We start from the raw sequence: 253,345 nt of genomic DNA, 5'->3' as shown, positions 1-253,345 counted from the left end.
AAGAATGAGTGCATGTGCTGAATGTACCTTCTCGTGCACTGTTTCCTGGTGCCTCCAAATTGGAACTTTCCTAACTTCTTCCCAAAATGAAATGGTAGGGCCGTTAGGGCCTGTGTGGAACAGTTGCCAATTGTAAACAGTGTATCATACTGATGTCAGCTTATTAAATATGTTATCACGGAACAGGTATTACGTATAGTTCGGTTTCTTCCATTACTTTATCATAAGTTGACATATCATGGTGGTACATTAAAGATGCAACAAATATATTGCAGATGAAATTGAGAAATGTTAAGAAAAATATGTACAAACTCTTAGTCTCACAACTGATCTACTTTGACTTCAGAAAATTACATGGTGGAGATTATCAGAAGTGAACTTCTCAAGATTGTATTGTTTATTGTATGGTGTAAGTGTACTCCTTTTTAAGAGATATATTATGGCACTACATGTATGTCTGGATCAAGAAAAAAATTAATTCATTTTAATATGCTTAACATCGATAATCTTAATACTAATCAATGTAAATATATTTTTGTGCATTTTGTGTGTTACACAGTATAACCGATGATAACGTGAGCAGTATGATGTTGTTGGTACCGTCAAGGTAGACTCTGATGTTGAACCGCTCTCTTTGTTCATGTTTTGTTTGTTGTTCTAAATGATGAATAAAAGAAAAGTGCCGATGAGAAGTTGCCAGTTCATAGTACCTTGGCGTACAACTTAAAGTCATAACATGTAAGGGAGTACTCATATAGGATGACAATGTATTGTTGATGGTAAAATATAGCATGTTTCTTTGGTACACTGTTGCTTTATTGTAAAGTACCTTTGCATTACCTTTACTGCGACATTTTCTGTAAAATACTTAGGTATATGTGGTACACCTGCCCCCCCCCCCCCCCCCAATCTTTTAACTATCTTCAAGTTGTGAAATACACTGTGAATTGTACTGCACTTGTGTGCTCAACATTGTTTCTATGTCATGTTTCTAACATCAGCTCCAATTTTTTGCTGCACTTTCTAAGTGACGCAATATTATAAAGTTAACGTCAGTTGCATGTTTGGGGTACAGCTTCCCCACATGCCTAAATATGTAATAACCAGAGCGGTCACTCTCATGCTGATATACTTAGACATTGTAGAAATTTTATGTACAGTAGAGCATCGATTATCCGAAGTAATTGGGGGACATGGGTGTTCGGAAAACTGGTTTGTTCGGATAATCGAACTGTACATGTTTATTTGCCAAAAAGAAGTACTGTACAGTAAATTTATTCATAAAAACAGGCATCTCTTTAAGTATGTATTACAAAGTAACGTACAAAGGCAACTTTAGTAGGAATATATAGTATGTGGTACAGTTTATTAAACAAAAATATGTACATATTACATACGCATTTTGCATGAACAATACACACAGTACACAAAATTAACGTTTAAAAAAATCCTTTATTTTGGTCTGTCTAAGCAAGCCTACACGCTTACGAGCAGCTAAGTCACGTACTTTTTTCATTACAGATATCTGAAAGTGAGCGAGTACACAGTTCGGTTAAGCAGTCGTTCGGTTGACCGACGTTCAGATAATCGACGCTCTACTGTACTTACTCTTTTCCGTTGAATCAGACGAAAAGAGAACTTAGCATTCAAGAAATGTGGCTAATAAAAGGACAGTCTGTTGTGCATCCCACATCAGCAGCGTGTGTTATTGTTCACATCAGCAAAATCGATTGCAAATTAAAGATAACTAGGTGAAGGGACAAAAAATGAGAAACTTTAAGAAGACACTAGTGTCCTATTAAATTAACATGTAAGTGCTATGTTTTATTCCTGACGAAAAGAGGTGAGAAATGGAGAAGAAATAACAGGTTGGCCTAATTTCTATGTTCCAAGGGCCTAGGGTGACAATGACAATCACCTTCGCAGCTACGGCTCCATTTCTTACTAAAGAGAGAGAAAACAAAAAATGTATGCAACATTCTCACACAGGCAGACATTCATTCTTTGTTTTTCCTTCTTTGTACATGATATTATTCTTAGTAAAGTATGTTTGAAGTCCAAACTATTTACTTATCTTTGTTGTTATAACACAAACTCTTACCCTCAGAAAATTTTAATGGTGGAAAATTTTAATAGAACAAGATCGGTGGAAAATTGGGAGATCCCCCTTTCGAATTCATACCCTGAATGTGACCACCAACACTATGGAATTATCCTTATAATGAATGTAAATTAACCATGAAAAGAGGAAGTTTTCCTTATCAAGACTACACTTCGAAAAATGTCAAAACAGGGAGTTAATATGGTGAAATGTTCCGACCAAATTGGAACATTTAGTAGCCTCACATAAATGGTTATAAAAGTAAAATTACTAAATATAGTAGACTGCAGACTTCATTTATACAAGAAGAAAATCTAAATTCTTGCAAAATCTTAAAAATTATCCATGTTAATTTTGTAGGTTCGCATCAAAATATTTCATGGCTCGAGGGGGGGTGGGATAACTAGTTGTTATCAATAATTAGATTTTGATTATTACTAGGGTTGAGTCGATATCGATGTATATGTATCAGCCTATACCAAGGTTATCGGTATCTGGATGTATCGGTTGATATTTTTTGCTCCGATACTAGCCGATACCATTGTCTTTGAGTCGCTAGAAGCATGGCCAAAACCAAAATTTGTTCCTTTTCAAAGGTTCATTCACCTTTTCGAACTTACCTTTGGCTTTGAAAAGAACTGAAAGGTACATATTTGTGCATTTGTTTGTTCAACGTGGACTTAAGTTCCGTGAACGGCAAGTACGTGACAAAGAATCCATACGCAGATAAAACTCGCGGTCAAGTATCTTGCAAATCAAGGATAACGTGAAATTATCTCCATATGAGTTCCTTCGAAGTCTACCAGGCTTTGTTCCCACAGATGCAGTCTCGTGTTACAATAATCCCAATAAGGTCCCGGTGTATTGTGGACATCTCTCTCGAGACCTCCTGCAGTCATAACAGTCATCACTCGTGTGAGTGGTGGACGTGTCTCAGACATAGTACATAGCATGTTCCTGGAAATTCAAATGCCTGTGCTAATCTCTCTTTCCCTTTCCAACTTTAGATTTTTGTTTGGCCCAATCTGGATAACTGGGTTTCAGCAGGCGTGTTTTGACAGGGATGCGGCAGGGGAATAATGTTCTTTGAAAGGCAGATGATGGATGGCAGGTACTTTCTGGAACGTGTAGTGATGGGTTTGGATTTTCCTTAACGCTAATAGATAGAACTATGCAATGAATTTCCAGGGGTCCAGGTTCGGACATGAATATTTGTGATTGTCCCATTGAGAACATAAGAAAAGAATTATGAAAAATTGTGTGTGTGTTAAAAGTGAGCATAAAGTGAAAAAAACAGTTAACACATCCATTTAAGAGTGTTCCTTTAAAATTAAAAAGAAGAAAGTCTGTAGCATGTCTGACTGCCACCTGGGAGACCTGGGTTCAATTCCTGGGTTGGTGTTGTCCCTACATAAAGTGGCTCTGGGGCTTGTCCAGCATCAAATCAATGGGTACTGGGGGAAGGGGTAAGGTGGCCAGAGCATGGTGCTGATCACATCACTTCCAAAATGGCTGTATACACAGGGAACTTTACCTTTTTTGTATACTGGGTGGTCCAAAAGTCCTGGAATGGTCAAATATTGTGAGAAATACACATAGAATCAGAAAACGAAAAAATATGTGTTTAGTAAGTGAAAGAAAGCTATTCTGTGATATCACACTTGATTCCCCACCAGGGGCAACTGTGTAATTTGAAATGGAAACCCCCATTTTGTATTTTAGAATCGGATTCTACGTAAGAAAATAACCGGGTTACGTAGGAGTATTTTGTTCCCATCAGGGTGCTTGTTTTAGGTGAGTCCCCTCGCCTCTGTGGTGAACGGAACTTAATTACCTGCTCACCACCACCTTTTCTCCGTTCCCAACATCGAAAAGTATAAACGTCTGAATTGTTCATTGTTTACGTCACGGCCTGATATTGTTTTGTTGGCGCTCCCATAGGGCCGCTCGAAGGTGACTGGTCTGCCATCTGGCGACTATGCAGGCATGCGATTACTTTGACGTGTGTCGGCAGTTTGCTGCATGAGCAGTTCCCAACCAACAACGATACATACACAGCGGGCTTACTCATCGAGCCATCAGGTCGGTTCGGCGTGAGGAGCTGCCTGTAATGTACCACGTTGAAGGTCGCGTGCTTAAGGCGATCGTTGTATAAGAGGTGAGATCTTGCAGAATGTAAAAGTGGGCGGTTAAATTTAGTTTCAGTAACCCTGAAGGGGTGGGAGGGATCGTACTGGAGTATTAATAGGTCTACGAAAGAATAAATAATCCATTACTGTTCGTATTCTGTCAACGATGGCATTGTCAGAAAGGGAAAGGATAACAGTTCTCATGATTCGGGGGTTTGGTGATTTCCAAGAAAATGCCTGTACTTCGAGTCAAAAAGTAGCTTAACAAACCGAAGTAAGTAAAACATCTATCCTTAGAATTGTGAAGTTGCATTGGTATCATCCATACAAAATAAAACTAGAGCAAGAACTCATCGGAGACTACTATGATCGTAGTGGTAGACGTGTTTCTCCGATGAAGCTACCTTTGAGTTGAGCGGATCTGTCAACCGGCATAACATGAGGTATTGGGACACTGAGAATCCCAACTTGATGAGGGAGCATCGTACACAGTACCCGGAAAAAGTTAATGTTTGGGCTGCAATATTGTGTAATTGTATTATCAGGCCATACTTCATTGATGGCAAATTGACATCTGAAAAGTATGTAAATTTGTTGACCAATGAGATAATACGTGAAATACAAACTATCGTTGGGGATGCATTTGCGAATGTTTGGTATCAACAAGATGGGAGCTCAAGTTCATTTTGCTTTAATTGTTCGCAATGTGCTGAACAACGTTTTCCCTGACAGGTGGATTGGTAGAAGGGGCACCATAGAGTGGCCACCGAGGTCACCCAATTTGTCACCTCTTGATTTCTTCTACTGGGGTTACTTGAAAAGCAAAGTTTTTGAAACCAAACCCAACGATATCGAGGAATTGAAAGACAGAATTCTTACAGTGTCAAATGCAATTAGTCTGGAGATGTTACAGAATGTTTCCAATGGTGTGTATCTTCGGTTGGGACTGTGTCAAGAAAAGGGGGGATACCAACTTAAGCAGGAAATGAATTGAGGTTGTCAAGAACACCGAATGGTGAGAGGTGAGTGGACTAACCTACAACATGCAACCCAATGGTGAGAGGTGAGGGGACTCACCTACAACAAGCACCCTGATGGTGAGAGGCGAGGGTACTCACCTACAACAAGCACCCGATGGTGAGAGGTGAGGGGACTTACCTACAACAAGCACCCCAATGGTGAGTGGCAAGGGGACTCCCCTACAACAAGCACCTGATGGTGAGAGGCGAGGAGACTCGCCTACAACAAGCACCCCGATGGTGAGAGGACTTACCTACAACAAGCACCCCGATTGTGAGAGGCAAGGGGACTCACCTACAACAAGCACTCCGATCATGAGAGGCGAGACTCACCTACAACAAGCACCCTGATGGTGAGAGGTGAGGGGACTCACCTACAACAAGCACCCTGATGGTGAGAGGCAAGGGGACTCACCTACAACAAGCACTCCGATCGTGAGAGGTGAGACTCACCTACAACAAGCACCCTGATGGTGAGAGGTGAGGGGACTCAATTACAACAAGCACCCTGATGGTGAGAGGTGAGGGGACTCTCCTACAACAGCACCTCGATGGTGATCGGTGAGGGTACTCTCCTACAACAAGCACCCCGATGGTGGGAGGTGAGGGTACTCACCAACAACAAGCACCCTGATGTTGAGAGGTGAGGGGACTCACCAACAACAAACACCCCGATGGTGAGAGGCGAGGGAACTCACCAACAACAAACACCCCGATGGTGAGGGGTGAGGGGACTCACCTACAACAAGCACCCCAATGGTGAGTGGCAAGGGGACTCCCCTACAACAAGCACCTGATGGTGAGAGGATTCACCTACAAGCACCTTGATGGTGAGAGGCAAGGGGACTCACCTACAACAAGCACTCCGATCATGAGAGGCGAGACTCACCTACAACAAGCACCCTGATGGTGAGAGGTGAGGGGACTCACCTACAACAAGCACCCTGATAGTGAGAGGCAAGGGGACTCACCTACAACAAGCACTCCGATCGTGAGAGGTGAGACTCACCTACAACAAGCACCCTGATGGTGAGAGGTGAGGGGACTCAATTACAACAAGCACCCTGATGGTGAGAGGTGAGGGGACTCTCCTACAACAGCACCTCGATGGTGATCGGTGAGGGTACTCTCCTACAACAAGCACCCTGATGTTGAGAGGTGAGGGGACTCACCAACAACAAACACCCCGATGGTGAGAGGCGAGGGAACTCACCAACAACAAACACCCCGATGGTGAGGGGTGAGGGGACTCACCTACAAGCACCCCAATGGTGAGTGGCAAGGGGACTCCCCTACAACAAGCACCTGATGGTGAGAGGATTCACCTACAAGCACCTTGATGGTGAGAGGCAAGGGGACTCACCTACAACAAGCACTCCGATCATGAGAGGCGAGACTCACCTACAACAAGCACCCTGATGGTGAGAGGTGAGGGGACTCACCTACAACAAGCACCCTGATAGTGAGAGGCAAGGGGACTCACCTACAACAAGCACTCCGATCGTGAGAGGTGAGACTCACCTACAACAAGCACCCTGATGGTGAGAGGTGAGGGGACTCAATTACAACAAGGACCCTGATGGTGAGAGGTGAGGGGACTCTCCTACAACAGCACCTCGATGGTGATCGGTGAGGGTACTCTCCTACAACAAGCACCCCGATGGTGGGAGGTGAGGGTACTCACCAACAACAAGCACCCTGATGTTGAGAGGTGAGGGGACTCACCAACAACAAACACCCCGATGGTGAGAGGCGAGGGAACTCACCAACAACAAACACCCCGATGGTGAGGGGTGAGGGGACACCTACAACAAGCACCCCAATGGTGAGTGGCAAGGGGACTCCCCTACAACAAGCACCTGATGGTGAGAGGATTCACCTACAAGCACCTTGATGGTGAGAGGCAAGGGGACTCACCTACAACAAGCATCCCGATGGTGAGAGGTGAGGGTACTCACCTACAACAAGCATCCCAATGATGAGAGGTGAGGGGAATCAACTACAACAATCACTCCGATGGTGAGAGGCAAGGGGACTCGTGTACAACAAGCACCCCTGGGAACAAAATACTACTATGTCCACATTGTTGTTCCTGGGTTACGCGAAATATAGTACTGAAACATGGTTATTTTCTTATGTAGAATCTGATTCTACGATACAAAAGGGGGTTTCAATTTCAAATTTCACAGTTGCCCCCAACCTGCTTTCACTTATTAAACATCATTTTCCGATTTGATGTGTATTTCTCACGATATTTGACCGTTCCGGCACTTTGGACCACCCGGTATGTAATTTTTAAACTCTGTAAGGTCTGTGATATTACAGTTTCTTTGATTATGATTTTTGCAGTGGCGTGCATACAATGTAAACTACCGAAGCATTGATTTGGAATGCAATAACGTAACAGTATACTATGTCATTATAATCAAATCACATGATTATTCAATATTATTTTCCTGTAGTTTACGGGTTTTACAAGCATAAGAAAACAGTCTAACCATTGTTATAACTGTATCTTTAGTCAAAATGAAAATAAATGTCTGATGAAGGGAGCGTATGTTACGTCACAACGAAAAACTGTTTTCGTATGCTTGTAATAACCGTAAACTACAGGAAAATAATTCTACAATGCAATCAATGCGTACATACAAGAAAAACGATTATTCAATAATATCTAGATAAAACCGTTCCATTTCTTTGTTACACATAGAAGAAATACCAGCCCCTGCAGGCCTTCACTGAGGTTGAGCCGAAGTGATCTCCCTCTTGCATCAGTTCACCAGTGGCACACAGTTTCGCGTGCACCTCAAGGTCATGGGCCGTGTGCGGAATTTCTGCTACAAACGAAGCTAGCATCGGACAGGGAGTTAGTTTACTCTATACAGAGACAGAGAGTGTATCAGAGTGTTTGAATTCATATGGTTTTTGGTTTTCCTCAGTTTACGGGTTTGGTTTGCTGAATGTATTGAAAGTGTGTAAAGGTACCAGGTAGTATCTACTAATATAGAACAGTGTGTATTATAACTTTTGTCCAAGCCGTTTTCTGCCAGTTCTTTCTCAGAAAAAAAAATGAGATAATTAAAAATGGACGGCCAACATCAGAACTACCGAATTTGGTTCAAAAGACCAGTAAATTCACTAGAAATTTTCAGTGTAATATGTATACCAGATGTGACTGGTTAGCCGGTAGTGCTGAGCTAAATGCGGTGTTTTGCCGGTATTGTGTGTTGTTTGAAAAGGATAAAAGTACTTCTTGTACCAAAACTGGGTACACGCATTTTGGAAATTTAGTGAAGTCAATAGTCGAATAAGGACTGTCTGTTAACCATCTACGATCGTCTATAGCTATAGCTCCTTTTGGGGAAAATAGAATAGAAACTGTGCTTGATGACCAGCTTAAAAATGAAATATCTCTGCACAATCAAAAGGTACAGCGGAACAGGGACATCCTTAAAATTAAAAGGTTTATCAATGCAGTGTGTTTTCTGGGAGAACAAGAGTTGGCCTTTCGAGGACATGATGGAACAGCAAATTCTATTAATCAAGGCAATTATGTGGAATTGTTGAAATGAATAACACTGCAGAGTATGATCCTCTTTATTAATTTATAAATTAAATTATATAGTCAGTGCTTCGGCTATCTAAATGGTTATTGCACGCCACTGGATTTTTGGAAATCTTCCGTGCACTTTTGACGTAAAGGTTGTACAGAAATTGTGTATGAATGTGATACTTGAATGGGACATCATCGCCTCTTGCAATTATCGATTTTCTTCTAAAATTTTCATATGTCTCCTGGCAAAGGAGGCAAAAAAATCATTCAACTTGGTCTTCCAGTAACAAATTGCAATCTGATAGTTTGGGGTGCACAGGAATTTTCTCAATCTACTGTCCTCCAAAATGTTATGGAATTTCTTCAATAATTGGCTGTTTATTGTTGTCAGTTGACTGCTGATTATCATCCAGTGTTGCAGATTTAGTTTGTCAGCTAATAGCTAAGATGAGGATGAGTGATGATATGATTAAATTGACGAAGAGAGACTCGCAAATAACACACATGTCCAGGCCAGGATTCGAACCCAGGACTCCTGGCATCGTATCATGCTGTGCTACCCACTTCATCATAGAGATCGGATAATGCTTTATTGATTGATTGAGTTTGTTTAAGTCTACTTTATGCACAGTAAGACTAATCGGGACTGAACCTACAGTTTAAAGGGATCCAAACCACTATGTGCCTCTACTGGGTATAGAGCCCAGGACCCCTTGATAACAAGGTGACGACGCTATCGGGTAGACCCCTAATGCTTCATCAAGTGTGATCATCTTTCCACGACACATCCTCGACTGCTATGACACTACTTTAAAAATTCCATCAATATTCTTTTTAGCATGAAAGTCTCTCAAATTTAGACTTTAAATAAATAAAAAAAAATGCCTAAATATCGAACAAACTCAAGCGCTCAAGCGATACTTCTTTTGCTCTGCGTCATAACCCTCGTATGCATAATGCAGAAAGTGAGTGCAAGGCACATTACATCGGCAGATCCATCGATGAAAGAATCCAGCAGCACTTTATGACGGTGGAACGTGATGAAAAGAGAAGAAAGTGTGACTAAATATCGAGAAGACAATTCAGTCTAAACTATCTCACTAATTGATCACTTTGATAAATGTCCTCGGTTAAATATGAAGTCTTGATTGGCACGTCTTTTTATGTATATACCTGTCAAAAATTCAAATCAAGGTCGGGCATTGCAGAAACGGAATCTTGTGATAGTGCAAGGAAGAAGACTTCGTCAAGATCAAGATTTATACAAATATCAATCCTTCACAAATAGCCACATTTTTACTTATCTTCCATCCATCATGAGATTCCTCACAAAAGTCACAGACAACTAGTATCAGAGCAACTAGTTCAAGCCCGATTTTTTAGTATGTGCAATTGTTTTTTGTCTTATATTTTTTTCAATAAATGCTTAACAGCTTGAATGTTTGTATAGTAAATATACATATTTGCTCTGTTACAGCTATTTTACTATGTATATCACAATATACTTATCTAATGATTACAATTGCCATTTTTTGAATGTTGATACAAAATACCAAGTATGACATCATATTATACATTGAACAATTTTAAAGAGTTGACCTTTGTATATAAACCTTGATGCCAATGCAAATGTACATAATTTCAATAAATTTAATTATAAATTTGAATGTATCATATCTTTCTTGTCTGAAAGAACACATATGATTTAAAATATTTGTTTTTCATTTTGTCAGTCAAAAATAACTGTTATGAATATGAATTCAAAATATTGCACAATTTGATAATTTTGTCATTATATACAAATTGGCTTTTTTAAACATCATATTTAATAAAATTAGTTTAAATAGTAATTTCGGACATTTAATTGCATTATATGAATAAATTTTGAGTAATCATATGACTAAATGATTCTAAATATTGCACAAATGTGGAACTTTGAACTTAGCTTAACCATTTTCATATGTTGTTATGACAATGTATTACTTTTATTGTCATAACTTAAAGAGACTAAAATAAGCCCAACCGACTACCGTACTCATTACACATATCAGATACAATAACCACAAAATACAAAAAGTACTTGTCAAACACACAGCAGACACTCTCATAGACATTAAAATCAAAGAAAAACATGCCATCATGCACCTCCAACCCAAATTAAACATAGACAGCAGACAAGCACACCATACATGGATCCACTTACTACAGCAGTTAACACGGAAGAACAACAGATGACTTGAGTGCAGGCAGGTAGATGACCAACAGTGCAGAATGTTGCAATGAGGATAGCAGCACTGGCCATGGAAAGTAATACAAAATAAAATACAGTTTTGAGGAGAAGTGACTACATCAACTCTATACATACTGATACGTAATTTATCAATACTGATAACTAGGGCTAGGATTTTTATGACCTAAAATTCACCAAAATATGCTCTTATGACCTAAAATTTTACAAAATATGCACAATAATTTTAAAAATATGCCCTTATAACTGGACTGTTTCAAACATCAATATCTAAATGCTGTGATATTTTCACATACATACTAATTTTAGTTCCTTTATGGGCACTGAGTTGCAGTGCACAATGAATACTTTCTCTAAATTTTCAAATAAAAATGAAAAAGATTTTGCTAGTCAAAAAAAAAAAAACCCTCTCGAGTGAACATGGGAGTAAGAACGAATCCACTTCTGTAACATGCCAACAGATGGCAGCGCAAGGCTGCATGCACAGGCACAGGGAGCACCAACCTTCATAAGTCAGTGTGCCAAGAGACATCGTCCTGTGTACATCATGAGCTGTGCAGCTGGTGCTCTTCTCACGACGTGCCTTACCACGTCTGCAGTTTCATCATGGACATCAAGTTAGAACAACGAGCGAACGTGAAATTCTGTGTGAAACTGGGCAAATCCGCCACAGAGACACTTGACATGATTCGGCAAGTGTACGGCGATGCTGCAATGAGTCATGCAAAGTATTTTCAGTGGCACGCGCGCTTCAAGAGTGGAAGAACATCACTGGAAGACGACGAGATATCTGGACGACCTTCAATGAGCACAACACCCGAAAATGTCGAAACCATTCAGCAACTTGTGCATGAGGATCATCGGAGAACAATCCACAACATTGCTGCCATTGTCGGTGTGTCATACGGAACCGTGCAGGCAATCCTCACGTGTGATTTGAACATGCACCGTGTTGCTGCCAAGTTCGTCCCCAGGCTGCAGACTCAGGAGCAGATGGAACACAGCGTCCAAGTCTGCCAAGAACTCCGTCAGCGTGCCGTCTTCCATGATGTTCTTCCACTTTTGAAGCGCGCGTGTGTCTGTGGCGGATTTGTCCAGTTTCACACAGAATTTCACGTTTTCTCTGTTCTAACTTGCTGGCCATGATGAAATCGCAGACGTGGTAACGCATGTGGTCAGAAGAGCACCAGCTGCACAGCTCACGATGTACACAGTACGATGTCTCTTGGCACACTGACTTATGAAGGTTGGTGCTCCCTGTGCCTGCAGCCTTGCACTGCCATCTGTTGGCGTGTTACAGAACTAGTCTTGAAACTTTCTTGAAAATGCAAAAATATGCTGAATATGACTGAAAATCCATCAAAATATGCTATATCACACAAAAATGGCCAAATATGCCAAAATATGCCCTTAAAAAGTGCCTTATATGCTAAGTCATGAAAGTCCTAGCCCTACTAATAACCAATATTTTATTAATCCAATTAAATTTATACATTTGGAAGTACATGTATTTCACCACCTTTCCATGAGATGGCAGGTGTGCACACCTCGTGAGGCAGTTATTTCAAAATGGCAGCTACGCTTGAGACGTTCGACACAGTTGAATGTGTGATTCGGTTTCTGTGGTCAAAGGGACAGAAACCACCTGAAAACTATCGTGAGTTGTGTGCAGTGTATGGTGACATGTGCATGATATTCACAAATGTCTGTAACTGGTGCACAAAGTCCAACGCAGGGCATGTAAATGTCTTCGATGAACCCCGTTCTGGACGGCCTCACATATCCCACACACAGAGCAATGTTGACGCTGTGGAGGCATTGATTCAACAATCCAAACAACAGCGGATGGATGCAGTGGACATTTCATGTGGCAGTGCATACACCATCATCCATGAAGAACTTTGTTATCGCCAAGTGTCAGAGAGATGGGTCCCCAGACAGCTCACACCACAGGTAGAAGACCATATGGGATATAGTCTTGAGCATTTGCTCTGGTACCATAGGGCTAGAAACGCATTCATCGACCTCATTGTTAGCGGGGACGAATCGTGAGCATTTCACGAAAGCGACAAGAGTATGGTATGGAAAGACACAAACTTGCCCCCACCCAAACAAACCCGTCTGCAGGAAAGGTTTTGCTTACCATTAGGTGGGCAGGCCATGTGGCACAAATGGGAGAGGAAAGAGGAGTTTACAGGATTCTTGTTGGGAAACCTGATAGTAAGAGACATATAGGAAGACCAAGACGAAGATGGAGGGACAACTTTGAGATGGACCTAAAGCAAATCGGTAGGGATGGAAAAGAGTATATAGATCTTGCTCAAGATAGGGACACATGGAAGGCCTGTGTTGCTGCAGCCATGAACCTTTGGGTTTAAGAAGGCTAGAGAGTTAGTTAGTTACCATTTTCTGGGACAGCCAGGGTGTCATTCTTGCTGATTTTGGGGTAAAAGGAGCAACTATAAATGCTGCTGCATATTGTGCCACACTGGATCGTCTATGAGCTGCTCTGCGCCGTAAACATCCAACAAAATCTTTGGAGGAGGTCATTGTTTTCCATGACAATGCTCGTCCCCATGTGGCTAAATCAGTGATGCAAAAAGTCAATTCCTGGCATTGGGAAATTCTCAATCATCCAGCATACAGTCACGACCTGACCCCCATCAGACTTTCACCTGTTCGGCCCACTGAAGGAACACCTTGCCGACAAACACTTTAGCTGCAACATGGAAGTTGTGACAGCCGTGCGTCGTTGGTTACGCATCCAGCCGAACGATTTCTACTGCATGGGCATCGAAAAATTGGTGTCACTGTGGGACAAATGTATAAATGTGAATGGATGTTATGTGGAAAAGTAGAGTAATGTTCAACCTTCAAAATGTATATTTCACTTTTTGTGAATACATTTCTGTTTGGCTGTAAAAAATTTACTCAATTACTTTTTGATATCCCGTCGTAAAATGTTGTGCAAAGAAAGTGAATAATTCAAACACCTTATAGGAATTGTAGCTTTCCTGACAACGTAATTCGAACAAGCGTTCTCAGGTTGCCAGCCAGGTTAAATCGGGGTTAACTTCAAAAAACGAGTAAAAGAAGCCATAGCCATTTTACGGTAAAGAACAAATCTTAACAGGGACATGGGACTCCACATAAGTCACACCTGTAACCCACTTCTCCGCAAAAGCACCGGTCTTCGTGGCGGAGTTGTTAGCACAGCATGCTATGACGCTTGAGGTCCCGGTTTCGAATCCTGGCCTGGGCATCGGTGTTTGTGAGTGTTCCTTCATCATTTTCATCATGTCATCACTCATCCTCATCGTGGCGATTAGCCATAAGTGGCATAAAAGTGAAGTAAAATAAACCAAATCAATCAATCCCTAAAAGCAATACATCAGCCAATAAGAACACCAGGATCCAGAGTGAACTAAGAAGACAAGTGTCCAAGCTCCACCCCATCATATATTTAACCTTACACTGGTCTCTAATTGATGCCACTTTAACCTGGTAGATAACCCGAGAACACTTGTGTAATTCGTACACTTTCTTAATTAATGTTAATGCATGACTGTTGAGAGACTGAGTATCCAGAAATTTCCTTTGGAAAAGCAGAGTGCATGAATTATATAAATTCATATTATATTACTCATAGAACAATAAAAAAAAATGGCAGAATTGTGCACTCTTTCACAGGTTATTGATATAAAAAAAAAGTAAACTTATCAGCAATTTTAGTGATAAACCAATGAACAAATATTGGCCATACACAGAGAATTGATTAATCTATCCTGTCCACATAATGTGAGGGTTGCAAATGGCAGTTTGCTTGTGACACAATTTTTTGATTTCCATTTCAATTATTTCACTTCATCTGCATATCAAAGGTAATTTTATTTGGAGGTGTTGTGATTACTGACCATGTTTCTATGGGTACCAAGTGAAATAAGAATTTGGTGGTATGTCCAAGAGGAGTATCAAATTTAAATCTTAAGTGGGTTCTAAAGCCATGCTAAAGCATAGACCCAAATTTCTAAGGATAAACGTACAACTAATATAGATTCGGTAAGGAAGACATTTTCTGATATAAAAGATTGTTTTATTCGCTAGAACATGTGAACCTTATAATTTTGTTACAATTGAAGGAATTTAAGTAAATAACAGAAAATATAAGGTCTCAGTCATGTTCAAACTGCTGCATACAGATGGCGCTGAAGTGGTAGTTTTGTTAATACCGGTGCATTTTCTTTCTTTTATGACTAGTATGGAAGAATTCGTGGTGAAACAAAGATCACATGCTCTTCCCGCAAGTATCTGAAATACTATGTGAAAAAATGAAAACATTTCGTTCCTTCAGAAAGTAGTGGTTATCATTAAAATTTTTGAAGTGGTGTTTCGTCGACAATACACTTCGACTTCGAAATCGTGAAAGTTACCAAGTTACCAGACAATAATGAATCCAGTACATGCTGGAAGAAGGGAACATCGGAAAAAACTCAAACTGAAAGGTACGTCATGTTTAAATGCTTGTTGCTTAATCCATCAAAAGCAAAATGTTTGCAATATGCAAGAGTGATGCAGAATGTATGATTTACTTATATGTTGAGGAAATACCTTCCGATATAATTTCTGTGAGAATCTCGCTTCAACTTGTCTACCTTTTCAACGCAGCATGCATTTTCCCTTACAAACAAAGATGATAATTCTTTGCAATTGTAACATCAGAAGAGAATGTTACTTTAAATTAGGCATAATGCAGATAATTTCAGTCTTGTGATTATTACTAGAACATGAAATACTTTGATATAAATTATATTCTGGCATTAAATCGATATTGCACAAAATGCTCTACTATCGTTCCTGCGAGATTATTTTCATATTTCACTGGTGCTGTTCAAATGTACGTACATCGGAATTTGTATTACAAATCAGTCGTTCATTATAGTTTTTCACTTTGCCCTTGTACATGGTTGGAACGAGTCGCTTCTGACCTGTTTTGAATAAGATTTTTCTCCTTTAGGTTTTTTAAAACTTGAACACAGTTCATAAAGCTCGCAAATGTTAAATGCATTAAGTAGGTTAAGCTAAGTTAGGTTGGATTGGAAAATATTTTATGTGAGATCCCGAATTTTGTACAAGTTCTGGACAACGTTCTGCTATCTTCTTTCACAGAATCAGGTCAACAAACCAGTTTTGTAACCTGTATAAAAGTCTTCGGTTTTCTCGTTCTTTCATACTTTTGAATGCCTTGTAATGGTAGTGCATAATTTCAAATAAGTTCATGCTTTATGTATTTAAAGTGTACAAGTACACCCTAACAGCTAAAAGAGTAAAATCTTAACCATCTACCAAACAATAGTTTACATGTTTACTGAGAATTTACAAATTAGTATAGATTGGTAAAGCTTACTAGTTCACATATTTTACGAGTGCAAGGCCAATCATTTATTTGTGTGTAAGATTGATTGATTTTCAGAGAGATCATTATGTTACGAATATTTGATTCAATAAGCTACTGAAGTCCGAGTCATGTTTAACATGCACTGTAAAAGTAGACCTGAGTCACTGAAGTGAACTGATACCGTGAATCAAACCTTTAATAATTCTGATATAACAGGACCACTTCGTTAACCATTATGGTGCCGTTTATATCAATTATATTCACATCCACTTACACAACATCTCTAAGTTGTTTTCATTTTATTATTAACTCAACTTGTCTGAGGTTGTAACAATGTAATGTACGTAAATGTGCTTTTTCTTATCTTTGTTCAGTTCATAATCTCTTACACCATATTAACAATATTTTTATATGTTCCTTTTGCAGATGAACATTTGAGAATCTATGTACTTGACGTATCTTCTAAGAATACCTTGAAATTTGTAAAAAGAACAACAGATTTGACTAACAATGGTAATCCAATACTGTGGAACTTTGTGGATATGCTTCTATGGAATCAACATTGTCTGTGTGGATAGTTTGAACTTTACACATTTTGCAGATACATGGTTGAATGGTGATGGTTTACAAGAAATCGAGAGTCCAAAATATTCTCAAGAAATTATATTACAAGACTTCTTAACATCTGGTTGCAAGTAGTCAGCAATGGAGAACGGTATATTCGAGAAACTGAAAATAATGGGAATGGTATAACTTGTTTGTCTTGTCTGTCAAGTTGTAGCACACATTCCTTGATTTTTTTTCCAGTTCCAATTTTTAAGAGTATTTGCTCAAAATCTTAGGATATTCATTGCTTTCTGAATGGGATGATGATTCCAAGGCAGCAAGAAGCATACGTGTCTCTGAGAGAAGGACATACTGTTTTTTCAGGATGAGAAAGAAGGAGAGTGAAGCTACATTGAAACATATACGTTAATTTGAATTTATTAGTATATCCTGAATGTATAGTTCTAGTAGTCACTTCATGAATGATTTGAATCTTATTCTAATGGTAATTATTACCATATTGTATCTTAGAAAACTTCTCTCACAATTCTTATATGAGTCGTGCTGAACTCTTAAGGCTCTGTCCGAAAGATACAAAGTACATACTTGAAATTTGGTCTTGATGGAAGTGATGTCACTTAGTACAGTTCGAAAGCGTCAAGTTCACGAAGTATCGAAACCACAGGGTAGAGCACATGAAGTTGGAGGCTCTGTCACGTGACAAGTGGACTTGTTGTTCATTTGTTTGAAATTGTGGAGGTAGAAAGCCAGCAAGTTGTTTGTTGCAGTTCTTTTAATGTGTGGAAATCTTTACGATTAGACAAAAATGGCAGAAAAGCATAGTAAAATAAACTAAATGCATCAACCATATAATTATAACTAAGTTAATATATTTTATGTAAATAGGCTACAGAGGCAATAAAATCCACATCTTTTACTTAAAGATGAAAAACTAATGTTAGTGTATTTTTGTTGAGCAAACAATATATTATTCAGAATTACTGTTGAACTGTGGTATACCAATGAAGATTGTTTGGAGATTATATAGCCCTATGTCGAAATTATTCTAATTAAAATACACTTGGAATAGATATATTCTTGTTCTTGGCAATAAATAAGATAGTTCTCATGATCTCATGATTTCAATAATCACTAATTCATCCATTCTTTCAGGCGAGCATATGAATCAACAAATTGTAAAAATGGAACAGATGAAAATTCATTTCTGTGCGAAAAAATAGTAATTGTACTTTTCTGTTCAGATCAAGTGGAACATACTTCAACTGTTCGACCTTGACACTTTATGTAAACAGGAGTGTACAACTAACTTTCAATTTAGTTACTAGTTAAGTGGAAAAATAACTGAATTTCAGGTACTAATTTCATAACGTAAGTAGTTTACAGTTACTGTTACTCGAAAGTCGAAAATGTTACTTTTCCTTCCAAAGACAGCTGCAGAACAAACCAGTATAATTCGTGAAGAACTGTGAAACAGGACTTTGGACATTGTGCGGAGGCAATGTGTGTAAAATTGTACTAAAGTAGTATGAAACGAACAAATAATCACTCTACTGCTTGTTATTCCCGGTTTTCAAAAAAAGGCCTCCCCGATGGCATAATATGAACGTCGTCTCCTTATACTTGAGAGGTTCGATACATGGTGGAAGCACATTGCACAGTGGTTCGGATCCCACTTTAAACTATAGGTCCAGTCCTGATTAGCCTAACTGTCCATAAAAAGGACTTAAAACATCAATTCAAATTTCTCAAATAAATAATTTTCTTATGGTATAATAATTTTATAATAATTTTAACATTAATTTCCATCTTCACTTTTCTTCCAATATTGCGAATAAGAACTTTTGCATATTTTAATATACCCGAAAATATTATACTAAGATTATTTGGTTTTATCGGCATGAGAAAATGGAACACTTTTTTGTATAAATTGGGATTCTGCAAGAAAAATACATTAAGAAACTGAAACTTACGGCCTTGTGGAAAAATTAACATTAGTAATCTTTTTCATTTTTCAAGAATGTTTATAATTGAAAAAATTGAAAATCTCTCTTATCTTTAACTTCATTTTACTAATACAGGGTGCGGAAAATAATACCTTGCAATGACGTTTCAGCAATGAAAGCACTGTGCGTTGCGTTCTACCCAAGAATATTTTGAACGGTCACTCCATACACAAGAAAAGAACTTTGCTGGAGCATGCGAACGAAAATAAGTCTCTGTGTGGAATGGGGGAAAGCGGATGTAATTACCAGCTTTCGCAGCATCTTGTACTGCTTTGCTCTACACACTCGATTCCCCTCCCCCCATCTTCTCTGCCGCTATGTGCAGCCTTTCTGCATCAGAGATAATCGGAACAGAGTATAAAATTTTCGACCAAAGGTAGAAAGTAGCTACTGTCATACAAAATGAAGTGTACAGTCAACACAGCATTTGCTTCAAACGAATTCACAAAATGATTTCAATTATTTCAATTACTGTCCTCACTTGGCTCGTTTCGTGTTTGAATTAACTACACTTATTATTGTACTTTCTTCTCTGCGTTCTAAATATTACAATAAATACTTAATATAAAACAATGGATTTTATGTTAATATTTCGACTATTACTACCTTCCACTGATGATATGTTACTTATTTCTCTAATAAGAACATATAACTAAAAATCTTATGATTATCAATTTCCCTGATTCATTACTATTTCTTTTTAATCCACTAACTCACCTCTAACCAATATGGCGTCATCTCACATCAAGTACCCTAATTGACCAATCTGTATTTATCTACCTTGATTACATGGAGATCTGGCAACATGGCCCTCGGTTACCATGGCAAACGGTGCTGCCATCTTCAGATATCTGAGTTTATTTAATGGCCAAATGAATTATGCTCTTCGACAAACAGAAAGCGAATAAGCTTCTCTTCTTATTGGTCTTTGCTGTTTGTCTTCAAATCCTGGACAACTAATCGTGAAGGTGGCCACACTTTTCCAAGCCAATTCACAGTGAGATGAGCTTCACATATGTTACAGTATTCAAGAGCTCAAGGTGATAAATGTGGAAAGTAAAGCATAAACACTTAGGTATTTTAAAAGCATTTATTTGACATCTCGTTGTCTTGACAAGTACGTGACACTTCTTGTTGTCTTGATAAGAACATCTTCAGCACCTGACGAGTTGTAAGTCCAGATTTCGGCTTTCGAGGACGACTTCTGTTGTGAGAAAGAATTCTGAAAGAATAACAATTGAAGTGTGTTAAATTACATCCAGCATGTATTGAAATCAGCAATCAACTGTAAGGAAGTAGTTTCTAATCACAAAATAGGATTCTAGGGCATTGTGGCTAGAGATATCTACAATCGTACATATCTATAGTAAAAAAATATATATACTATATTCCCTTTGATGCTGGGTACAAGCTAAGTTTCCATAGGTTTACTACTTGGCTCGCCTACTAAGTATGCATGGTTAGGTTAGGAAACTTGATAACTGCAATATTGCCGGACCCTGTGGCCGAGTGGAATGTAGTCTAGCTGCACACGCAGCCGCGTGCAGATCGTGTTTTCGCGCTCGCTGTTTTCCGTGTGGCAGGTAAGGCAAAATACTCTTGAGTTGAATTGAGCAAGCACTGTTTTGGAGTACGTGCATGCTAATTGAGAAAGACTAGAAGGAATACAAACATGCCGGTACAAAAACAAAATACGCTGAAATGTATTTTTCGTAGTGTATCATCTAGACCTACTTCGCTGGATTTACATAAGTGGTTTCATAACACGTACGGTGTGACATCGAACCAAGTTCAAAGCTTTGAAATTGATTACTATCGAAACTGTGTATTTGTGAAATTTGTAACGAGAGTTGTGGGTGAGCGATTATTAAATGATTATGGAGCTGAAGTGCCCTATTGTGATGCAGACGGATGGCATAAAATAGATGTGGAATGGGCAGACCAGCAGAGTGTTTTTGTAAGTGTGCATGTAGTGCCAGATGAATTAAGCCACAATGTGATTCGTAATGTAATTAGTGAATACGGTGAAGTGCTGAATGTAAAGGGAGAGAAGTATTCAGAAGAACATATGTATAGAACACGAACAGGGTGCATTGTGTTTAAAATGGCTCTGTGGAAAGCAATCCCTTCATACATTACCATACAAGGAGACATGTACTGGGTAACTTATTCTGGTTAAGTACGTACGTGCAGCGGGTGTGATTTGGAGGGACACAACTTCTCAGAATGCCCCTCGCGACGACCCTGAGTTAATAGAACTGGAAGAGTCCTTGTAAAATTGACCACTGGAACGACCCCTATGGTGTACCAACCTACAGTACTTCAAGTACTGACAAGACCCCAAAACTCGAATACAACATCAAGCGAAGAGGTAAATTGCCATAGATCCAACTCCCATTTCACGAATGAAACAACAGAGACACCCGCCACGGAACCAGAGCTTCACACACAGTTAACACCAAACGATCCAAGCCAAAAGAAGAGCACCGACAAAGACAAAATACACAACAAACAACAAGGTGACAGTGAAGGTGAAAATGAAGAGAGTAGCCAACTTTCCAGCTTCAACTCAAACCCCTTAACAACACTAGACAGACCTGACAAGGTACAACACACCTCAGGAATTCCCTCACAACTCTGAAATGAAGCAGACAAGAAGATAGAATTCCAGAAAGTAGAAACCGGCACAGAAGATGGATCCGGGGATGAATCGAAGACAGAGGATGAATTTCCGGCAATTAACACGGATAATGGACAACGACGCTCTTCAAGACACAAGCGATGCAGACCACGATTCGTCCTGCCAATAAGCAAGAAGAAAAAACCCGGGGGAGCTCTGCCTCAACATTCACAGGTACCTGGGGAGCCCTGAGTCAACATCCATGGGTATCTGCACTAACAGAAGAAAGGAAGAAGGAGTGACCACCCCCAGTGTAGGATCCAAAGTTATTTGTCGTGTGCGTCATAGAAAAAAGAAGAAAAATACTGCAGGTGTACATTCTACAATATTTCCTCGAGAGAGTGGAGTAGATACTGACAACACTAATCTAGATTATAAACAGGTTAGTTAGAAACAAATTTAGGCAATGTACCTAAAATTAACAGTGCTAATAGTACTAAATTTTCCCCAAACTGATTTTGTGGACAGAGTAGTAATGTTGAGGAGGTTAAGTAATTTTTGTAAGAGTGTAATGATTGTGGTTATACAGGGCTTTTGATAGATATGATAGAGTGATCGAGTTTTTTTTTTTATATAAGTTCCTTTTTTGTAAAGAAGTTCAACGATTTGTACCACTCTGTTCCATTTCCTTGATGTGGTACTTTTTTTCATCTATTGGTCTTATTGTATTGTGGTGTAAATGTCGGGTATAATGGTTACAAGGAGAGCCTTGGCAATAAGGGGGATACAGCGACGATTACAATAGATAAGTTTACAACACTCCGAATAGGCACAATTAACATTAACAAACTCCAAAACAGGAATAAACAAGAGGTGCTGGGTGACTTTTTTATCCAGTCGTCTCTCGATATAGCCCTCCTCCAGGAAGTTCAAGTGACAAATTTTGAGCTGCTCCCATCTATAGTAGTGAATAATAATGCAAATTGTCAGACAACGGGGACTTCCCTTCTCATGAAAAACACTGTGCTGATCACTAACATTGTGTGTCACCCTAACGGGAGAATTATATGTGCGAAAGTGGCAAATGTTTGGATATGCAATATATATGCCCCATCAGGTACAAATCAGAGACCACAGAGGAACAATTTTTTTGCGACAGATGTGGCGGCTGAACTGCAAGGTGTAAAGGAACATATCATTTGTGGCGGCAACTTCAATTGCGTCTTGTTCCACAAGATCAACGTCCTGGTTATGCAACATCTAATTCACTCCAAAAATTGGTGTCTGGTTTTAAATTGGTGGACGTTTGGACAGAGAAATATTTTGATAAGCAGGGGTATACTTATATTAGAGACAATTGTGCGTCCCACCTGGACCGGTTCTATGTTACCCCAGCACTACGTCAGAAAGTTACTTCGATTTCTCTCACTCCTACATGTTTTTCAGACCACCTGGCAGTGATAATGGCAATTAACATTGATCTTCCCTTAGTGCCTAGGGGATATGGGTATTGGAAACTGAATACGTCCATCCTGTCTGATGATGAATTTAAACGAGCATTTCATGAGCAATGGAGACTTTGGGAGTGGCATTTCCTTCGACATACTGACATCCTTTGTTGGTGGGATGAAATTCTAAAACTGGCAGTTAAGCGTTTCTGTATATCATTCTGTAAAGAGAGGTCTCGTGACTGGAATAATAAATATCACTTTTATTATCGTGTGTTGCGTGAATTAATAGAAGAAGCATCGGCAGGACGACCGGTTCATACGGAAATTAAACATATACAAGCAGTACTCTTAAACATGACCGCACACAAACGTATGGGTGCAAAAATTCGAAGTAGACTCCCTCAGTTTGACCCTGAAGAAGCTGTGTCGATTAGTCACGTGATACAAGAAGGACAAAATGCACAACGGAAACTCATTACTGAACTCGCAGATGGAGCGGGTAATAAGATCATAGCACCTAAGGACATACAACGTATAATATATGAGCATTTTGTTAGGATGTTTTCGCAGCACCAACCTGCCAATTCAAATTATGATTCTGTTGTGGATGCAGTTACGGAAGTACTTTCCGATGATGATAGAACTAAGCTTGATGAGGAATTCACATTCAAAGAAGTATATAAAGCGGTGAAAGCGGCAAAGCCTTTCTCCGCCCCTGGTGTGGATGGGCTTCCTACATGCTTCTTTCAAACATTTTGGACGCTAGTGGGGCCGACTTTAACTGAGTGGGTCAACGCGGCCTTTCAGCAACATAAAATGGGCAAGACTTCCAAGACAGGTATTATAGTATTAGTACCGAAATGTGCAAAGCCGACAGAGATCACTCATTATCGTCCCATTACACTCCTGTGCACTGACTATAAAATTTTCACATGATGTATGATTGCACGTTTAATGCCGCACTCAATCAACTTGGTGGGGGACATGCAATATGTATATGGTGAAAATAAAAACATTTATGCAGTGTTGCAAATGCTTCGTGAAGTGGTTACCAGTAATCATAAGAAGAAAATTTCAAATTATCAAGCGATTTTAGCTCTGGACTTCGAACGTGCGTTTGATTCGCTGAACCATAATTATATGTTTCATGTTTTGTACAAAAGGGGCATACGGTACGGGGGACTTTTCTCGCAGCCCTGCATGGGCTATATAACAACGCTGAATCGAAAATACAGATTAATGGTTTTCTGACAAAATGGCTTAGCACTGTTACAGGTGTCCGACAGGGAGATCCCTTCTTTGCAAGGAATGTTACAAGTAAATTATGATCGAGTGATTGGGATTGTAAAAGAAGTGCTACAAATTAATAAGTTTCGAAACATTAGCTTGCAATCATGAGTCATGTTTGTTAGTGTATATGCTCTTTCGAAAGTGTGGTTTATAGCCAAAATACTTCCGATGCAAATGCTTGATGTAACAAAGCTGAAAAGTGCAGTGAACCGGTTTGTGTGGAATGGGCAGCTGTTGCGTGTAAATCACGAGACCTTGTGTTTACATAATGCTGGGGGAGGCTTGAATCTTGCACACGTGCACCACAAGAGCCAGGCACTCTGCATTCAAGCAGACATAGAGATGATGATTCAGAGCCCTGATAGCCTTACTAGTCATGTTCTTCGAGACTGCTTGGCCCATATACAGTTGGATTCCTCCATAAACGTGACTAACCTCCCCCACAACCTTAGGTACCTCTGTGATACCTTAGTAGAGATCTGCTATGGCTTGCTACAAACTCCTACCCTGCCTGTTCCAGTGGTGTCGCAAATGTACAGAGGAATGCGTGTAGCGTCTCAACAGGCGGTTAAAATAGTTGCAAGATACCCGGAAGCTCGTTGGCCTGTGGTGTGGAAAAATATACACGCGAGGCATCTGCCAACAAGAATACGATTGGCGTGGTTCGTTATAGTGCATCAAATACTACTGACTCGAGTGAAACTGTATGATCTGCACATGGGAGATTCATCATTATGTTTAATATGTAACGTGCCTGATAGTTTAGTGCATAAGCTCAGTGAATGCTTAATAACCGCTACGTCATGGAAATATGTTGCGAAACTCGTAAGTGTCATCTGTCATACCAATGAGAAAAATATTACAATTGATCATCTTCTGTTTCCCAATTTTAGTTATTACCCAAAAAAGAAACAGAACAGTGTACTGTGGTTACTGGGGAACTATGCTTTTTTTGCCTCTACTTATTAGCAACTTCACTTTCATGAACAATGAACATAACATGTACATTACTTAAGGCACACATCTCAAAATATGTTGGCAAACAAAAAGAACAATGTCTATGCAAATTTTCTTCCCGGGTTCGAATCCTGCTGGGCTTGGTTGTTTGTGAATGTCCATTCACCAATTTCATCATTCATCACTCATCCCCATCTTCGCAAATTAGCCAAGAGTAGGGTGACCAGACACGTACATGTAAAAAAGAGGACAGAGCATAGTGAAAAAGGAGGACAAAGTCATAGAAAAGAGGACACCGCAAAAATGGCAACTCATTTGCCATTACTCATAATTAGGGACGTGAAGTTTTCGTTTTATTTTCAACTGAATTTAGATGTTATTTAGGGCAAAATTCGGTGTTATTAATTTAAAATCGGTTATTTATACATGCATATTTACTGTTCCTTCTATGATTAAAATTTTCACATTGCTTTAGTTCTGGAAAATTGAGGCAAATTTTAGTTTTAATTTCAAAAAGATAAATTTAAGGCTTACCTTTGTTAGGAATTACCAAATTTATTCCATTTGGAAAACTATTTCGTCTCATCAGCCAGTAAATATGAAATGTATATTGAATGATATCACCCAAATCTTTGAAAATATTCATACATATAACTTTCTACAACAATGCCAGGAAAATCCCTCTGCGACCTCAAATTAGGCATTTTGTGTACGCACACTCGCATACACAACCTCTCCCCCTTCCTAATCAATTTCCCTTCTGGGAAGATCCCTCCCCCACCCGCCCCGAGCAAATTCTATTTCAGGAAGAGGTTAAATAGCCTACTGTCAGTCATATCTGTGCCAAACTGCAATAATGAAGCGTGACAATTTCGATTTAATCGAACTTTCACCAGCTAGACTAGAAACTACAGATCAAATAGCATTTCAGGTAGTACTTTTTGAACAAAAGAAGTGTTATCCCTAGTTTATATTGCATATTTTGCGACGTATTTCGTGTTAAAGTGCAAAATTCGGGGTTATTCTGAAAAATAGCATAATTCGAGTTATTTTGCGATTCCGAAACACCGAAAACTTGCTTCCTTAATTTACCCAAATCGATTTTACACACTTTATTGTGTTTTCTTCAAGTATTCGGTGTTATCGTTAAAACGAAAACTTCACGTCCCTACTCATAATTTAATCAATATAAATCTGATGATTTTTTAAAATAATTTCCTATTACCTTTAAGCAACGAAATAAATCTCCTAATCGTATTATTTAGCACAGGACAATCATAATTAAGAATATGTATAGTTTCAAGCACAGAATTTTACTCTTTTTACAATTCTTGGATATAAGAATGAAATATCACCATAAGTGAATGCAAATGTGACAAGTAAGCTTCGCATTAACTTATTTCCAAAAAGAGAACTTAAATTTTAGGTAGTTTAGATTGTGTCAGGAAATATGATTTTAATGCCACGAATATTTTTGCACTCTTTCAACAGGAGGATAAAGTGACAGCCACCTTACACTTTACCTCATATTCGTTTCTTCTATCCTCTAAAAGCTGGATATTTTTTTGCAAGATCATTGATGAATTTACACTTTCGCTTCGTTATTTCATAAAAGTAAATGTGACTTAATAATCAAAATTCTCACTACGCGTTTCTGTATCGCATATGTATGACTCGAAAATGAACTGGCCGACCTCTGTGGCGGAGTGGTTAGCACACCGCGCCACAACTCCAGAGGTCCCGGGTACGAAAAATCAGTTGTATTCTGAGAATGGGTTGTAATCCCAGAAGTTAAAGAAGAATCGGTTGTATTCCGAGAATGGGTTGTAATCCCAGAAAATAAATATATCTAGATACATGCTGATATGAAATTAAGGCTGATGTGAAGAATTATTGTAGCTGATGGAAACACTTAGATGGTTAACTTAGAGAAGAAAGAGATTTCTTTGAAACGGAAAAATCTGAGCTAACTGATAATCTGTAGAGAGATTGCTGAAAGAAGAAAAGGGTGAAACGAAAATTACTATTTGGGCAGGACATCGTCAGGTAAAGACTATCTTGGAGAGATTAGACGAGCAGACTTGCAGGAGATGAACTATTGAAGAATTATATTTTGTATTTAAAAATAACTTAAGAGGTCACGAATATTTCCGGAACGTGGTGATAAGATTTCTAGAAACGAAAATAGAAAGAAGAGGGAAATAGAGAGATGAGGAAAAATGCTGCATGCCAGGAGATATAATTGCACACAGAAAGTGAAAGGGAATAGAATGCAAGTCAATGAGAAGAGTCCAAGGAGATGTAGTGATAGTGGAAAAATTTATCTATTTCCAAAAGATTTCTTCCAATAGAGAAATTTTTCATCCTCAACGAGGGGGATATTGTGTCACATGCCAGTTTCGATGAGACAATGAAAGTTGCAAGGAGGAATGGTTTCTCGGAATCGACGAGAGATGGCAGCACGCTATATAAAGAGGGGCAAAGGAAATTATAAAAAACTTAGAGCGGAGAAGAGGGATTATATATATTATAGTAAATTGAGAAATATATAAAAGAAGAGTTCAAATACTATAAAAGAAATAAAAAGAATGTTGTATATAGTAAATTAAAATAATTAAGAATATGGCTGCATATGAAACGTTTAGGAAAGTTATTAAGTAAGCGAACAAATTCAGAAATCTATCTCTTTTTGATTCTCTGGCAAGGAGAACGTCGCCATGTTTTGGTTGCTTGTCCCCGGTGGCGCTGTTGTCAAATTAGATGCCCCGAAGCACTTTACGGTTGCGCTCTTTATTAGTCGCACTGGGCCATTGGTAGCGCTTGTTATTAGTGATCCTGGTTATTCCCCTTTGGTCGTTAAATAGGAGGTGGCGCTATTGTCAGTTTAGTCGACCCTACTCTTTCTACAAGTATAGCTTGTATTGTTGCCAAAGAAGTGGGGAAAGCGAGCGCATAAATAAGATTACGCTTTAAAAAAGAAAGATAATAAATTAAAAGAAGAAGAAGCCTTTTCCATATTGAAAGAAGAAGCCTTTTTGATAAAAGAAGAAGAAGCCTTTTCCATATTAAAAGAAGAAGACTTTTCCATATTAAAAGAAGAAGAAGAAGCCTTTTCCATATTAAAAGAAGAAGAAGCCTTTTCGATAATAAAAGGAGAAGAAGCCTTTTTGATAACCAAAGGAGAAGAAGCCTTTTCGATTATACATATATATATATATATGTTTTCTCTGTATTTTGTATAGTTCTCAGAATATAAATCTGCATTTAACTATATCCTCTTGGCTATAAAATGCTTTCTTATTTGGAATTCTCAAATAAAGAACCTATCCCCCTGAGATTAAGATATCTGTAGCCGTGGTAAATAACATTTAAGTACGTACCCCCGAGGGGCGTAGCAGTATGTATGATTAAAAAATGAACTGGCCGACCTCTGTGGCGGAGTGGTTAGCACACCCCGCCACAACTCCAGAGGTCCCGGGTTCGAATTCCAGTCTGGGCATGGGTGTTCTTTGTGAGTGCCCCTTCATCAAAATCATTATATCATTGCTCATCCTCATCTTCGCGATTAGCAAAAGTGGCAGAAGAGGGAATTAAAATAAACCATATCAGTCAATCAAAAATGAACTGCTCAAATTACATGTGTTTCACAAGTCTCAGATTGCGAAGCAAATAGTTACAATAATACATACTAATGACTAGGGGTGTGCGGGACAGGACATTTTTTGGTCGGGACGAGACGGGAAAATTTTTAAATCCCGACGTTCGGGATGGGTAAAATCCGCAATTTCCCGAGAAATTTTCAGGAACGGGTAATGATAAAAAAATTCCCGACGCTGTGGAAATCGCGAATTTGACGTCATTTCCCTTTCTTTCAATTTCGAAAATATAAAAGCTAACAATTTCAGACTTATAATGCAGAAAACATCAAGAATTAACCACTTTTTAAAACGACCATTTAGAAGTTCCCAACAGCTCGGGATCTCGAAATGTCTGGAAATAACTTCCTGAAAATTTTTAACCAACTTTTCTGGATCCCGCACACCCCTACTAATGACTCAGTCGGGAAAGTGATCATGTTGAGCTCCCAGCTGCTAGGTGAGCATTGCTCTCATATTTAACGCGCCCCCAAGTGATATGCATATCATTATGTGTGGAAGCAATCTCTATGCAGAACATTTGCTACGGTCGATGCTATACTCTTTCTAAAAAAAAGAGGACATTTACAGAATTCTAAAAAATCCGCCCGGATGCCGGACAGACACCTAAAAAGGAGGACATGTCCGGATAAAAGAGGACGTCTGGTCACCCTAGCCAAGAGGCACAAAACGCGAAGTAAAATAAACTAAATCAATTAATCAATCAATAACTGCAATAGTACTAAGTATAATGTTTTTTTGGTGGCTGCACAAAATAGGTTGTTAAAGTGAATGTTACTACACAATATAAATGAATCGTGTGTTTCAAAACTCAAGGAATATTAATAGTGCTTCTATTTCTAAGCTCGAACCATTTTACTTCGATTGAATTTTTACTTGTTTGTTAAAATTCTACATAAAACAACAAGACTTACTTGCACATGCTGCTTCTTGACCCTGGCTGGCTTCAGATTTGACACAGATTGCTCTCTAAATTTTTTCTTTTTTTTTTCTTTCTTTTTCATTTTTTCTTTTTTGGGTATACCATCACGGACTGGAGTAGCACTCTTTAAGAGGTGGGCTGACCACACCTCCCACCCTTGGCTTTTTGAGCCCCCTACAGATCTTGAGGGCCTCATGGATTAGGTTCCTTTTTGTCCCTTTGAGGACCCCCGGTATCCCTTAGAGCCCCCAAATGCCCCTAGGGAGAAAGGCAGCACTGGAGAAGAGATCCTGGACAATGGGGGAGTCCAGGTTGGAGGGGGGCATGGGGTATCTCCATGCCTTCCGCCCTCCTTCCCGCCAAATCCCCCCTCCACATAGCAATGAACCCCCCAGAGTTCCCGGATGCCGTAGTGATGGTGCAGCAGAAGAGGATCTAGAGATCAACCCGCCATAGTGAGCGTCGAAAGGGACGAGAGAGGCACACACACACACACACACACACACACACACACACACACACACGCACGCACATGCACGCACGCACGCACATACATACAGGCACACAAAAAGAAAATACTACGAGTTATTAAACTAAGAACTGAGGGGGCAATTGGAGGGTGAACTACGGTGACTCCGGCCGCCATACAGCAGCCAGAGATCACCCTTATACACTAATGGTGTCTCCTGCCGCTCTGACAGCTGGAGATCACCCTTAAATATAACACAGGCATAAAAACCCACATACTACCTTAGCAATAGAGTAACACGGAAACCCTATGAGTGTGGAGATAGTCTTTCTGTAACAGCATGTTTAAGCCCAGCCTTGTCACCATTCTCCCTTGACTCTCGTTGCCAGGTGAAACTCATGTAATGATAAAGATGAGTGATTGTGGTGGCGACAGAATGGATCTCATGTCAGAAACTACTTGAGTGATACCACAAATACTTTAAACTATCATTGTTCTTATCTTGAAACTTCACCTAAAGTAACTTATATTTAACTAAACTGAACCTACCTAGACTTTAATCCTTATCTCTGTTACTATCATTTCCTGTCTGGAATCCTCGAAAACTTTGCAACATTGTTTCCACACTTATAAAAGTAAATTCTAAACTTAACTTTCTCGACAATTCTTGTGAATGTTCTAATCATTTTGCACCGATTTTACTATTCGGTCTCCTCAAACACCCGATTACTTCCAAAGTTTTGTCCTTGTGCACTGAGCATCCCGCTCTGATCTAGTTCTCAGAAAACTTAATAATGTCAATAATATTCTGTTTTTTCTATCATTATATAGACTCCTAACTTCTTTTCATGTATACCCTCTCTAGGGAATTTTCTGAATTTGGAGCAATGGTAAGTTCATAAAAATGAAGTTTCCTATTATTTACTCTAGCTTATAAAAGTCAGTAATATTTTTTCTATTTCTCCTAAGGGGCACTTCTTTTACTAAGTACTAATTATACATATTGATTGATTTATTTATACATATAACTTGTTCAATTACAAGTACTTCATTACATAAAACTATCTTCATTCCTATCAGAAACTTTCACCTAAGATAAACTTCTACTTTAGGTAGAAAGCGCTTGTATGTTAATACTAATACATATCTTTGATGACTATATGTTAAGTCAGATTGCTAAGTGTTCATTTTACCCTAGCTCTGACATTTTATTATGTCACCTTCAGACCTAGTTCCCTATATTTGATGTTCAACTCAACCTTAATAGGTTTTAGATTCCTATTTTATATGACTTATTCTATTGGTAATAATCTCTCCAACGTACCCTATCTTTCCATTTCTTTCAATTTCTCTTCACCTAAACCTTAATAGGTTTAGTTTACTATTTGATATGGATTATTCTATTGCTAATAATATCTCCAATGTGTCCTATCTTTCCATTTCTCTTCACCTAAACCTTAATAGGTTTTGGTCTCCTATTTCATATGGCTTAATCTATTGCTAATAATCTCTCCAATGCGACCTATCTTTCCATTTCTTTATATTTGCTGTAACTAAAGATAAAGTGTAGCTAAGTTTAGGCTCAGCCTCGTTTCGGAACTTTTGTCTAACATATTTTAATTTCAATCTTGTTTGCATTGCCACGTTCAATTTATCAGCTTTTAAACGTTTTACACCTCTCCTTTACTTGAACAAACGTCTTATCACTAAGCTGTTAATCATAAAGAAGCGACTGGTCGGTACTGGACGGCATTTTTCTATACCCTGGAAATGTATCTATTTTAGTTCATAACGAGTTCTTTTCAATAACTTCCTGAGATATCATAAGCTTTCCGTGATTTACTATAAACCCTGCTGTAGATCACTGTTTCCACAATTGTGATTTGTTCACACTGGCGCATTAACGGTAAAAAAAAACTTACGGTGGAGGGTACTGCACGACTTTCCCCGATGCTAATCTTACACGCTATTTATGTGGTTGTTAGGTATGACGTGTAAAGAGACTAATGAAAATGCTGGAAATTATGTGATGAAGAATCAAATTGGAAAAAATCAAGGAAGTTGCATAGGTGTAGTAGAAATTGATTATGGAAGAGATATTGCCATGGTTAAACATGGTTTCGGTAGAACAGAAAAATGTATGTAGAAAAGTCCCAAAACATGGAGGTACAGAGAGAGAAAGAGAGAGTAAGACAGAGAAGATGGCAAAAGAAAGCAAGGAAGAAACATAGAAGCAATCTGGTCTCCTCTTTCATCGTTTAAAACTGAATGTAATGCCTGTCTCCGTTGCAGAGTGCTTGGCGCTACGAAGCCAGAGAGAGAGATCCTAGGCTCGAATCTTTCATAAGACATGGGGTTTCATGAATTCGTGATCCATCCTCATTGCCGCGATTAAACTAGAGAAGTACAAAGCGGCGTAAAATAACAAATAAACAAATACAACTAGAATGTAGCCTAGGAAAGTGAATGGAAAAGACTAGAATCGTAGGAATGCAAGTGAATGAGAACAAAATGAGAAGGAGTATGAACAGAAGGACCCGGATGTAAAGCTGTCCGTACACGATTCAATTTTCTTTATTGAATCAGAGCAATCACGATCCAACAAAATCGACAATTGAGGGCCGTTGAACTGGGTTCTTATTGGAAATCTTGATAGGTCTGAAAATTCACGTGTACACGATCGATGAAAAATTCAATTTCACATTTTGCCAAAAGGTGGCACTGTGTACGTCAAGAATAAAATAAACAGATTAGCTATTAACTGCGAAAAAGAAATGTTCTTTCCATAGAAAAATGTATAAGTGGGTTTCATGTAAAGGCAGGATGTGCACAGCCGCCATGTTTGCAGCTAATTTTATTTGCAAGGAAATATCCACGACATAGCGTTCGTTACATCTGCACCAACTACACGTTTATCGTAAATCACGAATGTCTGTGTTGGTGTCTATCGCCTGCCCGCTTTAATTCCGTATACTTTCAAGAACTGGCCTCAATCATGGCTGCTCGAAGCCACAATGCAACAGTTTCCGATGTAGGTGAAACATACCTAGATCAGAAACTCGAGAGAACTATGGTCTAAGTGTAATATACTGCAGCAGAGGAACTGTGTGATCATATTGAAAAAATAACAGGATAAAATATCATTTTCACAGATATGTGTGTTTCACTTTGTTTGCCTAAACTGAAATTTAGTATCAACTCAAGATATATTTCACGGCTGGTTGTTGAATGCAATTCATTGTCTCATCACTCCTTGCTGTAGAAGCATACATTATTTTATGTTGCGATGTTGTATAATTGCGAATAAATAAATAGAGACAAGGATATTACACGATTTTGACTTTCACTACCGCTTGTTTCCTCTTTCCGCACAACTTTCTCTTCGCCAGAGAACATAAATAAATGGCAGTCTGTACCTCGATGCTATTTCGATAATCCATTTTAATAACATGTGCTCTGATTGGTCCAGAGTTTGTCACGAAGGGCTTTAGTTAACCATTCGTAATTAGAAAGTATTTGGCGGTAATCTTGAATTCGAGAAGAGATATGGTGTGTGCTCTGGCGTCACTTGCTTTAAGACTGGAATTCAATGTGTTGTTCGTGTATCATTTGATCGTGTACGGACAGCTTATGAAATGACATGCTGACGAAAGAATCAAAGAGAGAACTCCTAGTGGATAACTTTACCAATGAAATACCATTTCGAGGGAACGTGGAGATTGAGAAAGAGAGAGGGAGAGAGAAGGAGGGAAAGAAAGGGAGGAGTGAGAGAGAAAGAAGAAAGAAACAGAATGCGAGCGAGAAAGATAGAGAGGGAGAGAGAAAGGGAGAGATAAAGAAAAATAAGGCTACAGAGGGGATGAAAGAAAGAAAGAAGAACAAAGAGAGAGAGAAAAAAGAAAAGGACAGAGAGAGATAAAGAAAGATAGAACTAGAAAGAGGCAGAAAGAAAAACGTGCACGAGAGAGAAAGAGATAGAGGGAGAGAGATGGAGCTAGAGAGAGAGAAAGAGAAAGAGAGGAGGCACACAAACAAACAAAACATTGAACCCTAAAACGGTTTAATAATAGATCTACATTAACAAAATTGGTCTTTGTTTAAAAAGTATAGACCTGATGAATTTCAAAATCAGGAATCCTGAGCTTACTGAAGGCATGGATATGTGATGTTTGCCCCAGTAAGATATTTCAGCAGTTCATAATGATCAGCATGCAGAGATATACGTGTGACATAACACAAACTTCGATTATAAGCAATGCATTAGTGAACACATCTTGATACACACACACACACACACACACATCTTATGCCACAATAAAGAAGGTAAAGCGAGTAAAGAAAATAAAGAAAATGGAATGAACATTAGTGTTCGCGGTCCAGTGACTCATGTCTACATTCAGTGGTCAGTTGCTTTTGGATGCCTACACCATTTACATAGACTAAATTTGAATCTTGTAGAAGGCATGTGTGTTGAGTTTGTGTCCGTATGTAGTACTTCATGTTCATCGTCGCGATAACCTCAGAAAATAAAAATACGACATAAAGTAACAAAAAGTACGTCATTTGCCCCATTTAAAAAAGAAACAACTATAGTATAGAATTCTCGGTTATCTCTGTCTGTAACTGTATAAAATGATATGACGCGATATCCTTTATTGAGAAATAGCCTTAGTACATACTTAGCTCACTTTACCTAACTATGTAGCTTTATTAAATAATTGGTTGGTTGAGTTGGTGTTTTAAGTACACTTTGTGCACAGTAAGGCTAATCAGGACTGGACCTACTATAGATCGACCACAAAGAAAAAAACCTTGGGACCAAAAGTCCCCGCGCAGCTTTCCCTTCTTCCCTCCACTTCGGGCCATAAGGAAGCATGGCCCACTCTCCCCCTCCCCTACTTGCGGGGGTACGGTGCACAGGAGTCGCGGGTCTGCGCAGGTTGTTTTGCTCGTGGTTCCACTATATGTGCCTCCACCAGGTATCGAGTCTGGGACCCCTTGATTACAAGGCGACGATGCTACCACTGCACCATCTGGGAGGCCCTTTATTAAACAATTGTTACATTGGTTTGCCACGAAGTACGAGGAAAGTCGGAGAAGAGGGAGCCTCAGGAAGAAAATCACCCCTCAAGGTTATCTGTTATAGTAGTGTTTAATATTTTAAAGTTTTTTCGTGTCCTCCTCTAAAAATTTTAAAGTTGAATGACTGTAAAGGTCATACAATAAGATGCTAGTCATACTGATTCCAAAACTTGAATTTTTAGCTATAAAGGGAATATTTATAGAATGTAGATGTTTGTCTGTGCTTTTTAGAAGATTTTGACATCTAGATTGTAAATAGTTTTTAATACTGTCTCTAGCTTGAAAACTGCACGTGACAGAAACAACGTGTCACTTTTGAAGTGGATTCCTACACGATATGTTCTGGGCCATTGACTGTGGCGATGGAGTGGTTAGTGTAATGCGTTCTGAAGACAAGAGTTCTTAGGATCGGATTCTGTGCAAGGCATGAGTGCAGTGCCCAAGGGCTGAGCTCCTAGATTTGCTTTATTTTTATGGGATAATATATGTCGTAATTAGGCTGAGGTTTTGCTCTGAAATGCCGCTTTTGGTCCTTTGCTAGGAAAATGTAGACTTTTACATTTAAAAATCGTTTCAGGTCATTCTGAAAGGAATACGTGAATTTTACAGTGGCTATTTTTGCATACTGTCTATTTCGAAAATAATTGCCTACTTGAGTACCTAAAATGAGAAAGTGATGAAAAATCAGTTTAATATCTGCATATTCTGGTTGGATTTTGAGTCTCTTTTCCTCCTTTCAACCCATGTCCATCAACTTTATCACTCTTTGCTATCACATGGTGCGTTAGTTTGTAACAGCCAATCAGAGTGCACTGTAGTTGAAGGACAATGCATCTGCAACAACTAATCAAATTGCATCACATCACCTTAAAGGGAAGAGCAAAGCTCTAACCCCTCATTCATTAGAGAGGTTGTGTGCAATAGATGCAGTGCTCTTTTGCCTGACTATTTTGAGATTTGTGTTTATCGATTCTCATCCTAGTTGTAAGCCATTTCCTCCCTTACTTTCTTAACAATATAACGATGGATGCAAAAATTATATAGGACACGGAATATCTTCACATTATGAAGTATTTTCTTAACACTAATAAGTAATTAAGTTGTGAGATTTATTTAAAGTATGTGAAAAAACATGTTCTTTTAAGAGCGAGGACTTTATTTCTAAAATAAAATATTAAACAGGCACATTATTGATTGGGCTCGAGCGCCAGAGGCCCATATAAGTTGGCGCCACTGTATTGTGTCTATCCTATCTATCCTATCATTCACCTTGTTTGTTGTTATTCGACTGAGGAAGTAAAAAAAAAAGGGGCAGTAAATTATATAGAATAGAGTGGTCTGAGACTGTTGCCATCTTTTGAATGGCTTTCTGATTGTGGGCCATGAGTCGCTGGATGAATACTGAAAAGAGAAAAAAATGGAAAGGAGATAGAAATGCTTCCAGCTGTGTGAAGTGTAGAGGAGAGAGTGGTGTGAGTTTCCATGTAACCACTACAATCCCTACAACCCTTCCTCTACGGAATTACAACTACGAAGGGAGAAGGGGTTGCCTCGCCTGCCTCTCACAAACACCAACAGATGAGAAGATTTCACCCATGCCCACTAGCTCATCACACCACCCCGGTACCGAGACCAAGATCTCCGGAACGCCCATTCAAACGCAGCACGTCAAAGGGTGGAAGTATGAAGTTTTCACCAACGACTGCTTTTTCAGCAACCTACGTCCCTCCCGGCCTGGGTTACATCCCCCACGGACACTCACCTCTCCACAGTGCTGGTTCCTTTGCCCCTTTTAACCCTCCCCACCCTACCCCTTTGCCCTATACGCTAGTCGATCCTTAAGAAATGTACTCCAGTTTTTCCTTGGCCCAATAACTGTCTTCTTTTCAGGGGTGGGTTTTCTAAATTTAGACAGCATTTTTAAAAATTTTTTTTTTGGAACCTGCAAGGGATAGATAGCATTCATTTTATCCATGTTTGTGGAAGACTGAAAAATAATATAAATCAGCAGTTTGAAATTTGAGAAATACTTAAAACTATCCATTTTGCCACTTCTCCTGAAAATTAAAGGAGATGCCCCACACAATAAATATTGTCCACGCACATTATATTCAGAAGCTGCAGAAAGAGAGAGTTCTGAATTAGGGATGGCCAGATCCGGATCCTGGCGGATCCAAAATCCGGATCCGGTTGGTTCCGGATCCGTGGTTCTGGAATTTTCAGATCCGGATCCGTATCCACAGATCCGGAATTTTTAGATCCGGATCCATAACTTTCGGATCCGGATCCGGATATGTTTTGCCATTCTCATGCGCTTCTTTGGAAAGTAAGAATGTGCTTATAACATATTGTTACCTGCTAATATACATATATATATAATATACATACATACACACATATATATAAACAGGGTGATTCTAAAGGTATAGTACAAACGAAAACCACAGATACCTCCCATGAAATAGAGACGAAAGTTCCCCTTCCACTTTGCCGAGAGATGCCTCCGTGAGGAGCTAGAAAACGCCGAAAACGTGTGAAAATGAACTTCACACCTCTGTACAGCCAGTACCAGTGAAGATAGAAAGGCGGAACAAACGAAGTCAAAAAGAACACCAAAGTCGCCCATCCGAAAAACACTAGGCGGCAGCTGCGCAACGCATGCGCATGGGGTTCCACAAAGGAAATAGGACTGTCCCACAAGACAAGTGAAGGGAAAGGGTAGCGATCGACAACGGTAGGGAGAAAAGAAGCTATGAAGCATGAAGTAACAATTGCACAGCAGGAAACAAACACCATGACTGAAGCAGTGCAGTCGAGAAAAGTAGTGCGGGGTTGCAGAACCACGGGAGGACGACGTAGGATGTAAAAACACACCGAGAATGCAAGCAAAGTGGTCCGTGACACTCGACAGGCAACAGACACGTACATGGTTCGGGGCAGAAATGGCGGCGCTGGCGGTGCAGCGCAAGGGGAGTCCCCAAAACACAGTGGGGAGACACTGCAGCAAGAACAAAGCACGGTGCAACAAAAGAGAAAGAGGACCGGACGGGGAATGGTACCTGCCAAGGAGACAACAAATGCGGGACGAGGGATTCCCCGTAGCAGCACCGAGGGGATGTCACACAGAGGTCGTGCGCCAGCAGGACAAACACAGCAACTACGGGCACAGGAGGTTATTGCTAATGAAAGGTGCACGTACAGATAGGACCACGTACCCTGTACTGACGTTGTAACAAAGGTCGTGATGGGGCCCAATCAGCCTCTTAGAAATGAAGCTGGAGGCACATCGCTGGGTGGGAGCGGGCGAAAGGCTGCTGGAGTGTTGTACGGACCCCACCACTCCATACGGTGGACAACACTAATGGACGAGGTCGGAATGTTTCCATCCTGATCACCAGGTCCACCGTTCCCAGACCTGACCCGGCTGCTTGCTTCCGAGCGCAACCCCAGCCGAACAACTCGAGTCCCTCCTCGGCCGCAGCCTTCCGCTCCGAAACCAAGCGCCTTCCGCTCCGAAACCAAGCGTGGCCTCACACCACCGCAGCCGCACACTGCCGCGTGGGTGTGAGACCGGGCCGAGCAAGGCTGGACAGATAAACTGCGTGGGACAATCGTGTAATGAAGCTACGTGGGGGTATGCATGTCTGTTCAACTGCTGGGTTACCCCACATTGGTGTACACAAACACCACACGATCGTACGTAGTGCTCCCCGTCGGCTCGAGCAAGACGGACGAAGTACGTGTTGTGGGTGAATGGGGCAAGAATGAAGGACGCTACATGTGTTCCACGATGACAAGGCCCCAGAGTACATGGACATATATATATATATATATATATATAGTGTGTGTGCGCGCGTGCGCGATTTGTAATTAATTAATACACTTACAAGGGAGGTCTAAGTCTCCCCCTCCGATTTCCATGAAACTTGGCAGGTGTATAGAGGCCCCCCTCTCAAATGTAAATTAAGGAGAAATTGAAGTGGGGATCTGACTCCGAAACCACGTAAATATGGCATAGCAAGAAACAGGGGGCATAGGGCCTCTCTATACACCTGTCAAATTTAATGAGAATCGGAGGGGGTCACAGGGGTCAGATGATCCCCACGTCAATTTATCCTCATCTTGACATTTGAGGCGGGTTTTGCCCCCTAAAACAGTTTTTTAGCCGAAACAAAAAAAAACAAAAAAACATGTATTTCTTCCTTTGGGCACCTCTATACACCTGCGAAGTTTCATGAAAATCGGAGGGGGACACAGGGATCAGATCCTTACTTCAATTTGTCCTCATCTTGACATTTGAGGGGATTTTGCCCCATAAAACAGTTTTTAGTTGAAACAAAAAAACACGTATTTCTTCATTTGGGCCCGTTTATACGCACACCTGCCAAGTTTCATGGAAATCGGAGGGGGACACAGGGGTCAGATCCCCACTTCAATTTGTCCTCATCTTGACAATTGAGTTAGTTTTGCCCTGTAAACCGTTTTTTAGCTGAAACAAAAAAAACACGTATATCCTCCTTTGGGCCCCACTATACACCTGCCGAGTTTCATGGAAATCGGAGGGGGACACTTAGATAACCTCCCTTGTTAGTCTTACACTTTGTAATTATATAACACTGCATATATTATAATGTTTTATTTTAATTTGTAAAACTGTAACTGTAGAACAATTGTATAATTTTTGTATAACATTTCTATCTTGTTATACAAGGGTCACTATTTATATTTTGAGCCTAACTATGAAAAAACAGGAATTTGGCATGGGAAACTGCTTTATTGTTTTTCGAAGTATTCTCCTTTATGGTCAATACACTTTTGCATTCGTTCGAACCATTTGTCAAAGCAGTTTTTTCAATCTTCTTGAGACACCTCCATAATATGGTTTTTGAACGCATAACGGCATCTTCCGCCGACGAAAATCGTTGTCAACGCAATTTATTCTTGACATTCGGGAACAAGAAGAAGTCATTGGGTGCCAAATCAGGACTGTACGGCGGATGACCCATCAATTCGATTTTTTGACTCTTCATAAAGTCGGTTCTTAGACGAGATGTGTGACAGCTGGCATTGTCTTGATGAAGAATGATCCGACAGAGTTTGTTTGTTTTCTGTATTTGACCGAAGACCTCTGGCAAACAAATTGTTGTGTACCATTAAGAGTTGACCGTTCTACGTTCCTCTAAAGGCACAGTTGCCACATGACCAGTTTTCCAGAAAAAAACAGGCAACCATTTGTTTCGGTGTGCTTCGAACGCGAACAACTTTTGTTGGATTGGGTTCATCTTGAAACACCCATACAGTCGACTGCTGTTTATGTTCCGGCTCATATGCATATATCCATGATTCGTCACCTATTACAATCTTATATACGTCTTTTGAAGCACCAAGATTGTATTTATTGAGCATTTGTTTGCACCAATTGACGCGAGCGTCTTTTTGAGTTTTTGTCAAATTGTGTGGGATCCAACGAGAACATACCTTTCTCACAGCTAAATGATCATGTAATATTTTATATATGCTGGTGGAACTAATGCCTATGGTTGCCTCAATCTCACAGTATGTCACACGACGATCTTGCAGTATTATTTTTTGCACAGCATCAATGTTTTCTTGAACAACAACTGATTTTGGACGACCTTCGGGAATCTCGTCAGTGAGCGAATGGCGGCCACGATTAAATTTGTTATACCAGCGTTTCACAGTGGCTTCATCGCCAAATGTGGAAGTAAGTTGATCGATGCACTCTTGTCTTGATAATCCACGTCGAAAATCGTAAAAAAATCATCGCACGAAAATGTTCACGAGTTAATTCCATTTTATTGTTGTCGCGCAATCTCCAAGGCAACATAAACAACACAAATGAAGCTATTGACAAAGCATTTGAAGTACGTTATGGTCAATAATGCCAGACGATTCCGTGCAAACGTCAAATCGTGCCTAACTTCAATCAGTGTTGCCAAGGCTCAAAATATAAATAGTGACCCTCGTATGTGTTAAAGGTTTCATCCTGGAATGGAATGTCTCACATTTATGTGTGTTTTCATTTCCAATACATTTGAATGAATACATATTGGTTTCAATGGCATTTACAAAATCACCTCTGACATTTTATGTTAAACAAGTAAGATTATTTTTGTGCACGAGTGTGTTAGCCGATGCGTAGCAAAGTATTTTAATAACAACACTTGAAAAAAAAATCTTGTAGGACTAACTAATGAAAAATTTCTTTGTAATCGAAGATCATAATACCTTTTAAGGTGTGGTAATATTATAATGGGATTGAGATACGAAACTTCCGGATCCGGATTTTTGGATCCAGATCCAGATCCGAAACTTTCGGACCCAGGTCCGGATCCAGAATTTTCGACCCAGATCCGGATCAGAAATTTTCAGATCTGGAACTCTCGGATCCAGATCCAGATCCAGAACTTTCAGATCCGGATCTGAAACTTTCAGACCCAGATCCGGTTCCAAAATTTTTGGATCTAGATCTGGAACTTTTGGATCCGGAACTTTTGGATCCGGATCCAGATCTGAAACTTTCAGACCCAGATCCGGATCCGGATCCGTAACTTTTGGCCATCCCTACTCTGAATAAAGGCGTTTTGTCATCACCTATTTGAAAATATTTTCAGAACTTTCTTTTTTCCCTTCCCGACCATGATTTTGCACCTTAAAATCTTTTCCCTATTCATCACTTATTGGCTCAACTAGTATTCTTCATCATGCAGATTTCCCTTTAATATATGATTCCTTACCTTTCGTCTGGAATTTCTTAGATTTTACTAAAATTTTACGAAATATCTTCATTTATTCATTCTTAAGAATTATTACAATTATTCTTTTACAGTAAAGTAGAAACAAAATAAGTTGGGACATCTCTTCCCACATGAAATTAATGGGGCCCTTCTCCATTTTCTCAAAAGAGGCATTTGTCCCTTTGTCTAAGGAGAGATGCCTCGCTCTGTCGTGCTCGTTGAAACGACGGTATGCGTTGATATCATAAGAAGAAATTTCAAAATGAAGCTAAATTAACCATTACTTTAGAAGTGTAACTGTAAATAAAACGTTCATCTTTTACTCTTGAGGTAGAAAAGTGATGCAACTTATCTTTTGCCTCAGTAATTTAAAAAGATAAAACATGCGGCAACTCAGATTCCACACGCGATAACGTTCAGGCTGCACTCGAGATCAACGATTAACTTTTAGTTTAAAAACCTCAAAATTTCACAAACAAATTATTCAAGGATCCATTTAAATATCTGTGACTGTTCCCACTCGTACTTTGAACACAGTTTGCGATAAATGAAGATATTTCAAAAGAAAACCACACAACCATTCAATTAAATGGTTTACAATGAATTCTAAACATGTATTTTTTTTTTTTTTTTTTTTTTACCATTTGGTATATCGTAGATATCGTAGCGGGTTTTCAAAATTAGACGAATTTGCATGACTGATTCTTTAAGTCAAGGGATGTCTCAACAAAAAATTCTCTATAATATTAAATCAGAAATTTGTGGGGTCATTGTATTAAAATTTTGCATTTCGTACATAAACGTTTAAAATATAGCGAAGAGAATTACTTGTCAACGAAACAAATGCAAGCAATAAAGAAATTTTCTGATGATGTCCTCAGCATGTCTTTTAATTTTTTTAAATACTTACACCATATGTAATCTGCTGTATTTCACAAAATTATTGAACATGTTAACACTAAGCTTGCTGCAAAATCAACAGTAAACTAAATTTGCAATTTTAGAGAGAATATGGAGTAAATTGTATTTACCAACCATTTATGACTTTTCTTCTCGCAACATGCAACACTTGGAGTCTGACTGTCGTCACAGTGTCCATTGACTGCCGTTCATGAGTCGTCCATGCCTCTGAAAAGTACAAGGTGAAACACATAGAACTAAATACTGTAATTTAGTAACAACTGAAGCTAAATGTAAATAGAAGTTAACATCAGTGAGACCAGAGGGGCAACTGAGGCACTCTCCTGAGGGTTCGTGCTACAGTGAACACCGCTTTAGATATAGGGTAAGTGGGGGGGAATTGGGAGGTATGTTTTTAAAACGAAGCTGTGATACTTGTTTTAAGAGTTTGGACGCAATTTATTATCTTGAGAACCTTCAATTACCATCTCTTAAACACACTGTAATTTTTCTACTTCCTTATTTTATGCATTAAAAAAAATTAAAAAGTAATTTACATAAGTACTAACAAGATATTAGTGCTACAGTCTCTGGAAAAAAGGGTGTTAAAAAAGAAAGTAAAAACTACATTTTACTCTCAGTTTTAATAGGAGAAAAAAAATTAAATATATATTTTTAAATTGCAAATATTTTTAAGAAAACTTCGCAATTTTCTTAAAACTAAATAAAACAATATTATCCCAGTATTCTAGGGCTTTGAAAAACCTACTGCTTACAGTTTATATATGTAGGTAACTTAGAATTTTTTAGAGTATCTCAAAACATTGAAAAACATGTGGGTAATTGGGAGGTAGTTTGCTCCCCTCCTTAAACCCCTCCTTTAAAGTGCATGCATTAAGATTTTTAAAAATGCTTCATACTCCTTGGAGTATATTTACTTGTTTTAAGGCTAAAAATCAAACAATTCCCACTTGACAAAAGATTAATGTTACATTTAGTTAACGCAGGACAAACATAGTTTTTCACTTTTAAAGTTAGAAAAGTGCAGTAGTCGAAACAATTCTTTCTTACTCGCTAGAGAAGTGAAGCAAAATGCTGAAAAAAATACAATTAGTGTCCAGTGAATAAGGCTATCATTCTATGTACTAGTTATTATTTTATGACAATACAGGAAATTCATAAAAATAAAATAACATCATACTACCCAGTTACCCCACCCACCCAATTCCCCCCGCTTACCCTAAAATTTAGTTGTTTGTGTGCGATTTATCAGGAATTTAGAGGAGGCTAGTGCTTCCCACCTTGGTGTCATGTCTAGATCTTTATTTTCATAGCTAGAAGCACCAATCTACTGTTGAGACCATCATGCATTCGTAGTAATGCAAGTGAACATTCGCACCCAAAAGTATCTCGGGAATCCCTGGTGCGTGAGCGAACGAAAGCAAGTCTCTGCACAAGTAGTAACTCAAGAGGGCTCGATCAATAAACGCGTGAGAGGGAAAGGGATTGCATGGAGGAGAAGAGTGACTGCAGCTAACATTTTCATTGATATCATAGTTTACCTGCTTCTAACAAGGCACTCCTCTTGGCAGGTGCTGTCGCTGGGATGTCTTCCTCCATGTTGCCTTCTTTGACATCTTAGCTTGGATAGGAAGTCGAATGCATCATCCAGCATTTCTCGGTTGGTGAAGTGTGACAATGCCTGTGAAATAGAAATGGAATTTCATGTACAATTCAATTCGTTCCCTGAACTTCCAATAACAACTGATATGTAAATCTAAATAAAAGTTTGTTTCTTTATCCTCAAATACGCTAGTTGAACTGTGAAGTAAGGATCGAACCAATGCACTGTGTCTTCGCCAAGCGAATCCGTTGTCTTGATTACAGAGGACATCTTTTTAATACTATGTTGAAATTCTTCCTATGTTATGATAATTGATAGGCTAAATGTATTTGTGAAACTACCTTCTGTAATAGGAGTTTATCTCTGTTGATGGCAGCAACTAATTAAATAAATATTTTAATATTCATTTCATCAAAAGTTTGTCTTGTTTTTATGTATAAGTAATGTTAATAGATTTGACGTCATTGTCAAAATTTACGAAGCTTAAAGGGAACAGTAGTAAAAACGTACTTTCACACAGTATACAGTGCTCGAAAAAATTGTGTAATAAGTTTATGTTCTTCCTTTTCAAGCCTAACAAACATGTCTTAATTTTAATCTTTATGGAAATATTCAAGGAGGTACTAATATTTTGGGTTGCTATTAAAGAAAATGAAAATCAACAGATATTTAGTTCACCGCTAATTAGCTCAGTCAAGTGGCTGTCCATTATTAATAATAATATGTATTGAATAGTGATTGAATTTTATAGTCGTGTCATGTTTCTGTGACGACATTTACCATGCACCCCCTCATTATAACAAAATAAAAATCCTGATGCAAATGAAATTTCGAATTCTTGAAGTTTACTGAGCGAACAAAAAACAAACATTTTCAATTTCAATTATTATTATACAACCCTTACTTACATGTATTTTTCATTGATTGAATTTTGAGATCTATTTTTTTTAGTTTCATGACAAAACAGTTTTCATTTTAACCTTTTACATGCCGAATTGTCTTTGGATTTGAAATTAATGAGTTTTTCAGTAATTTTTGTCTCTTTGGTGTACATTAAAGAGAATTATTAAAAAAAATTGTTATTTTTTATTTTCTCTATATGTAAACTGGAGTGTTCCCAATTGGGAACATTGGCGTTTCATGTGAAGTATTATTACAGAGTTTTCTAATTATAATTCAACTGGACCAGCATCTTTTCCGTTTACATAGTAGCATAGTAAATGTACAGAAATATTACATATAAGCTTACAGAGAGTGAGACATTACAACCTTCTAAATACAAAATACTAATACAAATACATAATATAATAACATAATTGTATAAAAATGAGAAAACATCATTGTGCAATTTTACTCAAGGAGAAAAGGATTTGTTTTATTGAAAATGTAGCAATACCAAATTTTAAATATACAGGGAGGTTATTTCAGTCGTTCACCGCCAGCGTGGCGGCCGTTCAGCGGACTCTTCATGCAACAGGTCCCGGCAAATTGCATTACAGGAAGTCCGTAACAGAAACCGCTTGTTTTGTAATGTTTCCACTTTTCACAATTACAGTTACAATTACAATTGAAATAAGCACGTACCTTGTCGCAAGGATGCTGGAAAAGGTGTCCTCGCAATTACAAATATTTCTGGCACATTATTTCTGACATCTAATCTTAGATTAGTCATCGCTACTTTATCCTCAGTTGTCGCGACAGCGCCGGCAGCTTATCGGAGGTTGGGTGAGTTGTCAGCCGCGAGAGGGCGCTTCATACTGCACGTGTCGGCAGTGATGCCAACCGTAGGGACATGTCCCTACGCATAGGGACTTTTCACTAAATTTCGCCCGCGTAGGAACGTAGGGACAGATTTTGCCAAATGAGGGAAAACGTAGGTACTTTTTTCAATCTTGGTAAATTACATTTTATGAATTTGTTTATCTGGATACTTTAGCGAGGAGGAGAAAAAAGAACTAACTAACAGATCTCCATCAGAATTTTGGAACATGTTATCGGTTACCAAAAACTTTCAAGGCAAGTTCCTTTTTGAAAACATTTCCACTCTCGCGAAAATAGTGCTAACATTGCCGCATTCTAACGCGGAAACGGAAAGAATATTTTCAATGTTAAGTGATATAAAAACAAAAAAGGGAAATAAAATGGGACCAAAATTGTTAAAGAATGCAGGAAATACAGCATCACCAACCAACATCTATCTCTTCACAGCAGCAGCATGTATGACTTCAAATAACATAATCAACAGTAAACGACTCAACATTATTCATTAGGGGTGTGCTGGATTCTTTACTTTAAAAAGTCGTTAATTCTCGACGTTTTCTGCCTTGTAAGTTTCTGGAACTTATCGAAAGTTGTAAGTTTTTATTCTAGAAATGCAAAAACAATCACTTAAAGTGAAAATGACTTGTAAAATTCGAGATTTCCAGTGCTTCGGGAAATTTCGAACATTTCCCGTCCCGAAAATTTTCCGACTTGGTCGGGAAATTGCAAATTTTTCAGTCCCGAATGTCGGGATTTAAAAAAATTACCGTCCCGATCCCGTCCCGACCCAAAAAATTCTGTCCCGCACAACCCTATTATTCATTAAGGCAAGAATTTACAATACCGGACCCTTCTGTAATTTCTATGCTACGTCTTATACTCACGAAATAATTATTCGTGATGATTTATCTCAAATTAACATGTTGGGGTGAGGGGGAAAAATGTTCATTAACGTGTAGAAGTTGTAAAATAAGCTTTTCAATTCTTGCAATGATTCTCCGTATACAAGTATGGTAGCCATATTTGTTGATATGAACAAATTACAATTAGTTACGCTGTCTACAGCGTTGCCACACTGTTGATTTCATACTTGGAGAGCATGGATCGTGTAAGAATGGCGGAAGAGAACAGTAAAAAAGTTGTTAATGTTGTACAGATTGTTAGGTGGAGTGTGCAGGAGGATGGCTGTGGGCTAATTAATAAACTTATGGATTTCAGTATATTGCCCAAAGAACGTGCTTACATGTGACAGCGACAATCACGATGTAGAAGAACTGATTTGATTACAGGTAAATTTGGCAACAGTACATCAATCATAAAATTGCAGGATACGAAAATAGCGTCTTCGATGATGAACGTTTCCCGTTAAAGTGCTACGAAAATAATATTTTTTATCGGTTCGTAATCACAATTACCGCAAAACCATTCAGGAATAGCCCCACTGACCATTCTCGGTAAGTTTAGGTTAAGTTAGGTTAGGCAAACATAGTTAAAATTTGGGCTCGAAAAAAACATGCACGGGTAGCCCAACAAACCATTGACGGATAGCCCCACGAACCATTCAGGTACGGTTAGGTTAGGTTAGGATAGGCAAATATAGTTAAAATTTGGGGTCGTAGTAATATCAGGAATGTATATTTCGTTTTTTAAGTATTGGAAACACAAAATCTTCCGGTAAATAATAAGCAATCGTGCCGATCGCGGACCACTCAATGTCACTTATTTTGCAATTTCTACACGTGACCCCCCAAATCTTAACTTGAAATTCGTGATTAGGAGGCCTCAATTAGTGAGTATGCAAAATATTACAAAAATCGGGGAGGGGTCATGTATTGTAAATTCGCTCCTTCATTAATTGTGGAAGCACCGAGCAGAAAGATTTGGTAAGTAAATGTGTATATTTTATCTTCTGTTTTGCATGCTAATGAGGTGTTGTTTTTTTAGTTACTTTACTTGGCGTAGGGACATTTGGTCAGTTGTAGGGACATTTTGACTACGTCTGTAGGGACATTGCTGAAAAATGGTTAGCAACACTGTCGGCTACCAGACGTCAGTGTTCGTTCATGTTCAATTCTGTTTGCGTTCAACAGTACGCGTGTTGCTTATACTGTGTTATTGTAATGTGCTACTCATGGCCAGTGCTTTATTGTGTGTTAATTGTTATTCATTCATTACTTATGTCGTTAAACAAATATAGTCTTGAACAGAGAGTTTTTATGTACGATAATTACGTGAAAACGAATTCTTGCAGAAAAGTGGTCAGGCAATTACGAGACACAGGATCTCTTGAACCTAAGAAACGTGTTGTATTGCTGTTGAAGTAGGTCATTTTCAACATCTCTTATAACACAGGAGGTTAGTGATCATCATTATTATTACTTTTAAATATCATTTTACGCTTTCGGTTTGCTTTATGCGCCGGGATGCTGTCTTCCTTTCTGTCAACTGAGGTTAAGTAGCGATGTCTAATCTAAGATTAGATGTCAGAAATAAGGTGCCAGAAATATTTGTATGTGGGAGGACACCTTTTCCAGAATCCTTGCGACAAGGTACGTGCTTATTTCAATTGTAATTGTAACTGTAATTGTGAAAAGTGGAAACATTACAAAACAAGCGGTTTCTGTTACGGACTTCCTGAACGCAATTTGCCGGGACCTGTTGCATGAAGAGTCCGCCGACCGGCCGCCACGCTGGCGGTGAACGACTGAAATAACCTCCCTGTATGTAGTTTACACATTTGAAAATGAAAAGAAAAATCCAGGCTGCAACAACTGCCACATTCAAAGCATTGGAAAATAAATTCCACGACTAATTTTTCCCTCGCTGCTGAGGTCTGTAGCTGGACAGCATACGGTCCAAAACATCGAAGCCCCCCATTCCTTTATTGTACTTTCGTACTAAGTGAGGTTCAGGGACATCAATCCTCTTCTTTGATTGGCTAGAGTGCCTCTTTGCAGTTCCTAATGGCAAGTGTGTGTGGTAGTTGTATGCCAAGGTGACTATGGAATTATCATTCCATCTACACATGTAATTATCACCATCACATCGAAAGTCAAACTCTCCTCTTTTCTTTTTCTTCATTTCATTTGTGGGTACCAAGGGACATCTACCAGTCCTTCCTTCTCGTACTGTACCTATTGAACCCCTTTATTTTCAGCTCTTTCAGCAATGTGTATGAGGTAAAGAAATTATCAAAGAAAACATCAACTTGCAGAAGATTAGTGACAACATTCAATAAGGCTGTCACCACTCTAGTCTCAAGTGGAGAGTTAGATTCATCTTCTTCCTTTCCTTGATAGATTTTCATAACATAAGGATATCCATCACTTGAACTAAGAGTCCAGATTTTGAATCCGAAATGAATCGGTTTTCCCTTTATGAACATCTTGCAAGAATGATGTCCATAATAGGGAACCATTGATTCGTCGATGCTGAGTTGTTTATGAAAATTCCATATTGCTGAAGATTGTTGTTTAGCTCATCATATAATGGTGAATTTTTTTCAAGTTTATCCCCTTGTTTCAATTGAGTCTTGTCCATAACGTAGAAATATTTATTTATATCCAGAAACTTCTGTCTGGGCATCGCAGTTGGGACAATTGGTACAGTCACATCTTCTGCTGTTGACCAGTACATATCTTCTCTTGGAACATTGTGATAACCGCTGATTAGAAGCAAACCAAAGAACTGAGCTATGTCATGTTTGGTGAACGACACAATTTTGCGCTTTTGAGCTGCATATAGGCATGTCATTGAAGATAGATGCTCGAAGTATGTCTCTGGTAAAATTTTATGAAACAACTCAATAGGTTCCAGTGGCAGTAATTCTGGGTGCTTGTCAGATAAGCACTGAAATGAATCATCGCAATGGAGCGAATTGTTTTCTATAACCGTAGACTTCTTCCACGAAGGATGTCCTACCTGTTTACTTGATGCCCATTTAGCCTTTCTTGATGTGGTTGGCTGAAGAGACTCCGGAGTAGATTGTTCCACGTTAGTTGTGACAACCAATTCACCACACACATCTGAAGGAACCACTTCTTCCAAAACGTTGTAATCAATTTTTTCGTCATCGGTAAGATCTGCAGTTCCTTCTGGAGGCAACTGACAAATATCCACTACATCTCCAATGTCTTCAGTATCGTCATCTAAAATTTCATTCAAATACTAAAAAGCTGCTTCCAATGTTAGGAAACTATTCGATGCCATGTTGTTCGTACAAAAGTTGTTGAAAGACTGAATTTTATAACAACGAGACGGCATGAATCAACAGAAGCTGCTAACAGAACGTGGCACAAAACAAGCCGGGATCTTTGTTATACAAACAATGTAAAAACAATTATTTCAAATATACTTGTAGCCAACAATAAGCATGATTTTATTTCCATTGTTGACCAATTTACAAAACAATCTTGCCTCACAACTGTGAGAAAAGAAAATTTCTCTTCAGTTTTTTGTGCGAGTTATTTGTTGTCTGTAACCATTGTTCATGCAAAACGCCAATGTTCCCATTTGGGAACATGATAATAAACTTAGGTCCAGACTAATTGAAATCAATGAAAAACCCATTCTAATGCATTTCATGTAATACTAGCATCATGTTCTGCCCGATTATGTACGAAGAAGAAGAAAGTAAGTGATTTGGGTGTAAATAAAAGATATATAATATTATGAATGCAATTTTAACAATTTTGGTGTAATTTCATAGTATACCATCCAGACGATAATAATGAAAATATTAATTAAATGTTGTTAATAGTAAATATACACCCTAAATTAATAGATAAAACAAGAAAACTATAAAAAAATTTGTTTCAGTATGGTTGAAATTCAAAATTAGTTAATGTTTCCAATTGGGAACATTGGCAGGTAAAGGGTTAAGATGATAAGTTCTATAGAAACAACATGCAAGTATTGTTGCCTTCTAAGAATAACAGAGTTCAGATCAACCCTGACCTATCTCCAAGGGAACCAAGAATTAGTGACACTCTGTTTGTTGTGAGAAATAACGTGCAGTGGGCTGCATAAGCATTACCAAGCAAATTGTCCATTACCATGCTTTAGCCAATGAGAGCTTCAAGAATTTAAACAAAATATCAGACAAGCTGCTGACAACCTACACCAGTATACATAAACATCTATTCCTTAAAAACTTATAGGATTCAAGCGAAATTAATAAAAATAGCCATGGACAATTTACCAAGTAATACTTGTGCGTCCCTATGTACTCTACGCGACACCTTATTGTCCGCCCTGAAAAAATTCAGTCCTGAATTCGTAAATTTGGCAACATAACACTTCAGAGCCAACTTGCAACAATTCTTCTTTCTAAATAAAAAAGGCTCTTGTGAATTTTCATTCTTTCACATTCCATGATGGTAGAAACCCTAAACCAGTAATACAATACATAATTAACTAAACAAAACTCGTAAGAAGATATGAGAGTACTGAATTTCTTTTTACGGTTCTTCGTTCTGAAATTGAAAGTAGGGAAATTCACGTGCAGTTTGAAACACTGAACAGGTTCTCCTCCACCTAAAACAAAAAAAAAGGTAAAGTACTCCTCTGTGCTTAGCACCATGCCATGAAGGTGTATAGGGGGTGTGGGGGTAACCCCCACACTTTCTTTATCTGGTTGTGAGTGGGGAGGTGATGTGATCAGCATCATGCCCCTGACCGCCTTCACCCCCTAGGGTTTCCCCCAGGTACCCAATGTTATTTGAGGCTGGCTGGGCGCCAGAGCCACTTCCGTTAGAAAAGTTCCCTGATTTGAACCAGCCAGGGATCAAACCTAGGACCTTTAGCATGGTGGTTAGACGCGTTACCGACTGAGCCACCGCGGCCACTGGTTCTCTTCCACCTGGAGGAAATTATAGACATATCATCATGTATGTATTGACTTCTTTAAATTGGTAGCTAAGTTTATCGTTATCTACTTGGAGTAGAGATAGCGTGATTGTTCGTAAAGAGGGTGGGTCACCGGGTTCGATACCCGGTGGAAGCACATAGTGGTTCAGATCCCACTTTAAACTGTAGGTCCAGTCCCGATTAGCCTTACTGTGCATAAAGTGGACTTAACACCAAATCATCAAATCAACCAACCATAAAGAGGGTGATCGTAGGTTCGATTCTCTATGGAGGCATGACTTCTCTATTTCAAGAGTATAGCGTTGGGCGTAAAGTTTATCCACCGTGCTTGGAAATTAACTTTGGTCTGTGTATTTCACGAGGTGAAAGGAAACAGTAAGAGGTGCAGCATTTCCTGAAGCTATTTCCATGATAGGAGGCAATCATGTGTCACGTGGAATGCGCAGAATCAAGATAGGTAGAGCTAAGTCTAAGGGGGGGTGGTTCTGAATATTGCGAATTTAGTGGAAAGATTGTTAATTCAAATACTTCGTTGAAATAAGACAAATATTTTGGATTCAAAGCAGTGGTGAATTAACGATCATTCTCTGCTTTGCATATCGCATGAGTCTTGGTCACAATAGACATTTCCTTGCGTGAATTGGTGATTTGCTATTAGTTTTAGACGCATCGGAAGATGAAGGTGAGAGTATTAACATCAGTCAGAAGGAACGGACATAACATAACCAATCTTAGCCATTTGAACCTTAAACATCCCCCTACGTTACAGTACTGCTCTACATTACTGCTTAACATAATTCTCTCAGTGTGTGTGTGTGTAGTATATCGAAACGAAATAATGAACATTTTAGGTGTGCAGAACAATACAATACATTTCTTAAATAACATTACATACAGCATTCCGAATACATGCGATATTTGAATTGGTCATAATGTGTGTGTTAAGGGGGGGGGGGGGGGAATGTGCAGAAGGATATCCCTCGAAGTGTGCATCGGATTAACTTTTACAGTGTTCTAATACCAACGGCGTGTTTTCAGCTAGGAAAAAAGAGGGGAGGGTTGGATTTGAACCCGCGACCTTTCATGGTTGACGAAAAACAAGGATACCACGTTCTAACCAAATGCTCTACAAAAACCTACTGAGAACATGCAATGAAAAACATGTTGACGTGTGTGAAAGCATCCGCTTTCTTGTGTTTCAAGCACATTTTTCTCCACAAGTCGTGAAAATCAAAATATTTTGAGAACTGTTTGATATCATGCAGGGTATTGTGAATAAAATGTCGCATAAACTCCTCATAAATTTGCCTCTTTCTGCTCAAACTTGATGGCAATTTCCTTTAGGTGGAGAAAAGTCCTATTCAGTGTTTCAAACTTATCTAATTTCAAGTCAAGCATGCAGAATCGTAAAAATTCCTCAAGATACTTAATCCAATTTACTATTTCTGTTTGAGTGTGTGTGTTATATTAGCGGTGTATAGTTTCTAAGATCATGGAATGTGCAAAATTGGAAATATTTCACAGCAGCATTTTTCGTCTAGTTGAATGACCAACTCAAAGTTGGCTACCTTCAGCTGGCGCTCAAGTGCAATGTTGCTATGTTTACAAATTCAGGACTTAGAATTCTTTCTGAGCGGTCAAGAAGTTGGGAAGAGTGCATTTAATTATTATGTAAGGCATACTTACTTTCTTTTCCCTTGTTAATTGAATTTGCCAGTTAATTCTGCCATTCTTCGAGACATTTTTACAAGACAAGCTCTAAGAAACGGTTAACATGTGAACATTGTTGTACTGGTACGTACATTGTTGCAAGCCATCACAATGAATTGGGTAAAGTCATAAAACATCATTGTTGGATATTATATTTATTTGGCGTAACATTTATCATAATGCTATAGAACTGAAACATAATGAGTAGGGCTATGTTATTAAAGAAGGAACTGAATATCCTTTAGTATGGCCAGAAAGTAAAGTTTATCATAACTTCATGCTTTAAGGTTTGTTCTTAAATTGTAAAAGTAGGACAGCTAAGAAACTAAAGTCTCACCATCTAGCAATCCATAGCTTGCATGATCATGGAAAATTTACAAATTAGTATACTTGAATATTAGTAAAGATTATTAGCTCTCACATTGTGAAAGTACAAGGGCAATCACATAATTGTGGATAGCACAGAGCATCCTGGAAATCATATTTTGTTTTGATTATGTACATTTAATTCAATATCCTATTGAATTTAAGTAGTCTGTGTACTTACAGTTTGCTTTGAATTACAGTTAGGTGTGAGTATGTACCTTGACTACATCATCATATAATTATTGTCAAAGAATTTTGTATTTCCAACTTCTTGTTCTAAATAACCATGTACATAAACTTGTGATTTTGCAAACTCGAGCGAAGTGTTGCTAAAATATATTAATACAATTAAAAAAATAACAGTAAGAACTGAATTTCCATTTCATTATTTTTTTCTTTATTTTACCTCCATCTTCTACCTCTTGCGACAATGAACACAATGAAACCAGGGTTCGAACCTGACTCCATAAAGCGTTGTTTGTACTTGCCACATAATATGAAAACATATCCAATGATTATTTTGTATTTTCTGTGAATGTAAAGGATATGTAAGGGATATTTTTAACCAAAACCTAGGACATTCAGTTCGTCCTGAACTGGATGAGTCTCGCACAGCAAGAAGCATACCTCTCAGAGAACTAGATAATGATTTACAGGTTACGAGGAGAAAAAGTACCAAGATACATTGAAACCAAATATTACCGTAAATTTTGATGATATCCTATGTATCTAATTTTAGTAGTCTCGGTAAGCAGAATTTGTTGTAGCTACGTACTTTTGACTTTTTAAACTACAACTATTGTATTGTATTTGAGAAAACTAGTTAAATATGTTTCACAACAACGATAACACTTTTCACCGATGACCATCTTAAGTCTCATAAAATTATAGTTTAGTTAATATATGTTTGTACATAAAAATATATGGGTAATAAAGTTTAAACTAATTCTCTGTTACTTATAAATGAAGATCAGCCTTTTATTTTTGTTTGGAAAAATATATTTTTGTAGGAATGCTGATCAACCAAGAAGTTGTGTATTCCCAAGATAATTGTTGGAGATTGCATGTGTATGTACTCATGTCATAGGTGTACTAATATAAATAAGGTAGGGACACGTGCAGTTGTTGGTTTTTGGTGATGGAAATATAACAACATTAAATTAGCCTTTCTTTGCATAAAGTGTACTTAAAAAAAATAATTAAAAACATTATTATTATTACAATTTTAATAATCATCCTTCTTTCAGTTTGGCATTTGCTTCACAATATTGGGAATTTGCAGCTGAAGAAAATTCTTTTCCATGCAAAAAGTAAAGAAGAAAAACTAACACTTAATTTAGTTACTAGTTATTTGGAGGATTAACAGTGTTACAGTTACTAATTTCAAAAAGTAACTAGTGTTAATTGAAAATCTTGTCACTTGTTAATGTAATTAGAGTCCACGAGCGATATGAAAGCGGCTGACCTTGACAAGTCCGCGCAGAGAGAGAGGGAGATACATTTCCGCTGTTGCCACCTACTCACCGTTCGGGGTTCTTGCCAGCTCTTACAAAATAAAAAAAACAACGGCTTACATTCGAACAATTGTAAATTGCCGCTGCACGGCTATTATTGCAACAATTGATACCAATCCTGCACGAGTATTACCAGAAAGCTTTAGACAATCGTATTGTGTTGTAAGTTAAACGTGTAGAATCTTGAAAGTAAGTGAAAGAAATGAAATATTTTATTGACTATTATTTTATAGAGAAAAAGTTGTCTTGCGAGCCGATTTTTATTAAATTAGATTTGAAATAACTTCCAGTGAGAAAGTTACAAAGAAAACTCCAAATTTTAAGTTCATATAATATTTACAGCGATATGTTATTTGGTTACTGAGAAAACGAGAGAAGAACTTGATTCATTATTTCGCGGCGTGGCAAAGGCAACTTCGTTTGCCGCAGATACCATGTGCCGGTCTTGTGACACTCGCAATAACAAAACAACTGTCTGGCATGCATAACATGAACTGAAAAGAAAAATTAAAATGCCATTTACTTACATAATGCTCATTCCGTACTGCTGTCAACCTCGTCACTTGATTCAAGTTCTTTGTAATCCGTGTCTTGCAAATTTATAATGACCTGCTCGATGACATCGTCTCTGACTATTTCACGCTGGAAGTCATCTTCTTGCATTTTCTCTGCATGAGCCACACAATCTGCCCACTCGGAAACACCTATTCTGTCTATTGCTTCGTGAGTCAGTTTCTCAACGTCGGCAATTTTGAAAGTTTTGTTGGGCCCCTTCACCTGGGCCCAAATCATTTCAATCAGGTTGTACTGACAATGATAAGGTGTGAGACGAACAACTCTGTGACCATATTCTCTTGCTATTATATCAATTTGGTGTCCACTTTATCCACAGTAAGGCTAATCGGGACTGGACCTACAGTTTATAGTGGGATCCGAACCACCATGTGCCTCCACCAGGTATCGAACCCGGGACCCCTTGATTACAAGGCAACGACGCTACCACTGCGCCATCGGGGAGGCCCGCTATTATATCGATTTCGTAACTTTTGTGAGTTGGTGTATGATGTTTCACCAACTGCAACAATTCTGCTCGGGTTTGCGTGCTTGTGTGGGGAATGTTCTTATTACAGAGCCATGCCATAATATCCACCTTCCTTTTGTTCAAACAAGGCGTTTTATCCACTTGCAAGGAATGTATGCTCGCGTTGTTCATTACAATCACGGATTCAGGAGCGAGAAACGGCAAGAACCGCTCGCGAAACCACTTTCGAAACATGGCAGACGTCATTTCTGAATGATAGTCAGTACTGTTTGTTTTGGAGCGGAAAACTAATTAACCTTGGGGCACAAAGCCTGTAGCAGCTCAACCAGCACGACACACTATAAGACGAGCACCTTTTCCTAATGGCACCATTAACCCACCAGAACCATCACTCATTCTCCAGCAGCTCATCTTCGTGTGATTCTGGTTGACCCAGGCTTCACCTAAATACTATATATTTGTAGTACCAGCTTTCCTGATTTCGTGCATGGTTCTGAGGAAGATCACTCTCACAGCTACATCATCACTCCTCTCCATTAAAAATTTCCTCCCGTCGTTGCCCTTCCTATATCTGAACCACATGCTTTTCAAAATTTTTAACACTGAACACGTACTGCCTGCAAATCCGATAGCTTCCTTCAATTTAGACCTAAGTTTCACTGCAGTAGGAAATTCGCCATTTGCGTACATATCAAATATAATATTACGCAATACCCCTTTATCAAAATCGTCCAAGTGCGTAACATTCTTTTGCCGATTACGACGTTTGCCAGGCGAGAGAAAAGAAACCGACCCTGTATCACCGATCGACGACCTGGCTTCCTTCGCAATCGTCTGAACTGTACGTAGACCTATCCCACATGCAGCCGCTTACGCTCCTGACATTTGGCAACACTGCTCCCTGACGAACACGAGGCACTGTCTGCACGGCGAGATTCACTTTGAAAGAACTGATACACTTTGTACACCATATCTTGCGCTTGTTTGTGTAGAACATGACGCTTAGGTGTTTCTGTAACCATCTTTCACACGTATATTGACAATTTTTTGTGATCACACTGAAGAAATACGAACAGTCACAATGAAAACCAAACCGATTCTTGCCGCTCGAAAAAAAAAAAGAACGACATCGCACGGTTTCCATGGCAGTCTGTACTTCTTCCTTTTGCTACTGTTTGCTTGTTCAAGGTCAGCCGCTTTCATATAGCTTTTCAACTCTTAATACGTTACTTGCAAGGACTGGATATCAGCCAAGGCCGCTTAAAGGATTTTTTTCTCAGGGAGCAGTAGTGCTCAGAGTGGGGAGAACGTTTGAGTGATGACATCCTACAATTAAGAAAATACTCCCCTTCTAGGATAATTGTTTCGGCATCCCACCACCCACTGATTGTTCTCCATGTTGTTCATACAAACTTCAGCTCACCTTTCCCCAAACTGGGTGAAGCATCCTCCCCAGATAGGAATTTCCTCTTCGAGCTCTTTTGGTGGGGCAGAGTAAGAGTTCTTATCTTGCCCTTCAGTTATAAAAGCTCACATTTTACGTTTTATTATTATTACTATTGTTTTACAAATCAAAGAATTCGAATTCAATTTAATATACCATGGTGTTGAACTTCAGACCTGAGTCCGCTTATCGAACTGCAAACTGAACTCGAATTGCTTCCTTTCCATGAACATTAATCACTTTGCTAACGAACAGTTCTTTGTTCTGTGCACTTTCTTTTAGAGATATTATTTTAGAAGATGCCTCTTAAATTTCAGTCTTTCGTGGCACCCCTCGATCATGTTTTTACGCTACAATTTCACAATTCGAATTACATGAAGTTTTTCCAGATATCTCAGGGGAGCAAGTGCTCCCTGGCCTCCTTTTCTGCGGGAAATCATCCAAACCTGAAATGTCTACCCAAGAAAATTTTGTGGTAATACTAACGATCACCATCAAATGCAAGCAAAGAAATTCCTAGAACAAACAAGTCTTACTGGCTTCTATTGTAGACCAAGGACTCTTTATGTTTTATTTTTTTTTTAAATTGTTCTTTTTCTGTAAATTGTTTTAAGAATGAAACATAACCCCACAAATAGTAAGTCCAAAGAACTCAATCTTTAGTCGCTTATAAGGCAAAGGACTGGAGAATGACTAGAGAGTAACTATGAGAAATATTGATATATTGAAGACGGAACTTCCTGCTGGAAATTTATGAAGAAAATATGGTAAAGATTTCTGATAAAAGCGAGAATTGTCGTCAAGTAGTGTACTAAATGGATTATCTGTAAATATCTTCAATAGGTGGTTTTCATGTGACGTCAGGATGCGAACAATCGCCATGTTTGCAGCCAATTTTATTTGTCGTTTGCAACGAAATATCCACCATGTAGCGTTAGTTACATCTGCACCAACTACATGTTTATCTTAAATCACGAATGTCTGTGTTAGTATCTTCTGTCCACCACTTGAATTCCGTATGCTTACAAGAACTGGCCTCAATCATGGCTGCTCGAAGTCATAATTCAACAGTTTGTGACATAGGTGAAACATACCTATTATCTCGTAGTCAACGCAGCAGTTGCTTCAAACGTAATTGTATTATTCTTACTTGCTCTGTTTGGTGTATGAACTAACCACACGATTATTTTTATTTTTTGTTAATATTTTGGATTATTTTGAACTTTTACTACTTTGAATTGCTGATACACTCTTTCTTTTTTTCTGATAAGAGTATCTAACTGATCTCATAAAAATCAATAACATTGCTGCACACCTACGAATTTTGTCTAAATTACACTAATCAACCTGACGTCATCTTTCATCAGTAAATACCCTGATCGACAAACCTGTATGTACTTATCTTGATTATGCACGTAGATCTGGCAACATGGCACTCTGTTGCCATGACAAATGGTGCTGCCATCTGTTATCGAAAAATTACAGCAAAATCACCTTTAGTATGGCCTTAAAACTTAACATTTATTACAAATATCACTAAAGTTCACTTATGAAATCATTGCTTAAATAAAATATAAAATTTCATTAATATATTTCAACTTTACACAATGTCAAAATAAATTTATTCTCTTCCCACTAATTCATAGCTAATTACAAAATATTTCCACATTTTTACATAAAAAATTACAATACACAAAGATATCTTACTTTACATCACATTTTTTTGAGATTACTAAGTCTGCATACAGTAGCTATTACTAACCCTTACATAACACATCTCTCAAACCTTTAAGAACTAATCTTGCACAGTATTCATGTACTCTAAATAAATTAAAATTTTCAATTGTAATTTTAAGCAACTGATTCATGTTGAACCAATAATCATATGATGAAAACACAAATCTAAACAAAATGTTTGCTACCTTACTGATAGCAGTGGTGCTTTTAGGAAATCATTCTTGGATGGACCCTTAATTTGCATTATTTAATTTATTGCGTTATTTAGGGATTAAAAGAGCAAATTTAAATTACATTACCCACAATCAAAATTAAGTCATCTTTGGCTATATTACATTGCTTTACTACCTCCTTGTGACGATCATAATGGATGACAATTAATGGAACAGATTGGGGGGGGGGGGGGCAAACAAACATCCACACGTTATTCTCCTCTTCCACAAATATATAATAATTCTATGCAACTTTTACACACACACAAACTTACTTTATTCTCCCATAAATTTTGGCAACTCCCTGTGACCATTCCAGAAGGCTGTTGATTGATCTTGTAATAAATGTTATAATAGTTCATGTACACTTAGAATCAGAACCTAGGTACACTGGCTTCTTATTGGGACTCCCCGATTGCATAGTGGTAATGTTATTGCCTTGCAATCAGGGGGACCCAAGTTCGATATCTGGTGGAGTCACGTAGCGGTCTGGATCCCTTATTACATTGTAGATTAGGTTCAGTCCTAATTAGCCTATCTGTGTATAACATGGGCTTCAAAATAAAACTCGAACTCAATAATTTTAGTACCTTAATCTAACTACAGCATTAGTGAACATGCTTTAAACTTTTTTCTGAAGTAACATGAGAATAATATTACAGTGTCAGGTTCCCACCTGCATGCATGAAACATCTGTGTATTATGAATTAAAAACAATATTATCAGCATAATCTGACTGCATACGGCAGACAATTGATTATTAAGCAAATGATCAATGGTTGTATTACAATTTGTATTCTATGCATTTCCTTTCTGCAGAATTATGGGTGTAACCCAACTACAAGCTTCATTCCAACATTTGGTAAAGGCTTAAAACAAGTTAAGGCCAAAAACAATTAGTATCGTTCTACTAGGAGCTGGAAAGAGAAATAGTTTCTTTGGATTGTGTGTGTGTGTCTGTCTATTTGTCTATCTTCACACACACACACATACATATAAAATTATCATGAGAAGGAAACAGAGAACACTCATTGGACACTGCTCTTTTTTTTTTTTTTGCTGCTGCAGCAGATCAATTATTAGACAAATGAAAAAATGGTGTAGAGAGCTCTAGGGATAGGGTTACTATGCATCCGATTATTCCTGGACATGTCCTACATTTTAGCCTTATGTCCGGCATCCAGGAGGAATTTGTAAAATATCATAAATGTTCCTTCGTTTTGAGCGTCACATAATATTAATTAGAAAAATACGTATTTCAGTTGAACAAAGATAAATCATGCAAGTTACAAGTCTATGGACTGAGCTCCCAAACTAAATAGTCAAATTTATGTTGATTCAGTCATTGCCAAAAAAGAAAATAAAAGTGTGTCCTGCTGGAGAACAAACGGGAAAACAGAATCAATTAATGAACAAAGTTTTGCGGCTACATTCTGATTATGTCACTGTTCAATGCCTAAACAGAATTTCTTGCCTTGAGGTTTATACTGATGGAACAAGTTTTTTTTTTTTCATTCTTATTCAATATTTTGATTGTAAAGCAGGGGTATAGAGAACAAAGTTATTCAGGGTGTCTGCCAGTCAAGAAAGTAACGAGTCAATAAATTATTCTTGTGGTCAAGAGTTTTTGCTATCACAGTGACTGATTGGTTGATTTAGTTTATTTTACTTCACTTTTCTGTCCCTTTGGCTAATCACAAAGATGAGGATGAATGGTGGTAAGATAAGATGGATGAAGGGGCAATCACAAGCATATAGGGACGACCAATACAAGTCCCACATAAGATTATACTGGCTGCGAGTCCAGATGCGCGAGCTTCGGTAGTCTGTTCAATACAGTCCAGGATGCATTAATAGATGAAGCAAGTCTAATTCTCTTGTAATACAGCTTCAGTTTTCATGTTAACTGGTCTTTTGGTACAGGGTTTTCATTATGTATTTATTTTCTTCATTGCTAATTTCCAACTTTACTATGTTAACTGGTCTTTTGGTACGGGGTTTTCATTATGTATTTATTTTCTTCATTGCTAATTTCCAACTTTACTATGTTAACTGGTCTTTTGGTACGGGGTTTTCATTATGTATTTATTTTCTTCATTGCTAATTTCCAACTTTACTATGTTAACTGGTCTTTTGGTACGGGGTTTTCATTATGTATTTATTTTCTTCATTGCTAATTTCCAACTTTACTATGTTAACTGGTCTTTTGGTACGGGGTTTTCATTATGTATTTATTTTCTTCATTGCTAATTTCCAACTTTACTATGTTAACTGGTCTTTTGGTACGGGGTTTTCATTATGTATTTATTTTCTTCATTGCTAATTTCCAACTTTACTATGTTAACTGGTCTTTTAGTATGGGGTTTTCATTATGTATTTATTTTCTTCATTGCTAATTTCCAACTTTACTATGTTAACTGGTCTTTTGGTACGGGGTTTTCATTACATAGATATTTATTTTCTTAATTGCTAATTTCCAACTTTACCTATAAGTATGGTTCGAATAAATAAAGGTTAAGAAAAACTGAAAAAGGTCAAGGAAAGTCCTGAAAGATTTTTTTATTTTGGCAGAAACCCTGTTATTGAATTAAAACCTACCCAAGATGAAACTTCTGGAATCACTTCCAATTACGGTAATTGCCGAATATTTGTCTGCCATTACAGGTCAAAATGCAAATGTTGAGAGAGTACTTTCATTACCATGAGCACAACAGACTCACGAGAGAAATAATTTTTTCATAAAGTCTGTAAAATTTGGTACTGGTCCCTATAATTTCAAAGAATTTGACTGTTTTTGAGAAACATTGGCTCTCTGAGAAGTACCAGTGAAGTAGTAAGAGGTGAATTGTTTAGTATCATTACAAGTTTGGAAATGTTGCATTTAAGAATTCATTTTTGTAAAAAACTGAAAAGTGTCATTTTAAAATTACCATCTAACGTGTTCTGTAGAAATATGTATTATTTACTGTGAATGTTTTGTGTCCTACATTTTGGTACAGCATGTCCTATTTTTCCCTTGTAGCAATCCGGTAACCCTATGTAGGGAAATTGTGCTAAATAGTTTGCATTTCAGCTAGATAGCGTATGGAATTGCTCAAGCAAATAACACTCAAAGGCCAGCAGTACATGTATAACCATAATTTTTCTGGCAGTGGGCCCTCAAATACGGATCGTGAGGTGAAAGATGCAGCGAAACAGGGTACCTAACAAAATAAATCCAAAATTCTTGACTATTTCATGATTTTTCTTAATCTTTATTAACCCCTACTTAGGTACAGTTGCAAAATTAAGAAAATATATATTTTTATTCAATGAAAAGCCCCTACCACAAGGACACTTAAGTTGAGAACTGAAACAAGAGATTTAGACTTCTTAAGAAAAAATTAATGCTTCAGACTTCACCTGGAAGAGGAATGGCCACATTACTTTATTAAAATTTGGTAACAGTTTCAAATAGTCACAACTGATTTCTTCATTTTTACAGAAGAAACTACTTAAGCAAATCACTTTCTGTAGCACTGTTGAACTTCCCGAATGTATTTTCTGTCATAGTTTCATCTTTTTTAGCCATAAATCATGTTTTTATGTATAAAAATATCGCAATTGCCTTTGCTTCCATGTACCATGTACTTTCTCTACCTCAATCGGATGTTCCGTGTGTAACCCCCGTCACTATTTCCAACCACCCCGTCTTTTTCCAAAAAGATTACGTGACCCCAAATTTTATCTATGCTTGCCTAACCTAACCTAACCTGAATGTTTTGTGGGGCTACCAATGCATGGTTCTACGTATTAGCATAATTTAAAACCTGGGAAAAAATAGAAAATTAACACAGATGTAGATATTTTTTCGTTTACAAGGTTGGAAACACTGCATACCCACTCCTAATCGACAAGCACGACGCACGATGATCCAGAACGCTCGAGCCATATTGTGTGTCACGCAAGCGAAAAAAAGGAACAACAATAATTACTCGTAACATGAAAAATTGAAGTTATCTTAGTCAGAAATTCATAATTACACCTTATAGAATGTTCCGCAATGCACAATAAGTAAGTAGCCATGTTAAAAAGGATAAAATAAATGAGTTATAGGCGTTTTGACTAGATCAAACTAGTAATAATATTTTTACAAAACTTCACACACAAGAATGTCATTCTTAAGAAATAAAGTGAAAAAAATCTTGACCACGACTCAATAAAATTTTAGATTTCTAAATATTCAATTTTATCAAATCCCAGTGCAGGTATATAACAATGTAAGTTCACTATACTGTGAAAAATAGCAAACATTCTTGACCACAAGCATAATTTCTTGACTCTTCCTTGACCGACCTGTTGAATACTTGACTTTTTCTTGACATTCTTGATTGGTAGACACCCTGAGAAATTGAAATATAAGGTGAACATTATCATTATCTCCATGTTAAAATATAGTTTAATCCACCTATACACATATATGAAAATGAAATAGATGATTGTGGGCTCTAACTACCAAACTGGAAATTTTACATATATGTGTCTATTATTGTTGTCACATTAAAAATGATACTTCATTGTATACATTCGAGTATAGCACACTAGGGGGGGGGGGGGGGAGAGAAACTCAAGAAGTACGAGAGAGCAAAAGTGGTCCCATGCAGGACTAGTGCATATAAAGTTACTTCCTGCGAAAATTTAATATTTTCCAGTGTCTAGAGAGTGTTTTCCATTTCCTTCTAATTTTTAATACATGCTTTATGGCCTCATATCTTTTATTCAATAAACACACACACTTTCTGCATGTTTTATTTAATATTTGGCACATCATCATTAACATGAAACAAAGATCTTGGAGAACTTTTACATGAAAACCAATGACAATATTCAAGGCTCAATAACATAAAAAAACATCCCATTTCACTTAAAAATAAGATAATAAATTAATAAGTTGAAATAAAAGCATACAGAAAGGATGCACTATTAGCTGATATTACTATATATTTTTTTAGAAATGCAAGTTTTTGTAACAATATTTCAGCTTTGCTTTATAAATACTATCTAAACTCCGTACCAGCTAACTGTAGACCAGGCAAACAGTGAGTGAATGAACAGTGAGAGAAATGGGATTGTGTAATGGGTGACGGGAATTACCCAATTTCCTCCCTCTCTCTAACGTTGCAAACTTTTGAAAAGGATAATACCGAACGCACATGGCAAACGGACCACATTTTTGTCTCCAGGTCCATACGATTGGTTTAAGAATTTCTTGGGGACATATTAGGGATAAAACTGCAAGAGCAAATTTTGACAAGCAGTGCATTTAACGTACAGACTAAGGTCTGGACCGTATATCCGTACATGCCATAAAATTTCCGTACATGTACGGTGAGGACCATATGGTTGGCAACGCTTTGCTTTCACCACTCAATTTTCCTCCTCCTCCTCTGTCGATATGCAGGGCCCTGCTCTACAGTTAGCTGGGACAAGGTATAAGAGTGTTATCGTAAGGGAATGGTTAAGCTACTGATAAGCACCTGCTGAGAACTGAATGTCAAGAAAGACTGAATGTTATGTAATGTTGAATTAAATTTATTTTATCCTGGTGTCCAAAAAGTCAAGCAACCAAGACTTTGAACGTATGTAACATTTGTACACAAAGCAAGACATAGTCTTACTCTGTGTATTAACTTTGTCTATGTTGATATTTTAAAATATTTAACAAAATGATTCTCTGCATGAACGTTCAGCATGGGGATAAAGTTACTAAGGTGTAAAAAAAGTTTTTGTACGAAATTAAAACAAACATGGATAAATGCCAGCTGTCCAGTTGCTTGCAAAAAATATTTTGATGTGTATTGATGGTCTCTGTGGGTATTTATCAAATTGATAAAAGAACAATAAATTTTTACATATTTTATGCATTACAGACAATCATGACATTCATTAAAAAGTAGGTATTTTATGTTGTTTTTTTAATTACGAGGTGTACTGGCAACATTGGTCATGTCCAGTGCTCGAAAAATCTTTTTCAGAGTTAGGTGCCAGGCTCTGAAAATCAGGTGTCAGGAAACAACCTACTAGAAATTGTGCATACTATAAGAAGAAAATTATCCACATAGACAAAGTTAATACCCAGTGTAAGGTTATATGTCTATCACTTTTCATACAAAAGTTGCATAAGTTCAAAGACTCGGTTGTGTGACTTTTTGGACACCCTGTATGTGCTACTGCACAATCACAGCGTTGCTTGACAATAAAATTGTAATTAAACTTATTTTCCCCTTGAAATAAATTGTGTATGTTGTTCACAATGAATGCTACGTACAGTGGGATCCACTAGTATTGCTCGGCAATTGTCCATGACTATTTCCATTAATTTTTCTCTTACATCTCATGCGTCTTTAAGATATGGATTTTTATGTATGCTGGTGCAGAAGTTGTCAACAGCTTGTTTTGAGTTTTCTTTTAATTCTTGAAGCTCTTACTGGGTCAAATAAAGTGCACGAACATGGTGATGGACAATTTGCATGGTAATACTCATGGATCCCACTGTACATAGATACAGTAAGGTATTATTAAATTATTTTGTAACAGCTGCAGAGAGAGCTCCTTTAATTCAAGGAGGTACGGAACAGTTGACCACAAAGTAGTAATACATCACCTTATATAGCATACACCACTTCCTGTGTTGTACAAATCAAACCAAATGATCACAATTCAATGACAAGTACTTAAACAGAAGCCTCTGGTGCACCACTGATCCAGAAGTGAGCTACCAAATAGTGACATAACAGACCCCAAAATTAAGCACTAGTCATTCCACATTATTCACTCAAAATATCAAAATAAACATTTCACATGCACCAAATTTAATGTAACACAGGTGCTTTTAATACTTCTGTCTTTGTTTGAAACTAATATCAACAGAAGAAAGACATCATATTGCTTCCATTGGCAGCAATGCCAACATATGAATTCACTTATTTCTTCATTGTTGATAAAACTCAACACCTATCCACTCACTTTTCCTTATCTGAGCACACTGCACAATATTCATATCGAACAAGGCCATATTTCTGCCATTTTGTTGCACAGCATGCAATCACTGAATATCATAGGTGGTATCTGACTCGTCAGCTGGTGAACTGAGAACTTCCGTCGATTGAGATTTCATAACACCAATCTTTTGCAAGAAAGGCACAACAATAATATTATTGTATATACACAATCCAGCAGTCAGTAAGAGAAACCCAACTACCTGAAAAATGAAGAGAAAATTAAAATTAAATGTCATAAAAAAAAAAGAAAAATTTGTTTTTAAGCCTAGGCCAGTCAGAACTGAATCTATGGACTAAAGTACAACTCAAACAAGGGTGTGAAATCCTGGGGGGGAATTATCCCCTCACCAACAATATTGAAATCAGAAGAGCAGGAATGAAATTCAGTGCAGAAAAGAGTGAGATGCTAATAACAACAAGAAACAGAGCCAGAAATGAAGGAAGAATAAAGATGTACACGGAAGAGTTGAGGGTAGTGGAAAGCTTCAAATATCTAGGGTAGCATAATTGAGAGAAGTGGGAGAATAGACGAGGAGGTAAACAGAAGAGGACAAATGGGTGGTGGACTATATCAAAGCGTTCGAAGATTAATATGGAACAGGGATGTACCTACGAAATGCAAGAAGGTAATATATAACACATACTATGTGCCAATAATTACATACGGAAGAGACTTGGACAATGACAGAGAGAGACAAAAGAAAGATACAGGCAGTAGAGATGACATTTTTAAGGAGTATATTGGAGGAGACTAGAAGGGATAGAATAACAGGGTGGCTACAGACAAGCAGAAATGAAATTCCCTGACTTTTCCAGGACAAATTTTATATTTTTCCCTGACAATTATGAACAAAATCCATGTGTTTGTAAATAGAAATAATAAAGTCATACAGATCAAATTTAATATTGTCTTCAGGGAAATTGACTTCATTTCTCTATGATTTGAATTCAAACTGCAAAATAGCAAATTTGGAAAATTATTACAAATCACAAGCAATTCGCAGCTTATTCGATGCACACATCAGAACACATAGTGTCTAATACTCCTAAAATCCCTGATTCTCGGAAATGTTCTGAAAGTGAAACAATGGAATTGTACAAAACAAAGTGTCAGATTTCCTTACATTATCAATGGAACTTATTATTCAGTAAGATTCACAGGATATTCAGTACTGTGTAACTGACAACACATAGTTATACCATTATTGCTGGTGATATTCAACATTTAAGGCAAGAAATGTATAGATGGAATAAACATTTAAGGCAAGAAATGTATAGATGGAATCTACTGCATTGTACAGGCGCCTGATATAACTAATCAAATCTTACAACAAGAACACACTGTTGATAACAGCTTCTGAAAGTTTATATACGAGGGGCATCGAGAAAATAAGTTCTGATGGCATCTGTACGCGGAGCTAGTGGTCAGAGCAGGAAGTTTCCAAGTTATTGTTTTACTATTCAGTGTTATTTTTTTCAAAATTAGAAATTTCATTTTAGTGCATTTTCTGGCAAATATACCCAAGATTATACCTTCACGGTGAAACTAGTGTTTTAAATTGTATATCACATGGTCTACCTTGATATATTTGAACTGATATTTGAGGAAGTTACTTTCCATTATTTCCCGGTGGACAAATACTGATATTACGGCTCCCGTGTGGCGGTCGATGAGCACTCGATCTCCTGTCAAAACCTCGCCACTTTGCCCTGTGATGCAAAGCGTTCTGAGAGAAGTTAAAAAATCGTGGGAAACACAGGGTTTCATGTAGCTGTCAGAAAAAATTCATGCATATCATGTATTATAGTTTTATCTTAGTTAAAGCTCTCTACATGCACAAATTTGGCATATTTTTTATGCCAAATAAACACAAGAATGTTGAATTTCGTAGTATTTTTAGTTGTTTATTACCATTTTTAAATATGTGGAAAATGCAACAATTCTCATTTTATGCTAAATTCACGTTATTTTGCTATTTCGGATGGGTGAAAAATCTGTCCAGATATTATTGCAGATTGAGGAACACAAGTTTGCAGCAATTAACATTTTTCAGTGTTATTGCGTTTGCGAAAAATCAAAGTCGCTACTAATCGGAACTTACTTTGTGGATGTCCCTCCTATAAATCAGTAAAATAAAAGTGAAAATTTAGGAGGGATTGCAGAGAAATGTCGGTTACTGAAGAAAGTGAAAACACTTTTAGAATTGAAGGATTCAAGTAATTACTATATTACAATATTTACCTATTTATTATTATTATTATTTTATTTCATAACATTGAGCATTAACTTCACTCAGTGGCAGATTAACAATTATCTCTCATGAGTTTAAATGGACAGTGCAACAGGGGTGGGAGTGAATTACAATGCGAGTGTATCAGAAAACCAAGGTTGGGAGCATGCACTTGTCAGATTTTTATAATGTTTACGAATGCAGATATCTGTTCCACTTTGTCGTGATATAATATCAATAGATATATCCAGATTTGTTGGATTCTTCTTGACATCGAGTAACAGTTCAATGGCATTGTAAGCGTATGTGAACTTGTGCAAAACCAAGTATTATGCTGGGGGTGTGAAAGAAAACCTTTTTACGCATTGCTACATTAACCATTAAAACCCCCAAGCTTTCTTGCATACAGAAAGAACCAAGGTGGATCCACAGGATTCTAATGTGTTGAGATGAAATTTTCTTTATTTATGTAACGTTCGATTATTAAGTGAGCCAGAAGAGTAATAAAATTCTAGTGGCATATATGCAGTGGTGAAGCAGTCTAAGGTTCCATTTAAGAATGCAATTTTTGTTGGATGTTGCATCCGACGAATGTCATAAATGACAAAAAAATGTCATACTGGGGCATCGGATTAATAAGAGTGCATAGCATGCAATTTTTGTGGGATGTCGCAGATGACAAATTTATTTATCAGAAGATTCCAAGTACGGAATGAACTAACAACCGAAAATAACAAGAAAAATAATAACATGAACTAATATTACATGTGATAAAGTGACATATATTTTTACTCAACAGTCTTCTAAAACTTGCCTGATGTTTAAAAATTTCTATTTGGTTTGTTAAATTATTGAATTGGCTGGGCAGTCTGTGGAACGTGAAAGAAATGTAAAACTGCTATGTCCGACAAAAATTGCATGAATAAAAAGTTTGTTCAATGAACTGTGGTACCACACCCGAGAAACACTGATGTACGCACATGGTCACTTCTGGGTTGTAACTATTCCATTGAAAGTCAATGAAATCGTTACTACCAAGAACTGTCTGTAACTGTACAAAGCTCTGTTTATGCATGCGATTTTTGTCAGATGTCGCAGTCTGAAGACATCAAATAAAAATTAATTCTATGAGATATTGTAGTGAGACATTAGTCGAAAGGCGATATAGGACAAAAACTGCTTGCATCAATGGAACCTAAATGTTTGTCCGGCAAATGCTGTACCACGACATTAGACAAATTATAGGGTTGCATAGCATCCTTATTTGTCTCCATGTCCAACAAAATGTCGTACTAACGTCCGACAACTATCGGATGGCACCATAGTGGTGGTGCCCCCCCCTCCCATTTGTTGACAGCTCTGTCCCCTTAGTACTCCCATACAGAAGAGAAAAAAAATATAATTCAATGCACTTTCCACCTAATATTTAGAGGCTTATCAATGTTTTCTGCCCCTCCGGAAATTTCTCTCCCCACCTCCCATCACTGGTTTCTGGGACCGTGATTGTGTTGTGCATAATAGGGGCCTAAAAGTTCCTGTTCCCATGCAGTACTTCATAACGACATATTTAATAGAAAATGCCTGGCTCATTTATTCCATTGCAAGAAGAAAGAAAAAAAAATATTCCCTGACATTTCCCTGACTTTTTTTTGACATCCCAAATTCCCTGACTTTTCCCGGTTTTCCAGGTCTGTCGCCACCCTGAATACGGGATGTGGAGATCCGACTGACAGTGGGGATTCTGAAGCTTCAGGACAGGATAGATCAGGCACAGATGAGATGGTTCGGCCACACGAAGAGGATGGATGCAGAAATACTACCAGTAAGAGCTTACAATGCACAAGGAGTGGGAATAAGGCCACGGAGGAAAGAGCAGATAGCGGAGAGTGTTAGGAGAAGGACAAGATTGGAACATCATGGAAAGAGAGGAATGGTGGAAGACCAGGAAAAAATGTAGAGGCTTGACTTCTATGCCAACCCGGCGAAGGATGATGATGATGACATTATTAGGGGTCCAGCCCTTACCGTAACTAAAATCAATGCTGGTCTCCGAGGACTAAAAAAACTTCCTTAACCATGTTAAAGCTGATGCTGTAAAGAGGTGCTCAGCACATACAAGAACAAAATGCAGGACAACACACACCCTACAGATGCCAGAGCCTCATTGGTCTGCAAGAAGCAGTTACAGGGCATGTACTATGTGTAAGTGATGTTGCCATGTGGGTGCCTTAACAGAAGGTTTGCCCCTTACACCCCATATAAAAGTAAGAAATGTGTTAATGATAGACATATTATATAGTTATTTGCTTTTATATGTAACAACATAATAAATATGTATATCATACAATAATATTTACTTGCATGTTTGTAAATTTAAGATCTTCCACCCCCCACCAGTCTTCAATTATATCGCACCCGATTCAAACCAACAAAAAATGTCAGCTGAACCCATGACCCCTTCATTGCGAGTTAGCATCATTAACCATTATGCTATTGGAGAGCTAACATGTTAATTCTACATACAGAAAGGGAAAAAAATCTGGTACAGTCTCCACATGACTTTAGAGAACAGATATTACTTATGGATTTCTAACAGACCACACACAGAACTATGCATACACGAAGCAGTACTGTAAACATGGTTAGTATGCCACAATGAAAGAAATATTCTATTTCTGTGCTGCTGTCTATTCAGGAATCTAATTCAAGGCTTGGGAAACTATGAATTATAATGTGTAAATAGATCCACACCAAAGTAACTAATTTAAAAATTACCCTTCCTGGTTGGCAGTACATTTGCTCTAGCACTCTGGAATCTGTGGTTGCCGTTCAGGAAAAAAGTTCTTTGGTTGGAGGTGTACCCACTCCCGAACAGCACGTATGACATCTTCATCACTGCCGAACTTTTGTCCGCTCAGATGCTTGTGAAGTGACCAAAGAGCAGGGATCGTGACTGAAATTCATTTCAGTTCGAGTCAGACTGAATCACTCATCATTTTATCTGTTCTGGTTCGATGCTGCAGACCAAAATTGGATACGTTATTCGGACTCGGAACTTTTATTGACGCTAGCAATTTCTATTCCGGCCCAGACAAACCGCAACTCGATGTTCCTCATGCAAGAGCATTCTGGTTCGCACCTCTTCAGAAACCAGTTTTGGGGAAAACAGTTTGAGATCACAGTCCACACCATGATGGAGGTGAGTTTTGGTCCGGAATAATGGTTTGAGCGACTGAAATTGGTAAAACTACTGCAGAGAATTGGCCCGATCTTCAGAATACCAGAAAGCTGTGAGGTGCGCAGAAAAAAAGTGATTCAATGTGTACAGAGGACAAAAGGCCAAGCAGTTTCATTCGAAACACTCGCTTGTGCCATGATTGCCATTTTCCACTATTTCCCGACATTTCTTAAAGACACTGCACAACTTATACGCAACATCTGACAGCATATTCTCACCGTATTGTTGTTTCAATCTGGTGCAAATTTCAGACTGTTTACAGCCTTCTTTGGTGAGAAATTTGATTACAATGAGCTGTTCCATGCTCACATGCACCTTTCCTCCACTCATCGCTCGAACGACTACCTCAATGCACAGTGATAACAGAGAGGTGATACAACTGACACTTTGGACAGTGTCGCCAACCTCCCAATACCACACTTGTTTCTACACCAGATAGCAGTGTTGCACCACTAGGTACACTCACCTCAATTAGTACTCCGGTAATTTGTATCTATATACACCATATTTGCAGAAGATACAATTCAACTTACAAGTGTATCAATATACGCTGCATAAATCAGACCTTATTACTAACTTCGTTGACCTTGTACAAATTATAATTCATATTTGCCTGAGCCTTGGTAATTTCAAAAGTCCACAGAAAGGCGCTTGAAAATCCACATTAATAGGTATCTTTATGCCACAAAAGTTGTGCTTTCAGGTTATGAAAGGCAAAATTTCATCTGTCTGTGGAATCACCTATTTTTCTGAAATTTAACTAAATGTACAAATATGGAATGAGAAGGTTTATTTGACCTCAATGGCTATTCTAATTCTAATGACTGAACTTGGCACAAAATGCATGAAATATGTTGATTCCATGATTGCTTACAATTCTGTGAAAGTTTATGAAGATGAATATGGAATATGTTGAAATTTTGATGAAAATTCTTTGCTTTTCAGAACTAGAAAACAGCGGCGATGGGACTTGATGCACTGACTATGTCTTTGGCAGGGGGGAGGTGGTGTGGGTTGGTGACTCATTGTGTACACAAAACAATATTATCTTCTTGGTCCACTTAGCAACAGGTGACTCATTAAATATGTATGATGTCCTTCACTCTTGATTGGCATAGCACCAGGTTTAGGACCTACAACTAAGAAAGCCATTTCTTGAACCTGAATTGTACTGCGCATTATATACGAGATATAATTGTTTGTCATTTTTTCCCATCAAAAACCAGGATGCACTTTATACACATGTAAATACGGTACACACTTATTATTAGGGAACGGAACTTTAGGTAAATAAATGTTTTTTCCGCGATAAACCTAGTTTTTGCCAAAATTCTGATCATAGCCTTATATGTCAACACAGCAAATTTTATTTTACATAAAGACACATATTTTCCAGTTTTCCATATGTAAATACATATTTTGCAAGTTTTCATTTTAAATACATAAAATCGCTCATTGTCTCAGTACCTCGAAATCTTTGAAGGAAAAAGGTTTATTCTCCGCACCTTTTTCATATCGAGAGTATTAGGTTTATTTTGTCTTTGAACACGCTCGCTGGCAGACTTCTGGCGACTCACCTACGATCCTATTGGGGGAAAATATTTCCCCACTTGATCTAACACACAAGTGCTAATGTCTAAATGTACAGATATTTTGGGGAAAAACCAAGGTTTTCAAACGTTGTGCCAAATTGCATGTGTTTTGGAAGGAGGTGAAGTAGAGGAAGAGGAAGCTTTGGAAAACTTTAGTGCTAGTGGCATTCGTGCTTCAAATGTGCAAGAATTGTTTCTTGTGACGTGGAGCGATCTTTCTCACAATATAAGATCCTTTTTAGAGATAATCGAACAGATTTACAATGGAGAATTTGGAAAACTATGGTGATCCACTGCAACTCTTCCAAAAAATAGCTCACTAAGAGGTAAGCATTTAGAAACTGATTTCAGGTGTTTAAAATGCATGTAATACTTTTTTTTGTTACCAAATGTTTTTTATTTTTGTCACATATTTTCAACATTTATGAGACATAAAAAAAAAATATTTCAGAGTTTTTTAGCACATAAAGTTCCGTTCCCTACTTATTATATATTTTATACATATTACTGGAAATACTGTCTTCAAATCAAATCAAGATTCAAACAACACTTCAGAGAATCAGATTTTTGAGAAGATGCAAGTTAAACAATATAGTGCCAAATTTCTTGAAGTGGAAATTTCGAACTCCTAATACCTACACCAGTGAATTTAAAGGAAAGCTACAAATGTTAATGATAGGACGACTAATCAGGGACTCGTACTCAGAATTGGACAGCCTTTCTCGTAAGACATATGATCTCCACATAACATTATCAAATTCCTTGCATCCACTCATATGGGATAAAGTAAACAGAGCTACACAACAAGTTGTAGAACACTACATCAAGCTTTCAGAAAGGAGACTTGATAGGAAATTCTACCAGCTAATTCAAGAAGAACAAGTTATATACAACAACAATGAAAGAAGGGAAGCAGTTAATGTCACTGGTAAAATAGAAACTAAGAACATTGACAACAGATTATTTATAAATCTTACGGATATTGAGGTACCTGATGAGTATATAGAAATTTTTCAATTCGGAATGAAATTTTCAGTTGGTAGTGCTTATATACACAAGGAAGATTTTGTGATTTCAATAGAGAAAGCACTGAATTTCTTAGATGATGAGGAGGAAAAGAGAAAATTACGAAGTCTCACACATGATGCTCTTGATGAACGGTTAAGTTTTGAATACAACAGAAGAAATAACAGAGGTCCAAAATACACGGAACGGGAGAAAGAGCATATAAGGTTGGGGAAAAAAGTTCATGGTTTCAAGATCTGGTTGAAAGAAAACGACATTTTCTTAATAAAATCGGACAAGGAAAATAAACCTGTCCTTATCCGAATTAAGGACTATAAAGAAAAAATGGAAGAATGTTTCAAAGTAAACAATTTCACAGAAACCTCTCGAAACCCTATAACTAAAATAATAAATGAGGTAAAGAAAGTAATTGAAACCAGTATCACGATACCAAGAGAAATGAAGAAAAAACTCATTATCAAAAATTCAACCCTGCCGATTGCCTTTGGACTACCAAAAACTCACAAACCGGGAACTCCAATACGACCCATCATTGCAACTTTCACACATCCTGCATACAAACTATCCAAATATTTAGTTGAAAGACTTGCTATAATTAAACAACAAACACCATTCAGTGTTAAAAATGCATTTGAAGTGAAACAGAAACTAAAAAATATTGTTTGGAATAATGAGTATCGTATTGCAAGTTTTGATGTTGAAAATTTATATCCTAGTATCTCAATAGAAGGTGCCACAGATGCATTACACAGATGGCTTATTGAGATGAAGGTTAACCCAGTAGAATCATGGGAAATAGTTCGATGGTTTACTGTATGTGCAAATTACAATTACTTTATATTTGATGGCAAAATATATCAGCAAAGTAATGGTCTATCAATGGGAAACCCAGTATCCGGAATCATCTCCAGCATTTTCCTTCATTACATAGAATCTCCAATTGTTAATGCCATAGGTGCGGATATCAAACTCTACATCAGATATGTGGATGATGTGCTAATTATCGCTAAAAATGAGAACACCATCATGGACGTATTTAAATTGTTAAATGAATCACATCGTCGCATAAAATTCACTTGTGAACCCATGAATAACAATGTAATTTCTTTCCTTGATCTGCAAATTAAGACAACTAACTCAACAATTCAAACATCAGTCCATAGGAAAAAATTAGCGGGGGAAAAATACATCCATGCCAAATCAGAACATTCGCGTATAACAATGGATAACATATTTTTTTAATTTTTTCCTGAGAGCACAAAGACTATGTTCTAATAATGAGGATATCAAAAATGAAGAAGAAAGGCTCTTTAATATAGCAAAAGAAAATGGTTTTCACACTAACAGAATAAACCAAATCAAAAAACAAGTTGCAAGAAAACTAAAGGAAAAGAGAAATACAGACAAAGATGAAAAATCTGTTGAAAAGAAATTTGTGTGCATTCCATTCCACAAGGGATTCTCACATAAAATTGCAAAAATTTTTAGAAGTTTTAATTTGAAAATTGTTTTTAAATCACTAAGAAGTTTGGAATGTACATTTAATGAATTCAAAATGAGAAACTCTCTACCAGATGTGGAAACCACAGGAATATATAATATAAGTTGTTCATGTTCAAAAGATTATGTGGGACAAACAGCAAGGAAAATGGCAATAAGATGGCACGAACATGATTTGGACATTATAAATCTAAACCCAAGAACAGGTTTGTCAAGTCATATCATCGAAGAGAAGCATTTGATTAAAAAGAGAAGGGTTTTAAAAAGATTAACGGGAAACACAGAGTTGAATGTCTGGGAAGCTTCGTTCATTGCAGAAGAACACTGGAATAAATTAAATAATGAAAATGGTAACAGATCCAGTATGGAGTTTTCTTTTTCACAAATGGAGTAAGCCACCATCTTTAAAATTTAATGTAACAGAAAACATCAAGAGACTTTGTGAAAACAATGATGAATTTGAATTACCTGATGATATTTTGGATTCATAATTTTTTTTTTTTTTAAAAAATCTGAAATAAAAATAAAACAGACTGCTTTTTTCACAGTTAAGTTGCTATATTACAACAATGTAACATTGACAACATTCATTATATAACAGATTATTTTTGTTTAAAAAATTACTAACCATTGTTATAACTGTATCTTTAATCAAAATGAAAATAAATGTCTGATGAAAGGAGCGTGTGTTCTCCTGAAACGTCACAAAGAAAAACTGTTTTCTTATGCTTGTAATAACCGTAAACTACAGGAAAATAATACTGTCTTCTCTCTGCAGAATTGACAACCCTATCAAAAGTTTTATCAATTGCCCTCATTACTACAGTACTCATTTTAAACAATGAAATATATATTGACTAATGTTCACTTTGTTTATTTCAGAAATTAATCATATCACAGAATGAATGTTCATAAAATTTTCCAAATGTGTATATCAATTAGGGATACTAAAACTTAGCTGCTCTCGTTAGAAAAAGGTACCCCACTAGGGGATAAAAATGGCAGTAAGTCTTACCTGCAACCAATGAAATGTTTGCCATCCAACCCCAATGGACACAACCCATATCACAAGGGTCCGTATCCCATCCAACACCATCCTGGTGGTAGCTGATATTTCTTTTGTTACACTCACACCAGCAAAATTAAAGAAAGCTATGCTAATAACAGTGCCTGAAAGAAGAAAACATGTAAACACATTACTATAGGTCTTCAAAGTGATAAAAATTGCTAATTCTCATCATAAACATTGCCAACTTCACAGTGTACACAAAAGGTGACCATTATGTGGCCAATCACTAACGCCACATTAAAACTTGTGTATTTAAATAGAAAAATATTGACAAGAAGCCTTACAAAGAACAAATAAAAATATTATTGCAGTGAGTATTTTAAAGTGTAGTTAGTAAAATAAGTATATGAACACAATGCATGATATGCACATAGGGATGGGTTGACATGAAATTTTGACCAATACCGATAACGTACCGATATAAAATATACTGATAACCGATATTCTACCGATCAGACATAAAATTCCAAATGGTCCTTAAAGAACCTGATTAGTTTCACCTCCTTAATAGATGTTCCAATTGACCGCAGAAGTTGCATATTTAGACATTTATTTTTTAAAAGTAGGGCATGCAGATTATCCATAAAAATTATAACAAAATGGCAGAATTTTGCACTAAATTGTAAGATATTTATAGATGTATCAGATTGGCAATTTTACCGATAAACCGATATGCCTATATCAGCTGATACTGATTAATCTGTCCCATCCCTAGATAATAAATGGGTTAGAAATTTAATAGTGGCAACTATTTATTCTCAAATGATACAAAAGAGATACCTCTGTGAAACTTTTACAGCCCTTTGATGTAGTCACCAATATTGTGTACCACTGTTGCAAGCGATGTGAAACTCGTAGTATTTCTGTAGCAGAGATATCTGCCAGCCCCATCGAGCTAACATATCAGCCACAGGATGCATAACATGTGCCTGAGCATTGTACTGAAAAAGGATTCAGCACAAAGTGTCTGTCGCAGGTTAAGTTCCAAAAATGTACAGTAATTCTGCGCATTGAGGACCTGTCCTGGAGGTACGACGAGAATCATCAGAACTTTCACATTAGTGGAGTTCTGACTGCACAACTTTAGACCGCCAACTCCAACGATACTCTATTCCTCTCGTCACTGTGCATGTTGGAAGGAAGAGTCGTCCATTTACTGGGAGGTAGCTTAGGTAAACTAACATGTGGTGTAAGTGAGAAGCACCGGTTCAGTTTCATGGCATATATACAGCAATGTTGCCACTATTAAATTTCCAACCCATGTATTTTATCATATTATACAAATACCTACCTAAAAATGCACAAATTAGAGCTCCATTGTTTCCCAATTGGATGAAACCATCAATAGCATCTTCTAGAGCATCACGAGGATTATTGCTGAACGGTGGTGGAGCTTTGATGTAGTAAAATGGTATCAATAGTACAGCTAATACACTGAAGCCAAAGACACCTGTGGGAGTAATTTACAAAAAAAATCAAGAACAGAAATGAAATAACACAATGATACATGTACATCCTGTAAGATACAAGGGGCATTCAATATATAACCAGAATTTTGCAATAAAATCTCCTGTAATAGGTCCACAATCACAAAACTTCATACGCTTGTTCTAGGAAGTACCCTTGTATTAACCGCGGAAGCCCCGTAGCGCGTGATGCAAAATCCCTGCGTTAACTGCGGAAGACCCGTAGATTGGCATCATGGCACCTGTCAGAGTGTACGAAAGTGGAGATGAGATCAGTGATACGTTTTCTGCATTTTGAGGGTGTAAACCCGGCTGAAATTTATCGACGAATGACTATAATTTATGGGGATAAGTGTTTGGCTAAATGCCAAGTGTACGAGTGGGTGAATAAGTTCAAAAGAGGTGTGACAAGTGTGGAAGACAAACCACGTTTTGGCCGATCAGCCACGATTACGACTGAAGACATGCGGAATGCCGTTGAAGCAGTTATTTGTGAAGATCGTTGCATCACCGTAGCTGAGATAGAAAGAGCAATGGAAATTAGTGTTGGATCAGTACACAAGATCATCCACGACAGGCTGGGATTCAGAAAAGTCTCTGCAAGATGGGTCCCACATCATCTGGCGCAAGATTTGAAAAACAGACGTTTGGATGCCTGTCAACACTTTCTGGAAAGCTATAGAGCTGAGGGGGATGACTTCATTGGTCGGATAGTTACTAGGAATGAGTCTTGGATCCATTGTTCTCACCCTGAAGAGAGCCAGCATGGTATACCGCCATCCAGCCTCTCCTAGGCCCAAGAAAGCGAGATCGCAGCCGACTGCTAGAAAAGTTATGTTGACTGTTTTTTGGGACAGGAATGGTGTCATTCTTGAAGATTACCTTACCAAAGGTACAACAGTGAACAGTGAATCATATTGTGCTTTATTGCGGGATCGTTTGAAGCCAGCAATAAGACGAAAATGTCCTGGACTTGTCTTGAAGGGAATTTGCTTGCAACACTACAACGCCTGTCCACATACTGCTGCTGCGAGTGTACAAACCATTGAGGACTTACGTATGGAAGTTATAGAATATCCCCCTTATTCGCCAGACTTAGCACTCAGCAATTATTGGCTCTTTGGACCTCTCAAGGAGGCTCTTTCCAGGAAACACTTTGCATCTGATCAAGAAGTTCAAAGGGTGACACGTTCCTGGTTGACAGGTCAACCAAAATAAATTTTTTTACAAGGACATTAACTCGCTGGTGGCCCGTTGACAGAAATGTATCGATAGAGAAGGGGACTACTTCAAAAAATAACATGAATGTAGCAACTCTGTTCAACGGTGAGTGACGCTATTACAAAATTCTGGTTATATATTGAATCAGGGTGGCTACAAACAAGCAGAAATGAAATTCCCTGACTTTTCCAGGTTTTCCAGGACAAAATTTACATTTTCCCCTGAGAATTACAAACTAAACTAAATCGATGTTTTTGCAAATAGAAATAATAAACTCGCACAGATCCACGTATGGTTTTGTTAAGTACCAATATTATCTTCTATGAAATTGACTTAATTTCTCTATTCTCTATGATTTGAATTCAAACTGCAAAGTAGTGAATTTGGAAAATTATTACAACTCACAAGCTAGGGAAGGATTACGGAATTTTGTCATACGCAGTAAGTTTAAAATAAAATTCTTGATTATTTTTAAAGTTACGACTAAATGAGATAAGAGTGAATGATTAAGAAATACAATTTGTAATTTATTAGTCTCCTCATACATTCTCGGTATTATATGTTGATATATCCACTGAGGTTTGGAAAACTCTGCTTGCAAGAACCATGAGTGCGGACTCATTTTTCAATGCATAAAGCTACGAGGGTGGTTTGAAAAGTTCTCGGAATGGAATAGAAAGAAACGACTTACAACAGTGATTTTTTTTTATTTTTCAAAGTAGTCTCCCTGTACACTCATGCACTTGGTCCAGCGATGTTCCAATGCCTTGACCCCATCTCGAAAATTAGATTCCTCCAGGCCTGTGAAATACGTGTCAACTTCGGCTATTAGTTCTTCCTTTGAAGAGAATCTCCGTCCACCGAGGAAACTTTTGAGTTTGTGGAAAAGATGGAAGTCTGAGGGAGCCAAATCAGGCGAATAAGGCGGATGTGGCAACAATTCGTAACCAAGTTCATGAATTTTTGCCATGGCAACGATACTTGTGTGAGGGTGCGCATTGTCCTGATGCAAGATGATTTTCTTTCTTGCCAAACCTGGCCTCTTCCCGTATCTTATGCTTTAGTTGGTCGAGGAGATTAGCGTAGTATTGTCCCGTAATTGTTTGACCAGTGGGAAGATAATCGATCAACAGAATCCCTTTCGCATCCCAAAACACTGATGCCATTACCTTTCCGACTGACCATATTGCCTTTGCTTTCTTTGGTGGTGGTGAATCAACATATTTCCACTGCTTTGACTGTTGTTTTGTCTCTGGGGTATAGTAGTGGACCCACGTTTCATCTGTCGTCATTTCAGTCGGCGATCCTCCATGACCAATTTATGCACTTTTCAATAATTTCTGGGGGGATGGTAGTAGTAGTAGTAGTAGTAGTAGTAGTGGTAGCATGCCCGTCTATCTATCCCTCCCTCCCTCCCCCCTCCTGCCATCACTGGTTTCCGGTTGAGGCCGAAACTTATGAACGAGATTTCCTGTTCCTGTGCAGAGTTACATAACAATAACTTTAAATAAATAAATAAATAAAAAAAAGTCAATGAAGACGAAATTGCCTGACATTTCCCTGACTTTTTTTCACACCTCAAATTCCCTGACTTTTCCCAGTTTTCCAGGTTTCCAGGTCTGTCGTCACCCTGTGAATGTACCTTGCATTTCCAAAGTAAGCCAAGTTGATTTGCAGGAGTAAATTTGAAAATAAAAGTATCACTGTAGTAGTACTCCCATCTAGAGCTAGTATCTAGATTAGGGTGATGACTTTTTCATTTTTTTTCTCAAAAATTATTTCCTGTAGCACAAATTTGATTTGCAGGAGTAAATTTGAAAATAAAAGTATCACTGTAGTTGTACTCCCATCTAGAGCTAGTATCTAGATTAGGGGGATTACTTTTTCATTTTTTTTCTCAAAAATTATTTCCTGTAGCACAAATGGATGAACTTTTGCCTATTAATGACTAAAATGAGGTATATTCCATTGAAATATTGAAAAAGGTCACGCACAAACCATTTTTAAATTTTATGTATGCCATTTTACCATTTCATGTATTAACAATATTTATATATAATATAATTCAGCAAACGGAGTTGTGCAATAATTTATGCACCAGAGAATTGTATGGAATATTCCAGAAAATCATAGAACGCTGTGCGCTGTCTGGCCGGACTGAGACGTCACGGTGACGTAATTACTCGGGAAGCTTCTGTACAGTACTAAAATTTTCTTCAGCTGTTTCGCAGTGTGGTATAAACTGCTATATAAGCGAGGTGTTAAAAGCAGGTAGTTGAGTTTTAATTAGATTAATTTGGTGTCAACATTATTATTGCCTTATTATAACTATTGCGCAATGCGCAATTGCGCATTATCCAGAGTATATTATAAAGAAATCCTTGTATTATTTGGTGAGCTACATTGAACTCTCTCGCTAATTATAATTGAGCATCTAATATATTATTAGTGTCTGTCTTTTTTTTTTCTATAATTGTTTTTTGCTTGTTTTTAAATAAAATATATGGAAACTCAATAACAGTTTCTTTAATTTGTTACATATTTAATATTTATGTTAAGGCCTTTTCTATTTCAGTTGCTGAGTTGAAGACAACATGTCGTTCAAGAAGAGCTCTTCTAACACGGAAAAGATCAAGGAAACCTGAACAAAGAACTTAGTCCAGTTTCAGGCTGCATCAAGAAGAGACAACGTGGCAATTTATGAAGCACCCTTGAGTGAACGGAGTCGCATGCCCCTGAAAAGCCACGTCATTGGACGCTTCAAATTTCCTGAATCCACTGCCAAAGAATGGAGAGAGAGAATCAGTCTAATTGCTGTGGAGCTTAAAGCCCTATGGAGCAAAACATTGAACTTCCAGCATGTATCTGATCAAGCCATTTGTGCAAAACTAGCAAACCTTCTGAGAGACTATGAGCGATGCAGAAAGAAACAAAACTTTCATTCACTGAATGAACTGTTTGACGTGACCAAGGTGAAAGGCGAATGGATGTGCAAAGAGGATGAGAACCTCTACAAACTGCAAATTGAGAGCAAGGGCCAGGTTGGTTATTCCAATTGCAAACGTGCTAGTGCAAAGACCATCCACCCATCCAAGCGAAAGAAGGCAATGGAAGCGACTGTGTCAACACTTACCAACTCAGCGCCACCTGATTGTTCCGACAGTTACACGGACTCATCCGACAACAGCAAAGACAGTCCTTGGGAGGATGAGAATGAAGCATCAACGAGCACAAGGAAGCATAACCCAACAGGCATTGCAAGATGCCTTGTTATAAGCTCAAACCTGTCGTCCCACGGAGCAGCAAAGGTGTGCCGCCAGCTTTCTGGTGAGGGCATTGAAATCCCAACCCCATGTCAGTCAGCAATCCACAAGGCTATCTACACGAGAGCTGCTGATGAAGAAGCACTTGGTGAGCACGCTTCATCTGGAGAATTGGAGCATACAGTTTGATGGCAAACACATTGATGGCTTTGAATATCAGGCCGTGGTCCTCAAGAATGAAGCAAAAGAAATTAACTTGTCTGTACTCAAATTGAAAGATGGGAAAGCTCAAACAATTGCAGAAGGGCTCCAGGATGTGTTAGAGGAGTTCAACCTGTGGGGATCAATTGTGATGATTGTTGCCGACACAACAAGCGTGATTACCGGCAAGAAGACAGGCGTTGTTGTTCGACTGCAGCAAATGTTCGAAGAGAAAGGTCACCCCAAACCCAAGTTCATCAGTTGCCAGCACCATGTGCTGGATCGCGTTCTTCGCGTTGTCATGGACGATGAGCTCCATGGTTCGACTAAATCACCAAACATCGAGTACTTCTTTGTGCAGGATTTGATGAGCAATTATAATAAATTGAAAGCAGTCTTCAGCAATGGTAACACTGAGATTAAGGAAACAGGCGGCTGGAGAGACGACATGAAGTTTCTCTACCACCTCACTCGTGTCTTCCGTCACTTCACTGACAGGAATGGGACCCCCTTCGTGAAGTTTCAACAGATCCCAAACATCAGTAATGCACGATGGAACTCTCGTGCCATTCTAGCCCTTCTTGCGTTTATTCTGATGCCTGAAACCCGGAACAGGCTGCGTAAAATTTGTTCATTCATTTCCTACTCATGGACGGACCATTGGTTCAGCAGTCAATTGTTCCACGCTGAAGATTTTGATGAACTATCTGCAGTTCTGAATGACTACCCAACAGGTCTCAAATGCTTGAAAACCCACTGGAAAACAGATGAATCTCCAATCAACATTGCCCGAAGCAATCAGTGCTGTGAGCATGCGATCAAAGTTATGCAAGACTTGCACGACTCCTGCCGCAACAAGGACAACCTCCCACTGAGATTCATCCTGTCCAATGACATTATCGTGAATAATTTACTTCCTTGTGTGTTCGATGACCCTATATAATGCTGTATATATGTGACTCTAAAGCTTGTGTTCAATGTTATGTCTGCTTACAGTGACTTCAAAAAATGGGCAAAAAAACTGATAAATAAAATTTTTAAAATCATTTTGTGTGTGAGGTTTTTTTATCTAATCACCTTGAAAGTAAGATTTTATCTAATCTTTAATGAAAGCTCATCAAATTATGATACAGGGAAATGAGGCTGTAAAAAAGTCATCACCCTAATCTAGATAGCTCATCACAGTCAGTGATGATATGTAGGACAATTTTTAAGTGACAAGATGATCCATGAACCTTACATGAAAATTATATCAAATAGCCTCAAAAACAGACCCTAAGATGAAGTAAAATACTGAGAAAATAACTCATCATCTGTACTAATTTGTTTACTGAAATGTTACCACACTGCACATTATATGTATATGAGGGAGAATCAATAAGTTTTTTAGGGTTGAGCAGATACCGTTGTATTGGTATCAGCCAGTACAAGTGGTATCTGCATTGAAAAGAATCAGTTGGAATTTATTTACCAATAACCAACCAATACTCTTCTGGCAATTTGGTCTTTCATGATGTACGCAAAAATGTTGTGCGACACTTTGGCAGAGTCTAATTACGAGTATCTTGGAAACTATGCAAAATTAGTTTTTAGAATTTTGCACCAGATTTGCACGAAAAGATTGATTTTGTGATGATATAACGTGTATTGAAATATTTTGAATATTAGAGCAAAATTCTTGGTAAACTGATACATATAACTGCAGTTGAATAATTACGTACTAATATTGATCATTATTTTGAACAACTTTGAATTATTACAATTTTCAAGTATTGGTATCGGTGGGAATCGGTAAGAGTATTGGTTTAAAGAGGTGTCGGCTCAGCACTAGTTTTTTTTCTCAAGTTTACGATTGATGGAAGAGTAGTGAAACCTGGGTCAGGAGTATGTCCCCCTCTACAGAAAGGTGTTTCCTCTCTAGTGGTGCACAAGAGAGCTACTTAGCAAACATGGCAGGTGTGTTAGCATCGTCCATCCTGCTTGAGCAACAAGCTGTTGCATGATTATGGTAGGTTAGAGGCAAAATGCCCACTTAAATGCATGCAGAGATGGATGAACTCCTGAACGGAATGGACCATAGCAACATATCACAATGGTGATGAGGTAATTCAGAGTGATAATTGTATCAACTCATAGACTTCAGCCAATCTTATGAACATATCCTATGGAACTACTTACAATACAGAGAATTTTAAAAGTCCTGCAGGATTCTAAAAAGCTATAACTTTGAAGTAATTGGTTTATTACAACGAAATATTGTTTCTTTACACAGAGGAAAATTTAAAATTTTGTTCTGCCCACACTGCTGAATGACGTGTGTGCAGGCGATCACATAATTCCAAGATGTGTCGATGCAGGGAAATGCTCATTACATGTTATGGTTTGCAGAGTTAAAAATCTTATGTTGTGGTGCAGAGAAGGTTCCAAACAACAGAGACAAGTATCCAGAGATGGTATGAGAAGTTGAAGATACACACGTTCCTGACGACCACTGTCAGAACGCAATTCTCGGATTCAAAAGAAGATTGCAAGTGTGTTTGGACATGAATGGTGCCTGGTTGGAAATTTGGCGATGAACCAAACCACATCGAACATTAATTTTAAAGTTTCCTCTGGGTAACAAACAATATTTTGTTGTAATAACCCTATTGCTTTAAAAGTTATAGGTTTTCAGAATGCTGCAGGACTTTTAAAACACACTGTACTGTCCAGGACTCAAAAAATCCTGGTCGCCAGGTCGCCATGGCGACTAAAAATGTGAGTCTGGCGACTGTGATCTTTTGCTGTAATATTGCTGTTTTTTAAGTTTGCATGTTCGTAAGTTAGCAAATTATTTTTTTTATCAACGTTGTGAACATTCCATAGAATCAGTAAAAATTTCTTACTCCTTGTCCCCAAAACCCCCATTTCCCACTTTCTCACATGATTTAGCGATGTTTTTAATACAGTGATGCTCAGCTTCTTATAGATTGATTGATTTCTGATTGATTTGCTTTATTTTGCTTCGCTTTTTTTAGCCACTTTTTGCTAATTTGCAAAGTTGGGGATGAGTGATGATATGATGAATGAACACTCACAAACATCCATGCCCAGGCTGGGATTTTAACCCGGGACCCCTGGCATCGTAGCACGATGTGCTAACCACTCCGCCACAGTGGCCGGCTCAGTTTCTTATAGTATGCACAATTGCTAGTAGGTGGTTTCCTGGTGCCTGATTTTCAGAACTGGTGCCTAGCTCTGAAGAAGATTTTTCGAGCACTGGTACTGTCCACAAGAAATTGCAGTATTGCAAGGTGATTGCCCGATGGGTCCCTACACAATTGAGTAAGGATCAGAAAGGTATGAGAATTACGATATTGTTGGACCGTCTGGAGTGATATTTTACTGAAACTATGGTGGCTAACGATGGATCACGGGCCTTCCATTTCTCTCTCTTCCTCCCTCCCCCCATTCTCTCTCTCTCTCACACACACACACACACACACACACAAAAACAGTATGGTTTGGAAAATTCTACATCCAAAGAAGTTCTTGGTCTGTCAAGAAGGTCCTGGTGACTGAGGTTCCACTACTGCAGAATTCCTCCCTTACAGGTCAACAATCGCCACTGCAATCTACATGGCAATTTTGAAAAAGCTGTGCCATGCATTTTGTTATAAACGGCCTGAATGAAATCCTACAGATCTGAAACTGCTCTATGGTAATGCTCATCCAAACATCTGATGTAATGTGTAAGCAAAATGCCAAGTATGGATGAAAGGGGCTTGTGAACCCTCATTACAGTCCCAACCTTGCACTGAGTGATTTGCTTCTCCTTGGCTGGGGTGAACACTTTGCCTGTGATAGTTTGTGTTATTGTTTTAAATCCACTTTATGCACAGTATGGCTAATCAAGATTGGGCCTACAGTTAAAAGTGGGACCCAAACCACTAAGATGCCTCCACCAAGTATAAAAACTGGCAATTTGCCTGTGATGATGCAGTGAAAAGCGCAGTGCACCAATTGTTGTATAACCAGAAGACAGAGTCCCATGAGCAAGGCATCTTAAGATTGTGTCATGGTGGGACCAATGCACCAGCAGGAATGGTTCACATGTTGAAAAATAACTAATAATTGCTCATTGCAGTCACCTTCTTTACTTCTGTTCCTTGCTTGAAGAAAATTATTGTGCATTAGTTACTGATTCTCCCTCGTATATTTAGGAATAACATCATCTTCATACTTGAGAATGAAATCATCATGAATCTTTCGGGAGTTTGTGAAAAAATAATATTGTTACTTTTTTCCTTACTTGATAAACAACATACAGTAAACTGCAACACACTACAATTACACTAATCAGAAATACAATAAAAGGGAGTTTTAAAAGCACCAACAACAAAACAGACCAAGGATCAGTCCTTTAAAACAGTAAGCATGTTTCTTTTTCTGTGGAATAAAACCTTGACATCTCACCCATAAAAGAAGGAATGCCAGAACACGGTCTCCTATCTTCTAGTAGTACTTAGTTGGTCTTCCTCTCCAGCTATTTAAACCAAGAGAACTCATGGTTCATGAAAGATATCTTGCAACTGACACCAAGGATAAAGGGAGATGGTACATTGTTACACAACTTAATACCAATATAAATAACTGGGGCTAAGCCGATGTCGATGTATCGGTATCAGAAAGTATTGGTTGGAATTTATTTACCAATACCTGCTGATACTTTGCGGCATTTGGTCTTTCACATGTTTCTCAAAAAAATGAACAACACTATTGTGGAGTCTAATTATCGTGGAAATTTTGCAAAATTCGAACTTAGTATGTGTATTTTACTATTCTGATGTAATTCTTGTATATTTTAAAGGAAAATTCTTGATACATTTATGCATACAATTGGAATAGAATACTTACACACTAATATTGATCAATATTTTGAACACCTTTAAATTATTGAAATTTTGAAGTATCGATGGGAATCGGTAAGAGTATCAGCATCTGTATCAGTTCAAAGTGGTACCGGCTCAGCTCTATAAATAACGTAACACCTTTTGTATTTATCCTATTTTCATTTGCTTCTAGGAAAGTTAATTTGTTTTGCACTCATTGAAATCATAAAATAAAAGTATTTGAATCAATTACTTCAAAGTAGAGTGCTGCAATGAGGACTTCACGCTTAAAGAGTCTTATAACTCACACAGATGACACTAGATAGCATCTGGTTTGATTGATTGATTTGGTGTTTTAAGTCCACTTTATGCACAGTAAGGCTAATCTGGACTGGATTTACAGTTTAAAGTGGGATCCGAACCACTATGTACCTCCACCGGGTATCGAACTCAAGACTCCTTGATTACAAGGCAACAACGCTTCCACTGCGCCATCGGGGAGGCCCTAGATAGCGTATGGAATTGATAGCTTCTTCACTCTAGCGAAAAATGCTCGAACCCCAGTAGTTCACGTATAACCATCATTTGTTTGTGGTAGTGGGCCCTCAAATATGGATAGTGTAGTGAAAGACTGAGTGAAATTTAAACTTTAGTGTACATTGTCATGATCTTCATGTTAAAATGTAGTTTAGTCTATCTTACCAATACATAGTAATATATGAAAATGAAATAAGACAATTACGGGCTGAAACTACAAGAGCGAATTTTTACATATACGATTATTGTCACATTAGAATTACATTTCTATGCACTCGAGTGTAGCATGCTTGACTGTGGGTGATTCGATCCAGGGTGCTACAAACAAGGAGAAATGAAATCCCGACTTTCCAGGTTTTCCAGGACAAAATTTACATTTTCCCCTGACAATTACAAACTAAACTAAATCGATGTTTTTGCAAATGGAAATAATAAACTCATACAGATCCAGGTATGGATTTGTTAAGTACCAATATTATCTTCTATGAAATTGACTTAATTTATCTAATCCCTATGATTTGAATTCAAACAGCAAAATAGTGAATTTGGAAAATTATTACAATTCACAAGCTAGGTAAGGATTACGGAATTTTATCATACGCAGTAAGTTTAAAATAAAATACTTGATTATTTTTAAATTACGACCAAATGAGATAACAGTGAAGAGTAATTGATTAAGAAATACAAGTTGTAATTTATCAGCCCCCTTATACATTCTCGGTATTATATGTTGATATTTCCACTGAGGTTTGGAACCCTCTGCTTCCAAGAACGATGAGTGCAGACTCATTACTCGATGCATAAAGCTACTTCTCTCTTCTCTGTAAAGCAAACAACTTAACTCTTGCATATAAGTGAAACAACTGAATTGTACAAAAGAAAGTGTCATATTTCCTTACATCAATGGGATTTCTGCTTCAGTACAGTATATCCAAGTGAAGTACTGTGAAACTGACAACATGCAGTTATACCATTATTGCTGACGAAAAGGGTAGGTATGTAGGTATTAGAAATTTAACGCAAGGAATTTATAGAATTGCATTATATAGGTACCTGATTTAGCTAACCACACATTAAAACAGGAACACACTGTTAATAACAGCTTCTGAAAGTTCATATGTGGGATATGAAGCTCCAATGGTGCCTATACGCAACACTAGTGGTAGGAGAGTGACACACACACATGCAGGCAGGAATAAGTGGCATGTAGCTGTAATCTGGTACAGTTGCAATGCAGCATTTTTAGGACAGTTCTAGGTTAAAGATTGCAGCTCTCATACAGTCTCTCACCAACTACAATGTAGCCTATGTGTAGTAATCAGATTTTTGCACACTCAAAATTTGGCACAGAGCCACCAGCAATCGTGTGAGGTGTGCAGACTGGAGGTCGTGAGTGCAGGCCCGTAGCCAGGAATTCTTATTAGGGGGGGGGGGGCAAAGTCAATCCTAGAGGGGGCAAATTTTTAATATATTGTGTTGCATTGGCAGATATAGCAGGGTACAGAGGGGCACTTGTCGACCTCCTCCAAAAGTGATATGTAACAGGAAAGGGATGATATCTTGAAACACCAATGAACAAAAAAAGTTCGAGCAACATCAAATAACAATATTTTGATAATGACTTTTTGGAATACCAAAGAATACAAAGATAAAGTTTAACATAAATAGCGACTGTATCTACTTTATATTTACAGGTCAAAAAGGTTAATAGACGATTAATATGTACCAAGAGTTTTGGGCTTCTCTGCAGAACTGATTAAGGAAGTCCATTATAAATCATGCTTCATAATGAATGTTTCCCTCTAGTTTCCAGTATGCAAGATTTTTACACACAAAGGAATCTAACGAGAATCCAACACCACCATTGTGTTGTGTTATGCAAGAAAAATCGAATTAATTAAATAATAATGATTACATTACACCTACACTTTGATGAATTGTGTAAAAATTTGTAATACATTTTTTGTATTACAAGAGGTTAAGGTACGTATCTCCGAGCAGCTTGTTGTAATATAAGCAGAAAGGATGCAAGTTTCGAATAAGTGGAGGTTTACGGATTTCAGCTGTATTACATGCAGTAGCATGCGTGTAATACTCGAAAATTTTGCACACCATACGACATACTGTGTGCGCTGTTGTGACGTGATCACCACCTTTGCTTTGTTACCATGGACATTAGTGCCGCCATGTGGCTGAATTCGAAACTTACATTCTTTCTGCTTATATTACAACAACTTGTTCGGAGATACGTATATTAACATCTTGTATATAAAGGTTTACTTTTATGGCATCTCAAATGGATCACCCGGTACTTTTCCAACATGTTCAATTTCATATTAGCTAATAATGGAAAACAAGCTGTATGTTTGAAAGACAGAATATGCATGACGAACTTATATTTTCTGTACATATGACAGGTATAACTTTCATGTACAACATATATTTTACACATATGCAACATGGAGCGACGTAAAATAAGAAAATGCATATGCAACATGTTAACGCTAAATTGTGTACGTATTTAAAGTTTCTTTAATATTTAAATACATTACATGATCAATTCATACGCCAAATTGTCTCTCAAATGTGTGCGCTCCTTTTCCTCAAAAGAATTGTTCGTGCATTTAAGCAGCAACAATCTGAAGTATATATTTGGCCTCACTTCTCTCTCTGGTAATTTAGAATGCATTACAGAGAAGAATCATATTGGGATCGAAGCGAGCAGGAAAATCTTTAGATCCAAATATTTGCAAACTGAAAACAATATTGATTTAATAGGGTGCAAATAATTTCACAGGGTGCCATGGCATTCTCTTTAACATTTTTTTTTCATTTAGATCGTTTCGGCTCCCAGGGCTTTGGACGATAAGAATAGCACAACTTGCACTTGCGGGCGAAGTGAGCAAGAAAATTTTACGAAATGTACTTTTATTTGTATAAAATTTGAAAGCAAGGGGGGCAATTGCCCCTCTGTGCCCCCTGCAACTGCCCTTGGCCGTCTGGAAGAAAAATTCAAGAAAAACTTGAAAACTAATTCCATCTTAAGATCCATTTGTACGGCTATTCTTAGATTCTGCTAGTCACGTTTCTTTACTTCAATGTTTGCCCCCCCCCTAGATTGGACTTCCGACCAAAATTGGGGGGGGGGGTAATGCCCCTGCTGTGTTTGCAGCACTGTTTGTGAGTCTCTCTTCATCAATTTCACGCCATCACTCATTGTCACGATTAGCTGGAAGTGGCAGAAAGGCAACGCTAAGGAACAAAAATCAAATATCCACTCCCTCTCTCTACCACATTAATCATTATTACTAATAGATAGACTTCGTAAATTAAAGATTAAGCAGTTCAAACTTCATAGCAACACATCCAAGAAAAACATCCAAACACATTAGGCACCTTTCATACAAGACTTCTCAAAATGTCACAACTGTTCTAGATACTGAAAATTACGAAATCATTTCCCGAAGTCTGAATCAGGAAGGGATTTTCTCCCCCTAATTCTAGTACGACATTATTCGGAATCCCACACACCTTAATAAATAACATATTGCTAGAGCATATAGGATATAATTTGTCGGTCCAATGACATAACGACGTATCTCATTTTTTTTTGCGAAATCGAGTTATTAACATTGTTGTGATCATACCGGTGCCCTGTATCACCTGGCAAATTGGCGTAACTCAAATCCAATGAATAAGGAAGTTATGAATATTTTTTGATTTTGCGTATCTCAATTTGTTAAAAAATTTGGTATGACATAGCGGCGTATCTTGACTTACGTCGTTATGTCAGATAAAGTAAATCCTAAACTGTTTCGCAAGTTGGCGTATCTCTTTTTGCTTACAGCAGAAAAATGCAACAATCGGGGCCAATACACTCACAAAGAGGAAACTAAAGCAATGCAGAAATGTATATTTCAGTGTTTACAAATCAGCGGTCACAATCTTAACAATAGCGAAACCGTCTAACAAAGGATAAGGAAAGAAAGAGGTAAAATGAATTGTTAGATACCTTTTGTTGATGTCGGAAATAGCACAATTTAACATTAGTGGCACGGTTTTTCGAAGAAGGATCAAAGCTGTAAATTAAGCATTGTTTCTAAGCTCTGTTAGGCAATATGCAACATTGTCAAAATACTCTCAAAGCTTTCAACTTGTCCCGATCATTTTGAGATCAGCAACCTTAGGAATAAGATGGACGTCTTAGTGCTCTGGGAAGATGGCTCAAGAAATATTGTTCCATCAAGAGAACTACACGTGATCGGAAAGAGGAAAAATAACATCAAAGCCGGGATATCTGTAAAATTTTACTGTCCTCCAGAAAGGAAGTGGTACAAAGGGACTGTCATAGAAACATTGGATGAAGAATCTGCCGTATCATCTGACGAAGATGTACCTCTGTCTTATCTGCTGAAGAAGAAGGACGATGTATCATCCCCTACACAAGAACAAGACGAGAGTGACTTTGATGCCGAAAGTGAATTTCTTGAAGATGTCAATGACCCGGATGATCCAGATTATTTGCCAGGAAAATCGCAACATTGTGAAGCAAGAGGATGCAAGGATGAGGTCTTCTCCTCGTGTTCCAGATGTCACATCTTGCTTTGCTGGGATCATTTCGTTCAAGATAATGACTGTACATTACACAAGAAACGGGGCGTTATTGACAATTCAAAATGTGTGGTAAAAAAAGTGCAGGATAACAATTCTTTAATATGTGATAGCAATGCCATCACTAGAGACCACATTGCAACAAATCCTGAAAGTTATGATGTCGACGGATCACCAAAAGAAGGCTCTACTACAGCTTCTAGAAAAGGAGGGAAGAAAAATCTGAGTAAGAAGTTACGTAATGAAGGCTATGAATACTTCAGTTCAACTACAGGGAAGGTTGTTAAGAAAAGAAGATTGCTGAAACCCCCTTGCACAGGCTGCACCCACAAAGGAAGAAAATGTTATGTACTGCAGAACAATGAGAAATCACGAATAATTATTTTAAATGGATTTTTCGATCTTGAAAACTTGCAACGTCAAAGGGAGTACATAGCACGACACGTTGATGAAGAAGATACGAGACAAAAAAACACAAAACAAGCATCGAGACGTACAAAAACACAATTTTACTATCTTTCCCTGGATGGAACAAGGCTGAAGGTTTGCAAGAAGATGTTTTTGAATACTCTTGGAATTAGCGAACGATTTATACGTACAACAGTGAACAACATTCAACAAACAGGCAAATTAGTAACTGAAAAACGACGTGGAAGATACAAACATTTGAATGAAAATGACGAGAGGAAACGGAGTATAGTAGAAGATCACATAAATCGCTTTCCACGAATGGAGTCTCACTATTGTAGAAAATATTCAACAAAGGAGTATCTGCATTCTGATTTAACTGTAAAGAAGATGTATGAGATGTAAAAGGAAGAGATTGACACAACATGTCAAGCATCTCTGCAAACATACACAAATGTTTACAAGGGTATGAATCTTGCATTTCATCAACCCAAAAAAGATCAGTGTGGATTATGCATTACGTACAATGCGGGATCTGATGAAGATAAAATGAAGCTAGAAGATAAATATAAGCAGCACGTTGCAGAGAAAAGTAAAGTGAGAGAATTGAAAGCAATAAGTAAGACTACAGCAACCTGTTCTGCTGTTTTTGATCTGCAACAAGTTATTCACTTGCCTATGTTGAACCACTCATCCGTGTTCTACAACAGACGTCTGGCTAACTACAACTTCACTGTATATGAACTGAACACGAAAAATTGTCATTGTTTCTTGTGGCATGAAGGGATCAGCAAGCGTGGATCATGTGAAATAGCAACATATCTTTACCAGTATCTAATGAAAGTGGACGAAGAAGAGAAGAATACAGTTCACTTATATGCTGACAGTTGTGTTGGCCAAAACAAGAATAGGATTGTGGTGGCTGCGCTTATGCATGTAATGCTAAAAGCAGAGAATATAAAAGAAATTGTGCTCAGATTTTTTGAGCCTCATCATGGGCAAAACAAGGGAGACTCTGCGCACAGTGCAATCTCCAGATCGTTACGGAAAGTTGGAGAGATATTTGTCCCCTCTCAGCTTGTACCTATCATAAAACTAGCCCGAAGAAACCATCCTTACATCGTGCACAGAATGAAGATGGAAGATTTTCTGAATTTTAAGGCAATTGCTGAAGATCTGAGACTTTTCCAGCTTAAGAAGACCGATGATGGTATTAAGTTCAGTTGGAAAGATATTCGTGAACTACGATTGCAGAGCAACAAGCCAGATACTATCTACATAAAAACAAGTTTACTGCAAGAGAATCCTGCAAAAATTGTAGTAAAGAGATGTAATACTAAAGACATAGCTGCAAGAATTGAACAAAGAATCTGTGAAAATAGCACAAGAGAAATATGCAGATTTATTGTCAATGTGTGAAGGTCCTTTTCCCGTTGTTCTAGACAGTGACTGCAAAAACTTTTACGCAAAATTGAATCACTGAATCTGTTCTCCACTCTATTCCACAAAAATGTTTTATTGATGTTTATGTAATGTAGCCAAATTATCTCCTAATATTGTACTCTTGTTATGTAGTAATTTTGCATGTATAGCTTTTTAATTGTACTTGTAGTGAAGAGTTTTGTAATTTGTACACGTACTTAAAGCATGTAAATCAAAATAAAAATAACCATTTACTTTGAAAAAAAAGCGTCATGAACAATAAAATCATAAATATTATATAGTTTTGCTCACATTTTGACTAAAAAAGATTTCTCAAATCATGAAGCTGTAACTTGATACTAATTTGCATGGCGTATCTCAAAGATATTTCTGTATGAGTAATTATTTTGATCTGACATATCGACGTATGTCAAGAAATTATGAAATTTCAAGCACGTAACGCAACACATGTAACTATAACACCATGAAGCCTTGTTTCCATGATTATGAAAAAAAAATATAAATATGCTGACCAAGGCAGTAATTTAGTTTATTAAAAACATAAACTAAACGTAACGTTTCAACCTTCTAGCAAGGTCTTCATCAGACTCTGTATCAAGTACAAAAGTAACAAGATACACAATGATAACAGATAATGAAGGAAAAAGAACGTGAGATATTCTATATGAATATCTCTTCACATTCTATATGAAAGTAATTATGTTTAGCCTTTTAGGTGAGAGTACAGTTGGAAAGTGAAAGCCACCTGCTAGAAAGTTCCTAACAACTTTCTAATAGTCTGGAGGGAGTGAAGTTTGTGTATATATAATGCCCTTTTTGTGTATCTTGTTACTTTTGTACTTGATACAGAGTCTGATGAAGACCTTGCTAGAAGGTTGAAACGTTACGTTTACTTTATGTTTTTAATAAAATAAATTACTGCCTTGGTCAGCATATTTATATTTTTTTTCAACACATGTAACATTCAACCACACTATTTTACAGCAGAAACATAATACAATTTAATGACAAAACAAAATTTGTTATGGGGTAAATAGTTTTCTGACAAACATCTACGAAAGTGTGTGTGAAAACGTTTTTTGCTTCTCCTAAAAAGTTGGAAAAAATGAGATAGGTCATTATGTCATTGGACCGACGAATTGTAAATATTAATGAGAATTCCAGTTAGGAATATGTTCTGTATTTTTCACAGGGGGGGGCAAAGCAGGCTCTCGGGGGGGAAGGGGGTAGTCCCCCCTGCCCCCTCTAGCTACAGTCCTGCGTGAGTGATAGTATGGTCAGACGATGGTGCAGACTATTCACGTAAGGCCAATCGAATGTGCACAACCCCATACAGCTGAGTACACGCGGACCCTTTGCATCACTTCAGGTGAGAGATCTTGGACCATTCCCTGTACAACCCTGGCCTTGCATGTACCAACTTTCATCTCTTTGTTTAACTGAAGAGGTTTCTGGCAGGGCAAGGATTTGACAGCTACACTGTGGTCGAGATATTTCCAGTCTTTGCTGTCAGACACACATATCATGGGCATACAAAATTTAGTGTCATGCTACGACAAATGCCACAACAACGGTGGTGATTATGCCGAAAATTAGGTTAGGACTCACTGTTACTAATGCAATAAATTACAACTGATATTCTTGTTTTATTTATGCCTAATCGGTAGGGACCTTGATTTTTTTTTTTTTTTTTTTTAAATTGGTGTATTTTTTTATTTCTTATTTTTTACTATTCGGTGTTATTTTTCCCAAAATTCACATTTTCATTTTAGCGCATTTTCTGGCAAATATCTTAAATTATACCTTCATGGAGTTTTTAAACTACTGTTCCAAATTGTAAATCACATGGCCTACACCTCTTCGTGAGAGTTTGATATCTTGAAAGTTATTTTAGGAAAGTTATTTTCCATACCCCTTTTTTAATTTTAAGGTAAGGATTTTAGATAATGGAATTTTCCCCATATATATTGAAGGGTGCATAATGACCATAAGTGGCGATGCACCCAAAAAATTTAAATCAATCAATATCTCGGGACAAATACCTATATATTATGGCACCAAAAATTGGCATTATCATTTTTAGACTTGTTACTGTTACATTTCCCAAAATTTGCGTTTTTGTTTTAGAACATTTTTCTGCCAAATATACCGAAACTTAATACTCCATTGTGCTTTTAAACTATTATTTTAAATTGCAGGTCACATGGTCTACATATTTTAGTGACAGGTTGATATGTTGGAACAGATTTTTGAGGAAGTAAAAGTAAAGTGCTCCCCTGCACTTTCCATGAAGGTGTATAGGGGTGTTGAGTTAGGGCCCCACACTTACTTGATCACAGCTGAAGGTGGGGGTAATGTGATCAACACCACACTCCCGGCTACCATTATCCCTTAAAGTTTCCTCCAAGTACCCGCTTAATATGATGCCGGGTGAGCCCCGGAGCAGTTTGAATAGGTTGAAAAGATCCCAGTTCTCCCCCGCAGGGGATCGACCCTGAGTCTCTGGCATGGTAGTCAGATGCCCTAACGACTCAGCTCCATTATTTCTCGCTCGACAAATGCCGATGGTGCGCACTTAGCTTGGTAATTCAAAACACATCTTGCGCGACAAATACTGAAGATGTGGCTCCCGTGTGATGGTAGATACGCATTCGATCTCCTGTTAGAACCCTGCCACTTTGGTCTGTGATGAAAATGGTATTGATAGAAGTTGAAAAAATCGTGGGAAATACATGATTTAATGAGGTGTCGGAATTATTCCATGTATAACAAGCATTGTAGTTTACTTTTGAATAAAATGTTGGAAAACTTGCACGTTCTATGTACACAAACATGGCCTAGAAATGACAAGAATGTTGGATTTTATGAAATTTTTAGTTGTTTTACGACTTTTTTAAAAAAATCACTAAAAATGCCAACAATTCGCATTTTATGCCAAATTCGCATTATTTCGAACGGGCGAAAAATGTGTCCAGACATCACTGCACATTCATAAACACAACTTCGCAGCAAATACTATTTTTCACGGTTTTCGCGTTTGTGAAAAATCAATGCCCCTACTAATTAGAAATTACTTTCTGGCCACCCCTCGTATAAATCAATAGACGAAAAGTGAAAATTTAGCAGGGATGGCAGAGAAAAGTCAACTCTTGAAGAAAGTGATTTGCTTTTATGATTGAATGATTCGAGTAAATATGATATTAAAATATTTACGTATTTATTATTTGTACGTATTTTATTTCATAATATTGGACATTAACTTCACTCAGTCAGAGATTAATGACCATCTCTCACGAGTTTAAACAGACAGGACAGACAGTGGCGCTAATTTAATTGCAATACTAGTGTTGCAGTAAATTTGAGATTTTTATAACGTTTACCAATGCAGGGTTATGTTTCACCTCTTCGTGATAGTATTATATATATATATATATATATATATATATATATATATATATATATATATATATATATAGTTTTGTTGGATTCTTCTTGATATCTAAGAATAGGGCAATGTCAGTGTAAACGTATGTTAACTTGTGCGAAACCAGTAATACGTCATGATGATGAAAAAAAAAAACCTTCGTAAGCACTGCTACATTAAAGAAGGTGAAGTGAGCCAGAAGAGTAATAAATTTCCAGCAGCACATTTGCAGTCTAAAGCTCTTCTTGTTTATGCATGCAATTTTTGTTGGATGTTGCAGTCTGAAGACATCCAACAAAAATCAATTCCATATGAGTGCCATGCATGCAATTTCTGTCGCATGTTGTAGTGAGATACTTTGTCGGGTGGCGATATTCGACAAAAATCATATGTATCAATGGAGCTGATTTGTTTCCATGTTCCTTCAGTTTGTCCAACAAAATGCCTTACTACAACATCCGACAACTATCGGACGGCGCCACCTGCTCCCATCCCATCCATATGTTGACAGTTCTGTCCCCTTACTACTCCCATACGGACAAGAAAAAAAGACAATTCAATTAATTTTCCACGTAATATTTAGAGGCTTAAAACATTTTTCTGTCCCTCCGGAAATTTCTCTCTCTCCTCCTGCCATCACTGGTTTCTGGCACCGTGATTGTGTTGTGCATAAAAGGGGCCTAAAAGTTGAGGCCGAAACATAGCAACAAGAGTTCTTGTTCCCGTGCAGAGTTTTCTAAAAAAGAGTCAATCAAGACAAAATTCCCTGACATTTCAGACACCTCAAATTCCCATACTTTTTCCTGTTTTCCAGGTCTGTCGCCACCCTGCGATCGAGTATGAGTGAGCGAAAGTGGTCACATGCAGTACTCTACTTCAAAGTAATGTCGTGTCTGAAGGTATCTCAAAACTCTCTCTCTCTTTTAAAGAGCATTGAATATATATACTAGCGAAAACTTCTTTTGTGTCACTCTTTAAGTGTGTCAGAAGTTTTAAATATATTTTAGTTTTTGCATCAAAACCACAAAATGTTGCATGATATACCATGGCTATTTGTCGTTCACTCTTTATGAGTAAAGACAGCTGCTCAAGGTGCATGTATTTGTGCATTCTACAGTGATTTCTTAATGTGTAGAAGGGCGTAAATGAGTCCTCAGAAGAAAATGTGTCTATTGTGTTGCACAATGAAGATTTTCCCATAAAGATACAGCACCGAGAGTTGGATTTCATCAGTCGTGTGTGTCACGACTAATGAAAATAGTTGCTGTACCTAAAGGATCATACTGTTCAGTAGCATACATACAAAGGGAGATGACACAATAGATGTCTTGTGCAGTTCTAATGTTAAAAAAGGGGGCAAATATTTTTTTAAATGACCAAATTAAAGCATGATGCAATAAATGACAAGTTTGTCACCACCCCCTAATATTTTGGCCAAATTTGCAGCATTTGTTTCCTCATGTCTCTCATTATGAAAGTATTTATTCTTCAAAAAACAAAAAAAAAAACAAAAAAAAACAGATGGGTCACTAATTATTTGTGCCAGCAATTTTGATTTCTACCACAGCAGTAGGTTTTTAAGTAGAGTAAACATAAAAAATATAAGACAAAACCATTTTTTTGTTACAATTAAAAGAATTAGTAAGAAAATGAACATATTGGGTTTCTTTATACTTTCAGAGCTATTGTACCCCAGTAAAATATTAATTTAATTTAATTTTGTGTGCTTAAGTATTATCACATAATGCAACTGTTTACAAAATAAATACGTAAATAGTATCAAAACTTTTCAAACTTACGTGAGTGAGTATATGTTAATCCGGACGACGTTTCAGAGGTAAATACTTCCCCCTCCTTCAGGTCTAACTAGATATCTAGACACCGGACATGGTGCCACGTGAAATAGTGTTAAATAGGAATATGGTTGAAGGAATTGGTAAAAAACACTAAAAATCCTAGTTATTAAAATCGTAAAAATCACTATCCAGGTAAAACATTCTAAAAAATGCTCATATTCAAAACTAAAAGACTAAAAACCAGGTGCCCACATGGCGCCGAGTAACTCCCGTCCAGCAGTAAGGTGAAGCGCGTGGGTAATGGTCTACATGCGCAGAGTTCTAGAGCAGATATGTCGATGACATTCACATGCATTATCGGGAAACAAAGCGATGTAGACCTTGTTTTTACTGAATTGGAAAAACAGGAGGAAAGGATTAATTTTACTAGGGAATGCCTAACCGACAATAAGATCAATTTTCTAGATTTGAGCATAACAAAAACTGATAACGGAATAATGACCGGTGTATTTCATAAGCCACTAGTGGGTAATCTGTACCTTAACAAGAGTTCTGAACACTCGTGTAGAGTCAAATATAATGTTTACCTTAATTTCTACATCAGGGCAGAGAGATTGTGTAATAACAAAAATGAGAAGGAGAAAGAAATGGCTTGGATAAGGCAAGTGGGTTTAAAGAATGGGTATACGATCTTGGAGATGGATAGAATTGCAAGGAAAGTGAGGAGTATTGTAGGAAAGGAAATGATTAATATTGCTGATAGGGACGTTAAAAAGGAGGAACAGAAAAGGGGGACATACTTTGTCAGTATTCCCTACTATAAAGGAATCTCTGAAAAAATAGAAAAACAATGAAAGGATACGGTGTGAAATGTGGAATGTAGCATTGAGAAATATTTTACGGAATATAAGAAAGGTGGAAGGGGGAACAAAGACAACCCTAAAGAACAGAAAGGCATCTACAAAATTATAAGCGAATGCGAGAGGGAATATGTAGGACAAACGGGAAGGAGCATGCGAATCCGATGGAGTGAGCATGATAAAGATATCAGAGATGGGGTTCCAAAAACTGAACTCACAGAACATATTATTGAGAGAAAGCATAGAATTATAAAAAGGGAAGTTATTAGGAAAAGTAGTAATAAATAGGACCAGAACATATATGAAGCAGCATATATATGCACAGGAAGTGGCAATAAGCTCAATAGGGACGACGGTAATTTGGAAGATACATTCCCGTAGAAAATGGGATAATGCCGGTAAAAATTACGCTAAGTTGGGTTTTCATGTCACCGCCGAAGTTTTGAGAGTTGTAGGGAAAGAATGCGAATTCTCATTGGATTTTTTGAAGTTGCGGTTGAGGGGAATCAGTCCCGTGGGGGAGGAGGTAATCTCCAACTCTGTGCGTGAAGACCCACGTGCTTCACCTTACTGCTGGATGGAAGTTACTCGGCTGCCAAGTTGGCACCTGGATTTTAGTCTTTTAGTTTTGAATATGAGCATTTTTTAGAATGTTTTACCTGGATAATGATTTTTACGATTTTAATAACTAGGATTTTTAGTGTTTTTTTACCAATTCCTTCAACCATATTTCTATTTAACACTATTTCACGTGACACCATGTCCGGTGTCTACACTTCTACTTAGACCTGAAGGAGGAACTATTTACTTCTGAAATGTCGTCCGGATTAACATACTCACTCACGTAAGTTGGAAAGTTTTGATACTATTTACGTATTTATTTTGTATTCAATAGTGAATACGCACTTCCTCATCATGTTGGATGCAACTGTTTATTCCCATGTATTTGTTTTTAAAATTCAAAAAAGACCATTCGAGTGCACAACAATGCAGTTTATATTTGTGGAGGAGTATTTTCTAGAATAATTTTTTTTGTGTAAAGAGAGAGAATTACATTAATCAAAATCTGAAAATGAATTGAGTAGGTACATAGTGAGGAAATATTAAATAATGGAACAATATCGATGACAGAAAAACTTTTGAAAAAGTATTCAAAATTTTGAAATTTTTATTTTTGATCCTGGCATAATATGGGCTGGTCTGAGAGCTACAAAATGAGTGTTTTCAGTTTCAGTTTAGAAGCTGAGTCAATCAATGAAATAAATGAAATATTTAAATCGCTATTAAATAAAACTAAAAATTTAAAAAACTGCTGTAACTTTTCATAAAAACAGCACATGCGGTCAGGGGACCTGAGGGAACAAATGCTGCAAATTTCGTTAAAATTGGAGTTGGTGGCAGAAGTTACATGTTTTAACGTGGAATGACACACACAAACACACAATTTTCCTAGCTCTCTTGTCTTCAAAGTTATATCACAAAATATATTGAAAGTAATGAAAAAATTAGCTCACCTTCCCATCCAACGGCTTGTAATGCAGGAACATTGTGCTTTAATATAAATTTTTCTTCATATACCATTTGGGTAGCAACAATAATCTGGGCCATCACTATTAATAAATTCCCTGTAAAGAACAAATTTTAGTATATATAAATATGATGTTCATGTTACAAATGAATTGCGACTAACGTGTAACATTCATTTTATTTTGAGCAAAAATAAAAGCAAAATAATAAAACACAAGATTGTTTCGATGGCACACATATTTTCATAATACACCCTGGAGTATGAGAAGAAATAACTGGTGCATAAAAGGGAAAATAATGGATTTTTACCATTTATACTATAATTCTTTGTATGTTTCCATCAGTAGAGCATCAATACAGCATTGTCAGCTGATGCCTAAATTCTTAAGCATCTGGTGATCATATCCTCTTACATTCATTACTTTAAATACAATCACAGGATGAGATCACAAATTCTATTTCTGCAGCAAGATAAAGTTACAGAACATTTACAGAAATATTTCATTACCAAATTGTTTACAAATTAACCAATAAATTGATGCACTGGCCAAAAATTACGATTAATCAATTAATTCCAAACTATTTTACCAAACAGAACCCTACGAAACCTGTAGTATCTACTGAAGAAACAATACGTTTATGTGTCACCTTCTTTCTCTCTACAGTTACACTAAGTTTTTTAGATTTAATTTAATTAGTATATACTATTTGGGTAGTAAGTTATACATTGCATTTATGTTGCAATTTTTTTGTGTGCATTGGAGAAATAATATAATATAACTAAAAATGTTGTCACAAGTAATACAATTAACAAAAAAGTTGAATATGGGTTTCTCTTGTATTTTGGGTCCACTGTACACCAGTAAGAAATAATTTAGACAAAAAAAGTTTTAATACATTATAATTTTGAATAAAAAAAGTAACGTAAAGTGCTCCCCTGTGCTTTTGCACCACGCCATTAAGGCATATAGGGGGTGTGGTGTTAGGGCCCCACACTTTCTTGATCACGGCAGAAGATGGGGGTGGTGTGATCAGCACCACACCCCTGGGCAACTTTACCCCCCAGTTTCCTCCAGGTACCCACTTTATACGAAGCTGGGTGGGCACCGGAGTCGCTTGAACAGGTGGAAAAAATCCTGGTTCTCCCCCGCCGGGGATCACACCCGGGTCTCTCACATGGTAGTCAGATGCCCTAACGACTGAGCTACCGCAGCTTTATTTTTAATTTTGAATAATAAAAAAAAAAAAAATGACACACATCATGAATAGTGGAAAGCCTGTATTTCAAAATAATAACACTTAAAGGGCAATAATGTTTGAAAAAATCATTTTACTTTTCATTAATTACCGGGCTATACTACCAATGTAATGGATGTGATTTCCTTGTCTAACAAAAGTTCTATGAAGTTACGTCTGATGTTTGATAGCTGAATTTGCACACCAGGTTCTGGATTGAGTATATTTCCTTACGGTCTTAGAAAGACTGCATAAAGAATTGTAAAATAAAAAGTATGAAGAAACACTTCTGAATACTGCAGACACTGAAGGACTCTTTTTAACATTTCCAGGCACGTATCCAGAAATTCCTGCAGGGAAGGGGTTGAACACCCATCTTTTTAAGGGGTATAGCTAGAACCTCACAATTGTATTTTTAAAGCCAGTGGTGGCGATTGGGTTCCAAAACGAGGGGGTGCAAGTAAAGTTTACTTTCTCTTGGTAGACAAGGCTTAAGCATCAAGAGGCCATAGTGTGGAGGCAAAAAAAAAAAAAAAAATGGGGAGCAACTATCCACTAAATCATTGCCACTGTTTAAGGCTGCCATTTTAATTAGAACGTGAAATCTGAACATTTTTTACCACTCAACTCCTCTGTTTCCATGCATTAATATTGTGTGTCAGAACCATCTGAGAATGCATGTTTGTCCATTTCTTCTCATCAGGCATCAAAACATCTATGGTGTATGCAAGTGTTTTTACAAAGCTGTTACACACACACACGGGATGGACAATCCACCCGACAACGTGAGATTCAAACTGTGGGCTGCGAACTGGATGCAGACAGTTCTCGAATATTTCTCTCTGATTCGAGCCTGAACACCACTGCTGTGTCTTGTCCTCCCATGTTTGTAGCTCTTATATATAAGTCAAAACCCACCAAATGGTTCATATTCAGGCCCTAGCACTCGCAAGTGTTCAAAATTGGCTGTCACAGCTTCCGCAGTCTTGTCATATATCGGCACGAACAAAGGAAGCCTTCTCAAATACAGGTTATCGTGAAACAATTAATGCACAGTTCCCAACACATCTAATGTTTCATCTCCAAATATGATCAAATGCTTACTCATTTATCTCCAGTGACATGCCCAAAGGAGGTTTGGTGGGGTCATGACCCCATTTGACCAAGTATTACTTAAAAAAAAAAAAAAATCTCAAAAGACAGGAAAAGGTGGCAAAATAAGGACTGACCACACTGTAGCGACACAAAAGGCCGCACAAACCTATGTTCGACTTGTGAAATCCTTAGGTGACACAGTGTGAAATCTCCCTTAGTAGGCCACTGTCATAATCAACTTGAAGACGAATCTCCTGTTAACGACAGAAGTAAAATGTCTCCACAACCGGTGGGAATGTCTCTCAGTTTTCTACTTTCTCCTATATTTTCTGTGCTGGTTCGTTATACAGGCAACATCTTAAAACTTGACATACACAGGACACGTACTATGCAGACATTTTAGCAAAAAATCAGTCAATGTCAAGGGTGGCTCAGTTGGTAGAGCAATGGCATGATATGCCAGAGCCCTGATTCGGGTCCTGGTAGATCCTACAATTTCCGCTAAAATGTCTACATATGCAACATCTTCTTGCTTTCTCTTCTCGACATTCATAAAATTTTTGGCTGTCCATTTATGGTAATTAAGTGTTTGGCTGTGTGCCAAACCCAGTGGGTTAAAAAAAAAAAATATGCCATGAAATTCTCTGACAGCATACACAAAATTTGGTCCGGGCACAACTAAATCATCAATTAAAATCTTTGATTTTCAATTGATCTGTGCAGCAGCTTATTCCTTGTTTAATAAACTGCTCCAATGCCCAGTACTGCTGAAATATTCACTTTAGAGAGAGAGAGAGAGAGAGAGAGAGAGAGAGATACCTTTGATCTCTTCGACCCTCGACCTGAACTTGCACTACACTGAGGCTCTGAAAGTTCGGCTGTCATCAATGTCTTCAGCTTTGTACCCAAACTGGAACTAGTAGTAGACTTCGTTACTTTACAGTATTTAGTCCTTTTCATTTTCAAATCATTAGATCTTATAAAGCTACCAATGGGCACTGACTGATCACTAATCAACTGTAGGAACTTACCTCTGAAGTCTCATTAACCGATTCTGTTATACAGATCAACCGGGAAATTGAAGCTGCGTATTCATATCCTCATTATATTCTAGAACATTCCGTAGATAAAATGATTCATTAATATTACCAGTAGTTCGACTCCTTCTCTTATTCAAGAACGTTAACACTCGTGCTTTCCAGAAATTAAAAAATACAACAAATCGTTCTACTTGTGGTGCTACTTTTCGTGTGCAGCTTCCAAATGCTGACAAGTCTTTACATAGTGCTCAAGTTTGCTGCGAAAACACCGAAAGTGGAAGAAAAGTTTAGTTTACGTGCAATATTATCAACAACAGGGTTATAGAGCATTATCTGTCTTGCCTTGATAAGTATTTCTCTCCTTAAATCATCACATTATTCAAGAAGACAAAAACCTAATCTTATGTAGAGCAAACAAAAAAAAATCCTGGGTGGGCTCCCGCCTCCTGATCCCCACCTTGGATACGTGCTATTAACAATAGAAGGGCTATAGAACATTCTCAGTCTTGTCTCAATAATTATTTCCCTCAAATTATATCACATTATTCAAGAAGCCAAAAACCTAATTTTATCTAACAAACAGAAAAAAATCCTGAAGGAGGGAGGAGGGGGAAGCCTTGAGCCCCTGATCCTCACCTTGGATACATGCTATTAACAATAACAAGGTTATAGAAAAATCTCCATCTTGCCTCGATAATTATTTATCTCCTTAAATTATCATCACATTATTCAAGAAGCCAAAAACCTAATTTTATCTAGTGTAAACAGAAAAAAATCCTGGGGGGACTCAAGGCCCCTATTTCCCACCTTGGATTACAATTGGAAGTGGTGGGGAAAAAACGGGCTTTTTTTTTTGCTTGGGCTTTTTTCGGCTTTTTCATGAAGTGTTTCAAATCAATGATCGGCAGTCAGCAGTATTTTCCCTGTTCCATGGTTTTCGTTGTTCTCCCTACTGTAAGACAGACACATTTCTAAATATAAAATACAAATTACAATATAAAATTCGTAGCTAGATATAAACAGTGTTTTAAAAAATGCTGGCTTTTTTGAATGGGCAGTTCTTTCCGAGTGTTATCTTCATATTTCGGTAGGCTTATTAAATATATCTATGTGGTATAATCATATTCACATAACTAGAGTAGTTTTGTATATGTTTTTAATAGAATATAATAGTATGATATGATTTTTAACATTTGAATTTGTCATACGAACATGTACATGAAGCAAGAAAGAAAATATTGCTCTACCTTTTCAAAATCTATATCAAATCTTTTTAAATTAAATTTTGTGTTCAGTAAAATATATTTCTATTGTGGTTTTCGAGCAAATCATGTATAATTTGGTTAAATGGCTGCTAAACCTTGTCAACGATCAACTTGTGGTGTTTTTTGCCTGCTTGATGCAGTGGTTATCAACCTTTGTGAGACCACAACCCAGTAGCCTAGACTTATTTCTTACAAGTCGATGCCGTGATCCCAACAATTTCACTCATAAATATATTTCTGATCTTGAAAGTTTATGTTTGATTGATTGATTTATTTCATTTTAGTTCGCTTTTTGTTCCACTTTTCGCTAATTTGCGAAGATCTGGATGATGATATGATGAAGTTGATGAATGGAGGCCAGGATTCGAACCCAGGTATAAAGTTTATGTGTAAATTAATATGCACCCTCAAAGAAAATTCAATATTAATATATCAACTATGGCATAGTCATAAAGAGTAATAAATAGTTTAATTATGTATACACTTGTTGTCAAATATAAAATTAAATTTAAATTAGTCGTCAACCTTTCAATTGGATACTAATGGATACCCAATAAAGGTATTGGAATGAATTTGTTTCAATCGGAATCTCAAGTGAAACCAATTGAAAATGCAGGACAATTTCCAATTGATGAATTGTATCCAATTGTAAGTTTGCATGTATTGTCGAATCAATATATTATAAATTCATTTATTTACTCAAAGCATAGGTAGTTTAATTCTTGACAATACATTTCCTGTTATTTAGAAGTTCATTGAAAAAAAAATGAACTGCATTTCTTCTGAATTCTAATGCATACTACTGAAGTCAGATTTATATTAATGAATACATAAAAATAACTCTTTCTTAAGAACCAACTCAACCTTAAACCAGCTAGTAGTTCGACTTTAGTTCTTGTTTTTTTCAATATGGAATTTCCATTGTTATTCTTATGTTCGTGTGTAATGCAATTGGAAAAATGACCAATCTTTTGATCAACTTAGTCAACCTTGAGTGTTTTGTTTGTTTATCATTTTTTTAAGTGGTGCAGGTCAGATTCTTTGTTTAACCTAATTATTTGCCATTTTCACATATAGGAAAAACAAATGTCAATTTATGAAACACAGTATGTTTTTCGATTTTCTATAAGTGTGTTAAACACAATGAAACATGTTCATATATTTGAAAAATTTTTTGGATGTGAAAGTTTTCCTAAGTAGCCAATTCAACATGGTTAATTTATCTAAATTTTCTGTATGGAGAAAACTGATAATTTTAAGCATTGAAAAATATCTCAATGGATGAGACTTTATAATGCAGAAAACCCGGTGTAAATACCTTTTACGGTTTTCATGATATACATTTTCAAAGTTTGGGTTGTGCAACTTTTGAAACACACTGTATAAGAAGCTGAGCATCATGGTATTCAAAACATCGGTAATCATTCAAGAAAACAGGAAATGGGGTGTTGGGGGACAAAGAGTACAAAATTATTGCTGACTCTCTGGAATGTTCACAATGTTGATTTTTTTAAAAAAAATCATTTGCTAACTTACGCTGTACTGCAATTTGAACTTAGAATCATCAAAATTTCGTACATATTACAGCATAACATCACAGTCGCCAGGCTGAAATTTTTAGTTGCCATGGCGACCTTGCGACCGGGATTTTTCGAGCCCTGCTTATAACAGTAGTGTTTTTATATAGAAACATACTGAAAACAATAAAAATTTCCAGCTGGGAATAATATGGGATTTATATAGACAATACATCATTAAAATATAAAAGTTTAGATGAATGCACACCTACCTGTTATGATATTGTTTTGGCCAAGATGAGTGTCATCATTAGAGTTAAGTATGTCCGAAAGGCCTACAATCACAAGGCCCGCTATAACAATGACGATCCCAATCCATTCCCTCCACTTGAGCGTTCTGTTCAGAAAGGCTACAGACAGTAAGCCAGTGAACACAATAACTGACCCTAAGTATAGAAGAATACAGTTAGTATATTTATATGTCCAATTAAAATGTATGGCAAAGTGGAACCTCAATATGACTTTTTTCAGGGAGGAAGACAATGAAAATGCATGAATAATAATAAATGTAAGAACGAGAAAATTTGTATACTTTTTTTTTTCATTAGGACTATGAAGATTGAATGTATAAATCAGGAACATAAAAGTGGGGTTCCACTGTTCAACGGCAGTGCGTGCGTGCGTGAGTAATTGAGTGAGTGAGTGAGTGCGTGCGTGCATGAGTGAGTGAGTGCATGAGTGAGTGAGTGCATGCATGCATGAGTGCGTGAGTGAGTGTGTGCATGCATGCGTGAGTGAATGAGTGAGTGTGTGCATGCATGTGTGCGTGAGTGAGTGAGAGTGCGTGCATGCATGTGTGGATAACTGGTCAGGTTGAAAATTGCACATAGGGCTGTGTTACGTAATGAATACAAACATTTGTTAACCATATCTTGAAATACACCAAAAAATAATTTGTAAACTAAATGTGAGTACTACTGCAATCTCTGAGGTCGTTAACACACTGACAAGATGGCAAATTACTTTCCGCACGTTGAAATACACAAAATAAATTAGGGATGGGACCGATTAATCGGTACTCTATCGGTGTATCGGTTTATCGGTAAAATTACCGATTATTTTACCGATCCGATATATCAATAAATATCTGATAAATTAGTGCAAAATTCTGCCATTTTGTTGTATTTTTTATGGATAATCTCCATGCTCTACTTTCCAAAAAAGTAAATGTCTTAATATGCAATTTCTTTTGCACTGCAGTCACTTTGAAACAATTTATTAAGGAGGTCAATGAAACTTTCAGGTTTTTCAAGGACAATTTCTAATTTTATATCGGATCAGTAGAATATCGGTTATCGGTATCGGTAAATTTTATATCGGTACTTTATCGGTATCGGCCAAAATTTCATATCGAGCCATCCCTAAAATAAATATTGAAACTAAATTTGGAACAATCATCCATTGCAGTTTTAGCTGGTGCCTGATCATCGGGAAATTGACTTCTCCATTTCTCCACACATTTTTTATATGACATACCCAAAACATACTTCCAACATAGTGATTCGCTTTGTGTGCATAAAGATTAACAACCACTGAGACGCAGAGCAACGTAGAACAGATGCATTTTCAGCATCTGAATGGGCAATAACCTTTAAGATAACCTGCAGACTTCTGGCATGGAAATTCCGTGCTTCGGTTTTGTGCGTTTGCCTGTAGTGGGTGTTACACATTTGATTTCAACAGAAGCAGACAACAAAAGTTCTGTTGCTGCATTTCTCTGCGCTTCCCCATGTCTCAATGGGTCATGTGCTTAAAAGGCATTGTTGACAAACTGCGATTGTACGTCTCACACAGGGAACTGTAACAGTGGCACTGCAGGTACTTTTCGAATGCACTGTAGATAGTACTGATATATTCAGAAGTTAATGTCTGGCATGTGATTTTGAATTTTTCAATTACCAATTTTCTATCTTCAAGTGTGGTTCTTCCAAAGACCATTTTGTTAATATCAATCACCACTGGAGTATTGTTTCAAAAGTAGGACACAAGAGGTTCATTGGGGTATATGCAAGCAATTATGAAACATTAAATTCCTTAATGGAGGTCTTTCCTCCACACTGTGTTCAATGGGACCACCAGCATTGTAGTCCATTACTCTACACCGCAACATTCACTGGAGAAGACACTGCTGAAGATGGGCCATGGGTATTCTATTTCATTTCTCTGTACAAACTTTCCAAAGATTGGCAGTGTGCAAGTCACTGAGGAGACCAAATGTGCAAAAACTCCATGGCTCTCAAATCAGAACTCTTTACTGGTATGTCTGTAAAGGGTATAACATGAATTGATGTGTCCTGTTCCATTCGTTGGTAAAACCTGATGATGGATCTTGTTGTATGACTTGATGCCTTATCCATGTGAATGTGAACGAATGATGAGTCCTGTCCATACATATGTAGTCTCTCCTCACAAAAAATGGGTGTCACATTGTTCTTCTGGAAATACGTGGCATTCATCTTTGCATTGTGGGCAACCTTATAAATCACAGACTTCCCTGAATAATTGAGTACAAGAACACGCATGAACCTCTTCGGATCGGAAAACTTTCCTAGGCCTCTCCGATGGCACAGTGGTATCGTCCTCACCTTTGAATTAAGGGGTCCCAGGTTCCAAACCCGATTGAGGCACATAGTGGTTTCGATTCCACTTTAAACTGTAGGTCCAGTCCCGATTAGCCTTTCTGTGCATAAAGTGGACTCAAAACAAGATTTCAGGACAACTTTCGTTTCAGTGGTGAACAGTCACAACAGACCTTTGCCCCACATTGACTTTGCCAGTCTGAAAGATAAATATATGCCTCATCCAACACCACAACAAACTGACATTTGTCACCTGCCAGGTGGTTCTCATAAATTTACTGCAGCTTGTATTCTATTCTTTCGTGTGCCATGGTTGAAGGGCATGCACATAGGTTTGGTGAATTGTTTTAACTCTAAACATTGACGAATGGTAGCATTTATACTTGGGCTTCTTTGAATGGCCATTATACATATGTTGTGAAGAACACGAATAGTTATTTCTGTGGAGTCCTCTGCCGAGTACATTTTGTGAGTGAATTTTCCCGGTGTAGATGGCAGACCAATCGGGAGCTGTGTCTGCTGCATCCCTGCTGCCAGCTGACTATCGCTAGCCAGGCCAGATCGAGTTTGAGACCTGTGTCGCAATTCAGATTTTCCTTTTCCCCATGGATGGCTATTGCTGCTTTGATAATTCTGTCCCAATGGTCTGCACTTCCACCCTGAAGACGAGAGTGACATTAGCTCTTGAAAAATCGAAAACTGTTCCAGATTGACCTGGTTGAACTTATTCACGATAATCCATTGTTTTACCACTGTGCTTGGAAGGGGGCCAGTATATACTCCTTCCAATAACGGTTTACTTTCAGTGACATTGCACTGCTACAACCTTCCATTCTGCACACTTGCATTCCACACGTAGACTGACTTGCTGCTTGCAGATAAACACTGAAGCTTGCACACGCATTTACTTTGTTCGCATTGGTTAAATGTCTCAGTAGAACTGTGACGTCCTTTCATTCATCAAGTGCAAGAAACGTGTATCAGTGGAAAATGTGTGTATATAGTCAATTTCCATGCTTTCTGCACTTAGTCCAGCATTGGTTGCACACGGTCTTTATTTCTGGGTGTGTGGATTTAATGCCACCATTTATCAATAATTGTTTTGTAAAAACCCTCTCTCAATCTAACAGAGTTTCTGACCTTCCTTCTTTACCCCACAATTTTGTTTTCAGTGTCAATTCATCTTCGAGCCACTAGGGAAGGTGATTCGTCGAAGCCCTGGTCTCAGAGTCCATGAGCAACTAACGATGATCCTAGTTTTTACTGCAAACCCAGTCTGCCATTCCGTGCGTGACTAACCAAGAGTATTTCTTTTCATTTATGTATTTGTGATTTCTATTAAACTGCGAATCTTAACAGTTGGTATAATAAGCTGGACATAAGGGAAGAAGAGTGGTTAAGAATTTCCTGGAAATTCCGAGGGAAAGTGACAATAGATGAACAGTTTGATTCAGATGACCATTTAGACCCATCAGCGTAACATTTGTACGACTGCCGTGAAAAACGAAAAAGACTTTCAATCACCAGTTACTTTATTTGCAAAAGAAACTATTTTTTTTTAATTGCCTTCCCACTGACACAGTGGTAACATCTTTACCTGGTAATCAAGTGGTCCTGGGTTTGACACCCGGTAGAAGCACATGGTGCTTCGGATTGCACTATAAATTGGAGGTCCAGTCCTGATTAGCCTTTCTGTAGATAAAGTGGACTTAAAACTAAAAAAAAAAGTCATTTTTCCAATTTTAAGGTCAAACATGTAACATTGAAAGTTTCATTATGTGGAATATTACTTATTTTGTCCAGTATTCATTTTATTAACTAAGTTGAACATTTCATACTTTTATACAATTTCATTTGCTGGCAAAAAAAGATTTAATAGTAATAATTTACGGTTTGGCTTTTCAGACCTCGAATTGAATATATTTTAAGAACCTGGTCTCTGGTACAGTGTGCTACCAACAACATAATTTTTCTCACATAACCAACAAAGGATTAACCTGCAAATCAACTCACTAAAATTTTACTATTATCTGGTTAATATAATATTATGCCTCATAGTGTGAATGACCATGTGCTTCCAATCAACACTGGCAATCCATTGTTTGTCCATAGTAGTTATGAATAGTAGAGTATATATATATATTTTTATATTGTCGATCAGGCACATTAGATAAGAGTTTGAGTATTGTTTTAAGTCCACTTAATCTTTCAAGTCCCAATCGATCATGTGCTGATCAAGGGAACAACCTTTTTTCATCCCCTTGCAACCCTGTTCATTTTCTATGCTCATGACTCAAAGTGTGTAGAACTTGAAACCAAGAGCTGATATTTATTTATTTATTTATTTGAAAAGTCCTGAATACAGAAAAATCCATTTTACATCAGGATATCAACCGGAAAAGAAATAAACAAAATAATAAGATGGACACATACACACACATATACATATATAACAAGAATAATAACAACTAGGGCAAAAATAATATTATTTATACTTCAGCTGCTTTATGCATGCCGTTCTGTAAGTCTGCTTTGATAAATGGAAGCCCAGAGCATCTTTTAATGAGTTGTAAATGGTTTGTAGCCTGTAGAGAAGTGATCTTTGTTCTAAGGATAGCCTTGAAGATTTAATGTAAAAGAAGTTGTTGCATTTACTGTTGGGACGTGGGATTCTGATATTAAGAAGTGGCATGAGTTCGCTGGTGAAAAGTTGTCCATTAATGATTCTGAAGAGTAGTGTTAAATCTGAGAGTTGACGGCGAAGAGAAAGGTCATGAATTTGTAGAGTGGATAGAATTTCTTGTTTCGAGAAGTTTGCAAGGGCTGGGCATCTGTGTTATGCATCTTCAACTCCCTAATGATGTCAGTAGCAGCTGCTAAATTTACACCTCCTCTTTGTCGGCGCAGTAAAAAGAGGCATCGAATGACGAAGCTTACACAAATGAGTTGGCACCTTTGTAAATGCTTGTTTACAATGGTTGATTACAATCTCATGCCTTGCAGGAAAGTGATTTCTCGTTTGTCTATTGTTTTCCTTCCCAACATGCCAAAGCAGGTCATGGTCGGAGGGGGAGGGGGCAATGTTGTCAAAAGTGTTTGCGGCGATAACTTTTCAGCGGGTGAAATGGACTTTGCACAATGCTTGCTTCAGAAGACAACCATTCCTTCTTCAGAAGGAAAATGAAAGGGGGAGGGGTAAGAGGTAGGATTCGGGGTTAAAAATAACTCATGCACTTCATTGTGCATGTAGCCAACCCTTGTCGAAAATAACTCATGCACTTCATTGTAAGTGTAACTCTTATCGAAAAAACTCATGCACTTTTTTTTCTTTTCTTCCTATAGCAAAAGACATTAGGACCAAAACAAATATTGAATTATAATGTAGACATGCGGTTGCAAATAGGACATAGAATTTGTTCCTGTCCCATGTCTCAACAGGGAGGGGCAAAATTTTGTCTTTTCTTTTCTTTTCAATTTTCACATTTGAAGCCACAAATAATAAATACATACAGGTAGCAACACTTTGTCTTTTCTATGTCAAAGTACATTTTATTCTTAGTAAAATGTTTCTTGTTTCACTAAATTATCTGCCATAGGAAGGAAGCTATAAAGATTTTTGCTAAAGTCTTACAAAACTCGTTTAAATGGCCTGGGACAGGTAAAAACTGCATAAGCACCACGGGACTGTAACGGTTAATGCACATGTAGACTAATTAGGACTGGACCTACAGTTTAAAGTTGGATCTGAACAACTATGTACTTCCACTGGCATCAAACCTGGGATCCCTTGATCCCTTGATCCATTACCACTATGCCATCAAGGAGACCTGCACTAGATCAAAATCTCCTCTACATGACAACATATGCCACACCTTTTGCTCAGTACAAGATTTTACACAGAAATATGGATAATATGTACCTATTGATATAGAGGGTAATTAAATTTCAAAGACTTCCATGGAAGAGTGGTCAGCACAATATACTACGAAGCCAGAGATCTCAGGTTTGAATTGTAGTTAAGGTTCGGCTGAACCTTTGGCCTATGCCAGCCAATATGTTTCTGAAATTTTCTCTCTTCTGAAAAACTACTATAGTGGACACCACATTTTACGTTCCTGGATTTTACATTCGATCTGGATGGTCCTCGATTTTACATTTTCCCACATTTTAAGTTTTTTACAGCTTGGTCAGTTGAAAAATGAAAAATTAACATTTCACTGTACATATATACTCCAAACTTTGAAAAATTATATCTGCTTAGAATTCTTTATACAGCATTCACATGAATCTGTTGGTAGCATATTCAGAATAGTTTCATCGCTACATAAGCCCATTAACCTTTTGGTGCCCGATCGTCTCGATCGAGACGCTCTTAGGTAATCCTCAGGTGCCCGATCGTCTCGATCGAGATGCTTTGTCAAGGTCGTAGTTTTTACATTATAACTTCGCTATTTATGACTAGAATTCTGATTTTCTTTTTTCATATTGTTCTTAACACATGTATTTAACAGAAATGATTGTTGAACGTTTTTTTTTCATGAAAATGGCGGGAAAAAGGAAACTTCTTTTTTGCATCTTTTTTCAAGGGAAAAATTTTGCCGACAAAGGAAGGCTGGCTTTCTTGTTCTAAAGCAATGCGTTTCCCTCACCCCTGGAAACTGCATTCGAAGGAAGTTTGTTTATCTGTACCCGCAGATGCAACGCTCATCCTGCTGCACAATTTGTAAATATTTGATGACAGGAAGATATGTCACAGCCGAGATCAAATGTTGTGTTGGGTTGCCAACATACAGGTGACAAAACAGAATGTTTCTAAACGTTTGTCGTGCCTAAACGACTCACATGTTACTGAGGAAAGTTGTTTGTTTTGACGTCCTCTATACATTTCTGTGATCCGTGGACACCATTAAAATGGCATCTTGTATATATTTAAAAATAACAAAAAGCAATACTATAGTCTAATTACACATACACACTCTTGTACACACGTTACATTTCTCACTAAAATGTTACAAATACATATAAACAAAAAAGCTAAGAATAGAAAGGTTGCGACTTCTGTTTCTTAGATGCCAGCGATAATTTCTATGTGCATGTTGACCTTTTCATGTCTTTTTTCGAGGTGGGGCGGGGAACCCCATTTTTTTAAAAAAATGATTTTTTGGGAGATTCCCCCCTCCATATATACGCCGAAAGCACATAAATTTTATATTGTCTGAATATGTGATCCATTCCGCGTACAACGGTATATCATTCATCTCTCTAGGGCAATTAGCCTTTGAGCTACAGTCATTTCAAGGTAATGCTGCATTTTGAAGCTTGAATCAGTGGTGTGCTGACCATTCCTTTTGGGGGTACAATTCACGTTACAATGATCATACAATAATAACGCAAATATTTTTGTGTTCCTTACATGCCAGCGATAATTTCCATGTGCATGTCGACACTGTCATGTACTTTTTTCTTGGGGGGAGGGGGGAAATCTCCATTTTCCACCGAAATTTTGGAATTTTGGGGGTTCTCCCCTCCCCCCCTGCCACATATATGCCGAATTTGCAAATTTTATATAGTCTGAATTTCTGGTTCATTCCGCGTACAACGGTATATCATTAATCTCTCTAGGGCAATTAGCCTACGATCTACACTCATTTAATTGAAATTCTGCATTTTGCTCAAAATTGGCTCTGGCACCAAGGGGGTTGGTTACTTGTGAAAATGGCCTTGGGCTCCAAAAGGTTAAACTATTGCGAATATCTAGACAACAGCAAAAGTATACAAAACCAAGATTCATGTGAAAGTTTTAGAAGAAATTCTCAGCAGATGTAATTTTTCAGAACATGGAATATTATAGCAGTTGTTGAAAAGGACAAGAAATTTCGGAAATTACATCACTGGCATTGGCCAAAGGTCCAACCAAGCCTTAAAGCATAGGTGTATCAATGAATTGTTCAATCATCCATTCATCATTCATCCATATTGTTGGAATTAACAGAAGATGTAGAAAAGAGCAATGTAAAATAACCAAAATAGAAGTAAAGAAAGAATTACCATATTTGCCATGCTGTTTTTGTGCACATTTTTGAGAAGGCAGCTATATCACTGAATATTATAATTAAATTACAGTATTTTAAATATAAAGTAACATGCGAGTGTACTTTTAACATATAACTTACCTAATCTAATTATTTTCCTGTAGTTTACGGTTATTACAAGCATAAGAAAAAAAAAATTTCTTTGTGATGTTCCAGGAGAGCACACGCTCCTTTCATCAGACATTTATTTTCATTTTGACTAAAGATACAGTTATAACAATGGTTAGTAATTTTTTAAACAAAAAGAATCCGTTATATAATGGATGTTGTCAATGTTACATTGTTGTAATATAGCAACTTAACTGTGAAAAAACAGTCTGTTTTATTTTAATTTTAGATTTTTTTTAAATTATGAATCCCAAATATCATCAGGTAATTCAAATTCATCATTGTTTTCACAAAGTCTCTTGATGTTTTTTGTTAACTAACTACAGGAAAATAATTCTATAACGCAAGCAATGCTCACATACAAGAAAAACTACCTAATCTAACTAGGAAATAACATATTTTAATCTTCCTTGTCACATGCGGCAAGGAAGCAAGAAAGAAATCGTCAAACTCAGAACAGAGAAAATTTCCAGAAATGAAGGTAATAAAAAACTGAGCATCAGCACATAAGATGCACCCTGTCTTTCAGAACTATTTCTAAAGTCTTACATGCAGGCAAATACATTAGTTAAATTCCATCCATACTGAAAATACACAATGTTTAACACATCTAAAGTCTACATACCTCGTAACATTTGAAAAGATGATGCATACGTTAATGTCAATCCCACATACATAATAGAGGTGCCTGTCATATCACATATTGCTGCAGGTAGGAAAATAAATGGGCTGAAATTCTGGTTCCCAGACAAAATGTGCCACTCTGCCTGCATCCCATCCTGAAAAAATTAATAATATTAATATTTCAAAAGAAAGTTTGAACAGAAGAAATGTTACCTCACTAAAAATTGTATTAGTCGAGTGACATTAAGCTAGAGAAGCTAATTTAATAATAGAGAACAAAGGTTAGGTTAAATGAAAATAAATTTCGATCATAAAGGAAGTCGTAGTTTACAAGCTCCAAAAATGTTAGGTTCGGCACCTTCCCATGACTTGCTATGTCTGCCAGATAGATTATTCTGCAAAGAACATTAATAAAGTATAGGGACTGAAAGATTAGTTGTTTTTTTTTCACTACAGCTTTATTTTCCTTCCTCGATTAAAAGCTAAACTGTAAAAACATGCCACAGGGCATTTATAAATACGTATGGATTCAATGAGGTTTGGATTAATAACAGCTGCAATTTTTCACATCTATGGAGAAAAATTCACAGAGCCAATAATTCACCCATAAATCAATCCTGGAATTCAAGAAATTCGTTGTGAGTAGCCACCCCATATATTATTACTATGAATAAATTTAAATAATAAGAATATGGTTGTTAATAATTATAATTATTTTTATTGCATGAATGTGTTAAAATATGATGAAAGAATATAAAATTCATAGGGCGGATACATTACATGTAGCTTACTTCTAGTTAAGTGTGTTAAAATTTGTATGAAAACAGCTATTCTACCAAGAAAATTAATGTTCAAGAGTAGAAAAATTGAATATTTATGAAATAACAAAAATATTGATAGTTTCACCTGTTGAATACTAAAACATACTGCCAATGCAAAACTGATTCACCCTAATCCAATTCTTACCTTCATGTAAGTTATGCAGAATTAAGTACCTAAGCTTTAAGCTGTTGTACAACAAAGGTATGTTCTGAAAGTAATAAGCCAAGTGATATTACTTGAAGTCAGAATCCACTGTTTTTATTCTACCTATGGTAATACATAATTTGGATCTTCTTATTACTTTTCCACGTAACATGCAGATTGGTCAACACATTTGGGCCAGTACAACGGCAGCTGGAAAATGCCACCCATGTAAAAGTCTGTTTTGGCACGACGTAACCAGCAGCGAACCTCATCCTTCATTTTGTCATCCTTGTCAAACTTGGTAAACCAAATGCTGTTCTTCAATGGAACAAACAAGTGAAAGTCAGATGGGGCTAGGTCTGGGTTGTAGGGAGGGTGGGGCATTAGCTCCCAGCCCATCTTTCCAATTTCCTGTACTGTGTGGGGGACTGGCAGTGTCATGGTGCAAAATGACATTGTGCTTGTGGTAACCAATAGTCTTTATGATGTCCTGCATAGCCGTACAGTTATCCTCCTGTCACTTTGGATAAACTTGTCAATCCAGTCCATGTTGTTGCACATGGAAGCTGTTTTCAATCTGCCACCACGGTGCTTAACTACCTATACAATGTCTGTGTTACAATCACTAAAATGTTACTAAAATATTACTCTATGGAAGCGAGATCATGCTAGCAGAGAAGCGGATAGGATGAAATTCCTGATTTTAATCCTTTTGCTCAAATCATGCATTGCTGCTTATATTTAATACCCTTGCATTAGACTTTTATTCCAAGACATTAATATTCTGATGGCGATGCTTCCCTATTTGTCCGTTGCATACTTAAGATTTTGTCATTATCTTACAGAAAGAAAGCTAAGTGGTTAGCACATCACGCTACGATGCCGGGTTCCCAGTTTCGAATCCCGGCCTGGGAATGGATGTTTGTGAATGTCCATTCATCAATTTCATCATATCATCACTCATCCCCATCTTCATAAATTAGTCAAAAGTGTCACAAAAGCGAAGTAAAATAAAGCATACTAATCAATCAATCTTACAGAAAGAAAATGCTAGTGGCAACCATTTGACGAATGTGATGCATGGCTGCAAGCATACAGGGTAAAAATGTTGTTTCTTTGGGATTTGTAGAGGTGAAATGAGACCTCAAGGAACAAAACATTATCAAGAAAAATAGTTTACAATCATGTCTTCTACATGCCTTAGAAAGTTTGTTTGTGTTTCACAGCGAAACCCTGGGTACATGTATATCCACATCCGATTATAAATGCATGTGTGTTACTTAAGTGGCGAGTTGGTATTCCAACCAGCTTGGAGATTTTATGCCAAGCATCGCCTCAGCTATCCCCAAACAACACCCTCTACTAACAATTTCCACTTCGAGTGCTGATCTTTACACATTGGTATTCTTAAAGTGTGAACATTTGGTTTGGTTTGATTTGGTTTATTTTACTTTGCTTTTCTGCCACTTTTGGCTAATAAAGACTGAGGATGAGTGATGATATAATGCAAATTGATGAAGGGACACTCATGAAGTACACCTATGCCCTCTGGGATTCTAACCCAGGAACCCTGGCATCATAGTTTCTGCTAATTACTCCGCGAAAGCATGAACATTTCATATAGTATGGTATGGTAGAAGGAATTTCCTCTAGAGAACACAAATATAATGAAGAGAAAACAATCTAGATTACTTCTCATGTATAATTTATCTTGCTCCTTTTGTGTAAAAAAGTGGTCATTCACATAACCGAAATTGAATTTTTACGTCACATAACTATGATGAGAGAATATGGATTTGGAAAAGTGGGGGTAGGGAAATTTCAGTCACCGCTCCTGAAGAATCGGTATATTTATATAAATTACATATATAGTAAGTAGCCCCAAAATAATTAGCAGAGGGGGATGCAGAAATTAGAGAGGATTCCCCATCAGCCCCTGGAGGAGTAGTTTTTACATTTTAAAAAAATATATGTTAGTTCTAAAAAGAAGTCTTGATTTATTTCAAACAAGAGATGCTCATTTCGGTATACGGTTATTATCTGATTTTTAATTTATTTAACATAACGTGCAAATCTAATACTTGAATGGAAGCTGCACACACTATTGGTTCAAACAATTATGACTTGAAACTTGTTGGCAAGTGGTAAAATCCAAGAAAATCTGCAAACGTTCCTCCTCTGGGTTTTGAGGAAACAAAAATAAGAGTATCTCCAGTTCTTAATTTCAATTTTGTTCCATACCAATAGAAATACACCAAAGTGGCTCTGACACAGTCTGCACCAAGGTCTGCCACCTTGGTCTACCCTCTCGTAATCTTTTCTCAGTTTAGGAAATAGAGTGGGAGGTAACACACCCTCAAATTTGGTGTATCTTGGCCTCCACACCAAGAAACAAGATGGTGCTGTACCCTCTCGAAGAAGGTAATCGGTAGAAGGTTTGGGTACGTCAAAAACAAGAAATTCGGCAGGAAATTTTCCTTTCACAGCAAGCGTGCGGTTAACATTTGAAACTTTCCTTTCCTTATTCTATAGTATGTAAGCTAATTACAAATAGAGTTGTATCATTAATGTACGTGTCTTTCCTTACGTCTGTTCTAATGTGATCAGATTTGCACAAGAAATGAATGTGAATAAAATATGCAATAAAATGATACAAATATCTCAGAAGTGTGAGGTCCCGTGCGGTGGCATGCGCCACACACCCCTAATGGCAGCGTTGATGTTTCATTTTCTTGACTGGGGAGATAACATCCCCCTACAACCTGCCCCCAGCATTTCAAGCAGTGACTATACAAATGCATAAAATGTTTTTATGGTTTACAAAAAAGGAAGTATTTCTCACTGGACATGCACTGAGCAGTGAAGTTCACAATACAGAAAACCTGGTATGACGACCATGGGAGCTATGCCACATACTTGTAACTCTCAGCAGAAGCAAGGAATGACAATAAGAGGAGGAAAATGACAATCAACTATTTTCTTCACATTTTGTGGCATCCCTCTCTCATTGGATGCCTCAATTAAGTTTGATGTTGGGGATATTTACATGTTTAGGCAAAAAAAAAAACACACATGCACCACTTACCATTCTTCACTCTACTATAACATTACCTAATTATTAGTAAAAAATATTACCCAATTATTAATACACAGTTTCATATTAACAGGAAAATACTAAACATATTATTACCTGCTTCATCCTGAAGTAACAATAAAACAGCTTAAATGCAAGTAAACACAGCATTTCCCCCACAAACATTCCACAGGCTTGAAGAAATGGATGAACAAAATGTCTCTTTTCTCCATCCCTGCTTTCAGATTCCATTTGATCTGCCCATCTGCAAATAAAATAATGGCGTTCTGTTGGTTGATTGATTTGGTGTTTCAAGTTCACTTTATGCACAGTAAGACTAATCGGGATCGGACCTTCAGTTTTAAAGTGGGATCTGAACCACTATGTGGCTCCATAGTGTCATTCTGATAGCATAATTTTCTTAACTTTACAATAAAAAGGTACAATACATTAACAAGCTTGGTGTTCATGTCCCCTGAAAGAAAATTCATAATTGTGCAACATTTATGAAGGGATTGCTTGTTGTGAATGATTGATTTGGTTTATTTTACTTCACTTTTCTGCCACGTTTGAATAATCACTAAGATGAGGATGAGTGATGAACACTCACAAAGAAACAAAAAAATAGTCATGCCAAGATTGCCACGATGACACCTCAGTTAGTACTCGTCGCTGTTGTTGAGAATATTGGGCTTAGTTACTATGCAGTTAATTTGGGGGTGATTGTATGAGAAAATACTGCATTGTACAGTGCCGCACATAAAATCTTGCATAGCATGTACGATCATGTACAAAGCTACTGTAACACCGGGAACTCCACCATGGTGCGTTCACCATGTTTTGTTTTAGATTACTGACAGGGATCGATGGGTGAACGCTTGCTTCAAGTCAGAGGATAGATGGAACATTGGACCCACGGCTTCGGCGTGATTCTCAGGCGGCAATGGTAATGCTTGGCGGTTGCCCTGTCTCTCTCACGACACTTGCTGTCACGGCCTCTCGTGGTTCTTGGATTCTTAGCAACTATATATATTCATCTTTGATGCCGTGATGTTTTGCTTATTAATCGTTCCGGGTCAGCAGTTGATTACTTGTTTATTTCAGTCATCGGACCTGATTAGGAATGTTGTGCGTTTCCTACATCACTGCTGATCTTGCAGTGGAATGTTATTTGTTACGACTGACAGAGTTCCGATGAATGGCTTGGAAATTATGGTTTTCACAATGTCTCCCTTGTTCTCTCCAGATTGCCCTGACCTTGGAGTATCAACTCTTCGAGTGGTTACATTGGGCTTTAAGGAAGATTATGTGGGGTTTCTTAATTTACACAATTTGTATGTTACATGATTATGAGTGTTTACAAGAAAAAAGAAAAACTATAAACAACTAATTACTTCGTCATATGCATAACTGTACCTTCACGGGTTGAAAAAATAGTAAACTTGTAAGCATTCCATTTACAGTTTTTTTCTTAGTATTTCACATATTACCTCTTTAAATTATGACACAAATTATGTCTCATCTCTTCTTTCTTTGTTTTAGCATGCACTGTCTTCTTTTTTTAACTCTTGTTTTAATTTCACATTTAAATATTATTTGCATGTGGTGGTAATACTCCAGCATATTTTAATTGTTCCTAGGCATTCTAGGTAGCTTATTTATTCATTTATTTTTTTTCCGTTCGGTATTTCACTTCTCTGAATTTTGATTCATTGTTTCAGTATTCCTTGCACTTTTTCCTTTGTATACCTAAATTCCTTAGTGTGTTATCACTGTGTATCACTTCACTATGCACTAACATCCACATTGGTGTCAACATCCTTCACGAGATCCAATACTGGTCATTTTGTCCTGTGGCATCTTTGGCTGCTTCATGAGAGGGGACGTTGGGAATGGGAGATCGATTTAGAGAAGGTGATTCATGGAGATGAGGGAGTCCTGGTTTGATAAGTGACACTTTTTTTTATTTTTAAGGCAACAGCCTGTAAGAATAGGCTCTTTCTTTTCTTTCTAATTTTTTTGTGAAGGGGGAGTGATAAACAAAAATTGCGAGGGTTTGTGGGGAACATAAAGCATATATTTATGACGGGACTTAATAGGCGAAAGTGACCATGTTTTATAAAGTGATTACTTTTCTTTTCCTTTATTTGTTTTATTATTATTATTATTTTTTACTGCATGTACTTTCCAATGTGAAGCAAAAAGAAAATATATTTCCTGAGCGAGCAATTCAAACCTTCCTGTGTTCGTGCGTTTGTTTCATTTATTTATTTCTTCTGCCAAAACTGTGTCATGACCAGTGCTCGTAGGCAGTTGCAGCATTAGAGCTGATTCAGTACAATATTCTTCCTTTGTTTTCATCCTGCCTGCCAAAACTGTATCTCATCAGTAATTCTATGCAGTTGCAGTTTCAGCTGATTGTGGCGAGGTGAGTGACCTTTATTATATGATCGCCCATAGGGCCTCATTTATCCACACATGCAATTCTGAGTGCATGTATTCTGTGGCGTAATTTTTTTCAGCTTCACACGCTAAGTTTCTGTATTTATTCAAGGAAACAATTGTCAGCATTTTGTACGTATTCTTTATCACGTACTTTCATGGTCAAGCTTTGATCAGCATTGTTTACATTATTATTATTATTATTACAATTATTATTTTTCACTCGCGCTTCTTATTTAGATATTATTTTTACTTTGCATTGCTTGTATGATTAGTGTAAAGGGGACTGGGAGTTAAGCGAGAAACATGTACAGTCGAGTTCGTACAGATTTCAAGCAGTTGGGTTATTTTTGCATGATTTGGCATGGTTAATCCTAACCTATGTACAATTATAGCTACTGTTGTGGAATGTCGTTTTGGGTGCTATATTCACTTGCATGAAGCTTTTGGGCTGTTCTGCTTCACCATAAAGTAATATGCTAAGGTAACAGGCTTACTTTACTTCACAGTAAGACATTTTCATGAGCTAAAAATAACTGCAAACGTTCATAAATAACAAAATCTTCACAAACCATACGTGGTTTGTAATATGTGACTAGGTTCATTATGCAGGACATTTTCCAACCCATGCTCATGGATGTTCATTGTGCAGATGGCTAAAGCATGGTGCTGATCACACAATCTTCACTACGGCCAAGACTAAAAATGTGTGAAGCCCTACCATGGAATGGTGCTAAAAAGGTGCTCTTTCTTTTAAAGGTTAAATTAAATTTTAAATGAAAAAAAATAAAAACTTAAATGTTGTTTCAATAAGAATCAGAATACTTGTTATCAGTTTATTATATCGGATACACTTTAAAATTGGAACACACGTCATGGTGCGAGCCCCACAAACCATTCACGGATAGCCCCAAAAATCATTCACGCATAGCCCCAAACACCATTTAGGATCGTATAACCATCCACGAATAGCCCCCAAAACCATTTCCGGATTGCCTCACGGACCATTCACAGGTTAGGTTAGGTTAGGTTCAGTTAGGTTAGGCAAACATAAATTGAAGCATCGGGAATTCATTTCCGGCTGAAATAGATTGAAAGATGAAAGAAAATACCTCGAAGAACTTCGACAATGCTACAGAAACTGATTTCCGTAAGTAGTTTCTCCTGTAAATTTGAAGACAAGTGTCTCCGATATAACAAACTGTTACTGGATACTTTTGTTTTTACATATCCATGTACATTATCCATAATTCATAAAGAAAGCAAAAAAAGATAATTACTTTGTTGAGAGTGTATTGATGGAACCCGTCACAACCATCACAACAGTGATGAGTATTTGGAATTTAGTCCATGCCATCCTTACGCTTCAGTCATACAAACAGCATACACAGCCCTCAGATAGTTCACAATAGTGAATTCCTGTAAAACAGAAAATAAAACATTTCATCCATTATGTTCAATTTGACTTTACTATTTATGATGAATACCATAATGATCGATACCCATCCATTATGAAAAACAGAAATATAAGGGAACTCTCACTGTTTACAGCATGGTTCAACAACAGCTGTAAAACAAATGAAAATTTATTTCCTTCAGTTTAGCTATCAATCTATTTTTTTAAAAAAATATATAAATATTTTATCAAGCTCATGCATTTATTGTATCCAAATTGTATGAAGCATAAACTAAATGCTGGTTGTTATACAGGTATAAATATCTATTTGCACATAATAAGTTAGGAAAATAAGTTATCTCCACGAAAATGAAATATAGTGTATGAAATTGTCCCTTTCAAAAAATACTTTAATCAATATTATCAAACACATAAAAGGAACATGAATATAGTCAACCAACTAAAGTTATTTACCGTACGTGCATTTCTAAAAAAACACAATGAAAATTATGTTTCGGATATTAAGAAATACATTTACCGTAAGCGAAGTGCAAGGACAGCAAGAATACTTCACCTCCCCTTTGTGACAATGACAGACAACACACGAGTGAATCATCTGGTCCACAGTGTTGCCACCACTAGTGACTCTACTTCTTGTGAGTAAATAAACTTCCCTGTAGTCGGAAATCGATTGAAGTAGTAGGAGCATATGCTTATCTCCCCGGGAAAAAAAGTTTGCATAGGGTTTGTTATCAATCGCACGAACGCTGAAGATGAGTGTATCACAGAAGACATCTGTGGTTGTATCGTCATAGCAAAGGGGGTGGGGTGGCGTAGGCTGGGAAAGGGGGCACGAAGTAGGGATGTCGGGTACCTCGGATGAAAATCTCGAGCCTGTTAAACTTTATCATAACAGATGACAGGGCCGCAGCCAGGCAGGGGCCAGGGGTAAAGCTACCAGACGTGCCGATTTAGTCGGGACAGTCCCTTTTTTTCAGCCCGTGTCCCGACTTTTTTCTGACCTCATTCGGGACGTCAAAATGTCCCGATTACTTGTCAAGCCATTTTTCTTTAATTTTCTAGTATTTACTCAGTCATAATAAATATAAAAACGCACATCTTCCACAAAACATTGTTGATTGCGAAAGGTAAAGAAAAAGATAACATGCAGAAACGGTTCTTTGCATGTAAAGCAGCGGCGGCGCCAGGATTAATCATTTAGGGGTGCGGAAAGAAATTTAGGGGGTGCAATGCTGAAAATATGGAAAACATGAAACAGGCATGCAACCTTTCAGAACTGGCGGAACAAGGTGCCAAAACGGCGGGGGGGGGGGGGGCAAGGACAATTTAATTCCCATTGGTAGATAATGTTTTTAGCATACTAGTGCGGGGGCAAAAATATCAAAAAGCGGAGGGCTGCAACACCGACACTGATTAACATAAATTACTGACTGAAATTAAAATATACGTGTGAAATATATAACTTTAGACTGACATTCATTTTCCCCTGGACGTCCATGATGATATATATTAAGTCTTAAACTTCAAGAAAGTGGTCATACAGAAACATTCAGATACACATTACAGTCTTATTGAACTATGTAGTGAAATACACAATTTTTGAGCCTTTACAATGTAACCAATGGAGGTACAAAATACACAGTACATTCTACATAGTACCTAATATCATAGGCGCCGACTCCATGGGGCTTGGGGGGGGGGCTAGAGCCCCCCAATGTTAACGATGTGGGGGCAGAGTCCCCCAAATAATTTTGCTTAAGAGGATCTAATGTATTATTTTGCTTCTCTTGTAAAGTTTACTCTGAATTGTGCCACATGAACTTAACTTTAAATACACATTTGAAATGTTCTAGACATCAACTTAAGGGGCTGAGACCGCTAAACCATCAACTTTGGTGGGGCTATGACCAGAGACAACAAAACACATGACTTATTACTATATACAAAGTATATAATTATGAGTATTGTTAACATTTTTACTAAAAAGAGTTTCAAAAGAAGATGTTCGGGCTACAAATGGCTCTCACATGACATTCAGAACGAGATAAATGATATATTAGGGAGATCTGTTTTGCGCTCCGTGGTAGCAGATATTAAAAGTCGGGAATTTTTGCTATTATGGTTGACGAAACTTGTGGCATATCCGTCCGTGAACAATTGACATTCTGCATTCGAACTGTAAATAAAAAATTTAATATATTTGAGGAATTCATGAGCTTTTACGAGATTCCGAACACTGAGGCCAAAACTTAAAAAAGGGAGGGAGTGAGTCATTCATTAGTTGTTTTCAGTGATCAGAGCCCCCCCCCCACAATTTTGACAAGTCGGCGCCCCTGCCAAATACAGTATGTACCTAATATGTACCTTCCATCTGCCACTTCAGGACAAAACGCGAAGTGCACAGCAACTTCGTCTTCGATAAAATCCATTCTGCCCCACTATCCCCAACAACGAACTGAAAAATTTCTTCGTGAACTTTGGGCCTCTTCCTAACTGTTTCGAAAAAGCCTGAAATGGTACGTTTACTATATAGGCATGTTACGTGGAACAAATGCATAGAGCATATTAACAAGAAAACTACACCATGTTACAACTCGCAATAAATAATTTCACGAGCACGACCTTGTGATACCATGAAAGCAGCTGAAATGTTTGCTCCAGTACGAGGAAGAACAAGTAGGTTTAAAATAAACCGTTTATCAACAATGCAAGAAAGAAAAAGAAAAAAAAAACAACTCGCATTAAGCTATATGCAATTATCAAAAATCACGAACAGACCACTTGAAGAAACAAAGAAGGAAAAATTCCTAACAACAATGCTAACGAAAAAAAAACGACCGCTGATCTTTATAGCGTGTAATTCTTTAGTAAGGCCTCACTGAGGCCTCACCTTTTACAAACAAAAACCGATATTGAATTGGAAACACTGCAGCTTCAATGCCGAAACTCTATGCAAGATAAGAAAGAGCTGCACAGTTGTCAGTCGTGAACACCACACAGCAGAGCAATGTTAACCATGAGTCATCAAGGAATTAGCACAGTGTTTCTTTCTGTGGTCATTCGGCCTCGGAAGAAATATTTGTTGTCCATTTTGAGCTCTCAAGAAATCAGATTCTCAGCTGGCCATTTATTTCCTTCATGAATGAAAATAGGTTGCTCATTTTTTCGTTTCTTTTCTCTCTTTTGTCATTAGCTCTAAAACAAATATAAAAAGAAAACGAGCAAAGAAGGTCGTTTCTTTCGGCACGTAACAGGCATGTGGTAACTTTGCTATTTTTACGACCATAATATATCCCTCTTGTTTACTTTCAACGATAAGAACGAATGTTGGAGTGACCGGGAAAAAAATGAAGAAACACAATAAGCTCTTTAATATTACCCAAGCTTCGAAAATAGATGCCGGCCCCAGTGGCAGAGTGGTTATCACATCACGCTACGACGCCAGGGGTCCCGCCTTCGAATCCTGGCCTGGGCATGGATTTCTGAGTGTCCATTCATTAATTTCATCATATCGTCACTCATCCCCATATTTGATTGAGTTTGTGTTTGAAGTCCACTTTATGCACAGTAAGGCTAATCGGGACTGGACCTACAGTTTAAAGTGGGATCCGAACCAGTATGCTTCTCCACCTGGTATCGAACCCGGGAACCCTTGATCACAAGGCGACGATGCTACCACTGCGCCATCGGGGAGGCCTCCCCCATATTTGCAACTTAGCCAAAAATGGCACAAGAAGCGAAGTAAAATAAAGTAAATCAATCAATCAATCAATCGAACATAGGGTCTCCGGTTTCATAGAGCTGTATGCAAAGCACTCGGCCATGAAGACCAATTGATAACATGGATGTCTTCAAAGCACGTTACAATCTGCCACGTATGTCTTTCCATCTCCAGTGACCATTAATTTCAAGAGGTAGAAAACGACGTTACTCAAACAAATTGTATAAATAATTTTCATGACCATAAAGATTTGTTGCACTTGTTGAGAGAAATCCATACCCTCGTAATGTTATAAGTAAACGTCCAACTAGTTGTCCCAGGAACCCTTCCTTGCACGAAAATCACACTGTGTCCACAGGATTTACGACTGAACGCTTACTAAAGTAATAGAAATGTGCATCCCCATTTCCATTAATCGTTCACTCTTCGTATATTTTGAGGTCGGCTAATTCGAACATACGACCCTCAGACAGCTACACACTGCCAAAAGAAACTGCAGTGTCAAGAAAGTAATTACTGTATATTTATATATTTTATTTTTGGTAATGGAATATTTTTCCCTTCAGATTCTTATTTATGTTTGATTTGGTTTATTTTACTTCGCTTTTCTGCCACTTTTGGCTAAACGCGACGATGAGGATGAGCGATGAAATTGATGAAGGGACACTCACAGTGAACACCGAACGAACACAATGCCACGGCGATGTTTAAGCAAGCTGTGTTAACCACTCTACCACGGAGGCTGGAATCCTTTTTAGTTAGGAGAAATCGTTCCTTGACAGCGAACTAAGAACAGTTAATATGCATCACGTCAGAGTTATAATATTTTAAATTTCTAACAATCAATTGGGATTTACTCTTAACCATTTTTTTTCCTACATATAAACTTCCACACAGTTAAGATCGTTTACGCTAAGGACAACAGCGTTAAAGTCTATGCTTCAAGGAATGATTAAGCACACTATGATGACGGAAAATACTAATACACATGACTATAGTGATGCATTACATCGGTGGAACATTAATTTTCGATCAGAAAGAAATATTGAAAAACGCAGGGACACAATGACCAATTTATTTATTTATTTTACTTCGCTTTTCTTTCACTTTTGAGTAATCACATAGATAAGGATGAAAGGTGTGTTAAGATGAAATTTGTGAAAGGCAATCACAAACGTAGGACACAGCCCAAACTCCACAGACCATTATACTGGCCTTGTGTCTAGGCGCCAGATCCTCGTTGGTCTGCAAAATACACTCCATGGTCACAATGACGTAAGCATTCGTAAAATAAATTTGTATATCATTCTCCCCCCCCCCCCAAGAAACGTGAGCTAAACTATTGCGCATTCTATGATATGTTCATTACTTCTCAGGAACCACTTGCGGCCTTCAACTAACATTCAAAGAATACTGTCATATACGCAGAATGCAAAACATTTCTATTTTCTCATTTCTACTACAACCCTGGCGAAAAAAAGGCGGCTGGAGCGTGGTGCTGATCGTATCACCTCCAAAATGGCCGAGCTCGAGAATATGCGGTGCCCTACTACCACACCCCCTAAATGTGCCTAAATGTGCTATAGGAACGAGGAACTTTACCTAACCTCTACTACTACTAACTACTCATGCCAGGAATTTTGGTATTTTTTATACTTTTTTATTTGCCCATTGCTAACCTGGTTCATTCCCAGCCATAACAGCAATTAGTCGATGCAATAAAAATACGCCAAACTTAAAAAGAAACGGGTGTCGGCGTGCGCGCGCGCACGCACACACACATACACAGAGAGGGGGAGGGTAGGAACACAAAATTCTTCCACAAACTGCCCAGATCATGCCTTATAAGACTCCAACAGAAAGCTTTCCGGAAACAAGTTTACGTGCTCATAAGGTAGAGATGGTCTTGTCTGCAACTGCCTTCCCCTACTTTCTTATCCAATACAGGAGTAATGAAGTGTTTCCAACTTCCTTCCAATCTAACTAAGAGGAGGGAGACCTTTTTTTAAAGTTCGCCAGTGTACAGAAAAGTATGTATATCGGCATCTCTTTCAGTGCTTGCCAGTTGCATACAATAATAACGGCCTTACTTCATTCAGTACTTAACTTTCTGGTACTAGTCAGTGTTGCCAACTCCTATTTGTAGGTTAGCTTCGCCTGTAAAAATATCATATGGTGAAATTTTCATGGGATGGGTTAGCAACACTGCGAGCCCACTGATCCCAAAAAGATGTTTGTGAACCGGCACATTGTCTCTACTTAGTTTCCTCGTTAATTCGTTCTATTTGTTATCCATAGTAAACAGCGGCGGCTCAAGGGGAAAGAGCCGCCGTGCCATGGCACTACCCTCAGAAGAAATGCATACATAGCCCAAGTATTGTTAAATTAATACATTGATAGTTTACAGACAAGGAGATTCGAATCTTGCAATCGGTCAAGCTGACGTGACGACCGCCCCAACCACAGACTAGATATGAACCGCCCCAACCTCCTCACTGCATCGCCAGCTGTTTAGTACCCTCGGCGAGGCAGCATTCCGCGTCACCCAAGAGCTGGCCTAACCAAGTTGAAACACGTGAGAAGTCTCAGCGTAACATTTCCACCATGAGCCGGGAAGAAGGTGACAGGGGGTGGTGTTAGCCAATGGGGTTAGCCCATAAGACACCACCCGTGGCCGTTTTCGCTTTGGTACAGCGAGGGAACTTTCGCAGTGTTGACACAGTTGCCATCTTCAGAGATAAGTCGCTAAATACGACGGATTTGTAAGACCCGTTGGGGAAGTAATTCGTGAAAAAGGTACTATCTACTTTTCTGCCAACTTTTGGAGAAACGAACCTAGTATTTTTCCAAAGTTAAATGAACATTTTGATAATAGATAGATGCGCCTAGAGGGCCATCCAGACTTTTTAAAAATATAAAAGTAAAAATTCCTATGGTGATGCGAGTTTTCCTTGGCATTTCGACAATTTCTTTTTACATCAAATGTCTAGAATATTTTCGACATCCAGTTGGAATACGTGTGCATGGGGGAGGAGAAGGTGAGAAGATTTGTTTTCCCTTCCTCTTGCAATTGTGTTCTTAGTGAAGTGTCCTGTAGTGTATAAAGATAGGTTAGTGAGTGAAGATGAATCGTATTAGTGTGTTATTACTTATACACACACTGTTTTCCACGTTACCAAACGAGGATAAACATCTTGGCCAGTGGGGCAACCTCAAGGAGGGAGCGGGGGCATTGCGGAGGTTTTTTTTTTTTTCGATTTCTTGATCACGTTGGCACTACCCATCATACTTGCCGCCGGCCGCCACTGATAGTAAATGTACCATTTCAGACTATTTCAAAGACTGTTTCGAAGGGGCAAAAAATTCGCAAAGAAATGTTATAGTTCGTTGTTGGGAATACCACAGCATCTGGGCAGACGGAAGCTTATGTAAAACGAACGCATATGAAAAGAGGGGTAACAAAGCAACGGAACATTTTTGCAGTCCAAAAAGAGTGAATTGATAATTACATGAAAGTGACTACAGAATTTCATTTCCCATGGCGGAGTGGTTAGCACATCGCGCACTACGACGCGAGGTGTACCGGGTTCGAATCCCTGACTGGGCATGGATGTTTGTGAGTGTTCATTCATCAATTTCATGATATCATCACTCTTTCCCATCTTCGCAAATTAGCCAAAAAGTGGCACAAGAAGCGAAGTAAAATAAATACAATAAACCAATTTCATATTTATGGTGTTATTTTCTTTTTCAAATTGCAGAACTTTAGGTAGGGTAGTAGCGATTTCTTTCTTTTACCCAACGCACACAAACTGAACACTCAGCAGTTGTTGTCTTCACCTATACAACGCATCTGACATTTATTAATCACTGAATTTTGTACCTCAGTTGGTTGTGCCTTGTAATACCCGGTGGAGGCACATAGTGGTTCGGATTTCACTTTAAAATGTAAGGCCAGGCTCGATTAGCCTATATGTGCATAAAGTGAACTTAAGACAGTGGATGTCAATTACAAAGTGTACATTTCAGTCACAGTCATTTATGTTAATTATTATAAGAGCGTTGCATGAACATGGTAACTTCAAACTGAAAGATTTTTTTAGAGAGAGTAAGCAACACTATTAGACCCCTCTCCGTGAAAAAATGCCTTGCCTCTCCATGGAAAAATCCTCCAGTCGTCCATATATGTCATTGGCCTCCCTTGAAGAAGCTGTTCTTTCCAAATTTCCAAACGTCGTTGTTGTGCTAAAATCAGGCAAAAATGAAGGAAGTCACTACTATTCTCCAGTTTCATTAATTAGCATACTATCATAGATGACTACTAAAAGTTGATTGATATTTGATTTAGGGACTAAAACATGCATGCCTATTTCATGTTGTCTGTATTTTCAACATCGCACCCCCTAAATTTCATTCCGCACCCCCTCAGCACCCCTAGACGATTAAACCGCTGCGCCCTACCGACTATAGACCACTGCGCCCCTACACGTTTTGGGATATTTTATTATGCCTAATACTTTTGAAGACTCAAATGCTCTGGCTGTCTCATTTTTTTAAATATCTTTTTAAAACACAGACATCTTTAGAAATGTTAATCGACTGCTACAGAGCGACTGCCCATATCCCTTACTGCACACTTTATACCCCTTTTGTTGATACGGGCACCTTATGCAAGAGAAATTAACAATATTCAATCATAGTTGATACTGTGATTACAATACCTCTGCTTAAAGACGAGTTGGCGATTCTTCATAGTTCTTATGCAGCCGACCTCCGTAAGGAAGTCATCCTCATCTTGGCGATTAGAAGATCTAAACACTCGCAGAACATTTGTGTACACTGGCGAACTTTAAAAAAAGGTCTCCCTCCTCTTAGTTAGATTGGAAGGCAGTTGGAAACACTTCATTACTCCTGTATTGGATAAGAAAGTAGGGGAAGTCAGTTGCAGACAAGACCATCTCTACCTTATGAGCACGTAAACTTGTTTCCGGAAAGCTTTCTGTTGGAGTCTTATAAGGCATGATCTGGGCAGTTTGTGGAAGAATTTTGTGTTCCTACCCTCCCCCTCTCTGTGTATGTGTGTGTGCGTGCGCGCGCGCACGCCGACACCCGTTTCTTTTTAAGTTTGGCGTATTTTTATTGCATCGACTAATTGCTGTTATGGCTGGGAATGAACCAGGTTAGCAATGGGCAAATAAAAAAGTATAAAAAATACCAAAATTCCTGGCATGAGTAGTTAGTAGTAGTAGAGGTTAGGTAAAGTTCCTCGTTCCTATAGCACATTTAGGCACATTTAGGGGGTGTGGTAGTAGGGCACCGCATATTCTCGAGCTCGGCCATTTTGGAGGTGATACGATCAGCACCACGCTCCAGCCGCCTTTTTTTCGCCAGGGTTGTAGTAGAAATGAGAAAATAGAAATGTTTTGCATTCTGCGTATATGACAGTATTCTTTGAATGTTAGTTGAAGGCCGCAAGTGGTTCCTGAGAAGTAATGAACATATCATAGAATGCGCAATAGTTTAGCTCACGTTTCTTGGGGGGGGGGAGAATGATATACAAATTTATTTTACGAATGCTTACGTCATTGTGACCATGGAGTGTATTTTGCAGACCAACGAGGATCTGGCGCCTAGACACAAGGCCAGTATAATGGTCTGTGGAGTTTGGGCTGTGTCCTACGTTTGTGATTGCCTTTCACAAATTTCATCTTAACACACCTTTCATCCTTATCTATGTGATTACTCAAAAGTGAAAGAAAAGCGAAGTAAAATAAATAAATAAATTGGTCATTGTGTCCCTGCGTTTTTCAATATTTCTTTCTGATCGAAAATTAATGTTCCACCGATGTAATGCATCACTATAGTCATGTGTATTAGTATTTTCCGTCATCATAGTGTGCTTAATCATTCCTTGAAGCATAGACTTTAACGCTGTTGTCCTTAGCGTAAACGATCTTAACTGTGTGGAAGTTTATATGTAGGAAAAAAAATGGTTAAGAGTAAATCCCAATTGATTGTTAGAAATTTAAAATATTATAACTCTGACGTGATGCATATTAACTGTTCTTAGTTCGCTGTCAAGGAACGATTTCTCCTAACTAAAAAGGATTCCAGCCTCCGTGGTAGAGTGGTTAACACAGCTTGCTTAAACATCGCCGTGGCATTGTGTTCGTTCGGTGTTCACTGTGAGTGTCCCTTCATCAATTTCATCGCTCATCCTCATCGTCGCGTTTAGCCAAAAGTGGCAGAAAAGCGAAGTAAAATAAACCAAATCAAACATAAATAAGAATCTGAAGGGAAAAATATTCCATTACCAAAAATAAAATATATAAATATACAGTAATTACTTTCTTGACACTGCAGTTTCTTTTGGCAGTGTGTAGCTGTCTGAGGGTCGTATGTTCGAATTAGCCGACCTCAAAATATACGAAGAGTGAACGATTAATGGAAATGGGGATGCACATTTCTATTACTTTAGTAAGCGTTCAGTCGTAAATCCTGTGGACACAGTGTGATTTTCGTGCAAGGAAGGGTTCCTGGGACAACTAGTTGGACGTTTACTTATAACATTACGAGGGTATGGATTTCTCTCAACAAGTGCAACAAATCTTTATGGTCATGAAAATTATTTATACAATTTGTTTGAGTAACGTCGTTTTCTACCTCTTGAAATTAATGGTCACTGGAGATGGAAAGACATACGTGGCAGATTGTAACGTGCTTTGAAGACATCCATGTTATCAATTGGTCTTCATGGCCGAGTGCTTTGCATACAGCTCTATGAAACCGGAGACCCTATGTTCGATTGATTGATTGATTGATTTACTTTATTTTACTTCGCTTCTTGTGCCATTTTTGGCTAAGTTGCAAATATGGGGGAGGCCTCCCCGATGGCGCAGTGGTAGCATCGTCGCCTTGTGATCAAGGGTTCCCGGGTTCGATACCAGGTGGAGAAGCATACTGGTTCGGATCCCACTTTAAACTGTAGGTCCAGTCCCGATTAGCCTTACTGTGCATAAAGTGGACTTCAAACACAAACTCAATCAAATATGGGGATGAGTGACGATATGATGAAATTAATGAATGGACACTCAGAAATCCATGCCCAGGCCAGGATTCGAAGGCGGGACCCCTGGCGTCGTAGCGTGATGTGATAACCACTCTGCCACTGGGGCCGGCATCTATTTTCGAAGCTTGGGTAATATTAAAGAGCTTATTGTGTTTCTTCATTTTTTTCCCGGTCACTCCAACATTCGTTCTTATCGTTGAAAGTAAACAAGAGGGATATATTATGGTCGTAAAAATAGCAAAGTTACCACATGCCTGTTACGTGCCGAAAGAAACGACCTTCTTTGCTCGTTTTCTTTTTATATTTGTTTTAGAGCTAATGACAAAAGAGAGAAAAGAAACGAAAAAATGAGCAACCTATTTTCATTCATGAAGGAAATAAATGGCCAGCTGAGAATCTGATTTCTTGAGAGCTCAAAATGGACAACAAATATTTCTTCCGAGGCCGAATGACCACAGAAAGAAACACTGTGCTAATTCCTTGATGACTCATGGTTAACATTGCTCTGCTGTGTGGTGTTCACGACTGACAACTGTGCAGCTCTTTCTTATCTTGCATAGAGTTTCGGCATTGAAGCTGCAGTGTTTCCAATTCAATATCGGTTTTTGTTTGTTTGTTTGTTTGTTTTTTGTTTGTAAAAGGTGAGGCCTCAGTGAGGCCTTACTAAAGAATTACACGGTACGAGATTTCTCTTTCTTGTGGGCTGCTTACTTTCTTGCAGAGTGTCTTGTTTTCGTACATCCTGACGTACGTTTGTTAACATTTCTGTGGCAGCTTCTATCATCCTTTTGCCAGCACCAATGAACATTATGTGCTTGACAGAGGCGCAACCACGAATTTTTGTCTGGGGGGCAACTACCAGGATAAACGAACCAACTACAACAACAACAACAATAATGACTTATTATAGTAGTAATAGTAGTAGTATCAAAAACTTTATTATCCTCATAAAATACGCAAAGAAGAGGTAGAAGTCGGTGCTAAAGCATTTGTTTGGAACAAACGATTTGAAATATTTTTCAACACCATTAATTTCACATTAGCTAATAATGGAAAACAAGCACACAAACTGTATTTTTGAATGGCAGAAAAAGAATGATAAATGCAGTCCGTAGATAATAATTTTTGTACATATAACATGTATAACTTTTATGTCTTACACATATGCAGCATGCAACGACATAAAATAAGAAAATATATAGGAGATGCAACATGCTAACATTAATCGTGTACGTATTGAAAGTTTATTCAATACATATATACAACACATTAATGCACTATGAAGTATCACACATATGTTTACAGGTATAAATAAACAATATACTAATCCTGATTAAATAAAACAATGACATATTGCAAGACAGAATATTTTCAACTTCTACCTGCTTTTTACGAAGGGAAATAACATTGACCTCTTTACTGTCACTATTATGCAGTTCTTTCTCATGTACTTCACACAGCGCCACAGAATTAAGAAGCTTTTTGGTCATCGTACTTCGAAAATAGTTCTCGAGGGGATGCAAAGCACTAACTACTTTCAGCCTCCTCCCAACAAGACAGCGTCAAAAGGAACCGCACTTTTTGCGGTTCTACCTATGCACGATGGGTACTAATCGGAACATGGAATATCTATAGCATATCGTTGTAAAGCAAGGTACTACTTACATTTTGGATTTCTTCTTGAAATAGTCAAAGAGTGTTCCAGTTTTTCTTTTCTCTGTTCTCCTTTCTCAACTCTAAGCTCAACAACATCCACCCACCACAATTCACTGCTATGTACTGAACAAATATGACCAAGTCGTTTTCTCACTCACTCCTTTCCTTTGCCTCTTTTGAATGCAAGTGAGAGCCAAAACATTCCAAATGCTGGCATCTCAGCTCAGAAGTTCATAACATGAAGAGACCCATTGGTTATACATTGGACCCCTTATAAGGGGGCGCAAGCGAGAACTGGGGGGTGGGGGGGGGGTGGGGTGCTGGAATGCCTGTCTCTGCGTAGAAGCACCCCAGGCCGCAGAATAATATCAGTCCAAAGATGACGCTGACCGCTGTACTCAGAGCAGGGACGCAGAACACTTCCCATCGGCAGTTGTGGTTGACGTAGTTGAAACCAGAGATGTCCATTTGACTTCGGCCTCGCGAGACCCGGCCTCCGAGCTCAAGGACGGCCTCCGGCCTCACACGGCCTCATCTTCCGAACTCCACTCGGCATCTGGCCTCAGCCTCGCAAGTCTCTTGGAGGCCGAGGCTCCGGAGGCCGGACATCTGTTTCCGTCTACTCTGAAAATGTTTTCAGGAAATAGTTTGTTTTCTATTTTTTCACAAAGAATGGTAAATGGTGAACAATGGAAACTGTGAGGAACCATCATTTCATACATGGGCGTACTTGGGACCAAACATCAGGAGGTGGGGGAATCGAATAGAGGGCTTAACTTTTATGGGAAAAGGCAGAGTCGACAAGCTTTCCATTCCATTACAATAGCATCCATGACTAGTTTGCTACATTTCAGAAATCATAAAATTTACTCATTATTCCTTTTTTCTCAGGTTAATAAACTTGAAAATTTGGGGGAAGTACTCTCTTGCCACCGCCATGTTACGCCTATATTCACACATTACCCGAGTTCCGAATATAACAATGCTGAGATTAAGATATGTGAAAAACTTACTTTATTGGACTCACATTGCACAGGGCCGGATTAAGACGAAATTGGGCCTGATGCTTGAAATCTTCGATGAACAATAAACACAACGACGTTATAGTTACGTCACAGCGCAAATAATCTGTATAATAAGTAACGCTGTGTCTAGGCGTCCGAAATTGGGGCTCCAATTTTCATTCTAAGATTTATTTTCAGCTTTCGGAAAATTCTCGTCTGTTTTCATCTGGGCCTATTTCAAGAATGGGCCTAATGCTGCAGCATCAATAGCACCCACCTTAATCCGGCCCTGCATTGCATACAGAGATTTACACTAATTCAAACGATAGTATTTATTCTAGAATTTCATGCGCATACACAGATAAGCAGGTCATATACTCGTACAAATATAAAATAATGCAAATGCTTTAGATTAACCAGATTAGGTTATCCTCCCTTTCCTGCAAATAAGAATTTAATTCAAACTATTGTGAATTATTTGTGAATAATTTCTGCGCAATTAGTACAATAGGTAACACAAGTTAATATTTTCAGAGAAATTTTAATAAGAACATCCTTTAAAACATTTTTTTGTTAAAAGAGTGCAAATTGTTTTATTTTTTCATTGCGAACAATGGTGCACGCAATTCAGGCATTTGTTCAAATTGGCGCAATGGATAACATACGTAAGTCTTTATGCCAGAATTGCATTGGAAGAAGAAAACTGAAATACAGTAAGTTCATGTTCAATGCTTATTTTATTGTTCCTTTTTATTTTAAGGTGAATTTTTAAATGCCTATTATAGAGCCTTCTTGATTTTACTCCTACAGTGACTTTTAAACGCCAATTTTCATAATTTTTGGTGCCTATTTGCCTGACTATTTAAGAGGCTTTTAGCACAGACAAAGGTTTGTGTTTTTAGTGCCTATAAGTCGCATCCCAATCATTAGCATAATTATAATAACTGTTACTATTTGTACTGTTCAAGTTTTATCAATGGCCTGACCCCCCTATAAAAAATTCAGCGACATTCATAGTACTCTGCACTTATACAAGCCCAGCCTCCCCCTCCCTCTCCCACAAAAATCCTGCGTACGCCAGTGGACGTGGTTGCTACAAAGTCCACAAGTAGCGGGGGAAAGACCTCACACAACGCAACATGGAGGCAAAAGGGATGCCTAATAAAGGAAAGCTCCTAAGCTCCTAAGCCCTGAGGCCCAAATCAACTCTGGCATGTCTACTAACAACCACTTTTAGAAGCCGGACTTCCTTTCTGAAAGACAAAAACAGTTTCCTATAACCCGAATTTCTCAATAATTCTCATAGTACAATCTATTGGAAACGAGATGTAGCTTTCGTGGTGGCATTGAGATCTATGTCTACTTGACTTTGTTCGCGAGGCGCGGCCTCCGGCCTCTCACGCACTCGGCCTCCGAACTCTATCTCGGACTCCGGCCTCACACGGCCTCAGCCTCTGAACTCCATCTCGGCATCGGCCTCACACGGCCTCAGCCTCCGAGCTCAAAGTCGGTCTCCGGCCTCGCACACCCTCAGCCTCCGAACTTCATCTCGGCCTCGGCCTCACACGGCCTCAGCCTCCGAGCTCAAAGTTGGCCTCCGGCCTCACACGGCCTCAGCCTCCGAACTCCATCTCGGCATCGGCCTCACACGGCCTCAGTCTCCGAGCTCAAAGTAGGTTTCCGGCCTCGCACACCTTCAGCCTCCGAACTTCATCTCGGCCTCGGCCTCACACCGCCTCAGCCTCCGAGCTCAAAGTTGGCCTCAGCCTCCGAACTCCATCTCGGCATCGGCCTCACACGGCCTCAGTCTCCGAGCTCAAAGTAGGTTTCCGGCCTCGCACACCCTCAGCCTCCGAACTTCATCTCGGCCTCGGCCTCACACGGCCTCAGCCTCCGAGCTCAAAACACATCTTCAGCCTCCGAGCTCAAAATACATCCTCAGCCTCCGAGCTCAAAACACATCTTCAGCCTCCGAAGCTCAAAACACATCCTCAGCCTCCGAACTCCATCTCAGCCTCGGCCTCACACGGCCTCAGGCTCGCAAGGCTCTTGGAAGCAGAGGCTAGGGAGGCTGGACATCTCTGGTTGAAACGGGTTCGGTGAACGACCGTTCCCCGAGATCTCCTCCAACCGTGAACAACACTTGGACCGCAGCGTCTACCCATGTTTTGACGCTAAGGAATTCCTCCGGGGTGTGTATCGAGCTCCATCTATCTGATAGGATGATTCTCCTGCCGGGTTCGAAGCTCGAAGATTATTGAACGCGAACAGTCGACGACGGAAGAGAACTTCACTCTGGGGGAACCTCTTCCTTCTGTTCCTCGCCCTCATATTCGACTCTCGACTGTTTCCGTCAGAAGATCTTAACCAGCTTTGCGGTGGCCTTTCGTAGTGGGCTCTCAGAAGGGTTCACCTCGGCTGATGGCACAGCCTTACCACATATACTTGTATCTATCTCGGTTTTCTCGACACTTGACCGTGATTGCTTTTCACTTGAAATGTTTCTCATATTCACTGTATTTTTCTCTTTCTCTCGTAAATATATCATTCACTATTATTTTTCTTCTTAATCTTTCCTTGCTTATCGCAAAATATACGTTTAATGCTAATCTGATTTTCGCTGCACTAATTCCATGGAAACTCTTTGAGGATTTTTAAAACACCAACAATCAAAAATATCTATGGCATTGCTTCTTCCTTATACAACAAAACTGGCATATCTTCCATTGTCTCAAATAGCAATCAGCGATAGTGGCTTTAAGAGAATTCTAATCTTTTAAATTTAGTAAACGTTACTTCCAGCTTCAAACACTGAATCCGAAATGAAAATAAAAACGCACACATATCCACGCATTCAAACATTTTAACAATATTATTTCTGATTAAGGTATACAGCTCGGCTTACCTACAAATAATCGGGTAGAAATGTACTTAATGTTTCAAGAAGTTGAATAATAAAGTCAATTTTGTGTAAGCAATTATTGAAATATCACACAAACTCGACCATCGCCTGAGACGTAGTGATAACGTTGTTATCTTCTAATGAAGGGGTCCTGGGCTAGTTCCCGGTGAAAGAACAGTGGTTCGTATCCAATTTTAAACTGTACATCCAGTCCCGATTAGCCAATCTGAGCATATGATGTATTTAAAAGAAAACTTTTGACAAGAATTATGTTATTTTAGTTATGATAAGGGGCTAGACCCCGTATAATGTGATGGGTGCAAAATTCAAATCAAATCGAATGTAGTACACTTTTCATTTCTTTAATTGTAATATTGTGTATATGTCATATATCATTATGAACTGCTGTATTAGGCATGTAGCTGTTTTTCATCAGTAAAATCAAATACTTAAATAAATACTTAAATACTTGGGCTGTCAATATCTCATACGAGAAAGGAGCAGAAGGAACTTACTGTCGGATAATTAAGGCAGTGAGTCGCCAACATAAAAAACAAACTAGGACACAAACTCATTCTTTCTTGAAGACATTGTCTATTGTCTTTTACTTGATAACCTAGATATCTTTAATATTAAGTGCTCGCCATTATACTTTAATCTCAGGATGTACGAAGTACGGGTTTTGACTTGTCTGTTTAAAGAATTCAGCATCGAGGAACATTTCTCAGATGTTAACTATTTGCCACCATGACCTTACAAACACAGGGGTTTTCAAGATAAATATACCATCAATGGACGGCAAATTGCAATGTGAGTTGCATTGCTTATGGATAGTGTTACCAGTAGTTCTTGGCAGACCGTAAAATACTTTTGATCAGTTTTGGATCTTGCAATAAAGAAGTGTGCATAGTCTGTCATTAACATTTTAACATGTTCATGATGCGTTGAATTAGCTCGTGGGCCTAAAGGTATAATTCTCCCTTTTGGTGCGAGAGGTCCCGGATTAAAATCCCGGATGAGCCCGAATGTTTTCCTTCCTACTAATATATCACATGACTAAGGAACAACTTGAAAGAAATGATTACCTTTGAATGATACTCAAGGCCTCTGAATAGTACTTCCTGAAGAAATGGTAGTACCCAAAAACAAGATAGTTTTAGTCACATGCTATATGTCATATGTAATTCCCGATGCCTAAGAATGATAGGAAAGAGATCGGCAAATATGGCTAGTTAGTCTAGGGGTATGATTCTCGCTTAGGGTGCGAGAGAAGCCGGGTTCAAATCCAGGACGAGCCCAGTTCGATTTTTCAGGCACGAAATCTAAAAGATCTAGGCTGAAGTATTGAATTGAGAACGCGTCTACATACGTTACGCCGTTTTGAAGGTGATATCGAATGTCCTATTTATTTCTTCAACGAACGTTTTTCACATTTCAGTCAAACTACGAAAAAGCTCTTCAGATGTCACAGTCTATTTATAAATTTCCTTTGGGTGTACACATGCGACTTCCACAAAGAGAGAAAACGCCACTCAATGCATATCATCACATGCCCAAGAATTGATTATGGATGCAGAAACAATAAAAATGAGCATAATGAAAATCTCAGGAGGCAATAGAAAACTGGGACCATTGGAAGGTAATTTGACATCTTCTCGCAAAGACGTATGTGTAAAGTAGGGGCAAATGCACGTTTGTTGTAACAAACCAGCTGTCTCGTATTAAGAGTAGATAAGTAAATCAAATTATGCATATCAAGTCAGTACTTTTCATTGGTGTAATAAATGAATATGTTATTATTATTGTTTGGTAATCGGTTCTCCATGATCCCGAATTCGTATCCCGGCCTGAGGATGAGCGTTCTTCATCAATTTCATCATATTTTCGCGATTAGCCAAAGTGGCAGAAAACCGACGCCTGATAACAAAAATCAAACCAAATGCCCGAGACGGAAGGCCCATCGAATCTTAGTGGTTGCGAAATATGGATTATGATTACGAACGTTCCTCGACCTGTCGCATTTTATGTCCAGAAGTCTTATTATGTATTTATATGTGTCTGTGTATAATGTATATTCCTTGACCACTGTCTGATATGAAGTTTCACATGTACTTTTGCTTTTGCATACACTATATTTTCACATTGCGGAGCAGGATACCACATTTTAGGGACAAAATAGGCTATAATATCTATAACTGTCTTGCTCTTAAAATTATATACATTTATTAATAAATCACATTTGCGTTAGGAAGCTTACTCAAATATGTGGTTATTTAAATTTAAGTTTTGACCTATTACCTAACCCACGGCTTTCGGCCTTCGTGAACATAAAAGTAAGATGAGCGGAAAAGGACTACGGTGATTTAGTAAAATATGCATATATATTAATTAAATCATGTTCTATTATAAGTTTTTGTGCTTACGAGAAATTAACTCCACTAAATGTCATCAAAATTTATTGCGTACCTATACACCAAACAACAATTAAGGAAGACAAACTAATTAAGGTAGCTGGTTATGTATATATAATTTGCATATTTCACCAACAAAAAGTATTAGCATCTGTAGTCTATCTGCTTCACGGACAAATGAAGTCAAATTTTGCTGCATTTTAAAAGCGTCACACACGTAATACATTTTCCTTAACTTTTTTCATGCATTCAAGCTGTCATCATGCTCAAGTTTGTTTTCCTATTTGTTAGCAGACATCACACAGTGCTTCATAATTTTACGAAATCTGTTAATTATGAATATTTTAATCTAATCGCGAACGTTACATTCTTTTGAGTGTGTGAAATGTCACACACGTAACGTTGGAATGCCCTTATTAAGGTAAATGTAACATTCCTCGTGCATATAGCACCGTCCTACGAAGGCAAATTTAGGGGATGTTGTGGTAGGAGCACGCACATTCCTCTCCTCAGCCATTTTAAAAGCGATGTGATCAGTACCATGCTCCAACCGTCTTTACCCGCCAGGGTTGCTCCCAGGCGCCCATCCATTTGAGGCTAGTGACAAGGCCGGAAAAATTCCGACCTTAGAGCACCCACTCCGGGAATCGAACCCAGATATCTGCTCCTTAGTGACAGGCCGGAGTTGTACATACCAACCATTCAAACACGAATATCATCCTAAGAATGATATCTGCTGTGATTGTTTCATTTGGTGGCAAACATCATCCCGAAAACTTGAGCTTCTTCACCACACTGGCATAAAAGTCAGAAACAAAACTATTATAACATGTACAACTTATTCTGAAAATATTAACTAGCGTGCTACTATTCACAAAAGTTATGAATTTTGTGACAATTTTACCCTTGTGGAAGAACATTAAAGAGTTCAAGTACTTTGCTTACATTATAATGAAGAAACGGATTATCTATGTGAATCGGACAGGGACAACACCTGATATCACTAAACAAATCGAAGTACTATTGTTTCTCAAGCATCTTGTCAGCTAATCGAGAAACATGTTAACACGTGGCAAGCCCCTCCCCCCACCCATCGGAATAATGGCATTGAACTTTAATCTTTAACTTCGGCAGCAAGTCCGTACAATGTAGTTTCTCCTGGAGATAAGTATTCTTGAACAGGCAAAAGCAGAAGCGGGATGTTCCGAGTTATTAATTTCATCTTTTAATCATACAATTAATGGATCAAATTTGTGTTAATGTGGGCAATCTTGCTTGCTAATTAGGAAGCAAAAATTGAAATCAGAGAAAACCAATTTCATACGGTCAGCTACAACACAATATATCCTGTTAGAGTGCCTACAGTTCCTCATTACTAGAATTTTAGGTTTTTAATCTATTTTTTCCTTTGCAGGTAAATATGAAATAACAAGTTATGTTAGGGTTTCATTAAAAAACGCAACAACTGACGAAGTTTTATAATTCCTAAAATAACCTATTTTGCTTGTTAGAACCTATTTTTAGTGTATGTGCCTAAATTAAACATTCTTTTAGGTTGTTATATTTTTTTTAGGTTTTACAGGATTTTTACATCTCTCAGAGGTATTTCTTGGTTTGGTAACGAAACAATTCAATGACTGGCTTGTTTTAAACACGTTTTCTGTCGACCCCCAATCCCTCCAAATCTATGATTTTTTCAAAGCTCTAAACAAAATGTCTTGATGCCAATGGGGACAGTTCTCCCTACTTTTTTGCCCCAGCATTATGGATCCTTAATGCTAAGCCTTGTGACAAAGAAAACTGTCCTTGCCCCCTTCCCAGTTTTGGCACCAAGTCACCTCTACTGCCTGCACAGTCCAAAGTGCAAACTTCTGATCCCTGTGGTCTTACTCACTTTGGCGTCAGTTCGGTCGTTTTGTAGCATTCACGCCTTGCGAAGTAACATTTTTTCAACACTGACTATGTTTCAGTTGAAAGTTATTTAAAGGATATAATAAAACATCTGCTTGTACCTTATTACCAAAATTCACGCTTAATTCCCAGAGCCAACAATTCATGCATAATTCCCGGAATTCAAAGAATTCCCGGTGAGTACACACCCTGAATATTGTGCAGCAAATTATACATACGTAATTCATTTTTCATACCAACAAGTAACTTTTGCTAACAGCACAAATATAATAGTAATATCATAATTTGTGGATAATTTTGAAAATTATAGGGAGAAATGAAAATTTGGTTAGAGAATTAACATTTGGTTATTATACGTACTATAATTTCTTACGAATATCTAATCAGTAATTTTCAGGAATTTTGTATCATTAAAGTTTTTTGGAACCTATATTTCAGGATTTTTCGAGCATAATTTAATATTTATAAAACCTATTTCAAAATTTTTAGAACCTATTTTAGGATTTTTAGAACCTATTTTAGAATTTTTAGAACCTATTTCAGGATTTTTAGAACCTATTTTAGGATTTTTAGAACCTATTTTAGGATTTTTAGAATCTATTTCAGAATATTTAGAACCTATTTTAGGATTTTTAGAACCTATTTTAGGATTTTTAGAACCTATTTCAGAATTTTTAGAACCTATTTCAGAATTTTTAGAACTATTTCAGAATTTTTAGAACCTATTTCAGAATTTTTAGAACCTATTTCAGGATTTTTAGAACCTATTTTAGGACTTTTAGAACCTATTTCAGGATTTTTAGAATCTATTTTAGGATTTTTAGAACCTATTTTAGGATTTTTAGAACCTATTTTAGGATTTTTAGAACCTATTTTAGGATTTTTAGAACCTATTTCAGAATTTTTAGAACCTATTTTAGGATTTTTAGAACCTATTTCAGAATTTTTAGAACCTATTTTAGGATTTTTAGAACCTATTTCAGAATTTTTAGAACCTATTTTAGGATTTTTAGAACCTATTTTAGGATTTTTAGAATCTATTTTAGAATATTTAGAACCTATTTTAGGATTTTAGAACCTATTTTAGGATTTTTAGAACCTATTTTAGGATTTTTAGAACCTATTTCAGAATTTTTAGAACCTATTTTAGGATTTTTAGAACCTATTTCAGAATTTTTAGAACCTATTTTAGGATTTTTAGAACCTATTTTAGGATTTTTAGAATCTATTTTAGGATTTTTAGAACCTATTTTAGGATTTTTAGAACCTATTTTAGGACTTTTAGAACCTATTTCAGGATTTTTAGAATCTATTTCAGAATATTTAGAACCTATTTTAGGATTTTTAGAACCTATTTTAGGATTTTTAGAACCTATTTTAGAATTTTTAGAACCTATTTTAGGATTTTTAGAACCTATTTTAGGATTTTTAGAACCTATTTTAGGATTTTTAGAATCTATTTCAGAATATTTAGAACCTATTTTAGGATTTTTAGAACCTATTTTAGGATTTTTAGAACCTATTTCAGAATTTTTAGAACCTATTTCAGAATTTTTAGAACTATTTCAGAATTTTTAGAACCTATTTCAGAATTTTTAGAACCTATTTCAGGATTTTTAGAACCTATTTTAGGACTTTTAGAACCTATTTCAGGATTTTTAGAATCTATTTCAGAATATTTAGAACCTATTTTAGGATTTTTAGAACCTATTTTAGGATTTTTAGAATCTATTTTAGAATATTTAGAACCTATTTTAGGATTTTTAGAACCTATTTTAGGATTTTTAGAACCTATTTTAGGATTTTTAGAACCTATTTCAGAATTTTTAGAACCTATTTTAGGATTTTTAGAACCTATTTTAGGATTTTTAGAACCTATTTTAGGATTTTTAGAACCTATTTTAGGAACCTAGAAGCACGCTTTTTAGAACCTAAAAATCCGAGGCCTACTCTTTATCAATAACGACTTCACAGATAATACTAATACGTATTACCCTAGTACGGACCGGAATTTTATTCCTATGACGCGATTTTCTTACCAGGATTATAAAGAAGTGTGAGCACTTTGGTGGCAGACAAGCAAAATCATAGAGTGTTTGGTCAGTCTCTTGACATATCATTCTGACACTATGATCCCTCAAAAACTATATTTTTTTCTGAATAACCAAGTATTTACATGTCTGCTTGGTATGGCTGAAGAAGTTGCATAGTAAAGTGAATTTAGTTTAATTTAATTTTGAAATAAAATACCAATACAATCGATTCTTGTCCAAAATTTCCCGGAATTTGCCTCCTCGATCTCGTCTCTATAAGTCTCGTATAGATTTATAAAAGAAGAAAAGAATTCTCCGTCTTGTTCAATCTTTGCGAGTTAGGGGAAATTTTAGTGATGCAGTTCACGTCGTGTAACGTCTCACATAAACTAATGGAATTGTATTTGTATGTTTTTACACTCAGTTTGTAGAATTTCCTATTTTTCTATTGATTATTCTCCTAGAATATTAATTAACTTGATTTGTTTTATCAACTATCTAAAATAAGGAAATTGCACATCGACAATCATCATGTTGTAAGTTCTCGGCTACGTTCCACTGGTACGTGAAAATGATCCGGCAGTGTGAATGCCATAAGTTTAGTTCGTTAATTTTTGTAGCATGACGCGCAGAAATTTGTTCCGTAGTCATGAGAGCCTCTGGTAAGAAGGAAAATATTCGGGATCGTCCGGGATTTCTCGCACCCAAAGCGAGAATCTTAATCTTACCCCTAGATCAACGGGCCAAACCACAACTGAATCTAGGAATCCCGCACATTTCATGGAATCGTTATTTTAAATAGCATTTCTCTAACGACTTGGGCCACAAGCATCGCAAACACGTTATTCCCTTTTACATCAGTCACGGAGGAAATACGTGAAGTTTAAAATAAAGGGCCTCTTAGAAAGAAATTCATGTAGAACCGGAAAAAAAATACATCAATGAACTAGTAATGACTTCAAATATATAATTCAATTTACTTATATATTTTCGTAACACTTCAACCGGTTTGTTGCAACGAACTTGAAAATTTACCTTCTATTTAATTTCACTTTTCCCTCTACTTTACACACACGTCTTCGCGAGAGGATATCAAATCGCAATCCAATGATCCCAGTTTTCCATAGCCGTGCGCACGGGGTGGTGGAGGGCAAGGGGGGATGGCAATTGCCCCCTAATCATGGAGGTCCGCAGATTTTTTTTCTACGGAGGGGCAAGCAAGGTATTTTTCCATTGGGCATATTATTACCCGACAATAACACCACTTGAATTTGAAACTATAGCATTAATGTAAATTACTGTGACTGAAATCAAATAATGTGTGTGAAATAGTCTATATACTTTTTAGGTTGACATTCGATTTCTAAGGGGGAGGTGTGGCTATCCTTGACCCCCCCTTTCCAGACGTCCATGTTCCTACATTGTTATGCTTTCAACTAGAAATTTAGTGTAGAGGAATCTTATCGCCGTTATTAAACGAAATTATACGTTTAAAGGAAATTAAGTATTTTCAAGCCGATTAAAGTTCAAAGCAACTACGAGGGAAGGGGGAAGTGACTCAACCACAGGGGGGTCAATGGGCATTGCCCTTCACAACTTTGTACAGAAATCTATTCTGGGGGGACAAGGGGGCAAACATTGAGGTAAAAGAAAGCAAGACTAGAAGAATCTAAGAGTAGCAGAACAAAAGGTTACTCAAGATTGAATTAGTTTTCACGTCTTTCTTGCATTATTTCTTCCAGACGGCCAAGAGCACCTGCAGGGGAGCATCGAGGGCAATTGCCCCCCTCGATATCAATTTTTTAACAAATAAAAATGCGTTTCGTAAATTTTCTTGCTCACTTCGCTCGCAGTGGCTCCTTTTCTTACAGTCTTCTCAAGTTCAAAGCCGTAGCTAGGGAGCGGCAAGAGTTGGCCCTGGGTGCCGAATGATCTAAATGAAAACAATTGTAAAAGAACGTGACGTCCCGTGATATTTATTGCGCTATATTAAATCAATATTGTTATCAGTTTGCAAAAATTTGGATGTAAGAATTTTCTTGCTCACTTCACTTGCAATTTTATTGTTTTCTGTAATGTATTGTAAATTACCAGAGAGAGAAGTGATAACTACCAAGTACTTCGGACTCTTGCTGCTAAACAGTTTTGTCTTAAATGCATGAACACAATTGTTTGGAGGAAAAGGAGCGCGGCACATTTCAGAGACAATTTATTTATTCGTCATGGTGCGCCTATCTCGCTATGGTCGCCTATAATATATATATATATATATTATAATTCATCAATGCAATGAAACTAAAAACAGTGAGATAAGGTGAGGTTTTTCTTTCCCGACTGAACTTTTATCAATGCTTTTGCCCCACCCCCGCCTATACAGTTTTCTACCGCCTGCTGAGGTTTTCCTTAGTCCATTTCGGTTGTTTCTGCTGCCAATAATCAGCATTATAATCAGTTTTTGGGCATGTGCTGATACGCATTTAATGGCGATTTAAAGGAAATTTATAAAATAGACTGTGACATCTGAAAAGCCTTTCCGTCGTTTAACAAAAATGTAAAATCGTAGGGTTAGGAAATAAATAGGATATTTGTTAACATCTTCAAAACGGCGTAAGTTATGAAGACGCCTTTTAATTTCATTATTGCAGCCTAGAGCTTTTAGATTACGTGCCAGAAAAATCGACCTGGGCTCGTCCGGGATTTGAACTAGGGATGGCCAAAAAAATCCGGAATCGGGATTCCGGGAAATTTGAAATCCAGATTCGGAAAATATACTATCCTCATTTCGGATAAAATACGGATGCCCTCCGAAATTACACGATAACGGATTACAGAGGGAAATCGAATTTTGGAGGGAAAAGGGATTTTGATCCATATTTTTAATAATTGTCTCATGAATTTAACAATCTACTCTAATCTACCAACCCAATGTCAGACTGTCACCCTGGACTGCATTTAGCAGACTAACGAGACTATGGCGCCTGGACTCACAGCCAGTGAAGCTTTTTTGTGGTTTTGTGATCTGCCCATGTGTGTTCGTGATTGTCCCGTCGTCTGCTTCATCTTATCACAATTCATCCTCATCTTCGAGATTAGCCAAAAGTGGAAGAAATGCGAAGTTAAATACAACAAATAAATCAAATCAATTAATGTAATATGTCGTTCAACTAATAAAGTATGGGCTATGATAAATTTCTTCTTAATTTAAAGGGATAAGATAAAATTTCCCCTGTACGTACAAAGCAAAGTACATACTTAGCAATAAAGGGCATCAGTGAAGGGACACATAAATGAGAGAAGTAGGGAGGCCATATCAAGATTCACACAGGAAGGATAGATAGATTGAGTTGGTGGTTCAAGTCCACTTTATGCACAGTATGGCTAATCGGGACTGGACCTACAGTTTAAAGCGAGATCGAAAGATAGGAATGATAGCCAAGAGGCTTTACAACAGGTGACGAGATCGGTTACTTTCGCTACTTTCTTCTAGACTGGAGGGGATAGAATGATACGTTCAAGCTGCTTTATTTATTAAACGTATTATTATACTTATTAATACTAACTCAGTACCCAGCGGTGAGCGATGAAACTCGGTGAAGGGGATACTGTTAGGCAAAGACAATGCTTCACAGCACAGAGGAATAAAACAACATTATTGCAGTAGATAAAACGAATACCATGTTCCGATGGTATTGTACGTACGATACGAGAGCAGCGGGGGCGCCAGTATTAATCATGTGAGGGGGCGTGGAATGGAATTTTGAGGGTGTGATGTTGAAAATAAAGAAAACATGCATTCTTTAACAATTACATGAAATACCAATGAACATTTAATAGACTTTTATGAAAATATGCCAATGAAACTGAAGGCTACTAGTGACCTGTTTCAGTTTTGTTTGTTTTGGCCACTACAAGCGCATGTTTTGTCATTTGAACAAAGCTTGTTTGGAGGAGTCGAACCTAGCACTTCTGGCGTCGTAGCACGATGCACTAACTACTCTGCCACACAGGTGGACCATTCCGTTGAGATTACAAAAATCCTTGTTGGCAAGAGGTCTTGGAATATTTGCCAGGTGGTGTGATTGTTTTGAAGGACTCCTATAATTAAATATTATCTCTTGGTACTTCCATAAAAAGCATCACGCCACTATATATCATTACTTGCATTCATTTCTTTTTCAACAAACAAACCTTGATAGACTGTTTACTATGCAATGGACAAAATTCTACATTTGCAGGGAAATCCTATATAGGTATGAAAGTGAAGAGCTTGGTCCATATGACCAGCTGTTCCAAAAGAAATTCATACGGTGCAATTATTGCAAACACGATAAGGCAGAATCTATTTGGTCCTAAGCGAAAATTATCTCCAACTTATTCTCCATCCTTTCGCGATTATCAAAGACACAGAAGAGCGAGGTAAAATTTTCGCAAGTTTGGAAGTAAACAGGGGCGATACATCACCCCCACCACAGAGGGTCGATTATTAGCATTTCGCAGGAATACCAACAAAACAACAAAAATAAAATTACTCTGGGGTAGTGCACCATTCCCGTTACCATGTAAGGGTTAAATTTGAAATCTAAATGTGAATCGATACTAAATATTCAGGAATGTCAGCAAATTATCATATTTAAATAATGTTTTCTCTGTTTTCCTGGGGCTGAAATCTGAAGCTTTAGGAAGGAAGGAAGAACTGCTAATATTATCCATGTCCTCCTTGAGTTGAAAACAAGGTACTTTATTGTTAACATATTAAAATCGGGAGTGCTTTTATTCAATAAAATAATAAATGGGTAAAAGTCCAAGCAAGTTATCATGAATTTTTACGTAAATGTTTTACATGAGAAATACAACAATAACTTTAATTTTTTTTCGGGCCCGCCCGTCTGCATTTCACGACCCTGATTTGGCGTATTCATTCAAATTATAATGTTTAACAGAATTTAAAGCAAGATAAAAACAGTTTTTTTGCCCACAAGGATTAGCCTCTTCCATCTTTATTTCTCACTTCTATTTTTCTTTTTACATTTTGAATATCAACACCATGGCATGCGAAAGCCCTTCAGGCGCGAGGCTCCGGGCGGTCGCCCACTTCGCCCACTTCGCCCACTTCGCCCACCCCTCGCTACGCCACTGGCACAGAACATAATGAAAAATAAATAAAGGTTGCTGTGTGTGTGTTGAATATGTAGCAATCATTTTATACCGACAATGACGAGTACAAATAAAGTTATAAACTCACCTTGCGCTGTGCGGGAAAGTACGTACGCAATGCACTCCACACATGAAGTATTTACTGCCACCGTCGTTGACCGATTGAGGCGAGCGTGACTCATGCGTTTGCCATTTGCGGCTTTTGCTTATCTGCTATTGTTCACCAAGTGCCAAAGGTGGCATCTGTCGTTGATCTGCAATATTATTTCAGAGGGGAACAAACAGCCGACGTGCCCCGATTTCCTGTGATTTTGACCAGGCTGGAAGGGAGCTTGAAAGTACAGACCGATTTTCTTTCCTTGAAGATGTTCACAGTGGAATGATTGATTCATTGATTAAGTTTATTTTAATTCGCTTTTGTGCCACTCAGTGTGCGAATTAACGGGGGCGATGCCGGAGATTTCCCCCACACATAGAATTTTATCCCTGGCCAAAGACAATTATTTCTATCCCTGTCAAGGATGTTTTTATCCCCCTCAAAGCAAATGGAATTGAAAGCATGTAGTATACCATTTCTTAACTATATAACAAACACGATTTAAAAATAATTTGTGTCCATTAATGGTCCAGTTATGAAAGATTTCCTTGTTGAAGAGTATGTAGCCTTGCGAGTTGAAAAAGAATACCATTTTGAAACTGAACAACTCATGGAACCAACAGCAGGCTGTTCTTTCCACTAAAGATTTCATGGCATAGTTTTGATATTTTACATGTATTAAAGTTCACAAGAAATTTGTAGGTAGCTTGGCAATATAAATTTGGTCATGGTTTTTTTTTGGTGCTACTAGTTCGATGCATGAGTTTGGGTTTTCCTAGAATGTAAATACTATTATTAAGTGTTTCTAAAGTACGTGGGGCCGTTTGCCCACTGCGCCCCTCGAGAATTACGTCGAATTTTCTTTTAATCGACAGATTTCAATGATTTACGTAACGTAAAAGTGGTTCCAGCTTTAGGTTGATTGATTGATTGATTTGGTATTTTAAGTCCACTTTATGCACAGTAAGGCTAATCAGGACTGGACCTACAGCTTAAAGTGGGATCCGAACCACTATGTGCCTCCACCGGGTATCGAACCCGTGACCCCTTAATTACAAGGCGACGACGGTACCACTGCGCCATCGGGAGGTCCTCCAGCTTTAGGAAAGCACAAATAAAGGAGATATTTGATCCCAAAGAATGGCCCACGTAAGTTAAAACCTGCAATTTCAGAGTATTTTCGCCGATTTTCGTTAGTAAAAGCTATGTGTATGTACACTATAAGAGTACCAAACCTATACTCTAAGGGCTGTTCTCTGCTACACGGTAAAGTAACACGCTAAGATAACAGACGTACTTTATTTACTTCACAATAACAAATTTCCGAGAGCTAAAATCAACTGAAAACGTTCATGAACAACAAAATCTTCATAAACCATGCAAAATATTTCAAATTCCCCAGGGGGTGTAGAGGGTCAAGGGTACCAATTACGTTTATATGTCATCATTAGAGGCACATATTTTTGGTAAATAAAAAAGCAAAATTTCGGTACAAAAACGGAGTTGATTTCGGGTTCAAAAGCGATAAATAAAATAAAATTTCGGTGTTATAGCGGTGAATAAGCACATCAAAAGTGCTATATAAAATGACATTTTGGTTTTAAAATTGTGAATATAATCCTAAATTTGATTTAAAAACTGCACTTCTTACACAAAATAAACATATCCCTTCTAATAGCACATTTATGTAGTTACCAGAGTATTACGTTTATTCCTGTGTAAAGGGGTCTATTTTTGTTTCTCAAATATTTACAGCAGAATTAATCAATTTTCCGTGAATTGCATAACTCACAAGATACTTCAGACTTCAGAAAGTATTGTGTCGGTATATAAACGGTAAATTTCGTGTTTAAGAGTTAATTTCGCATTTTGCAGTTCATTTCGCATTATTTCGTGACAAAACAGGGTAGAAAAATGCCCCTCAGACCTTTCAGAAACGTGAAAAATGAACATTACAGCATGTTATTTCATATTTCGTATTTTCGTCAAAAACGAAATTTGCATGCCTCTAGTCATCATCAATTTAACGGGCTAGGCTAGAACCAACCTACAGGTAATAACTGCATAACCCTTCCAAAAAAACACCTCCTGAAAGCCGAAATGAAAACACAAATATGTCACTGACTGGGCATTCCCTCCCCCCTAAGCAAAAAGCTGAATTTGCGCAGTGGTGCCACTTTTGGTTAATCACAAAGATGAAGATGAGTGATGATATGATGAAATTGATGAAGATACACTCACAAAGAACATCTATGCCCAGGCCGGGATTCGAACCCAGAGAAAGCCACACTGTGAAGTTTTAACATGGAGTTGTGTGTGCATATCAATCGAAATAGAGAGAATTCGGACAATTCGAGGAACATCCTTGCCGCTTTTTATTTATTCGCAATTTGTGATAACTAAGAGGAGTGCACTAAAAAGGTAAAGAAATGCATGGAAAAGTAGACTAAAATAGGAAAAAATATGCATTTAAAATGTGCGCTAAAATTTAGAAATGTACCATAAAAATTGTATATGGTATAAAATACCATCGGAGCACACGGCTACCCATTATTGTTACGTTTAGGTTGTTCGCCGGCCTAACAGCTTGGCTACGAGAGGGGTTTAAATGTCAGAAGGGGGAATAATTAATGCTCCTTTGTCCTTCACATATTTATTATGCACAGGCCGAATACGTAAGGGGGGGGGGGGTAAGCGAAACAGTGGTCTAAGCCACACTTTTAAAAAATAGAGAAACTGCAAGTTAAAGTTAGACAATTGTGGTTTTTCTTGGAATTTCTAAATCCCAATTTTTTTGGTAGTGGTGTGTGTCATGATGCTTGGTTAACTTAACTACAATGATATATAGTGTTTTGTTAAGTAGTTTTAGATATATTGTAATTTTTATGAGGAACCTGCAACACCCTTCCTTGGTTAGACCACTGTTACACTGACATGTGTTTGTACATGAGAAAAAAGAAAAAAATATTTGAAGAAATGTAGTGCAAAGAAACATATTTCCATCCTAATATTTTGTTTATAAGTTTTAATATTATTTAAAGTGATTACATAGTTCACAATGTGGTTCTATTAATAAAATGTTTAGAGTATACACTGTATCATTGCAAGCAAAAGCATAACAGTTTTGCATACTGTTCCAGTATGTTTTGTGCATGATTACACAGTACTACACTTAATCAGGAATGTCAAAAATGTCTTCACTAACATCCTCCATCATATGTTCTATATTTTCATCTTCCTCAGTTCTATTTTGAGATACCAGACTATTGTAAAATGAATGGTGAATGGGTGGAACATATTTCAAAAGGTCATGAATTTCTTTAAGTTTCTTTGGGTTTATTAGTCTTGGATTGGAATATTTTGGTATTAGCTGAACATGCTGTAGTTCAAGAGTGTGTTTATCCCTATTCTTTTGTCCTTTAACAATATTCACAAATGTACCTTGCTCTATAGCATCTGAATAACAATACTTGACACAACATTATTTTCCTCCTTTTCATTACTCGAGACATCACTTTCACCCTGAACGTCAGCCATCTTTGATGTCATTACACTGACCTCTCATTGGCAGTTTGAGGTTGGACCAATTTTGCATTCAAACAACACGGAATTTTGTTCGGAGACAAAATAAGTGGCTTCTAACTAGGATATACGTGGTGAATTGGTCTAATTCACATGGTAGGAAGATAGTTCACCTCGATTGCCAACAGATGGCAGCAATATCTCATTTTGGCTGTTGAAGAGTATTAGACCACTGTTGTACAGACCCCCTCAATTACCAGTGTCATCACTGTACCTGATCTGGGGCCTTAGTCTTGAACTGTCAACACGTTAAGGTCTAACGAGTTCGTGACGTTTTTGTCAAGAAAGGCTAACGAATGCCATTTAGTGTAGTCTCCACTCTTCGTTAACGAATACGGTTACGGACGCGCTAACAGAAAACGAGTGGAACCCACTCACAAGCCAGGCACCTACCGAGCAGTGTTGCCACAATATGAGGGCACAATTTCCCTTTCCAAGGGGCAAAATTTCCCTTTTTGGACCAATTTTTCCCTTCACCTAAGCAAATTATATAATAATAATAATAATAATAATAATAATTAGTAGTAGTAGCAGCATTATTAGTGGTGGAATTATTCGTTAGAATAAAATATATTTTAAAAAAAATTCTCATTTCAGTTTCATCACTTCCTGACCAGATGTCCCATGTTTGAATCCTTGTCAGGAATCTATTTAATCGTTAATCCTCATCGTTAATCCAAAGATGCATAAAAGCAACGTACAAAAAAGTTAAAGGGGCAGAAACAAGTAGGAATAGAAAAATAAATAACAAAAAATGTGGATATGAAATTCGAAATTAACATAAACTGTAGTAATGTAGTCAGATGACTTTAAAATTTCCCTGCAATTGTGGTATTTTTCATCGAAATTCCCTTTTCCCTTTTGGCTAAAATTTCGGTCCGAATTTCCCTGCAAAAGGGAAATTTCCCTTCATGTGGCAACACTGCTACCGAGTTCGTTCACGGCTGCAGATTTTCAAGATGGACACTATCAGCTGTTGCGGAGGAAGGTTTCGAAGAAAGAAGGATTGCAAGCCCACTTCGTTTCAGTCGTATTTCGAGTAAGTACGTCATGTTAGTATGTTATTAATATTATTGGGTATGAACAATAAGGGCAATTGGAACAAATCTGGGGGAGACTGAAATACGTATGTATTGTGAATTGTTGCTACGATGTACCTAAAGAATTGAATACTTCGTGCCATTTTCATTTTTATTGTTGATTACATTGTTCCATGTACTTTGTAAGAATTAGAGCTGATATTTTAGCAACGTTAAGCTTGGCAATCGCGAAATAAAATACTACTGCAAAATATGTTTTGATACACCTGGGAAATGTGTGCCAACATTCCACCCACTTCACATCAAAATGTAAAATAATGATGCCGCACAAAATAGGAACAATTAATTTTCTGCAACATATTGTCCTGTTGCAACCAGTGAATGAAATTACGGTACTATAAAATACTTCAATTAGGCACCACTACCATATGTTAATATAGGGGGGGAAAATGGTAGGCATGATTTATACAGTACGTGAACTGATGATAGAAAGATTTTAAAGGAAATTCCGAAACTATGTTTTAAGTTGTATTAATTGCAGGTCGAGTGTACTAAATTACGTACTCCTTCGAATTTCCAGGAAAAATTCCCCATGAAAAGATTAACTGTTGTTCAAGCCTATGTCAGAATTTTGAGGGGCTAAAAACATATATTTACAGAGTAACGGAAATTAGAATGTATTCCAAAACTATTTTCTTCATAAAGACGGGAATGTAAAATTATCTTCTTTTTTTTTTTATTGTAATCACAAAATCTAACCTAACTACCTAAGCACCAGTAAAAATGAAAATACTGCATTCCGTTACCCAGACACTGGTGAGAGAAAAACTTTTTTTGTAATGTATGTGTGTGTGTGTGTGTGTGTGTGCATGGGAGTGGGTATTTGGTATACTGTGTTCATAACCATTAATTGAAAGGGGAAAATATTTTTTTCAATATGCAACTATCAATAGAATGCACTCAGTTTAACTATCTTATTTCATGTGATGATACAATGGGTAGCATGAATTCATTTTAAGCATGAAAAGCTTTGAGTCAGTGGAAACTGTTTGATAGAAGTTTCCTTGTAAGGGAATTTATATTTATTTTTTCTGAAATAATTTTATAGGTGCTAGAAGCTCTCATTTTCACAACATGGAGGTACCAGCCAGATGGTTATAGGTCATCAGCCAGTGTATAGAGCAAGTGTGTAGTGCTATGGTGGTTATTGCTTGTTACAATGGATGAAGTTCTCAATGATGCAAGCAGAGCAGCTGGATGTCAAAAGGAGGTACGATAGTGTGTTATTTTTGTTTCATTATACACTTATTGACATCCATCATGTGGTGGGTTTGACTTTCTTTCCATTCTCATGTGAAAGTTTTGCACAAAAATTGAATTTATCTGGAACATTGCATTTATAAATATTTTTTCCAGTAAGTAACTAGCTTAAGTATGTATAAATATTGTTAAGCCTATTCTTACACGAACAGTGCAGTTTAGACAGCTTCTACAATAAAATGTAATAAAACATAAATACTGAAATGGGTGGCTGACTGGGTATGTAGGTAGGTATATTGCGCGAGTGAACATGTTGGTTAATTTTCAATACTATCCGTATAGTTCTGGATTAGCAAACAAAATTGTATCACCTTTTATCTCATATTTCTATTTGCATGGACAAAGCAACAGAATTATAATTGTTAAGACAAACCAAATCAAAGGTGCTCATGGCAATAACAGTTCCAGATATTCTGTTATTATTTTTTATTGGAACACAGTAAAAGGTGAATTTGTGTGGTATTTTCAAATAAATCAGAAGTAAACAACTGAGTACTGTGTAACATCAGATGGTATTTCTCATTCAGAATAACATGAATATACATATTTTTTTCATTAAGTTTGTGCAGTATCTCATTACCTCAACATGTTAACCCAAATTATTTGTGCAAAAGTTACAGTACTTTTCCTCTTTTGCAGATAGCCGATTAAAATGAAAATATTGTGACTAGTCTCGGTATCCAGGGTGGACACATGAGGAATTCCAACATCAGATACTTTTGTCAATATAAGAATAAGGCAGGTACAAGGAACACTTGGCTGTTAGGTATGTAGATGTTCTAAGTCTGGAATAATTATTGTTAATAATTTTTCCCATTAAGTATTTAAATTGCACTCCTCATATATGCACTGCATTATTAAAGATGTGAAGTACTATATTTATTTCCATTACTGTAATTGAATACATGTGCAGTGTTGTTTCATAATTATGTATATTCTACAATAAGTCTAGTATTCTGTTTTCCTACCTTTATATTATTACAAAATGTGCATTATCAGTAAATTTTAAACTTAAACATTTCTGAGTTCTTCAAATGTTATCAAAACTTTTTATTCTTAGATACAAGTAGTAATACTAATAATAATAATAATAAGAAGAAGAAACCCTACCAGTATACAAGAAGACCATGCTAGGGACAATTTTATGTGGAAGCATTTTTATTAATAGAAATGTTACATGAATGTTTCATAAAATCATATAACTATTTTTATTCCAGACAATACGTTACATGGAAGCCTTCACATAACATTCACAGTTAGCATAATCTATAATGTTTGCCACGTAATGAGCATGTGATTAAATATGATACATGTTTAATTTGAATATGAATAACAAGATTGTTGAAATGTAATAGAATTTGTAGAATGTAAAGCGAGGATGATAAATTTATCTAACCTCATTTGTTGTAGGCAAGTTTAAAAAACACCTAGGAGTCATAACACATTACTTGTTCATTTGTTCAACATGCCATTTGCTATGGAAATAGAACTTTTGTGAAACACTTGCGTATTTTTAGAAGTCAAACATTGACATTGCGATTTGAACTAAAGTACTCCAAATTTCTATCACTGTGGCACTTTGGAGGATTGCCAAATTTAACATACAGTTTCTTCATAAGGACTGGGGGAACCACTACCGGATATGTGCACTTTAGATGTTTTGAAGTAAAGGATAAGATTATAGAAGTGCTCGTAAGTTAATACTTGAATTCCTGCTGATCCTTTAAAATCTTTTAATTGATATTGATATTGGGATATTTATTATCTACAGTGGAAACTCAGGACACCCCTTTTTTTATCTTTGCAGATAACAGTGGGTATCCAGAGGACCATGGGTCATGATATCAATAGATAGTGCTGGTGAAAACACTCCTGCAAGATACTAAATTGAGCCTTTGTAATAAAAAAAAATGATGCCAACATTAAAACACTTGGAGGGATGGAAGAAAACTCAGTTTTCCCATCCACTGTCAACTCTGCATGTGTGTGAATCTTCAGATGTGCTCTAATGTTATTAAGTTTGTGTGTTAAATTGCAGTGTGAAATAGGTTTTCTGTGACATCCTTTTTGAAATATAACATTGTAACGGTACACCAGAACTTTATTTCAATATTGTTAGCAGTGGCAAATTCCTTACTTCTTTCATTTAATTATTGAATGCTTTAAATGGTTCACTTATTTATTTTTACTACCTGCTGGAAAGTTTTTTTGAAGATTGGGTCTCAACCAACAGAAAACTAAATATCTGCTTGAGCCAGAATTTTCAGATAATTTTTCAGTAAAATGCACATCAGCCATTTCATATGGCTTGGATGGCTGTTACCTTAAAAGATATTTCTTTAAAGAAAGGAGATTTATATTTTCATATGCAAGATGAAACATGAAAAGGTTTATTTTATTCTGTTTAAAGCTTCCCCTTTGCAACAGTGTTTGTCGTTATGAAATATCAATGTACTTCTTTGCCTTAGTTACTCTTGCCATAAAGTAGTGTGTTGTTGTAGAAGATTGTTATTGAAAGAGCTGTAACAGAATACACAAAAGGGTTTTCCTAAAGTTTTAAAAAGCTGATATTACATGCAAAGTTCCCATGTAGTCAGTTTTTTTTTTAACTATGCCTTTTCTGTGTACAAAAGATCTGCATCAGTGTGTATCTGATTTCATGAATACATGTTTTATAATGTACACAATCACCTCCCACTTGATTTAGAAAAGTTTCATTGCGAATATATTTTTCAGTGCTGTTCTATCTGAAATTGGTTTACTTTACTCATTTGCTCACTGACAGTTCAAGCCTCTTCATTGGTGTATTGGAAATGTTGCCATCTTGTAATCAAGAGATTCCAGGTTCAATACTCAGCAGAGGCACTTAATGGTTCAGATCCCACTTTCAACTGTAGCTTCTCTGTGCATAAAGACGACCTCATGTCATATGTTGTCGTGTGAGAACCAGAGGAACGTAACTCTAAAAAAGCCGTGTTTGGAGTCAGTTTCACCCATGTCCAGCTTTTCTCATAAAGAGGATTTAAGTATCTTCAAATTACTGACTTTTTTATATTCAGACCTAATCACTCGTGAAAATTACATACATTTAAGTTAGGTCCATCTGGTTCTCGTACAACAATATTGCAATAGTCATTAATGGGAGGACTTCTTTGAACAATCCCCCCATTAATAGATTAGTCAAATCTTAATTACCTCAACATCAAGGGGACTCCGGATTTATTTTTCAGTCTCTTGAGAGACTTTTTGTTTATTATTATTATTATTTTTACCTTTTGATGCTATATTTCCATTTGCATACGGCATCCACAATAATTTTTGTTACATCATCTACTTCAAATGGTAGGGGTGCTTCCCCGATGGCATAGTTGTAACATATTTGCTTTGCAATCAAGGGGCTCCAAGTTTGAGAACCGGTGAGGCATAGTGGTTCTGATCCTACTTTAAACTGTAGGTCCAGTCCCAATTAGCCTATCTGTGCACAAAAGTGGACTTAAAACTCCACTCCACTCAAAGAGTAAGGGAAATCCTACACTAAGATTGTCATTATAATTCATAAATCTTTTCACATCACTGTCTCGGTACTATAACGACTGAAAATTACACTTCACTGAAAAAATAGTTTTGAGGAATTAAAGTTGTTGTACCAATCATTAAATAGCATCTAGCAATGCAAAATTTACATGTTAGAGAAATTGACTGAAAATTTATGAAATGAAATCATGTCTTTGGTATTATGTGCCAATGCTCACAGAGTTTCCAAAAAAAACCTCTGTATTGCACTCCCTTAATTTCCACAACTTGGATCTCTGTGTAAATTTATAATGCCACTTCTGTAACTTCTTGGTGCTGTTAGGCATTAATAAGTTACAGCATACAATTCGTCATGCAATTACTGTGTTCTTCCTGCAATGGAGGTGCCATCTAAGCCCCGCGACAGGTTAAGTATGCAGCAGGTTTAATGTATTAATACACACGAGAACGGTGCTAAGAATCTTCCGTACCAGTCTTGCCTCAACAGCAGAGATGTTCATATCGTAGACAGTGAGAAAATCGACAGTATTGCAGCAGAACTATTTTCTGCACGCAGTTTCTGTCTATACATGCTAAAAGTTGTTGCAAACTTAACCTGTCATGGGGCTTAGTTAAGCATATTCACGACTTGCCATAAGCTATTGCATATAACTAGCTAAGGATATTCACACCTCCAGAAATGTTAACTTGAATGGTAAGTAGATAGGTTGAGGTACACAATGAAGATTGTGTGACTGTCATAAACTCCCAGATTAACTTGAATGGTAAGTAGATAGGTTGAGGTACACAATGAAGATTGTGTGGCTGTCATAAACTCCCAGAAGTAACAATTTTCATTTTTGACAAAGCACCTTTATGAAATCAGTAAGTATTTTTTTTTTCAGATTTTTTTCCCTTACAGGCCTCAGATTTTTGTCATGTTTCTATCCTAACTTGTTTCTCCACACCAAATTAAATTTCTTATCTTCTGTGAACGCTATGATGATGCTGTCATTTGTCATGTAAATGCATAAAAAAACCTAAGGCATATTTTAGCAAATTCATTATATGACAGCATAATTTTGTCATTTTTTGAGGTATTTTTTCTGTATACTTCCATCTCCATTCAATAAATTATGAATTAGTGAAGGGAGGAACCTGGATTTACCAGGAATGTGCCATAAAAGAATTACATCAAATGGTTGCTTGCACTTTAATGTTATGTCAACAATGGATAACTCCTGTATTCCCCAATGTTTGATATGTTCGTTCGATTTTCAATATTTTTTTTTTTTTGTAAATAAAATTTGGAAAATTTAGGGTAAAATGCATACATATTCCTAAGATGCTCATAGAAAATCAGCCCTCATTCACCAACTCCCACAATTACCCACCAAAAATCAATATTCTGAGATTAATAGAGAAGTTTGCAACGGTTCCGAATGTTGAATGATATTCTTTTCTTTTTTCTTTCTTTTTCATTTTTGCAAATTTTATACATGTATTAGAAAGTAGTTTGGAATACTGGAAACAATATGTGAAGGTAAGTTTGAAGCTTGGAGAAATGAATGAGCACTGTTAAATTCTACACAAAGTATTATTTACCTGAGATACTTTAATTTTTAAAGGAGCTTACACGAGTAGCTGTGATTTGCAGCAAATAATCAGTCTTGGTTTCCGGTTATGTAAGACATGGAGTTTTAGCAGATTTTCATAAGGTTCGAAGGGAGTTTTGTGCTTGAGACTGGATGTTTTGTTCACTTAGAGATATTGTTATAATGCTAAGAACCCTACACCTGACTGACCCAACCTTACAACGAAAGTATTTAGGAATGTTTTATTAATTCTAAGAGCCTTAAATCTAACCTGCTTAACCTAACAACGTAAGATACCAATCGGCTATTTGTATCAAAGACAAGCAAACGGTAAGACTGCAGAATATGGGCTGCTTAGGAGGAACGCGGTTCATAATTTTTTGGTAAAGTTTTGTAGTTAGTAATCGGGAAAAGTAAGTTTTAAGGTGCGAAATTTTTTTTTCATTAAGAAGTCTGCCCAGTTGGGCGGTACTGAAATTGTAGCAATTAAGGAAAAGGCACATTCCTGCACAAATCTAGTGAAAGGAAAAAAATGCCTATGTTGTTAGGTAGCTAGGTTTAGTTCTCTTAGCCTAAATAATAATTAGTCATTGTATTTATGCTAATGAAACCTAACCTAACAGGTCTAACCTAACCCTGTAGGCATTCCTCGAAGAAATAATGAAAGAAACTGTGCATAAACAATATGGACATGAACGAATGGAGAAATGCATTTATTTTTAGTAGCAGGAAAAACATTTTTCATTGTATTTATGCTATTGGAACCCAACCAAACAAGCCTAACCTAACCTTGTAAGCATTCCTCGTCTGAAATAATGAAAGAAACTGTGTGTCTGTGGGTGGAATCCGGAGCGATAAATCAACTAGAATGCTGCGAAATGAAGGGCCTCACTTATCACACAACACTTGAGCACGTAAACAATATTGACGTGAACAAATGGAGAAATGCATTGCTTTTAGTAGCAGGAAAGACATTTTTTACGCACAATAATATAATAGTAATCGGAAAAGTAAGACCGGAATATGGAAGTAGAAGGTACGTACTTTCAGGGGATATAAATTTTGTTACTCTATTTAGAGGAAAACAGCAGCCCATGTTCTGCAGTGAGACCAAAACCTAACCTTCAATATGTTGCAATATATATATATACTCCCACACAATCATGTAGGTATGTGTGGAAGGGAAAAATCGTTGTTCACACGAGATGCAGCAAGAAATCACAAACTATAAAGCATGTGTTAATACAGATAAAAAATCGAGCCGTGTAAAAAATAACTTTGCACCATTAATTTTGAATTAAACAATCGGAACTTAGAGATATTACCACATATTTGAAACACCTCTTTTCATAATAAATTGGAAAGAAACAACCCTCCCTCTCCCTACCTTCTATGCAGTTAAGAAAACTACCATTACATCTTTAAAAAATATCGGGCTGGACATTCATAACATTGTACAACTTTTTTGATTTTTTTAAGTCTTGACGTTATTAGCTAATTTGGTAAGTGCATACGTTTGTTTTATTTTTTCTTCCGAAAAATCCTCATGGAGTGCCACTCACATACATGAATATTATCTATTCGAATAAACTCACTATTTATTTTTTCGTGCAGTTTTACATTTAAGATGAATTTCGACATTTGGGCAACTTCATAAGACAGTAAACAAACCACAATCGATTTTTAGGAAGATCGATCGATTCTTCGCGACTCTCGATTTTAATTCTCGCAATCTGATTGGTTCTTTGAGTGTAGCCTCTACGACAAACTTGTTTTGAGTGCATCACAGACTATATTCCCAGTCGTTAGCGAGAACTCGTAAGCCATCGAAGTCGGCACTCGTTAACGACCAGTCAGGACTACGATTATCTCGCCTATCACGAGTTGGGGCGATAACGAAATGGTCGTTTCCGTGCTCACGTGTTGAGTTCGGGACTAAGGCCCCTGGTCCGTCGGCTCGTGTGGTCCGTTGACGTTTTGTACTTTGGGCACTGCGCAACCTTTGCACGGACACACTCCACGAGTCGCACCACTTATGGTTGCTGGCTTCCGACTCTCTCGGCCACTAACTCCTGACTGTCCCGGCGATCTTTCGTCACCGGGCACTTGACTGGTGTTTGCTAATTTAGCATGTAATGCCGGCTGGTGACATTATTACAAGAATTGAAGATTTCCTGCATGATTGAGTAATATAATTTCTCCGCGTAGACGCTGAAAAATTATTGAATTTCTATTATTTGTATTTCAAGATTAAAGATATTTACAAAGTAGAAAATAACGTCTAATTCCCGGTGCTTGTAATAGAACCATCATAACATAGCCTAGAAAAAATGCTAAACAAATTAATTAATATCGCACCATAGATTAGGCTATATAAAGACTGCCTTCCAGAGATACAGATCACTCAATAACATCTTTTGTATCTATTGAGGTGGTATTTATGTAGATGATGAAAGAAACTTACGATAAATAAAACCACATATACACGATTTATCTATGGTATCACTTCATAACAATTATATTAGTTTAAGCAATTCTTCTTTTTTCTCATCAGAACAATTAAATTTCTTGATATTTGACAAGTTCTGCCTTGTTGTTATCTTCTTTCCGTCCATAGACATCAAAATTGTATAATTGTTTTTCACAGCATCAACTATATAGGGTCCAAGCCATAATTCCATAAACTTATGAATTTTCTTTTTAATTGCACTATTATGTTCATGATTTTTCACTAAAACAATATCACCTGGGACAATCTTCAATTTATTTGCATCACACTCAATAGTTTTGGGCTTACCTCTTTCCTTAATAAGTGCTTTGGCGATAAAATACTTATGTTTCCAGGGCACAAACTTTAAATCATCTGGTCAGTTAATTTGATTGATAATTGAATCCTTTAATTCGTGATGAAGGAAAAGTTCACTAGGTGTGAAACTTGTTATTTCCGAAACGGAATTATTAAGAAGTCCTGTTACATGATTCAAATATTTTACCCAGTCCTGATGATTTTGCGAAGTATATAATCGTAACAATGTATGTAATGAAGTATGCATTATTTCTTTGGAATCTGAAATTATTTCTGTTATTATATGAAAATCCTGAATAGCCTCGATTATTTCTACGTCCTCTAAAACTACCATTGCTACCTCTAAACGGCCCATATCTTGAATTAGCATTGCGAAATTCATTAGTAAAGGATACTTGAGCATCCATCGACGAAGTCTGAGTAGAAGACGAGCAAGTGTTTTTGGTGTGTTTAACATTAATTTGCTTGACACTAAATTTTGATTTCATACTGTCAGGATTCTTGTTGGGTTTAACCTTACTACTATTATCGGTTTCTTCCGGTAGGAAAATAAGTCCTCTTCTACTAGTTCGGACAACATCTAATTTCCTTAACATAGTTGTTAACTGGTCCATAGAACGTATCTCATGACAAGTTATGTTATTAGCTATATTATTTGGTAACTGGCTAATAACTAATTGAATAACATCCAATTCGTTTGGGTTCTCAACTAAATTGCAATAATTGGAATATGTTTTCAACGCAAAACTTTCTAAATCACCATGTACTGTAGGATCATACTTCCTGTTCCTTAATACTGATAACTGAGACCAGTGGCGCAGGAACGTTTTTCATTTGGGGGGGTACAAAATTCAGCCTCCCATATATACATATATATATATATATATATATATATGTATATGTCCAATCAAGTGTCGCAATAATAATAATTAGGATAATTATATTTAATTAATTATATAAATAAATTAATTAAATAAATATGCACATTAATTAATATTGCATTGTTATTATTACATGAATAGGTAAAAGATAGTAAAAGAATAGAAATATAACAGCAAGTATTCATTATCTAGCGTACGTGTAGTTAAGATCGCCAAGATTTGCACAAAATCAACTGCCCTGGCAAGGAATTTAATGTCAGATAGAAAAAGAATTGAATATTTATTGAATAACAAAAAAAGGACTTAGATCCAATTAACGAAAAGTAAAGTTCCTGATTAATATTTTATGGATATTATCATTAGTAGTGTGCATAAAACTTTGGAATCCTTCAAAGCCGTATGAGCCAAATTCCTTGCCTTCCAATAAGTTCAGCGGAGAAAACCATCGAGTATACAGGGTGCAGCAGAAATAACACCCGGATTTCATTCGTGAATAACAAAGCAACGATAGATGTTATGCAAAATTTTATTTCACAGTTGGAAAGAACAAGGATTACCATTTTGTTTCCCATATGTACCGAGACAACTCCATGAACGCCCCTACTTTTTTGAGGAAGACGGCACCAAGTTAATGTAACGTCTGACCGTTATGTATGGATGTTACGCAACTTCCTGCAACCGCAATCGAACCAACGTGGCAAATTGGCTTTGTGGTTCCAACAGGATGGTGCTACAGCACGCGTATCGATGAACGTGCTACGTGAAATGTTTCCAGGGCGTCTGATCTCACTTCGAAATCACCTTCCATGGCCAACTCGTTCCCCCGAGCTCGCACCCTGCGACTTCTTTCTGTGGAAGTACCTGAAGGCTGAAGTTTACCAAGGAAGGCCGAGGACAGCCAATGATCTGAAAGATGGTATCAGACAGGAAAGAGCGGCAATGCCGACCAGACATGACTAGGAGGGTAATGCAGAACTTCAGGGCGAGACTTCAGAAATGCGTACACTGTGCAGATCGGTATTTGGACGATATCATTTTAAAACAAAGTCAACTATGTCACACAAAATGGTGGCTTGTGGCAATTTTGACAAAAAATAATTGGAACATTTTGTTATTTGCAAATATGCAATAAAATGGTAAACCTTGTTCTTTCCAACTGTGCAATAAAGTTTTGCATAACATCTATCGTTGCTTTGTTATTCACAAATGAAATCCGGGAGATATTTCTGCGCACCCTAACTTTTAATTGTTACGCTGTTCAAGCATGGTATCGGCATTGATGGAAATTGAGTATAACAAATGCTAAACAATTATATTTTGATAAATTACTTTTACTACTTGGTAAGTCTTTCGGGGGGAAGGGGTCCGGACCCCCTGGACCCCCACAAAAATGTCCTTGATACCTAGGTATAATGTGAAGCCATGAGAAATATTCTCTTTTAGAACGGCACACACGAATGTCCTGTTATTTAATGCAAAATATGCATAAATATTTTTCATATGATTTTGTTAGAATTTAAGTTTTCAAAAAAAACACAAAAAAAAAAACAGATTTTAAAATCAGATAACAATTCTGAAACATATAAGGCTAAGCTCTGGACCTCATTCTGGGCTTATTTGGATTTCACGGAACAGAAAATCAGGAGTGAGGGGGATCTTGAGCCACCCCAACCAGGAATAATCATCTCCCACCCATTGGATATAGAAACTACATTATATAGAGTTCCACTTCAGTTCCGTTCATTCTAATTTTAAAAGTCCCATAGCTACGCATAAAAATATCTTTAAACAATTTATGGCAGATGTGTACCACATCCAATGCCTTTTAGAAGCCATGTATTTGGTATTTTCTCAGACATCTATAGGGTGTTGTATTAAAAAAGAAAAAAATGAGTTCAGATGGTTCCCAATCAACTCGTAAGAAGTCTAACTCTGAAATATTTGTGAAAAATTTGACAAATCATTTATTTGTAATATAATTAGCTGTACCTAATGCCGCTCTTCAAGTACTGAAAGTAATATCATTCTGTACATTTACAAAACCGAAATCCTTCAGCTCTCAGAAGTAGGAAGGAAAGCCATACGCTCAAAAGTTTATTCTTTCTTTTCAATTTTTGGTGGACAATGTGAAGAGCCGGCCAAGGTTTATTTTCGTATGTAGTGGTATTAAATGCAGATACATGCGTGTGTTTTAGGATGACATGTCAATTTCTCGTTTATGTGAAAAGGTAAACTTTAATGTAAGCAGAAGCATGTGCGCGTCACAGTTAAAGATTTTCGCATCTACAAAGAAAATCCAAAACACATTCCCACCTCGCCGGACTCCGTGGCGGAGGGGTTAGCATAGCGGGCTATGACGCCTGAGGTCCCAGGTTCGAATCCTGGCCTACCCATGGGTGTTATTTTTGAGTGTCCATCAATTTCATCATATCATCATCACTCATCCTCATCTTCGCGATTAGCCAAAAGTGGCAGAAATGCGAAGTAAAATAAACCAAATCAATCAATCAATCAAATATTCCCATCTTACTCCCAGATACCATTTAAATCCAATCCAAAATCTACCAATAGAACCTGCAGTGAGTCTCATTTATCTCGTGCATTCATCTGACTAATGTAATTTTCTTACAATTTGACTTTAGAGTTTAACATAAAATGGCGTTGTGTTTGTGTTGCATTCGATATCACAATTAGATTTTAAGCAATTAATGTCCAATTATAAGTATACCTAATACATAGGTAAAAAATAGTTCCCCCTCTGATAAAATCGCAAATTACACCCTGTTTAAAGGTCTAGGAAAGATTTCATTTCACCTAGGAATGATATCACGATGCGATGAGTCGAGAATTGTCACAGCCTCATCTCGTCTCCTGTGTGGTGAGGTCCTTCTCGTTCTTGTTTCTGCTTATTTTTCTTTCGGTTTCCACTCTGAAGTTATGAAAACTTATTCCAAATTCACCTCATTCTCAGATAGGCTAATAGGCACTCTATTTTTTAAAAATATATATATATCTTAATATATAGGTTTAAGTATGGTGGCCGCGGTAGCTCAGTCGGTAACGCGTCTGACTACCATGCTCAAGGTCCCGGGTTCGATCCCCGGCCGGTTCAAATCCGGGAACTTTTCTAACGGTGGAAGCGGCCCCGGCGCCCACCCAGCGTCGAATAACATGGGTACCTGGGGGAAACCCTGGGGGGTAAAGGCGGTCAGGGGCGTGATGCTGATCACATCACCCCCACTCACGACCGGATCAAGAAAGTGTGTGGCGTTACCCGCACACCCCCTATACGCCTTCATGGCGTGGTGCTATGCACAGGGGAACACTTTACCTTTTTTTTTTTATAGGTTTAAGTATAGTTTTCTCAACACCCTCTTACAAATTTATGAAAATAGGTGAGGTACAGGAGTGCATTGTAACCTCCCCCCCCCCCCCCCCAAGTTGGTCTGTCGTGTCTCGTCTCGTTCGTGTAAGTGTTCCGTTTCGGAAGATTCCATTATAAATATTCAAAAGAAAAAAAGGGGGTCAGTCATATACTCTTCTGATGAAGATTTGTATCTTATCTTCGAATCAACGCGACCACTGCTTTAGAAATGTGTACCCCCCCTTGCGCAAAGCAGCAATCGTCTGCAGCGTAATTGTCTGAGAGTCAATCTGATTCCATCATTCCACACACATTTTAAACAATTTTCGTCTCCTTAAAGAGGTTTCCAAGAACTTAGGTCAATGAACTAACTAGTACCAAGCACAATGTAGTATAATAAGTTTACAATTAAATGTTTTGAATTTCTGTGGTAAGGACTATAATGCTTAAAATTTATAAACAATAATACATTTTTTTATTGGGCGAATTGATAATAGGTAAATTTAACAGTAGCACCTTCCATCTGCTGTCAAATTACCAAAGGGGGGTACAGGGGGTACAACTCGATTTACGGATTTAGGGGGGTACAGTACCCCCCTTCAAAAATTTGCGGGGGTACAATGTACCCCTGTACCCCCCCGTTCCTGCGCCACTGACTGAGACTGTATTATTTCCGGACTTGCAAATTGTTTCATGAATTCCCTTTGAAAATGATCATATGAAGAAAACATACGTTTGTGAGTTCTATACCAGTACGCAGCTCTGTTGGTGAAACACCGCTGAATACTCTGTAGCCTTTTGTTAATTGGAATGCCTATAAGATCAAGCATGGAATTAAGATGTTCTAGATATTCTCGAGCCGATTGGTCTTCTATTTTCCCAGAAAATTTGGGTAAATGAGACAGTTCATTTATTTTTACATATCTGTTTCCTCTATCCCCAACAGTAATTACAGGTAAAAACGTTGGAGAAATACAACGATCAAACTGACTTTGTGGATTATCACAGTAATTGTTATTTGTATTTGGCTCATTAACACCAATTTTAGCATTTGGACAACTTGTGCCAGTCATTAAATTTGCATTAAGCCTTTCACCTTGAAACCATGGTCTGCAAGCTTCATTCTGCAAGGATGAAACACGACAAAACCCACACGTTTCGCCAGATACATTACTACGATGAACGACAGGAAGGTTAGGTTCTTCAGAGAGTGTAAACATTTGATTTATGTAACTATTTTCACCATCAGCAGAACAACATTGTTGAACATTGGAATGTTTATCAATATTTGTAACGGTAGAATTCAATCTAGAAGTTGTCTGCATATTGTTAATCGCATAATTACTTTTATCCTTAAACTGTACAGTATTAGGTGACATATTATTTCGATAATGTTTCTCTTTGCAGGTTGGAATAAATCTTTTGTTTCGCTTCCAGCGAACACGATTTCGAACACGCAGTTAATCGAACGTTGTTTTCACATGGGTTGTTGAAGAGTCATCAGATGAATAAGTAGGTGAATTAGTCACCCCCGAGTCAACTACATTTCTAGCCCTTTCACGTGATGCCTTAGTTTGAGAACTATTTTGTGCAAGGGGAGGTTTCAGATTTCCCTTTGTGTTGCGTTGAGAATTTGCATAATTAGTTTGTAAAACATCAACACGAGATTCTATATGTTGCAACCTGTTATTACAATCAGTAATATACGTACCAAAATGTACATTTTCCCTACCAGCAACTTCCAATGATGATATCCATTATTAATATCAGTTATTTTGGATGAACATACTGTAATAGATTTATCGTATTCACTAATCAAATCTTTATTTATTAAAATTTGTTGCCCTTGAACGTCTTGTTCTGTTCCGATTTGAGAAATATTGCTATTTAAAATACTTCCCAAATGTTCATTTTTCTTGACACATTCGGAAGCTATTGAATCAAGTTGTGTTTTAACATCGGAAGTCAAGTTGTCTAATCTTTGATTAACAGTATTAATTTCTTGATGAACCAATTCAAATTTGGAAGTTAGGTTACTATAAATATCCAATTGTAATTGTTAAAACTGAGACTTAATATTCTCATTAAACTCTGCAAATTCTTGATTAGATTACTGTAACTGTAATTTCATATCTTGGTTAGCAAGATCCATTCGTGTTTTTAGTTCTTCATTAGATTGTTCTAACTGCAATTTCATTTCAGCATTAGACTGTTCTAACTGTGATTTCATTTCAGCATTAGACTGTTCTAACTGCGATTTCATTTCAGCATTAGACTTTCTAGTTTCGTCTTGAGGTCTTCATTAGAAGCGACCATAAGCAATTGAATACTCTTAACAGTACTTAATAAATCACCAAAATTCGGGTTAAGAGTTTCTAGATAAGCTGGCAAACTAAAAGGATCATAATCTGGTTTGCAACCTTTACAATAATAATTTTCTAGTGTAGTCGAATAAATTGTCCAGTGAGTGACTGTAAGTTTGAGACAAGATATATGATGCCATGACGAGCGCTGTGTACACTGAACATACCTCAAATCATTGTCAGGATCATTACAACAAGATAATTCATCAGGTTTTGTAGAACAAACATCATGTACTGTAGTATTCGCATTACTGGAAGCGACTACGGGATTACCAGCATCAAAGTAAGTAGTCATTGTATTAGCCTGAATGTTTGTTTCTTTACGCGACGATTTATATTTACTTTCTTTTAACTTATCAGCCATTGTGATCTTCACACATATGACGATTCACTTAAGAAGTTACGTTATACAAGGACACTGAAAATTGTGACGTAAGTCTTACTTCAGCATATGACAAAAATTCTGTTCCATTACAACAGACATTCTTACCACTGTCAGAAGATTGCACACTTTTTGAACAATCCTGGCTTCTGGGTCGCCACTCTTGATAACCGTCGCTGCGCTTAAACTTGCAGAACGATTATCAATGCAAATAAAATTGCGTAATTAACGATAACCGTTATATTTAAAATAAATACAATACAGGCGCAGAAAATCTTACAACTTCCATCACCATTTTTAGTACTAAATATTTTTCGTTGCTATGGTTACCGCAATTTGATTTCTTGTATTTTATACAGCGTGATAAGATGATTATAACAATATATATATAAAACAAACATGCAAAAGTTAAAACAACATCAATTACATAAATAATATTAACTTTGAACATGACAATTTGAAAATATGACAGAGTCAGTACCTGGTATTGCATTTGAATGAAATAAGTCTGAACTTTACAAGACTGAAGGCGTCTGGGGAGATCGTACCCCTCTCACCCCCGAGAGGTCTAAAATATCGGTCATGCCTCTACCTTGCTACTTAAAACTAAACAATTACTACTCCCAACGTAAAAATAAATCACCTGCTAACATAAGAATAAATGGTGTTACCTCTTTCTGAGGTCTAAAACCAAGTCATCAGTCCTGAACATGACGTTTAAAACTTTTAATAAAAATGTCCAAGGAATAAAAGATCCTCCCTTCCCACGAGAGTAGGTGGTTCATACACTCCAAAGTTTGCAGCTTTAAAACCAGAAAGGGCAGATGGTATATCGAGACGATACTTGTCTGTCTCTAGTCTCGTCTTTTTCTGCCCTTTCACACAGAAAATATAAATGAGTAAAGAAACGTAAGGAGAGAAGTAAAACTTATCAGTCATTTGATTCTCTATCAGGCGACTATGTGCAGTGCAGTGATCTTCCGACGCGACCTTGCAGTCGGTGTACTTTCTGCAAATGATTTACACCTACATGTGCACAGTTATATCGCTTGGTGCGGAAAGAAATCCAAACTCATCACTACAAATTTCCAGAGTAAATGCCGAAACACGCCTTCTGAACTAAAACTGTGTCGTCTGACCAAGTCTAAATTTGGAAAGGGAAGGGGAGATTAGCCAAGACTTGAATTTCGAAGAACTTGCAAGGTGCATCTTTTCTTTGGTAGATGATCTTTTTGACAGCAATGGGTCCTTAATGAAAGCTCGTGTTCGGAAAGTGCACCGGAAGATTTAAAATTAAGCTGTCCTCTGTCCCTCTGCCCCAATGCATTGTTATATTCGAGCTTCAAAGTAAAACTGGAAACAGAAGCAGGGAATTCCTACGGGGATGCTTGATTTGCAGAGACCTGACTGCGATGTCACGTGCTTCTTGCTGTTGACGGAAAACTTGAGTGCACGTTCACAAATCTACCACTAAAATATTTTTCCAAATATTCTTCAGAACCAAGATAAGTTGAAATAGATGTTGTCTCATTTTTAGGGAGTGACTGGGGGTGGGGGTTGTGGTGGGAAGGGGAGGAAAGATTGATATGATCCATATTTTTTATGTGACGTCACAACTTTAAAATATGTCACTGATATATTATACTTTTATGAAAGGACACGTAAATGTTGTGTTATTATATGTAATATTGCACCCTGTTTGTAATATATATCTTTTGTTTAATGTTTCTTGTATTTATGCTCTGTTATGAGTAGTTTAATGTATCTTCATGTTTGCAAGAGTGCACCATACGAATTTGTATTTCTAAAGATGTATAGATGTCAGTTTTGTTGATAGTATCCTTTTGTAGATAGTGAGTGATTCATCTGTACTTTAATCTGTGTTCTCGAAAATAGTATATATAAAAGCGAGGATATCGCGTAAGAAATATCACACTTTTTCGCCACGGATCAACGAAGCTTTTAAAATTAAAAAGGACTCCTCGGTGTTGTGCATACATCTTGGTATGGTAGTTCGGGGCGCAAGCTAGGCCTATGTGATCATAGGTACGCCGATAGCCATGCATTGATAATATGCACAATACTGCAACCATTCTACGTTAAATAATAAAGATAGTCTAAGGATTAATTTGGAAATAAAAGGCTAAAGAGCAAATATTGGCTGAGTTATCATTGCATATCTCTTGGTGTGGTAGTTCGGGGCGCAAGCTAGGTCTATGTGTTCATAGGCTTGCCGATAGCCACGCATTGAGTTTATGCGTTTTAGTTGAGTCAATTCATCGACAAAGCGAAATCCTCGCCTTCGTCTCCAGTATATTTGCATTATAATTGCAATAAATAAAGAATAAAACCTTTCAGTTTATACATACTGCAGTAATGTGGTCTTATTTCTCTGTACTGTGAATATTGTCTTTGCCTAACACTATCCCTGTACCTGAGAGGAGACTGTGTACTTCACCAAGTCTCATCGTTCACCGCTGAGTATTATTAAGTTAATATTAATAGTATAATAATACGACGCGTCTAACAGGCTAGAACGTATCAAGATACAATCTTACCCCTCCTCAATAGTTTCTTCACATCACACAATAACGAAAGCATTTGTAGGTAGAGGCGGAACAACCAAAGAAGGAACGTTTCTTTCTTGGCCATTTAGAGTTAATAAAAGTTTACTGTTTGTTTTAAACGTCATGGTCAGGGCTGATGGCTTAGTTTTAGACCTCAGAGAGACGTGACACCATTAATTCTTACGTTCACGTGTGAGTTTCTTTTTCCGTGCATATAGCACCGTGCCATGAAAACACATTTACGAAATGTGGGGGTAAGGCCCACACATTCTCGATTTCTAACATTTTGAAGGTGATTTGATCAGCACCACGCTCCACCCGCCTTTACCCCTCAAGGTTGCTCCCAGGTAACCATTCATTTGAGCTGGCTGGGTCCCGGAGCCACTTTATGCTGGGAAAAGGCCGGAAAAATTCCGACCCATCCCGGGAATCGAACACGGTTCTCCGCGTGACAGTCAGACGCCCTACCGACTAGACCTCCGCGTCCTCTCCCACTCGTCTCGAATTTTTTTCCACCTTGAACTTTTAAGCTAGAAGGCTCAAGCTTCACCTGCCCCCCTGTTCGGAGTCCTTGCATCCATGCAATGCAGTTGTAGATAGAAAATAATATATTTAAATTTAAGCTGTGCTCTGCCCCCCCTCCCTTCCCATCGGGGTACGCTGGGTTTATTGTTTCACACCGACTGCACCTGTACATACAAAACCTGGCAGATACAAAAGAAAACTGGAAACAGAAGCTGCGAATTCCTAGAGGGGTAATTCCATCTTACTCTTGATTTGCGGAGACGTGGCGTGGCTGTGCACGTAGATTTTTCTATCACATACTTCACGCTGGTAGCTAAACCTTGAGTCCGCGTTCATTTAACATGTGCAAGAAAAAACATTTTTCCATTTTTTTAAAACGAAACATAAGTTGGAAAAAATAGTGTCTCATTTTTAGCACCCGACCGGGGGGGGGGGGGATACTATGTTGACACCCATCGGACCACACGCCCGCGAAAATGATTGGGGGACAGGACGCGCCAGAAACAGCCATCAAGGTCAACCGCTATTTGAAGTTGCGGTCAGTATAATGTATGGATTGAATACAGCAACATAGAAGCAACAGAACATAGAACTGACGAATAAAGCATGTAAGAGTTAATAACAAGACATTTGCTAGTGAACGAAAAGGGATAGTTCAGGTACATAGGAAATAATGCACCCCCTCCCCTGTATTTACTTGGAAGTTTTATCGCCTAGAAAATACTTCATTTTCTTTAAGAATACAATATCGTTTAATAACGGCGTTAAGATTCCTCTATACTAAATTTCTACGTGAAAGTATAATAACATAGGGGTATGGATATCAAGGATGGTCACACCTTCCCCCCCGAAAAATGAATATCAACCTAAAAGTATATACGTATATCAAACATATAATTTGATTTCAACCACAGTAATTTACATCTAACTGTTATAATGGTGATCCAGGAACGTGATCATTTCAAATTCAAGTTGTGTTTTTTGAGGGAGCCACAATACTATGGGGGTAATATGCCTCGCTTACCCTCCTAGAAAAAATACGTTGTTTGCCCCTCCCTGAAAAAATATCTGTGGACGTCCATCATTATGGGGGCAATTGCCCCCTTTTGCTCCCCTTGCGCACGCCTATGTGTTACCCATATTGAAAAATCAAGTGAAGGCGCTTTCAGCTGCGAAAGAGTTAAATAATGATCTAAAACATGTGCTAAGGAAAAGCGAGGCAATCGCCACTTGTGTAGCTACATTTTTAAGAAGTTCTCATAGAATGTTTTATGAATTAAATTTGATTTTTGTTATCTAGTCTCGCTTTTCTTCCACTTTTAGCTAATCGCGAAGATGAAGATGAGTGATTATATGATGAAATTGATGAAAGGACACTGAAAAGAACATTTATGCCCAGGCCGGGATTCGAACCCCTGGCGAAAATGGTCATTTAATACTGCATCTGAAACTTTGAATAAATAAAACATATGAATAAAAACAAACCCCGGAACTGTTTAATTACAGAATATTTTTGAACAAATCAGAACGTAATGTATCTACAAGAAATTTCAGACAAGTTATTGTAAAACAAGTACTTCGATAATACAGATTTACGCAATGATAATACTTTTGCTGCCGTTTCTTGACCTATGCTAAGTGAATGAGCAAGCAAATAACGTTTAACACACTGATATGTGACGTTAAAGTACCTCCGACCAATCAGAGGACGTTTCTATTTCAGTGACATATAGGATACGAATTCTCAACATTTCAAAGAATACTTATCACAAACAAACAAATGTACAGGGTGGGTCAAAAGTTGCAATACACCTAAATAAAAGAAGCCACTGTGGGAATAGGTGTCAGTGAGTGTTGGATATGCGTGTTGGGGGTGGGGGAAAACTTTATGATGAGGTTGATCTTGACGGCCACCATCTTGAAGTCCGCCATCTTGGATTCAACTTCATTTTTTTAAATGGGAAGGGGGTCGTGTGACACATAATTTTAGGCTAGAATTTTGTCAGGAATTAAATGGTGTTGTCCATTTTGAGGTATCTTTATTCGTGTAGGAGTTACAAAGGTTTCTTTTTTCAAGTTTTGAAAAGTGGCAGACTTTACATGATGTGTTCGATGTGGCCTCCTTCATGCTGGACAGACATTTCCATTCTCTTCTGCCACTCCGTATGCACACGTAACAGGACATCTGGTGTAATAGCCGCACATGCATCAATGATCCGCTGTTCCAGGTGGCGAAGATCATTGATTTTGACCGCATACACCATGGCTTTGAGGTGGCCCCATAGGTAAAAGTCCAGGGGAGTGAGATCGGGGGATCTTGCAGGCCACTCCACTGGACCTCGACGGCCAATCCAGCGCTGTGGAAACTGTTCGTTGAGTAATCCACGTACCTGCAGACCGTAGTGAGGTGGTGCCCCGTCGTGCTGAAACCATAAGGGGAAGTCACCATCCTCCGTCGCTACGGATGGGAACACCAGCTCCTCCAACATCTCTTTGTAGCTGTCGGCATTCAAATTGTTGTGGATGAACACAGGACCAATGACCCGTGTTCCCCAGATCCCGCACCACACCATGACTTTGGTATGTCCAACCATCTTGGATGGATCAGTCCAATGTGGGTTACTGTCTGACCAATAACGCAGGTTCTGCTTGTTAACCTCCCCGTTAACGTAAAAGTTAGCTTCTTCCGTAAAGAGCACATTCTGGGCGAACTGTGGGTTATCTGCAAGCTGTGCTGTTTGTTGCCCATTCCGCAAACTGAAGCCGGCGGTTAGGATCGTCTTCAGAAAGGTGGTGTAATAACTGCAGCTTGAATGGATGAAAATGATGTGTCTTCAAGATCCGACGTATGGAGCATCTGCCAACACCAGTCACATGAGACATGCTACGCACACTCCTTGTGGGACTGAGGGCGAAGCTACCTAACACGGCGATGGTTGTTGCCTCATCTGTTGATGAACGTGGCCTCCCAGACCGTGGCGTATCTTTCACACTCCCTGTGGCAGTGAACCGGGACAGCAGTGATGCAACTGTGGCGTGGGAAATTGGATGTCGGTCTGGAAGGCGAGCGTTGAAATCGGCTGCAATGGTGCGAGAACTTCTTTCCCCTGATATTAGGATGATCTCAACCCGTTCAGCGTAGCTTAGTTTCATGTTGTCCTGTCAACCTGCAACGAAGAGAAAACCTTTGTAACTCCTACACGAATAAAGATACGTCAAAATGGACAACACCATTTAATTCCTGACAAAATTCTAGCCTAAAATTATGTGTCACACGACCCCCTTCCCATTTAAAAAAATGAAGTTGAATCCAAGATGGCGGACTTCAAGATGGTGGCCGTCAAGATCAACCTCATCATAAAGTTTTCCCCCACCCCCAACACGCATATCCAACACTCACTGACACCTATCCCCACAGTGGCTTCTTTTATTTAGGTGTATTGCGACTTTTGACCCACCCTGTACATGTACGAGTAGTGCCCACCGAAAATATTTTTTGCAACGTATCCAAATTTAGTTCCATTAATTTAAGCATTTCACAATATTACTACGGTAATTAGGGTGACCAGGCGGCCTGGTTTTCGCAGGATAGTTCTTTTCTTTAGGGTCATGACCTGCGGTCTGCGATGCTACTCCAAAGAACCAAATATGTCCTATTTCTCAATACCGTCCTGCAAAGCATCCAGACGAATTGTTTACCTTCTTGAAACTGTTATTGCCTTTTAAATTGTTAGTTTGCAAAGAAATACTTGTAGATCTAAAAATTTTCACGCTTGCTTCGCTCCGACCTTATTCTTACTGCAAAGCTTATATTTCTTGCTTAGAAGCAGATATTGTATGCAGTTTGTTCATGATATAATATGCAAGGTACCGAGTGATGACTAAAAGTATATGCAAGGGCGCTTTGAAAATTGAAAATAGCCCAATTCTTGGACTTGCATGTTGGATGCATTGACGAGATCATTACTACAGCTGCGGCAAGAGACAAATATATTCTCAGTATTCATTAATATTTTAATATTATTTCACAATTTATTAATATTTTATGGTAAGAAAGTAAGGAAGCACACACAGAAAAAGTAAGAACAAGAGAGATAGGAATGTTAATCTGTAAAATTAGAAAGATATGCAAGAGGAGAAACGAAAAAGATAGAAACGACTCTTATATATAAGAAGGGAAGATGTCCGTGGCGGAATGGTTGAACGCTAGGACGCCATGGGTCCTGGGGTCGAATCCCGGCCTAGACATGGATGTTCTTTGTGAGTGTCCATTCATGAATTTAATCATGCCATCTTTCATATTCATTGATGCAATTAGCCAAAAGTGAGATGAAGATTTTGTTTAAATAACAAAAATCACTTGACCCTGTGCTCTTTTATTTATAGTTGCAATCATAGGAGCCGACTCCATGTTAACGATGTGGGAGCAGAGCCCTCTAATAATGTATTACTTTGCTTCCCTTGTAAAGTTTACTCTGAATTGCGCCACATGAACTTAACTTTAAATACACATTTGAAATGTTCTAGACCATCAACTTTGGGGGCTGATGCTGCCAAACCTCACAAGTTCTACACTCCAAAATATAATTATAAATCAATATACACCGACGTGTGTGACACAGTAAAATCATGTGTTAAACAATGACATGAATCCACAGGACTACAAAAAGTAACAGCCGTAGAGAAAGAATGCATCTCAGCTGTGAACAGTTGCACAACAAACTTTGAGCAAACGCGAGAATTCATCTGTCCATACTTGGTGATATCGCCAAACAGAAGAAAGTGGTTCTAACTACCATGCGTGACATAAGGAAGTTTCTTTTGGAAGATAGCACCCTCCACGAGCTTCTGCCTAAAGTTGCCAAATTCATGATGCTCCTCCTCACTGTGCCAGTGACTACAGCCACAGCTACATATTTGAGATCTACAATGGGGCAGAAGAGGCTAAACAGCTTAGCGGTAGTCCACATACATCAAACTGTGCTTGATAATTTGGACCTGAGACCACTCGTTAATGAGTTCATAAAAAATAACCCAGTGCGTAGAGCAATTTTTGCTTTATTTTGAAATCATGTTCATATGTTTTTGTTGTGTATGTCACTATATATTTTAGTGTAAATGCTATGTGTTCTTTTATTATTGCAAAATTAAATTTTAAAAGTAAAAAACTGTAGCAAGAACAAAAAAGTAAAATTATTTTCCTGCGATTTGTGTTAGCATTTATGTAAATAATTAAAAGGGAGGGAGTGAGTCATTCATTCATTTATTTTAGTGATCAGAGGGCCCCTCCCCCAATAATTTTGACAAGTCGGCGCTGCTGGTTGCAATCATCCCCGTACGCATCCATGGATGTTCTGCTATTCGTTTCAGAAAATCTCGTCACCCTAACGGTAATTTATATCCTATCTTTGATGTATTGTTTCTTCACTGTGACTTTCAAGCATTTACATGAAAAAAAAACCTGGGGAAAATTCCAGCGAAGACGCTTGCAAGGAATGGAGAAACGATTGAATTTTCAGCAGACTCGATTCATTTTTATTTTTTTAATATTTTTTCTTGCGTTTGAAATGCTGCTACTCTCTCCATTATATGCAAACGCCAACACACTTTCTTGGAAGCCCTACGTCTGTCTGGGGTTCCTTTTATCTGAACCTGAAATTGTAAAAAGAAAAATTTTATCAGGGCAAGCTTTGTCTAGCAAGGACACAACTGTAAGGTTTCGTCGTTCCCGCTTTTATTACTTTCTTTTTTGATTGCAGTTGCCGTGGCAACCACATGCTGAGAAACCATAACTAGGGAGACATAAGTCTACGTCATATACATTGCTATCATCGTATTGTCCGTGAGTTAGGCATGATCAAAGCACAACTGGTTTTCTTGTCGTAGCTTTCTCAGTTTTTAAGGTAAATATACAGTAAAACCTCGTTAATCCGGACTAATGGGGGTGATAAGTTGACCGGTTTAACGAAAGTCCGGATTAACTGAAATAACTAAAAGAACAGTAGAAAGTGCATTAAAACTCCATTTATAGCAACAAAACAAGTTTATTATGGTGTATTTTAAGGACATAGGTCTAAATACATACAGTACAGTACAAAATCTGTGGTAAAGAGAATTTCATCAATGGTTTACTGCCTTTTCTTTGGGTAGTTCTCTTGTTGACTTCTAGCCACATTTAAAACCTTGCATTCTGCTTTTTTTCCTTTTGCCTGTTTGGATTAAGCGAAGTTCGGCTTATCGGGGTCCGGATTAACGAAGTTTTACTGTATATCCATTCTCGATCTCAGCCTCATCTATGAAAAAGTAAAATAATGATAAAAATAGCCAAACCAATACGATTTGGAAAAGGTTATGAGTTCTCGAGACCTAACTTGTCTTCGGGGAATAAAATTAATTCCCAGTAAAATTTTTCTGTAGAATATATCTGACCAATAACCTCCTAGAGAACATTGTTGTTCGTCACTTATAAAGATACAAGATGCAGTAAGTTATACTTTCAGAATTTTGTTGCTTGTATTTCCCTGAAAAGGGAAATCTATGTAGGACTTCAAAAGCTTGTCGCAGTATTCATTGAAATTTTACAAAAAAATTGAAACATAATGTATTATTGCAACAGAACTAACGAATTAAGAAACAGGGTGATAAGGACATGTCCCATGTTCGGAACCTGTTACAGTTTTTATGTGAAAAATATACAACTTTGTCTCTCTGAATCTATTGAGTCACAATAACACAGACTAGGTAGAATATTTTGAATAACAAAGAGTTGGTATAAGTTATATCTCACGACGTAACTTCAAATATTTGGAATTGGGGAAGAATTATGAACATAAACGATAATATATATATATATATATATATATATATATATATATATATATATATATATGTACATATATAGCTATAGTATGTGCTCATTTGGGGAATTTTTATCTCCCTACCCCGTCAGGTCGGCTCGTTTTTAGCAAAATGCAATAAGAATTAACTTTAAAAGAATGAAAGTTTGGAAAATTCATAATTATGTATTTCCTTTTAGCCATTTCCAACATATTATTGATGTGGTGATCTGTATTTAATCACAAGTATTATTTTTTTGTTGTCCTAGCATTGTAGCAAATTTTAAACATATTTAATTATAATATAACTCCTCTTATAATTATCTTGTGTCTACGTGCCAGTCCCAGGTTCGAATCCCGGTATGGACATGGATGTTTGTGAGTGTCCATTCTACAATTTCATTATATAATCACTCATCCTCATCTTCGCAAATTAGCCAAAAGTGGCACAAAAAGCGAAGTAAAATAAAGCAAATCAACAACAAAATGAACAAAAATATACGTGCCAGTTAATTTATTGAATAAAAAAGTTACGTTTTAACATCGTTGTTACATTCTGCTAATCAATGATTACCACATATTAACTACTTTTGAATGGCAATGAATTCATTATTTCAGCGTCGTGTGTGCTAGGAGTATGATTGCTGTGATTTTCGACAATTTTGAGCGTATTGAAATAACAGTTGGGCTGAAAAGTTCGTAGGCTGACTCATAGATGGCGTTACTAGAATTAAATCCATGTGATTTTTACTTAGTACTAACCTTCAAAAGATACGTGTATAAATTTCACAGCTGCCGGATAATTAGTTCGTGAGATATAGCATTGTGAGTGAAGCAGCTTTTGTTATTGTGAAAAAATGGATAAAAAAAGAATTTCGTGTGTTAATAAAGCATTGCTTTTTGGCGAAAAAAAATACTGTTGAAGCCAAGGCTTGGCTTGATAAACATTATTCGGACTCTGCACCAGGAAAATCAACCGTTGAGAAGTGGTTTGCTAAATTTAAACGAGGCGAAATGAGCATCGAAGACGATGCACGCAGTGGACGCCCCAAAGAGGCTGTTACCGACGAAAACATCAAAAAAGTCCACAAAATAATTTTAAATGATCGTAAAGTGAAGTTGATCGAGATAGCTGAGACTTTAAAAATATCAAAGGAATGTGTTGGACATATTGTGCTTGAATATTTGAACATGCGAAAGCTGTGTGCAAAATGGGTGCCGCGCGTGCTCACAATCGATCAAAAGCAACAACGTTTTGATGATTCGGAGCAATGTTTAGCGATATTCAACCAGTGGCGGCTGGCCAAGTGCAACAAGTGCAGATGTTTTCACCTAATTTTCAAATTAATATTGACATTTTTCATTTGCTTGTTAAATTAAACTATTTCCCAGCAGAACGCACACGATAATACTCAAATAACACGCCGCTCGGCGCTACGCACGTATTGAGTTCGTCCCAACCCAAGAGCAAACACCGCTAGGTTGCGGAAAACTTAGCCGGTTGTCATGGCAACGGTGACGTCACCTAGCGTTGGCCTTGAACGGGTGTCGCCTTCTAGATGAAGCAGTTCTCTCGTCGGAGAAAACATCGCATCCAGTGCTTGTGGCAAAATCTTCGCGTTTTCGCGAGATCTTGTTCCGCGTGTGTGTTTCGCGTTTCCTATCGTGTGTTGTGTTCATGTGTTGAGCTGTGGTTTCTACAATGAACCTAGTAAATGACTTAGTGTGTAATTTGTTGCAGACACCATTTTCCAGATGGACGGATGAAGACAAAAAAGACGTTTTAAATTGGGGGGGGGGGTGCACTGGCACTTACTATTTGTTTTCATTGCCTATAAATATACTTCTTCACCTGTTATTTTAGGCACGAGCCGCTACTGTATTCAACCGTAATAAAGTTGCTTCCTCATCCACCATATTCTCCAGATCTGGCCCCCAGTGACTTTTTCCTGTTTGCAGACCTTAAAAGAATGCTCGCTGGAAAGAAATTTAGCACTGATGAAGAGGTAATTGCCGAAACTGAGGCCTATTTTGAGGCTAAAGAGAAATCGTACTATAAAAATGGCATCGAAAAATTGTATGACCGCTATAATCGTTGTATCGTCCTCGAAGGCAACTATATTGAATAATAAAATCGAATTTTGTCAAAAAAATATTTTTTACTATGTTAGCCTACGAACTTTTCAGCCCAACTGTTAGTTTGTCCATTCCCGTTTTCAAATAACTTACCACCTCATTCTATGTGTGTTTGTGTTACTTAGCGTCGCTTTTTTACTTCTTTTGGGTAATCGCGACGATGAGTTGATGATATGAAAATGAAGGGACACCCATGTCCAGGCCTGGATTCGAAGCTGGAACGATCCTAAGTGATAATTTTTATAACGTTATCCTTTATTTCAATATGCGAATGATCTGAACTCCGGAGCCTCTTTAAATGAGTGTCCCTGCCTCTCCCTCACCTAGGCTAGCTGAGTTGAGAACTAAAAAGGATTTGCTTCATTTCCAGCAATTCTTCTGCAATCACTCTTCAGTCACAAAGTGATAAATTTGAATAACACTGTCAAGAAAACAACGACACCTGACAAGTGATGTGAAACCTGGCCCCTTATCCACCCTGCACCTTTCTGGCAAACTGCAAGGGAAACAAATTTCAAAATATTTCACATTTCCCAAGGTCATTTGGATGAAATCAAGCCATAAATTGCTGCCTTGGCCAGGGTGAAAGTAATCAATGGTGATCAAATCACTTGTTAGTGCATCGCAAAAACAAGAATATCCCGAAGGCAGCTATTTCTTCTCGCTGTTCTCTTCAGTAAGAAATTGATTGATCTGTCTCTCTTTCAATTTGTTTCACTGTCCTTGGCAAGCATGTGGAAGAAAAGGAATCAAGGAAATATATTCTGTTCGAACAATACACTTGCCAACGTCTTCTCACTACCGTTTCCTCTTAATTCTGCTAGCAATGTGGTCCCTTTTGTGATTCTAATGTTGCCTGAAAGAAGTTTCTCAGAGGAAGCTTGGGATTGGATTGGAGATTAGTTGAACCTGACACTAAGGAAATTGTGAATAGAATAAAAACTCGTTAGCTCACTAACGACAGGAGACGAGATTAGGAACCTTAGTCATGTGTTTTTCTACAGTCGTATTTAGACGAAGTATCAAAATGCTTATTGTATTGGCAAAAATCTGTGTAATATAATTTCGTAGTAATGGTGCTTAATCATAAGCTGAAGATAAAATAACACAACTTTCTTCTTTGTTCGTTCGCAACCAATTGATAGGGAACTACTGTATCTTCTTCGTTATGTGAAGGTTTCAGATAAAGAATGTGCTCTGTCATTACTCATAAACAATGCCCTTAGTCTCAGAGAAAATTTCTCCTTTTTTCTATTTCACAAATGTGTTTACGGGTCAATGTAAGGAATTCTGTTGCCATGGCACTCATTATGAACAGAAGCTTGATGTTTTGTTCTTGTGGAGTAAAGGCTGCCATGCTGCCATTCCTCTGGCTTCCTCGCCCCTCTTATTTGGTTAATCACTCCCTTCCACATACCTCAGTTTTCATCTCAGTAGATTGATTGTTTGATTGATTTGTTGTTTTAAGCACAATAAGGCTTATCGGGACTGGACCTACAGTTTAAAGTGGGATCCGAACTACTATGGGCCTCCACCGGGTAAAGAACCCGGGACCCATTGATTACAAGGCGACGACGCTACCACTCCGCCATCGGGGTGGGCCCTATTCATCTCCGTAGAAATATCAAAAAATGAAGTTATATATGAAAGCAAGCTTATAGAAATACACATGCAATATAGTCCACATATCTTCTATTTTCGATGGTGACAGACATATACGAAATGTGGTCCAGTCTCGACTAGCTTCTGTGTAATATATCTATTAGAAATAATAAACTCTAAAGCAGTAGCTCTTAAATTTTCTTACTTATTATATAGCCAATCGTTTATATAAACTAGTTACGACAATATTTACATCATGCTTTTCTAGTCTATTGCTTATACAGCATTAGAATTTAATATACTTTCAATATGTTGAAGGCAAATTTTTGCTTCTTTTACTTTTGAAACATGGAAAAACAAGCATGTATGCACAAGTGTTGATGTTAGTTTTATGCACAGGTAAGTTAATCGGGACTAACTATAATTGAAACTGTGGTCCACCTTGTGTAGAATCAGGTGGTAAGTTATTTGCAAATGAGAATGGATGAACTACTTTAATACACTCAAAATTGTCGAAGACATTGAAATAATTCATTCATTACCAATCGAAAGTAGTTGATTACAATGCGGTGACGTCACCATGAGGGAGGTCTGTGTATGCATGAGTCTAACCACCTAAACAAGAAATAATAATATAATTATAATAATAAGCTGCCAGTGTATATAAGGCTAAATTAATATAAAATTTCTGATTTTTGTCGATGATATAAACATCACACGCCTCATAGTAAGGTCCGTCCACATGCTTATATCCCAGATCATAGAGTCGCTGGCATTTTTTGGTCTTAGTTTACTTAATGCCAAAATGAATGTACCGCGATGTGTGTCTTAATGCATTCGAGTTATTATTATTTATTTATGAGTTCATACAATAAAAAAAGGGTCCCGGGGTCGAATCCCGGACTGGGCATGGATGTTTGTGAATGACCATTCATCAATTTCATCATATCATCACTCATCCCAATCTTCGCAAATGAGCCAAATTGGCACAAAGTGCGAAGTAAAATAAAGCAAATCAATCAATCATTAAAGATAAGGTAGTTTGAATTTGAAATGAAAAATAAGAACATCAAGAAACTTATAAAAGTATCGGGTGGACCTACTGAACACGATTCAGATACCTAGTGCCTCCCCCAATTGATGCCCTCTAGAAGTTATAATCAGTAATGTCGCACCCCCCAAATTGTAAGGTATCCCAGGAAGGTTACCATTGTATTTTACCATATTTTCAATTATCTAAAATATTCCCTCCCCCTCCCTGGACACCCCCCGCCTACAATCATATGATTTATAATCGTGAGTGGTTATAAAATAACTTCTGTCATAATCAGTATTTTATGTATTTTTTTTAAAAAAAAATCTGTGGTTTTTTGGGAGCCGCGGTGGTCTAGTCGGTAGGGTGTCTGACTGTCATGCGGGAGACCGGCTTCGATTCCCGGAGTAGGTCATCTGAGGTTGGAATTCTTTCGGCTTTCTCCCCGCATAAAGCGGCTCTGTGGCTCCCCCGGCCTCAAATCAATAGGTACATGGGTGTAACCCTAGGGGTTAAAGGCGGCTGGAGCGTGGTGCAGATCACATGACCTCCAAAATGGCCGAGGTCGAGTATGTGTGGGGCATTACTCCTACATCCCCTAAATGTGCCTTCATGACACGGTGCTTTATGCACGGGGAACTTTACCTTTACCGTTTCTGTGGTTTCCATTGTCACCTTGCATTACTCGTGTATTATTTTGTTATCTGACATTGGAAGACTAATAGCAAGCGCATATTAGCTATACGTATATGGACTCCCTCCTAATACAATTTGAATTTTATATTTTAGGGCCAGTTGTGCTAGATGTTGTATTTTTATCATATTTAATATATATATATATATATATATATATATATATATATATATATATATATATATATATATATATATATATATATATATATATATTGAACCTAAAGAAAATCGGCAAGGATGTAAAAGATTGGATTGATCTTGCGCAGGATAGGAACAGATGGAAGGCTTGTGTTGCTGCAGCCATAAACCTTCGGGTTTAAGAAGGCTATATAGTTATTTCGTCTTGGCCTTCCTACAGGTCTCTTACCATCAGATTCCCCAACAAGACTCCTGAAACTTCTTTCCTCTCCCATTCGTGACACATGTGCCCATCTAAGTCTTCTTAATTTAATTATTCGTATGAGTAATGCAATAAATTTACAGCAAAACTATAACTATTCTACTGTATGTTCAGATTGCAATTCAATTCTATCATTGAGCATGTGAGGCCATTTTGTGGACACAGACTTATTTATCAATTGATTGTCTGTATGCCTCAACACAGTTGTATTGTCCTTTCTCGATTATTTACATGGTTCAAAGATTCTAACACTGCACGCGAAAATTGCGGTTCAACAAAAAACAAAAGATAATAATATAAAACAATATGTACTCAATGCAGTATTACACGTCAATGAAGTTCACACATTGCTTGCGTTTCTTGCATACGTGATTCAGATTCAACTAAACAATAAACAAACGATTAAGTCTAAACGTTAAATATCATAATCAAAGTAACTATTGTTTACTGCAATACAACATGAGCGCAAAGTAAAAGTAATTTGCACTGTAATGAAATATACATTTATTTCCATGCCTCAAGGATTGCATATTTCAAGTAGTAAAGCTGTAGCATTTAGAAACTCTAAACCTGTATCGCAAGTGTCATCTAATTAAAAATTATGAACATATATGTAATATGAATAATTATATCTATGTGTATTTTGTAATTATTCATATTATATAACACATAATTCGACATCGGAATTATTATTTATGGACAAATAATTGAATAGATAACGATGTATTCCTTTATTATATAGAGGATGAACCTCGGACAGCACGTTGAATTCCGAACCAGAAGTAAGTGACGTCAGAGAACGTTATTTTTCTTATTGTATACGAGATTTGACGTTCATGAATTCTTATTTAGAACCAGTTGTAAATAAAGTCTTTCAAGATGGACTGTTGACCAATCAGAGCATATGGTAGTGAATTTTTACTTTTCGAGTCTGTATGCTATTAATTAATCCCAGTTACAGTATTTTTCTCCATAACAAATTCTGAAACATGCTTAGGTTATGAAGAAAATAACATTATTGTGTGATAATCGAAGAATATGCGTCCATCCATTATAAATAAATCATAAATATATATATTTTTAAAATCTTTCAAGTAAAATAATTAATAATTAATTGTTGATTTGATTATGTAATTAATGGAAAATGTTTACTGCTGTTCAGACCATTTATATACGGCCATACGTAAAGGATCATGCAACTTTACGAACAACATCTTGATTGGAAGGTGGATGTTGTGTGTGGTACTGATAGGTCAGATGTGCTGTGCTGTACAGGTTTGATCATATGTCATATGTTTGGTCTTTCTTTTCTGCAGATTCGCTTCTCCAATTTTTTCTACTTCCTGCTCTATGATATGTAAATGCTGGAAGTTTTGACGCGAGACTATTTCTATCATGGTTTCATGTGTATAGCTCCAGTTACATTCCTTGTGAAGATAACGCAGCACAGTACCGAAGTTAATGAGCACCCAACCCTTGATTGCATAGAAATTCCCCTCAGAAGTCACCCAGCATGCCTCATGATCCGTGCTCTTTGATCCGAAAATATTATACGAACTCAGAAGTTGATTTCAGAGGAGGCTGCATACTGATAATTACTTTCTGCAGTGTCAAATTACTGGAAGCCCTGCAAATGCAACACTGCAGACAACAAGCCAACAGTCATTAGCCAACAACGTTCTGTTTCCGAGGATGTTCAAGTTTCGAGGAAAACATTTCTGCAGCTGTGGAAGAAACAGAAATCAGGGGAGGAGAAAGGGGTATTAATTTTCTCTCTCTACGTAGCTGCAAAGTTCATTTCGAATTGGAAAGCTCACTCGTCAACAATTTACTTAATTTGTTCGTGAATATCTTGTAATTACTTGGAGTATTAAGAGAAGCCAAACGAGTGAGACATACCGATTGCAATTATCATGCATTACTCTTTTTCCGGGTTGTTTTTGAAGTTTAGATCTTAAATTTCAGTCTCCCCATGCCCGATATTTCTAGTTTCGCTTTTCTCAACTTTAACGAGTTGAAGACCCGGGCAGTATTTCATTCATCAGGATTCCCCCCGCTCTTCTTGAAAAGCGGGAGCGTTTGTGAATCGTAGTGTAATATCAACTTTTAATTTTAGGGAAAGGTGGGTGAATTGTGCCCACCTAAAAATAATTACTCATATCTGAGCATGGCTGAACCATAAGTACACTTGTACAAACTTCAGCTAGTGCTCAATGCTCCAATACTTTTTTTTTAAGGAAACATATTTAACTTGAAATATTAATTTTCACAAAGTTTTGCAAAGCGCACGATCCCAATGGAAGATATTTTGTACGCATATGGTTGGGTAAGGGTGTGACACTTGGTAGAAGTTATTTATCAGAAGTCCGAATGCAAGATAATATTTATGATGCATATGCTAGCTATATGAAAGTTCCCATCAACGAGAGGGACAACATTTCTAATGTACTTGGAATTGTCAGTGACAAAATTGACCTAATCAAAACTTTTGTACCAACTGAACGAAGACTGACATTCATAGGCATGAGCAGACCCTCACATAGGGGGATGGGGAGAGGGGGAGGGGGCAAATGCCTTGATGAAAGTTCAGTCGGGACAGAAAAACTTATTTCATCTCACTGTTTATTGTATGAATTGATGGATATGAAACAGGGACGTATATAGTGTGTATCTCTGGCGTCCGGAAGGAAGCGGGACAAGGGGTGCCACGCCCCTCTGAAAAATGGATGTTGCCATAAAGTTATACATTGCATGTATATTTCAGTCAGTAATTTTGCTCATTATTGGAAGGGTGTTGCAGGAACCTGATAACTTGAGCCTGAAAAAGTGTATTTTAAGAGACTTATGGGGGAAACATGCCTTGTTTGGACACCCCCTGGAAAAAATATCTTGCTTGCCCCTCCCTGCAAAAAAATTCTGCGGACGTCCATGTGAGAATCGGGAACCACAGAAAATCCCCTTAATGTAATTTTAGGCTTAATATATGTGGTGTTTTTGAGACGGACAACACTATTATCGGGGCATTATGCCTTGTTTACCCGCTGGGAAAATATCTTGCTTGCTCCTCAGTGATAAAAATCTGCGCACGTCCATGATTACGGGGGGTTTGCTCCACCTTGCTCCCCTGTGCGCACGCCTATGCTGACATTACACGATAGGTTATTTTCGTCAGACTTTTGAAGTTTATTCTAAGGTTAAACCAACAATGTTTCATATGTTATCCCATATTTGTAAATGCATGTGCATTCAATTCACAAGTCTGTGTGCTGTGAAAGTTTTCTTCAGAAGCGCTGTAGATTTTGTTTACATTATAGTTTTGTTTACTTGGTTTACTTACAAGTAAAGCCCCTATCACACGAAACTGCATTTCTAGTAGGAATGTCCTAGTTGGGGCTGAATTAACTTTGTAGGTAGCAATCATGGCCGCCTGGCTGACTGCTTGACTGGTTTGGAGGAATAGGACATGTTCTAATTGCTACTTGCTTTCCTCGACTAGATTCTGTGGAACAGCCAATCAGAGCAAAATTTCGCCATATGAAGATAATCTGTGAGTGTGCAAATGAGCGCTTTTGTCTGTGGTTTCCGAGTGTTACTCCAGCAACGTATAATGTATACAGCATGAAAGCCGCTTTGAGTTACACCATCTATGCTGAGTGCACGATGTTTATATTTGAAACAACTAAAATATTCTTCCATACGTGTACAGTAAAAGTTGTAAAGTATGTATTTAAACAGCGCCATTGTTTTGTACCTAATAACGTTTTATACGAAACGTTATCCCTCTCGGTTGAATAGTTATCGGCTTTTAAAAATGTGAAGTGATACATTGTTTACATCTCACGAGGCCGCCATTACAACTTCCCACGTATGGGAACAAAATTCTATCGACAAGTACGCTGATAAGTATCGTGTGAGGCGAAAACTACCAAATTGGTAGCCAGTCCAGCGCCAACTAGCGCATACCTACTGGAAATCCAGTTCCGTGTGATGCGGGCTTAAATATAAGTTCTATTTCCGTATTAGAAATATGGCATTATATAATTACAATGCGTGGGGTCTAAACAGGCCCGTAGCCAGAATTTTATTTCGAAGGGGGGCGCTCATCCCTTATGAGGAACAGCCATTTACAGGCGAAAAGTGAAGGGATAGAAGTCCAGAAGATGAATTTCTCAGTACATTATAACTTATTATGGAAGATGTTCAATTCTGCTAAAGAAGTAAAATTACTTGCTACTACACACTATGTTTGAATTATTATCACACAGGGACATACACGAGGTCGTAAAATTATACTATCACTGTACGGAGAGGGCGGCTAGACACATGATAGTTGACGGGAAGGGAGGGGGGGAAACAAATAACAAAGGGTTTTACAACGAAGCATGTAAACTGCAGAAAAAGAAAATGACACAAGCACTGAAGAAATTCAAAGCAAGCAGCAACTTAGCAAATAGATTAACTTACGTGGCAGAACGCAAGCTATATGCTGCAACACTACAAAGCGAGAGGAAAAAATGGGGAGAAGAAAGGGTAAATATGATAAAAGAGGCCTTACAGCAGATAAATACAGGACTACTATGGAAAATATTTCGTAGCCTGCAGGGTAGAGAATATAACGATTCAAAAATCTCACCTAGAGAAAGGGTACAACATTTCAAGGAAATCATGGGAGGGGAAAAGGGACCGAGAAACTTAATCGAAGGCGGAGGCAATTATCTGGGCACATTTGTCCCAGTTTTAGACGGGGAAATAACGGAATGCAAATACGCATCGGCAGTATGCACACTAAGAAACTGAAAACCTGCGGGTAGGGACGGTTTAAGTCCGGATATCATAAAGGCCATGAACAAAAATCCACAAATGGCGAAAATAGACAGGGAAATAATGAACGGGCTATTCCAGAAGGGACTCTTCCCGAACAAATGGGCGAAGACAATAATCTGCCCAATTTACAAAGGGAAAGGGGATAAACGGAATCCAAACAGCTACAGGGGGGTATCATTGTTGTCTGTAACGAGCAAGGTATACTGCCAAATTCTGTACCGACGTTTACAAAATTGGTGTGAAATTTTTCATGTTCTTTCATCCATGCAAGCAGGTTTCAGAGAAAAATTCAGACCATTAATAATATAGTTACAAACATTAATACAGCAAAAGCTGGGGGAAAAGAGAGGGAAATTATACTGTTGATATGTAGATTTTGAAAAGGCGTTTGACACAGTTAACAGGAATATGTTGTGGACCAAGTTATGGGGGGTGGGTATGTCTGCCAAAATGCTAAAGACTCTCTCTCCAGGCCGCCTATCAAAAAGTAGAGTTTTGCATTAAATGTGGGAATGGGAAAGTGACGGGATCAAATAAATCGGTACTGGGGGTGAAACAAGGCTGCTTACTCTCCCCAGTTCTATTCATTCTGTTTTTAATGATATTGTAGAAGATCTATCACAGAAGGACACGCAACAGCCGTCGATCGCGGACACTATTACTGTATGCGGACGATCTGGTGCTAATTTCTAGCACAAAGGACTACAGGAAGGGTCAGATGGGCTGCTTATGTACTGCGAGAAATGGGCTCTCCGAGTTAATATTACGAAAACTAAAGTCATGGTGTTTTAAAATGGGTACGTATTTGGTGGGGACAGACAATGGAAATATGGGGGGACACAAACAGTACGATTACTTGGGTATCATGACAAAATGTCGGGTAAATGGACAAGACAGGCACAAAGAAGCAAAGCAAAGCTATGTACGCGATGGGTAAACTAAAAAAATGAGTTCCTAATGTACCAACCAGATCACTCGAGGGGGTATACGAAGCTACAGTCGAGGCCACATTATTCTATGGTGTCGAACTGTGGGGCTGGGGGCAACAGAAATGGTAAACTGCGTACAAGCAAACTTTCTAAAACAAGTTTTAGGGGTGGGAAGGGGTACGGGGCTCTTAGAGAAATGGAAAAGTATAGGGAGGAAGTAGATGCAAAAATGAGGGGTTTCAAGTATTGGGCAAGACTGCTGAATATTGGGGATGGAAATCTAAAGAAAAACTCGTTATACAAGCGCAGAAAAATGACTCAAAGGAACGTCAGTGAGAAACAATGAAAAAGAAGGAACTATACACTATAGGGCTTGGGTGGATTTGGGAAGGAGGAGTCGATGGGAGGGCGGGCATGCAGGAAATGGGGATCATACGGGACAGATTGGAGGACATCAGCAAACAAAACATTTTGGCAGAATGTGCGGGGAAAGTATCTTTAGCTTCGGCACAAATCGTGGATGGGGATAGGAAATGGGGAAGGCGAAAATACGTAGACGTGCGCGGAGCGAGTGACAGGACGGGTTTAGCATGGTTCATGCTAGGGGGTGGGCACAATTCAAGCCCGAGAGAGGGACGGGAGTGCAGAATGTCCAATGTGTGGGGAAGACGAGACGAAATTCCACATTCTCCTCCAGTGCAAAGAAACAGCAGGGGCTAGACGGAAATACATAAGGGATATGAACGAATCAAAAATGGAGGGGAAAATGAGGATCATTACGGGGAGGGAAATGGCTGGAAGGGACGAAACTCAAATAAGGGACCTGGGAACCTTCCTACATTACGTCTGGACAAAGAGAGCGAATAAGTTGAGGGACGGGAGTGAAAGTGCCTGAGAGCGGTGTGCAAAAAGCTTCTTTTTGACAATATGATAACTAGTGCTATAAGTGTAAAATCATGAGGCAAATAAAACAGGTTGATAGACTGTTGTGTGAGAAGAACCCACAATTAGTATGAAAGTAAAGTTGAACATGTGAGGGCATAAAGAGAGTACATGGGGGGGGGGGGGGCGGAAGAAGAAGGAAAATATCTTCATTGATGTATGGAAATGTGTGTACAGCCGCAAAGGCTCATACTGAAATAAACCTATATTCTATTCTATTCTATGTGACTTGGATATTTGTAGGATTTCGTAGCGGGCTGCAGTCGCCAGAGCCGTCGCCCTGGATAGACCGTCTAAACAAACTCTAGATACGCCTCTTTTTCGTTCGGAACATTACCGAGTTTGTAGAATAGTGAGATGGAATGTAATTTTTCTTTACCCGACTGAACTTCCGTCAAGGCTTTTGCTCCCCCTCCCCCTAATGAGAGGGAATACGCACGCCTATGCACCTCAAAAACATCAGACTAGCTACGTCCCTGACACTACACAGGGTGACCCCGTACAACACTGTTAACAAGTTCACAGCGCATCAACTTTTCTACTATTAATAAAATATTTTGCTCGTTAAGGCCTCGTTCCGACGCTACGAGCCCTCGAAAAACGGCATTTTCTATCCTGTATGAACGCAGCCTTGCCGCACGGAATCACTGTTGCCATTGACATGTACTTTTCTTGCTGAAAACGACAAAATTTTGCACGCTACTGAGATACTCTGTGAAGAAACAAGACAAAGGCGAGCTCTGGTGTATAAAGTCTTCAAGACAAAACGTATGAAACCTTTATCTAATACAAAAACATTAAACAGAAGTTCAAAATAATACATAAATAACAAGCAGTAGAAATGAATTGAACATGTTATATAAAAATTATGCAATTTACTGCAAAGAGTCACTAAAAATAGTGTATCGCTATATTCTTTCATGATTGTGGAGTGCATGCGTTACGTTCCTATTTAGGTATTACTAGGTGCATGCGTTACGTTCTACTTTGCTCTCAATTTTGATGCTGAGCTTACCGCAAGAAAAAGATACTGTATGAACAGTTCAGCAATTGAAACACTTCTAATTTATCGTGCTTTATTGTTAGTATTATAATTTCTATGATATTTCGAGGGTTGAACAAAAATATCATCCCCTACGGCAGCAGGGGTGCCCAACCCCCCCAAGGCCAATGACGCAACCCCCAAAATCATATCATTCGCGCCCTTGGCAAACCAAATAACATGATCCAGCCGTATGACCGATTCAGTTATTGTTTCACGAGACAATACAAAACCCTAGCCAGAAATTCTAAAGCCCAGGGAGATAATATAATACGGCGATGAATATCGAGAATATCGCTTATGTTTTGTGCTGCAGCTATAGTATAACACTTCACATTCACCTGAGAAAGGCGGCAAACACGCATGCTCACAAGATATTGCGAGCGAAGCGTGCAAAAAAAAAAATTACATCCATTTCTTTGCAGGCTTTCAAGAATATTAATTTAATGGGGTGTCAATACTTTCTTAGGATCCCGAGATATTTAGTCTTTTCCAGCTTCTCCTTTGGCACGTTCGGAGTTGAAAACGTGTGGATACCATATCGCTAAATACAGTCTCCAAAATTTAATGTTCAAACTCTCTCTCCATTACAGAAATCCCTTGACAATCTAAGATTTATCATTTTATCAAAAGCTTCAAATCTCACACCTAAAATTTAATAATCAATCTTAATTGTGTCACGATTACACAATTAAGCAAAGTGGCAGGACTGCACGTGGACTCCAAAGACTTATCCTTCTTGTGGTCTACAGGCACTAACTCAAAGTTGAAAATGTATGTACGTCGTAGATCAGCAATAGGTCTGTGTTACAATGCGGCAAACTTGTGCAACTCTACATATACAATAGGCGCCGATTCCTTCAGACATTTTCGGGGGCCCAAAGCTAAGGAAAGCGTAAAGACAGACTTCTTTCCGTTTGCGGGGGGGAGAAGCATTTTTTTATATATAAAAAGAATCCATAGTAGAGACCTAAGAATATACACACTTGAGTTTACCTTTCAATCTTTCTAATTACGATAATATACTTATCAAGGTACAGAGTGTTTCAACAAAAAGATAACTAAAAGTATCCAAAACACACCTTGTTCAGTTACCATTTTATTGAAACACCTTGTACGTACATCTAACTTTATGAGCTGGACAAAAATATCTCTACATTGTGATTACATAATTAAGTAACATAATATTTATGTGCAACTTTTGATTGAGAATTTTATTATCATATTCTGTTTTACACAATCCTTTAAGGGAGTTCTATATCTTCACACGTGCTTACACATACACACACAAACATACTTTTTAGCGTTGGTTACGCATTGTATAAGCCACAGTAATGCAGTATGAAGTAGCACACCTCAAATAATTTATGAAATTTCCATCACACAAACAATATTTTGTTACAAAATGAAATCGTGTTGAAAGTTATAAATTGGGCCCCTTATTGGGGCTCAACGGAGAAATGGGGTGCCCCTCCCTGTTTCGGCGCCCCTTCTACATACATAAATCTAGTAGATAAGAAACAAAAACAAATTAAGATATTAATTTTACTCTCCATTGTACAATGAAAATTAACACAAAACGTTTTAAAATATTCATAATTACTCTGTAATACGGTATTTTTTATTGGCAATGCAAAGTTATGAAAATATTATTTTGAAAATTTTCAGTTATTCTAAAATGGAATGGCCCGTGTTTATTTGTTTCAAGTTCACTTGTCTACTTTATGCAAGCCTACAGTTATATTGGAATCCATTGAAACACACCACACGCATAAATTCAACTTTGTACAGCCCAAATACAAAACGTTCCTGCGCCACTGCATAATACTTTGGTGTGGTCTCTATTCGTGAACATAAGGTGCCTTATGAAGTTCAGAGTATGATGCAACAATGATTCAAACATTCTCGGACAGATGGCTCTGCATTGTTTACTGATACATATTAACAATGCCGAAAATGCATCTCCTAAGGAGCTTCTAATTGTCTACTATATATAAAAAAAAAATCATGTGCGTTTTTCCATTTTAAGTGTAGAATAATTCTCGGGCGAGTCATTAATTCGTACAATGTACTAGCTTATATTAATTATTTTTTACATTCGATATCTAGAACAGCCACAAGAACCACAAGTTCTCCACTTATTAGAATAAAAAGTAATAATGCCATACCTTGCAGGTTAAAATATATTTTAAAAAATTGAGTACGTGACTTTCAAAATGTCAGTTCCAATTCAACATCTTTTTTGTGCTTCTTACCAGCAATGAAGATGTTTTTAATTTTTAAAGGTTCCTGATTTTATTTTTTCCGTTTTACCTTTAGAGTGTTTTGCTTCCAACGAATCCTGCAAAAGGATCTCATCTCTGCTATAAAAATATCTCGATAGAATACTTGTCAAATAGAATCGTTACAACCAAGAAATGTCAGTGACTGTGACTTAGAGGACTTCAGCAATTGCATCATCTCTACCAATGCAACGCACAGGAAAAGTCTGCTTCATTCCCAAATTGTGCTGCTCTGTCACCTGAACCAGGAAATTACGCTGTACCTGGTACAATATTTGTTTAGGTGTTTTATCACATGAATCGCAGTATATTTCAAGATGTCAATTAAAAATCCTGTTATTAATTTGAAATATAAACAAACCTTTATGTTCACCTAATACTTCATTTCTTTTACAGTTTTCCACGCACACACATACATATATAAGATAAAGGAAAAATGAACAAGTATTTTGATAAGACATTCAAATGCTGACCAAGGCAAAATTTGTTGTATAAAAAATATACACTAAAAACGTAACTTTTCCATCCTCTAACAATATTGAATTTATTGTGAATCCTTGTCTGAAGAAGACCCTGTTAGAAGGTGAAAACGTTACGTTCTTAGTGTATATTTTTATACATACAATAAATTTTGCCTTGGTCAGCTTTTGAATGTTATATTAACATGGAAACAACAGTGTTAGCATTTTGATGCATTTCCTAACCTCTAATCACCTAGATTTTGATATTATTATCTATTACATTCTATTGCATAGATAGATAGATACATATATGTATGTATCGAAATGTAGATGATTACAGGTAAGGAAATGCAACAAAAAGCTTGATCATATTTTCTTCATCCTTTTGTTTTCAATGCACGAAAACTTCTCTGTTAGATTCTGAGTGAAGAACTACTGGCTTACTTTTTTTTACAATCTATTTAATCTTATTTGCTTTCAAAATTTCAAGTTAAAATCTTAGAATGTTCTATGTTTATTGTTAAATAGGGATATCCTCTAAGAAAAGGAACTGGTTCTCACTATTTCAATGTTTCAGATAAGTCTGAAAGTACAGCCAGTTCTTGTCTCAGCATTTCATAACCATATTTCTGAGACCAGCATTTTCCAGTTTTGACCTGTGTATTGATTTTATTAAATCGATTTCGTTTTCCGAAAATATCCGGTGTTTTTCTTATATTAACGAAGGAATACTTTACAGACAATCTGTATTAACGGTGCAGTTATTGTAATAGAAATAATACCCTCACGAACACGATAAATGAGAATCTGTAAAAAAAATAAGAAAAAATCCATGCCCATGCCGGGATTCGAACCCTGGACCCCCTGGCGGAAGGTAATTGCCGTCCATCGTTTTGTCTCTAGATCCTGAACCAATCCATAATCACATAATGAAAAAACTTTGTGAGGCCCACCATCGGGTGACGAATTCCAAGTCAGAGGGATCCTCCGTGTGTCCGGGCGTAGGCAAGTCGCCGTCAAGCACGTAGCTATCACGCGGGACAAGCAAGCTGCACCCAAGAGCATGCACGGGATCGACCAGAGCCACCTACGCCACCGAGGCCTCGAGAGTTTTAGCTTTTAATTGTTCCTTTTGAATCTCTTATTGTTGCCATCGCCCAGGGAGCACTCGTTCGATGCACAACAATTCGAAAACTTTCTGGATGGGTTGCCGTCGTAATATCAGGTTCAATACACAACACTAAACTGAGTAAACCACTTAGGACAACGGCAGAAGGAAGACAAAAGCAAATATATACAATATAATAGAATGATCGGGTCTACCTACTTTTTCAAATTCTAATATAGAGCCTCACCGATGGCGCAGTGGTAGCGTCGTTGCCTTGTAATCAAGAGGTCCCGAGTTCGATACCCGGTGGAGGCACATAGTATTTCAGACCCCACTTTAAACTGCAGGTCCAGTCCCGATTAGCCTTACTGTGCATAAAGTGGACTTACAACAGCAAATCAAAATAAATAATCTAATTCTAGTATAATGTAACTTCTACAATGTAATACAATGTTAAATACCCTGTGAGTACAACAGTAGTGCCGAGAGGAGAAAATATCAAAATAAAGCAAACCAAGACCGGGAAAAGATCGCAAGTAATAATGCCAATGTTCCCGAAACATCAACAAAAATAGAAAATCGATTGATTATAGTCCTGTCCTGTCCTGACAAAATAAGACGCTGAGGATTATTACTATGGCAGGCAGATATAATCCAAAAGTTGAAATTGGAGATGCTATAGGAGAGGAAACACTCTTCGACTTCATGGGTCGAATCAAACTAAAGTTCTGTGGCCTTCAGCCACACCATCCCAATCCGACCATTAGTGAAACTGGATTGCAAAATCCACGGCAATACATCTATAAGCTGCCAAGGATGGAAGACTAATAAAAGAACATCTAGAACTGATACATCTTATCCTGCCATGAGGTGAAAAACAAGGAAATCCACACCGCAACAGTTGCGCGGAGGACCAAAATAACAACGAAAATCCCGCAAAGTCATCAGTGCAATGAAAATAATGAGTCAGAACCCAACAAGGGCTGACACTCGAATGCAAAAACAAATAGCCAAGATACTGACTTGCTTTACTTGACAAATTAACACAGTCTAGTCTCTTCTTTAATAATTTATAAACATATATTTGTGCATATCTTATAGTACGTCAGTGTCCTGCTACTTTCTACTTATAGCTACAATGATGAGATTAAAGATAAGATAGACCCTGAAAGAAACACTAGACAAAACTTGAAATTGGAGCATACAGTGGTGGTTTGGAGAAATGGATCAGAGAATATTTTAACACAGAAATCACATGGGGTGAGATCAAGCTGACTCTTTGATAGGCCTAACTGGAGGAGAGGGATGAGGGAGTTCGAGCCCCTCTACCATCAGAAGTGTTGGATTCTAAAAATTGTTGGCAGTCAAACTCATCTCCCATTTGAAAGATGAATTCAAAGAGGTGTAAATTGTTTCAATATACATCTTGCTCAAACCTTTATCCACCTGTAACAATCTAACTACGTGTTACTTTTCTGGCCATTTCTTTGAAAGTTCATGACCGATGCTGCAATTCGAATCACTTGCAGAATTCAGAGTTAACTTTCGGATAGTTGGCTGGAGTTGCGTTTTAAGATTACTTTATGCACAGAAGGGCTAACCCGGACTGTACCTACAGCTTAAAGTGGGATCCAAACCACTATGTGCCTCCACCGGTTATCGAACCCGAGACCCCTTGATTATAAGGCGACGACGTTACCACTGAGCCATCGGGGAAGGCTGGTATCGTCTATTTTGATGCGGGCGTGAGTCGTCAAAAGGAGGATAAGGACACACTTTTCATAGTTGAAACGGTAGTTTGTCTCTCTTTTGAAACATTTCAGGCACTAATAAACACATCGCGCTTACTCCCGGCGCTGGGCAATTTTTATGGCAGTGACCCTCTGTTGCAGCGTTTACCTATGAAGGAACTTTGCTTTATTTTACTTCGCTTCTTGTGCTAATTTGTGAAGATGGGAATTAGTGATGACATGATGAAATTGATGAATGGACACTCACAAACATCCATGTCCAGGCCGGGATTCGAACCCGGGACAACTGGCGTCGTAGTGCGACGTGCTAACCACTCCGCTACAGGAGCCGGCCCCTCCTCTCCGAAGTAGCCAGCAGGGAAACATGAGTTTTGTCAAAATGACCGTCCTGCGCTGTGATTGCAGACGGGTTCCCAGAGCGGCGGCATTATAGCAGTCGCAGTAGCCATTACAAGCGATTGTAGAATTTACATATAATTTGTGATTTACCCTGAAACTTATTTCTGTAATGTAAACATACAAATCTGATCAAATGAACAAAATAGGCATTTGTGGCAATAGTCGGACTCTAATAATGTGTGCGGACCCTTAAACACACACCCGCTCTAACGTGCCTTCATTCACTTTGGAGCCATGGTCATAGAGCCAAACGATTAAAGTGATAATTTTCTGTTTGATATGCTGGGGAAAATTTGTCACTGTAATTACCGCCAAGGACAAGCTCAAGCATCACTAGAGATGACTAGAAAGTTGGTTAGTCCGGTGTTTGCTTCTAAATGCTCTTGTCCTCTGCGTTCCAAGAACTCTGCACCCTGGGTGATTTTTGTCTCTTTGTCATCTAAGATATCATCTTCTCTAACTTTAGTTGTCGTTATTGGTCACGAATGACAGAGACACGTTGTAAAGGCGAAGTTAAAGTTCCCGTATAGCACCGTGCCATGAAGGCACATTTAGGGGATGTAGCGGTAGGGCACCACCCTCCAGCCGCCTTATCCCCCAGGGTTGCTCCCAGGTATCCATCGATTTGAGGCTGGGTGAGACCCAGAGTCGCTATATGTGGAAAAAAAAATCCGACCTTAGATCACCGACCTAGGGAATTGAACCCCGGTATTCCTTATATACCCCTATATACCCCTATAAGGTAGTATCCCCGTTTTTCACTTTTCTTTCTCAATTTTCACATTTATCAACTTTCTCTGTATTAGCTCAATTTTCATTGGAACAAACATAAACATCCATGTCCGAACCGGGATTCGAACCGCGCTGTGCTAACCACTCCGCCACGGAGTGTTTAAAACATTTATTGCACATTTGGCATATGCTATCTCATGACACTTCTGCAGAATGTCTGTAAAAGATACCTGTAGAATCAAGACAACTTGTAAAATTTAAACAATAAAGGAAAGAGAGAAGAAAAACGGTGGAACCGACATTCATGTAAAAGGCGTCCTGGTCTTTTTAGGCACCAGGACATAAGGCCATAGCGTCGAATGTATGTGGGTGGAGGCTGGGCATTCTTCGGGGGTTCCTCCTTTTATATATACAAGGGTTGGATAAAAAGTAATGGCAACACTGGTATAATTGGTACTTGACTGTATTGGCAGAGGAGCATGTGTTACATTCCTTCAACGTAATCGCCCCTCATCTCTACGACCTTCTGTCACACGTATGGAAGGCGTCGTACACCGTCAGCACGTCCATCTCTGTCGATGTCCCGCAGTGACCGCCCTATAGCACGTATGATGGCTTCGCGCGTGTCGTAGTGCTTCCCGCCCAGTGGTTCCTTCATTTTGACAAAACGGTCGTAATCACACGGTCTCATACCGTTGAATACGGCAGATGTTCCAGTACCTCCCACTACCAGTTATGCAGGAGCGCCGTCACATTGTTCGCAGTGTGACACCTTGCATTGTCAAGCAGGATGATGGGACACCGTGCCGTCGCTTCCTTCTTAATGCGAGACGAAGGTGGTGTTGCAAGAAGGTGCAGAAGTAGGCAGCGTTGACCGTCTGCCTGAGAGACGTTCTTCTTGCCTAAACATATTGTTAGGGCGCTTGCACTCTCGTCCTCTGCTTCAGAGCACTGGTGTTTTACACTGAATAACATACAATCGCTCCCACTCACTATACTTCCTCGTCTGACATTCCTTTATCAGCCACGAAACGCTTGTGGCGCTGTGACTCACCCCTTTCACGGGACAGCAGTGTTGCCATTACTTTTTATCCAACCTTTGTACATTGTTGAACTGCCCAATTGGCAGTATGGGGATATAGAGGTAGACACATTCGCTCTTATTTCTCACCCAATATTTATTACGCACCCAGAACATGGACAGGAAGAAGACCCCTCTCACTTACCTAACGCAACCTTCTCCCAAAGAACCCCCAAATGCAACTCCCGATCAGCCACGACTTCCTCCCGGCGAATGTCTCCCAGTGTCCATTACTCAGCAGTGACATTGCTCGATCGGAAGTCGCACCTGCATTCCTATTTCAAGATTTCCTTCTCTGTCCATATATATGCTATCTGATGTTCGCTAACCTAATTTATTCCAGACACACCTCCTTAACTTTTGCTTTTCTTGGAGCTTCTGAATTTCAATGGTTCTTCACGTGTTAAATATGCTGCTCTTGCATAGGTGGAGGACCATTCCAAACTGCAAATGTGATTAGTGGAGCAGAAGATGGTATGTCCGAATTAGTTTGACCACTTGATCCTAAATCACATAGACCTAAACCTCGTACCTTGCAGGGTGTCCTAGAAAGAACTTGTGAAAAGCAAGCACCACATCAGGATTTGTTGCTTTTTCAAGTTTACTTTATTGGAAAGAAAACTTAAAAAATATTATATGGGATGCACTTCAAGTAAGTAGTGTTGCCAACGAGATGAGACTTTGGCTTGTCTCGTCTCGTGGAAATGCTGTCTCGTCTCGAAAATATTCGTTTGTCAAAGGGACACATGATCAATCTCGTCTCGCCTCGAATTTTTAAAAGCCTGTCCCGTCTCGTCCCGTGGGCAACACTACAAGTATGCTTGGAGTGATGAAGAAGAAATGCAATTTTTCTCTCTCACTATTTTCTCCTCTGTTCACCTACTTTTTTCTAACATCCTTCCTTCTCTGTTCCGCTGTACTTTCCCTCCGTTTCTTTATTGTTGACTTTTCTGTGTTCCTATAGCTCTCTCCCTAATTCTTGGATTACAGTGTCCTCATTAATATTTCATATTAAGTTTGACAGAGATAAATTGATTTAATAGGGCGCAAATAATTTTACGGGACGCCACGGAATTCTCTTTAACATTATTTTTTTCATATAGATCGTTTGGCTCCCAGGGCGGACTCCCGCCGCCCCATGACTATGGCTCTGAACTTTGACTATAAGAACAGCAGAGATTTCGAGCGAAGCGAGCAAGAAAAATTTACAGAATGTATTTTAATTTGTATAACATTTGAAATCGAGGGGGGGGGCAATTGCCCCACTGTGCCTCTTGCAAGTGCCCTTGGCCGTCCGGAAGAAAAATGCAAGGAACACGTAAAAACTATAATTCCATCCTGAGTATCCAATCGTCCTGCTATTCTTAGATTCTCCTAGTTTTGTTTTCTTTACTTCAATGTTTGCTTCCCCTAGAATGGACTTCCGTAAAAGGTCGGGGGGGACAATGCCTAATGCCCCCCTGTAATTGCGGAAGTTTATGAGTGTCTCTTCATCAATTTCACTTCATCACTCATTGTTGCGATTAGCTACAAGTTGAAGAAAAGCAAGGCTAAGTAACGAAAATCAAATATCTACTCCCTCTCTCTACTATTACCAGTAGCGCAACCACAGGGGGGCATTTATCCCTCCCAACCTCGGTCGGAAATGAGTTCTAGGGGGACAAGGGGGGCAAACACTGACGGCCAAGTGTACCTGCAGGGGGCAATTACCACCCAGAACTTCAAATTTTATGCAAATAAAAATAGTAATATAATTAAGCCTTCTTTCCATATTAAAACACTAAGTTGCTGAAAAAGGCAGTTTATTAAGATAAAAAAACACTTAACAGGTAACGTTTCAACACTGTATCAGGGTCTTTGGGACAATGGCTACAACAGTAAACTCATCAAGATTAGTGAAGGTCTGAATATAGGCTCTTGCTTTAGCCCTGTGCTGGCGGAATTAGTTATGAATGAATGGGAGAAGGAAGTGATAGTGCAAGGAGGAGATAAGTTAAGTCTGTTTTGTAGATATGTGGATGATTGTTTTGGGATATGGAAGGGAACGAAAAGGCAGCTGAGTAAGCTTGTTAAAGATATAGAAGATGAGAGAGCAGGGGTATTTCTTGAGCTCGAAACGGAAGAGGAAGGAACATTAAATTTCTTGGATATTGAGATGAAAAAGAAGAGAGGAATGGGGATTGTGGCTACATGGTATCAAAAGAAGTGTTCGGCAGGAGTGTTCTGCCACAAAAGAAGTGATGTGGGTGATGGAACTACGTAACCGTAATTTTATAAGGAACATGGAAGACCGAATAAAGAAGATATGCACAGAGAAAGGGGAAGAAGAAACCAAGATTAATAGCCTGTGGGAACAACTAGAAGAGAATGGCTATGAAAAGAAAGACAGACACAACATCAACAGAAGAAGGAAAGAGATAAAAGAGAGAGGACTGGAAGAGAAGGAAGAAAAAGAAAAAGAGAGATGGTTTGGTATAAGAAGTATGGACGATGCCACAGAGAAGATATGCAAAGTGCTGAGAAAAGTGGGTATAAGAACTTACAGGAAGGGCGGACACACTATTTTAAGTATAGCCAGCAAGAAGAAGGAAGAAAAGAGAGAGAGAGGAAGAAGAGGAAGGGATTATCTACGAGGTGAAGTGCAGAGGATGTGAAAGTGTATATATGGGGAAACGAAGAAGAGACTTAAAGACAGGTTAAAGCAACACATGGATGATGTGAGATTGAAGAGAGACAGGAATACCATATTCAAACACATTAGAGAAACAGGGCATGAAGTTGAATGGGATTCGGCTAGACGAATAGGAAAAGAGAAGAGAGAACTAGTGATAAAATGGAAGGAGACCAAAGAAATAGAAAAGAAAGGAGAAGACATCATGAATTGGAATGAAGTACTCAAGATAACCAAGGAATGGAAGAGTGTGTTAGAGAAAGTTGAAAGGATGAAGAAAAGGAATGAAGAAAAAAGAAGTATGAACAAGGAAGAAAGAAGAGAAAAGAAGAAAACCAGAGGAGGAGGTATTCATCCATTTCCAAAAAGGCAGGAGGGGTAGGTGAGTGGTAAACAGGTGGTTCTAGACTGTTGCTAATCTTGACCTGTCAATCACCTGTCAGTGTAGTAGACCCATTAGTCAACAACTGTCAGGAGGTGATATGTTTAATTCCTTTGGAGAAATCTTCCTAGATAAGGACTGTCAACTTGATTTGTTGTTGTGTGGCTAGTGACCCTGCTATGTATATGTAATATTTCTCTGTGTGTAGTATATTTCATCATTTTAGTTTAGTTCTTCGTCTGAGGAAGACCCTGATACAGGGTTGAAACGTTACCTATTAAGTGTTTTTTATCTTAATAAACTGTCTTGGTCAGCAACTTAGTGTTTTTAAATAAAAATAGTTTTCGTAAATTTTTCTTGCTCGCTTCCCTTGCAAAAATGGATTTTTAGTCAAGGAGCAAATATCTGAAAAAAAATATGTTTCGCTCAACCGGCGCTACATCTAAGGTTTGACACCACAGTTTGGTAGAATGGGTTATATATGAACACCTTAGGTAGTATGTCACGTCAAATTGTGGTATCATTAATTTTATGGACGCCATTTTGTGTTGTGATCACGTGACTTCGGTCACGTTCGGGAGTCGTTGGCTTAAAATGTGCAGAACTCCGGTTAGGATGGACCGATTTAAATAATATTGACAACAAATGAAAGATAATGAAATGCTCTACAGAAAAGATTTTATTCACATCTATGTAGATGTGTTGGTTTTGATGTAAATATGGATTTTAGCAACGTATTCAATAATAAGAATTACAGTTATATGACTTTCTAACCTCAGCCTTTTGTTTTCAGCGTTCCTGAATTGTTCAAGTGACAGCTATCCAAATCAAAATGGACACGTTACAAGTAGATGAGCCAACTGTAAGTCTTGTACCATCTCCTGCAAAACGGAAGAAATATACAAATTTTGATCAGTGCATCATATGCCAGACGAATAGTGATGAACGTATACGAAAACCACGTGACAGTTCTTTGAAAATTCTGAAGTCTGCTTTGTAATTACGTCACGATGAAGCTTTTCAGCTGTTAGCAACCATTTCGCAAACTCTGCCCACTCGCGGCGAAAGAAATCCTCCATCATTAGTTTGTGTGCCCTCACTCTGCGATTGTAGCACTTTCCTTGTAGAAGCAAGGAAGCTGTACTGCTACCATAAACTCCACATTCAATTAGTAGATCTTCCAACCCTGAGCCACTATACTTCTTTCCCATTAGGGATAGGCAATTTAGAGCTATATGAAAACCACCCAAGCGAATCACAAAACTTTCAAATTCTTTCGGTCGTCGCCATTGAATTTCTTTGGCCTTCACGTAGATAGCAAGGTCAAAAGTTATAACACTATCCTTCTGCCCTAGACTGCTCATCATAGCTACAACATTCTTCATGACAGTATAAACTGTGCTGTATTCCGTTGGCGTTCCTTGTAACATAGGGCAGAAACCAACCTTGGTGTGGAGGTATGAACAATAGCGTTAAAGCCACTTCAACTTGGCGTTATTTGTGCACTTGGACTTGGTGGAGTTATTTCAACCTCGAATAATATACTTGGACATAGACGAACCAGTGCCCAAGCGAGGTGCATCTGTGCAGGGTATGAATGTTGTTGGTCCCTAGGAATAAGCCATTCATCCAAGATTTTCCCCTGACACTTTCGAGTAGTGGGTCGCCTCCCAGAAGAACTGAAGTTCAGAAAGGCCTGGGCAACGACCTCTTGATTCAACAGATATCGTTGTCTCTTTGTGTGAACAGCATGAACTGTTTGCTGTGGTACTGGACCGAAGTTACCTCTCTGGTACACTACTAACGTGGTGGCATGAGTTGTGTTCATTCCGTTTAGAGTTACCTCATTGATGTAATTATTGTTAGCTGCTAATTGTACAAAGGAACCTCGGCAAAATTTACAACCACACCTGTTTGCTCAGTTTAGCTAGGATTTCCTTTGCAGGGCTGGTATCTTTAACTTGCACTTCATCACATGAGACGCAGTGACCCATTCTATTCAGCATAGTTGCAAGCTGTTTTAAAGCTGTTAGATGGCGAACTAACACTGCCAGACTTACATGTGAAGGCATTTTAATGCGACCGCGAGAGGCGCAATGAACAACGTCATGGGCTAACATAAGAATTCGCCTTTCGTCTGCCTCGTTTCTACATTTGGAGAAGCCTCGTCATCTTCACTCTCAGGGGTAGAAACGATCAAGCGCAACAGCCAGTAGTACAAGCTATTCGGTATGAGAGACTTTGAAGTTGCCAGTGTCAGCTCAGTAACATCCGGTGGCTTAATACTTATGCCTTTGCTAGCATCAATATCTGCTCTTATCATTGTAGCTGTTAGATGCAGTAGTCTCTTACGCTCGTCTCTGTGTTGGTTTTCTGCTTCTTCAGGTTGGTAAATGGACCTTTCTGTATTTGTATTTGATGCCTTTTTGTAAGCTGCATTAAGAACATAATGACCAGAGATAGGACTAGAGTACAAAAACTCAGCCTGGGAGCGGTCATATGGTTGATGCCAAACTATCCCCTCACCAAAGTGCTTGTTCAGTCGAAGTTTCAGCTTGTGCCTCGTGTATGATTGAGGGTCCACACCGTTTTGTTCTAAATGTTCCTTGTGCATTCTTAGTAACACATTCGAACTGAATGCCTTTCCGGCTAAAATATCGATTCCAGTGATCCCTCTTTGAATCGAGTAAACTGAAAATTTGTCTTCCTGACATATGAAGAATAGCATGCTTTGTGATACTTCGCTTCTGCAGCTACTAAATCTTTGTTAACTCCATGAAGCAGTAACAGCATCTCTTCATCTCCTTGTTGATCAGCGGCATGGTAGATTGCATTGCCAGCTTCAAATGTACTAGCAATTACCAATTCCTTAAACATCATGTGAATTTTCTTTTTGCAAAACAAACACTTCGACCAGTCGGTGCCTGTTACTTGAGATCGGGAGACCATCGACGACTGACTATATTCACTAACACTAGCATTATCTGCATCTACCTGTGATGTAGCAGTTGATGTCGTCGTCTAAGCAAACTTAGGTTATGTTTGCTAGTACATGATTCATAGCATGTTGAATGCTACTGAATGCTAAGGTCAGAGAGTTGGTTTAGGTGCGGTTTTAAGCGCTGGTAAGCTTCATCGTGACGTAATTCCAAAGCAGACTTCAGAATTTTCAAAGAACTGTCTCGTGGTTTTCGTAAACGTTCATCACTATTCGTCTGGCATATGATGCACTGATCAAAATTTGTATATTTCTTCCGTTTTGCAGGGGATGGTGCAAGACTTACAGTTGGCTCATCTACTTGTAACCTGTCCATTTTGATTTGGATAGCTGTCACTTCTACAATTCAGGAACGCTGAAAACAAAAGGCTGAGGTTAGAAAGTCATATAACTGTAATTCTTATTATTGAATTCGTTGCTAAAATCTATATTTACAACAAAACCGACACATATTCATAGATGGGAATAAAACCTTTTCTGTAGAGCATTTCATTATCTTTCATTTGTTGTCAATATTATTTAAATCGGTCCATTCTAACCGGAGTTCTGCATATTTTAAGCCAACGACTCCCGAACGTGACCGAAGTCACGTGATCACAACACAAAATGGCGTCCATAAAATTAATGATACCACAATTTGACGTGACATACTACCTAGGGTGTTCATATATAACCCATTCTACCAAACTGTGGTGTCAAACCTTAGATGTAGTGTGGGTTGTGCCAATTTCGATTTTAGAGGCCCTACAGATGATAGCTCCTTGACTATTTGTTAGTCTTATCAAGTTCAGAACCATTACTGGGGGACAGCGGGAGACGGCCCTGAGTGCCGAACGATCTAAATGAAAAAAAGTTGTAAAATTGAATGATTGATTTGTGTTGTTTTTTAAAGTCTACTTTATGCACAGAAAGGTTAATGAGACTGGACCCAAAACTTAAAGTGGGTTCCGAATCACTATGTGCCTCCACCGGGTATCAAACCCGGGCCCCTTGATCACAAGGCGACGATTATACCACTACACCATCTTGGAGGCACAAAATTTGTAAATTATATAATGCCATGGAGTTCCGTGAAATTATTTGCGCCCTATTAAATTAATATTGATTTCAGCCTGCAAAATAATTGGATCCAAAAAATTTCTTTCTCGCTTCGCTTGCAATTTATGTTTGTTTACTGTACTGCATTGTAAATTGCCAGACAGAGAAATAACACTTGTCTTAATTGATTTTGTTTTAAATGCATGAACAATTGTTTGGAGGAAAGGGAGCGTGCACATTTGAGAGACAATTTATGTCATTTTTGCTGTTGTTTATTGTGAGATGGATGAATTGGTTGTGTAATGTATTGAAATAATATATGCTGTATATAATATTTATTAAAGTAACTTTGAATACAGTGTCCACGGCTTGGGCATGGATGTTTGCGAGTATCCATTCATCATTTTCATCATGCCATCACTCATCCCCATCTTCGAAAATTAGCCAAAAGTGGCACAAGAAGCGAAGTAAAATAAAGCAAATGAACAATAATAATGTTATAATAACATTATTAGTAACATTATTATTATTGGTACGTTTATCCTGGTACTTGCCCCCCCAAGACAAAAATTCGTGGTTGCGCCTCTGACTATTACCAAAAGGTAGACTTGAGAAACGAAAATTTAAGCAGTTCCAAGTTCATAGCAACACATCCAAGAAAAACATCCGAACATATTAGACACCTTTAATACAAGACAACTCAAAATGTCACAACTGTTCTAGATACCGAAAACTGCTAAATCATTTCCGAAGTCTGAAACTGGAAGGGAAACCTCCCCCCCAATCCTGATACGACATTATACGAAATCGCATATACCCTAATAAAATACAAAATCAATAAGTGTCTTTGTTATGTTGCTAGAGTAACACATGATATAATTGTAAAGATTAGTGAGAATTCCAGGTAGGAATGTGTCCTGTATTTTTCTTCAGGGATGGCAAAGCAGGCCCCTGCCCCCCTCTAGCTACGGGCCTGGTGTTCCTTGAAAAAGTACTCGTTTTTATGGCGCTGAATCTTCAGTAACCTCCTATCTGTTAGGAATGAGTATAATAGCCAGGCATTTTCCAGAATCTATTCTTTACCTGGATGTACAGTGGTGAAAAAAAGTTCTTCCCCATAAGACTTTAATGGCAGTAAATAATGCCGGAAAGGTAGGCAACACACAATGCACGTATAGGTGATCGGGTGATTCTGTCTGTCTCAAGAGCAACTCGTCTTTCATGCAATAGCCAACAGACACAGGAAATGTAGGAAAGTCACGTGACTTGTCAGGTGAAGTGTTGTTCGTCAGAATATCGCCTGTTCTCAAGCCAAGTCGCAGAACCGAAATGAACTACACGTTACATGTCCGAAAATCATTCGCCTAATAGCGTTGAACGAAACGCTAAAATAATTATTGCCTTAATTACAAAGGCTACTATACTATATGTAGCTCGGTCGTTAGGGCGTTTGATTACCATGTGAGAGATCTGAGTTCGATCCCCGACTGGGGAGAATTGGAATTTTGTCCACCTGTTCAAGTGGCTCCGGCGCCCACCCAGCGTCGTATAAAGTGGGCACCTGGAGGAAACTAAAGGGGGAGGAGGTTAAAGGCGGCCAGGGACGTGGTGCTGATCACATTATCCCCACCTTCGGCCGTAACAAGAAAGTGTGGGGTCCTAACTCCACACCCATTACACGCCTTCATGGCTTGGTGCAATGCACAAGGTAGTACTTTGCTTTTTCATTTACTATAAGTCAGATTTTGTCGGAACAGAACTTTCTTATCTCTACGTGGATTTTCTTCCAAGTTCTGTAGGGATGTTAATAGGCTCCAGTTCTTCTTGACACAATCCATCCATGTTATATTTCGTTATAAAAACCACGGCCGATATCCTGTGTGTGTGTGTGTGTGTGGGGGGTATAATTCAAACATTTGAGGTGATCCTTTCCCACTACTCCATTGTCCGATCTGCAACGTTCGTAATTACACGAACCAACGGCAACCAAGGTGCAGGGCGAACGGTGCGCCAATGGCCGCCGCTGTTGCATTACCCATTATTGCTACTCACATTTGTCGGGAGTATGAGAACTCTTATACACTCAGGGCTTGCGGGGTGAAAACATGGGAAACTCGATTATTAAATATTGCACAACTATTTATTTAAATAAAGGCTCTTTGAAACATGCTTTTGCCAAGACTTGCTTACAATTTTCATAAATTACAAAGTCCAAATTACAATAAAAATTCCTTTGCATTAAACTACAGTCGTTTACAATGGCAAATTGAGAAATATTGCATAAACTAAAATTAATAACAATTCTCTAAACAATTTAATATTATTAAAATATGCCCCTTATTAATTCTAAAGTTCCTTTACCTTGGCGCTATTAACTTTTAATCGGGTGCAAATGACATTGATACTAAAATTTACTTATCCTGATTATAGTCATGGCCTTCGTTAAAGAATATATCTCTCTCAGAGCGAGGAGTAGGGGTGGGGATATATATATATATAAACAAAAAAAAGAAACGTTCTGGCACTTTTACATCCAGTATATACATACTGGTACGAACTTACGTTCGGGTGCCTTCCCACGGTACGCGGTGCAACACCGGGGGGTCGAACCAGTTACAGATCCTTCGTATGCAAAATAACTCTTAATTCCACACACTGAAAATGTAGCACTTCCTACATCTTAGCATGCAAATATCTAGTAGGAAAGTAATGTAGGCACCTAGTGGTTCTGATCCCACTTAAAACTGTAAGTGCATTCCCGATTAGTCTTACTGGGCATAAAGTGGTCTGAAGACACAAAATCAACCAACCAACAGAATCCCGTTATTGTCCAGATTATCGAATCCAGACCCTTCGTCGCGAATAACATAAGCAGGAAGACAATGTGAAATTACCGAACAGAAACAGAACCTAAAACCTACAACGGATAGATTGGATTAAGTCGACGATACAGCACGCGTTCTGAAATGAAGAAGAATACGAAAGTGGAAGGACCTCTATACACACGCACGTTTCATTCCATCAATGGTAAGCTATCCTTCTTGCAGAGAAGCCTTTACGTTGGCCTTCAAGGCCACGACGAGAAAGTGTTCTACATGCAATGACGGGACCAAAACATACGTCTAAAAAAAAAAAAAACCAGTTTGATACGAAAGCTGTGTTCCTCCTTATTTCGTACGACACTGATAACAGGAACACTTGGCCTCGTCTGTAACGCTAGTTTCGCAGAGCAGACGCCTGATTGCCACCCTTTGGTTCACTGACCTTCGCTCGTAGTTATCAAGAGTGAATGACTCACCAGATACCTGTTGCCTGTGAGCTTATACAAGAATAGATATTTCGTTAGCTTCTGTAAGTATTGTTTCATCTGCAGTTATATCAGTTAACGTTCGAATAGTTTCCTAATGGTTACGTTATTTATAAATTAGTTCTCGAGAGTGAGCTTTCTATCTATTTGCACGGGTGTTTTTTATACAGCCTGCATGTATTATTTTTCTTTTCATGAAACAAGATGAAATTCCAAGACACAAAAAGAGCCGTTTAAGATTAGTTAACAAAAAGAAAGAAGAAAAAGAAAACGAAAATGTCAATGTTGAAATAAATTATTGTAGAGATCGAGTGAATAACATTTTGTCACGGAGCCTCCTCGATGGCGTAATGATAACGTCGTCACCTTGTAATCAAGGGATCCCGGGTTAGATACACGTTGGAGGCACGTAGTGGTTCGTATCCCATGTTAAACTGAAGGTCCAGTCCCGATTAGCTTATCTGTGCACAAAACCAAAACTAAAATAATAAATTGTCACAGTGTAAGAAAATTTCATGATCAACCACATACGAAACAAAAAATAATAATTTATTCCATGTTGCAGTTCACATCTAACCAACAAAGTTATGGAGCGCAACATTTTTTCTCAAATCCATTTCAATTATACATGTATGATAAAATAACAGAAGTAGAGGAAAGAGAAAGCCAAGGGAAACACGGATGCCTTCTCCAGAATTTCAAATCTCGTTACGTAAGGTTCTGGTTTGAAGTCCCGGTCAGCTATGACTTTCTTGTTCTTGCCCTTTTATCTGCTTTATTTAATCATAAATCGTCTTTATGGTTTAACTGCAGGGGAAGAATAATGACAATAATTGCCAATACAAAGCCAATAACAAACAGAACAACAACTCAATTAGGAAGATGTCAAGAAAGAAACAAGACTTGACAGTGTCTCCGTCTCTTGGTTTCTCGAATTGAAAATTGCTCTCCCGTTTTCGGTCTGGACTAATTAAATATAGAAATCGAAAACGTATGTGAAGATACATATATTTTATATATACAGGGTGATTGGTAATTCGACCTATTCCTGGAAAGGGGTAATACTAGAGCACATTTGCAACAAATTTGACCCTATGCACCGGGGGTCGAAAATCAATGGGTTTCGAGTTATTGCAGTTTGTAGATTTTATTGACATATTCCGACTTGCGACCAAAAAACTACTAATTGTGAAAAAACTCTACACACTGGACACTTAATCGACACGTTGCTAACAGCTGACGAATGAGTGACTACTGGGGGAAAAAAATCATGCCCAAAATTCCCATACCCACAGAAAGAAAGTCATTGGTGCACACGTCATGAAGAAATTTGGAAATTATCGTTTAAATCGAAGAGGATTACTCAAAAAATTGGTAACACACTTAGCGTAAAAATTACGGAAAAAACTTCCTCGTTTCATAAGCTCTCCAAAAAGATACAAATGTTGTCAAGTGGCACACGGGTTGGGGGAAAAATCTGAATAAAAAGCGGAGAAGGCGCGTTGTAGACCTCTTTGTAAAGTGAAAAGACATTGTCGGTTGTGAGAAATAAAGGAACGAAAATGAGTGAAATAATAATGTTATTTACCATTCTCATGATTCCAGGTTGTCAGAATTAACTGTTACAAAAACCACAGATCCTGTTAAAATTGCCTCCCCCGGTTATGTATGCAAGCACACAACCTGCGGCGTACTTCAGACACAGTCACTCGCGTTGACACTCTGTCTCTTATCTCTCGATTCTCTCTCTCAATTCTTCTTGGGAATCCACTGGTGTACTGTAGACTAACTCTTTCATGTGACACCAAATGTAAAAGTCGCATGCTATTGAGGAGGGAGATCCTGTCAGAAGGATGGATTTTTGTCGATTTTTACTACATACGGACACTGAAGACCGCCATCACCTGACAAGAATTCTGTGAACGGGCGAATCCAAATTCGACCGCGATGGTATTACGAATTTTCATAATACGCATTTTTGGGCCCCTAAGTGTCATAACCCAGAAAATCTAAAGAAAAGGCTCACCAGAGAAAATTCTCACTAAATGCGTAGATGGGAATCATCCACAATCATGTGATCGGTCCATTCTTTCTGCCACAAAACCTAAACGGCATTACCTACGAAAACTTCCTAAGTAAAGAATTGACGATGCTGCTGGAGGATGTGCCGCTCGCCACAAGATGGAGTATGATTTACCAACATGATGGCTGCCGAGCCCACTATTTCCGGGGTATGCGACAGTGGCTGGACGACAATTATCCCATGCAATGGATTGGTCGAGGCGGCCCGAAATCCTGGCCGGCGAGGTGTCCGGATTTTACGCCATGCGACTATTGCATTTGTGGTCACATGTAAGAGTTAGTCTACAGTACACCAGTGGATTCCCAAGAAGAGTTGAGAGAGAGAGAATCGAGACATAAGAGACAGAGTGTCAACGCGAGTGACTGTGTCTGAAGTACGCCGCAGGCTGTGTGCTTGCATACGTAACCGGGGGAGGCAATTTTAACAGGATTTGTAGTTTTCATAACAGTTAATTCTGACAACCTGGAATCATGAGAATGGTAAATAACATTATTATTTCACTCATTTTCGTTCCTTTATTTCTCACAACCGACAACGTCTTTTCACTTTACAAAGAGGTCTACAACGCGCCTTCTCCGCTTTTTATTCAGATTTTTCCCCCAACCCGTGTGCCACTTGACAACATTTGTATCTTTTTGGAGAGCTTATGAAACGAGGAAGTTTTTTCCGTAATTTTTACGCTAAGTGTGTTACCAATTTTTTGAGTAATCCTCTTCGATTTAAACGATAATTTCCAAATTTCTTCATGACGTGTGCACCAATGACTGTTTCTTTCTGTGGGTATGGGAGTTATGGGCATGATTTTTTTCCCCAGTAGTCACTTATTCGTCAGCTGTTAGCAACGTGTCGATTAAGTGCCCAGGGTATAGTAGTTTTTTTTTCACAATTATTAATTTTTTGGTCGCAAGTCGGAATATTTCACGAAAATCTACAAACTGCAATAACTCGATACCCATTGATTTCCGACCCCCGGTGCATAGGGTCAAATTTGTTGCAAATGTGCTCTAGTATTACCCCTTTCCAGGAATAGGTCGAATTACCAATCACCCTGTATATCCAGGTTTTGCAGGAGATTTCGTGAGAGATGAAATAAGTACCCTTCGATCATGTATATTTTTATTATTTTTGTTACGGAACATCACTTTTCTTCCTAGTCGCTAACGAGTGACCATTACATGAAATTAATGACGAAATACTCAAACTCCCGTGACAAGGACGGTACTCAAACCCGGGAACTTTGGTGACGAGATCGAATGTCGACCACTTAATGAGCTTGCTCACCGAGTCTGCTTAATGTTGCTTGTGTCAGGTAATTCGTAATAACTGTCAATATCCCACATTCGTTATCATTTGTTTCATAATTTATCTTACTTATGTGATTAACCTGAAGTCGAAGAATTAGTTGAAAGGCAAAAATGCAAGATTGAATGTCTCTGATGTTACTTCGTGTCGAATAATATGACGTGATATTATGAAATGAATATATTAATAATATAATATGCCTAGTCATTCCATTGATTGATCCCAATTGCGCACACAAAATATGGTATAATGTCCACTCCTAACCGACCTCCGTGGCGGAGTGGTTATCACAGCGCGCTACGACAGCATGGGCCCCTGGTTGGAATCTCGGCTTGGCCATGGGTGTTCTTGGTGAGTGTCCCTTAATCAATGTCATCATATCATCACTCATTACTCATCTTCATCGTTGCTATTTGCCAAAAGTGAAAGAATAGTGCCACTAAATAACAAACATCCAATCAAATCGAACATCTTCATCGATTTAATTCTAACACCGTACCAAAATCCCACTTTATTACTGCATCTTGCTTCATTTTACAGCATCTCAATTGTTTTCCGATTCGAAAACCATTGGAATCTTGTTTTGTACAGTTGATTGTGTATTGTTTCGTTGTTTGGATTGTTTAATTAACGTCGCATTAAAGAGTTTAGACCAATCGTGACAGAGGGAATGGAGAGTACAAAGGAAGGCGAAAAGACAAGTTGGAGACCACGGAATTCCGTGAATACGACTGAAGTGACTGCAGAATATTATGGATAAAATTTATTTCGCTTTTTCCTTTTATTTCTGTTTCAGTTATTTTACTTCCCTTTTCTTCTACCACTCGTGTTAATCGTGTCGGTGAGGACTAAACTCGTGAAATGGACGATGGCACATAAATCTATGCCGCTCCCACGGTTCGAACCTGTGACCACAAAATATTGTCTTATTTTTAAAATTTACGCCAAATATGGTTTCAGTCTCTTTCTCAAGGCGTCCCATTGCCTCTGCGATGGCGTAGTGGTAACGTCTTCGCCATTGTAATCAAAGGTTTCCGAATTCAATACCAGATAGAGGAACATTTGGTTCGGATCCCACTTTAATCTGTAGGTCCAGTGCATAAACTAGACTTAAACAATTAACCTATGGCATGTGGTCTGTGATGAGAACCATCATTTCAGTGAACCTTATTGACAATGACTCTAATAATACAGGAAATAATATTTTCTTACGAGTAGCTCATGTTAAAGAAACCAGTTCCTGATATTTTCTTCAGGAGGCCTCGTAGCACCCAGTTGTTTGTTGTGGCTTGGGCATGAGTCATGTGACTCATGCTAACAATGCTCAATCCTTCCCGAGAACTCAGATCCACCAGACAAACTTAAGCGAATATTTTGTTATTTGGGTTGCATAAACAACAGGCTTTAAGACGTTACGAAATTCTAGGTCCCATGGCCCAGTTAATTCTTTCTCTGACTGTACATCATTCTATTGTTTCCTAACCGCTAGCAAAAGACTCAATCTTGCGGTCAGTTTTCAATGCCGAAGCACTACAAAAACGGTTACCTGACTTTAGGCCTGGAAGAAGAAAACTCCGAGGCAGAATGTCAATTTATGTTATTATTTTAAAGTAAGAGCCCAATGGTGTAAAATTATTTTGTAATCTATAAGCCCACCAAAACACCAGTAAGCACAAAACGTGTGTCTTCGTCTAAAGTTAACAACATTTTGCAATCTAAAAATGCCTTCTGTTTTAAAGTTTGTCATCTGGTAACCCTAAAGTCGTTGCCGTATATTCTATTAAAATTCTTTGAAATGCAGTCTAAATAATGCACAGGATAAGCAATACAAAAGTATTCTGGCCACTGAAAGAAATGCAGCAAACTGTTGCTGCGGACACGCTCTGCGTCATTGACGCAAATCAACTGCCACGCACTTCGAAAAGCCGTAGCGGAAGGCTGCAAATCTGCAAATGGACCGGTCCTTCCTTTCAAACCCGCTCCCCGTCTCCCCTCGTTTGGGGATCTTCTCGTGAGCGGTTAGCTGTAGATTGTATTCGTTTCTGTACCACTGAGTAACTAAGTTTATTTTTTACATACGTATATACGAACCCTCTACTATGTCCATGGCTGAGAAATTCAAAATTTCTCTACAAGCATTTGCCACCTTTTCCTGCTTTTTAATCAAGGGGTCCCGGGTTCGATACCCGGTGGAGGCACATAGTGTTTACTGGCAACCCACCATCATGAGAAAATTCGGGAGCTACGAGTGAGTAGCGTAACCCTATGTGGGAAATCTCTTATAACGGCCGAGGGTTCGACTTGCTGATCCCACGTCACCCCATTACCGGTTGAAGATCTCCACACCTCTAGGTAGGATTGTGGGAGGGAGACTGGCAGTCGGGAGATAGGCCAAGGCCTTTCCAGGGCTGTAGAGCCAAGGGTTATGTTATGTTTGTTATAATAGCGTCTAAAGAGACCTAAGCACGCTTGCTGAATAACGATATTTCAAATTCTAATTGTAATAATGGAAAGGCAGGGTGTGAAATCCTGGGGGGACAGGGGAGATTTCCTCCACCAACAATCTTGACCTCAAAAATTCCCCCCACCAAAAATTTCCCGGGGGGAAGAGTTTTTCTTGTAACAACAAAATATAAGCAATTACAGTACGGACGCGATAAGAAGCGGCGTGCAATCAGAACGCAGAACGCAGAACGTGACCAAATTCTGTCTCCTCGTTGGCTGCCATGTGGCTGGGGGGTTTCTACGTTGCCACGTTCGCACAAACACACGGACAGGCTAGTCAGTTGTTGGCAAGCTCGGGAAAAAAGCGTCACGCGAAATTAAGCACGTACGTATCAGTATGCTAATATATGTTATTTCCGTCGTAAAGTGACAATTTAACGAATCTAGAAGTTTGAATCTGAAGTTTCTTGTAGGTTGACGTTAACTTCCCGTAAGATTTTTCAATCTGGCAAGCATGAAACATTTTATCTTCCTGCTCTACACAGCAACCGAAAACCTTCACTGAAAGAACCTTTGTTGTGTTTTTATTATGGTACATTGCAAGCATCAGCTACCGACATCTTTTTACAATTACCAACAAAAGAAAATGCGTCTTGTGTTATGATGAACAACACTGTGGCAAATCGCTCTCCTTTGATTTCATGCCGCCTCTCTTTGCCTTCTTTGTCACGCCGCGATTGTTGAAGCCTCAGAACGTACAAATGAAATGTATTTCTTGAAAATTAGGGCAAATTACGTACAACTTCGTTTCGTTAACACGTTTTTAAATTATATTTTGAGGAACCTACAAAAATTCACCTCTAAAACAGAATTTTACAGAACTGAGTTACATCATTACGGAGAAGAATTTATCAAGAACAAATCAATTGTGTGTGAATTGATTGATTGAGCTGGTGTTTTAAAGTCCACTTTATGCACACTACGGCTAATCTGGAATGGACCTACAGTTGGAAGTGGGATCCGAACCACTATTTGCCTCGACAGGGTATCGAACCCAGGACTACTTGATTACAAGGCGACAACACTTACCCTACCACTGTGCCATCGGGGAGGCACATGTGGGTGTGTGAAGTGAGATAATTTGGGAAGCTACATGACAAAACAGGCTCTGGCAATACAGAGTTCAATAAATTACAACGAAAAGCTTGGCAATTGGTACGTGTTATTAATGCTTTGAGCTACCTGTATGTAAAAACATAAAAAATGAATGAAAGAACAGAAGTAGTAGTTAAAGAATCAGTTGTTTTTGCTTACCGGCTACCATTGCAGTGTACCAATTACTTTCTTTCTTCTTTCCGACATTGCAGTACAATTTATCCAAACAACTCTTACTTACAAACACACACACGAACGCCCGCTCACGCACAGAAGTTAACGTTGTTCCTTCAAACATGAACAGAGTCGGAATGAGAACAATGGAAGTGTCCCGTTGTTGACTGTTTAACCAGATGTTTAATCCTACACGTGTTTCTGTGGGCTCGCGAAAATCCTGAAGTAGGTCAATCCGGCAACAGCGCGTCGCTACCAGAGTGGGTGGTTCCACGCCGCTTGCTAGCGCGTCCCGACTGTAGTATTTACTTCTTCTGTACTTTATTGAGGATAAAACCAAAATAATGAGTGCTGAATGCTTTCTCTCTTTTTCAAGAGATTATTACCCTGTCTACACCAATAACAATATGTGTGCAATAAAAGAAGAATGCAAGTCAAACATCATTATAAATTATAATAGTTTTGTATTAATACAAAGACTAAACAAAAGCTTGTACATAACAAAACAATTTCGTAATTTATTGACATCTTTAACCAGTTAGTAAAGGAATTAATTTGCTACTTTACACATATCTGATATATATAAAAGTAACTAATTAATTACTTTATGTGTATTTAATAATAAAGTTTTTTTAAAAATATTTAGTAATTAATTGACTTTTATATTTAATAACATTATAAATATCCATTTCATAATAATTTATGTATGTATATGTGTGTGTGTATATATACAGGGTGGCTCAATAAGTCACTTAACACCCTCAGTACAAGGCCACTGCGGCATGGAATTTCAAATTGGCGATGACCAATCATTGCCTGGCCAAGGGGGAACCACATTGACGCCACCCACACGGTCGGCGGCCATCTTGATGTCCGCCATCTTGAATTCAACTTCAGAATTTTAAATGGGAAAGGGGTCGTGCGACATATCAAAATGGGCTAGAATTTCACGAGAAATGCAATGGTGAAGGTTTTTTCGACGTATCTTTAACCAGTAAAAAGTTATGACTGAATTCTTGTACCAATTAGCTCCTTTTCGAGGTGTTAGAAAAATGCCTTAAAATTTGTTTAGCGCATCGGTAATGCATCGAGATCAAAGTGACGTCTAGGGAGAGACGTTCGCATGCCATTGCACATTATTTTAATCGGATACATCCATGAAGAGCTGCTCATTATGAATGGTTGTCGCGAACAATTTACAGTGTGACGCTTCCATTGAATTAAAAGTCCTTCACAGTGACAAGGCTAATGTTTATGTTCAGAAGGAAGTTCATAAACAGAATATTCGATGCTTTTTATCTGATAACCCATTTTTGACAGATCAAAGCTGAATGGTTAGTGTTGGTAAGTTAATGGTGTGGCGTGCTGTGTGGAACACGATTGGTTAGTCAATTTTCCATCAACGGAAACTTAAATACTTAGGGCTACTTGGATTTGTTAAATAAACAGTTTTTTTTCATCCTTGCTTATGGAAGAAGGTACTTTTTACAGAGTTTTTTCAATAGGGAAGAACACCAGAACACTTATGGGAACGTTATGAACCAGTTTTTGTCCAAAGTTAGTTATCAGATGACAAGGGTCACATATTCTGTTTATGAACTTCCTTCTGAACATAAACATTAGCCTTGTCACTGTGAAGGACTTTTAATTCAATGGAAGCGTCACACTGTAAATTGTTCGCGACAACCATTCATAATGAGCAGCTCTTCATGGATATATCCGATTAAAATAATGTGCAATGGCATGCGAACGTCTCTCCCTAGACGTCACTTTGATCTCGATGCATTACCGATGCGCTAAACAAATTTTAAGGCATTTTTCTAACACCTCGAAAAGGAGCTAATTGGTACAAGAATTCAGTCATAACTTTTTACTGTATAACGATACGTCACAAAAACCTTCACCATTGCATTTCTCGTAAAATTCTAGCCCATTTTGATATGTCGCACGACCCCCTTCCCATTTAAAATTCTGAAGTTGAATTCAAGATGGCGGACATCAAGATGGCCGCCGACCGTGTGGGTGGCGTCAATGTGGTTCCCCCTTGGCCAGGCAATGATTGGTCATCGCCAATTTGAAATTCCATGCCGCAGTGGCCTTGTACTGAGGGTGTTAAGTGACTTATTGAGCCACCCTGTATATATATGTATATGTATATGGGGTGTAGATTAAGATCTTCTTCCCCCCACCAGTCTTCAATGATTTCGCACCCTGTGAAAAGGTAAAACTCGTATTTCAAGTATGCAAGCATATTGGTAAGGATGACAGTGTGCAGTTTACTTTCTCCTTTCTTTTCCCAAATTTTTAAATAGTGCATTTAAAGTTAGACGCAAAATGGAATGTTACTATAAAATCAATATTGACGGTGTGATTTTTTTTTTCCAAATAATGCCAACATGAGATTTTCTCTCCCTACGTGGGGAGAGAGGCGTATTATCCTAAACTTAATTTTGGTCATGTAACATCTGCTGGATATGTATGTACAGTCACCGGCAATAAAAATGGGACACCGATCCTGAAATAATTGTGTCCCTGTAAGGAGTTATGCGTTGCCTAACTCTAGGGCGATAAGTGGATTTTAATAGCAAATTTTCAGTTGAAACTTCTAGCACCTCCGTAGAATTAGTTAGACAACAGACACATTTTCAAAACTTTATTTTATTTTAAATTTTGCCTTTTCAGCAAATTTTGATCCATGGAATCAAGAAAGTTTTATAGAACAGATTTGCAGACGTGACGAATTGAATATGCAATGGTGAGGTGTGATAGTTATTGCATTGATCTCTGAGAAAAGTGGTAAAAATTAATTTAAAGTCCACGCGTTTACTTCGTTAACGTTCGCAGAACTGAAAAAAGCCGCCACCACGAACGTGGATGAGGATAAACAGCGGCCAAGTTTCGTCCAATCACACTCAACCTTCAGCCAATGGGCGCAGCTGTCATTCTGCTCGTCTACTCCACGTGGAGTCTCAGTCATATGTGCGTTACACGTGACTTTCCGTTCGGTGAGTCACTTTGGAGGGGTCTCGAATCTCGAAGGTCATTCACAATGCCCCGAATGCGTGAGTATGCATAAGGAGTGGTACGTAGCGCTCCAATTGATTATTATAGAAGTATCTCTTGTATTCCTTACATAACGTCACATTCCCTTTCAGCAAGAAAAGACAAACACCAAATGAGAGCCTCCTCGACAGTCCAGTGGTTAAGGTTGTCGCCTTGTACTCGAGGGTTCCCGGGTTGGATCCCGGTGGGGGCTCCAAATCTCAAATAGAGAGAAGCTAGCTTCGAATGCAATGGTGGTGTCCTATCAATGTCATTCATTAGAGTCCAGATTAGTGACATTTTTCTTCTTCTTTTTTTTCGCATTTCACTCCGCTTGCTCCCTATTTCAAGGCTAATCGTGGCGATGAAGATGAATGGAGTTACATGAACCTCCTCCAGGCCAGGTCTCTAACCTTATTCTTCGGTGTCAATGAAACAGGGTTGCCAGAAAGACATTCTTGCTGTTTCTGTCTATTAAATGTAATTAGTTGCAGGCTGCGTATCCCACACCCAGTCAAAAAGAGATTTTATGTAAAAGTGCCATAATGCCTGTTGGCACGGATTCGCTGGTCGATCTGCGGTTTCACTGTCTCAGTTCCCACGCAAACTGTTCGTTCTCCCACTCCGCTGTTCATCATTCACATTTTGTTTTCCGTTTTTGAATCTTTCCACCCATTCGTACACGCTCCCCTTTCACTTGTCTCCATACTGAACCTTCATTCTGCTGTAGATTTGAGAAGGTTCACTCCCTCTGACCACAAATAACCAATAACACTTTGTTGCTCTTCTTTGGTGCAGGTCGACAACGGAGCGGCCATGTTGTATGTACTACTGCGCAGGCGCAAACTGCTTGATCGTCCAGACACCTATGTGGCGTATTTCTAAGAAACCATTATGTTTCCAGTGATACAATTTTTCGTTGTGCACAAATCTTCCTGAAACAATAATAAAATTCCTGTTATGTAATGACTGTACCTAATATATTTATCATATAAGTATTCGAAGGATAAATTAATTTTGGTTATGCAAAGAAGGAGCTACAGAGCATTCCCTGACATTCGCTACGAGACTCGGCGGCAAGCGGCCCGGCGTCAGCGCTTGTGTTTCCCGGTGAACGGGTCCGCGATAGTCGCACGCTACAGTCTGTTTTTTCGCTCTCCCTGCCTTCACCCTCTTTCCCTTTCTGTTGACGTTGCAGACTGACGCCAGTATAATCCTCCCTCGGAAGTTGTGTTGTGTCGTGTCCGTCTGTTGAAGATTGTGGCTTAATATGGCACCACAAAAGTTTACATTACAACAAAGGATTTATCTTGTCGAGTGTTACTACGGAAAGAGGAATTGTGGAGAAGTGCGACGACGTTTTGCAACGAAATTTCCTGGTGTTCCCGTTCCACATAGGACCACTATGTTAAACCTCGTAAAAACTTTAGAGTAACAAGGTCAGTTCTGAATAAAAGTGGAAAGAAAAATGGGGAAATCTAAAAAATAAAGTATACAAAGACAATCAGCACACCATCCGTGACTTAAAAGAGAGTATTGTACGAGAAATCGGGAGAATTACAGTAAACGAACTTGCACGTGTAAATGTAAATTTCCTTCGGAGATGCCAGGAATGCGTTGCAGCTGAAGGACATCATTTTCAACACTTTCTGTAGTCAAAGTTAGTACACAATATGAAAACTGTAATTTTAATAGCCGACTCTAGCGACTGTCGCAGACCCCGTTCACCGGGAAAGACAAGCGCTGATGCCGGGCCGCTTGCCGCCGAGTCTCGTAGCGAATGTCAGGGAATGCTCTGTATTACACCGAAATGCACATCATTTCAGAAGAGAAATCAAGGAACAAATCTAGGCTCTCAAAAAAAGCAACTTTACAGCAGACAGTTATTTATATATATTTATTCCTTTCTTACCAAGGCGGCCGACTCGCGGTTTCTCCTTCTCAACAAAAGAGTTCGCCGTCTTACGGACACAAATACATGACTTATTGTGTAAAAATGTTAGCGAAATAATGTGAAAATGTAAAGACATTGTTTATTGTTCATTCTCGAGGTGATTGTCGTATATTACTGGGGGTTCACTGATCCTGTGCGCTATGGGGCCAACCGCGCCTGATCTATATTCAAATTTGGTTGGGTGGAAGAGAGTGCTTTTGAGTGTCCTGTCAAGTTGCCTCTTACACCCCAATAATAGATAAAAAGTAACTGTAACAGTACATATATTCTCAGAATGGGAAAATTTACATGAATTTAGAAATGAGGTCAAGGAAATAAAATCCTCGTGTCAACAAGTATCGGATGTGTTGACATCACTAATGTCCCCGGCACCAAAGTAGTCCAGTAGTGGTCACGCCACCTACCTTCTCTGTTGCCAATAAGCAACAATTTGCTATAATAGGGTAAGGACGGGGCAAACGGACACCGGGGCAAACGGACAGTCCCTAAGAAAAATACGAATAATTTGGCTTTGAAGTTTGCAATAGTGCATCGGTTGGCGTTGTGATTTGAAGCAGAACGTTGGCGAGAAGGTGTGTTGAACATCGGTTGAAATCTTGAAGAAGAACGCCAATCCAGCCGTAAAACCTGACCAGGTAAGGATATTTGTACTAGCAAAAACCTAAACAGTAAAAATCTGTGTGCGGAACATAAGGATTGCTTGGATTATGATGGTCCCTCCAAAGTTGCGCTTTGTAGTGTCGATATGTCATTGCCTCCTCGACATACACAGCCTGTGTCAACATGCTGCTGCCATCTGGTGGGCTTTTTCGAAAATGTAAAGCCCAAGGCTACAGGCGGGGCGAACGGACAGGCTTGTGTTGGGGCAAACGGACATGCATAAAGTGCATATCATTTAAATACTATAAGGTATTATGTAATTCAGCAACTAATCTACATTTAACTCAAAGACGAAAGGGCATGTGTGAATTGTATGTAATGCATGTTTTACCCTTCAGACGTATGCCTTTCTAAAATAATGTGTCCTCGTTACAGGATAGTGCGACATCGTGAACGATCCACAGACGGCTGTTCCTGGACAGATGACAATATGCAGAGGGCTGTTAATGCAGTACAAGATGGCATGCCTCTAGCTACAGCCGAAAGAACATTGTCTGTTCCGCGGATCACTTTACAGAGACAGGTGAGTAGCAACGTGCAAATTCCGAAATTTGACCAGCACACTACGCTTTCAAATGCAGTGGAGGTACAACTGGTGGAGCACCTTCTGAAACTTGATTCTATAGGATATGATCTGACCTATATGGAACTCCGCAGTTTGGTATATCGGTATGCATTTACAAATGGTGCCACATTCCTTTAATAATTTACAAATGGCAGGGAAGGACTGGATGCAAAGATGTTTAGCTCGTCAAAAGGAACTCAGCTTGCGTGTTGCAGAGGCTCTGTCATATGCTCGCGCTAAATGACTATCTAAGGCAAGTGTTAAACATCTTTTACAATAATTTATCAAAGTTACTAGACGAACACAATATGTGGGACAAACCTGCCAACATATACAACTGTGGCGAGACAGGCTTGCAACTGATCTACAAACCAAAACGAGTCATATCAATGCGTGGCAAAAGAGAAGTCGTGAGCCAAACGAATTGTGAAAGGGGAGAAACAATCAGTGTTATGGCATGTGTACATGCAACTGGCCACTATGTGCCTCCTTTTGTTATCATGAAGGGTTAAAGATATAACGAGAACTATGAAATTGGCATGCCTCCTGGGACGAAAATAGTTCTTTCGGATAGTGGCTACATGCAATGGGAATAGTTTGCTCATTTTATTAGTGTCAAACCCCCTGCTCCTGTAGTGCTCATTCTTGATGGACACGGATCGCATTGTTCAGATCCCCAACTCTGGAGAAGGCATTAGCCAATGACATGTACCTTCTGTGTTTACCTCCACACAGCACACACAAACTTCAGCCGCTCGACGTTTCGTTCTTTGGGCCACTTAAAACATTTTACAACGACGGCTGTAGAGTTTACGTGCGAAGAAATCCGGGGAAAGGTATCAATAAAGTGGCCTTTGGTGGCATTTTTGCAGAGGCTTGGAATCGTGCGGCCACAATGGGGAATGCAGTAAATGGGTTTCATGCGTGTGGGATTCATCCATTTAATCCACAACGACTGCCTGAGCACGCATTTATTCCTGGAACTGTCCATGAAGTGAATGGTCAAGATCAGCGATCACCAGAACCTTTAGCGACAGACGATGCCTCTTCCCAAGGAAGATGACAAGAACTCAACCCCTTGACATCCACTTCTGGGACCTCGAGCAGGAAACGAAAAACGGGGGAATCGCACTTATTAACGGATCCTTCTTTCATCGCTCGCCTCAAAGAGAAAAACTGACTGCAGCTAATCAAACAACAAGACTGGGAAAGCATGTTAAACGCACCGCAAAAGATGTGTGCCGTGTATGCAACTTTGTGTACAAGCAGGGTCAACACTGGGTGCAGTGCTTAGTGTGTTCTGTCTGGTTCCACGTAAAGTGCGTTGCGAATGGAAATGACCCATACTTTGTGTGTTCTTCTTCTGAGAGACATGACAGTCCATAAATGAGCTAGTGTCCATTTGCCCCTCTCACACTGCTACACACACTGATTCATTTAACAATTTGGAGGACAACGTTCATTATTTTGAATTATACATTGTACTATTTGTTAGCTCAATGTTCACACTTTCTATATCGACCATAATTGTAATTTTTCAATAAACAGTTTGATAGTTATTTTGCAATATAACCTTAGGGTGTCCGTTTGCCCCGTCCTTACCCTAAGTCCGAAAAAATGCCAGAAAATAGTACTTAACGTAAAGACCATTACGAGGTAATTTATAAATTGAAATATACTTTCTTGTCCATTTAGTGACATAATTTTATATTTCGTATCCACAAATACTACTAATTTATGAACTAAATTTACTTTTAAGTGTTCAAAATAAAGATAAGAACGTTTGCACTAACATTTTATTTGTATTGAGACAAAATTATTTCTTCTGAATTTTCTGCAGGATATGCATTGTCACAATCTGACGGTACATAAAGTAAAATCTTAACCACAAAGAACTGAATCTACTTTCAACTCAAGGACCTTTATACATCTAAAATGGTCAAAGTTACTGTCCACTTGAAGTGAACATAGTTTTAGTACATAAAAAGATAAATAAATTGATTAATGAATGGGTTAAAGTTAATATTACCAATTGTAGCCTCGAGTAGATGCATCGAATATACTACAAAACGTATAATAGCAATATTTGTTAATAATATTGTTTTAATAAAGGACATACAAAAACTACTTTTCTGAATAATATTTTCTTAAAATATTCACATTAAAATTGTCCTTAAAATTGTCACATTTCTAATTTAATTTATTTTAGCTATTGACTTGGTTTTGTGAGTTCAAAAATTTAAAATTAGAAGCGAATAACAGGTAAAATTTATAATCTAACATTCTGAATAAAGAAATTCATGGTGAAGTTTGGATTCCAACTTAACAAACAATACACTTTACATACTTATACAAAGAATATAGTTGACGCTTCGTTTTGTTATGTACGTTAGCAAGGCTTTGTTAACCAACACAATTTATTTTGCATATTGTGTCGATCCTCATTTTAGGACTATTTTTCTAAAAACAAATGTACAAATGTTCTAAAAATTGATTCTGGATTATCTATGTATTATCTATGTTTGTCGCAAAACATAATGTGGAACGCAATTTTTAAAAAATATATTATGTAACAAAATTAACAATAGCGGTGAAAGTAAAGTGAGGTTTCGTGAAAGAAAATATAATAAAGTTACTGTCCATGGGGAAATTGCTTTTTTTGTAAATAGTAACATAAAACTGCAAATAAAAGTGGGAAAATACTTTAGACAGTGTACTTTAACATACGAATATTCCCCTGGTAAATCTTGGCTTATGCGTTAATCTCATCTCGGCGCCCTCTCGTATACACAAATTTGTTACAATTTTTCCACACTGATCACAATCGGTTACAGATATAGCAGTGGCGGATAAACCTTTCCTTTTGTGTTCCCTCGTGGACTTGCACAGGGCGATTGGTCGAGGAGCCGCTCTCGGGGGCACTAAAACGGGACGTCCTCCTTTGACTAGCGCCAAAATGTTATTTCTGATTACTTACGCGTGGCTATAGTGCTTTAGTTTATTATTTTCATTCAAGTCACCTTTACACAAAATATATTGCAAAATCCTGTAGAAATTTAAGCTATGAGATTATTATTATTTTGATGTCATTATGTAGGTCTTAAATAAACACAGACCTACAATGCAAGTGTTCAGAATAACATTTAAAGTATTTTCAAAATGTGGCTATTATTTTTCGTCACTAAAACCATAATTATATAACATGATCATGTTTCTTATTGGAAGAAGGTGGAAAGTTGGAGGACCAGGGTAGATGATGATGGGGGAGGGTCAGAGCGGGAATTAGGGGTTCGCCAAAAATCCATCTCACCCGGGTGAATATTTTCTTGAGCCGCCCCTGCTGAACAGAAACAATGACTCCAAAGAATTAGTCATAACCAGGAAAATATAACACAAAAGAAGTCCGTGAGTGAAACAAGCGAGGGTCGAGTATATGTGGAATTATTGTTCGTGTGGATTATGTTTTTCTTTTACTATATTTCACTGCTTCTTTTAATGTTAACAACGGTACAAGAACTTCCTATAAGCAGTGTTGTATTTTAAAAGACATTGCAGTGTAGGAGAATTTTAACTTTGCTTTTTTCGAAACCTTGAAGTAGTATTACATAAATGGTAGGTGTATAGCATCTCCAAGGGCCAAAAATTTACAATATGTAAGGGGGGTACAGTTATGACTTATGAGACAAAGGAATTCCCCCATACAATTTCTTATGTCTACTTTTAATGTCTACTTTTAATAAACCCTATATACAAAAAGTGTATGTGTCAGTTCAGCCTGTACTGTACTGATAGAGCATTACAATCAACGATTTCTTGTGGCGCCGTCTTAAGGAAAATTGCCACCGCCCTCTTGACGGTTCCAGTCATGCCCTGGTGGTTCGGATCCCAATTTAAACTGTAAGTCCAGTCCCGATCAGCCTTACTGTGTATAAATTGGACTTAAAACACCAAATCAATCAATCAATCATTTTCCTGCTTTTAACGTTCTTTTTTTTTTTAGGAATACTGGGCCAAAGGCAAATGAACTAAAAACATAGGTATTTTGACCAAAAAAGCAAAAATATACTAATACATCAAATTAAATAATTAATATTTATATAATTATATATAGGGCCTATTTATATATTTAATATACACATAATCAATCCCCCTATATTATTATTTAATACAAAAATACAAATTAAAAAAGGTGGCGGGGGGTTATGACTGCTACTCCGGAAAGCCGAGTTTCGATCCCGGGGTTGATGATCTTGATTTCATTTCATTTGATTTTTGTTATTTAACGTCACTTATCTGCCACATTTGTCTAATCACAAAGATGAGGATAAGTGATGATTAGAGCCCGGAAGTTCAGGCATTTATTTTCGTTAAAATAGGCAAGCAAAAAGGCATTTATAATGTGGTAAATAGGCACTAAAAATGAAAAAAAAAAGGCAAAATAAACCGAAAAAAGGCACATTTAGAAGTCGCTTACTTTTATCTATAATTTCTGGCAAAATGTTAAAATCTAAATTGGGAAGAGCATTTCAATTTTCTCCGTCTTGATTGCACATAACTACAAAGTGCTTTTTAAGTTCTAAACATTCATTGATAGTCGTCTGTCAGAGAGAATGTTTTTCATAATAGAAAATGATCTTTCTACTTCGACAGAAGTTATTGGAGCATACATATAACAAGCTAATGTAGCTGGACTCATTTTGGTAACAGCATTTTCACCTTTTAGAATATCACAAATTGTTTTCAATTGTTTCAAGTCCTCATTTGCACTCACTACCCGTTAGCACTTTTCCGCAACAGCTCACCCCTTTTCTCCTGACACTTCCATCATCTGCTGCATAGATTCCTCGAAGATTTTCATGGATGCTATAATTGTAATTGTCTCTGGCAATGCACCATAATGTGCAAAAGTAAACTTGAATAGCACAGGAGTTTTTTCACTTCACGAATTGAAGCCGCTTCATTTTCTGGAAGAGCATCGATCACCACACTGATTTTTTCAAGGTTGTTAGCATAATACAGGGAGGTTATTTCAGTCGTTCACCGCCAGAGTGACGGCCGTTCCGCGGACTCTTCATGCAACAGGTCCCGGCAATTTGCGTTCAGGAAGTCCGTAACAGAAACCGCTTGTTTTGTAATGTTTCCACTTTTCACAATTACAGTTACAATTACAATTGAAATAAGCACGTACCTTGTCGCACGGATGCAGGAAAAGGTGTCCTCCCAAATACAAATATTTCTGGCACCTTATTTCTGACATCTAATCTTAGATTAGTCATCGCTACTTTATTCTCAGCTGTCGCGACAGCGCCTGCAGCTTATCGGGGGTTGGGTGAGTTGTCAGCCGCGAGAGGGCGCTTCATACTGCACGTGTCGGCAGTGATGCCAACCGTAGGGACATGTCCCTACGCATAGGGACTTTTCACTAAATTTCGCCCGCGTAGGAACGTAGGGACAGATTTTGCCAAATGAGGGAAAACGTAGGTACTTTTTTCAATCTTGGTAAATTACATTTTATGAATTAGTTTATCTGGATACTTTAGCGAGGAGGAGAAAAAAGAACTAACTAACAGATCTCCATCAGAATTTTGGAACATGTTATCGGTTACCAAAAACTTTCAAGGCAAGTTCCTTTTTGAAAACATTTCCACTCTCGCGAAAATAGTGCTAACATTGCCGCATTCTAACGCGGAAACGGAAAGAATATTTTCAATGTTAAGTGATACAAAAACAAAAAAAGGGAAATAAAATGGGACCAAAATTGTTAAAGAATGCAGGAAATACAGCATCACCAACCAACATCTATCTCTTCACAGCAGCAGCATGTATGACTTCAAATAACATAATCAACAGTAAACGACTCAACGTTATTCATTAGGGGTGTGCTGGATTCTTTACTTTAAAAAGTCGTTAATTCTCGACGTTTTCTGCCTTGTAAGTTTCTGGAACTTATCGAAAGTTGTAAGTTTTTATTCTAGAAATGCAAAAACAATCACTTAAAGTGAAAATGACTTGTAAAATTCGAGATTTCCAGTGCTTCGGGAAATTTCGAACATTTCCCGTCCAGAAAATTTTCCGACTTGGTCGGGAAATTGCAAATTTTTCAGTCCCGAATGTCGGGATTTAAAAAAAATTACCGTCCCGATCCCGTCCCGACCCAAAAAATTCTGTCCAGCACACCCCTATTATTCATTAAGGCAAGAATTTACAATACCGGACCCTTCTGTAATTTCTATGCTACGTCTTATACTCACGAAATAATTATTCGTGATTATTTATCTCAAGTTAACATGTTGGGGTGAGGGGGAAAAAATGTTCATTAACGTGTAGAAGTTGTAAAATAAGCTTTTCAATTCTCGTAATGATTCTCCGTATACAAGTATGGTAGCCATATTTGTTGATATGAACAAATTAAAATTAGTTACGCTGTCTACAGCGTTGCCACACTGTTGATTTCATACTTGGAGAGCATGGATCGTGTAAGAATGGCGGAAGAGAACAGTAAAAAAGTTGTTAATGTTGTACAGATTGTTAGGTGGAGTGTGCAGGAGGATGGCTGTGGGCTAATTAATAAACTTATGGATTTCAGTATATTGCCCAAAGAACGTGCTTACATGTGACAGCGACAATCACGATGTAGAAGAACTGATTTGATTACAGGTAAATTTGGCAACAGTACATCAATCATAAAATTGCAGGATACGAAAATGGCGTCTTCGATGATGAACGTTTGCCGTTAAAGTGCTACGAAAATAATATTTTTTTATCGGTTCGTAATCACAATTACCGCAAAACCATTCAGGAATAGCCCCACTGACCATTCTCGGTAAGTTTAGGTTAAGTTAGGTTAGGCAAACATAGTTAAAATTTGGGCTCGAAAAAAACATGCACGGGTAGCCCAACAAACCATTGACGGATAGCCCCACGAACCATTCAGGTACGGTTAGGTTAGGTTAGGATAGGCAAACATAGTTAAAATTTGGGGTCGTAGTAATATCAGGAATGTATATTTCGTTTTTTAAGTATTGGAAACACAAAATCTTCCGGTAAATAATAAGCAATCGTGCCGATCGCGGACCACTCAATGTCACTTATTTTGCAATTTCTACACGTGACCCCCCCAAATTTTAACTTCAAATTCGTGATTAGGAGGCCTCAATTAGTGAGTATGCGAAATATTACAAAAAATCGGGGAGAGGTCCTGTATTGTAAATTCGCTCCTTCATTAATTGTGGAAGCACCGAGCAGAAAGATTTGGTAAGTAAATGTGTATATTTTATCTTCTGTTTGCATGCTCATGAGGTGGTTTTTTTTTAGTCACTTTACTTGGCGTAGGGACATTTGGTCAGTTGTAGAGACATTTTGACTACGTCTGTAGGGACATTGCCGAAAAATGGTTAGCAACACTGTCGGCTACCAGACGTCAGTGTTCGTTCATGTTCAATTCTGTTTGCGTTCAACAGTACGCGTGTTGCTTATACTGTGTTATTGTAATGTGCTACTCATGGCCAGTGCTTTATTGTGTGTTAATTGTTATTCATTCATTACTTATGTCGTTAAACAAATATAGTCTTGAACATAGAGTTTTTATGTACGATAATTACGTGAAAACGAATTCTTGCAGAAAAGTGGTCAGGGATTACGATAGACAGGATCTCTTGAACCTAAGAAACGTGTTGTATTGCTGTTGAAGGAAGTCATTTTCAACATCTCTTATAACACAGGAGGTTAGTGATCATCATTATTATTACTTTTAAATATCATTTTACGCTTTCGGTTTGCTTTATGCGCCGGGATGCTGTCTTCCCTTTCTGTCAACTGAGGATAAAGTAGCGATGTCTAATCTAAGATTAGATGTCAGAAATAAGGTGCCGGAAATATTTGTATTTGGGAGGACACCTTTTCCTGCATCCGTGCGAAAAGGTACGTGCTTATTTCAATTGTAATTGTAACTGTAATTGTGAAAAGTGGAAACATTACAAAACAAGCGGTTTCTGTTACGGACTTCCTGAACGCAATTTGCCGGGACCTGTTGCATGAAGAGTCCGCGGAACGGCCGTCACGCTGGCGGTGAACGACTGAAATAACCTCCCTGTATATAGCTGCTGATATCCAGGTTCCCTTTCTCGTCAAGACTGGTTGCTGAGGTAAACTAAGCTCAATCGCAACTTCCTGAAATTTTCGGGTTCGAGAGGGAGATTTCAGAAATATTTTCTTTGTGTTCGAAATCAACCTGTCCACTTCAGCAGTCAATCATGCACAAGAAATGTTAACCGAAAGGCAATATCCTGACTCAGCATGAAATACTTTTTTCTCGCACTTTTCACCTTCAGCAATGTTGAAACATGCGTGAGTTCAATATTACTTAAATAAGGCGAAAATTATTCACATAATAAACGGAAGAAAAATAAATGCAAACAACGTTTTTTGGGAGAAAAATAATTTATATACACATTTTTTTTTTAAAAAATGTCAAATTTCATTGAAAAAGGCAAAAAAAGGGATTATAATTAAAAATAGGCAGTGGGGTCCCAAATAGGCAAAATAGGCAAAATGAAAAGGCTTCTAAAACATTCGAAACAACATAAGAAACGTATATCCAGAAAAATTTTATCAATATATGCAGTAGATAAAAAGAGGCATTTTGCCAAACTTCCGGGCTCTAGTGATGATAAAACTAATTTGAGGAAGAGACACTCACAAAGAACACCCATGCCCAGGCCGGAATTCGAGCCCGCGATCCCCGGCGTCATAGCACGCTGTGCTAACCACTCTGCCACGGAGGTCGGCTGGTTGGTGATCTAAGGTCGGAATTTTTCCATCTTGTCCCTGCATAAAGTGACTCCGGGGTTCACCCAGACTCAAATAAATGAGTACCTCGGGGCTAAAAGCGGCCGGAGCGTGGTGTTGATCACATTACCTCCAAAAATGTCCCAGATCGAGAAAGTGTGGGACCCTACCACGACAACCTCCTACGTAATGTCACGGCAATGTGCAGCATTCTGAAAATATTGATCTTCTTGGTTCAACAGTTAATTAAGGAAGTTATGGGCCAGGGACGTGCTGCTGATCACATCGCCCCTAACATCGGCCTTGATCAAGAAAGTGTGGGGCCCTAACTCCACACCCACATACGACTTCATGGCGTTGCGCAAAGCACAGGAGCGCACTTTATTTTGTAATACATATAAATATACGAAGACATATTATGTACCAGTAACATAAGTAAAATACATGAAAGTCTTCAAAAAATATTTTATTACAATTAATAGTCGATTTGTGTAATTTGGTTGAAGAAAATATCAGCAGAAAGTAACTGTAAAAGTTACAGTTACTTTTGAAGTAAGGTAACTGTAACTGAGTTACTTTTTAAATGAGTAACTGTAAGTGTTACTTTTTGTAAGCAAGTAACTGTAACTGTAACTACGTAGTTACAGTTACCCTTTTAAAAGTAACTTTCCGAACACTGCTCTTTTCTTAGTTCGTATGCCGGTGAACCTGTACCAGAGCGTGTGCACTTCGGTTTCTTCCCGTAAGCCAAGTGAATAGAGCGGTGCCCCACCGAAACACTGGCAGCACCTTCGCTTGCGAGCGTCTTCTGCTTGCAGTGCGGCCGCGCTTTACGTAGAGCGTTGTGTTTTGTTGTGCTAGAATAACATTGTGTACTTTTATTAATGACAACGTTGTTACGTTATTGAGTTTAGTGTCGTTAGATTTGTGATTGATCCGTTGTGACTAGTTTGTGTTGTGTTCAACGCATTATTATTGTGTTTGAGACAGCAGCGAGCGAAAACTACAAGATGCCTACGAATTTCGTACCCGGCTGTAGATCTGGATATGACCGCTGTTCTTCAGGCAGTAGACATTTTTTTAGGCCACCTAAAGACAGTAATGGTCTCTCAAAATGGGAGAGTGCCATCCCTAGAAAAAATAAAAAACTAAGTCATAATTGCTATGTGTGTGATATTAATTTTTCCACTGAACCTTTTAGTGAAAGTGGATTCGTTCATAGTGGTTGGCGATACAGTAGAAATTCCACGACAAAGGTGGAAATTAAAACCAGAAGCAGTTTCTCATATATTTCCTAATCTGCCCAAATACCTCTCTAAGACAGTTAAGAAGCGAAAATCTCCCATGAAAAGGCAATCCTTGCGGACAGATGATAATAAAGTAAGTACTCGTCGCAATGTATCATTAAGCTTATCAGTAGAGGATGATTTGCTTCACACTGCGGATGCTAGCAAAACAATAGCATTGCTAAAGAAAAAACTTAAGAATCAGAAACGCAATTTAATTAGAACGCAGATTAAACTAAAGGTCGCACAGGCTAAAATAAATTTGCTTGAAAAAGGCGTTAAAGATGCTAAATTAAAGACAACGGTCACACAGTCAAAAACAGTTCGCGTCACTTAGCAAAAATCAAAAAATTGTAATTGATACAATCTTAAAGAAATGCCAACTGAAAAGTAAGACAGGAATGAGATACAGCAGGGGTCAGAATTATTGGTTTTACATCTGACGGTAGCCAATGTAACAAAAAGTTATGGAAGTGCTTAGAAATTTCCGGAAACAGAAACAATCTTAAGTGCTCTATATCCAATCCAGCTGACTCTAGTAGAAAGCTTTGGGCATTTTCAGACGCACCACATATATTTAAATGCATAAGGAATAACTTCCATGGTAAAGTGCAGGTGTACTATAATGGTGATATTGTTGATTATTCATTTTACAGAAAAGTGTATGAACATGATTCATCTACTGAACTTTCCGGTATCAAAGCTTGCTACAAAGTGACCTCTGCTCATTTGGATCCTAATTCATTCCAACGAATGAATGTAAGACTCGCAATGCAGCTGTTCAGCAGATCTGTGGCTAATGGAATAAAATTTTATCGGAGTATTAATGCAGAGGGGTTAGAAGGCAGTGAAACAACGGAAAATTTCACAAGGGACCTAAACTGCCTGGTTGACGCATTAAATTCATTCACTCCTGCACAGGTACTATATAAAGGATCAGAAGCACACACAACTTTAATAAAGTGGAATGCTGTCCTTAGAGATAATCGAAATTCCTTCGCTTCAGAAAAAAACTCTAGAGTCCTTAAGAGTGACTTTAGAAAGTACTTTAGAAGTGTCCGAATATTTGTGGAAGAACAATTACAAGTACGTTTTGATAGGAAAATTTAATCAAGATCCCCTAGAACGCCATTTTGGTATATTGCGGTTGTTCACTTGTGATGAGCATCCCTCCACTGTGGATTTTCTGCACTTACATATGCTGCAATCAATTTACGTACCAGCAAAACTTGCTTTATTTTCGGGCGAAACTGTGAATACAGAACTGAATCTCCTCTGACGTATTTTGTTAATCAAATGAAACTCTGTCAAGAGCAACAGAAAATAAAAATCTTTCGGTGAAGAACCAAGCTGAAAATAAAATAAGGGAAAAAATTTCCATTGTTGAAGATGAAATTCAAATACCGGACTGGGAAAACAACATACCGAACTTAAATGAACAAAGTGTTGGTAAAGAATACTTGGCATATCATTTGGCAGGATACATAGTGCGGTATATTTCCAAAGTGACGGATTGTAAACTGTGTACAACTTTTCTGTACGGGGAACCAACTAATGTACCTGCCTCACTTACGTTAATCCAAGACTATTGTTCGAGCGACGGCTGTAAATACCTTACCTATGCATCGAAAAGTGTTTATGATGTGCTGTTACGAGTGGAAAAAGTTGTTGCATAAAAATTATCATGTGCTAATAGTTTATGGGGTGATATATAGTTTTTGAGTGTTTGGACAATTTAAATATAATTGCTGTAAAAACTTCGCAATTAGGATGCTGTGAAGATCATGTGATGCGTACGCTACCTAAACTCGTATTTCACTATCTGAAATGTCGATTTTTCTTCCGCACCAAGGAGATAAGAAAGGAATTAAGTGCCTCGAAGACAGCAAAATCATCTCGGAAATTCTCCAAACTATCCAGCTGCTGAGCTTTTCTCCAAACGTAAGTAACATGCATTTTTGTTTCTTATGTAGTTAGTTATGTAAGCAGCGCAAGCATCTTCCGCGCCCTCTCAAACGTCACCACTGCCATCTAGGCGGTGGACCACGGCAACTCAGGGAGTGCGCACACTATTTCTTCTATACGCTCTGCCTGTACTGTAAACAACGGCGACTAGTGAAAACCGGAAGTTCCGGTGGACCCAGGTGAAGACGTCACCAATGTTTAGGTTTACATTTTTAACACGGTCTATAGCATGAATAAATAATAATAATTAGTTATTGTATAATAATATTTATAACAGTTGTTATTATTATTATTTATACTATTCTACTTTTATTATTGGCCTTTACACCCTACAAAAATTTCTGACGACGCTCTCTCTAAGCAATATGATAAAATTAGAGGGGGTTTGTGTTTGAGTACACAATGTCAAAAATTATACATTTCACTGTTGTAAAACTGAAGTATTTCAATATTTATAATTTATGTAAGCTTTATTTCAACATGCAGAAGTCTTAACACGAAACTGCTGGTGGAAGATCAACATTCTCTCGGAAAAGACTACTATTTTTCAACAAATCTTCATCCAAAGGATCCAGGAAATTGACAATCTTTTCTAGGTACCTTTCTTTCTTTATATATATATATATATATATATATATATATATATATATATCATTCAAAAATTTCAAGTGATCCATTTTGTTTCCGATCTTTTATGAGAAAATAAGCTCGGTGACGATCTGTATTCCACTTGTTTACATTGGAAAATTGACCAAACCGGAAGTTCTTTCCCAGCCATCGATAATCGAATTGTTTGATCGATTATTTTTTGTTTATTCAGGAATAACCCCCATACTTTAACGTAGACATTCATATTCCATGATCATGTTATATCTCATCTAGACTAAATAACTGTAACATTACTTTTTTAAGTAACGTAAAATGTAACTGGAAATCATTGGTGGATTTAGCCGGAGGGACGCGGTGGCAAGTGCCCATTCTAAAATGGAATAATAATAATTTTAAAAAAATATTCATAGCTTTCTATTACAACGAACAATGTTCAAGCAATCCGTTTCCACCAGACAGTAAGAGAATCCCTCATACATTAATCGAGACTAGTTTTACTAGTCACTTAAGTAAGTCGACACCGGAAATCAAATCCGGGCCTTGTTGGTTACAAGTGCAATAATGTTAACCAACGGACACAAAGCAAAATATCAATATTTCCCATGTTTGTTTCAGTTACTGAATTCTCAAGATTATACTTTTGCGACCGTGACTGGGAGCACCTCCAGTGAGCTCGCCGCCCGACAGCTGGGTTGCCCTGTCAAGAAAAATTAAAAAAAAAATTTATAAAAAATACGATATTTCAAGAGTAAAATTAATTAATTTTTGAGACGTTGATGTAGCAAATGAAAATATCAATCAGTGGTTCTCTAGAAACACCCCTTCTCAGTGTTTAGTTAAAATTTGAAAATTTTCTGGCGACTATTTCTTGAAATAATCATGACCATAAGCTTACATGGAAAATGCTCAAATCTTTGCCAGAGTAGGAGATGGCCTTAATAGCAATAACTAAGAACCACAAAAATCTACAAAGGTCTGTTGCTATCATCTGTGCCCCTCCCAGAAAAAAATTCTAGATCCGCATATGCTGGAATTTACTTTTTTAACCAAGTGTATTTAACCATGAGTGTATTTTAAACGTTACTTTCCAAACACAAAAAACAATGATAACAACAAAAATAATGTTAAGTTTGTAAATTAACATATCTGCATTAAAATCAGATTTTCATTTCGAGATAAGTGATAGCAGAAGTTTGAAAAAAAAACCTGGCCAGTGTGGGGGTCGAACCCACGACATTCGCGTTAACGCTCTAACAAACTGGGCTAACCGGCCACTTATAGTAATCCTTCCTATCTGTATATTAGAGGCGGTAGAATATCAAAAAGTATGAAAATCACAATTTTTTACGTATTTTCTAAACGTTACGCTTATAAAATGCAGTGTTCCTTTGCTGCATTTTGCGCCTAATGCCGGGGGTTCCCCGGGGCCGCTGTGACGTCATCAGGTGAGCAACTGGAGATATCGTCTGCTGCATCTGTTAGCGATCCATTGTCTCTTGACACCAAAAATACGTCTTTTTCTTTACTAATAGCTTCCTTCACGGTTTAAATGTCTTGTACTGTGTTCGGCTGTAATAAATACAACAGAATGACTAAAGAAGGAGATATTAACTCAGAGATAACTTACGAAAAAAATGGATTTCACTTTGCTAGAGCCGACAATATTGACACTAACACAAGTACTTTTTCTTTGCTTTCTTCTTTCTGGAATGCATGGAAATAAAGTATTTAAATATGATTTATGTTGTTCGTGCATGAAAATGCATTACATATATGGTAGCTTTATACAAGTACAGCGGATGCACTAAAACAGTACATACTCTGTTTTGTACTGTGTTACCTCGTTCTTACCAGTTCTCAATTTACAAGTTGGTGCACAATCATAATATACAATGTTCAACGTATGTAAACTTTTATTTTATTCGCATTCACAAATCTTTATGTATTTCCTTTTTTCAGCGCGAATCTGTTCTATTCACATTTCTGAAGAGTGTTTCATCAGGCCTATATACGAAAAGTGTTAGATATGTAAATTTATATATTTAGTTATTTTATGGGCCTCCCCGATGGCGCAGTGGTAGCGTCGTCGCATTGTAATCAAGGAGTCCTGGGTTCGATACCCTGTGGTGGCACATAGTGGTTCGGATCCCACTTTAAACTGTAGTTCCAGTTCCAGTTAACCTTTTTGTGCATAATATGGACTTAAAACACCAACTCAATCAATTAGTTATTTCAATTAACATGTGGAGTTGAGTATGGACTTACAATTGTGAAAATGGCAATTTTCAATAGGCAAGCGACAAACCTGCTAAATTAAATGTATGAGGCTTATATAGCATTAATCCTAATGCAAAATTCAGTTACAAAATGTGCTTAGTTTTCTGTTGCTAAAACAATGGAATTGGACTTGTCAAACATTGAAAATTATACTATTTAAAATATATATTTATGCAAAAGTACTCAAGTTATGTGAGTGTGTATGTATAAAAACCTACTGAAATTTGAAGATAATCAAAAAAGCAGTCATTTTTGCGAACTGCTTTGTCTAGCTATGAATTCTAAGTTGAAAGTTGTACTTTAAATTTAGATATTGGCATCTTTTTACAGTAGAGAGATAAATGAAAGCTGTGAAATAAGATAAATGCAGCTAAGTAATGTATTTTCATTGATTTGAAACACTTTGGGGAAAAAACAGAAAAAAGCCTAGCCAAAAAAAGCCGCGGAAAAAACCCAGGTTTTTTAATAAAAAAAGCCGTTATTTTTCGACCACTTCCAACTCTATTAAAAACACTTCAGTACAATCTAAATTTTTGACAAAAATTCTACCAACCCTTCCTGTTTATATTCATTAATTCTAAAAGATTGTGTGACTGGTAGAATTGATATGAGATTTGGCGAAACCCTGATGTTTAGGACAGACGATGTTTTGAAGCCTTCTGTCCAGTGGCTGTCAAGGGCTTTGCAGACACCGCTGTGTGAAGAAAGATGGGCGGGGAAGGTAAAGAAGACCTTTTGAACAGTCGGTTTCTTACCATGGTCATCAAGGAAATATTTGTTCCACATCCACAATATAACGAGCATACAACGTGCGGTGCGTACCATCCGCAGCTTCCCAATTACTGTTGGATTTCTACGTTGCGTGCAAAATTTTATGACTTCGACGTAATCTTACGGCTATGTATGGGCCACTTTACGCATGCTATTTATTTATTAATTTTATTTTACTTTTCTTTCCAAATTAATGTGCCCGACCCTGTGGCCGAGTGGTTAGCACATCGCGCTGCGACGCCAAGGGTCCCGGGTTCGAATCCTGGTCGGGCTTGGTTGTTTGTGAATGTCCTTTCATCAATTTCATCATTTCATCACTCATCCCCATCTTCGCAAATTAGCCAAGAGGCACAAAACGCTAAATAAAATAAACTAAATCAAATCAAAAATCAAATCCAAATTAATGCTATTTCGTGACTGCAAATCACTCCACAAATATAACTGTTTCCATGAATTCACTTGTCGCCTTTCAAGACAAACAAATCTACACAATACATTCCAAAAACGAACTAAGTCGCACAAGAAAATTAGTAGCCGTACTGATCGCACTTTTCGTATATGTTGTCGTCCGTCTCGGGAACCAGCTTCTTGGGTCGTTCTCCACACTACGTTATTCAAGGCAATGTACTCATGCCTGCATGGAGCATGAACGTAACAGTCATAAGGTGAACGTCTGGTGCGCCCTCATACATGATAAAGTTAAAGGCCAATTTTTCTTTACGGAGCCTACAGTGACATCAAACAACTACCTTGACATGTTGGAATCGTACGCAGTGCCACAAATTCAAGATGAAGGTGATGATGTCATCTTTCAAGAAGATGGTACTCCTCCACACTACGGCAAAATTGTTCGTGAGTTTCTGGATAAGACATTTCCACATCTGTGGATAGGAAGGGGTGAATGGAAGGCATGGCGACCACGATCGCCGGACCTGACACCTTTCGATTTCTGGGGCTACGTCAACAAGTGTGTGTTTCGTGATCATGTCAACGACATTCATCATTTGAAAGAGAGAATCAGACTGTCCAGTCTGTTACACCTGATGTTCTGAGTCGCGTGTGGCAAGAATTGGAATATCGTTTAGATGTGTGTAAGGAAACAAACGGAAGCCACATCAAACTGCACTAAACATGTAAGGAAACTCTTTGAGTTACTCTTCAATACAGTGTAATAATCATCCTTTGTTTTTGTTTCGTTTAGATATTATAGGGCTCTGAAACCCCACCATGACTTTACGGACGTGTATATTTCAATTTTAAAATTACCTCGTAATGTTCTTTACTTTAAGTTCTATTTTGTGGCATTTTTTTCGGACTGTTTATTGCAAGTTGAAATTGTTGCTTATTGGCAACACTGTAGGTAGGTGGCGGGACCTTGACTGGACTACTTTGAAGCCGGGGACGTTAGTGATGGGAACCCGCGCTCTCATCTCGAATTTCGAAAAGTGACCGAAACTACCATTTAGAAGTAGAGAGGTGCACTCGATGCTTGTTGACACGAGGATTTTATTTCCTTGACCACGCATTTCTCAATTCATCTAAACTTTCCCCTTCTCAGAATATATGTATTGTCACAGTTATTTTTATCTATTATTGGGGTGCAGGGTTGGCAACATTTTTTTAAAAAAAATGTTGTTTTTTTTGTTTTAAACATGGTTTGAATGTTTTAAACAATGTTTTTAACAAGACCCTAAAGAAAACATGTTTTAAACAAGTAAAACGTTTAAAACATAATGCCAAGAAGACTTATTTTCTGAGAATAATGATTAATAAGGAATCTCTTAATAATCCAAGGAAGGACTATGTTCCTAGTTATAAAGTAAACGCTTGACTAACTTCTTAAAATACTTATTTCTGTTAATATTGAAACTTAAATCTCGCCTGTAGGCTGTTCAAGAAGCTTCAACTAATGCACAGTTGCCAGGCCCTCTCTATCCACCTGCTAGCTACTCTGTTTTTCGGAATACATTTTTTCTTGAATGCAACGACATTAACAACTGTGTGCAGTGTATTAAGTAAGGAACAAAACTGTTTCTTCCGTAAAGTAAAAAGTAAAAAAAGTAAAGTGTTCCCCTGTGCTTAGCACCACGCCATGAAGGCGTATAGGGGGTATGGGGGTAACGCCCCACACTTTCTTGATCCGGTCGTGAGTGGGGGTGGTGTGATCAGCACCACGCCCCTGACCGCCTTTACCCCCCAGGTTTCCCCAGGTACCCATGTTATTCGACGCTGGGTGAGCGCCGGGGCCGCTTCCATCGTTAGAAAAGTTCCCGGATTTGAACCGGCCGGGGATCGAACCCGGGACTTTAGCATGGTAGTCAGACGCGTTACCGACTGAGCCACCGCGGCCACCGTATAGTATTGAATTTTAATGTTTTTTAAACACTTGTAAACGAAACATACCCAGAGGTCCACGGGTACTCATCACGATATGTCTTTTTGTTAATTGATTATACATTTTCAGCCACTCAACAGATTTTGTGCAAAATAAACAAAATGACACGGATTGAATGAAAAGGCAAAGTTACAAAACACGCAAATAACCACAAACATCAAACATCAAGTATCAAAATGTATTTTAAACAAGTCTGAAAAAAATATGTTCAAAACACATTGTTTTAAATGTTTTAAACGTTTGTAAAAAACAAAGCCGTGCGTTTTAAACGTTTAAAACAAATTGTTTTAAACACTTTTGTTTTAAACATGTCAACCCTGTTGGGTGTAAGAGGTGACTTGACAGGACACTCAAAAGCACTCTCGGGCCTCCCCATGGCGCAGTGGTAGCGTCATTGCCTTGTAATCAAGTGGTCCCGGGTTCGATACCCGGTGGAGGCACAAGTGGTTCGGATCCCACTTTAAACTGTAGGTCCAGTCCCGATTAGCCTTACTGTGCATAAAGTGGACTTAAAACAGCAAATCAAATCAAAATCAAATCAAAAGCACTCTCTTCCACCTAGTAATCCTAGACTACATTATTACAGACTAACGAGGCTCTGGCGTCTTGGCCTACAGCCAGCGAAATTATCAGTGGGGTGTCCTGTCTATGTGTGTTTGTGGTTAGCCTTTCACCAATCTCATTTCATCCTTTCACCAGTAATTTTTATCGTAACGAGTAGCCAAAGTGGTAGAAAAGCGATATTATAAACATATTATATTGATTCCAATGCAACCAAATTTGAATATAGATGTTACTGCAATTACGACTTACCATTTTTTCTTGAAATATGAAAATAATATTGAAAGCTTATGGAGAAGGCACATCCTCCCCTCTGCTGTCAACACTTCGAAATAAAAAGACTAAAGTTTTCATCTCAATTAAATGTAATTGACGATCCAGGAAGGGTCTACAGGAATTCCAGGGGGCGACCTTCTGCTCCAGGTCGTCTGGATTCCTTCTGCGTCTTCTGGAGAACTTCCGTCTGTTTGGCTTCCAGTTCCAGCTACTGCACATGCTCAGAAGGTGGCGCATCTTACAGAAACGGAGAAGACAAGAGTTAATAATGAGCTACGTTATTCTTCACTAAACTTCATTCATTTGGGGAAGGACAACAATTTAAATCGGTTACATTTATTGGTATTGCAAGCAGCATCTAATATTGGCCTATTCCTTCATGTTATGATTGCAGGTTTACGAGGTCATGGCGCTGTATTGTTGCCTACGATCTCATCTGGATCATTGTATTTCATCATAGACGCAGCAGGTTGTTCGAAGCCCTCGACTACAAGTCTTGTATTTCGTTAAGAGAGAGAACAAAACTTATATGGCTTAAGTACTACAGTATTCAAACATGGAAATAATTATTGTTATTAATTATGCCCTAAGGGGTCAACTGTAACGCACTCATGAGATTTGAACCTGTACCCGAATAACCCTTGTGAAAAGTTACATTTCTAGGGCGTTCGGAAAAGGGCACATAAGTCACAAACTGCGATTTTCTGTCACTTTCATTTGTCATACTGAATCAATTAAAGAAAATGTTCTGTAAGATATAATTTTATATTGTGCATGTGTATAGATTGTAAACAGGAACGATTCAACATATATTATGTAATAGTTGCTATTAAAAAAAATATATAAATATCTCAGTAAAATTGTATTTTTTGGGTAAAAGTTTGGTATATCGGAGACACATTTAAATCGGATATTTTGTGATTCGCATGGTTCGTACTTACCAATTGTGTATTGCGGAACATAGTTCAAGGTGCCAATATGCTTTTTACACGAAAACAAAAACAATTTTTTCATATACAGAGTGATTTTTTTATTCCTTTCTTCGCTTCCATAACACACGTTATGGCGGTCACATTTTGACTCACGTTATGGGTATGCAGTGTTTCCTACCTTCTTCACCGAAAAATACCTACTATCGTGTTCGTCACGTGTGAAAATTTTAGATTATGCATGGGTAGCTGATGGATAGCCCCACGAACCATTTCCGATAAGGTTAGGGTAGCTTTGTTTAGGTTAGGCAAGCTTAGTTAAAAAAAATGGGTTGGAAACACTGAGAGGGGGTTACATCATCAGATGTATGGAGCTTCCAGTTCACGTAGGAAGCAATGGCAATTGAGCGTCGGTGAGATATTTCTGTTGCAAAATACATGATTTCATGGTCAAATAGATTCCACGATGAAAGAAAATACCTCGACGAACGTTATAAACCTTAGATAAACTCATTTCCGTAAGTAGTTTCGTGTGTAATAATGAAGAAATTTGTGTCCGATATACCGAACTTTTACCATTTTTTGAGAGCCTAGATTTGTTCCTTGATTTTTCTTTTGAAGCGACGTGCATTTAGGTGTAAAAGCTCCCACTTTGTATGACGAAAATAATTTTTTTCTTCGAATACTTATATGGCAAATATACATTATGAATTTAAATTGTAATGGATAGATGGCAGATAAAGTACATTTTACATTAACTGCTAATTTCTGTGAAATGTATAATACTTGGAACTTATGAGCAAACTGTTATTGAAAGCATATTAATTCTTAATCTGTAAATATTTCTCATTCAACAGTGAGAAAACATTATTGTGAAGTCAACCATTTCTTACTCCTCGTGGTGAGTTCACGCGCAGACGGCTTCAAAGACGACTCCAAGTAGCTTCAATATTGTTTTCTGGAAACTACTTTCGTTCCACAGAAGTGCACTTGTGTACAGTGGCGTCGCTAGGCCCTTTTGGAGGGGGCCTCAGCCCCCCACCCAATCCCTCGATAAGCCTCCCAATTTTTAGCTATTATTACATACAGTATTTCGAGAAAACATATTTGAACAATTGTTAATGCAGGAACATACCTCTAGATACATATTATTGGAAAGAATCGTTTCGTTATGACATAGTTTTTTTTAAAACCACGATCTTACATCTGACACGTCATGTCTTCAGCTGGCAACAGTGCAAACGATCGCCGTCATTTGTTCTATTTTCACAACGGTTGCTACGCGATGAAACGGTAGTGGCACAGGTAGTGGTGCGTTTTGTGTTACGGAGTTTGTGATATTGTGTGTTTGTTATCAAAGCTTTCTGTGACATTTACTATTGTTCGTACAACAATGGACAAATTCAGTGGCGTGCCGTGGGATTTTTAAAAGTGTTACCGGTTATCAGTAGGACATTTAAGGGAGGAGCCGTAAGACTTCGGCGCCTCCCCACCTCATCCCCCTCCCCCAATGTCTTCCAAGTAGTTCATATAATATTAATCTGGTACGTCTGCAATTCAATACTAAAAAAAAAAAAAAAGTAAGAATCACGAACCTTCCGACCTTCTGTAAACAACCGTCTCACTTCGAGTAACGTATCACTCCGCGCCAGCTGTTCGTGAATAGTGCGGCCATCATATGCTGCTCACTCGCAACCTTTAATTTTACGTAACATGGAAAAACGTATTCTTATTTTAACTGATAATCTACACATTGAAGTATAATAAATTTTCTACAAGTGATTAAATACGTGTTCTTGTTCAAGAATGAACATATTTTTCTACGCCAAAAGTTCAATTTATCTGACTCTGGGTTAACAGATCCCCCTTCCCCCCCCCTCCTCTCTCAGTATGACAGCGCCAAAGTTATACAAGAGAGAGAGAGAGATTCGTTTCAGTAATTCAAGCCTTTTGGTTTTATTTCCACCAAATTATTGCCCAACATTGTTGATATGTGGAGTATTGTTTTCTGCTTGGTGCAACAAATATACCGCCAGTTTTAACAGAAGCTGAACAAAGATAAGCCGGGGAATAAAAAGAGATTGTTTATCTTTCTCTCGGTTTCTCGTGCACTAGAAAACAAGAAGACGATAATAAGCACATTATTTACGCTCGTCTCATGCAAGTAATGTATTTTCTTACCTTGATTCAGCAGTTCCTTTTTGAACTTGAGGCATTTTCGGCGCTCGACAGAGTACGGTCTGTCAAATTTGCTTCCTAAAAAGGAACTCAACGTGGCACAAGAGGCGATTTAACGTCGACTGTTAAAATTGGGGAGATCGTCATCA

At 38.0% G+C, this 253,345-nt stretch overlaps 1 protein-coding gene and 1 pseudogene across 2 annotated transcripts; one reads left to right on the top strand and one right to left on the bottom strand.

Annotated features, from left to right (window-relative positions):
• Positions 1-11,656: 11,656 nt before the first annotated feature.
• On the top strand, positions 11,657-16,883 carry LOC145998297 (protein GVQW3 pseudogene; annotated as a pseudogene).
• Positions 16,884-60,023: 43,140 nt separating this feature from the next.
• Tango9 (transport and golgi organization 9) lies at positions 60,024-155,288 on the bottom strand. 2 transcript variants are annotated; one of them, XM_083135163.1, is made up of 9 exons: positions 155,186-155,288; positions 127,100-127,238; positions 123,495-123,642; positions 119,340-119,493; positions 110,148-110,321; positions 103,710-103,820; positions 79,386-79,544; positions 78,041-78,195; positions 60,024-67,638 (listed from the first exon to the last, which is right to left on the bottom strand). In XM_083135163.1, exons 2-9 carry the CDS (start codon positions 127,174-127,176, stop codon positions 67,483-67,485), a joined length of 1,134 nt encoding a protein of 377 aa, XP_082991289.1. In that variant the 5' UTR covers positions 127,177-127,238; positions 155,186-155,288; the 3' UTR covers positions 60,024-67,482. The 2 variants fall into 2 exon arrangements, with proteins under 2 accessions (XP_082991289.1, XP_082991288.1); XM_083135162.1 differs by lacking the exon at positions 155,186-155,288 and adding an exon at positions 127,754-127,896.
• Positions 155,289-253,345: the final 98,057 nt, after the last annotated feature.

Source organism: Lepisma saccharinum, chromosome 14 (genome assembly GCF_977018435.1).
Source record: "Lepisma saccharinum chromosome 14, izLepSacc3.1, whole genome shotgun sequence".
Taxonomy (NCBI): Eukaryota; Metazoa; Arthropoda; class Insecta; order Zygentoma; family Lepismatidae; genus Lepisma; species Lepisma saccharinum.
Note: the sequence above shows the minus strand (reverse complement) of the source record. Positions and strands in the feature narration are given on the sequence as shown.

Coding starts and splice junctions, on each gene's coding strand:
- Tango9 (XM_083135163.1), bottom strand. CDS start 127,176: ATGGCATGGACTAAATTCCAAATACTCATCACTGTTGTGATGGTTGTG. Junction 110,322..119,339: donor ATCTTTTCAAATGTTACGAG/GTATGTAGACTT, acceptor TTCTATACTTAG/GGTCAGTTATTGTGTTCACT. Junction 103,821..110,147: donor CCAAAACAATATCATAACAG/GTAGGTGTGCAT, acceptor TGTTCTTTACAG/GGAATTTATTAATAGTGATG.